General features: G+C 41.2%; 6 protein-coding genes across 9 annotated transcripts; all 6 read left to right on the forward strand.

Annotated features, from left to right (window-relative positions):
- Positions 1-3,732: 3,732 nt before the first annotated feature.
- LOC143321038 (ectonucleoside triphosphate diphosphohydrolase 2-like) lies at positions 3,733-11,459 on the forward strand. Its single transcript, XM_076731138.1, has 9 exons — positions 3,733-3,909; positions 5,516-5,633; positions 6,219-6,369; positions 6,498-6,657; positions 7,018-7,245; positions 8,106-8,378; positions 10,105-10,224; positions 10,386-10,520; positions 10,684-11,459. Exons 1-9 carry the CDS (start codon positions 3,793-3,795, stop codon positions 10,888-10,890), a joined length of 1,509 nt encoding a protein of 502 aa, XP_076587253.1. The 5' UTR covers positions 3,733-3,792; the 3' UTR covers positions 10,891-11,459.
- Positions 11,460-14,851: 3,392 nt separating this feature from the next.
- On the forward strand, positions 14,852-22,921 carry nelfb (negative elongation factor complex member B). Its single transcript, XM_076729894.1, has 13 exons — positions 14,852-15,107; positions 16,028-16,188; positions 16,283-16,382; positions 17,246-17,476; positions 17,573-17,758; positions 17,886-17,998; positions 18,093-18,195; positions 18,692-18,787; positions 18,890-19,032; positions 19,929-20,035; positions 20,321-20,462; positions 21,187-21,295; positions 22,408-22,921. Exons 1-13 carry the CDS (start codon positions 15,006-15,008, stop codon positions 22,564-22,566), a joined length of 1,752 nt encoding a protein of 583 aa, XP_076586009.1. The 5' UTR covers positions 14,852-15,005; the 3' UTR covers positions 22,567-22,921.
- Positions 22,922-23,133: 212 nt separating this feature from the next.
- On the forward strand, positions 23,134-28,097 carry LOC143321374 (P2Y purinoceptor 2). Its single transcript, XM_076731679.1, has 2 exons — positions 23,134-23,138; positions 27,039-28,097. The coding sequence occupies exon 2, from the start codon at positions 27,056-27,058 to the stop codon at positions 28,064-28,066; it is 1,011 nt and encodes a 336-aa protein (XP_076587794.1). The 5' UTR covers positions 23,134-23,138; positions 27,039-27,055; the 3' UTR covers positions 28,067-28,097.
- Positions 28,098-30,148: 2,051 nt separating this feature from the next.
- On the forward strand, positions 30,149-43,685 carry arrdc1a (arrestin domain containing 1a). The gene is made up of 8 exons (XM_076731172.1): positions 30,149-30,429; positions 33,733-33,843; positions 34,266-34,316; positions 37,105-37,259; positions 38,266-38,448; positions 39,948-40,124; positions 40,674-41,208; positions 42,453-43,685. The coding sequence occupies exons 1-8, from the start codon at positions 30,312-30,314 to the stop codon at positions 42,488-42,490; spliced, it is 1,368 nt and encodes a 455-aa protein (XP_076587287.1). The 5' UTR covers positions 30,149-30,311; the 3' UTR covers positions 42,491-43,685.
- Positions 43,686-46,138: 2,453 nt separating this feature from the next.
- Positions 46,139-67,338, forward strand: ehmt1a (euchromatic histone-lysine N-methyltransferase 1a). 4 transcript variants are annotated; one of them, XM_076731455.1, is made up of 23 exons: positions 46,139-46,195; positions 46,578-47,010; positions 48,217-48,376; positions 49,078-49,164; positions 49,888-50,106; positions 50,260-50,405; positions 50,992-51,135; positions 51,400-51,707; positions 51,820-51,903; positions 52,007-52,095; positions 52,197-52,303; positions 53,278-53,400; positions 56,050-56,151; positions 56,268-56,372; positions 57,366-57,520; positions 58,809-58,976; positions 60,906-61,050; positions 62,001-62,078; positions 62,298-62,413; positions 63,852-63,938; positions 64,047-64,125; positions 66,552-66,727; positions 66,832-67,338. In XM_076731455.1, the coding sequence occupies exons 2-23, from the start codon at positions 46,636-46,638 to the stop codon at positions 66,926-66,928; spliced, it is 3,150 nt and encodes a 1,049-aa protein (XP_076587570.1). In that variant the 5' UTR covers positions 46,139-46,195; positions 46,578-46,635; the 3' UTR covers positions 66,929-67,338. The 4 variants fall into 4 exon arrangements, with proteins under 4 accessions (XP_076587570.1, XP_076587571.1, XP_076587573.1 ...); XM_076731456.1 differs by having other exon boundaries at positions 49,078-49,160; positions 49,884-50,106; XM_076731458.1 differs by having other exon boundaries at positions 46,182-46,266; positions 49,078-49,160; positions 49,884-50,106.
- Positions 67,339-68,401: 1,063 nt separating this feature from the next.
- cacna1ba (calcium channel, voltage-dependent, N type, alpha 1B subunit, a) lies at positions 68,402-209,832 on the forward strand. The gene is made up of 49 exons (XM_076730100.1): positions 68,402-69,319; positions 72,045-72,150; positions 74,791-74,930; positions 112,137-112,228; positions 113,663-113,815; positions 114,274-114,461; positions 127,562-127,665; positions 137,988-138,103; positions 138,270-138,356; positions 140,885-140,968; positions 142,050-142,256; positions 143,284-143,396; positions 143,631-143,743; positions 143,830-143,961; positions 145,480-145,552; positions 145,642-145,759; positions 145,924-145,991; positions 146,931-147,037; positions 148,835-148,900; positions 150,722-150,757; positions 151,752-152,540; positions 154,303-154,496; positions 155,609-155,729; positions 156,685-156,814; positions 156,969-157,028; positions 157,476-157,582; positions 168,085-168,181; positions 169,098-169,258; positions 169,393-169,530; positions 171,991-172,192; positions 173,327-173,491; positions 176,106-176,216; positions 176,296-176,379; positions 179,126-179,242; positions 179,453-179,518; positions 179,666-179,757; positions 180,822-180,972; positions 181,442-181,569; positions 182,744-182,840; positions 185,311-185,416; positions 186,663-186,770; positions 189,750-189,868; positions 190,461-190,642; positions 192,735-192,867; positions 193,778-193,897; positions 198,180-198,218; positions 199,629-199,863; positions 202,875-203,092; positions 204,285-209,832. The coding sequence occupies exons 1-49, from the start codon at positions 69,060-69,062 to the stop codon at positions 204,837-204,839; spliced, it is 7,188 nt and encodes a 2,395-aa protein (XP_076586215.1). The 5' UTR covers positions 68,402-69,059; the 3' UTR covers positions 204,840-209,832.
- The last annotated feature ends 24,256 nt before the right edge of the window (positions 209,833-234,088 follow it).

Genomic DNA, 234,088 nt, shown 5'->3' on the forward strand with positions numbered 1-234,088 from the left:
TGAGTGAATCACAGTTGTGCGTTTACCTTGTGATTTGATTTAACATAAAGAATTTCACTCTTGATTACAGCCACGAACAGTAACACATTAAGTCTAAACATTGTCCAAGAAAAACACTCTTTTATTTTGCATGGCTCACAAAAAATTCAGACTCGATGACTGGCATCTAATACTAGTTTTATTGCCCACCTTTTTGACTAAGTTTAGGAGTTGAGGGTTTGTTCTGGTTTTTCTTAGTTTCAAACAAAAGTAGCGTTTCAAACCATGCTAGCAGCGCTGTGAGGGTGTAATGTTCAATAAACCGAAAGTGTCGAATAGATTAAAACTAATTGAAAAATCATCCCGATGATGGTGCTCTATGAAAGGTTTAAAAGGTTTATAGAGCATGACTGTGTGAGAGAAATTGCACCATAATCTATCTAACAGCTGTCAAGATATGTCACTCTGAACTACAAATGTCAACATGATCTCGGTAAAAGTCAGTCAATCCCCGGAGTCCATGGGATTCAGTGGCGGGGGACAGTGAATGTCTGTCCAACATTTCATAGCAACTCATCCAATAACTGTTCAAATACTTCACTCTGGACCAAACTGATGAACTGACCAACAGATATGCCAATAAGAATAGGAAGAATGTCATTCTTCTTTTTGTTATTACTGTTCGGGACCAGGTCAGGCTTTTGCAATGTACACCCTGAGCAATCTATACTGATTTGTAATTGTGTGTTTTATTTCTTATGAATACGCTTTCATTTGCAAGAGGAAGAATTCTTATTTCTTCTCTCAGAATGAACCCACAGCAGTGTTGCTTTAATAAAAATAACTAGATAAGGGCTTAAAAGACGTGTTGAGGTGGACTTTTTTTACAGTGTAGCAGCTCTTGGGGGGAGGAGCGAGTGTTTGGAGAGGAAACATCAGGTGGCTGCTTGGACCAGTGGGCCTGGACACTTTTGATTTATCTGTGCATTTCAGAATTATGTTGCCGACCTCTTCACCTGACAGCCATTTGTGTCACCCCCAAGTTCTGTTCAGGCCATCACCCCCACCACCCAAACCATACCAACCACAGAGCATACTGCCTCCAAGCTGCAGTGTCATCGACAGTTCGGTATACACACACATACACACTTGGTCAAGAATAAGTACTAGTAATGCTATTACTGGTCACACAGACAGACAGGCTTTGATTCACCTCTGATTAGATCTCTGAAGCGGTCTTTAAATACTCTAAAGGCTCATTTTGTATTGTGCTGTGCTGTGTTGGCTCATGTGTTCAAAAATTGTTTAATTACATTACTAACAAGATCATGGTCAGGGTGTATTAAGCTGTAATGCACAACTATATGACTGCACACATCTACGTGCTATCAAGTGTTTATTGTATGTTGAGTGATAATAAAAGACTGCAGCTCCTGTAAAGGCTAGATTACATTTATGTTAAATTGTAAAAGCAAATTCTGTCAACATGTCTCAGTAAAAAGGTCACCAAAATAGATTTACTATAAATGATGATGCAACACCTTTCAATTACAGTTTCTGTATAATTTCTCAGTTTCAGTATATTTCCTTAAAGAATTGTCAGTGTGTGTTATTCCAGCATTTTAAATAAACTAACAGCTGTGTCATTCTGTAATATGTGTGAAAGAATACTCAAATCAGTAAGGAAAATGAGAAAGCAATCTGACTTTCAGAAATTTGAGTATAGCACCTTCTAGTGGATTTACACAGTTAAGGCAACAAGGTCTCAGAACTTAAATGCCTCCTAAAAAATGATAAACCTCCACCAATACCAATACTTTTTAAGAATAAGAATAAGAATAATTATATACTTATTATATAATTATGTAATATATTTTCTTGATCAATCAATCATTCGGTCCATTAAGTGTCATAAAGCAACAAATGCCTCTCAAAACTCCCCAAGCCCAAGCTTAAATTGCCTGTCCTGTTTGAGCAAAGCTGCATTCATTTTCCTAATGACATAAGACGAAGGAAAGCATCAACCAATCAGTGTCTGGCACCCTTGAGTCAAAGAAATGACCAAAAAATAATTGACAAAGTAGCTGTTAATTAATTATCTGCTGATCGACCGACTGATCAATCGAACAATTGTCCCGGCCCTGTACAGTACATTCATGCACACACACATATATGTGCTTAAACATACATTTACCTGTCCTTACACATACTTATATACACACATTTACTCTATCACTATCATCATTTAGGCTTCATCAACAGATACCTCTTTAGGTTAAGGTTGAATTGAAAAACAAAAAGGGAAGTGGAGTTCTGATAAAGCATTCAGTCTGAGACTGGAAACTGAAAGTTTTAGAGTTCCAGCTCAACTATTTTGCAGAATTATGACTCTGTCTGTATTGTTGTGGGGGTTTTCAACCTATCTATGTCCTTCACCACTTCATACCAAAAGAGAGCCATTAAATGACCCTGAGTCAGCTTGCGTATGTGCTGCCCTGCTGACCTCTGTCTCAACACTGAGGGGCTGAATTTTTTAAAAACTCAAATGGAAAGTCAGTTGTGTTCTAGAAATGGCAGCTGGAGGAAGGAAACTGTGACATTTCAAAATTTCTATTTTTATTCTTCAAGTGCAGTAAAAAGGAGTGACTGGAAAATTGATGGAGGATATGATACATCGGGTTTACAGTTTTTAATCTGAGAAAACACATGCCATTTCTAATGCAACGTAAAGAACATTCAAATAGGATCAGATCAAGTCAGATGAAACCACACCACTCAACTTAATGTCCGCTGCAGCTTCCTGAGTTATAAAAGTGGTTTACCAGTTTGAAGAAGAAATCAATATAGTGAGGATACACATGATTATGATTGTGAATTTTAGCATCAAAACATGGAGGTGGGCTTTGTGAAGACACCATCTGAGGAAAACACTGAGTTTTCCTCCCAGGATTCGCGGAGCATCCATCATCTTAAAAAGTGATGATCACACTTTCACCAAAGTTTCATGGGATATCTTTTTGATTTCAGTCTCGACATCTTCATACTCAAGCCTGTTTTTTCAGAATGTAATTTTCCCAATGACACTTGTATTTTATGTCTTTTGAAAAATAGCCTTTTTGAAATAATCACTGTGCATTTAAAAAGAAACCCTGAACATAAGAATAATTAAATTACATTTCATAATAAGTAAGCTGAATAAATTATTGTTTAAAACTATATATTTTCCCAAATTCACTGACGTGTTTAATATTAAACACTTTGGGACTTTATACCATACAGCCAGGAAATACTTTCTTCTTAAACACAAGCCTATCCATCTAACTCTATAGAGTGAACTAGAAGAAATAAAGTAGGTTAATGATATACCACTTAACCACTCAGACTGGTTCCTGACATGCTCATAATGAACTAAAGGATACTTGAGGATGATTGCTGTGCTTGAACTCTAGAAGGCGATCAAGACTTCTTCCCACGCGTTCCTAATGCATGCAGGGCTCTGCACAAAGTCACAGAGCCTAGACGTGCTGTAAATCTCCTCATTATCCATTTCTGAGGAAACTCACTCGTCTGCTGACTGACTTGGGTTTCCTATGAATGAAGCTGCTGATGTGCGTGCGCGTGGGTGCAAGCAGAGGTGAGAGGAAGCGCGACCTGACCATGTCAATGATGTGCCAAGAGCTCAGACCAAACCCCCAGCCGTCAACTATTTAACGCACGCCCTTTCTGTCAGTGGGCTTCTTTACAGACAAATAAGTTCTCACGCGCTCCTGCAGAGCCGTCCGCAGCATCCGCGCGTACACAGCCAGTATCAGAATGGGTCTCCGATATTCCCAAACCATCCCTGCGGTTGTGTTGCTGATAGTGGCAATTGTCGGGATTCTGCTGGTGGTCCTTCCGACTAAAGAGATTGAGATGCCTCCTGAAAACATGGTAAAGAAAAGACTTATTCTGTGCATCGCGTCTAACTGCTAACTGGCGCATGCAAAAGCTTTCTGGATAGCTCTGCGAATAGATGCCATCAGTAGTAACAGCCTTGTAGTTGTAGTAGTAGTATTGATGCTCCCGTTTGTGTGTGTGTGTGTGTGTGTGTGTGTGTGTGTGTGTGTGTGTGTAATAGTTATTGGATATTTTCATGTCTCTTTGGTAGAATGGTGGTCACTGTGACTGCCTTGGGAAGGTCTTTTTTTCTCTCGTCCTGTGTTTATATTTTATTTATTTTCAGCCTTTGCAATAATAGTTACATAAAGAGGTCATGAAGACATCTCTTTGGCTTCTTGCTCCACGCTTCACAGAGATGCCTTTGCCATGCAGAGGACAGCAGCTCTGTCTCTCTTGCGGGGGTTCTTCGCGCCTTCGTAGTCGAATGAATCCAGCGCGTGTTATAAAAGCGCATCATCGCTGTTTCCAGTTCAGCCTGTAACTTTTGCTGCATGTCAGGCCTCCACCCCACTTCCTGTCGACCTCTTCATCTCAATCTGTCCAATAAAGATGAAAAAATTTGCAAAAATAACTTTAAAACAAGGAAGTTCTATTAAGACAGTTGTTTAGTAGTAACCTGCACAATTTTAAGAATGCCTTCCAATTTCTGTTCAGCTGTTCAAGTGTTAAACTGTTGAATTTTATTTGTATTTTATTTATGTTGCAGGGAAGTTGAAAAGGTTCAAAGAAATATTTCATCTACCTCCATTACATCCTGGGGAGGGCCAGAGTTCATCACCCCAATATTTTTTGCGGTGGTGACACTTTAAGCACTGACTAGTTAAATGGAATCCCTTACATCTCAAATGTCACTAAACACAAATAGGCAACATTAAAATATAGTGAACTGACAAGTAGCTTGCAAGCCCAGACCAAATATTCAAATTCAAGCTTTTCAGTTGTTACTGCTGCTTAACAACAATCAATCAAACGAAGAGTCGTAGCTGGCGTGTCATAAGCAGTGATGGTCACAGTCTGAGCTTCATTTCTCCTGACCTAAACTTGCTCAGCCATAAGCCTGTGCATCAGCAAAGACTTAAAATGAAACCTGTAGCGTTTACCACATTGCCTGACATGCAGTAGATGTCGACCTCAGAGGTTAAGGGTTTTGCAAAAGGAAGTGACACAGAACACCCCTGCCCAGAGAGATAATGAGCAGAATGAAACAGACAGAGTGAGATGAAAGAAGCAGTTTGTACTCTTTATTTGAGATTCTTTCTGAGAACAAATTCATGTGAAAGGGTACATACATAATCACATCCTGCCATACTTTGCCTTTGCCTGTACAACAATACCTGAATAGAACGTGATGCTTTGAAGTTATCTTTGCAAAAGAGCACACAAAGGGTGACAAAGTCAACATGACTGAATGAATTAAGACACCACAATACATAGCAACATGGCCCCTGCAGCTCAGTGAGCCTGTGTTATCAGAGGTGCACTGAGGTATTTCATACTTCATATTTGCTCAATATGATACATGAGCTTAGCAATATATCAGGATAGCTTGGTCGTTCACCTTCTGTGTTTCTGACACTTAATGCTCTGTCTGTTTCAGTATGGAATCGTTCTGGATGCAGGCTCATCCCACACCTCCATGTACATCTACAAATGGCCAGCTGACAAGCAAAACGGCACTGGGATCGTTACCCAGCACAGCGAGTGCCTTGTGAGCGGTGAGCTCTAGCCATGTGGATAGTTTTGAGATATCCATTTCTGAAACATATTCTTCATGACAGTATGATGCAGCTTAATTTGTGGTGTTCATTGCATTTACAAATCCAGTTTTTAAAAATTCCATTTAACTCCATTATTATCCACAGAGTATATTTTTCAAAACCAGGTTATGTGATACTTGATACGATCAGTAGCAAGTGAAAAAACTATGTTTTGTTTTGTTTTGTAATTTACCCTTTAACCACAGACTGTTCTGGCATCAAAAGCACTCTCACTTTCACTTCCACAATGATATCCTATAGGAACTTATCCAGTGACTTTATGCAGAAGCATTGTCAAAACACTATGTCTTGTGCAAGACCTTTGTTCCTAAGTGGTATACTTCCTCACCAGACAGTTCGAGCCATCTTAGTCATTGGCAGTTATTCCTCTTCTTGCCTTGGTTTGTTTTCAGAGTTCCTTAGACACATAGCCCAGAGCCGTCATCACAGGGGTCATCTATCCTTTTAGACAAGGAAGTCCAGTTTCTTCAGAAGGTCAGAATGAGTTCTTTGCAAGCAGAACTATTTTCTCTTTCTGTCTAGGTGGAGGCATATCCAGCTATGCAGGTGTTCGTGGGGGTGCAGCGAAAAGTCTGGAGGTCTGTCTGGACCAAGCCATGAATGATATCCCAAAATTCAGGCACCACCAAACTCCGCTCTCTCTGGGAGCTACTGCGGGCATGAGGCTCCTGAAGTCAGTAGAAATTAAGAGAGGATATCCCAATAATATTACTACAACTGTTCTCATCAATTATGCATGAGGACATTAATATGGATCTTTGAAGGGTTTAATATAGTTTCATTCTTAACTCTCTTTAATAGCATAGTCAATGCCACAGAGTCCCAGCGGGTACTGAAGGAAGTGGAAAACAAATTGCGGTCTTACCCATTCAACGTCAAAGAGGCAACTATCCTGAGTGGACAGGAGGAGGGGGCATATGGCTGGGTCACAGTCAACTACTTACTTGAGAACTTTGTCAAGGTGAGCTCTGACTTTTCTGTATAAAAACACTCTCCTTTCCATTCATCACATAAGAAGTCACAGAGGAAAGAATCTGGGAGCGTTGGATATGTATAGAAAATTTCACAGCAGTCAAATCAAATAAGGCTGTTTCTGTCTGAGTCAGTCATTTAGCAACTGACAGACTACGGCCGACTGAAAGTGCCATAGATTCATGTTGACTGCATGGCTAAAAAATTCCACACAATGCTTTGAAAGTGCTGAAGTGTCTTTGTCTGGATGTTTTCCTCTGAGTAAGCTCAGTTCAGTGTTGGAATATTTCTATTGTCCTATACACCAATTCAAATTTTGCTGTCTGACATGTCTTTTCTTGCCACTCAGTATGGTTTTGCCGGGCGTTGGCTGAATCCAGGCAGAGATACAATTGGAGCTTTGGACTTAGGCGGAGCTTCCACTCAGATCACTTTTGAGACCTCAGAAAATGTGGATGACAAGAATAATGTGATGGAGCTGAAGCTTTATGGACAAACCTACAAACTATACACCCAGAGCTTCCTGTGCTATGGCCAAGACCAGTTCTTGAGGAAGCTGCTGGCTCATCTTATCACGGTAATGTCACATAGAAGGGGAAGTTCGTGATTTCTGCCTTAAGGCTTCTCTTTCTTCTTGACCACAAGAGAGGCCAGAGGTCAGCTAAATAACTTTACCCCCCGGAGCTCAATCACTGTCTCACTGCTCTACACTTGCCAACAAGGATTGTTGAACTAGTGCCCTGGGAGAGGGGTGCGCTACAGCAACCTGCTGCATCACACTTGCTTAAATAGTTCAACATTTTGAGAAATAGGCTTGGTCTCCTTCTTGCGTAGGGTTTGTTGACAGGACCAATACCAATCAAATGTCTGCTCTTTGAATATGAAGCTGGAGCAGTTGCAGATTTTGCTGCTGTTGGACAGAGCCAGAATAGCTGTTTCCCCCCCATTGTCAGTTTTTACGCTAAGCTAAGCTAAGCTAAGCTAAGCTAACTGGCAGCTTCATCGCAGACAGATAAGCAAATGATAGCAATCGTCTCATCTAACTCTCGGCAAGTACATAAATAAGTGTATTTCCCAAAATGTTGAAAATGTCACAACATCCTGTTTAATGTGAACTGAGAAATGATCTCTCTTGGGCTTTTTAAGTGCTACAAAGTGCACTTTATCATTTGGAATTGACCGCGTTGATTATTGTCAAAAAGTTGTGGATGAAGCTGGCAACCTAAATGTGCTTTTAACTGAAATATATGATGTATGATTGTAAATATGGAGTATAAATATTACCAACCACTGGTGCTGGTAAATTGTGAACATTTTCTACAGTATTCTACAGTTTTGGGGGGGGGGGGGGTTGGAAAAAAGTGTGTCATATGCTGCACTTTGCTTACACATTTACCAAAAGAATATTATAACACTTTTCCTTTTTGTCTCTTTCAGACTCAAGGTGTCAAGACCCAAGTGTTCCATCCCTGTTATCCTAAACAGTTCAACGTATCTATCAAGCTAGGGAGGGATGTCTTCGATTCTCCCTGTACTAAGAACTATAGGCCAGCCCAGTTCGACCCCCAGATGTCTGTGTCAGTAGTGGGCACAGGAGATTACCAGAGCTGCCTGGACAACGTAAAAAAGATGTTCTCCTTTGACAGCTGCTCCTACTCCAAGTGCTCCTTTGATGGAGTCTTCCAGCCCAGCGTGAGAGGAAGCTTCATGGTGAGGGACACAGCAACAACCTAGAGCTGAGGGGGCAAAAGTTACATAAAAGCCCAGAATAGTTTTTATTCACAGACCAAACATTTCATGTTCACGTTTGACAGAGTGGCAACATTGTCCAGGGATGAAACATTTCCTTTCAAACTCTCCGTCCCATTCTTCTGAAAGCGATATCTCAGAAACACCTGAATTTCTTCAAATTGGCACAAATGTTCACTTGGACTCAAAAATGAACTGATTCGATTTTGGAAATCAAGGATCAAAGGTCAAGGTCACTGAAACCACACACTACACATTTCTTTTATACAGTTAAATGAAGAATTCATACGCTGATTATAACAAAATTTCATAGTATAAAATGATAAAGTGATGACATTTTGTATCCTAAAGGTCAAAGGTCAGCTTCACTGTAACATCATAAAGTTCTATAAAAACACTTTCACTTTTCTTAACTGCAACTTGACTGGTTGGTGGAGGCGTACAAGCACAAAGCGCTAATTCTTGTTTCACTTTCAATCCAATTCTCATTTCATTTTCAATCTGAAATTTGCAGAGCTCAAGATTATGTCCAAAGTAACTTTAACAAGCTCCTGCCCATGTAACTGTACTATCACAATCTCTTCACAACCAGTGCTGTAGTGGTGGATACGCTGTGGCGTCCATCCATCCATACCCCTCCATGAAACTTGTGTGCCATGGATTAACAACTTATTTTCTCCAACATTATGATTTAAGACAGTGCTTTTGTCCAGACTTGGTGCTGTTGCTTGCAGGAGGCACTGCTTTATGGGCTACAACATGCTCGCAGCAATGCTCAAGGATGTCAGCCTATCTGTCCTTGATTTTGGCCATGCCATGAAATTTGGCACAGACATTCATTGTTCCTTACTTCATACCTCAAACCTCTAAGGTAAACCTCTTAGCCTCTAAACTTGAAATGTCTATCAACATTTACCGTACTGTGTTGGTGACATCTCGGACATGAAGGAAACTGGGAGTGATCCTGGATGAGGAATTCTCATTCTCACCAAACATGGCAGCAGTAGCTCCTGTAGATTTCTCCTGTACAACAGCAGAGGGATCCAGTCTTTTCACACTATAGGTCCTTCCTATCCAGAGTCCCTCGTCTGCCATCAGACCTCTGCAACTAATGCAGAATGCTGCTGCGTGTCTGGTGTTCAACTTCCCAAAGTCCACAACATTTCTCTCCTTCAGTCACTACACTGGCTGACTTTTGTGGCATGCACACACTTCAAGACTCTGGTGGCAGTCCACAGGACAGTGAAAGGAACTGCTCCATCATACATTCAAACCATGGGTCAAATCCTACACTTGGGCACTCACGCAGAGTCCTCTATCATGCTTTTAGCTTTTAATTTGAGAGAGTTGTGCTCCAGTTTTTCACATCTTACTGTTGTACCTTTTCAGTCTGAATGCATTAATTATGCTGCAAGCCACTTTGAAGAAAAGCATCTGCCAAATGGATACAATGTGATGTAAAAAAAAAACAAACAAAAAAAACAACTGATTAGTCGTAAGAGGTCTAGCAGATGTTTCCGTTATAGACAGTAGTTTATATCCCACCCAGGATTTGCTGTCAGTTGTTTTGTTATGATTGATTATTCAAGTGAATTTCAACCTAAGCATTAAGGCAGTGCTCAGCTTTCAGTTACGACAGTATGTTTCCAAGCTATTTTCATCTATCTGTGTCTCCTCTTCTCCACAGGCATTCTCTGCCTTCTTCTTCACTCACAGCTACATCACCCGCCTCACCAACATCCCCGTCAAATCCCCCAGTCAACTGAAGGAGGCAGTCCAAGTCGTCTGCAACATGACCATGTCTGAGGTACTCTCGACCACACAGCTCTCCAAGTCTGGCCTCTAATAACTAAGAAGCTATTTGCTATTAAATGTTCTAGACATTGTTACACTGATGATGGACAAGATGAAGAATTAAAATTTGAATTACAAACTGAAAATCTTATCCCACTGTATTTCCACTCACAGATGATTGAAAAGACAGACCAGTCAGAGAAATACATGAAGAATGTCTGCGCCGTCTCCAATTTCATCCAGGTCCTCTTAATAGAAGGCTACAGTTTCGATGAGCATTCCCTTCCTACCATCTCTTTTCAAAAAGAGGTCAGGAGTGATGGAAATAAACACTTTTGTTGACCTTTTGCTTGGATTTCAGTCCGTGTGTTCAAACTATTGACACCTAACTGGAGCACTGTCTGCTACCCTGAAATCAGGAAGCTTGTCCTTGTTGTGTTGTGGATTCAGTGGGTCTTCTCTTGTTTTACAGGCTGGAGGAGCATCTGTAGGCTGGGCCTTGGGGTACATGCTGAATCAAAGTAGTATGGTACCAGCAGAGAGGCTTGGACTGATGAAGGCTCTGCCCTCAGGACCTTGGGCTGGTATTGTCTTCCTCTTCATCACCATCCTCCTCATTGCACTGGGATACCTACTGATGCTATACAGAAACACAAGAGCTAAAGAAGGCCTGGTGTAAGAGCAAAGGTGACACACCTCCAAGTCCAATTCCCATTCTTCTTCGAGCATGCAGATCCTGGTCTAAAGCGCTTAATCTCTTCTGAAAAGAAAAAAAACTTGAAAGAGAATTTTTGATTTTTTTGTTTCACTTGATTGTTTGTGCGTGTTAGTGAATTCAACAAAACAAAGCAGCTAAATATGTCCTGCACAGTTTTTCTTTGCAAATCCACAGACTTCCTGCTCACACGTGAAGGCTCACATCAGTTTGTGTAAATGTGTGAATAAAACATGTTCTTTGTAAATGTGTCACATTCATTATGTAATATCACACCCACTGAAGACGACCACATTAGAGCATCACTGCCTCTGTTTTCCCCTTGTTATGACAGAAACGATACAAAGAACCAAACTCACACAATTTACATTTATGAGTCCTCAGCTGTGGTCATCGTAGAGACATTTTTCTCAAACAGATGTTTTAGCCACACCTTATTCATTTTAATCAGCTAACTGAATCTGTCATCTGGTATAAGCAGGACTTCTTAGGTGTTGATTCATGTTTGTTCATTTTCCATTTCACTGTGTTCACCGCGGCTGCCTAAGACAATTGGTTTCAGAGATTCTGTTGTCATTACACACATTGTTTGTCAGATAGTGAATCAGTGACGGGTGATCAGATCAGCAGCATTAATGTGGATGATTACAGTAAAAAGAAAGCAGAACTGCAGATAGCTAATTACTTCATGTATTGTTCTGTTGAAGAGCTGACATGTCAAACCATTGGAGGCTGATTTTGATGACCTGGTAAGCCAGTTAGCTCCAAAGGCTCCAAAAAGTCACAAGTGATGTATTTGTCAGAAACAGAAAAAAATAAATAAATAAATAAAACTGAACTTCCAGAAGAAAGAATTTATTGCAGTCCCAGTCCCAAGACTGGACAGCCTTGGGTGGGACCAGCTCTAGGGAGAGAAGACTCATTACTGAAAACAACCAAGACACATGGAATTGTATTTACTCTTTCTTGTGCTCAAAACAATGTGCTGTTTGTGCAGCTGCTTGTGTGTAACAAAAAATCTGAAGTCACATTTTTAACAGTTGCTAGACGGAATACGGTGATGCATTTAAGATGCACAGCACAAATCCTCATGTTTCTGGGAAGGAAACCCCAAGTACCAAATGTGACCATGTTATTTAGGTGTATAGGAGCTTTTGGGCATGTGAATTTGGCAGTCTGTCAAATGGCTGTAATTACAGCACAATTCACTTGACACATCTGAATATATTCACATACTTAAGATGAGAGTTTGCACTTGAAGTCATGATTTCATTTCAGATTCTGTACTGGAGCTACCGTGGGTGTGTACTCTCACTTCTGTAATTTTAATCTGTTTCGACTCTCTTTACCTCTCCCAGTTCTCTCCAGCAGTGACAGGCTGGACATGTCTCAAAGACCCATGTCCTCTGGGTCTATGACATGGTCTGCTTCTGGCAGTGGAACGCCGTCACCAAAACATTCCAGTACCTGCAGCATTACTGGTGGTGTGGTGTTTTTGCTCAGTGATTCTTGTGTGTGTGTGCGTCTGTGGATGTTTGGAGCAGTGATCATGCAGTGAGTTTATTGAGCGCTCACAGTCAGCTGTCCACATCTCCTTTTCTTCCTGCTGTTGTGGTGGAAGAATGTAAAGACAATTCTGAGCACTTGTGTGTCTTTCCTGGCCCACTTTCTGCCATCTGTCTCTCCCTGTAGGAGGTCGAATGAGTTTCTGTCCATTCAAGGAAAAACTGATCTGCCCTCTCCCTGTATGTGATAGAATAAAATGTTTTGTTGAATGCAAACAGTTGCCTTGTTTATTTTGCATATTAATCAAACTTCCTTTTGGCTTAAAATGAACAGTTGCTGGCATTCATTGATATTCGTTTGCTGTCCATGTTTAAGAGAATGTCTTAACATTAGTGTCATTGTGACCATAGAAGCACAGGAAAAATATTCATACATACATACTGTAAATCAGTGGTGGAAGAAGTACTCAGTAGCTATAGTGTAGAAATACTCTGTTCCAAGTAAAAGTCCTGCATTCAGAGTTTTACTTCAGTAAAAGTACAGAGGTATTAGCATCAAAATAAACTTACAGTGCAAAAGGAGAAAGTACTCATTACGCAGAATGGAACATTACAGAATAATGTCTGTTATATTCTAATTATTTGCAGGAATTCTTAATACTGACATTAATGTTGCAGCTGCAACTTATTCTGGTGGGTGAATTTCACTCTGGGGATCCTCCTATCGATAATATTATATCATAATTCATTTATGATTGTATTTTATATTATCTGCAAATTATCATAAGTTGTAAATGCAGTGGAGTAAAAAGTACGACATTTGCCTCTGAAATGTAGTAGAGTAGAAAGTAGTAGATAGTGGAAAAACTCGAGTAAAGTACAAGTACCTCGACCTGTACACTAATCAGCACTCACTCTCTCTCTCTCTCTCTCTCTCTCTCTCTCTCTCTCCAAAAAAAAAAAATGCTTCATTGAACACAAGTGAAGTCAACGAAACGTAACAATCAAACCACATTATGCATGAAAGTTGCTGCAAACACAGTCGCAGCTGCTGCCTGACTGGAAACCACTGAACAGGTCGACGGCACTGACTTGCTTGGAGCTTTTGAGAGCCACACGAACCACGTGACCGCGTGGCGGCAAGATTAAAGAGTGTCGCAGCTCTTTCAATGGCGCTGATTTTGTCTGTAATGTGTTCACTGACAAAATGACAAAATGGGCAGCGGCCAACGCGACGACTACAATGCCCCATGTGCAAAGTCATTTGAAGCCAACAAACAACGATTAAAAGTGTGTCTGGAACCTTGTTTTGGTCATTATCATTTCTAAACACGTTCATTATTTTCAGTCACAAACACAAATACTCTTAACAGGTGACACATTTAAGCCAACACAGGAAGTCCCGCGGTGAACGACTGACCACTTCAACAAAGCGTACGTCCTGTTTCCGCAGAGCGCGAGTGAAGCGTGAAAAAGTAGTCATTATGCAGAATGGAGCATTTCAGAATAATGTCTGTTATATTCTAATTATTTGCAGGAACTCTAATTATTGATCTATACCGACATTAGTGTTGCAGCTGCTATATGTGGAGCTAATTGTTTTATTCTAGTGGGTGAATTTCACTCTGGGGATCCTCCTATCGATAATATTATATCATAATTCATTTATGATTGTATTTTATATTATCTGCAAATTATCATAGGTTGTAAATGCAGTGGAGTAAAAAGTACGTTATTTGCCTCTGAAATGTAGTAGAGCAGAAAGTAGCAGATAGTGGAAAAACTCGAGTAAAGTACAAGTACCTCGAACTGTACACTTAATCAGCACTCTCTCTCTCTCTTTCTCTCTCTCCAAAAAAAAAAAAAAAAAAAAAAAAAGCTTCATTGAACACAAGTGAAGTCAACGAAACGTAACAATCAAACCACATTATGCATGAAAGTTGCTGCAAATATAGTCGCAGCTGCTGCCTGACTAAAAACCACTGAACAGGTCGACGGCACTGACTTGCTTGGAGCTTTTGAGAGCCACACGAACCACGTGACCGCGTGGCGGCAAGATTAAAGAGTGTCGCAGCTCTTTCAATGGCGCTGATTTTGTCTATAATGTGTTCACTGACAAAATGACAAAATGGTCAGCGGCCAACGCGACGACTACGATGCCCCATGTGCAAAGTCATATGAAGCCAACAAACAACGATTAAAAGTGTGTCTGGAACCTTGTTTTGGTCATTATCATTTCTAAACACGTTCATTATTTTCAGTCACAAACACAAATACTCTTAACGGGTGACACATTTAAGCCAATACAGGAAGTCCAGCGGTGAACGACTGACCACTTCAACAAAGCGTACGTCCTGTTTCCGCAGAGCGCGTGAAGCAGGGAACTCTTCCGTCGCGAGTGTTTCAGACGGACTACGTACAAAGTTGCAACACAGGAAGTTTGCTTTGACAGCGTAGAACGTAATGTGTTGATATACTTTGGAGCCAGCGCGTCTCTTTTCGGCAACAAATTCCCACGTTAGCAGAGTCTATTCACACATAAAGCTTGAATTTGATGAGCAAACAGAAGCGACGATGTTCGCGGGGCTGCCTGAGCTCGGGATATCCAACGGCGAGGATCTCAAAGAAACTCTCACCAACTGCACAGAGCCGCTGAAAGCCATTGATCAGTTTCAGGTAACGCCATATTACTAATTGTTCTCCAGACCGCATGTTACTGTTAATTATAAATGTGCATTCTCCAAACCATGTTTGTGCATCCCAGGTATGAGCCTGTGCACCCGCGACTGACCCGAATTGTGGACCAAAATCACACCCACGTACAGTCTGCACCGGTTCAGCTCGCTGCCTCCCTCTGTTTGTCATCTGCTAGCTAATTTTAACACTTGCAATGAAAGAACAAATGAAAATGTGGATGCAATGTGCAACAAGTGTTCAGAAGTTTGGACTAAAAGTGGTAGCTTCATATATTGTGATTTTAAGAGCTAATATCCTGCGCTGTATAAATATCGCGACACTAAGTTATCGACTAATAAAATATGGCAACGATGGCCACTTAAGTTTGTAGCAAATTATTTTAACCTGTGCAGATTATCGGTGGACTTACTGACACACATCTTATTGTACAGGCGAGGAGGATGAGTAACGATGAGAGTATCGTTACATCTGAATATTTGATGTGTTTTGCAAAGAAAGAATTCACTTTAAAGAAACTCAACCCCAACCAGCCGTACAGAAACAGGGAAATACTGGAGTGCCACTAGAATGATTCATTTTCGTAAATCACATTTCTTTGGATATGTTAATGATAAAATATTAGAGGTATTCTTTCGTATTTCATTCATTTGATTCTTGGCTTTTTGTCAGTAAAGCCTTCGTCACCATGATCTGAAATGGACAGTTGTAGAAATGCAGCTCCTCTGCACGGCTTATCAGCAATGTGCTTATTAATAGATGAACTGAAAGAGCAACATGGCAAAGACGTACAAGGATACAACCTGCAAACATTGCAAACAAGCGAGGGATCATTCATTCATGTGGCTCTGAATCAACCAGCTACAGCTTGAACTAACCCTGATGATGTTCCATGACTGCAGATGGAGAATGGCATCCTGCTGCCGACCCTCCAGTCTGCTCTGCCGTTCCTTGACCTCCACGGAACGCCTCGGCTGGAGTTCCACCAGTCTGTCTTTGACGAGCTTCGAGACAAGCTGATGGAGCGCGTCGCCATCATTGCAGAGAGCAAGGAGGAGGACAGGTCTGTCAGGGCTTGTTTCTGACTCTGAGTAATATTTTCTGATGGAGCAAGATGGGGTGCTATTGTGCTCTGTTTTTGTCACTCTTACCGACAGATACGGGAAACTTGAAGAGCTGCTGGAGAAGAGCTTTCCTCTTGTCAAGATGCCGTCCATTCAGCCAGTAGTAATGCAGGTGCTGAAGCATCTACCCAAGGCAAGTGGCTGTAGAGCTGCTACTCTCCTGCTGAACACTGAAAACAGCTATATATCACAAGAGTATGGGCAATAATGTTGTGTATAGTGGATGGGAATTTTTTAATGTATATCTAATCAGCTGTTGAAGAAATTGAAGACTGAAGAGCACATTTCGCGGTCTTAATAATAATTCTGACATGCAGAGATATTTCCAGTTGATCAGCACTGCAGTGGCTGTCCAAGTAGTGCAAACTATTATCTCTGGTGTTATTTGATTGTTTTAATGGGTTTCAGAGCTAACTTGCTATTTATTAACTCACCCATTATTAAAACATGCTTTTAAAAGTTCATTATTGTTGTATTTTTCAAACACTGATACGATGGGATGGGACACATTCCCTGCAGCAGCTGACTGTGGGCAGGTCCCAGTGCCGTAGGAGTCCTCCAAGCTGCCTCCAACTTCTTGCAGAATTAGGAGCTACTTTAAGCATTAAAATGCTTTGTGAATTTAACTTTCAGACCAAAAATTTAGGAATATTACCATTACGACACATGCACCCCTAACAGAGTGCTCTCCATCCCTCCAGTTTCACACACTTGGAGAATCAATGATAAGGAGCACTGAAGCTGCTGTGGAGGCTCATGGTGGAACAGCACCTTACTGACACACTTAGACTGCTTTTACCTTTTGATTTGTTACCCATCTGTGTCTGTGTCATGGACTGTGGCGTAAAAAATTGACCTGTCGATGGCACTAGGTGAAAATCATTAGGATGCACTGTGTGGGAACTGCGAATGTCTGTACCTAACGTCATTTGGTAAAGAGGAAATTGAACCATCTTAAAACTCCCCTAAATCTTTATCACACGCTCCCTCCTTCAGGTGCCAGAGAAGAAACTGAAGTTGGTGATGGCTGACAAGGAGCTGTACAAGGTGTGTGCTGTGGAGGTGAAAAGGCAGATCTGGCAGGACAACCAGGCTCTGTTTGGGGATGAAGTGTCACCCCTCCTGAAGCAGTACATCGTGGAGAAGGAAGCAGCTCTGTTCAGCAGCGACCTCTCCATCCTGCACAACTTCTTCAGCCCTTCTCCTAAAACACGGCGGCAAGGCGAGGTGAGTCACAGTCATCAGGTGTCTGAAGAGCACTAAGCGGTCTTTGAGATGTGAATCCCTGTGTGGGAGTGTGGTTAAACCCCTCTGTTGCTGCAGGTGGTCCTGAAGCTGACCCAGATGATTGGAAAGAACGTGAAACTGTACGACATGGTGCTGCAGTTTTTACGGACGCTCTTCTTGCGGACTCGAAATGTCCACTACTGCACGCTGAGAGCAGAACTGCTGATGTCTCTTCACGACCTGGACATCAGTGAGATCTGCTCCGTTGACCCGTGCCACAAGGTAAGCACAAACACTGATGGCGAATCAGTTTAGTGACACCCTCTTATCACTGAAGAGCCCCAAACCCAAACTGTGTTTCCTGTGTTCATGTCTCTCTCTTTTGTGTTTGTGTTGTGTGCTGTGACAGTTCACTTGGTGTTTAGACGCCTGTATCCGTGAGAAGTTTGTGGACGGCAAGCGAGCCAGAGAGCTGCAAGGTTTCCTGGATGGAGTGAAGAAAGGACAGGAGCAAGTCCTCGGGTAAGCGTGAGGGGACACGTTGAGTTTCTGAACTGAGCTGTTCACCTGTAATGAATGGATGAATTCATCTTTGGAGCGTTTTTGTCCATTCCAGGGACCTGTCTATGATCCTGTGCGACCCGTTTGCTTGTAACACCCTGGTCCTGAGCATCATGAGGAACCTGCAAGAGCTGCTGAGTCAGGATGCTTTACCCAGGGTGAGCTACTGTCATGAGGACGCAGGCAGGAAGATACACACAAAGTAGCTTTTCAAATGTTTTCCGAGAAAGGAAATGTATTCAACATTGATTACTGGTTTTGAGTAAAACACCCTCAGCCAACACTCCAGAGCAGACACAAAATATTTCAGCGTTCTCGTCTTAACAGCGTGTGTGAACCATTAGACACTGTTTAATGCAGTCGTTTATTTTCTGTTCTCCATCTCTCTTGGTTAAATGGTGTATTCCAGGTCTAAAAAACTGTTGTATAACACCAAGGCTTTGTGTGCCAGGTGTGAAAATATGCAGTGGAATGTACTGTGTTACTGGATTGTTTGTTTTTCAAATGACAGTTCCCTCACTCACTCACTCACTCACTCACTCACTCACTCACTCACTCACTCACTCACTCACTCACTCACTCACACACACACACACACACACACACCATTGTGTCAACAGAATGTGAAGTAGTTGTGTCTGTGTTTGTGAACAGGACAGTCCAGACCTGATGCTGCTGCTGAGGATGCTGTCACTGGGTCAAGGGGCGTGGGACATGATTGACAGCCAGGTCTTCAAAGAGCCCCGTTTGGTACGTTAAGTGTCACCATGGGAGGATCTTTGCATTAAGTTTTAAAGTCACGGCGAAAATCTGTATGTAAATCGTTCAGAATGGAGTCATTTTCACTCTCAGGATCTGGAGGTGGTGACCCGCTTCCTGCCTGCCATGATGTCAGTGGTTGTGGATGATCACACCTTCACTGTGGAGCAGAAGCTTCCCAGTGAGGAGAAGAGTTCGCTGACATACCCCACCACCCTGCCAGATGCCTTCAACAGGTACAGCACTGCAGCAGACGAGCGGGGGGACACGATATAACGTGACCTCGCTGGAAGCTGTTCCGTGAATAGCAGCGTCTCAGAGATTCTGCTCGCTTCTATCAGATATATAATGTATGTATTTATTACATATTGTTTACTCTGATGAGAGAACATCACAGTCCAGACTTTTCGGTCTCTTTTCAGACATTTTATAGACAACATAGTTATTGAAAAAATAACCAGCAGCTTAACCCAGTCAAATTCCAGATCAAAACTTCTATTTTTGTACTGCCTCCATTTATCTGCCTCTCTTATTAGCCTAAAATACAGATGTATTGCACATTTTACAACTTTTTGATTTGAAATGAATTGTTGTCATTCAGGATTTATGATGAATTATATAACTATAGAATTGAGGTAAAATGCAGTTTGAAAATACATTTTTTTCTAATTCTGAAGATGCCAAATATGATCAGCTGATCAGTGAAATCTGAGAGGTTTTATGTGTAACTGGTAGCAACTGGGGCTCACAACTGCATCATAAGGAGATATCAGATGGAAAATGAGAAACAAGCCTTCACTCAGGTCACTTTTATTCAACTCACATTCAGCATTAATCTTATGACGGGGGTCAAGTTATTTCTAAAAGCAAATCATAACCAAGAATACAGTAAGGCTATTTGCAAAAGCAGGAGTTCTTCACAGACTTCACATTGTGTGCATACCTCCTCTGCAGGTTGTATGAGACTGTCCTTCTGGAGAATAGCATGACTGTGAGACAGTACACAGAGAGTGAATTTTATGGCACTTTTTGTGATGCTCCTTCAGTCAGGGATGTTTTTCCTTGATGAGAATTATGAAATATGCACCAGGGAGAAGTATGGTGATTGTGACTGTCTGTTGCTCCCCCTCAGGTACCTACAGGAGAACAGAGTGGCCTGTGAAATGGGTCTCTACTACGTCCTCCACATTGCCAAACTGAGGAACAAGAATGCCTTACAGAGGTTACTGCCTGCCCTGGGTGAGTATGAGAAGTCCTGAAAGTCCATTTCACCAAAAAAGACACTTAATACATTTTACGAAATTCCTTCAAGCCTTCACTGCATATGTTATGTGAGTCTGCACATACATAGATGTGAATGTAACTTCACTGGTTGTCGGAGGCGTACAGCCATGGTAGAGGTAGTAATTCTAGTGTTCTTCATTTTATTTCCACGTTTCTTCCAGTCTCCTTGTTAAATTGCTCTTTGTTTTGTTATTGAAGACATGTGGAAGTAAAGAGTTGCATGTCTGCTGTTCCCCACAGTGGAGACCTATAATGACATGGCCTTTGGCGACATCTTCCTGCACCTTCTGACTGGACACCTCACGCTGCTCTCTGATGAGTTTGGAACAGAAGAGTTTTGTTCAGTTGTCTTTGATGGCTTCCTTCTTACTTCTTTTTCCAGGTGGGTTGATTGTAGCACATCCTAACTGCATGACCAGGGTCAGTAAAGTCGGCTTTTTAAGGTTCCACATCATTTTATCAGCTTAAAAGACAAAGTGGACCAATATTCTTTTTACACTGAGCTCAAACATCTCTGCTTTGTCTCTTGTATGGAAGTCTCATTAATATTTTCAGCTTGTGAAATAGTATTCACAAGTAAATTCACAGCTTGCATTTGTTTGTAACCTTTGTGTGTGTGTGAAAAAAAATTGTACGCATGTATCTGAATGTGTGAATTTGTAAAAAAAAAAAAAAAAAAAGATTTTGTGCATGTGTGAAAAGGTTTTGTGCACACATGCATAATTTGCACATGTGCAAAATGTTTTTGGAGCTGTAGAAATATTTTGTGGATATGGAATTAAAGCTTGTGCAGGAATGTTTTGAACAGTGAGGTTTCACAAAGTCTGAACAGCAGACACACAAATGTCCTATCTGTGCATGTGACACTGAAGTGTACAAGCTACAAGCATGAGTGTTGGCCCTGTTTTTATGCCTGAGCTGACAAGACAAATTAACATGTTGCCCACTGACTAGTCAATCAAAGGAAGCCAAACTGTCCAATCAGGGGGCAGAAGTTTCTATCGGGTTCATTCTGGTCACGTTTTCTTCAGGCTCAGAATATTAATGCCCCTCATTTGCTCCCACACTCCTGATGTGTTTTTTTTTTCTGTCTGAATATCTTTCAGTAAAGAGAACGTCCACCGACACACCCTCCGGATGTTGCTGCATCTCCACCACAAGGTGCTGCCATCGTACATGGAAACCCTGATGAAAACTCTTGAACCTCCAAAACAGGTTGGCTTCATTCCTGTTCCCCCTCAACTGCTTACATTTTTGACAAGGTCACTGTTTCTGCAATCAAATAATAATTCAATTACAGCCAAATAATTACTGGTAAATGATAGCACTATTAAAATTTATACTAAGCCCACCAGCACTGAAGGTCAGGGCTTTTCCTGCAGCTCATGATTGTCTGTTACAGAACCCGACTCAAGTAATTTGCCAGTGGCCTAAAGGACAGGGAGGAGGGCGTTTTATTAACCATGTAACTTTAATCCAGTCTCACTGGGGCTTCAGACTGGGGACACCTTGAAAAACATGTGCCTTTGTCACCCACTCAGGTGGCAGGTTAAGTAGTAGTTTACATACAGCTGAAGCTGTCCATTAACATCACAGCATCACATCCTTTAGCTGGGTAATGTTCTCGCTAATCAGTCCAATGATTCAAGTGCATTTATCATGGAAGACAGGATGGTACATGTGTACATACAAATGGGCCTGACTGATAGGATTGAAAATGTTGTCTTGATAGTAATCAGGATATTTTACAGTATTGATACTTTACGTGACAGGACACATATTTTCAAAAATCAAATATCACTAAATGCAACTGACGTTTTCATTTGCTCCATCCGAGAGAAAACACACCAGAACAACCAAAGGGATGACAGATTGTTTATATAGGATTCATGAATATAGAATTTGAAAGCTTCTTTTTTTTTTTTTACTATGGATAAAGCTACACTCAATCTGTGGTCAGGACGCTGCGATACGCAGCTATTCTTCTTTAGAAGGGAAGTGTGCCAGTAGTTCCTCCTCCTGTTGTCCTTTCTCTTTAGACGTCGCATACCTTGAAACAGCATCCATCCAGAATCTTAAATGACAGACGTCAAATTACAGCATGCTTACAGGAAATGTAAGCATGCTGTAATTTACCCCAAAGCGCTAGCATCAGTTGGAGTTCAGCCAGATTCAGGCGTTCACACGCAGACTGACGCAGACGTAATGTAGATTATTTATCCAGTTAAAGATTTCAGTGACAGTTTCATATCACAGATCAGATGTACGCATCAGAGTCGCCGTCTTTTCTCTAGTGTATGTACTGACACTTTGCCTGCTGACCACAGAGCAGCGAGCCAGTGAAGGAGCTGTACACCCAGCTGACGGAGAAGCTGGAGGCCCAGAAGAAGAGCCCTCCACCACTTGAAGAAACTCCATCCCTGGATCTGGGACTGCACCCAGTGACCGTCCCCACCACCGCCTCCACCCCAACCACGCCTATCTGAGACGGAGCAGACACAGAGAAAAGCAGACTGCTCTGTCAGTGACTGACTGTAAACACAGCCACCAGCTGGCTTGTGAATTCGGACTGAACTGGACATTTTCCATTCTTTTTTGTTGTATGATTTTTCATGGAGGTTTATGTTCTTTCGATGTTTGTCTCTGAGAGGGTCTTCCAGGTCTGACAGTATAGTCCAGCAGCCAACTATTTTTCTTCGGGGTGGGGGGAGGGAGGGGAGCAGTACACTTTTCTAAACTTTGTGCTCTTGCATTATTGTCCAAAAATACAGTATTTTCATATGTAACCGGGCTGTCATTGTGTCAGTAGTGCAACAAACCTGTAAATAAATGATTATGTAGAAATACAAAGTGGTGTTGTTCCAGACAAAGGGACAAGATGCAGTTTCACACCTCATACAGCACTGCAACACCTCTGTGCAGACCACTTGATGACAGCCACTTGACCTCATTTGGCAACTCCCTTGGCAGCCACACAGCACACATGAGGACGTTGTGAAAGAGGAAGAGCAAGTGTATTTTACTCAAACACAACAAACTGAGGACAACTTCAACACTGGTGAGGTCTGTTCACTTTCTTTCTACATGAGCAACCAATGGCCATAGATGAGGTTTTAAAAGGCCATTTTACCTGCTATATCATTCAGTAAGGGTCTGTATGTACAGTGTATATTGATATGCTGGGATATCTAAAAAGCTTTGTGTTCTTAATGATACTTTGATACTTTTTTACAAAGTAAAAACATGGATGTAGTGTTTGTACAGGTGTAAAAGAATTGTGTTATACTCTTACTACAATACATTGAGTGTAAATGCTGTAAGTGGGAAAACCATACAACATAATGAGACAAATTCCAGCCTCCAAGGGGCAAATGAGCGTGTTGAATCAACTCAGTCACACGGCCTCAGCAAAGACCGAACAACAGAAGCATCACAAAAGAAGTGTGTATTTCCTTGGATTGAAGGATATTTTCCACATTGTGAGTCTGATGAGACGCTCATGACTAAAACTGCAAAAAGCCCAGTGTCTGTAGTTCTACTGGGTAACTCCACCCCTGGCATCTACTACGCACATGTAGGTGGGCTGAAAGAGAAATAGTACAAGATTCATTTTCTCATCATACTGTAACACAGGGTTACACAGCAAGGACAATGCAAGTTGTACTCCTTTATGCTCCTCACAAAACAAAAATGATAGAAATGGATGAATAATAAAAAGTCATAACAGTGAACTTCTTCATGGTGGAGTGCAGGGGCTGAGTTGAGTCTCACAGCCTGAGGACGGAGCTGCTCTGTCACCTGTTGGTGTGGCAGCACATACACAGCACATCCAGACAGCAGCAGGGTGAACTGGCTGTGGCTTGGGTGGACATTCTCTTTCAGTGTCCTTTGTGTTACTGCACTCAAAAGTACAGACAGCTTCAACTCTGGTAAGGTCTTTTTAAACTGCTTATTGTATACTCTATGAGCAACCACTGGCCAGACATGAGCATTGGCTTTTAGACTGACATTTTACTTGTCCTAACAATCATAGTGATGGTCTCTATACAGTGTGGACAGATGGGTGTCAAGTAAAAAAAACCTGAATAAATAGTGGAGACAGACATGCAGAGGCCTCCATACAGGTCAGGAGTGCTCACTGATTTGATGAAAATGGTGTGAATCAATTAAAATTCTAGCACATTTCATAGGTCAGATCAGTGCAAGTCAAAGTACATCACAGGTGACTGACAAGCTGATAGCGTGTGTGTGTAATCACATACTTGGAAACATAGTAATTATGATCAAGAATTATTTTTAACATTCCAAGTTATTTTACCAACGTCTTACGCATACTGAAATGAAGTATTTGCGGTCTTGAGGCTGACTGGGTTTCCACAGTACTTAGGAAACCTCACTTTAGGGAACTCATGCAAAACGTTGTGTCGTGTATCTATTTCTAGACATATTAAGCACAAATAATGCATCTCACTTCCTATACAGTACTAAGAACAGAAAGACAGCCTAGTCCTAGTGTGAGTGCAGATGGTGTATGCATCCATCAGGTGGACAAAATAACATGAATGCCATACAGCATAATGTGATACAAACAATAGAAAAAGGTAAGCAGAGAGTTGAAGCCACAGCTCTTTGACAGACTGAATGATAGAAGCTCCACAAAGCTGTATTCATTGTATGGATCTTGGATTGAATTCAATTAAATGTGTGTGTTGTTCATTCCACTCCATAAGGAAGATGCCGTCCTAACATATTGATGATTCTGGTCCCGAGGGTGCTGCTAGAGAAAAAGTCTGAGTGCTAAAAATGAAAAGGGTTCATCTTCTAGACAGCATGAATATAATCAGTCATGCCAATCTGCTCATTAGATTTTGATATATTTTGTGTAGAGGTCAGACTTTGGGCCTGACGGTGGAACTGGAGGGCATGTTCCAGGTTCAATTCAATTCAGTTTTATTTGTATAGTGCTGAATCACAACAGAAGTTGTCTCAGGACACTTTCCATATAGAGCTGGTACAGGCCGAGCTCTTTTATCTACAGAGACCCAACAATTCCCTCATGAGCAAGCACTTGGCTGCAGGTCAGCCCGATCTGTATTCTTCTGTAGACAAGAATATCCACAGACAACAGACTTCATGGCGATCTGGCCATTAGCTTTCAAAGCACCTGAAATAAAGTGTAGCCTAATAATCACATAGTATTGCCATTTATATTCATTTCCATCATATGAATGAATTCTTTTTGGAATCACTGAGCAAAGCAGAGACATAGGTGGTGATTCACAGATCTGGATGAGTGTAATGACCACAACTTACATAAAACCAGGTGAGGAATATAAAGAGTTGGTTTATTAATTTGTTTATTACTGAATATGGAAGCTTAAACTTGCAATAACCAAAAGGCAACATCTGCCAGGAGCAACGAGCAAACATTGAAAGCTGAGCGAAAACTCCCTATGAAGCACAGTAAAGCCAAAGAGAGCTGCAGGTTCAGGTGATCATTTTCTCGAGGTTCATCACTATAAACAGCCCCTTTCACACTGTCACAATGTTTTCACACTGACATTTGATACACTGTTAGCGCAAAAATTCTTATTAGAAGCTGCTTTCAGTTCCATTTCAGGGTTACTACAGGCCAAAGTTACAAAAAAATGGAACACAACAGTGAAAAACTGCCTCAAATGAAAGTTAAGTTCCAAAACTAAACATACGCTCTGAATTACATAAAAACAGGAGGAAATAGGAGTAAACAAAGTGACCCTTACTGGGCTTCCAGGCAATGAGATAAAAACAGAAAAAAGAGAACTGTCTGACATTAAGGTGACAGCAACACAAAAATAAGCTGTGGACCCAAATAGCTCACAGTGCAAATACCCTGCATGTAAACACGAAATGACCAAGAGGCCCAGAAGTGCAGTTCTTACACGATGCAGCCCAAAATGGACTGTGATTGGCTGCAGGTCCTACCAGCATCATAAGCCAATAGCATGGCGGAAGGTGGAGGATCAAAAGCTGAGACCAACCAGCCTGAAGGGCAAGGCAGCACGTACTAGCATGCTTTAACATGTACACATTCACCTATGGGGTGTATGGGATGTGAAACAGGCTAAGTTTGCTGCGACAGAAAATTACTACTGCACTTTCATGGAAGCTATTCCATCTGCTATTATCTGCAAACAGACAGTTTATGCATCAAGCTATATTACATGAACTGCACGTGAGGAATTCACATCCTTTTCTGAGTACAAAAATGAATGATAAATGTATAAGGGACATAGCCCAGAGAGCTACAATTGGTAAACCTGCTGGTATTTTATTTATTTATTTATTTATTAATCATTTCTAATTTGGTACGGACTGGAAAAAACATGGTTGTTACCCAGAAAATCTCACGTTTTATTAAATCAGCTCAGTGTTAATGCATTATTTGCAAAGTATCAGTTAAATGTTGTTCCTCTTTCTTCGGTCTGCTACAACACAGATGTTTTTTGGGGAACTGTACCTTTAATTACTTTTTGGAATGACCTTTATACATTTTTAAACATAAGATTTGATACTTACGTTTAAAAATTGAACTTGTGTTATTCCTGTTTTGGTTCTTCACTTATGAAATGTCTGCTAAGAAAAGTTAGGCCGCTAACCATATTTCTTTGCTATCAAAGGTCACTGTACACTCAAGCAAACTCTAAAGCTCCGAAAAACTAGAGCTTTGGGAGGCAAATTTCATGTGTACTTTTTCTTTTTTTTTGGTTGAGTTTGATGCATTTTTACCTATTATATTCTTTACTGATTTATTATTATTTGTGTACTTTGAGCAGACAATGAATTGTTACCATTGTTAGAAGAATAATCCTATTATGAGTCCCTTTTTGTAAATAAAGATTTGAAAGATCCATACAGCCATCTGTTTATTAATCCAATCTGAAAAAAGTTGTATTTGTAATTTGTACTTTTCCCACAGGCATAAGACGCATAAAGATGTTTGACACGATGAAGCCTCTGGTGGTTTCCTCACAGTTCGGGAACAGCAGCAATGACTCTGGATCTTGCCTGGGAGCGACCCAGCATGTGTCCATCACCACCCTCCTGAGCCTGGTCTTCTTCCTGGGTTTCATCCTCAACATGTTCAGCCTCTGGGTGTTCTGCTGCCGGTTGCCCAGCTGGACCTCTGGAACCACACTGCAGTTCCACCTGGCCCTCAGCGATGCCATCGCCACCCCAGTCGCTCCCATGATGGCAGTGTACTTTGCCATAGGCAACGACTGGCCCTTTGGCCATTTCCTGTGCCAAGTCAAGATTGCCCTGCTTAGTTTGCATTTCTACGGCAGCATCGTGTTCCTCACTCTCATCAGCATTCATCGGTACACAGCCGTGGTGCACTTCAACAGAAGCTGCTGCATGAAACAGAGGGACTTTGTCAGGAAGCTGTGTGCAGGAGTTTGGTGTCTGCTACTGATCCAGGCTCTGATCTACGCTTTTATGCTTCCTCCAAGTAAAGAGGGCAGTCACAACCAATGCCTCTCCATCCATCAGAAGAAGCTGACAGACGCCTACTTTGTCATTAACTTCATCCTGTTCTTCCTTTGGTTTTTATTCCCGTTCTCTGTGTTAGCTGCTTGCTATGGCCGTCTGGCCAACACCTTAACCCGCCTCAACAGTAGCACAGCTAAAGGTCTGAGAGTCAAGGTGAAGTCTCAGAGGATGATAGGCATGTGTCTGCTGATATTTGGGCTGTGCTTCCTACCTCTGAACATAGTACGTACCGTGGGGGTGATACTAAAAAAATATTACCCAGGACAATGCCACATTCTTAGGCAGATCGAGACGGCGTATTATGCATCCTGGATTTTGGCCGGCGTGAACAGCTGCCTGGATCCACTGTTGTACTGTTTTGGCTCACAAAATTTTCGAGATGCATTCCGGTCTTTTAGAATTGGACAGCGAGATAGTCCAAACAGAAGTGATTCAGAAATGACTCCAAATCAGTGATGCAGAGTCAGAGTCACAGGCATTTTAACCGAGTGTGACCAAAATGGGGGGGGGCAGGAATCAGTGTTTGTGGACAGATCATGTTCAAATTAAATGTCAGTGAGCTCTCAATTCTCAGTTTGTTGACAGCGCAGGCCTGAAGATTTCCGTGCTGATTTAACAGACTGACACCCTCAACTGATGAGCTCAGCATATTGTGGCATTACCCCTTCATATACCCATCTCTCATTTATCTTAGGATCACAACATACTGTATCTCTTTTCTGTAGGTACTTCTTTTTCAGACTGAAATTCTGTGTGGACCTAAAACTGTTTTTTATGTTATATCTGATTTGTTTAATCCATCCATCCATGCCACTTTGGGCTAACCAGTAGCCAAACTAGCTGTAGCTTTCTATTATCTGTAGCATTCAGATTTGAGATTGAGAATGTCTCACAAGACAGCAAATAAATATATTTTCACAAACATCGAATTATTCCTTCATGTCTTGAATCTGGCTGAAAACAAAAAAATAAACCTTAGGTCCCCAAAACTTGGGACTGCCAAAATTGACAACCAAACCCAACTTTAGACTCAAGGATCTATTTTTGCTGTATTTCATCCATTGCTGATGGTTAGTTTGTTAGCATGAGGCGTCTGTGGCTCAGGAGGTAGAGCACTCGTCCACCTATCAGAAGGTCAGTGGCCTCTCCAGTCTATATGTTGAAGTATCCTTGGACAAGATGCTGAACCCCTGATGCTGTGCCATCGATGTTGAGTGTGTGAAAGCTCACAAGGAGCAAGAGGCCTGGCCACCATTGTATGAATACGTGTGTGAATGGGTGAATGCAGACTTGCGATGTAAAAAAGTGCTTTGAGTGGTCGTCAGACTACACGTAAATACAGTCAATTTACCATTTACCATCTATCTTGCAGCACATGATATGCATGAATGCGGATGTTCAGTACAGTCAGAGAAAAAGAGACATTTCATGATGAATGCCATTTGAAAAAAACTGAATTAGAGCTGGAAGCAATAAGCAACAAAACACTGTGACCCTGACACAAAACCTGAGGCTTTGTAAGAACCCTTCAGGTCTGGTTGTGTAGCAGAATTCCTTTGCTGATAACATCAAATAATTAAAGGTCAATTTGCTGTTGCCATAATTTTACTCCAGTTACTCGTGGATTTAAGCCCCATTCAACTGACTAAAACTTTAAGTAAATGTATGAACTGCATCATAAAACTGCAAATTGGATGCTGCACAGTGCTCAAGGAAAATATAATACGAACTCTATAGGCTGTAGGGTTTGTAGTGCAACAGAGCTCACAGCCTTCATTAACCTCAGGTAATTCATGACCTGATCCTTATGTATGGACAAATTATGAGACAACGGTCCCCTGGGCACGGGTGCTTAAAAGGCTCACTTCTCCCCTGCCATTTTGTTCATGTTGTGATCTCTAAGTCCCACTTGAATATTCCTGCCATGGCAGAGCCACACTAACAGCCGTCTCCATAAACTTCAGCACAGAAAACCATCAAAGACTGGGATGCAGGTTGTATTTTCTCTATTTGTTGTCAAACATATTTACTTGCCTTACTAATTTGAACTGGGGCTCATGGCAGCCTGAGTGTGCAATGTGCAGCTGTATTATGTGGCAAAGATATATAAAAATTGAATCACAAATACCAGATTGGATTGGACCGGTATCTTTACTCAACTCAGATACTCACCTTTAAAGGATAAATACTCTAAGCATCTGTGTTTTGAGCTTAACATCAGTCTGCTAACATGATCACAGTGACAATGCTAAGTAATATTTTAAACATTTACCATGTTCACTATCTCAGTGTCGTGTGTTAACATGCTGACACTTGCTGATTAGCATTACACATAAAGTACAGTTGAGACTGATTTGAATTTAGTTGGTTTGGATCGTTTAGCAGGTATTTGGTAATAAATAAATACATCAATTAATGAATTAATTTTTCACCTGATAGTGGCGCCATAGCAAGAATCACCAAAGTTATTCCAATTCATCCTGAGGAGATATGACTGAACCCAACGTCGTGGCGACACATTCACCTGCTGTTGAGACGTAATGACTCATTCAAGCTCTCACACCTGATCATGATTTTATTGTGTTTTCTTGTTTGATGTCGGGGAGGGCCGTGACGTCATGCGCAGGGGCGGGAATGGAGAGCGCGTGCTGTTGGTGGTGCGCACAGGTGAGCAGCAGTCAGGCTGTGGATCAGGGAAGACATGGGGAGACTTCAAGAGTTTGAAATCGCTTTTGACAAAAACAAAGTGGTGTACAGTCCGGGCGACTCCATCTCTGGAAGCGTGACGGTGAAGCTGGGCCAGCCGCTGCAGTGTAAAGGTAAGAGGCCCTTCATTCTGGACTTAATTCGCCAACCTTTGCGTACCTGGTGGGAAAACGTCGCCATCGCTGAACAAGGAAGTGAGAGATTTAGTCAAGATTAAATGGAGTAATTTCGGTCTCACGCACTAGGATTTCACTTCAGAACTAGCCTGTCCTATTTGAAAATGACTCCCATGTTCATATAACTCTCTGTGTCTGCGGTTTGGGTTTAAAACTGCCTTTTAACGCCATTGGAAGTCATTTCCTCTTGGGCACCACTCCAGCCTTTTGTAATATTCCTGAGAGATTTGAATAGGACCTAGTTGCGAATATGAGTGTTGCTGTTTCTTGTGTTGAACCATAATCTTACAGACAGGCCTGTTTTTCCTTAAATATTACATTTATTGAATTATATTTACCATCATGAAGGTCCAACCAGCATCACATCTCATGAAATGTAATGAGACAAAAAAAATCAATCAAAATAATACAAAAAAAGAACAACAATGTAAGATAAAATCAATAACACTGATAAAACGGATGTTCAAAATAAAACAATGCCAGCTTAGAGAAAAAAAACTTTGAAAAAAGATATTACGTTTTGAGAAATGCTTTAAAAGCTGAGACTGATTCTGCCGTGAGCTACATGAGTTACTATGATTGTTATGTTTGTTTGTTTGTTTGTTTGTCTTATTGTCTTGTTTCTTCTAAAAGACAGTAAAGCGATGTTTCGACAGGACATTTTTTCAGATAATTCTGTGTGTTTTAAAATGGTTTATGTAATGCCAGATTTAGGAGAAATTTCTCGAACCTGTTCAAGGACATTCAAGTTTTTCTGAAAAGTGACTGCACACCATCAAACTTGTATTTATTCATTTATTTATGTATTTATTATCCTAAAAGAATTCAAAGTCCAACAGTGAGCCTGTCAGATACTGGAATCAGCCTTTGAAGTATCCAATGATATAGAACATAAACTCCAGAACAGTTCTGAAAACCCCCAAATTGGCAGAAAAAATCCAGAGACGACCTCAACTTCCTCAACGGCAGCGTCAGCCCTGCCGTGAGCGACACAGTCTGTTCTTTTCTGTGACATGGACATGTGCTATATGAGTTTGTCAGTTATTCCTTGATGCTCATGCAGTCGGTTAGTGTGCCGTCAAAGGATGCTGGTTCTCTATGGTGTGAAGCTGTTTGTGAGTAAGAGGCCAGAAATTCCAACTGCATATCCTGAAACAACCTACTGGGAATAGCGAAAAATGAAGATGCTACAAAATGCTGTAAAATATTCAGTTGATATTTAAATTCCAGTTTCAGTTATGGTTACATTTCACAATCATGTGTTCAGTTGTTGAGAAGACACAAATTCTCACAGCCTTCCTTTGGTTCCATACATTTTAAATGTGAGGGTGTACTGTTTTTTTTTCTGTTTTATATCATTGCAAATTGATTATCTTTAGGATTTGGACAAAACAAGCAAATTAAATGCAGCGCATTGAGCTTTGAGAGCGTGTGATGTCATTTTATGCCAAACAGTCCCTTAATTTGAGAAGTTATGGAACGATTAATAAAAAAAATCTGTTAGTTGCAGCTCTAAACTGAATGATACTCATGGGAAGACATGGCACACTTTACTACCTGTATCGAGTAGCCTGTAAGCAAATTAAGGAGGTCAAACTGGAAAAGTGAGTGAATGGCACATCCACTTAAGAGCAGCATCCAATGTAAGTGTTCTTCTTTTGTAATTCAAGATCATAAAGGCTTCACTGTTTACTGACAAAGTGCCAAGTGATACAGAACGTGTTTGTCAGCGTTTGTGGACTTGCAGGGAGAAGCTTTTATGTGTTTGTGGGTTTCTGTTTGAATGCTCGCGGGGCCTCCAGTCTGTTTACATTCCTCTTCAGGTAGAACCGGTCAGACCGTCAGCTTCACAGCGCTGCCTCCCAGGAAATACACTCTCACCATGCAACAGTTAGAATCACTCATGGATTATGAAGTGGGTTGGGCACTGAGATAAGATACACATTACTGGAAACATTACTATTCACACTGCGTTATCACAGTTCACCTTGTACACAGTGGATATGATAAAGTTACAAAAGAACTGTTGCTGTTACACTATATGGTTTTTAGACAGACCCATTTTGCTGGGTCTGACTCAGTTTTTCCTCCTCTGGGCTCGTGACTTCCACTGAACCTGCACAGAGCCCTGACCTCAAAATGGTGGAACAGTGACACAGATACAGGAAATGACTCTTCAGTGGGCCGTCTAGTGTCCTGAACCCTCCCAACAGTCTGTAGTTAACCTCTTATGTTCATTTGCTCATAACCATAGAAAATTTATCAGATGCTCCCTTTATGTAAACCCACTGAACACTGATAAACTCATAATCCACATTGTAATCCTAATCATGTAATCATAATCCCAGTTATTGGGGCTATGAATTATCCAAATAATGCATAGATCCAGACCTCCAAGGGAAATGGCTTTAGAGCTAAGATTAGAGAATCAGATGGAGACTAATGCTGTTTGAATCTGTGTGAAAGAGGGAAGACAAAGTGAAGTGAATTATCAAGTAAATTATTAGATGCAGTTTCAGAGTGAATTTCTCTGCTGAGGAGGTCAAGAAAGTGACTGGATAAAAACAGATTCAGGAACACGACTGTACATGATGACAATTCTAATGGAGCGTTGGACACTTGCATGTACGTGACACAAAAGATTTGCCTATATGGCAGTGATGACACTATATGCATTGCAGTGGACCAACGTTCTTGTTACAGATTTTCACAGAAAAAGTAGACAAATATAAAAAAATGCCTTGGAAGCTCACTGAAGTTTCTCACTGTTCTGTGGGACTGTTTTTTTCTCTTACGCACACAGTATTGTATATCTGACTTTATGTCTGTGTCATTTTTTCCTCAAGACAGTTGCACATTGTGTGCATTGTTGATGATTCACCTTCAGCAGTTCATATTCAATCAACAGATGGAATTTTTCCAGCAGTGGGTCACGTGATATATAATGTTACAAAAAAACAAATTAAACTCTTTGTGCCTCAACCTTGTCTGCCTAGTTGAGAACAAGCTCACCTGGCTAACACTGAATGTTGAGACAGTACTTTCGTTAGTCACAGAACTGCTGGGTGTCCTTTTACTTCTCTTTTTCTTTGGGCGTTGCTGTAACACACTTGTGCTTTTTTGGTTCTGCCCAGAGAGGAAATGATATTAATGACTCTGCCTAATGATATGATCTGGTTATAAGAATTGTCACTGTGGCTAAAACCTGCAGTGTAATGTGTGTGTATTCTTACTCTGCAGCCATCAAAGTGAACTGCAATGGTTTCTGTGGCATCACCAATAAAGTGAACGACACAGCATGGATGAAGGAGGAACAGTACTTCAACAGCACCATCTCTGTTGCAGACAAAGGTACACAGCTGATCAGTTGAAATTAGCTACAAAACTGACTGAAAAAGTTTGATTCTATCCTACAATTAGTATCAGATAGGTACACTTTACCATATGAGGACAGGTCATATAGAGCTGTCCACTCACACATCAGTTGTCTTTAATACTTTATTATGAGTTTTTCTGTTATCACAGAAAATGTCACAATACACACTCAAGAATGCTAAACTGATTTTGTAACAATTAAACAATATATTCTTTTTATCTCTACATTGTTGAAAATAAAAGTCATGGTTAAAAGTAATTGAAGTGTAACGACTGCAGTACTGACGGTTCCCTTTTTCCACGCACCCCTGAGGCATGTCTGCCTGGTGGGAAAGAGCAGAGCGATCGCTACTGTTTCCACTGACAGATGTTATCTGTGTTCTCTGTGTCCCGGACAGGAACCCTGAAACAGGGAGAGCACAACTTTACCTTCAAGTTCCTCATACCAGGTAGGAGCGTGGAGTGATGGGATGAACACTGTCACTGCACATTCTTTCCTATGTTTATGTGTGTGTGTGTGTGTGTGTGTGTGTGTGTGTGTGTGTGTTATTCTGGCATTTCACAGCCTGACAGACATGTCCTGGCATGTTGATATTTACCCTAATTCTCTTACGGTTCAGCAGCAGTGAGGATGAGACTCTTATCCCATCATTCACTGGGGCTTATGGGTGCTATTTGAAACATTGCACTGATTTCCAGTATGAGCCAGCCCAACTTACTATTACCATTTTAGATTAACATTGAAATTGCTACTCTTCAAAGCTGTTCTAATCATTATTCTTGGATGAACAATGGCTCCAATGACCATGTGTAATGTGAAGATTTTTAGCCTCTTATACCTCATTGATGTGGTTCACTCTCTCTGCTGTCATTAGCAGCAGCAGGCAGTTGAATGTAGTGAAAAGACTCTGACTGCACTACCTGCCCTGCAACAAACAGCAGGCAGGTAGTGACTAGCTGGTGAGGAAAGTGGAGCATTTAGTAACAAAAAATCAAACAATGGAGCTTGAAGTATAATCTGTCTCTAACCATTGGTATACTCCATATTCTATGTTCAGTTTTATAAAAGTTTCAGAGTAAATACTTCCATCAGTTTTTTAAAGGTACTGACTATTTATTTATTTATTTATTTATTAAGTGTAACTGAGGTTTATTTCAACTTGGCTTTTATTTTCTTAGTTTAGCAATCATTCCTATCAGTAACAGCATTATTGTACTTACCAAGTTCATTCCTTTAGATCTGGGACCATGTTGACATCTCTGAAGAGAAGTCACCTGGGGTTAACTATGTACACTTAGTGTGATTGTTAATGGCAAAGTGAAGCTTTTTCACTGTCACAAGATGTCGAAGCTGCCTTCATGTCCTTTGTGAACTCTCACATATATATGTGTATGTGTTAGCCTAACAGTTTACTTCATTTCTACAACTTTTTCAAAGTGGATTATATCCAAGGCTTAAAATTATCCACATTAATTAGGCGCCTTGTACAAAAAATGTGTTTATGAGAAGCAAAATTGCAGACCCTGCAGACAGACTATCAGGTCATGTTCTATACAGAGCTGAGAGATGAAATAGAGGCAGTGGTGTGGCTACAGAGAGTATGTTTAATCAGGCTTGGCCTCTGACTCACTAACACCTCATGAAGATCCCAAGCACTTGAGTATCTGTTTGCTTAAGTAATTCTGCATGAGAATAAATATGTATCTCAAATATATATACAGACCCCCAACTGCACCTGCCGAGCTGTTTGAATTCAACCATGACTTCCGTTGACTGTGATAATGGCATTAATTTACGTCACAAAAATTTGGGGTTGATAGGTCCTTCTGAAAAGATACGGTTTTTTTGTTTGTTTTTTTTTCCAAATCTGAACCCAACTGAACACAACTAATTAATGAACCCACTGACTGGATACTTGGCTCACATCCAAATAGAATTTTAAAAGCTGGTGTTTTGTTATTGTGCCTATTCAGTCCTTTCCTGTGTGTGGTAGACAAAAATACCAAAATCACCAAAAACTGATTCAAGTATGACCACATAAGAAAATTATTTGATTTCTATGAATTGGGACAGAGTCCCAGGAATACCTGAACAAGCCTTACCTTACCTTATTAAAAATGTTCTGAAGTAGGATATTTGAATAAAGGAAGACCAGGGCAGGTCTCTCATGCAACTGATTCTCCTCAAGATCGTTCCATCTCCACCACCATGTCACATGACATCAGCAGCTGTCCGTTTGCTCCACGTACTCATTACAATGCAATCTGTGAGAGCACTCCCTGATGACGTCAGATTTTTGGATCACTCTTATATAACGATAAGGAAATGTTAACCGTGACCAAACCATGAGTTTATTATCAAGATACTTGATTATGAAGCAGTACCTCTGTATTTCTAGCTATTGGTTTGAAAGTCGTCCTAAAACTGACATGTATTATCTCAAGATAAGGAGAAAGTTAAGTTGGTTCATGAGAAAACAGTTTGTAATCCTTTTGTAATGAGATGAGTAACTTAAAGACGTTAAAGACATTTGAATAACCCGGGCTGCCTTTAGTTTCTATACACAAACAATGGAAGATTTTTATCACTTGTTTTATTTTGGTAGGCATTTTGTAGCACAGTCATGAGTCCTGGAGAACAGTACAGCTTGTCCCTCACTTCCTGTCTACACATTGTTGTGGTTAATTACCATGGGCTCCCACACATGAAAGAACACAGCCAACCCTTGTGTTTGGCTTTTGTGAGGCCACTTATCTGCTGGAGGTCTGCTGGATTTTTCCAGGTAAAGCCCTCTCCACCTGTGACATCACAGAAACTCAAAAGCAACCCAACCGGTCTTTTTACTGTTCAGCTGAACCTAAATCACATCATTTGTGTTTGTGCTTTCACCACGAGAGTACCCACAGGTGTCTCCAGACACCCTCTGGAATCTTGTTTTAATGTTTGCCTGAAAAGTCAGGAAAATAACTGGTCGTTTGTCAGGTTTTTCAAAGATATGGAATAAGAACAATCTGGAACAAGGGTCTGTTTTGTTATGGTAAACCATTGTCATCATATATATTATGAGCAGTAATTCTCAGCTGTGATATAACACAATCAAATTGCTATATGGCACAATAATAACAGCGACTCAAGTTAAAAAGAAGAAAAGGACAATGGCAACTGTACAGCAAACCTGTTATATGTATTGGCTGTTGTGTTTTACGATTAATTTGTGTTTGACCTCTTTCCCATAGGCACTGCTCCGACATCCTTTGAAGGCAACTATGGTAGAATCATTTACAGAGTGAGAGCTTTTATTGACACACCGCGATTTGCCAAGGACTACAACACAGAGAAAGCTTTCTACCTGCTAAGGCCTCTAAACCTCAATGAACTGCCAGACATATGGGTGAGCCGTGATAAGATGTGTGAATATGGTCAGTCCTTGGTTAGACCGGTGAAACCACCAGCACTGTGTCTTGTTCTTTTCATCCCTACAGAAATATTAAATCAACTGTTAGTGGTTCAAGGGGTGGTTTTAAAACAGTTTATCTGTGTGTGCAGCACTTCTGTGCAGCATCTCCATCTATACTGCGGGTTGTTGGAGATACGTTCAGTGAGCAGAGTGAGCACAATGACACCAAACCTGGCAACCTCCAGATGTGGAAAGTCATTGTTTTGCAAGTTCCAGGTCAAGACTGAGTCAGGACCAGCACAAGCCCCAAGTCAAGTTGAGGACAGACTGTTTCGAGTCCAGAACAAGTTATCATGAATCCTTCACCAGACTGATGCCATTTTCAACTTTTACACCTAGTAACAGTTAGCTCAAGCTAATTTAAAGAAATGATAAATACAAAATGTATATTTATTACTTTTAAGTAAATGAGCATAAAGCAAAATACACAGATGTGCCTTGTCACATCATTCCTTGCACTCTGTGTTGAGTGGCAGTGTAATGTTTGATCATAACTCATGTAAATCCTTATAATGAGATGAGCAGCAGAATATATGAAATGCTGACTAATACGTACTTGCCACACTGACACAACAGCTGTAGGCTACTGACTTAGCACACTTTATTTTTCATGAGTCTAATTACTGGATGTCCTGATTGCAAATTATGTTGATCAACTAAATATATTAACATTATATCCATGAAAGTTTTACTGGGAGATTCCATCTGCTGAAATTGATGTGAAACAACCATTTTTTAACTAGAGAACATTTGTTGTCATAAATATGAAGAGTGGCTTTGTTCTTTCAAGTTTTCTAACATAATTTTTAATCTTCGGGCTTGTCAAATCAGTCCAAGCCAAGATGCTAACATCTGTACATCTGTATCGATGTCAGTCTTGATAAGTTCATGATGTTATGTCATGTTATGTTATTTTATAACGCTGCCCTTCTCAATGCAGGGCAACTGTTCATCTGCAGTGACCCAGCAGTTCACCTACATGCTGATGAAAACAGGCACAGTGGTCGTGAAGACGCAGACAGACATGAAGGGTTACACACCAGGCCAGATCATCCAGGTGATGGCCAAAATCCACAACCAGTCTGGGAAGAGCACAGGCAACATGGCAGCCAGCCTGATGCAGGTAAACCCTTTTTACAGCTCCAGGATATATCCAAGCTTCCAGACCAAAAAATGGTGTCTACCTCCAAATCTTGTGCTTATTTTTTGTATTGTTTACCTTTGTGATGCATCATTTTTTGTTGCTGCAATGAATATGTGTTCTCTGCTAGTCCCATATCCAATCTGTTAACATTGCATGTTAACAGAAACCCTGCGTAGAGCTGCAGAGTTTGCTTGGTAAAAGCATATGCTTAAACGCAACAGATTCATGTTAAAGGACAAGGCAAGAATTATTCTATACATGTCTTGTGATATAAAATTCTCGTCAGCAGCATATCCCATTGAAAGACCAAAATCATCAATGCTTCAGTCTGTCGCCTGCTTTTGCCTGAGACTTAAATCTTAAAAACAGGTCACAAAGATATTGTTTCATTTTGAGCCAGTGCAACAGTGTGGCTCCTTGATCTTTTCAATAGTTGTTTGGGCAACAGTGGAACTCTGTGCCACAGAGGAGGAAGTTATCACAGGATTTGGATAAACACACAATACTGTTGTTGTGGGTCTTTTGATAGGATGTGTTGACAATAAGAAAAATGTGGAAATATTGCCAGCCATATTGTTTACTATCAAATTATCGGTAATGCTAGTTTAAGGAAGCTCCTTTCAAATGATGCATAATGCTACCAGTCAATACTTATGCCACACGTTATTATATGAAAGATTTACTGTTACTTGAAGTAGACTTACACTCTGTCCTTTGTAGTGCTTTTCTGTTGCATGTCAGAATGTCTGCTGTGAGAAGGCTCATCCTCTGTTTTGAGAGGATGACTCTGCATCATTCCAGACCTACCAAGATAACTGTATATTGATTTTGATCGATATTGTTTGCTTGGAATTAAAACATTACAGGTGCTTAGAGCACACTTTTTGTATTGTCCTGTGCTAGAACAAACAAATGCAAGTGAAAGGGACATATCAAGATTAAAGCTATACTGGTCAATATTTTTATAGCACCAATAGATCAACAGACTAATGTAATGTGAAAGAAATCCACAGAAAATGATCACCACCTCTGCAGTTCCTATCAGCTCTGTGGAGTTTTGTAGCAGCTGTCTGGTCACTGTTCTGGTTTTTAGGCTCCTGACTTTACTGTTTTGGGTCCAGTGAGGCAGTTCTGATAAACCTACTGCACACTACTGCCCAGAGAGGTGGTGGAGACTAAATTATTATTATTAAGGTGGTCAGAAACACAGCTCCAACTGAATGTTGATGTTGTTCTGTGTCAGCTGGATGTGTAAATAGCTGTCTGCTAATACCATATCAACCCTTAAAGGTGATCATATGCCAATGTTTCATTTTATGCAGTGCCCTTAAGTGGCTGAAACATTGATTCATAGATTTCGATCAAAGGATTAAGTACAAATGCAGAAAGACTTTAATGAATGAGGCTTCAAACTCTTAAGAAATTGTATTCTCTAGTGACTCAAGATTCTGAATCTCCATGTTTATGTTTGTTTTCAGAGAGTGACCTACGAGATGAAGAGGCCCACCCATGATGTGAGGACAATTGCGGAGGTGGAGGGCGGCGTGGTGAAAGCCGGCAAGGAGGTGGAGTGGAAGGAGCAGATCATTGTTCCTCCTCTTCCTCAGTCCTCCCTCGCCGGCTGTGAACTCATAAAGATTGAATATTATGTCAAAGTAAGATATGCCGATCCTCTGTTCTACTGTCAGCAGCACTGTCTCATAATTAAAGCACCTTTCATTAATGCACCTCCTTTTGTAAATGTGATGGAAATTTTACATGTTGGTCTCATGTCTGAATAAGTGGCAGACGCCAACACTTTAACTGACGCTAGCAGTGTCACAGATTATATGTCTGAAAAAGTTTGACGTTGTATTGGCATAATTATCAGATCAATACAATATTTGCTCGATGACATGACAATGAAAGAAACATTTGCAACTCCTCAGTGAAATGTTTGCATTGTGTTTTGGGTGATCACATACAAAAAACACAGAGAGGGATCATTATGAAAACATGAATTTCTGAAAAGCTCAATGTAGCTGGAGCAGGGTGAGTTTTTGTAGAATTTTCATAGAGCTCCGTCCAGATCGGTTCATCTCAGTTGTTTTTTTCTTCATTATGAGTTTGGATTTAAGTGAATGAAACATAACATTAGATTGGGTGTAAATTTTGTATTCTTCCAGGAAATATAACTAACATTCTCTTTTCCTCTGATTAATCAGGTCAGTCTAAAGTCTCCAGAGGTCCAGTTAACGTTACCCATCCACATCGGGAATGTCTCACTAGACAAAAAACTGCAACCTTCCAAAAGCGCAGCTCCTGCGCCCTCTGCTCCAGCTGAAGATACCCCAGCCTCTACCTCTACCTCTACCCCTGATGCTTCCTCCTCCACCGTGCCCCCTCAGCCTGCCCCAAAACCTGGTCCCCGTCCCATGCCTCGTGCCAGGATGTCCTCCCATACTTCCCCCAGTGCTCCTCCAGCTGAGTGCCAGCAGGGAGCAGAGGGTGGGACTCCAAGTCACGATGACTACCCCAACAAACGCCAGTCTCAGCTAGTGTCACCCAATGCTTTCAGCTATGCCCCTGGCCTCTTTTTCTCCCAGAGCCAGCAGCACATTGGGCCTGGCACAGCACCTAGTCAGCCCATGGGCAGCGGGTCCACAGGAGCCACAGCACCTTACCCCCAAGAGCGTGCTACCTCAATGTCATCACTACTCATCCTGCCTCCAGACTATGGCACCTCCGCATATCCCCAAGGTCAGTTGGCACACGCTCACTTCATCCTGGCTCTGTCCATGCATGTAAACTGGAATGTAGAGAAGAAGAACTTAGGACTGATTTTAACACTTATTCATCATCTGCAGTCCAGTCCAGCACCACCCCCTACCTGTGGCTTCAGTAATAAATATGTATCTCTGATAGCGTCAACAGAAACTGAACATTAGAAGCTTAGTCAACATTGAATTTATGGCAGATGGTATTGGATTTTACTTACTATGAAGTGAGCATTGAACACCGTCAAAGGTTGACATTTCAAATGAAGTGGTGAAGAATTGGCAGAAATGTTGATATGTTCTTGTCAGTCGCCTACTGTTGCTGAAAGCAATAAGTGTAAGAGTGCTTTGAGGACTCATGCACTCTGGCTATGCCTCTCAGACTACATACTGGTTGCCGGGGAAATTTAGTCGTTACAGCGAGCAAGTATTACAAAGAGCAAGCACAGTGGCATTAAGAGGTCAAAATAAAAAAGTGTACAAGATACAGAATAGAGAACAGCTATGTATATGTACATTTGTACAGATTATAAAAGAAAAGTAAATGCCATAAAAATCCTACTGCCATAAAAAAGTACTGTTGCTAATATTCTTATGAGAAAACTAACTAATGACATGTATTATATCGAAATACTAGGTCTATGTATATGCATAATATGGATAATAAATAGTGTTATTGCACAGTCGAGAGAAATATACAACTTAGAAATTGCACCAGATGAGATGGAAAATGTATGTAATGTATGTAAAGCAGTAGTGAAAAACAAAAGTGGGTTTATGATGTAGAATTGAGAAAGTTGTTGTTGGGGGCGTGTGCAGCCTGAAAGGAATACCTGCAGACAAGTTACCAGCAAATTTGTTGGAGAAAAAACTAATTTGACATTTCTGTCTCCAGTTAATATTCTTCTAAAAAGACACTGGGCTGGAACAAAGTCAAAGACAAGATAGTAAAGCACAGAGGTAGTGTTTATAGTAAAGGCACACATACAGTATAATATTATCAGCCAGAAAGGATTGGGCATCTATAATGAAAACTAAATATGATTATAAGTAGGGTCAGTAGGTTTTACACGCATGCCATTTTTTTAAACACTGCCATTATTGTATAAAGAACAATAACCAGTTTCATCATTATTTCTTGTTTGTGAGGTGCGACAAAAATGTGTGTGTGTGTGTGTGTGTGTGTGTGTGTGTAGTAACCAGTTGGTCTGATGATGTCTGTTACAGAGGCTCCTCCTTCCTATGATGAGAGCTGCAACACATGAAGTGGATGAAGAAGCAGCGACCTGCCAGAAGACGATCAGTTCACTCTGATATCAAACAAAATGCTGAACTGAAGCTGCAGTTCATGTACCATGTCGATTCATTTCCTGCTATTTTAAAGGGTTGAAACTAACTTGAACAAAATGTTTGCAAGACATGGAAGAAACTGAATGTGAGTGGGTGTGATGAGGGTTTTTTTTAGGCCTTATCTGACATTTTGTTCAAGTTTCAAGCTTTTCTAAATGTAAGAGAATCACATTTTGAATTGAAATGAAAGTGAATTGTATAAACTCTGTTGTCCAGTAAAGTGCCTTCACTACTCTAATGGGTTATTCTCTCCTTCAAAGCAGCCACAGCCAATCAGCACAGCCTTTGGTGTACTTTTAGCACTTTGAATAAAAGAGAGGGCGAATATGCAGAATTTTGATTTGCTATTCTTTGTACAGTAACAAGAGGCATGTTTTTAGTTATGGGTTATTTAGATGACGTCCGTGATGTCAAATGTGAAAGTTTGGTGTATGAAAACCTGGCAGAACAAACCATCTCTGTTAGTATGTAGTTTATTATCTCTCTTATTTTTTTCAAAAGCCAAATAAGACATGAACCCGTGGAATGTTCATTGAAAACAGGTGAAATCATCTTCATTCTTCTGGCATATTTTTCATTCATTTGTTTTGGAATATTTAACACTGGATAAGATGGTTTGTTTGCTAAAGATCTTTTTTAATTTGCCTTTGATCAGGAGTTATTGGTTTTATGATGATGATATAATCCAGATATTGCTGTTCCAAGTTGTCTTCATATAGCTATAGGGACATTTTAGCCTCTTAAGAGTTCAGCCTTGTTTGCCATGTTACCCTCATGTCCTTGACCTGTGTTGTAATACCTGTAGATTTCCTTAGAGAAATGGTGTCCTGCAGTATGTTCTCCCCCTGCTGAATGTGTTTTGGTTCCGGTGGTTCATGCCACACATCTTTTCTGTGTCTGAAGTCTGTTCATAGATGTACAGATGCAAAATGCAACACTATCTCATGAGGTCTTTTTTGGCGCTTGTTGATGTAGTTCACATCGCCTGTTTTAATCATAGCAGTTTGTGAATATGTTTTCAGATTTCTTAATCGAGTTAAAACCTTCAAACATGCAGAAAGACAATGTTGTGTTTATTTATTGTTTTGAGTGTTTTCCAACTGCTGTTTGGAGCCCAATAAATTTGTTAAAACCACTTCTGTCAGACAGTTTCATGTTCTTTGGTCTGTGGTCGTGGAATGTTTTTGTTGTTTCATAAACATCCAGTTCTGCTTTCTGATACTGTTTAAAAGGGATGTAACCTCATTAATTCCTAACCCTAATGTATTTGTGTTAATGTGAGTGGTTGTTACTGTTACTGCCAAGATTGTTTTAGAATTGGGCCATATCCATATCTATCCATCCATCCATCCATCCATCCATCCATCCATCACAGTGAATTGTTGTACAGTCATGGATGAAAGTATTGGCACCCCTCTGAAAGTGTTGGTTTTCTAGCAAAATTTGCACACTTTTGGAGGTTTTTTGATAAAATAACCAAACCAGGATCATTTCAATAACAACACAACTAAAACAACAATTGGTTTCCCCAAATTCAACACAAAATACCACCAAAATGCTGCAGGAAATGAGAACTGCATGGTCAAAAATATTGGCAGCCCTTCACAACAAGTGTCTTTTGTACTGATAAAAGCACATTTCTCATTGTTAGAACCATTTCTGAAGGACAATAGGCTCCAGTTTACTCACTATACATTTCTTTTGGTTTTTTGGACGGTATGATGTTTTCTCCAAGGATTTCCAAATATTTGAATGAATCTACCTTCCCCTTTACATGCAGCTGATTTTCAGTGCCAGAGGAAGCAAAATAGCCCTACTAATTATACTAATTATTGCTGTGCTTCAGTTTAGACAGGACGCACTTTTCAGTGTATGCTTCATTTTTCCTCGTACAAACATACTGCTGTTCCATAGGCATGAACAGAATGGAATAAAACCATATAAATGAGTGACAACAGGTTTGGCAGTTAATTCTATAGAGCAACGGAACAAAACTAGAACTTTCTGGGCGTCCTGACCAGTGGTTATTTGTGGATGATGAAGACGGAAGAATGCTCTGAAAGGTGCACCATGCTTAAAGTGAATTTTGCTTCATCTGGCGCTGTAAATCAGTAAAAGGTGAGGGAGAAGAATGATTTATTGAAATATTTGGAAATCCTTGGAGAAAACATCATGCCTTCCATAGAAATCAATTGAACCGTAATGTTAGTCAACTGGAGCCTATTGTCCTTTAGAAATGGACTGATATTTGTCAGGAATGTCACCAGAGCTGAAGTCTGACTACCCATAACTTTAACACAAGATTCTAACAATGAGAGATGTGCTTTTATCAGTACAAAAGACACTTGTTGTGAAGGGGTGTAAATACTTTTGACCATGCTGTTCTCATTTCCCGCAGCATTTTGGTGGTATTTTGTGTTGAATTTGGGGAAACCAATTGTTGTTTTAGTTGTGTTAAGTTATTGAAATGATGCTGGTTTGGTTATTTTAACAAAAAACTTCCAAAAGTGTGTGAATTTTGCTAGAAAACCAACACTTTCAGAGGGGTGCCAATACTTTCGTCCATGACTGTAGGTGCTGCACAGAGGTGGAATAATGCCACCCACTGGCAAAATGACAGCACTGCGGCCACATGATCTGTGCCTGGAATATTTCAGATGCTGTTCGAGATACATGTCAATGAAAAGTTTTATTAGGTATAGTCCCCTTTTGATTTAAGTTTTAGAAATATGTTGGTGGGTTTTCTGCTTTCCCCCGTCTGTCTGTCTGTCTGTCTGTCTGTTTCTCTGTCTGTCTGTTTGTCTGTCTGTCTGTGTATAATGAACTTACAGCATGGACTTTTTCAAAGTAAAGTAAAGAAGTAAAGAAAAAGTAAAGAAAACAGTAAAGAAAGTTCATTAGAAAATAGAAAAGGCTCCATTACTTTAAAAACAGTTTTTGTGCTTAATTAAGAACATTTAAGATGGGGTCTATGAAACTTTATACAGTAAAGAATGTTCAATAAAACATTTTTTTTATCAGTCTCAGAAGTAATGGACTTGAATATGTACCATTGCTGTGAAAAACTGATCAAAAGCTTCATGTTTTAGTTTAAATTTGACATATTGTATAAAATCACTTGCCAGATAAAAGAGCACACAGAACAAACATCACAACTTTTTTCAGTGTTTATTTACAGTTCTGCATCATTGGTTGAATATTTTGCTGATAGTCTTAAGTCTGTGCCTCCAGTGAATCAAGCAATAAATAAATCCTTTGTACCAAATCACCAGAAGACAGCACAGCATTCCCTGCTGCGTACTTCCGTTTTCGCCTTATATCGTTACTTAACCCCCGAAAATACTTTCATCGTATTTTTTAACCTTTTGCCAACAGCTGAAACCGCTATAAGCCGGTGAATGTGTCTCCCTCCAGCCTCACTGTGTTCAGCAGCTACAGCTCGCTGAAAGCTGAAGTGTTTCACAGCCCGTCGAAATATGAAGGACGCGCACGCGGCGCGCATGGACCGCCGTAACAGCGCGTCACGTGCTTGCGCGGGTGAGGGCGGAAGTGGAGACTCCTGTCTTCCTGTCCCATCCCTCCCTGCTTTCGCTCGGATACAACTACACCGACTGGAGCTGGTAGGATGAAACTCTGCTGCTTCAACTTTTTTTCCCCCCTCGCCGCCGTGTTTTCATCTTTGCTGATGGTTGTAAGCTGTTTATGCTCTCTGCTCGTCTCTCAAGACTCCCTGCTCGGACTGCTGGTCCAGCGGGCTGAGCTTTGCTTTCCTTTCTTCTATCTTTTAGCCTCATTGTCATGCAAAGATGTGATAACTTTTTTCGTGGTGCACTAGCCATTGCTCTGCATGTAGGATGCTGCAAAGATGGACATTCTGTGTGTACTGTGGAGTAATGGAAGCGTTCCATATGTAGTTATTTACTTTGAGAGGAAGTATGTGTTCTGACTTGATGTTTTACATTGAAATAGTGGAGTAGTCTGAAACTTGCTTAAACTTCTCAGGTGCCACTGAGGTCCTCTCAACCCGACTGGTTTCAACAATCAGCCCCTCAGAATAGCAATGGATCACAGTGGAGCCAGTGAAGGGCCTGGACCAGGCAGAAGACCCTCCAGTCCCGCCTGTGGGATACCAATGGGTGCCAAGGGACAAGCTGCACAGAGCATCCAAAGGCCCAAAGTAAAGATAACTCCCTTCCACAGCTCTCCCATAGTCAGCAGTGATGGAGCTCTCCGCAGCAGACGACCAGGAGCAGCTTCTGGGAAAGCGCTGGCGTCTCCTGGCAGCCTGTTCCGGGACACACCTGGCCGGCTGACTGCTCCACCTGTCAGAGAGAGGCTCACTGTCACCGCTGGAAGCTCAGGGGAGCACACGGCCAGTTCAGGCTGCCTGCTGGACACAGCTGGAGCCAAAGCACAGGCAAGCCCTGTTATAAAGGTAACAGAAAAACCAGCGAACCTGAAGCAATTCCACGTAAACATGTTTACAGAAACGATTTTGTCAACTCCAAGCACAGTTTCAATGTCTTCTCCTGTTGACCAAAAGATTCTCAGTGATAATCTGAGAGAGGAAGTTCAGGATGGGTCATATGGAAGAACACAGTATTATTTTCCACCTGTTATTAGTTCATGCTTTTATTTAGCTTGTTTGACAGTGGATTACTGCATTACTTAACTTCCACATTTTTATTCTGAAGGATGCATATTTCACAAGTCTTGCTTCAGTATTTTCTTTAAACAGTTTAATAATCCTGTGTTGAATTTGAGAACATGTTAAAGTAGATCTGTCACTGGAAGTGGGCCAGTTCTGGGTTGTATTCTACTGTACAATAGCTGGTATAGCTCAGTGATTGACAGATAGTTAGAGAGTAGGGCAGCAAATAGCCGACATATGATGCTGATATCGTGGTTTTTTGCATCCGATAAATGTCAACAATGTAATAATAATAACAAAGGAGACACAATTGCTGAGCTTGAATGAACATTTACTAATTTAACACTGATGTTCTTGTCTGCATTGTCTCTGTTTGCTGAAGTAGATCTGCACTCTGTCTGCTGTGCACTTATTTTAAATACAAAAACATCATCTAAATAAATGTCCAGCAGTAATCAGAAAATAATTTTTGTTTAAAAAAAAAAAAAACAGCTTATGAATGAAAGATACAGTTTTTGTGCTTTCAGCAACAACTTTTATCAGCAGATGGCAGCAGCTCTTTGTTTCTGAGGGAGATTGAAAATGTGTAAACATATATAAAAAAACAACGCTCCCAGCCTTACTCAGCTGACTGATTAATCGATTTTACTAATATATTGTGCAGAGTTTATTTGACATTGACTGTTTGCTTGTGAATGGCATGTGGTTCAGGAGGTAGAGCGGGTTGTTCACTAATCAGAAGGTCGGTGGTTCGATTCCTGGCTCCTCCTGAACCCTAATGGCTGTGAGTGTGAATGGCTGAATGTGGCATGTGTTGTCAAGTGCTTTGAATGGTCGGGAGATGAGAGAAGTGCCAAATAAATGCAGCAGTATGCAGCATATGCATACCGTACATATACTGCAGATATGAATTTAAATGTTCTTAGTGGTTTGTTCTTCTCATTCATGGAATAAGTAGGAAAGCATATTGTCTTTGTTCTGCTGTCAAAGACTCCCGGCCGGAAGGCACCGAAGACTTTCCTGACAGACCCACTGAAGTCTGGACCACCAGCTGACTCTGCGCTTTGTCACAGCCAGAGAGGCAAAGGCAAAGAGAGGAGAGCTGTCTCCACCTCCACCTCCACCTCCACCTCCGTCAAACGTCAGTCAGGTTAGTTGATCCTTTCTCTTGCAAAATTTACCACTTTGAATTGAACTCGTAGAGATACCTGATGGAAAACAGGTTGCAGCAGAGCAGAGATCAACACATATACGAGCACAGCTGCTGCAGAAATGTGGATAGTCCATCTTTTTTAGTGTGTGCTGAAATAAGGTATGGCTGTAAGCAAGCACGTACACGTATTATGTGTATGTGTGTTTGCACTGGTTTCTTCATTGTTTTGCGTTATCTTTTGACTTTTCACCGTGTACTGTGTGGTTTTATATTGCTGTTAGCTGCTGGTTAATCTCCTCAGTTGAAGCTGCAGTAATTAAATTTCACATTAGGCTGAGTAATTTTGAATGTTCCAGTGCATCATCCTCCCATTTGTTAATGTAAGGAGTGCAATTGGAAGAAAAAAGTATTAAAAGTATTTTTCTTGTTGACGCAGTTTAAGTAGTAAAAGCACATGAAGCTCAGCCTGAATGTTATTGAATCTTCATGATGTTCAGTTCTCCGAGAGTTACAGCCCATTAATGTCAAGGTTACATCGATTAATTACATCATTCTGTCTGTAATAATGGTTTTTCCATACAGAGATAATCAGTTTTAAAGAACAAACTTAGGCCTCGATGGAACATATTGTATCCAAGGGTATTTGCTGGTGAGGACTTCTGGCCTCCATCAAACCTCGCTCTGTGTGCTTTTCCTAGCTGTGAAGAGGAAGAAGAGGAAAATGGGAATGTACAACCTGGTCCCCAAGAAGAAGACCAAGGCCCTAAAACAGCAGGAGAAGGCGGGTCATTTATTTGTTTGTTCCTGTATGTCAGACGTCCTACCAGCCTAGTAACATAGAGGCTGCTGTATGTACATGCTGTATATGCCTCTATGTTGGTGTACAAGCTACATGGTGCCTGAACATTAGTGACATGCTGTTTTCAACAGTGATATACCACTATGACATTAGAAGTTTGGCAGAACTCCACACCCATATATCTGACCTGGGCTGACACAAACACTGCAGCAGCTTCAAATGGGATTGTTTCATTTCTCTATAAAAACTTTCATCATTGGTCTGTTTGCGTTCTACAGTTTGACATGGACATAATGATTTTTCATTGACATATAAGAAAAAAGAGTCTAAACAAGTGTAGCAAGTACTGAACCTTCAGGTGACCAGTTCACGAGAGGACCTCTAAGTCATGATCACATTTTTTGTCAGGCCCCTCTTTGGAGCCTTCACGTTTGCCTCGTCTCAATCCTTCATTAATAACAACCAAAGACATGGCCAAACGTCTGACATTATTACCAGTAGCTGACTGTAGTATTTGTCAGTGAAGCACATGATTTTCTTTTCTTCTTTATCAACAGCCATATGCTCCATGTGATGTTTTCTTGCCCCACTTGTTCTTTCTATATTCATCTTGTAAAGGTTACTACACTCAGGAAGTCTTGGTAACTCTAGATGTATGTGGATGGATTACTAATACATACAAATGCCATTCAATTTTTCAATCAGAAAGAGGATCCAGGAGTGAGTGCGGACAAGAACAGAGCTGCAGCGGATGAGAAACCAGCGATTTCAGCAGAGACTCTGAAGGATGGGGAACCGCCAGCCACCAGAAATGAAGTGCAGGTGGAGGTGGAAGCTAGCACGGGCAGCCATGTTGAATACACAGAGCTGACTTTGGACTGTCTGGACCTGAAAGCTCAGGAAGAGCTGCTCTCACCCCCCCCGTCTGGTGATAACAGCATCTCACTGACTCATTTGGCTTCATAAGATTTATCTAAAATGCTCTTGTAGATACTATCTCCTGCAGAATACATTTCAGTTGGTCACACAGGTCAGTTTCGGCGTGTGATGTATAGTGAAATAATGGGATGTGTGCGTGCAGGTGCAGCAGCAGATGCTGACGTGACAGAAACAGACCTGGCTGAGGAGTTACCGCTGTGCTGCTGTCGTATGGAGACGCCTCACAGTGGAGGCAGCCTGTCCACACTGGATCAGACCTGCATGGCCATGGAAAGCACGGATGGAATGGTAAAAATCATCTGAGTGAACAAAAACACTCATGTATCACTCTCATTATAACCTCTTATTAGAGATCAGATTTGAAATATTAGATAAAAACCCCCTCTAGTTAGAGGTGTAAAATCAAAGCTGTGTGATTCAAATGATCTCATAATATGACAAAACCTTTCTTCAGCCTTGCCATCAAAGAATCGTCTTTGAACCAAATGAACCACATCACAGTTAAGACAGCAACACGAAGCACATCAACACTACATCACAGAAGACGATCCTGAAGCACACAGCAGCTGTTTAAAAGAGCACCGCAGTAATTCTTTTTGCCATATGTGACTTTTTTAGCAGAAGTTGGATTCATTGTGTCCCATGCACTAAAGCTGTATTTCATCCCTGAATCAAGGAATAGTTATGTGAAGAAAATACTACAAAAACAATACTTGTAGGATATAATTCACATCAGAATATAGAAAGTTTGTGTTCTTTGGCTGGGAAAGGTTGTCAGGGATTCAAAAACCCCCACTGCATTGGACCTTTGGTTTGAAAACTGGAACTGCATGGTAGGTTTTTTGTGAACACCGACTTGATTTTCTCTCCACAGCTGAGTCGTTGCCAGAAGCGAGTGATGAAGCAGGAAATGATGCGACCCTCCAACACGGTTCATCTGCTGGTTCTGTGTGAGGACCACCGGGCCGGCATGGTTAAGCACCAGTGCTGCCCCGGCTGTGGACTCTTCTGCAGGGCGGTGAGGGGAAACATTTATTCATCTTTTATCATGTTACACTGGTTATCCATGAGAAGATTTCAAGTCAAACTCATTACCAAGAAACGTTTTGGTCAGATTTCACACTCATGGAGGAATATTATTAGAATATCATCCTCTGTTTGCTCCTCCACTTTATTCTTCTGCCTTTTGTGACTTTGACCATCTACTGCCATTGTTGCCAAGTGGTAGCAGCGAGAATGCAACCTTGACCAATCTGCAGTGTTTTCCTGGTCCGTCCCACAGGGCACCTTCATGGAGTGCAGGCCGTACGGCAGCATCTCCCACCGCTTCCACCGTGACTGTGCCTCCATCTTAAAGGATCTCAAGTTTTGTCCCCACTGCGGAGAGGATGCCAGCAGCGCGAAGGAGGTCACAGTGCCCAAAGCTGATCAGTCGCCCTCTGTGCCCAGATCGAACCCCGGGCCATCACTTCCAGCTGTGCCCACTGTGGCCACCCTGCCGTCAGTACCAACCACACCTGCTGTCCCACAGATACTTAGAGCTAAGAAGACCAGCGAGCCGCAGAGGGACAGAGAAGAGAGCCCGAGCAGGTGACACAGGACACCGCTTCCTTCCTGAAATCACTAAACTCGCACCTATTAAAGGGTAATTCCAATTTATTACACCCTGGGTCAACTAAATCTTTCTGCTTTCTGCCTCCAGGTTAAAGGGCGAGGCTGTGTGTGCTGCAGAAAGACTACCTAAAGAGTCACTGGAGAGCATCCTGATGGCACTGGACGATGAGAAGTAAGTTAACCATGAAATATTTTCACATCAGGTTGCAAAGAGTTGTTGTGTGGGCCCACAGTTTGCACTTTGATTGAATTGATTGAGACCTTTATTCATTTAGCCTGAAACCAAAGAAAGTGAAGTACCCCACCAGACAACTGTACATCTCTGCAAAGCAAGGAGAGCTCCAGAAGGTCATTCATCTCCTAGGTAACTCAAGTATATTATTCAACATGGAGTGGCTTCAATTACAAGAGCTCAGTGTGGTGGATTTGTAGTATCACACTGATATAGCAAACTTTGCATTACAGTTGATGGGAAGGACCCCAACTTTATGATGGAGGGCCAAAACAAACGCACCCCTCTTCATGCAGCAGCTGCTGAGGGTCACCAGGAGATCTGTCACATGCTGGTCCAGGTGAGGAGACGGAGGCTGCACCTCAGGGCCTGTATTTATCAAGAGTGACACATTATTGTGCCTTGGTTTTTAGCAGCTGTCTTCACTTAAGAACAGTGGACGGTGGAAGAGAAGATAAATTCCATGTTTTCTGTGGAAAGGAGCCTCACAGCTGTACAGAAGGTTTGCGTCATCACTGCTGCATGTGCAGTATGCACAACATATGCAAGATGCATATTAGTTCAGGCTGACGGGATCTTCTACCGTAGGTCACACAGCTGAATCACATTATCTACTTTTTCTAAATGGATATGCATTTATAGAACAGATGGCTTCATGGTAAATGTCAGAAAACGACAATTCATCATCATTATTTCTCCTTTCTGGATGAGAGTGTTGTACACAGCGACCTCACTCTCAGATTTAATACAGCACCTGTTGAACGCCAATGTGGGACGCTCCGTCAATAACTCAGTAGTGCTCTGAGTTATGAGAGTTTTTAGTGCTCGGTTAACTTTCAGTACAACTCCGAGGAGGAGATGTTTGATAAACACAGGCCCAGATCCAACAGAAGGATATCCATTCTAGAAATGTACAGTGCTTACTGTGCAGAACATGGATGTACAGTCTCCCTCTGGAAATAGTGACCCCTTTAAAAGTTCTTTCTAAAGGTACCAAATAAAGATAATACTCACTGATATGTAAATACAGTGAGTCGATTTTCTCAGCCTTTTTGGGAATTCGGGTGTAAAATATAAACTAAATCAAATCTGAGTGGAAATTTCATAGAAGTACATTAACTTAACGTTATCTAACCCATATCCCCACTTAACTGGCTAAAGCATTTTTTGTTCTGTCTGGAGCAAGTGAGATGAATTTCCTAATAAAGCTGCAGTAGGTAATGCCACATGTTGGCTGTTAACCACAGTGAAGTCTTGTTGGCTGATGTTGTTGTCTTCATTAGTGATCTTGTGTCTGTGTGTGTGCACCCATAGGCTGGAGCTAACCTGGACATGTTTGACGAGGAGCAGAGAACACCACTGATGGTGGCCTGTGAAAACAACCACCTGGACACAGTGCAGTATCTGCTGAGAGCTGGAGCATCCGTCAGCCACAAGGTGGGTCAGCACGCACTCGGACACAGTCAGCGTCAACTAGCCCGACCAGCCGGATGTCAGATGTGTGCTCGTGTCAGAGTCTGCTTCCTCATTCATCACTCAGTCTAATCTCACTCTGTCAGCTGCTGCCACTGCTCAGTCCTTTTTCACTACTGTTTTATAATCACAATTCCTGTTTTTACCTCCTGAAAAAACACATTGTTAGTGTTCGATCGATGATGTAGCAGCGCACTAAAAGTAACATATAGTAACATAATCAGGCAGAGAAATAGAAATTCAGCCACTGAGGCTGGTTTGTTCACAGAAGCCACTGCAGCAACCACATCAGTTCGGTCCCACACAGACCTGACACACACATTTTCCCAGCAATTTGGTCCCACTTTGGTCTAGAGCAGTTTGTAATAGCAAGCTGTGGTGAATTTTCTAAAACGTTTCTATCAGCCCTTTTAGAAGGAAAGTGCTTGATTCAGTGGATGTGCATATTAAACTTGATCTCATGTGGAGAATGGGGAGAGACTGAATTTTTCCAAAGCGACCTGCTGCAGCTGATAAGTAGTCGCAGCCGATGGTACAGTTAAGTAGTATATCTTCCACTTCAACCTGCAGACAGGTGCTCTCCCAGAAAGACGAGTTCATGTGGATCACATCAAGTTCCTGTGTAGTTCAGCAGAAATATGGCTGGGTATTGAACTCAGTGACGAAATGAACAGATATGTTTTTAAGTGGCACATAGGGGTGAGAATTTTCTCTTGCCTATGAACAAAATTCACAAGTGGTACAGACCTGTCATATAAGTCATCTACAGAGAGTCTGACTTTGTCAACGTGGGACAAAAAGCTCATTTGGCCTGACATCAAAATACCTTAATCTGAAGCAATTTGGAGTTTAATTGTGATACTGAAATGAACTCAACTAACATATGTAACAAAAACAACCTCGTTATTTTCATTGGCATATTTCAGCCCAGCATCGCATGCAGTTGAGTTCACCCGACAGTGTAACATCACTGGCTGTAGTAGGAGAGGGAGACGGTCCGCCGACCTGCCCCTAAAGTAGTTTCACCGGCCAATCGCCTCCCGACCTATAACCTGTAACAAGGGCAAACACAGAACAGAACACATACGCCACCTTGTGCCCAGGACGGCACAGGGCATCCAGGATACACCAAAACAAAGCAAATGAATAGGAATCATAACAGTCATAATATTCTGTCACTGAATATCTCACAGACTTTCACATTTGCTTCATTGGCTCTCATATTAGTCATGGACAGCTTTACTTTAGAAAGATGTCTTTTAGCATCTTACTTTCTTGTCTCAAAACATTCCCTGTTTATGTCTGTCACAGAGCAGCTGCTCTGATGACACGTCAGACAGCTGTACTGCAACCCCAACGCCAAAGAAGTTGACACTCTGTGTAAAACGTAAATAAAACAGACTGTGATCATCTGCTAATCCTTTTGAACATGTACTGAATTGAAAACAGCACAAAGACATTATATGTAATGTTTTACTTCATCAGCTTTATTGGTTTTTATAAATATCATCTTATTCTGAATGTGATGCACCAACATGTTTCAAACAAGTTGGAACAGGAGCAACTAAAGACTGGGAAAGATGTGGAATGCTCCAAAAACACCTGTTTGGAACATTCCACAGGTAAAGAGGTTCATTGGTAACAGGTGATAGTATCATGATTGGGTATGAAAGGAGCATCCTGGAAAGGCTCAGTCATTCACAAGCGAGGATGGAGAGAGGTTCACCACTTTGTGAACACATGATTGTATGAGGGATGTCACTGCATGGACTCAGGGACACTTTGTGAAACCGGTGGGGGTTTTTTGCAAGTGATTGCATTCTGTTTTCATTTATGTTTTACACAGCATCACACTGATTTTGTATTAATATTTGTAAGATTTTTTATTGTGTCCACTAATAGGCCTACCACTACCGACACTGCTAGATCTGTTCTGATCTTTGGTCTGCTGATTTCTCAAAGCAGGACTTGAGATGCTCTTCTTGCTACTCCATGGTAACATTTTGTGGATGTAATTTGACCACAAACTGAGAAACTGGTTCGTAATTTAAGATTATGTAGTTAAGAGAGTTTGATGTATCTGACATGGAACACTCTTACAAACAGAGGTTTAGGATAAGAATAGGAAAAGTTCTTGTTGAGGACAACTGCAGATATCATTATCAATATCCATAGTCTCTTGTTCCATTGTGTATGTGGCAGAATTGATTAGAGCAGCTTTAAATAGAATTAAGTTAGTACAAGAACCAACACTTCAGTGCAGTGTACTGGTTGTCAGGAGGAAACAGTCATGACAGAAGGAGATAGTATGAAAATGATTGCTGTGGGGGAAGGGAGACTTTGTCATTAACTGATTGTTTAATGAAAAGCACTCATTTTAATGAACCTCTCAGCCTTTAAGCCTGAACTAGGCTCTTGAGGGAGATGATAAGGTGCAGAACATTCTAGAACTGTTGGACAATTTCTCTTCACTACATCCATTCCAATGTCCTCTTTCACCTGCAAGGCTTACGTCATGGAGTCCAGAAGCCAATGAAAGTCCCTTTCTTTCGGACATAAACAGTGGTGGCAGTAGCACAGTGTTGTTCAATGTCAATCATGTTGTCATCCCAGGATATTATGGGTTTCACCTGTCTGCATCTGGCAGCTAAACTGGGACATTATGACATAGTCCATCACCTGCTCTCCAAGGCATCCAAATACGTCAACTGTCAGGTAAAGACACACTCCGCCTCATTTACTAACAGCTGCTAACAGCTGAGTTTGTGGAAATATAAAGTCATGTGTCAGTGGAAACCTTTGCAGGAGTTTTATAGCTTGTGTCTGTGCAGGATGACGGGGGATGGACTCCCATCACCTGGGCCATTGAGTACAAGCACAAGGAGCTGGTCCACCTGCTGCTGGCTAGAGGGGCTGATGTTAACATCAGAGACAAGGTCAGTGCACACGACAGGCTGCTCACTTTTACAACTGTGGCACACACACGGCAACACTTTGTCGTCACACTTCACACAGCATTGCAGCTCATCAAGGTCAACTCTTTGATAAGTGTGCTCTCATGGGATGCATAATATTTTACCTCTATACTGAGTGAAATGTAAGCACAGAACACTGGAGAGGTGGGGGGGGGGGGTCCTGTATCACCTTGAGCAAGGAAAGAAGTAGATCTCACTCACAAAAATGGAGTTAATGTTCAGTTTATCATGCCAATTTACTGAAAGGTTTGAGTATTTTTTTATGATTTGATGATTATATTGAAATGAATGTGGCATGACTTCTACAGTCTGCTAGCTTATAGGAAATCTCTCTCACTCCAACAGCTGCCTCAGGGTCTTTATGCAAGTCGGTGTCCAGTGTCCTGTGATGCACTCCACAGTGTAGCCGATTACCTGAAATGATCTCGTCTCCTTAACTGTCTCCCAAGTCGTGGGCCACTTTGCATCAGCAAGATGCTTTTTAACAGCTAACTTCATGCTGAATTAGTAGTGGTGTTGTTTATGCAAATTATTAGTCTCATTAGTGTGCACCTCCTCATGACCAGGTGGCATTCATCAAGTTGAAACATGCAGTTTACAACAAGTGTATGTAGTTAATTTGGATGAATCTGACTTTGAACACTTGTACCAACAAACGTGAAACAGGATCAAGAGTCTACAGCCACACTAGCCGCCCTGTGAGGCTGCACAGCAGGACTTACTGTAAGGCATCTCCGCTCTGTAAATAGTGGTATTAACAGGTTGACAGATGCCTTTAACTCCTCATTGTTTGAAGTGACAGAGGTGGTGACATCATCATGCATATCATGCCGATGCTTCATCTTCCGTGTGATCCTGGCCTGTTAATGCTCTTCCTGTAGTCTGAACTGCTTGAAGCCCTGCCTCTGTCACAACACGGTGTCAGTGCTGACCTCTTTCCTGCTCCTTCTTCAGGAAGAGAATGTGTGCCTGCACTGGGCGGCTCTGTCGGGCTGTGGTGACATCGCCCAGGCTCTGCTGGAGGCTCGATGTGACCTCAATGCTGTCAACGTTCATGGTGACTCACCGCTTCACGTCGCTGCCAGAGAGAACCACCTGGACTGTGTGATGTGAGTGTGTAGTCTGGGAGCAAATGTCAAATGGGGGGGCCACACTGGGGCACATGCTCAAAGATGTACATGTGTGAAAGTGTTTTGTAACCCATATTTTGCTAATATACAACATATTTCTATTTCATTTATCATGGTGCATAGGACAAGCTGCACCCCAGGTTGGGTTCTCATTCCTACTGCAGTCACTGAAGGTGTCCGACGCCTCAGAAACATTGGAATAAGATCTGACTTTAAAATGATGCTTTTAAGTCATGGTTGTATGCAGTAAATGTATATAAACAGTTGAATTGCTTTAGCACAAACCATGAATATGCTTAGCTCCACTCATGCTGTCAGTGGCAGATGATGTGAGTTTTGAGTTGTATTATGTTTTAGGACACTGAGGAAATTAGTCTTACTTCTTACAGCTGACATTATTTTTTACTTAAGTAGTTAGAGTCCATTCAGTTAGAATTATGAACATGCTCCAGTCATGGGAATATACTGTGATGTGCACAGTAATCCTCCTGTACTGATTATGGTTTTATGTAAACAGCAAACTGAATGTGTTTGGTCCACCTCTCATTCTTCAGCCTGGGTTTCCCTGTAAGGTTTTAATATGTTCCAGTCTGAAAGGTAATGCTTTGGAGACACTGAAGCCTTAAAATGGAAAGATTTGATTTACATTTGGCTTCTTCAAATGGAGGGGTGTCAATTATTGGAAACAAGTATGTAGCCATGGATATGTGTTGTTTGGGTCATTTTTTCATAGTTCAGGCTCAATCCCACACCTCCTGTGACAGGACAGCGTAATTCAACAGGATTCACTGACATTGTAGATTGACAGTGTACTTCCAGTTTTGTGTCAACATTGTGTGTTGTGTCCCTTTCATGTTTCGACATGAGAGCACCTCTGTACAGACAGCTCCATAAAGACAAGGTTTTCCCCAGGTGTTTTGAAAGGACTTGACTGGCTGACACAGAGCCCTGACCTCAACCCTATCCAACACCTGCAGGATCAACTGGATGCCCGTGTCTTTTAATGATATGCTTAAGAATTGCCCAAGGCTGCAATGTACGGGTGTCAGCAAACTTTGTTCATGTGTCCACATACTTTTGGCTATACAGTGTATCAACTCCGGGCAAATGTAATCTAGAAATGTCTGCAGGATATTGATTTTAGCTTCAAAATCCCCTTATTGGTCAATCCCTTCCTTTGTTGTCCTTATTATATTTCACTTTTTTTCTATCTCAAAAACCTTTTGTAATCTTGTCCACTTCTTATTTTAACATCCTCCATCTACAGGTTGTTTCTGTCTCATGGAGCGGATGTCAATCAGAGGAACAGGGACGGAGACACAGGTCTGGACTGCTGTGTCTACGGCTCCGAGGTGTGGACGGCCCTCAACACCAACAAGAAGCTGACTGATGCCAGGAGAGGCAGGGACTGCCAGGGAGAGAGAGTGCTCAGCAGGTACACAGCAATACTGCTCTGTGTGTGTGTGTGTGTGTGTGTGTGTGTGTGTGTGTGTGTGTGTCTGTGTGTGTGTGTGTTGGTTGGACTATATAATATTAATGTTTATTTTCTAATATTACATGTATGTATAGAACTGTAATAAGACATATTGCTGCTGTCTGCCCTCATCTCTGTTTTGGTGTTTTCATTGGCTCTGTTCCTCTGTGGGCTGAGACACCTCTACCTCTCTTACTTATGAAACACCTTCAAAACACACTGGAGAAAAAAAAGCAATGTGATCAAGCTGAAAAAAAAACTAAGCTTTTTATAGTTTTCTAAATTCTAAAAGATGTTCTTCAAGGCAGAATTAGAGGAATTCTTTGGGAAATCACAGTCAGATTATTGCCTTTACAGAATTTGAAACAGTGTGTTGTTCAGCTAGCTTGACAGCTTTACGAGATGGTTCTCAGTCTGGTTTGTAAATGCTTGCTGTGGAATTAAAGCCGCATTCATCACTTGTATTTTGGCCACACAGGGGCAGAACTCCACAACAAGCTGAACATTACATACGTTTGGCATATTATGACCATACCAACATCAGAAAAGCTGATACGGCTCAGAGCAAAATATGAACATGCCGATGCTAATGGTCACCATCTTAGTTTAGCTTGTTGGAAAATTTTTAATCTGACGTTGACACTATATTAAAAGTTAAAGGATCATCAAAGTGATTAGAATTCATCCAGAGGAGAACCTGAATGTCTGTACCAAATTTCATCACAATCCATCCAATAGTTGTCGTAGTGGTGGACTAACCAACTGACAGACCAGCACTGCCATGCCCTGAGCTGTACTACTAGCATGGCTAATAACAGCTGCTTGCTGTTGCTGGAAATCATGCTGACTGGAGATGTGGGAGTGAACCAGAGTAGCAGTGGTGTCTATAATGTGAATTCCCAGATATTAAATGTTCATTGTGATTTTCTGTAGCGTTCCCAGTTATGTTTGTTCTTAAAGTGTGCTGAAGTAGCATATCACCACATGGTTAAGATACGTTTGACTTAATATGTGTATAAATGCAGTTGCAAGAACAAGACTTTCCACTCCCATCTTAAGGTGTTTGAAAGAGAGTTTCTTTTAATCCTAACATTCTGAGTATGAACTCCCCCTGACCTTTCATTCAAGTCTATCTTGCTCTGTATTGAGTCAGACTGATTGTTATTTCGGGGTGTTTTAACTGTGCGTGCTCCTTCATGCCTCTCGGCCCACATAGAGCTGTTTCCTCTGCTCTCTGCTGAACTGTTCAAGTGTGTGCTTGTCTCTGCTTCTCACGCCAGTATGCTTTATGTTGCATGGTGAACCTGGTGAATATCAGGTACTGTGCTGTCTGTGCCATGGCTGTGGGCTGGGATGCATTGGCACAGTATGGACTGGTTATTGATTTCTAGTGAAGTGGGTGTGTGTTTATATTTGTGGGTACTGGGCAGACCCAGTGGGGGCACAAACAGTTCCAGCACAGCTACTGAACCCAGCTGTATGCCAAGAAATCATTCAGCTCTTAACACCACAAAATGTTGTTTTTCTACTTCACTTTGTGTACATGTTCAACAAACAAGATCCATGTTGATCATTGTGCTTCAGAGGTGTTGGTGGGCATGTTTTTCACATCAGACAGTGCCAGGCTCTTTCTCCCTGCTAACACACTTTATGCTAAGATAGGCTAACCTGTCCGGACTCCAGCTCTGAGATAGATCTTCTGCTGAACTATTGCCACTCAGAGAATGAGACACAGGTCTATGTACCATAACCACCACTGCATTTTTACAATACTGTTTATAAGCAATCATTGTTTTCATCAATGATTTGCTTGTCATTAATCGTGAAATTGATCCTTACCATACATGTACTTAAATCAGAATTTAAAAACCTAACTTTTCCTTCTCTTAGGGACATTTCTCGGGGGTACGAAGCGGTTCCTATCACCTGTGTTAATGGTGTGGACAGCGAGCCATGCCCTGAAAACTTTAAATACATACCAGACAACTGTGTCACCTCCCCACTGAACATTGACAAGGACATCACTCACCTACAGGTGAGAGCTGAGCTCTCTGTAAACTATACATTTATTACAGTATCCTAAAGAAGGCAGAACATGACACACATTTAATATCTCTGTGTGTAGCTAAAGAATAAGTCTGGTTATGTTTTATATTTTTCTTATTGTCAACAAATCCCATGTGCAGACTCTCAGCCAACAAGTCATCACAAAGTATTGCATGTGCATCAAAGCCTGATATATCTTATTCCTATGCCCCAAACAGATCCACTGCTGTGCAAAGACTATTAAAAACAGATCAATGTGCCACACTGATGCCCTTGGTGACAATCCCATATGCATCGTCCTGCTGCTCCAAATACTCATTAGAGCACCAAATGTGGATTACTCTGCCACTGAAAACAGTCCCCAACAAATGCACCATTTCCTCCTGTTAGAGTAACATTTGACAGACTGTCAGTGACAGACTGTTCTAGGAAATGACGGAAACTTGTATATAAGATGTATATATATGTATATATATATTTACACACAGGGCAGGAAAGTATTTAGAGATGAACTAAGGCATTGTTGGTTTTGGTCTTTTCATGGGATTTGTTGACAGTAAGACAAGTATAGAATATTATTAGTCTTAACCTTTAACCAGGTGCTCCTGCAGGTTTTACATCACTGTGATGCGTTCATTTCAGATTTGTGCTGTGTTGGAAATGTTACTAGGTCCCACCCACTAAGATTGCTGTCGTGAGATGGAATACTTAATCAAACCTGCAAGTAGAAGGGACTGCCATTTACCAAATATCCATTAGCAATTTTTCATTGTTGTCGCCTGTTTAAATTCATAGAGGAAAACACTTCAAACAGGCATTCTGTTTCTCTTCTCTACTCATACTATGTACATTCAGTTCCACCAGAACAGTAATGTAAGATCAAAGCTGCCAAATGTCCTAACACCTGACTGATAATAGCTCATTGATGGTGTCATTCAGCACTGCAGCTGCACAGACGACTGCTCATCCAGTACCTGTGTGTGTGGTCAGCTCAGTCTGCGATGTTGGTATGATAGCGTAAGTTGAGACACACGCACACACAAAATGCTAAATAAATGTACATTTGAGAATAGACTCTGTAATGTTATTTCAGTGTCATTTATGGTCACATGTGTGTTTACAATATAAAGCAGTTATTCCAAATGGAAGTTTAACTAACTAACTTATTTTAATGGATTTTGAGAATGTAGGAAAATTCCCTGGCTGTTAGTAACATGTCTCTTGGTGCATACGTAGGAGGGTCGACTACCTCTGGACTTCTGTCAGCGGGAGCCCCCAGTGCTGTTCGAATGTAACCACGCCTGCTCCTGCTGGAGGACCTGCAGGAACCGAGTGGTCCAGAATGGACTGAGGTGACCTGTTTTACTTTTTAGACATGGCACAGCAAGGTTGACTGGCTGCACCGTATCAAGCTCTGCTAATCATCACGGTTCTAAAGTTTTAATATACAATGATAAAACAAAAACACAAGTGACTGGGCCACTACAGAGACCACATTCTGGCCACATTTCCACTTGTCATTTCAAGTGTCTTACATCTGGATAAAATCCAGCCGTGATTTGAAACACTACTGTTTACACATATATGCATCACAGTTGAAGTGATATACTGAATATACGCTGAATATGCTGAACTGGTACACCACAGCAAGGCCTTTTTTAAATGAGTAGGTTACTTTAATGTCTTAGAAATACAATTTAATTATAGAAAAGTCATTACAAGTACACTTTTACTCTTTGAGCTTAATTTAAAGTATGTTTGTCATATACTTAAGTTCCACTTAAATGTATTAAAATGAATATAGTAATTCAAATACAGTTTTAAAGTACTTATAAAAGCGTACTTTATTGCAAGTGTATAATAAATTGTACCTAAGTATTTTTAAAAAGTGTCCTGAATTATAAATACTTTAGATAGTGTTCTTATGAAAAGTATACTTATTTTTTTTTTAATCTTTTTTTTATTTTTTATTTAAGTCCTTTATAATACACTAGTGGCATGCTTAATTTAAGTCTACTTTAATGTCACTTCATTGTAAGTATATTTAAGTATAACTCCAATACATTGGTGATGTAATAAAAAAATACACAGCGAGTGTGTTTTGAATGCTCATGAATCATGACTTTCACTGCTGTACTTCAGGACACTTAATAATAATAACGATAATAATACATTCTACTTATGTAGCACTCATAATATGGGTGATGCTGCTGTCACCACAGGAGGCAGACCCTGAGAACAGTTATTTCCTCTTACTGATGTGGTTACGCTGATAACTCTTCCACTTGAGCAGGAAAGGGTACATTTACACCTTTTCAACATCTGGCTAGAATGTGTCAGCAGTCAGATCTCAATCCGTTTCGAATGCCGTGTATTGGCCATATTTTACTCACGCTGTGGGGACATAAATGCAGGTCTCCATAATGTAAAGCATGACATTTTAGAGCAAAAACTTGGGTTAAGGATAAGGTTAAATTTAGGTTTAGGTTAGGTAACATGTGTGCGTGTGTGTCTATGTGTGTGTGCATATTAGTTTCCATTTTGGATGGGATATTATTGTGAATATGAGGACACCTTGCCCTGTGTAGTTATCCCCCCTTCCATCCTGCTGCTCTGATACTGACACGCACATGTAGAGGACATGGTGGGACTCAGTTCTCTCTTCCAGGAAAAGTATTAGCTCTCTAAATTGTTTTTCTCTCCTGAAAACTGTTTTCTTCCATAACATCATTGTCTTAATGTTCCGGCCGTCAGCTGCTGGATGAGATAATTGCCTTGTTGTTGTTTCAGAGCCCGGCTGCAGCTCTATAGGACACAGAAGATGGGCTGGGGAGTGAGGGCCATGCAGGATATCCCTCAAGGGACATTCATTTGCGAGTGAGGACAGGCTGTCATAAGTGAAACAACTGAATTCAGTTTTTTACAGCATGAAATATTGAAGAGAAGCTGCACTCTGAGCTCTTTCCCTCCCTAATGCTTCCACAGGTATGTTGGGGAGATCATCAGTGATGCAGAGGCAGACAAAAGGGAGAATGACTCTTTTCTCTTCACCCTTGACAATAAGGTGACTGAATTGGTTTACATGAATTTTTAAAGCTGCGCTAGGCAACTGTGCGTGTTGATTCTGCAACATAATTGCACACACTCACGTGTTTACCACCTTGACGAAAATGATGTGATGTGACACACTTTTAAGCCTTGATTTTATTCATTTTACATGGTTCGCAAATAAATTAGTGTCTATTTATGAGTCATAAGAAATCATAAATGATCTTTTCCGAGGAGTAGATGTAAGCTGGGCTCCATCAGATATAACAATTGCTTTAATATAAAAGAGGTAACTAGTTACAAAGATTTTACAGTATATACAAAAATATGATGCCAAAGTTCATTTGTAGGTTAATCTCATAGCACTATACATAATCTCAGTGTTCCTCTCCATATTAAAGGGTAAGTAAACAATGGCAAGACACTGACATGTCTTAAAAAGGAAATGCATACACATACAAAAATAGGAAGATAATTGGACTCTGCTACATGAATTTCTCCTATCAGCCCATCCAACCACATCATTTCACAGTGTCTATAATAGTGCCTTCTCTTGCAATGATGCAATTTTGCATTGTCATGGAAATTAAGCAGCCTGGCAGACATAGTGTAAAAGTTTTCAAAATGCAAGTTTTCCTCTGCTCTCACTGAGTATCATTGAGTCATGCACATTATGAGTTTTTTTGAGAACACTTTATGACTTTGAAAAACGTTGCTTCTAACAGTCATCACTGTAGCGAAACTGCATTTTCCCTGTTATATAAAAAGGCAGTGAGGACCTGGGTTTCTGCAGAGACAGCATGTTTTCCCCTCTGCACCTGCACAAATCCAATCACAAAAATAACTTTTTCCTCAAAATTACCTTTTTGATAAGGTCATTGTCACCGTTGGCTCGTCATGTTTCCTAAACATCTCTCGTCTTACAGAATATCTCTGCCTGGATGCCATCTCTGGGCAGTCAGGATGCAGTTTCATTTATCTTGTTATGGACTTGAATCTTGGTCGGTAACAAAGTAAAACTTTGTGACACTGTTATGTCACTGCTATAGGCCTGCAAGACGGCAAAAACTCTTAGAATCTTATTAGATTCATTTATTTCTGTATCACTTACCCAAAGGTGTCCAGCTCACAGTGGTTTACATTACTCTCAGACGTTGATGATAAGCAATGAGTTGAGTGAGTATTGTAATCCACATTCATCCGCCATATCTAACAGACTGGGATGTCGGGCAGGTGTTTTCAGGAAAAGGGATGCAATGCATGTGCTCTTATGTTTGGTCAAGAGGTGGCGCTGCAGAGTCTCTCATCCAGACACAGTTCAGTACGTGATGCACCGTTATCCTCTGTCAGCAGCGTTCTTCATGGTTTCACAGACTGCTTGATCTTGTGATGACAGCTTGTTGATGGTATCAGGGTGGGTTAGTTGTTGAAGGAATTATTCTGAACTCATATCTCAGGTTTGATTCTTCACCAGCAGTTTGTTCTTTTGATTCATAATGAAAGATGCTAAAACGCAAACCTGTTTATTTATTTATTCTGCCTCTTTATTCCCATTCAGGGTGGTGTGAGGCCACATGCATTAGGGCTGTGGTTCCTAAACTGTCTCTGTCATGCCCCCCCTTGGAAGCAGGAAATATTTCATCAACCAGCAGCAGTACTGGGGACAGGAGTAACAAAAAGAGCCCAGCTGAATTTTATTAAATAACATAATCAAGAACATAACCAGCTGTGGTCATTGCACACAGTTTGGGAAGCACCACAATAGATACAAACCAGGAATAGAATCAGGACCGGTCTGATCCGTAACGCAGCAAAGACCGTTAGATTCACCCATTTCCACTTAATTAACGGATAATTCAGCTCTATTACAGTATGTGTCTTCATAGATTGGTCATTTCTCTGACTAATATAAGACGTCACTAAAAGGAGGTCCAACAAGACCAGAAACATGAGCAGTCAGACATGTTGGAAATAAACCAAAAGGCTAGTCCAACTTATTTGGAAGAGAAAGTGTTTAAACCCAAATTATGTAATTATATCCAAACATATGTTTACATCCATAAGTTTACAGCACATTGTAAACTGTAAGTACAGAAACTGTACGTACTGTTGTGACGTGCACAAAGTTTCCTGTGCAGGATTATTAATGACCTTCCAGCTGCCCTCACTCTCACTTGGACCTCCAAATAAAGTGGTTTAGATAATCTGGATACACTGTTGGCTTGGTTACAACCTGTCTTGTGGTTATTGCCCTGTGAAACTTGTAGTGGTATTACTGTGCTCTGACACTTCAGCAGTTAACTTGGTGAGTACAATATTCTCATGATGAGAAAAGACCCCAGTTGAGCTATTTTTGAAAGATTTTCCTGAACAGATTGACAGGTGTCACTAGGTAAACACAAAGAGATGCGACTGACTCTTTTTCATCATGGTCTTGTGCAGGTGGGAGACATACACTGTATTGATGCAAGACTCTTTGGCAACATCGGCCGCTTCATCAACCATCTGTGTGAGCCCAACGTGATGGCTGTGAGGGTGTTCACCATGCACCAGGATTTACGCTTCCCCAGGATAGCCTTCTTCTCCAGCAGGCCCATCAAAGCTGGAGACCAGATAGGGTGAGTGGTGGAAAAACAAGCTCAGCCACTGTCTTCCTTTTCTTGTTCTGGAGAGACCTTTTAAATGTTCCAGATTATATGATGGACTGTTGCCTCCTCTTCAGGTTTGACTATGGTGATCACTACTGGAGGGTGAAGAGCAAGTTCTTCAGCTGCCACTGCGGTTCCCTCAAGTGTCGCCACTCAGCCGCCACCAGATAGAAACTTACTGATGACCATGATCCCTCTTTCTGTCTGGACACATTCTGTGACCTCTCTACAGTCAGAAACACTGCCTTCTGAACCAGATACCATGTAAGATTAGGTCAACACCGGTGGGATTTATTTATACATCTAATAAGGTTACTTTTCTATATGAAGAATACTGCAGTTTGTTACCAGCCAGAAATACCCTATGTGAGAGTGGGTTTAACTCATTTTAAAGAGCCAACAGTCAGGTGAAACAATCTTAACAGATGATTTTAACATTTATGCACTATGCCATTAATACTGCAAAGTGTTTTATTTGTGGATTAATGAAGTGAAGTAATGTTTTGGTAGTCTGGTCTCATCTATGAACATGCTTTTTACTACGTGTCTAATTAGAAATTAATAAACACATTTTTAAAGCATTTTTACATCTTATTTTTTATGGCTGGCTCACAGCTGACCTTCCAGTTCATCCCAAATGTGTGGGATGAGGTCAGGGCTCTGCAGGCTAGTCAAGTTCTTCCAAACCAAACTGGAAATCATGTCTTTATGGAGCTGGCTTTGTGCGCAAGGTCCTTGTCATGTTGACACAGGACAGAGACAAACACAAAGTATGACCCAAAGTTGGAAGCAAACTGTTGTCTAGAATATCATTGTATGCTGGAGCATTAGCATTTCCCTTTATCTGCACTAAAGGGCCCAAACCAGGAAAAAATGACCCAGACCAAAAGAACACAGCAGTGTACTACATGTCCTCATATATTTGGCCATAGGGTATAATATGGAACTATTTTGTTGTCTATCTGAGATCACTTCTTGAGAAGCAAACTGATGACATTATACTATGTCCTCACAAGTTAGTCATTAGTTTCCATTATTTACGTCTCATTTGTTATTGAGTTTTACATTTTCAAATAAATAAATATAACTTAAACATCTCAAAAGACTTACCATGGAATTGTGGTGAATTATAATCGGTTAAAAGAATAAATTGGCTTACTTTTTTGTCATCGTTTTGATTTTTTTTCTATTTTGGCAATTTCTTTGTAGCATGGGCTCAAATTTGAACACATTTTCCCACAAGAATTGTTGCAAGCAACACGTGTGCTTATTTTACTTTGAAAATTTCGACCGGAAGTTGTGTCTTTCCTGCCTTGTGTTTGGTCTACACTAGACAACCACCCGATATAAGGAGTTTATATTCCAGTCGCGGTGTCTTTCAAGCCTTATTTATTAAGCATATTCTACAGTGTAAGAGATATCTGTCAGGTCTGACACACACGTACTTATTCTGAAAGTAATTACGGAAGTTTTTATTTATTCCCTCTAACTTGATCCCGGTGTGGCGCGCTCGCGCTCTCCTCCCTGTTGCTATGGAAACAGGGCCGGTCAAGGTGGAGCCACTGGCTGGCATCTTCTCGGTCACGTGGGGGTCTCTGGATAAGGAGCAGTGGAGAAAGTGGTGTCTCAACATTCACATTAAGGGAGAGTTTAGGGGGAGACTGCTCGGCCGTGTGTTCTCCTCGATTAAAGATTCAAACAAACTGACAGCGGCGTGTTTTTCTTACCTTGACCGCGGGGCGAGGTGGTACAAAGAGGAATCATTCAGCGTTCTGCCCGCAGTGGAAACGAGTGTTTAGGGGAACCGAAATAATGTTTGTGGACGCTTTCTGGAGGAAAATACGTCTCGACTCCTCACTCTGACGGTGAGCGCTGTTTTGTCTGCTCTGGTCTTCTGTGTTAAACTCCCCGAGGCTTTTGGTTGAAGGCGCATCCTGTAGCATGGACTTGAACCGTTGACGCCACTAGTCTGTGTTTGAGCTCCTTCTGAGGACCGGGGCAGCCAGTCGAAGGAGGAACACCCATGAAAAATGATGCATCATGGAATCTGATAACCTAAACTTTGAGCAACAATTTCCTGTCGTGGAGAGTGACAGCATGGGAAGCAGCAGAGACTAACGCTGGTGACAAAGAGCCTCCCTCACCGTGTTTTGTTGTGAATGTTTGACTCTCATGTTCGTGGACGACACACGCACCTAAAGAACCTGGTGGACGGGACGACAGTGTGTGTTGTGATGCTTCTTCTCCATTTCTTGTCTGGTGTCAGTTTTGGTTTCTCCAGCAAGATCTGCGCTATCCCAGCATGGCTCGCTTTGAAGACGAACTGTCCAGCCGCTATGGAGGCAGCTGTCCCGCGGGCCCGGCCAGAGGGGCCAGCCGGCAGCCGGGGCCTCAGGGGGGCCAGAGGATGTACAAGCAGACGATGGCCCAGAGAGCCAGGACCATGGCCATTTACAACCCCATTCCTGTCAAACAGAACTGCCTCACCGTTAACCGCTCTCTGTTCACCTTCAGTGAGGATAATATCATACGGAAATATGCCAAAAAGATCACCGAATGGCCATATCCTTCCAGTCCAGTCTAACCCTCAGACGTGCCGTTCTGTCCCATAGCGCGAGATCGCCCCGCCGAACTCCGCCTTAAAATATGTCAATTTAAGGTTCCCGGCTTTCCGGCAGAAGATGCATGTATCTAGGTCATGATACACATTCTCACACGAAACGAAAGGATAGAACCTTTATTTCGGCACGTATTCAATACGCAAAGGATCGTTTATATCAATAAAAATCCAAACTTCCACAGTTGGTTCTCCTGTTGTTTCCACAGCCTGTGAGGGAAGGGCGACAATCCTGTTGATTTTCTGTAGAATTAATGTTCTGCGAGGTGTTATTTCAGAGAAGGTCTTAACCTATACAATTTTCTTCAATACATGTCAACTACCAGTGCCAAGCAAGGGAACCTTAAAGAGACACATTTCTAATGGTGTTCGGCATCATCCTTTTCTTATTTGGCATCAGAGTAAACAGACCATTAGCTGATCGATTAGTGATTACTAAAAGGTACACCTGTAGGAAGAACTGAGTGCACAACATGTTCCTTGATGGTTTGACTTGTGTGTCACTAAAGTTAAGAAATTTATTTCATGCCAAGTCTTCTCCTTCAGGGCTTTCTTGTCATGGTGTTTGATTTTCTTGCATTCTCTTTTGATAAAGAATTTGTGTTTGAGATCGTAATACAGGAAGACTTCTGTTTGTCTCTGCTGTGGGCAGATGGAGTGAAACCCGGGGTCAGAACAGGTGTCATGCTCTCTGTCCTCATGCTCAGTTCTTGAATTGGGTTTGGATATAGAGCACATCAAGGTAAAGCTGTTGATTTATGGGTTAGGTTTACTTGGTAGGCGATTGTCTCACTGGCTTTTCATTGCAAAGGCTGTCTGCAGATGGTGCTGTCCAGGGTGCTGAACTTCCAGCAAACAGCAGGCTGGCCTCAGCATTAAGGCGGTGGAAATCTGCATGGGTGTGACACCAAACAAACAGGCTGCCGCAATAAAAGGCAGCAGGAGGCAGGTTTGAAATTAGCTGCTGATGCATTTTCAATTGATTAAGTTTGCGCTGAATGATTGTGTGAGCATCAATGCCACCTGTTGACTTTTGTGAATTGACTTACCAATGAAATCATTTGTCGCTGGTGCAGATGTTGATACTTTCTGAGGAAAAGTCAATGCTAAAGCACCTTATATGTGAATGAGTGTTGCAGTTGTTGTAATTAATTCACATTAAGTTGTGTACTGGCCTCCATTACATCAGTCACTGGTTGGTTACCCTCGATGCTGAGCACACATTTATCATGCTTTGATGTTGCACTGCATTACAGAAGCCTTTATCCTGATGCAGAGCGGTCATGCAACGCTGTAGGATCTTTTGTGGCCCCGAGCAGCTGGAGGCCCAGTGGCTGGAGGCTATTGGCCAGCTCCCTCTCTTGAGGGTGCCCCCTTTTAGCAGAGCTGGAACAGTCCTGAGGGGATGTTGAAGTGGTAGTGCTAATAACACAACAGAGGTACACTGCAGTAAAGGAAGATACCCAATAATTTGCACAAATCTATGTATAATTTCTTGAAATAGCCAGAAACTCTCCACTTGCTCAGTGCTGCAGAAGTGTTGCATATTGATGAGGGTCCCAACAGGCTTTTGACTGAGGCAGAATGGTGATAATTGTACTTTCATCTGACAGGAAGTTGTTTCTATGAATCATTGAGGACACTGGTGGGTTCCCCCTGGTGCTGAGCAAACATATATAAGTCACAAGGGAATAAAACAAGCTAACCAACTAGATTGTGAACATTGGCGTTAAAGGGACATTACACCAAATTTACACATTAAGTATAGTTTACTTCTTTACTTGAGTACTAGTCAGGCTGTAAAAAAAAAAAAAAACAGTTTATAGTGTCTTCTGTGGCTTTGGAGGGACCTTTCCAAAGTCTGAGAAAATAACCCTGGTGATGTCAACAGGGTCATCTCAGCCTGGGCTTTTGACCTCAAAAATTTAACAGGAAGTCTCCATTATAAATTGAGGCTGTGAGGTTTAGAAGAGATCAACATTACTGAGGTGGGGTGGGGGCTGATGTAGTTTTTTGACCCATTCTAGCATTCTAGGGACAAAAAGTCACGATGACCTCTGCCACTTTGATTTTGACCATTCTTTTTCAAATCTGTCTCTTGTGAGCCCGCCAATGTTACAGAAGTAAATGACTAAATCTGCTTGATTTTCTTTCTGCATTGCACTGTGGGAGAATCGTATACATCTCCAGTGCACTCATTTATTGACTGTTTTCATTACAGTATAGTTAATTGAGTCAGTTTTCCAGTGTGAACACACAACTAACCCAAACCTGCTTAGAATGAGATTGCAGTATGGACAGTAAGTTCTGTCTTATGCTGCACTGCATTCTGGTCTGCTAGAGTCTGTTGAAAGACTGACACTAAGGCAGACATTTACCATTGGTGCATGAGGCAGCCAAGAAGTGTCTGATGTAAAATTTATTTGTAGCCGATTTAAAAATGTATTACTTGTCTTATACATTTGTAAGGAAGCTACACCACTGAACACCATGCAACAATTTAGGTCCAGAAAGTATGTTTCCAGTTGTGCTTTTTAAGAGTTTAGGATCGAGTTTTCCATTTTTCATCTTTAATTCTTGATATTTGTATTGGTTTAATGGCATGGTTTGTGTTCGAATGTGTAGTAACCTGTGAATTTGTTTTCCATAAGAATTCCTTAACACTGTCACTCCATTTGAGTACATGATCTTGGCCACCATTATAGCAAACTGCATTGTGCTGGCCTTGGAGCAACACCTACCAGCCTTAGACAAAACACCGATGTCAGAGCGTTTGGTAAGTAGCCACATGACTGCTTTCCATTTCCCACTGTACAGCTGTGCATCTCTCATACAGTAGAAAATGCTTTGATTTTTGTTACCACATTGCAGAGACACGTGTTTTCTGTCTTTATGTGAAGTAAGTCTAGAAATGCCTTCACTTTGTAAAGCCCCAAAAAACACAGTGGTCTAATTATTTTCAGCTGTAGGCTGCTGCAATCAAGTAAAAGAATCCTGCTCTGGTTAATCCAATCCTTCCCCTTTCTCCAGTCCACATGTTCATGGATTTCTAAAGTTCAGAGCCCAATATGTTGAAAAATCAAAATTTTATTGCTCAGTGTCAGACAGGGCCCCTCAGCCATAGCGCTGCTGGTTCAGCAGAACCCTGCAGGGCTGCCTTTGAGCCCCCCCGTGTATCATTACCTCAGGTTACCCCTGCTGTACCCTCCCCCACCCCAACCTTTTTGTTAAATCTTTCCATTAAAAGAAGCAAGGGCTGTGAACCTTTCTGTCCAATCAAAGAGCTGGTGTTGGCAGGGGCAGGGCTGTTTTAAGAATGAAATGTCACTCCCTGAGGCAAGGAGCCTCCCAGCTGCCCGCTTTCATTGATCCACTCCCTGAGATGGCCTGAAACCCCATCTGACACACATACCACAGAGTTCATGATGATGTGAAATGATCAGATGTGTCACCAGGACTGGGTCACTGTATAATGAAATCCTATATACAGTTTTAAAGCCTTCTTCTGTCAATTAATTGTTTACACTGTTAATGTCCAAAACATTTCCAGAGCACAAAGGCATACAGATTACTGTCATATAGGACAAAGAAAAACAAGAAGCCCTCTCATTTAAACAGCAAACCCAAACATGAAAATCTGGAACCAGAAAGTGTGAAAAATGACTGAAAAGATTCATCGATTGCCAAAATAGTTGATTAGTTTTCTGTTGATTGTTGAATCAGTGATTTGTCTAATCAGCTCTAGTCTGTGCACTCCTTACTATTTTCTGCTTTTGACACTGGTGATGTTGAGCTTAAAGCTTATTCTTTTACTATTCATTGTAAAGCCCGACCTCAAAGCATATATCCAAAGCCAGAAACAGAAAAAGCTAACTCAAGAGCTGGTGTAACCTCGGAATCTCTTTAGTAAGGTACCAGTTTCAGAACTCACACCAGAATGACATGAAAACAGCACTGCATTAAAAAGTGCTCGGGACAGGGTTGGTGGGGGCGTGTTCAGTCAGGTACTGCTGAGATGATGAAATACCATCCAGAAAATAGTAGAATTACCCCACTCATGTTACAAAGTAACCAGAAATATGGGCTTGCATGTATCAGATCTTTGCTGGATGACATTGTGTTGGGTTACGTCAAAGTACGAGTCAGGCTCAACATTTTTGCTGATGACACTGTGTTTCTCTATTTCTCTGCACTCTGTGTTAGCAAAGCCACTGAGGCTGCATTATCTTTTACGCTACTAATGTCGGTCTGAACACAGCCTTACTTTGAGAAATAGAAACATACATTTTCATAACAAATGAAGCCAAATGTTAGATGTTGTCTGGACACGACATTTGTCTAAAATAGTGTTGTTTAAACCCAGGGAGGAATTGATAACAGTGTCAGTGACAGTAAATAAACTACCATCACCAAGGTCCATGGACACCTGATTATACTTTAAAATGGGGGAGCAAACATGGAAAGATGCACGAGTGGCAGGTGGGACTGGGGGTCCTCCCCCAGAAAAACAAATAGAATTTAAAATGAGTTTCCTCCAGTTCACCACCACCACAGACAGCTGCCTGCGCTAGTCCAGATTCATTAGATTTATTGAGGGTGCTATGGAAACCAAGATGCATCAACAACAGTATATAATTGGGCGAGGGAGAGAGTAGGGCAGCAAATTAGCGATATTAGCAGTAATTGGACAAATTCACAGAGGGGATGTAGTGGTAAAATAATAGGTGGGTAACTTTAAATGTCCCCTGGCTGACCTGTCCACTGTTAGGTAATGGTAAACTCGTTAAAAACAGAGCAAACCCTTGTTGCATTTGAAAAAATGTGTTAGTGAGTGTTAACCCTCATTACATCAGAAATGATAGAGTTAGCTAACGTTGACTCACAAAAGAGTTAAGTGATCACTGATAAAGACTACTTAAATATAACCACTTTATTGCAGGCACTGAAAAAGTAGGATAGCAAAACCATAGCTTTGCTCTCCCCAATTAGATAACGGGGATGTATTTGCTCCACTGGCTTCATTGCTCAGGCACCCTGTTCCAAGGTCTAACTTCTGAGACCTTCTCTTCTGTCTCAGGACCATGGTCAGGTGAAATAGTGAATCCCTTTTTTATTTTCTTTGCTATAAGTAGTCAAATTAAAATCGAAATTTGGAATTTATAATACGGGAATCACCCAATTAAATGTATACCATGAGTAATTTTTTGTCCAAATCACATGACATGACTTCAGTGTCCTCAACAGTACATGTTCCTGAGAGTTCTTCATTCCCTGAAGCTGCTGAGAACAATCATATAGAGCCTTCATTGTGTTGGACATTGATAACATCGGCATTGACTGGCCAATATCTGATTTTACTGACTTGGCCAAATGGAAGTCTGTAATTTCATTAATCCTCTTTACTTTTTCACAACAGGACGACACAGAGCCCTACTTTATTGGAATATTTTGTTTTGAGGCTGGCATCAAGATCATCGCCCTGGGCTTTGCCTTTCACAAAGGCTCCTACCTGCGTAATGGCTGGAATGTAATGGACTTTGTGGTGGTCCTAACAGGGTGAGTAGCACTGGCCTAATGGCTTATACAGCTGCTAACTGACAGAGCTGATGGGCAGCAGCGATTAATGAGGGGAGGGGAGAGCTCTGCTGTATGTGTGTGTGTGTGTGTGTGTGTGTGTGTGTGTGTGTGTGTGTGTGTGTGTGTGTGTGTGTGTGTGTTGCGTTTCTAATGATCAGTAGGGCTAAGCCATTCCAGATGGTGGGGTGTTTTCTTCCTGTCTGAATAAACAGTCTTGATAAGATGGTATTGTCCACACTAGACATCCAGAAGACCAGAGGGGAATCATTGCATTTTCGTACAGTGCAGAAACAAGAAATTTCTGCAACACAGGATTTCTGGAAAATGTTTTTTATTGTGCCCAATCACACCTTTACAAAGTATGAAGCTTTTGTCATTTTGAATTGTCAGTGAGGGTCAGAGCTTGTTTCACCTTTGTGAAATAGGCTGTTTCAATACGTTGTGTTGGAGCTTGTGTCAAAAGATGGCCATCACATGGCTGATGATTGATGACATTGATGCCTCTGAAGGTGCTTAATTAGTTTTACAGTTTGGAAAGTTTGCTGTTAATATCTATTGTATGTTCTGCTGTTATATAGTGTGTCACAGTGGGATTAGAAGAGAGGAGAATTATTGAGAAATATGGTGATGTACATGATCAGAAGTGTGCAAACATTTCAACCTGATACAAAGTGATAAAAGGTAGTGAAAATAATATTCCAATCACATCACAGTACATATCCACCCACATATAGAAATGTCAGCAATGAAGGAAAAAAGCATGAGCTCACAGTGGGCAAACATTTTTCTGTTACTTCAAGCTGCCTTTGTCCTCTGTTTAGACATTCAGCCATTTCTTTTTACTAAATCCAACTGTTCATACATTCCTTTTAGCTATTTCAATTAGTCATCGACTACCTTTTGCTATGTTTCAACTTTTTATACTTTTAGCTATCTATTTAAACTATGATACTGTTACTTTACATTGACCTTTTCAGATGTTTGTCCATTAATCACAGATATTTATTTCAACTATTTGTCCATTACTTTTAGCCAGCTGTTTCAACTTCTCTGCTCGCTTTCTGGCTGCCTCATTCCAACACTGTTCAGGAGTGATAGCTGTCTCCCATTTTTTATAATCAAACTTCTAATAATCTAACTTCTATTTTATCAATTTAACCGAGCGACTCCAAAATTTTTTCACTTCCCCCTGTGGTAGAAGTACACCTATAACTGTAACCAGCAAATGTTTAGTACTTAAAACCTTTAAACTGTTACTATAGTTTTATTGATTAATACTCTGTTCTTCAACTGCTTTACTAACTGAACCCTTTCATTACTGTGTAAAGCTGACATGGATCTAAAGTATTCATTTATATGGACTGGCTGAATGTTTACTTAGATCCTCAGCAGGTGATCCGACTGATTGTACTGGCTATATTGTACACGTCCTTCACATTCTTGCCATTTAGTTATCGATTCATACTGTAGAAATGCCCATCAACAGGCATAAGAATGTTGTTAAACCAGTTATAAGCTCTTTTTTGTCATTCTATCATCTCAGATTGTCTGTGGAGTAAACAGAGAGCATCCCTTGGGAGTATTAAGCTAGTTACGGGAATAGTGCTGTTGGTGCAGGGGGATGGAGAGCAGAGGAGGCTGGAGTGTTGGGGGTTGGTGGGGAAGGGTGGGGGTAGTGACAGAGGATGCTGTTACGCTGCAGATAGTCCCTGGGTACTTGGTGGTTCCACCAGGGGATGTCCAGGCCTCTCTTACATAATGATACAGAGATTTATTTGGCTCATCTATTGGGGCTTGTGTCAGGAACTTCATTGCAATAAACAGAGCCCGCCAATTCCCAAACCCCTCATCAACGCCTCTGCCCCTCCCACTGGAAGTCACAGGGAGTCACTGAGTGTTTTTCCTGTTGGCCGAAAAGCAGGGGCAGCAGTCGCTGGAAAATGTAGTAAATGCTATCCACCAGAATGAGTCTGGTTTCGCTGGAATGGAGCTCTTTGTGCTTTGTGTGTGTGCGTGTGTGTGTGTGTGTGTGTGTGTGTGTGTGTGTGTGTGTGTGTGTGTGTTTGTGTGTGTGTCTGAATAAACACCTATAGGAGTTTATCCGTGGACCATACCAGTGTTTTTCAGTGTTTTATCCCCTTTACTACAAACCATTAGTGCCAGGTATGTTCCAAAGCAAAGCACAGTGTTTTAGATGTTTGAATATGTTTACCTGCACTTTACAACTGTATTCCCATGAATGTATACATACAACAATACTAATGCATGTGTTGGATTACCAACCTTAAAGCACAAATTAGTCATATTCTATAATTTTCTTATTGTCAACAACTCCCATCAAAAGACCAACACTGTGTCCTACTAACAGGTATTGTATGTATCCAAAGCCTGACTATCTTATTCATCTGTGCCATATGCTCCATTGTTGTCCAACAACTATTAAAAAACACATTAATGAGCAACACCATTGCACTGGGTGACGTGTTCCTTCATTACTGTGAGCAGAATGAATGAGCTAGAACTGATAACCACAGACAGGGCAGGGAAGTCAGAAAGTATTGAGAGAGACAAACTAACATATTGTTGGTTTTGGTCTTTTTTGGTATTTGTGGACAATAAGGAAAATACCATAGCCTTATCCTTTCAGTTAAATGAATGGAATGAAATGTGTCTGGAAAATTGGGAGAAAACACATCAATATACTGCGTAATACATTTTGGAAACTGATCAGCAGTAACGTTAAATGCGATAAACAGGAACAAAAGACAAGTAGTCTGGGAGGGAGATTCTGATGGGCCGTCAGTGGTGATATGGGAGATGGGATGGGACATTAACATGAGATGATTCAAATAGACTTGTGAATATGCCTAAACAGCAGCCCACTTGGAAAATTTTTAGCTGGCAAATTTTCTAAAGCAGTAACTAAACATGCATCAGTCCATCCATCCATTTTCTACTGCATATCCAAGGAAGGATTGCATTGGCAAGAAGCTCAGCAAGGTAGTCCAGGCGTCTCCCAAGCAATGTTTTCCAGTGTTTCCTGGGGAGGAGCCAAACCAGATGAGATATATAATCTCTCCAGCATGTTGTGGGTCTACTCCGGGGTCTCCTAGTAGTCGGATGTGCCTGGAACACCTCCAAAGGAGGCCCACAGGGAATGCCCAAACCACTTCAACTGCTCCAGAGAAGCAATTCCAAACTGGACACTCTCTTCCCCCTGGCTGCACCTTGAGATCTTATTCATGAAAATCACAAACAGAATTAAGGACAAGGGACAGCCCTGGCGGAGCCCAACACCCACTGAAAATGTGTTTGACATCCTGCGGAGAATACGGACACAGCTCTCACTCTTATAAGGTTATATAAGGACTGGCTGGCTCTTAGCAGTGGCAGTACCCCCTCAGGACTACAGGGGAGACACGGTAGTACTCTTATGAATCATATTGTTGAACATCGTGTTTGTTACGGTTGATCCCTACCAGTTATGCCAGTCATGGCAGTCAACAAGAAGTCCAATGACCTTTCCAGGATGCCGCACAGGGACCGTGCAGTTACAATCAGGTGCAGTGCCATTAGCTATGGAGATAGTCCTCAGATTTGTTGTTGTAAAGTAAGGTAGCTGCTTTTTATAAAGTCAGCCAACAGCCCTGTCTTTGTTGGTCATTTTGCTGTCTGTGGAGTAGAACCCAATATGCTTCCACTCACATCGTCTCAAATGCTCTGGTGACGTGATTATCTGATCAGAATGGCTGTGCCTACTACTGATCTCCATTCATTTTAATTGATGAGCTTAGTTTACTTACAAGATCAATAGGTCATGCAGTAGGTCAAGCTGAGGGACCTCATGGTTTGTTGCACTTGTGCTGTAAATTTTGAATTTGAACAGATCATTACTGTTCAAATATTTCATTTTCCTCCACATTTGATGAAAGTTTGACTTTCAAATAAAAAGTGACAGCCTGAGTATGTGCATGACACAGTGTTGTGTCAGTATTTATGAGCTTTGTATGGGTATCAAGCATCAACCTCCAAGGCTGAAACATGAAGCCAGTGCAGAAGTGCATTTCCTCGAATGGTCACTTGAGGCTGCCTCCAACAGTGAGTCACTTTAGGCTCATAGACCACCATTTTAAAATATTAAAAACTTAACAGCAGAAATCAATATGTTTACAGCCTGGTACCAAAAAATGCTTTTGGTCTCTATAGCTAATTTCCCCATTCATGACAACTGTAAGGTGGTGAATGTTTATATAACTCACTGTTAACATTATATTATGGCTTAAAGTTATGTATAATTATGAGCATGGCTGCTTAGTGTGACAGCTAGCTGCTAAGTTTCAGTATTTAGGCTTCATTTGGCCGACCCAGTGCCACCCATGCTCCACCTCTTTGCCCATTTTGGGGTGATGTCATGGCAGCTATGTCCATGTGTTATATACTCTGTGATGTGAACATGACTGTGTGTGCAGCATCTGATCTGAGCTAAGCGTGCTGAGTGTAGATGTGTGATGAGAGTCATTGACAGGTTGTCATGGCCTGTGTGGAGCCAGAGCCTCTTCCAGTGTGCATGTGTGTGAATGGGTGTGGCCCAAGCAGGCCTCATTGAATTGGAGCTTTGAAGGCTGACATGATAACCATAATTGGTGGATAGAGGCCATTGCAGCAGCAGTCTGGACATCTTATCAGTGCCAGGCTACACTGACAGCTTGAGCCACGTTGCCAGGGTAGATACCAGATCACTCATATAGTGCATGGAGCTGAACACACGGACGCATGCGGTCGTGCGCATGTGAACATGCATGCACACACATGTGCACACGTACCACAGATCACTTATCCGTGATGATGTCCATTTCCTGCAGGGTGTGTTGTGTGGACACAATGACACATTATTCACGGCATTCACCTCATTTGGACAGGACTTCAGAATGTCTAATGTCAGCTCAGCCACCTGTTTGTAATATGAGTGTATGAGCGTTAAACTGTTGCATATAGGTATTATCACACTATTTTCACATCAGCCATCTTTGGCTGTGGGTACAGCTCTGTTTTTTAATAACTCACAATAAATAGTTTACTACAACAGCATAAAAGACTACATTTACATGTTTTTACTTGTACCTACTGGTACTTTTTAATGGAGGCTGACGAGTCAGGGCCAAGATGTAGGCCAGTACAAAACACCTGAGGGTGTGAAATGTGACAGCAGGTTAACAGAGCATAATGTACTTCCGTTGAATTCAGGGTTTGCTTGAGTGTGAGAAAAACATTGACAGGAAGGTTTGAAGCTCCCTGGGGAGAAGAAGAGCTCCCAACAGACGAATGAGGACCATATGAAATCTTTTAACCTTTTTTTCCAGATTGCATTTTATTTTTTCCCAAATTCAATGTCTTCTGTTTTTGTTTTTCTGAATTCTGTGTTTTACCAATTACACACATTTGCTAGCGTACTGCTTCTGTGTGTGTGTGTGTGTGTGTGTGTGTGTGTGTGTGTGTGTGTGTGTGTTTGTATGTGCCTGTCTATGTGCGTGTGCGTTAGATCAAAACATAGCAAACCATAGTTTTTTTTTTCTATAATGGGAGGGAAAACCTTGATTTTTATAAATTGCATCGAAATTTTGGCAAATTCCACAATAATCTGTAATTCACATTTCATTCCATTTTTATTGTATGCAGTTCTTTCTGTTTTTTCTGCATCATGGAAATCAGAGGGGGCTAGCTAACAGACACACGGCAAGTATTTTGCTCACTTTAATATGGCAGCAAACAGTTAGTGTACAGTGGGTGTACAGTAAATTTATAGGCCATAAATAAAAGACTGGCCTAATGTTAAAAGTGCCTAAAGAGACTTTTGCAGGACTATTCCAGTATCTTGAAAACTGTGCTTATTCACATTCTTTTTGAGAGTGAGATGAGAAGATCAATATCAATCTGAAGGTTGTGTGTAAAGTACAGAGTTGTCAGGATGAGAGTGGGAAGCAGCTACTCTGGCTCTGTCTAAAGTTCCAGAATAGGAACGTGAAACACTCAAACAGAAATGTAAAAATGACACGTTGTGGTTGTCGGAGGAGTTGTGTGCTCTAGCTCTTTCTCAGTGAATGACTACCTGTTGCAGTGACAGTGAGCGATAAATGTATTTCTCTTTGATATTAAAATTGTTGATCAATTGATTTTTAAACTGCTGCGATCTATCTTTTATCAGCCATTTTTGAATGAAATTAATTACACTCATGATTTGACTTCACTTTGTCTGATACAGATTTTACAGTACACGTAGCCCACTGATGCTTTTGGCTGCCTCTGTTGGCCACATGACCCTCCTTATCCATTTGTAGTGTTCCTTTGGGAGCATTCCAGGATTTGTCACCCTGCCATAGGAAGCAGTCCAAAAGTCTCATCTCAATTTTTATTTTTTGTTTCCTTGTTTTTTTTTTCTGTTACATCATGAATGGGTGATATTCAGTGCACAATGTATTCCATATTTCATTTTGTTCAGTGTACTCCAGTTATTCATTCTGCTTCTATGTCAGTCAGGGTTTCCATGGGTTTTGAGAATGCCTTTTCATAAATCCCTAGAAAGGGAGCTGAACTCTACTGGGCATTCAGCTGTTATTTATACACATAAGATGAGAGAGTGACAGTCATGGCATACTAACAGGAGTTTCCAGGGACAAATGGTCACAATCATGAGCCTTATTTTTCTAATATACGGAGGTGATTGTGCCTGGAAAAAATAGTGTCTCTGCCTTTTTTATGGCAGGCCTCTCCTTGTATGATTATAAAGCAATATTAGCTGCACATGTTTTACATAGCATCTGCTGTACAACTGCATTGTAGCTCATGAACAAACTGACAAACCGTAACATTGTTTACCGCCAATTATCAACTGACAACAAAGGAAAAAAAGCAACAAAATAGTGCAAAAATGCAAGAAGCAATATCATTAGCTGCTATCTACTGCAGTATCTAAGTATTTCCTGTAGATGGTAACTCTGTTTTATTACTCCTTGGGTCTTAGCTTGGTAATCATTCCTCTCTGTAATAACAACATTGTACTAATCAAGTTAATTGCTCTAGTCTGGAAACATGGCAGCACTGATGAAAAATGTCAGATTGGGCAAACAACAGGCATTAGAGATGAAGTTTTAAACAATCCCCAGATTGCAATTGCAATTTAAATTGCAATTATTTGCTCTAAATCAAACTGCAGGCCTGTGTTTGTGGTCTAAGTAATAATAACCAAGATATGAAGGTATTGATATATTTGTTGATTACAGCTGAAAAATTGGCCATTTAGGTATGTAATCATGACAAACGTCTGATAAGTCATGTCTGACTATCAGATGGGTGACTGATACTGTTGATGGTTCTGCATTGAAGCTTCGTGAGTTAACAGCCTCACAGACTGACCACGTGAACTGCTTCACAGCTCTGAATCCTGGTTACAATTACAATTAGTCATTTGGCAGATGCTTTTATCCAAAGCGACGTACATATGAATTTACACACTGATGGCACAGCATCAGAGGCAGTTTTCTGGGGGTTCAGTATCTTGCCTAAGGATACTTTGGCATGTGGACTGCCGAGACCAGGGATCGACTGCTCTACCTCCTGAGCTACAGCCGCACCGTCTGACACAGGGCTTTTTAGGCCATGAGCTGAAAACAAAGATTCAATGTGCTGAGATTCAGATAACTCTGTTCACTAGCTGCCTGCCATTTGTACTTGACAGCTGCCCAGCTACCTGAGGCTACCTAGAGACTTTACCATATGGAAAAAATTCCGGCTTTGCAATTGATTTTTTGTTTGCATACTGCATACTACATGCTATATAGACGGTTTCAAATACAGTGTTGTTTCTTCTTCAGCAGAGTTTTGCTAAGAGTACAGAAGTTTTATTCAGAGTAAATGGCACAGACACTGTCATACAGAAAGTATGTTACTTATAAAAAAGACAAGAGTTTAATTTTGTTGTTCTTCCACCTTCAGCTGTTCAGCTGACTTTTCAGATGTGCTCATTTAGTTTTACCAGATAAAGTGCCTTATATAATATGGTATTATTAAAGGGTTGGCTTGTTTACAACCTGCCTGGTTGTCTTATCAGACTTCAGTGCAACAATGTCAGTGTGTTCCCAAATTTCACCAGTTAGATTGGTGAGGTAATTGGTGAGCACTATAACCAAAACTGAGAAAACAAGAAATGATGTGATAAATCAAAATTAACGCTTAAATTGCAAAAACGCATCTACAAGATTATGGTCTGTAAGAGGCAAAAACCCCACAAACAGTGGTAGCTAGCCTATATAATTTCTAGTATTTATGTGTGAGGCAGTTCATGGGCCATGTCATTCTAACACCATTACCATTTTGAACATGCCATCAATTGATCCCAGTGCACATCGTACATGTGTCTGCTCTCAGAACATGGGCCTGAGCCATCTTTCATGAGCTGCTAATCGGATCATGTCGTGGGCTGCATGGGCGGAAGAGCCTGGATTTAGGTCCCATAGGCCAGCCCCGACCTCTACCATGTTCCAATAAGATGTAGGGAGTTGCTAATAAGAGCATATGTCTGCCTCCCTGTGCTCCCACCCAGATCAATAGTGTATTGAGCTGAACGCACAGGGAATAGATTCACTTCAGCACTCCTCTTTATAGCTGGCTGGATCAAAGCAGTTGCTGTTGGATCTCTGCAGTGGCTCGTTCCTACAGTACAGCCTTCCCTCCCCTCTGCCACACACACGGCTTAGGATAGCACCGCTTGGTTGAATGGTAATATTTTTCAGATTTTAGTGAAATATGTAAGTGTCACAACGGGAATAGGGAATGCAGAATCAAATATGCTTGAGGTTACATGTAAACATATCACATCATCAAAACTCCTCTCATTTTTTAATGCAGTTTTACACAAATCCAGTTAATATTCAGCACACCTGGGCTTGGCGTTGACCAGCCTCCTCCCTCTAAACTCTTAGTAAACTTTCCAGCATTTGACCACCATTTAAAACCCACAAGCCAACATCTTGGCCTCACAAACCGTCTGGTACAGATCAAGTGGACTTTGCACAGAGGAGGTGGTAATTGCTCATAAGTTTGATCCATAATTGCTTGAAGGATGCATTCCCATTTCGGTTTCTTAAAACCCCATAACCATCTTTAGGCAGGGTTCCATCTGCAAAGTCTCGTTTGAGGGATGTTGTCTTCTGATAATGGATTCTTTGATGTGTAGTAGTTGCCTTTGGCTGTAGTCAAATATTCCACTCACTTTCCACATAGTGCAAACCACTTCAAGCATAAAAAGAGATGGTCGTGTCTGAGTTTGTACTGGACCTGGGTGATCATTTCATTTATCACATTTATTGAAATAACCTACTCAGAAATGTTGTTACAATGCTTTTGGAGATGTGAGGACCCCTTGGGGCAAGACCAGCTGGGGTACCACCCAAGATGGTCAGCATCCATGGTTACAAGGGTGAAAATATCTTATTTCAGCAAATCTGTTCTATTCTATATTAAGATTTGATATTGTAGATATACAGCAGATTAGAGTGAGGATATAATTGTACAGTCTGGTGGCATCTGCGAAATTCTGTTGTCCCAATAGCAGATTCAATGTAGTGTGCACTCCAGCTGTTGTGAGTTTGGACTCCCAGGTTCAACATACAAAGTTGAACTCCTGGGAGCATTAGTTTGACCTTTGACCTCGTAATTTATATTGATGAAAGCTGTTGGTCTGGTATGACCAGTAGTTTATGGAGGCGGATGTTACTAAGTGTTAGCAAACTGCAGAAAGACACTGCTGTGTATTTCATCTCAGTGGTTTTATTAAGAGTAATATAAAGTAGACATACGGTACCTCACAGGAGTGTTTGTTGTTTTCTGCTTGTGGTTACGTTCCACTTGTTCTCAGTCAGGTTGCCTAATGCCAAATGACTCAAGTGAATTTTAGAAAATGAGGGAAAATTGAATGTGCCAGTGACTGCTGTTTAGCAAAACAGACATAGTCTTGCCTGATTTCCATGATCTGCCTCTGTTCAAATCAGTGTCTTATCATGTTCAGCTTCTCTGAATGTTGTTGCTCTGGCTGTCGCCCTGCTCTACCTGTCTGACAAAAGGAAATAAGGCCCAGCGTTTTATGCTATGCTTGCATTTCTTTGAGCAGTCTCTGCATTGTTGTCCTTCCTTCATTTTCTACACCTGAGAGGAATGTATTATTTCAGCTGCAGCCTCAGTGAATGGTTACAGTCTCTACTGACATAGTTTGGGTTTGGATAATGTTGGTTAGGTGTTAGAAAGCCTCAGAAACGTTTCCACAGCCAAATTCTATATTTTCTGACAAAAAAAATGGTGTTTCGTGCTGAAAGAAATCAAGGAAAATAGGTGTTTGTACTGCTGTAAGACCCCCATCTGTTTTCTGTGATCACTGTAGTCTCAGATGTACTGTGGAGTGGCACTGCCTTACCAACAGGCATATTGATGTGATTATGATAAGAGCCAGTTTGTGTATTTTCTGTGTAAATGTCTTGTGATCGACAGAGGATCCCGGCTCTCTCTCTCAACATCCCCACCTCCCCTTGAACCAACACTGGGGACTACTGGCTCTCTGTGTTTGCCAAACTGGCTCACAGTGCACTGGTAGTAACAATGTGTGATGCAGCACAGTGCTGAAAACCTTTTGTAGATACATAGTGAGAGGCAGGAAACCAAACAAGAAAATACAGGATAGCTGCATCCTAATCAAGAGAAAAAACACTCAAGGTAGATACTGTAGTCTAAATTAATATTTTTCTTAAGATTGAAGGTCAAAAAATAATTTGAAATATTTGGAATTTCACGAAAGGAGGCATTAAATATAATGTGCTCATGTTGAGTTTGAATTCATATTCCAGTTCTCTAGGCAGCCGTACACCTTGTGAGATCATGATCTGCAGTTTTTAACCAAGATGAGGAATAATGAGTTTCTTTCCAACATGACAGCTGATGGCATACTGGCTCGATATGAGATTGCCTGTCAGATGTGAATGTCCTCCCTGATCTTTCTCCGACTGTCCACTGACTGTCCATCATGTTTGCAGGTGTTAAGTCAGTCTTTTGCCTTTGTCTTTGAGTTTTCTCTGTTTCAACAGTCAATTGTCTCCTGGAGAAAAATCAAGAGGACATTGACATCTGAAACCAGAGCATCCTTTAATCCTGTATCAGGCTACACAAACTTAGCCCGCTTTAAGATGATTTTGTCATGATTGAAGAATTACCAGTGCCGTAGCCCATTATGAATGACCATTGGGCGTCTATACCCGTGTAGTTTGACATGCTAGATGACCTGTTGTACAGCATCTGGGACACCCCACCACACCCCAACCTAAAGTCCATCATGTCAGAATTTCTTTGTCCTGACATGTGTAGTGTGACATCTCCCAGCATTGACCAATCAGGTGCTCTCTCCAGAGCACAGTCAGGTAACCATGGCAAAGAGGAGGAGGAGCGATGCTGCTGTTAGGTGGGACAACGAACTCATTCGTGCTGCAGAAACAGTGTTATTTTTTCATTTTGGAGTGTTAAAAAGGTCTTACAAGTCATTACTGTTAGTGTGAAGATGCCCTCTGATGACATGTTTGTATTGAGGATATTCATATTCAGCCTGATAATAGCTGGTGTTCTCTGCTGAGACAAAAGCAGTTTGTTTTAAATGCAGTGTTGATGATAAAGTGTTTCTCATTGTTTTCTCACTGAGCACAAATATAAACCAGATCCAGAATGCTGTTATTTTCAAAATAGATTTTCAAAATATATTTGCATGGTTGCAATAAAATTCCTAAAATAACTAATGTTCCACTGTGTTCTGCAGCTAGTCTCAAACTGTGTTAGTGCTCTGTTTGGTGCTGGGCAAGTAGTGTGCTCAAGGTTTGCTGAAGCTTTTTCCACAGAAAACAGCTGCCTGCTGCTGAAAAAGACGGTTGGCTAGAAAACCAAATCAATGATTTGAAAGAGTCAAAAAAAGGCGATGTATAAGGAACTGCACAGTCAAATGATAACTGTGTTTGCGTTTTTTACCATGAACGATGCCTTATCACGAAACATATAGCTGCTCCCAGAATTTGAATAGATTCTCCACACTCTTAAAAAGTATAGATGATTTACACCATCATGGGTCACTGAAATATTGCTGAAGCCCTGGCTGAAAAGTATTCAATGAAAATGTTCATTTGTTGTCATACATTTGACCTTTAAACCTGGAATGACTGATTTTTTCGGCTACCGGGGGCAGCAGAAACAAACTGTACGCAGCACCGACAATTTATAAAGTGAACTAAAGAGTTCTGTTTATCTCTGCCTTGCAAATGTAGATCCAGTATCTTTCCTTAAAGCTCTGGTTTGAGAAACATTTGTGGCTCTTCAGCTGCTATGTAAATCCTCCATCAGCTAGTGTGTTGATCAGCTCGTCTCTACCTTTGTCTGCCTGATGTTTGGTGCTGAACTGGTATTGTACAGTGAGCTTTTTCACTGAAAACTGTTGTTGCTGGAAATGAGGTTGAGGAAAGCAGAACTTGGGTGTTAATTCTCTGTGGGTTTCTTGCTGCAGATGACCCCTTTCACCTTACACATCATCGCTTGATCCATTGTGAAATGAACACAGTGAAAAAGCAAAGATCATTTAGACCAACATGGCACACAAAATGCTGCTGAACTCCATAATAAAACTGATTTGTTGATAGAGGTAATATTGCCCTGTATTTTCCCTTAAAATGAAGCATTCGTTCATATCAAACGTGACTTGATTTATTAGATATTAAGGAGAAATGTGGAAAGAAAAGAAAATGTATTATTGAGCTGTTTATGCAGCTGTATTCCAGGTTGAATCTTTTTTTGTTTAGCCAGCAAATGACACAGACTGGCTAATAATATGTTTTTCATCAATGCTCAGCTCAGTGAGTCTGCACACTCATACATTCATTTAACAGATTGACACTTTATACCATCCACTGTATTTTCAGGTATGCAAATGAACATGTTTTATTTATTCTTTGCACTTCTTGTGTTGTTAGGCAAACACTGAACCGTGATTGCAGCCAGCCAATCAGGGGCTTGGCGATTTAGGGAGGGTTATCAGAATGTAGACAGTGGACATTGTGATGATGGCTCTGTGGTCGGCGCTAATGCACACAGCCCGCCACAAATCTGTTGGAAAAGCCCGACTGTGGCGTTTGTACAGTGAGCTCCTCTCTAATCAGCCTCTCTATGAAGAGAAAGTCTGGAGCAAATGAATAAATAATTGATTAGGTTTCACTGTGGATGAATTAGCCCAGTTAGAGAGTGCATTTTATCCTCTTTGATAAGCACTGTGCACAGTATTGCTACAGTATACTTTACCTAAGGGATATTATACATTCTACTATAAATAAAGTGTTGTAAAATGTCCAGTCAGCTGACACGATGTGCTGGAAGAGTGAGACACGTTAACCCTTAGCTGCCATTCAAAACAATTAAATTTGAGCACAATTTTGGTGAGAAAGGTTTAACACTGTGTGTATTAGATGAGCCATTTGAGACCATTAATGACATTCTGAAATAACCACATTGTATTTGACATGCCACTGAAACGTGTGGCACTTTGCACCATGCATTATGAACGTTGCCCATTATCGTGATGTTTAAATATGGACATTAATAAAATAATAATAAGGTAACTGACTAGTGTTTCTGGTGATGCCTTGTGAAGGTAGCCACATTTAATTGTCTAGATGACTAGGTGTGCACATCACATCTCAAAGCATGAACTTATTTCAGTCAAACAGGTCACTCGTGGTCTCTTCTGTCGGATGTGAATGTCCTCCCTAATCTTTCTCTGATGGTCCACTGACTGTCCATCATGTTCGCAGGTGTTAAGTCAGTCTTTTGCATTTGTCTTTGAGTTTTCTCTGTTTCAACAGTCCATTGTCTCCTGGAGAAAGATCAAGAGGACATTGACATCTGAAACCAAAGAGCATTCTTTAATCCTGTATCAGGCTACACAAACCCAGCCAACTTTGAGATGATTTTGTCATGATTGCAGAATTACCAGTGCTGTGCTCCATTATGAGTGACCATTGGGCGTCTATACCCGTGTAGTTTGACATGCTTGATTACCTGTTGTGCAGCGTCTGGGACGCCCCACCACACCCCAACCAAAAGTCCATCATGTCAGAATTTCTTTGTCCTGACACGTGTAGTGTGACATCTCCCAGCATTGACCAATCAGGTGCTCTCTCCAGAGCACAGTCAGGTAACCATGGCAAAGAGGAGGAGGAGCGATGCTGCTGTTAGGTGGAACAACGAAACAGAAGGAAAGTTCTCTGCCCATGCTGTTGTCTCCGTGCCCGCCAGGCGCGCATCCACAGCTGTTTTTCTTTCCTTTTATTTCTACACAAGACCGCCAGCATCACACATAATGCTTCTGTCGCCATGATTGACAGTTGCTTCACCTGCCTCCCCTTTGACATCTGAACTTGCGCGTGATTGTGAAATGGCGTGGCATGATTGGTCGGGGTCATACGTCACCCGACCAAAACACAGCTACAGTTTATGGCTCTGTGGTCGTTCTGACACGTTGACCATCGTCAAAGACAAAGAAATCATGTAGTCTGATCCCGGCATAACTCAGACAGTTCTGATCTCTCCCCCAGTTTGCTACCACTTCTTATCATGTGATCAAAAGTCCACACTTCTGATGACATCATCAGGATTATTTTCTCATTCTTGACAGAGCTTCCCCAGAGCCACATTATCCATACTGCTGGGTGGAACATCAGATGGCTCTGTGAAGCTGTGGAGTAATAATTAAAATGAATGTATTCATGCTACAAATTCACAGTAATGTGATTACCTCCACATTTCAGGCTTAATAATGCTTATTGTTAAGTAGGGCTAGTATGTAGAAATAATGCTAAAACTTCTTTGTGAGGTTTCAAAAGCAGAATCGCACTGAAACAACAGTTTGAGCCTCCTAAAACCTCTATCAGTCAAACTCTAGTGTACTTAAACTCTGTTCATTTACTGTGCTCAGTGTAGCGGTGAAGACGCCCGATGGGGATTGAGGTGCTTGACTGGCAGCCATGTTGTACGTGACTCTCCAAGCCATTTGTTTAAATGGACTTTATTCTCGGGAAGTGAAGGATTATGCTGGGAAATGTGAGCTGTGCCTTGAACTCCCTCCACCCTGCCTGACGAATAAAAACAGTGTGGATAGAGATGTGACTGCAGCACAACAGACACCATGTCAGGACACAGTTTCTGTTCATTGATATGGTTAAAATCTTATTTTGAGAATAATTCAAGAATCTTTCAGTAATTTAAGATGTTCAGTGACAATGCTCATATCTTTTCTTCCATTACCGTGGGATTACACTGTGTTTCTACCTAGTAGCTATTGTGTAGACGAACATATAGTTATGATACTGAGGTCTATCCAAAAGGAATAGTTCAACAGATACCTTTAAAAATAGATTTGTATTGTTGGGTGACCAGCTGTGCAAGATTTTGCTGGATATTCCAGTTTTGAGCTTTTCACTGCCCACGTCTGTAGATAAGCTTGATAATGTGCCCATTGATGACTGTTTTTCCTGGTTCTTGCAGTAAATCAGCGTTAGCTGGAGATAACACCAGCATAATGTTGATTTTAACGTTTGCAGTGTGCTTGAATCGAGCTAGACTGATGTCATGTCAGGTTTTTAGACCAAAGTTTGTTTGGTGCTTTGTATCACGTGCTGTATGTTGACTGCCATCATTTTGCAGTCTTGGTTCATTCACTCCTTTTGTTGCTCTGCTTGTCCTGCTGCCCAGCAGACACCACAGTCAGGTTTTTGTTATAGGCTCATTGTAATGGAAGCTCACATTTCAATGAAAGCTATTGTTATGGTGCTTTTGTCATGTTGCTCTCACAGCAGAGTTTCTTTCTCAGGGGGTTGTGTGACACTAACACAGGGAACAGGAGAGTTCTAGGAGTGGTATATGTTATAATGTACCAACAGTTTTGGTCATTTTGTGAGATGTTTGTATTTGCGCGTTCGCTGTGTTCTTGAAGAGATTGGATGAAGATGATATCACATATTTCTGAGCACCAGTCAATATTTGAATGTGATGGCAGCGGGTGAACAGTTAGCTCTGTCTTAGCACTGTCAGTCAAATCTGATCAAACCACATCCACACAGTCCTGACGGGGTAGGTAAGGTGAGTTTTGGTGTCGTACTTGCGCCATTTCATCTCAGATGCTGGATGTGGATGGGTGTGGTCAGAAGAATACACTGATATATTTAGCCACACCCTCAGTGATATCACAGGGTACTGACACAACGTGGAGGACACTTATGTCACATGATTGCAGTAAGGAGAGAATCCAGCTGGTGGAGGTCAAGACAAGATTTCCAGCCACTACGAAGTTTCTCTTTAAATTTGATTGCTGCTTATTTAGTCATATTTAATGTCATTGAAATAATTAAGATTTGAAACCAAGGGCTTTTAAAAGTAGAATGAAATATATCAACATTTCAGCATAATGTTTTTAGAGCTCCTGGTGGCCCCTGTGATTGTGGTTCAGAAAAGGTTGAGTCTTGGAGACACTTTGATGATAACTGTTAAGGTAAAATAGCTGCTTTACACCTGGAATGTTTTCCGTCTTAGATCACATCATCTAGAGAGTAAGGACGCTGTGATTATTTTTTACACTTCATAGATACATTTATGCCAGTTCAGCAATAACTCATAAAAAGAAAAAAGGTGGCAGTTATTGTGAACAAGCACATCATACATACAGTCAGACCCACTGCAGTTTATCACAAATAGGTGATGTATGATACAACGAATTCAGGGATTTTATGATGGGAACTGTTTTCTTATGTATTGACTAAACCATTGACCTTTGAGACCTCTGGGTCAGTTTTTCTCTCATGAGACTATGAATGCGTTTTTTAATGAATTAATTTATTACATTATACATATTTTTTTCCTGTGATTTTCTCTATCATTCATGTCAATAATAACACTGTCCTCATCAAACCAGATGCCAACGAGGAAAGCACAAGCAGTCAAACAGTCACACAGGTAGAAAACAAACCCCATGTCAGCCGTACTCACTTTAAAAAGTTTTACAAAAATGGTAAAATTATTCTCTAAACTGTTTGTTGTAAACATCCATCACAGTTTCCAGACACATCCTGCTTCAACTCTGCTCTGACTGTTGTTGCTCACTATTTTCCTGTGTTATGAGTATGTAGTGATGTCTCAATGTTCCAAAATCTCAACAGTTTGATCATTTAGGCAGTTTTGGTGAACAAGGTTTGACTTCCATTCAATTTTAGGCGTCCGAAAAGCTCCAGTCTTACAAAGTGTTGACTGGTTTGTGCTATTTTATTTTGTAAGTTTCCCTCTGAAGCACAGCATGCACTGACACTAATAAGGGCCTTGAGGTGAGTTCTGATCTTGAGGCTCTGTCTTGATGAAGCTCCCTGTCTCAAAGTGTAGTGTAAGACCTCCATGTCACCATGTTAGTCAGTACAATGTTATCAGAACTGGTAGAAATAATGGACAAATGAGAACTAATGTTTTTATAAACCTGAATTTTCCTTTAGTTAGGAGTTTTTTCATGTGATATACGATATATGTGATATATGATAGAGAGGGATGATGAGGCCAGAGGGTCACGAGTCATTGCCTTTGAAACAAGGTGTCTGTCAGAGGTATAGCGACTCTAACAAATGAGGTAGAGACAACCAATGATGACTGAACTTTGGACCTTCTCAGAGCACATGTGGGGCATTTCGCCGCTGTGTTCCCTCATTACTGTGAAGGGAGGAAACTGCTGCCACTCAGCATAACCGGCCTCAGCCTGTTTCAGCTCGTCACACACATAGCCGGGAAAGAGAGGTGGAGAGCGAGACGGAGGCAGACAGACAATCTCTGCGCTGATGTGTTTTCTTTTTCGGACTGATGTGTCTGAGACAGTCGATCGATGGCCTAGGAGGTGTCTCGAGCCCCCCCCCCCCACTCCATCACCAGCATCCCCTCCTCCAGGGAGCTGATTGATCTGAGAGCTGGTTGTCAGGGAGGATCGGGGCCCTGCAGGCAGCGAGACACTGCTGTCTCCACTCAGCTACTAGCCATGTATCTCTGCATGCTACCTTGCTTACACTTTCATCTGCAGGGGAAGCCAGCCAGAGAGCATGCTGGAAGAATCAGCTTGTGGTTGCAAAGCTTGAATGACTGTGTGTATATACAAAAGGATCAAATGAACCCATGCCTCTAATGTATTCTGGCTGAGTGCCACACCCAAATTGCAAGTCTTGAATAGGCTCTTTCCAGAATTGGTTATTTTGCCCCATTCAGCCATGTTATCTCTTTGTCTAGATGCCAGACAGTGATGAGTGTAGTTTATTGAGCGTGGTCTGTCATTATGTTAAGCTGATGTCCATTACATGGCTTTGGCCCCAAGCTCTGATTGAACTCAAAGCATTGATTTGCACTTACTGTCCATCACAGAGATGGTCCAGTCTCATTTTATTGCACAATATAAACAGTATGACATGTTTGACTGGAGAAATATTGTAGTCTTGTGTGCTTCAATGGCTCAAGGATGGCACTGGAGACACCCATTCATAACTGAATGTGCTTGTGGTATTGCAAAGCAGCAGCAATGCTACGTTTAGGGCTGACCGCCATGAGAGCCGTGCAGCTCTTCCTTCTTCCTTTGTAAACAGTTTGAACCAAATTTCATGGCAATCCATACAGTTGTTGTTGAGATATTTGACTCTGAACAAAAAATGGCCTCTTGCTGATGGTACTTGATTTGTGGTTCTCGAACAACACCCACCTGACCTGCTTTTAAACCGAACCAGTTTTTCTCAGCTGTATTTCTCAGAATAATGTTGGGGAAACTACCAATAAATATTAAAATTTTCAGTATTTTTTGGTCTGTGAAGTTCTATCTGCCCAATGTTTAGGGTCCAAACATTAGTTTATCCTCACAATGCTCTTCTATTTTGTGGTGCATGTAAGATTCTGTAAAAGATGATGTGAAAGCGGTCCATTCTGAGAGCTGTTCAGCTGTCGAACAGTCTTAAATCAGAGGAATGAACTCTCCAATTATAAAGCAGCTTTAGGGTACAACAATGCCTGGCAGTTTAGTCTTACAACAGAAGCAATTTGCCCTTGCAATAGCTAATGAAGGGGAGGATTTGCTTGGACAGTGCTCTGTGTGCAGGCTCATTTGTGCCACAAACCCAATTTGCATAAATGTCCCTGTCTGATGCAGTTAAGAACTTTGCTAAAGTAGCTGAGGTGCAAAATGTTTGCATGCTGCTGGCTCTATACCATGTTTTAGAAAGACAAAAACTGGGGGATGAAAGGAATATCCCTTCTCTAGCATGACCTTCTCCTGGTGACACTGCTTTCATCTTTTATTGAAATGGGACATTTTTTTCCCCATCTGGCATAATGGTTTACATAACCGTGTGTCAGAGGTATTATTCCAACTACCTCATCTTCTTTGAAACCATATCATGCTCCCCTCTTTCCCCAGCCTCCTTTCAGAGTCACTCGTTGCCCTGGATATGAGCTGGGATGGTATGAACTCACTTATTGCACTCTTTACACTTTCTGTGTGCATAAATACACTGAGAGTATTACTGTTTTTTGTTTTTTTTTTTTACTCCAAGCAGCACATGCCCCAATGTGTTAACAAAGAGCTTCCTGGTGAATTGGGAGCTCACGAACACGTCAGAGTACACACACACACACACACACACACACACACACACTAAAAGGAAAAAAGCCGTCACAAGATGAAGTCACTTAGCTCAGGATGAAAGCAGTGTGCCTCTCCACTCAGGTCAGGTGAGCTTAACAAAGCTAAATCATCATTCAGGCAGATGTTCAAGAGCCCTTGTGGTTTTTTAAAAGCTAATTGTAGTCATGAAGCAGTTCTGATGTCAAGCACTGTGCCACAATAAAGACACAATGTTGCATTCAGAGCCAAGCAATATCGGAACGTGAAGTCATCACGCTGTCTCACAAAGAAAGAAAGAAAGCCGCTGCAGGAGCTGAATACTTTCCTGACAGCTTTACAGCCAACTGAACCTTCACTAGGACCCGCCCTCCTTAGGTAATGATGCCATGCCTAGCTTTAATAGGTAGTTAGTTCCTCAGTTGTAGTTGTAGTCAAGCTCTCCATTCTCGCACTGCACATGCGGGGTTTACAGTTTAACCACTGTCATGTCTGAAACTCTTGATTCCTAAACAGGATGAAATCAATCATGAATAAACAAGAGAAAGCCTCTCATTTCTAGCTCACATCTGTGTTTATTTAGATTTTTCCATAGCCTGACAGCCATTAACTAAGTGGGTAAATGGACTGCATCTGCATCTTTTTCCTTTTATTTATTTCTTAAAACAAAAAGACAAAACACTGACTAAACAATCTTAGAAAGACAATAACAGAGAGAACATTAACAACACTAAGATCAGGATTATCTCTGCAGTTGTGTGTTGGTTTTGGTCTTGGTGTTTGCAGGTGTGTGTGTGTGTGTGTGTGTGTGTGTGTGTGTGTGTGTGTGTGTGTGTGTGTGTACATTCTGAACAGGTGGTCTATGGAGCAGATGGATGAATAAAAGAGAAAAAAGCCTTTGGCTTAGAAAGGAAGATTCAAAAAAGAGGACAGAAAGATGAAATTGAAAGAAAAAAGTGCACTCATGCTACATTTAATTTTCCAGTCTTACTACTACTACTACTGCTAATAATAATAATAATAATAATAATAATATCTGCACTGCCACAGCTAACACTTCTACTTCCACTCACAATAACTGTAACTCTGGTGGGTGGGGGTGGGGGCACCGTCGGGCAACTCCAGAATAACTTCTATGAAATTAGAATTTATTACCTGCTGTAGCCATGTTGTCATGTTTTGGCTTGCTTTGTTGACTCATCAGTCCAGCTTTGTTTTGCCCCCAGACCCTTTTAGGAAGCAAATTTATATATAGACCGACATGCATAACCGGTCAAGAATATTCTTTGTGGTTAACCAGTGACATCCCTTGTAGCTCACTAATGTAAGCTAATGCTACTGCTTAAACTATGAGTGAGTTGAGAAGTTTGTCTCCAGCTGACGTTTCACTTTGACACGCTGTAAACGTATCTAAGACCATGGTAAAGGGTCTTAGATATGTACTTGATGGCTGCATACATGATAAAATGCTAAAAGACTGAGGCTAAAGCTACATGTCCCTGGCATAGCTGTTCAGGGGAACAGCATTGTTTGTGTAGTAGTAGTCGTACAATATTACTAATAAAATGCAAAAAGAAGAAAATTGAGGCTAATTAAGATTGTATTTGTTCTAACAAAACCCTTGAGTTGTTTGGATGCTTACTGTGGAAGAAAAACACACTTGGACAAGCAGTGCAGTGGTTAGGGTTTCCCCCTGCTTGAGAAACTCAAAAACAAGTCCCATTGAAATGACTGTATTTGTGACTGGTTTTTAAAGATTTCTGTCTTCAGTAGGAACCAATGGGCTCGAGCCTGAGAGCCTCAGACAGGATCGGGAAGTCAGAACAGACTAGCACAGTGGTCTTTTCATGGGGTTTGTTGACAGTAATAGAACTCTAGAATAATGCCAGCCTAATCTTTAAATAATGCCTCCTGTTCATCACCTCACTTTTATTTCCGACCTCACACCCCTGCATGACAACAATTAACAGTTCAGTAGAATTTCTCTAGTAAGTGTTTCTCTTTCTCTCTTATTCTCTGTTTTGTTTGCTTCCAGTCTATTTTCATGCCATGACAGGAAAGAATCATGTGTGGCAATCTGATACACCATAATGGGAGTTCAGACAATTTTCCAAGCAACCAACAGATGACAAGCTCTCACTGAACAATTAAAGAGATTTGACATTAGAATGATGAACACAGCACAAGAACAAGACACTGAATGTATAGATATGAATATGTGCATGGAAAGAAGCACACAGTCTATTCTCTCTCAGCCAGTGCTGCTCTCCTGACTATTTGTCTCTAATGAGATCATCGGAGCCTCCTTTGTTTCTATGGCTACACCTCCAGTCATCTCCGCTGTGGTTTCCCCTTTCCAAGCATCCCTTTCTCTCTCTCTCTCTCTCTCTCTCTCTCTCTCTCCCCCTCTCTCTCTCTCTGTCCCTTCATCTGTTGTCTATGCATCCTTCATATCTCTCCTGTTCTCCGCTCATCTTATCATCTGTCTCTCCAAAGTGCTTTTAGCAGCATCATCAGGCTACTATACATCTCCCTCAGGGACATATTGGAGAATGAATGTGTGTTATAGTAGTAAAGACAAAGGTGGGTAATATAGTGGAGTCTCCTATGTTTTGCAATCATCATGACATAATAACCACAATTTTGAGCAAATACCAGTCGTACATTCACATGAGTTTTTACTGCCACCCATAGGACAAAATAACCACAACATGTGGGGTAATTGATAGGGTTGTTTATTGAACCAATATAACACTGAACCCACCGTGTTTCTCATAGATTATAGCAGATCAACATGAATCAAATTAGACAATTACAAAAAAAGATAAGGACTATAGCATTAGTTTAGTTGTGAGGGTTGTCCTGAACCAAATCTAGTAGGACATGAACTTGCTGTATTGATTCTTGGCATAAAGGATTGATGTGAGTCCTGCTGAAGATACACATCACTGTGTTTCTGTTGTAGTGCTGTCACAATGGTGGAATTTTTAGATTTCTATAAAAAGATAAGTATAACAAGCCAATAATATGACAATGAGGTATGACTTTTCTTTTTTTGGCTGGTAGCAGAGAAAAGCAGAATGACTCAAGTGAACATTAATAATTCAAAGTTTTTTACATTGATGAATTCTTGAGGTGGTGCACCTGTTCAAAAATACCTTTCCAGCAGGTCTTAGAAACCTGCTTATAGGACCTGCTGCTTGGCCCTCAGGCTGTTCCAGTTCTGCCAGGCCTGCTGTATTTCTCTCTGTATTGAGCTTGGAAAGTTCTGTGACTGTGATTAATACAGATCTTTAATTACTGCAGGTTAAGTGCAGTGCAAAGGGGAACACGTCTCATCTACATCTTCTTTAGTTGGCTGTGGGAATAGAGGGTTTGTGTTTCTATCGGCTTCGGTGTTTTTATTATTTCGTCCAGTTCTTCTTCTCTGTTACTGTCTCTCCTCACGCTCGTCTGTCTCTCAGTTCTGGTTGATCTTGCCTTTCTCTCCCCCCACTTGATTTCCCTCATAATTCCTCATGTCCACCTTCTGTCTTCTTTACTCTTTCTTCCCCTCTCGACCGAATGGGACGAGAATATGCTTGGGATAAAAGAAAAGTGCAGTCAGAGCAAAGCAACAAATGCACTGTTAATCTGATTTGTCACCGAATCTGAACCCTAGAAACCCTCCCCTCCTCCCTGCTGCTCTGGGATGATATTTACTGGGCACCAAGCCAAGTCCAAGTATGGCGCTGTCATAAATATTCAATTGAATATGAAATTTCGGGGTCAGTCAGTGTGAGCAGAGAACGCAGTATTGAGCTGCTGCTGATATCACAACACGACATCAGGCTGGATCTTTTTCTCTGGGTGTAAATAAAACTTTGACTCAGTGTTCAGTGATGAAAACTGTTAGTCAGAATGTGCCATCCACCACCTGGACCAGAACGGAAAGAGCATTATCACAGAGCTATACTGTGTCACCACACACTGATAGGACATATAGTCAATACGTGTATTCATGTTTTGTCACTTAGTACACCTTTGCATCTGGTCTGCCAGAATTGTAGTAGAGGAAGAAGAATGCAAGCTGACTCACTGGCCATGCTGGTAATAGCAGTGATATGCTGTTTTACTCACTATGTTCACAGATGACATAAGATGTAACACATGGCTTATCATGATTAAGCCTATATCTGGAAGCTCTGCTCGGGGATAGTTGGTCCAGTTTGACATGCGTGGATGCTCGTCTCTTTCAGACGTCTGTTTCATCTGTGTTATTTGCGTCTCTTGTGCTTTAGTTGGAGGTAGATTACAGAATGTCCACCTGAAGACGTTCCCCTTCTATGCTGAGCCATGTGCCTCTTCTGCAGTAGCTTCTTCTTCACCATGTATAGATTAGAACAGGGAGAGGGAAACGCTGACTGGAACTGCAAATATGTTCACTTCCTTTCGTTTACTTTTCATCCCCTGAAACCAAATGCACACCTTAGCACACTCACCAGCATATTCAGATGTCACACAGGCTTTTGCTCCTGCAGAGTAGGAGACTGCAGTGCTTCCTCTTTCCAGGTGCACTTGCCACAGCTTCAATTTTGCTGTAAATGATTACATGTTGGAGTAATGAAATAATGTATCCATTGCTCTTGGAGAGCACGACACTCCACATCTACTTATGTTTTGTTGACAGCCGCCTTGATGCACTGATGTGATATTAACTGCTATGTGTGTCGCGTTCAGGGACTGCTTGGAAGACTGTGTTAGTCTACTATTTTATGTTATTTTCCTTATGTTGTCAGAGGCCATACACAGCATGAAGGCCAGAGATTCCCCACCCCTGGATTAGAGAGTGACATTAGGGTGGATTTTCACTCCTGCCCCATCACAGAGTAAAAAAAAAATCCTGTACTGCCCCAATCCAAGGAGAATGACACCCATCCTGTTCCCGTGTTGGTGTTTTTATTTATTTAGTTTGGTGAGGGTAGTCTTTAGATGCTCTTGCTGTCCTTTTCAGATTACTTTTAGACAGAGATGAGAAGAGTAGTACAATATTATACTCAAGTAAAATTACTTGTCTAAATGTAGACAAAAGTAAGTAATTTAAAATGCACTCTGAGTAAATGTTATTGGTGATATTTGATGCTACAGTCAAATTGTTGACCATCTTTAGGTTACAGTTGCATTCAATGTCAATCCAACATCACACCACAGCACTGAGCTCTGATGTCCAAAAGAATAATAAATTCCATTTGTATAGGCAGATTTTGCAGCCAGTGGGCAGCACTAATAATCAATACAAATACAGCAGCCCTCTATAGCCTCACTAGAATTAACCAAAAAAGAGGACAAAACTCAGACTCTGTTGGATGGGTAAACAAGCAATATTAGGCCGCGGAAAGGAAATATCCATCGTCATTTTAACCGCAGAAAACATCACCAAAGCAGACAACAATGGAGATATGTCAACAATATAAACTCCACAGCAGCTGCAGACACAAACACATAAAGCAAAGGGAGTTGCACAGTTTTCATACACACGTAGCAGGCACAGATAATGTTGCGCTGCTAGGTAGTACAGTGATTGTCGTGTCTGTAGTTGTTACGCACTCACCTGTCTGAGCATCATTTTCAGCTTTGTGCACCGTGAAGTCCTCCACAATCTGCTCAGCCTCTCTGTCCCACTGCACCCACTTCACTCCACCTCTCTGTCCCACTGTACCCACTCCACTCAAGATTCAAGATTCAAGATTGCTTTTATTGTCATTGAGCATGGCCATGTCAATGAAATTTGCATTGCAACCCCCGCGTAGAAAGAAAAGATATAAAATAAGATAAAATAAAATAAAATAAGATGAACTCACAACTAGATAAAATAAACTCACAATTAAAAACAAACAAACAAAAACGTAAACACGGGAGCCACGAGCCGCTGCGTCTGCACGCGCCGCCATCTTTGCGGTTCCACTGCACTCCTCAAGGTTTTCAAACATTCTGAGCTGAATGAGGCTCTGCAGCCATAAGTGTGACAGAAATAGTCAGAAACAGCAGAAAGGATGAAGTTCCTCAGCAATGTAGCAAATGTAGTTAATCTAAGTCACCACTGGAGGAATTGCATTTAGCCTCTTGGGTGTGTTTGTGACCTCTGAAGCTCAAATAACAAGTTGTATCTTCTTTATTTAATTTGTATGTAAGCAGAATTTTTAAAGACACACAGGGACCTAAACCTGCGCTCACCATATTTGGCAACCCGCACTGTAGCTGAGATACTGTACACAAGGACTGGGAAGATGAATAAACTGCTGTTCCTCCAGAAATAGTTCCAGAATGTAATCTGTGCTGGAGGGTTTACAGAGAATATGCTGGAAAAACTGCCATCATCCTACCTTTTAAAATATCACTGAAAATAACAAAATACAGTGACACTGTATTCAACAAAATCTCAAGTCAAAATATCATTGTTTGCTTCAATAGTGTATTTATTGTCACCAATCAATACCTGGAGACGGTCACATTCGTGTGTCTCCTGACCCACAGCAGACCTGTAGTAGACTTTATTCCCACGCTCAGTGTCTTTTTACTGTAAGATCATGAATTAAAGAAGGGGAGAAGCTCTTTGCTCGGTTGCGCTCATCCTTCACCTTGCTGGACTGACTTCAAGGCACAGGATGTTCATATGGGTGCTGCTGATGCCTCGCCTGAGCGTCTGTCCCAGATCTCACTCTGTGGTGACGCTTTCTGGGAAATCTGAAGGCCTGGGATGCTGTGACAGTGTGTTACCAATGCACTTTGATCCAGAGTCTATCATGGTGACAAGTCGTCATTCTGTGTACAGTCTTACATTTTAATCAGATTTTTCCAGAGAATGCATGTTTCCCATGCTGAACACCTGCTCTCTGTTTGGTCTTCCCTGAGAAATATCCTCACGTTAAATATCCTGCAGTTCAGTTTCCTGCTTTGTTTGGAATTCATTGAAACCATTTGTTGACTACCCAAATTTACTGACACCAAAAATCCATGAATGACTGTTAATTCAGGCCTTTCAGAGGAACCTGCTATGAACTAAAACCTGTAGTGCCGTGACAGAGTATACAGTATGGGTATGTGTGCAAGTTCATACGCACATGTCCGGTGTTTTTGCAGTGTGCATGCCTGTATACGTGTCTGCTAATGAATGTGTCAGTGTGTGAGTTTTATGTGGCTGAGCTCAATGTCTCTGCCCGACATAATTGGCTGTTTTCCACTTCACCTACTGCAGCCTGCTGCTAATGGAGCTCCCAGGTTGGGCTTGTGTGGGAAGACTCCGGCTGAGTGTGTGATGTGCTTTTCTACAGGCTCAGCATGCCAGTTATCTAATTCAGCCTGACTATATGCTGCCTGCCCGCCTGCGTCACTGAATACAGGGCCAGTAAGTTGTGTGTGTATGTTTCTGCACATGGAGTGTTTTCCTACACAGCTGTAATTACAGAGTTAGTGAACCTCCCCTGGAATGCAAATAATGGACTTGTAATTCATGTTGAGTGAGTTGTTGGACAAACTGGCAAATGAAATCGACAATGAGCCGCATATTAAGCACTTGTCTTCCAGAGCTATAGTGTTGTGTGTATCAAAGCATTCAGCAGGTAAGGCCCAATAAAAACCATCTTTAATCGAGTGTGAAGGATGCACTGGTGGTGTAATAGACACTGTTGGAGATGAAGCAGCTCATCATGGCAGAACAAAGCTTTCAGCTCTGATGTCAGAACCAAAGCCTATTAAGACTTTACACCAAGAGTGAACACGGAGAGGATTTCCATCTCACAACACACTGGAAAAGAATTCTGGGAGCAATAGCAATAGAAATCAATGTCTTGTAAGTATGTTTTGTTAATATCTTAAACATACGATCTGCAATTTGATCAGTGGTGGAAAGTAAGAAGGTCCATTTACTTCAGTGCTACACTTAAGCATAGTTTTCTACTTTATTTTAATTCAGTGTTTACATTTTATGCTAATTTTTCATTCATTTATCTGATAGGTATAATTACAAATTACTTTACATATCAAGATTTTGAAAGCCTACAATGACCAATACTGTGTACCTCATTGTTACACCTTTATATTTCCTGTTCAGAATAGTTCTTATACTTATGTGCCAGCACAGGCATACTTGTCTCATGTGTAACATAACCTCTTTTATTTAACTCATCTGCAGAGAGAACCAAGTCTTTGAAACAGGCTTATATACAACACATACTTTATTAATACTTCCCTGTTTTATTTGCAGTATTTTTTTTAATCATATTTTTGTCATTCTTCTGATCTGCCTCTGTTTTATTCTGCTGTTGAGCCAAACAACACTTCCTCCATGTTTAACAGTCTTGTTAAATTCAGCGTACAGTAATGTGCCCTTCCACAGCAGTGATTCCATCAGTACGACAGTCATGTCATACTTACCACTCTGCCCGCTCACAGCAGAAAGTGGCTCAGTCAAATTCTTCCCAGCACCCTCACAAAACAGGCGCTTTGCAGGATAGGGAGCATTCACAGGGCTATTTGATGGACTGTAAGCTAACATGCTCATCAGTACTGTACTGTGCCATTTCCTCCCAACTATAATTTTGTTCTCAGGAATTTACATCATTTCATTCAGTAAAAGTTACTGAGGAGGGAAATAGCTTGTTGTTTTAGCCTAGCTGATGAAATGGGGGGACATTTTATATGTTTTCATCTCATAGACTTATACAGCTTTACTAATCATTCAGTATAACCCAGTATAACTCCTTAGTACAATCAGTGTTTGTAGTTGTACAGCACGGTGTCATTTGAGTGCAGAGAAGGCCTGTCAAAAGCACACAGCCAGGCACTGCAAAATGTATAATTCATTGACTTAGTTAAAGTTAATACATTACAAAGGAGTGCCTGTGTCACTTCTTTGCAGCCTCTCTCTCTCTCTCTCTCTCTCTCTCTCTCTCTCTCTCTCTCTCTCTCTCTCTCTCTCTGCTGTAACATTGTCAGGCATGTGGACTTCCACTGTCTGCCACCTCTCTCTCCCTTTTATCATTTGTGTGTGATTGCAGAGCTTGCACTGAGTAGTGACCTCAGATTGTCTGTTCTGTCAGTGTTGATGATGAGTTGTTGGGATCCTCCTTCTCTCTGGTCTGACAGGGATGATGGATCAGTACAGTGGCTGCCTGGTCCATGGCTGAGGGAGGAGAGAGAGCCCAGTTATGCCTGGAGCTTGAAACTGCGCTGTGCAGGTGGAAGGCAGATTGGAAAAATATTAGTTGGAAGAAGGGGCTGCAGTGCGATGACATACATCATGAGACAAAAGCGATGTAGCTGTACCATTCATTGTGGGTAATGTTGAAAATTATTGAGCAGAGCTGCTTTATGTGAATTTTTTTCATATCAGTTTGGTAAAGTCATGAATTATTAGATATTTAATTCAGTGGATTAGCCAAAACCTTTTGTCATTTGTTATTTTAACCATAAACCAACTTCTTTTTATGCAAAACAAAACACGTACTGTAGCAGGGCTGCAATCTGGTCCAAGCTACTCTACAGAAATTGGTGTCTCTGCCTTCTCTGTCTTCAATAAACCATTTGTCTGCATGTAGTTATCTGTAAAATTACGTCTTTTTCATATTAAATATCATTTATATTTTTATTTTCTAGAGGTGTTACAATTAATTATTAGCTTCCATCATAATCAGTGATCCTGTCAGCAGTTGGATTTGAGATCATACAGCAAGTCAGAAATCCATTTGGCTGTTTATATAAATTCAGCTTTGCTCAAATTAAAGTATTATGTGTGATAATAATGCTAGAATTTAGGCACAAAAATTCCATACAGGAAGTCAGACCAGAGGGGCAGAGCGGGCGTCTGCCAATCAGGAGGTTGATGGTTCGATCCCTGGCCTGGCCAAGATACTGAAACCCAAAACTGCCCCCGATGCTGTGCCATCGGTGTGTGAATTCATATGTTCGTCGCTTTGAATAAAAGCGTCTGCCAAATGACTAATTGTAATTGTAAGTCGCTGTGTCTCACTGATAAGCCCTGTAAAACAAACTTTATGCTCAAACTTTATGAATCTGCTTTGTAAATCAACAGACATGAGAGGAAAACGTAGAGAGGCTACTATTCACAGACACAGCTGAGCCAGGTTATGTCCCATGGTCAGATTGGATTTTTGTACAGATTAAACAAAACATAACATAACATGATAAATAGTGAGCTTTAAAGACGCAAGTAGGCTGATTTTACGGATGCTCCCCTCTGTTTCCAGTCTTTATGCTAAGCTAAGCAAACTGGCTGCCTGCAGATAGATATGAGAGTGCTATCAGTCTTCTCACAACAACACTCAGCCAGAAAGCAAATAATTATGTTTACAAAATTATCAAGCTATTCCTTTCAATTATCATTTAGATGATTGTTAAACTGAAGCTATCTCAGCACAGGCGTTAAGTCTTTGATCACATGGTGCTGTGCTGTTGTGCACTGGAAGTTGTTTTTCCATCAGCCTTTCACTCCAACCACCATCACTGTTAAATCTCTCTTGCACTAAACTGCCTTCACGATGGAGCTGACTTCCTGCCAAACCTGGCCTTCTTGTATTTTTAGTAGACAGCAGGCTGGCAGCAGTCTACTCCACCTACATACACCAACTATATCTTACAACATGTTGCTGCTATCTGCCTTATCTCATCTTAACACTGGGCCAAATGGAGCAGGTTGTAGCTTCAAGTTGAGAAACCAGTAAGCAGTATGATTAGGTGAATACAGCAAGGTTAGCTCAGACCGGATCATCCACCTTCGAAGCTGATTGAGCAGAAAAGTTCAGCCTATGACTTTCAATGCAGACGTTTGTGAAAAAAATCTTCACTTAAGGTCCGTTTCCACACTAGCTTTTTCCAGGTACCAGAACAATTAGCTGCTGAATGGCAGCCTCTGTGTGGTCAAAGCTGTGGTGCCAAGTTGGGAGAGCTTCATCCATTATCAGCTGGCAAATAGCTGTGCTTGCTCTTAAGCAGCGGTTGCCATCTCTCTCCTTCTCACCTCACATCCAGTTGTGTGTACGGTAGAAACAATGGAGAAGGCGCTCTCTGACAGTGGTAACAGCATTCACTATTCCCATGATTCTGTCATATCTAATATGACCAGGTGACTGTATTTCCATGTGACAGACTTTATTTGGCTGTGTACATGGTAACCCTCTCCCCTCTGCTACTGAGTCATCTCAGTCAGAAGAGGACTGATATTCCCCACACAGCCCTCTTCAGAAACTGTAAACAAACAGCTTTTACTAATTGATAATGGAGCTAATTTGTTTGACTCATGCACTTCTTTCATGTCGTCTAAGTTTATGTGTGCAAGAATAATGTGTTATAAGGCTTCCCCCAGGCTCCTGCTTTGATAGATGCTTTATTGAATTTATAAAGGCGTGTCTTTTTTATGGTGTACATTTTGTCTTCATCTTCATCAGTTAACCAGCAGTGTTACCTGCTTCCTCTCTAAATAAACTGTGCTGGTGTTATGAATATTGTCAGGTAATTGTCATTATCATTATGTTGTCCTTAGGACTGTACAGAGTAGTTTGAAACTTCCAAGCTTCATTTGTAACATTGATATTTGTTTTCTAAATCAACATTCAGTTGATCATAAGGCTGTTTTTTCAGCTTCAGCTGTGTCTGCTGCCTTAGCTTCAAAGCACAGCTCTGCTTGCTCAGCGGAGCAGCTCCAGCCTGCACATCACTTCTGTGGCACACTAACCTTCAGTGTTGATAGGCTATTACTTGTGACATGCAACCATTAGATAGCACTGTGGGCGGGACATTGAGCAAGACCAGAGACTGCTGGGCCTCCCTCAAAATTTGGTATTTCACTCGTGCCCAGCCACTGGACAGCAGTTGATGCAAGATACTACACTGATATCAGAACATAGACCCCCCATCTGTGACATAATGTGATAGTTTGCTAATCCTTTTTGACATGCACTCAAAAAAAAACATCTCTGTTTGAAGTGACAGTTAGGCTTGAGGCCTCCTGTTGGTTTAATCTGTGGGTTAAGGCAAAGATTAGGTTAAAAACATCCTTGTAGGCTACAGTTTTTCTAGCCTATCCAAAAAGTGATGAGACAATACAATGCCAGCCGACGAGAACGCACGAGGCACACAACATCAGTGAAATAGCTAAAGTCCTGACAGCAGACAGAGAGGAGGCTGCATCAGAGCTCTAAATAAAGAAATATGTTGATAGAGATCTTTTGTATTTAAGTTGATCAAAGTGTTGAGTTATATCATTTAAAAAAAGTTGAGTCAACAAAAAAAGGCAAACCCTGGCTGCAAGATACTGTTGCAAACTGAAGAAAAAAACAAGTGGCTATTTGATTCTCTGTCATTGCAACCAGAAAACGTCTTTGCATATATACCCAATCAAATCATTCCATTTGGCATAAAGCAAGTAATGTTGTCATTCTATCAAATAGTGACACAAAAAGGTCGAGAGACTTTGAACAACAGCTCACGTTTGGTTTTGTAGCTACTGTCTCCTCCTGATCTCAAGCGCTGACGTGTTGCCTGTTGCAGCTCAGCCGACAGAATGAGCAGCCAAACAAACCAGTAAAAAGTGCACTGCTAGCATTGGTTTGCAGGCTAGTTAATTAGCCTGTCAGCTTTGAACAGCTTAAAAACACACCTGCAAATGCCCACACTGGTCAGATGCTACAGTCTGTGGCGTTGTCTTTACTCTTACACACCGCTGCAAACAAGTTGTCCTTGAGTTGTAACATGCACACCAACCCTAAACAAATGACTGATAATTCATAATTCACATTGAGTTTTTGCTACATACTGAAATGGATGACTTGTGAATGTGAGATGATTGAAAATAAAAAGCATATTTGTATTTCTACTTGAGAAAATTCAGTGGAAGTGCTGCCAGTCTTTTCTCAAGTAGGAGGCTTTCTTTTCTGTCATTTCGGATCAAAACTGTTGTCTTCACATTGTGTCTGTCAAGCACATCAGGAGCTGAAGGGCCTTTTTGAATGGTGATGAACACACGGCTGCTGGAGAAGCCAGAGACACAGTCTGAGGTGATCTATTTTTCTCACAGCCAGATACTGTAACCTATACCGGCATTTATATTGTATGTGCCAAGGCTATTCCCTCTGCTCAGTCTGTCCCTCTTGCTGCTGCAGGACATGAGAGAGAGGCTTTTTCTGTAATAGATCTTGACCATGCTTTGGAATTGTTTGCTTTATTATGAAGATCATTTCTGGGTCATATTTTTCCTTTTCCTTTTTTGTTTTTCCTTTTATTTCATCAGACTTTCTCACCATACACTGTGAGATATTTCAGTAATATATTCAAGTGACTTCTTTTCCTCCACATGGTATCATCTTCTCCCTCTAATCTTGGCCTAGCAGAAGCTACAGATTGTTTGTTGGCACAACAATTTCTTGCTTGTCCCTTACAAAATATGTTTACATTGTAGTCATTTGCATTGCCAAAAATATTTTGGAAGAAACGGAACTTCTGCCTGGATTCCACTCATTGGCAACATTTGTAGGACAGAAAACACAAACAATTCAACTAGCTGCAGAGTTCTAGAAATGGCAATGGTTACTTCAACCAGGCTAACTGTTTCTCCCCATTTCCAGTCTTTATGCTAAGCTAAGCTAACCAGCTACAGGTGGTGGCTTCATCTTTACTGTACAGACAGGGGAGTGGCATGGATCTCCTCATGTAACTCTCAGAAACAACGCTCCTAAGGATATTTACAGGCACGAGTCTTCTCACTCACTGCAATCTGCAAATGAATGACTAGAAGTCCTACCACCACTGCGAGATGGGAAATCTCAATCCACACTCTTCTCCCGTGTGCTCACTTGGTGGTGGAGCGAGTTACTGAACTTAATTCAGTCAGCAGAATCCCTCCATCTTCAAAAATCTCCTGAAGACATTTTTCTTTCTCTCTCTCTCTCTCCAGCCTCTCATTTCAGCAGCACTCCTGCCATGTTGTATGGATGTGCACGTTGTATTGAGGCACTTATTCTCTTAAGTTTTCTCTTTGACCTACTGTGACTTGAACCTCATTTCTAAGCCACTTTGGATAAATGCGTCTGCCAAATGACTAAATGTAAATGTACAAGGTTGGTTTCCTTCACACATTCCTCTTCATACAGACCATGAGAACACTCGGAAAAGAAACCCCCCCCTGCTGTGTCCCAGTGTCATTGCTGTAAAGAGTGAAGTGCAGGCAGATGGTATGGAGCAGGAGCGATCCTGGATTTTGGGCACAATTGTCGTGAGTATGCAGAAACCCCCCCGGGACAAACAGAGAGAGAGATTTATGGCTGTGTAGCTGCTCAGCCGGGAAGAGTCATGACAAGCTTATGAAGAACTTCTGCTGTGAATGATTAACATTTACATTTAGAACTGCTGTTCTTCCTCTGCCTGCCCCTCCTCACTGTTGTACAGCACTCTGCATACCAACACACCGTGACTGTTGCTATTCTACATGTTGTGCCTCCTGACTGATGCACACACTGCACAGAGTTGGCTGTACCCATGAGGCTGCAGTCTCTGAATGCGTTAAATTGCTTGTTGTGTCATATGAACATAATAACCTATCCCACATGGAAACACAAGGCAGCATGTTAAAGCACATTTTCAGAGCTCTTAATATTCTGTAACTGCAGACATTTTTCTTCTGATAAAGTTCTTCAATATTTTAATCTTTCGATCAATAAAGAAGTTTAATTTCTGTTAAATGTATTTAGGAACCCTGTCCTATGAGCATTAGAATGATGTGTAGTTGAACTTCTAGTGGTCCAGGCAGGAACGTGCTAGCAGCAGCTGTCACTGAAGCTGTAATAATACTTTAAATTGTAATAAAAGTTGTAATAATATTAAAAGATCACTCCAGTGATCTAGTTTTGCACCTTCATAAAGTTGAAAACAGATCAGACAGATTGAAAGAATGAAAGATAAAAATCAAAAGAGCAGGCTCTGAGATCATCTGATCATGACTTTTAGCCTCCTGTTCAGATCCAAATGCACTGGATCCTACACTTCCCATAATGAACTGCAGGATGCATGTACTACAGCAAAAATGGTCTGTGCTTTGAAAAAAAATGACTGCAGTAGCACCTGTGCAATGCAGCTTTGCAGCCTGTATGTGTCTGAGACAGTGCTTTGTTTTCAAATAAAACGTGTTAGTGTGGACCCAGCCACTTGTCTGTTTCAGGTGAATCAATAGTAGCTATATGCTGACTTAATTTAAGAAAAAAAAGACATCATGATATCACTGAAGTTAGAATATTAAGTACATTTCTGGCAGGCATCACTATTGTGTGTTTGATATATAGTGAAATATTCACATTTTACTCATTTCCATTTTAAGTCACACAAAAAATGCATATCCAGTGTATCAGTTGGGTTGTGCAGAGTTACAGCATAACAGTTACACATTCTGATGAACTTTATCTTACAGAAAATGGACAGCATGTTTATACAAGAGATAAGAACAAAACAAACACAGCTCTAATCACATGTAATTTGTTAAATACTGATGATGATCGATAGATATCATTTTCAGCATCTTACTAATACATTGATCTTTTTTTGTCTTTTCCTGACATGAGTTATCTTAACTTAGTATCAGGACAGTCACTTTTCCTTATGTTATCTCAAAATGAGGATAATTTATTGCGATAAGAAACAAATGAAACACTGCCAAATGGAAACGAGAGGGAGAATGCATCAATAGACCACCGAGTGGAGAAAGGATTTCATTTGGCTTTCAACTTCCAATCAGGATCAGCAGCTCTTGTTGTGTTGCGGGGAGGCTCCAGAAGAGATTCAAGGAGACGACCCTTAAATAATGAGTCCTTCTATTAAGTGATGTCTGCTCACAGACTCATGACTGTAATCTGTAGCATTCTGCTGAAGAACAAAGAAACCTTTAGGATTCTAGTTTTTAGTTGTTTCACAGCTTCCCTTGTCTGTTTGTGTAAAACAGTATGATCAATATGAATTTAATATACAGTAAACCCTGATTCCCAAGAAGGTTGGGACAGTGTGTAAAACAGAATGGGATCATTTGCCAACCCTTTTTGACACATACTCAATTGAAAACAGTAAAAAGACCATATATTTAATATTTTACCGGATCAACGTCATTGATTTTTGGAATTATTTGAAACTATTCATCCACATGGCTACAAACCCCACCAGTTTTGCCTGCTGAGCTTTGTGGACCTGCTCAGATTGTGTTTATTTGGTCATTTTTCCTTGACTTTCATGCCTCTACCATGAGTGAATAGGCTACATAGTTAAATGGATTCTATTGTCATCTGTTTGCATTGTTTTTTATTGTTGGGATTTCCTACTTTTTTGTGCTGTACCAGTTGTGAATGGCATTGATCAAAGATTTGTAGCTGTTTCTTGCCAAAAGAAACATTCATCCTCATATGACCAAAAGTGTGTTGATGCTGTAAAGTGAAACACGATCAGGAAGTCTGCACATGGTGTTTTGAAAATTTACCAGGTTTCCTTGCTGGCTCCATCTGCTGTGCGTGGAATGACGTGTCATCTGTCAAAAGTAGTCGTGGAATGTATTCTCCTAGCAGAGCAGAGCAGAGAGCCGCTTCTGAAGAGTGGGTGGAACACACATTGTCCGAAATGGCGATGATCAGCTCCATTGCATGTGTTGCGGACAGAACATGTGCAGTGGAATTTAGGGGTGAATTTGATGCAGCAACATGTTTCAAACAAGTTGGGACAGGAGCAACTAAAGACTGGGAAAGATGTGGAATGCTCCAAAAACACCTGTTTGGAACATTCCACAGGTAAACAGGTTGATTGATAACAGGTGATAATATCATGATTGGGTATGAAAGGAGCATCCTGGAAAGGCTCAGTCATACAAGCAAGGATGGTAGAGAGGTTCACCACTTTGTGAACACATGATTGTCGAAAGGATGTTAGTACATGGACTCAGGGACACACAGTGTCTACACAGGAAGCGTAGAGTGTAGGTCACCCGTGTTTTGGCAGTAGTCAGAGCTGAACACACAAGTTAAGCACATAAAAAAGAAAAAACTTTAGATAAAAAAATACCATTACACAGCCTGTTTAGATAGCGGTGTTAATTAAAATAGAAGTGCGTACACAGCTTGTGTGCAGACAAGCATTTACAGCGTTTCATCAGTGTCATACATCCTCACAGTACCAATTTCTATTGTGCTGTTGTAATTGTGATAAACACTGGTACAATATGACTTGCAGTTCACACAGTTCAGCAGCTGTTACTACCATTGACTCGTGTTTGCAGCCTCATACATTATTTCAAGATGAACTGATGTTTAAAATGCTACACGTAGCACATGTTTTCCGGCCGATGTGTTTTTGACAAATGTTTGCTGATGAAGAAAAGTACTCGTAATGTTGAGCGTGTGCTGTTGTTGTGTGTGCAGGATCCTGGCCACTGTGGGGGCTGATTTTGACCTCAGAACTCTGAGGGCAGTGAGAGTGCTGCGGCCGCTCAAACTGGTCTCCGGCATTCCAAGTAAGTTAACCTTGCACTTTGACATGTTTTTTATCACAATTATTGTAACTCCAGGCACAGACGATAACACAGCACTAACAGAGTTGGTCAGGATGTGGTTAGCCTAGCCTAGCATCAAGACTGGAAACTAATTAAGTTAAGCTAATTTACACATTGCATCACATTTGTTTAATCTGCACATAAGAAGAAATGTAAAAACAGAGTTATGTGCTGGAGTGATTTCTAGTCTGTCAAACAACATTAAGGCTTAACAAAGCAGTGAGGTTGAAAAGAATGATCCTTAGGTCTGTTCAGAGGCCAAAACCACACTGCAGAAACACTGGATGGATGGTTAGACAGTTGTTAGTCAAGAAATACTTCTACTACATAACCATTAAAACCAAACAATAATAATAATAACAATCAAGCTGAATTTCTAAACAAATGAAATAAAACCTGTCAACTTGTGAGCTTTGGAGGTGTTGGTAGGTGTTGACAGAGCCAGACTAGCTATTTCCCTCTGCTTCTTGTCTTTATGCTAAGCTAGGCTAACCGCGTGCTGATGCTGGCTCTTTACCGAACACACAGACATGAGATTGGAATTGATCTTTTCATTACATTCTTAGAGTGAGCACATTTGTCAAAACAATCAACTATTCCTTTAAAGGAGAAAGGTCTGTGCAGATTTAGATTTATTTATTGTTGTCTGATGGCTTTAAATGAATAATCTTCACACTCAGTTTTGCCAGCAGTGCTCACTTACACCACGCCCTGCTCGCCCATGGTCGACCCACACATGTGCTTTTAATGCACTTGATTAGACATCTTCTCAGGATGGTGGATGGGTGCTGCTTGATCTCCCTCTCTCTCCTGTGCTCCTTGGTTAGCTCGCTAAACAAGAGGCAGAGACTGAGCAGCCACCAAGGCCAAATGCCTTACCTCACATTGTTAAACAAAGTATAAAATAATTCATGTATCTGCCCCATGAGTTGCATCCTCTCCAACACTTCATGGGTTCTGCTCATGCTACATCCTTTCACTAGATTTCATGAAAATCAGGCCCGTAGTTTTTCTGTTATCCTGCTGACAGACAGAAAAGCAGACAAACAAACCAAACATAAAACATGACCTCCTTGGCAGAGGTAACCCCACTCAAAAACAGAAATCTTTTAACATGAACACAGTGTCAGGTTGAATGAATTAAGTGCAGTGAAAAAGCAATTTAGTCTGATTTTCAGGTTAGCGAACCAAATTTGTGTCAAGCAAATTACCTGTGGTTCTGTCAGCAGATGGCTGAAGTGAATTAGGCTTCGACTTTGTGTCATATCCTTCTCTCTCACTGTCCCCATGTTTCCTGACTGTCCTCACAGTCTCACATTCCAGTAAAGGCACAAAAATAAAAATAAAAAATAGTCTCTTGTGTTTTCAAAAGCTTGCTTCTCTTGTCTGCTCCAGGTCTTCAGGTGGTATTGAAGTCCATTATGAAAGCCATGGTACCTCTGCTGCAGATCGGCCTGCTGCTCTTCTTCGCCATCCTCATGTTCGCCATCATTGGCCTTGACTTCTACATGGGCAAGTTCCATCGCACCTGCTTCAGGATAGACACAGGTAAGGTGTTAACCTAAGCACACAGTAAGTTGGTAGAGGACAAAGGACACTACACAGGGACAATCAAACCTTTTTCTAATGGTTTGTGTAGTGGCTAAAAATCTGATCCACTTCTGCTCCTTTGCTTGATCCAGCTGTCAAAAACATCCCAGTGTCTTACTGAGGTTTGTCAGATTTAGCCAATTTACTGCCAACATATAACCAGGTCAGCTGGCTCAGGGACGGAAGCAGGGTTGGCGGGGACCAGAATTGCTTTTGTTATTTTTTTTCATCAAACTTACTTGACTAATTTTGATCTTCAAGCCTACAATAGTGTGTTCATGGTGCATGGTGTATGGTGTATGGTGTTCATGGGGTAATTTTACATAATACTTCCTCAGCCTTCGCGACAAATACTGTAGCATGTTTGTGTATGTGTTTGTGTCATTGTGTATGTTTGTGCGTGTTTGTGGCTGTAGGCGAGCAGGCAGCAGAGTTCCCCTGTGGCCTGGAAGCTCCGGCGAGGACCTGCACCAATGGCACCGCCTGCCGGGAATACTGGATCGGACCCAGCTTTGGCATCACCAACTTTGACAATATCCTCTTCGCTGTTCTGACCGTTTTCCAGTGCATCACCATGGAGGGATGGGTGGACATCCTCTACAACGTGAGTCCATGTACAGGAAACAGCATCTGTTGTTTCTAAAGTACCATATTTGTAAGGGGATGGTGGTAAGAGATGGATGGGTTTACTGTGTTTTGAACTGTTGGCTCTAGATTGTAACCTCAGTGTATTATACACAGGGTATGTGCCCAGCCTGCTTCCACAATCTCTGAATGACTGCCAGGACTGTACGCTAACTTTTTTTGCACATTGCGCTGATGCTACAGAGGTTGAGAGTTTTGTAGCACAGGTGACAAAATTGTAGCATGAGTAGAAAACATCCGTTACTGTTTCTGAAAACAGCCACTTAAACAGGCACGTGGCAGGCAAAGGACATTAGTGTTGCATACAGAACATCATCCAAACCTTAACAAGAAATGTTTTCAGACAAACATTTTATTTATTTACCCATAATGCTAAATTGCAGGGACATAACACAACTTGCTATATATCATGCTTAAAATGCAGCATAAATCTCAGTAAATTTAGACCATAATATATACAGTATTTTTTTTATATTAAATTCATATTGATCAAGAGAAATCTGTAAAATGTTTGTGTTCTCTTATTAGTGTTTTACACAAACAGACAAGGGAAGCTGTGAAACAACTGAAAACTAGAATCCTAAAGGTTTCTTTGTTCTTCAGCAGAATGCTACAGATTACAGTCATGAGTCTGTGAGCAGACATCACTTAATAGAAGGACTCAGTATTTAAGGGTCGTCTCCTTGAATCTCTTCTGGAGCCTCCCTGCAGCAGCAACACAACAAGAGCTGCTGATCCTGATTGGAAGTTGAAAGCCAAATGAAATCCTTTCTCCACTCGGTGGTCTATTGATGCATTCTCCCTCTCATTTCCATTTGGCAGTGTTTCATTTGTTTCTTATCACAAAAAAATATTCTCATTTTGAGACAACATGAAGTGACTGACTGATTTTAACTGTGGACAGACCTCCTGCCTCAACATGTTTTAAAAAGCATGGCATTATTGTACCAATATGGCGGATGCCACGTTAGACTACAGTGATGACGTAGAATAGCGTTGCACCGTCAATTCACCTCACACACAAATAAGCACACAAACCTTCACCTCACACAAACAAGCAGCTCTGGTTGCGCCTCTGTGTGTGTGTGTGTGTGTGTGTGTGTGTGTGTGTGTGTGTGTGTGTGATCGGGTCAGATAAAAACTTTGAATAAAAAAGCTGTGAAATCAACATATTTCTTCAAACATCATGAAAAAGGTTAAATTGATTGCTCCCAACAAACCCAGCTTATGTATTGACAGGCTGACTGAAAGAAGAAAAACAAATGGACAAAGAGTTCAGCCAGTCTACAGTATACCAGCTAATGTAGTTACAGCAAGAGTTGTTGATTATGTGATGATACTTTGCTTCAGTATTGAATGATTTACAGTGGGACTATGTCACAGCCAGCAAGTGGCACAGAATAATTAATTAATATGCCAAATGCTTTTTTGGTAAAAGTATAAAGCACTTTGTATAAAAGTAGCATATAAATGCAGCCATGTACCTTTTAATAGACAACGTTTTCTACAGTTGGTTGATGACCACCTGGCAGTCAGACTTTTATGTTTTAACTAAATAATGATCAATGAAATCATATTTTTTTATTTACCTTTAGAGTAGATAGTTCAGCCATTCAGGTCATGAACATTATCACTAACAGTCATTCCTGTTATTAGATTTAGACTGAACTTTATTAATCCCAATTTGGGATCAATAAAGGTTAAACAATACACATAAACATAGAATAAAAATTAAGATAAAAGAGTGTTCTTAAAAAATACAACTACGTATGTAAACATAGAATAGCAGCAATTCTTAAAATACAACTAAGTGTATGTTATGATTTAACTTACATATGGCCACAATTTTAACACACATGCATTGAATTAGCCATCTAATTGTTGTTAAAAGTGCGCCTTTGGACACTAACAGTTAGTGAGGGGGCATCATGCAGCACAAGTGAGAGAGAACTGTTATGATAGCATTCAGTTAAATTCCTTACTTTGCAGTCATTTTTTCTGTTAATGATGAGCGTGCTCCCCAGTCAAACAAGTTAAAAAGCAGTGTGTGAAAGTATGTCAGTGAGGATGTTCAGGCTAGTCTGTCCTGTGCATCGTTGCTGAGACACTGTGCTTTTCCTCCTGACTGCTCCTTCCCCTCCCACCCTTCCTCGGGGGGTGATTAGAGGCAAGCATAAGAGCCTGCAGAGGATGACTCACACACAGCCACAGCTCCCATTAGGACCACAGCACTGCAGCCGTACTGCTAGCATGAAACGAATCACAGCTCTCTGCCATTTGCATAAAGTTAGGATTCTGTCATGCCAAGGAAACAATTATGCAATAGGTTAAATTATTAAACAGTTATAGTGGGAAAAGAATGTGTGCTTTGCAGTGTGAGTCTCTAGTAAGACTGAGGGGGGAACAGAAACACAGAGAAGGAGAGGAGGGAGGTAGAAAGCGATCAATAGTAGTTTGGTTGCTGAGAGCAAGAGAAGGCGTGGTGGGTAGAGAATGCTGCTTTGATGCTTCTTAGATGTCAAATAATTGTTTCCCCACTGTAACAGTTATTGGACACAGGAACATGATTGCAGCACAGAGATACACATTAACTCTTTTTTACCCCTCAGAGCAAGAATGAAAGCAGATTAAACACAAACCCCCTTACATAAGACATGAGGAAGTGGAGAGGAGTGAACCATAATCTGAACGTGATGTCATCTAAAGTGTTGCTGCTTTGTCAAGCACATAAACCGAATTTATTTATTCATTTAATTTGATGGTTTTGATATTTTGTAAATGTCCAGTTTATGGTGATAATATGTCATGATTTGGAGAAATAATTGAATAGTGTGTGTATATATCAGGGAAAATGGAAATGATGTCAGTATATCTGACTCAGAGTCAGAGTGTACTTTCTACCTGCCGCGCAGAAACTGATGTTTGATCCAAATATTTCTGCTGCTGAAAGACAACAGATGTCTCCTTCCCCTAACTATAATATCATCCCTGAAAACTCCAAATGGGAAATAACAAATAATGAAAATGAACGTTTTTCTGATAAATGATGAAAGTTTTATGTTGCTTTTATTAATCAGACCTACAGTTGCCAGAAATCCAGTCATTTTAATGAAATGATGAATCAGAACCCAAGTCAAGTCAATTTTATTTACACAGCCCAAAATCACAAATAACTAATTTGCCTGGAGGGGCTTTATAATCAGTACAGCATATGATACCCTGTATCCTCAGACCCCTGATTTGAATGAGGAAAACTCCCCCAAAAAACACATTTAACAGGAGACAGAGAGAGAGAGAGAGAACCAAGGAGAGGCAGGATCTCTTGGAACATGAAGATCTAGATTCAAAACATCTGGAATGAGGCACCGGAGCCGGAGAGCCAGGAGAGAGAGAGAGAGAGAGAGAGAGAGAGAGAGAGAGAGAGAGGTACAGAGAGGTCCCTGGATGGCTGATGGTCAAGGCTGAATGAAAAGAGAAGACAAGGAGGAGAAACTAGAGAGGGAGAGGGACAGAGAGACAGAGTGAGACAGAAAAACACACAGCTTGGACATTCGTGGGACAAAAGACAACAGATGGTTAGAGAGCTGAAGTGGCTTCCAGTAATCGTGTAGACAGGACAAACATGGACTATAAATCCTCGGGTTAGAGCAGGAGTTTGTTTTTCTTAACCTGCTTCAGGTCCTCATTTTCCCTTTGCTTATTGAGCTGATGGTCCTACTGGTTATGTTTATTCTGGTTCACTTCCTAATACTTCCCATTAGCATCTCCCCTTCCATTATCTTCACGATGAAGATTTAAGACCTTTGCTCCGTCAGTATCGGCCGCTGTCCTCATTCACATGATGAATAATCCCCATTAAACTGGAGTGTTAATCCAGAATTAGTCCAGGGCTGGGGGGTTAAGGGTTCCATTCCTTCATCCATCATTAGACAGCTCTCTTCATGTCTTCTGGATCACTGACAGACTGGTAATGTGCTTTGACCGTGCAGGCCGAGGTTGCTGTTTTGGCTGAATATGATTGGTGGATTCTCTGATTGAATTTTCAAGGGAGGAGTGACGGCTGTCTCATTTCCTGCCACTGGGGGACCCAGCTGTGTCCTCTTCATCAGAGTGGCCATCCATCATGGTCGGATGGGCCCTCGTCTGTCTCTGCCAAAGCTCTGACTCTCTAATGGGGATGGAGGGCAAAACTTAGACTGTCAATTTGTCATTAGGAGACCCCCAAGACCTCTCGGCCATAAACTCTGAGAGGCGCTCACCTTTTTATGCTGTGTCTGAAGAAAACCTTTAGATTGCATTAGAGATTGCCATACAGTACAGTAAGGATTTAGCATTAGAGATGAAAGAGTGAATCCTAAGAGCGGAGTAGATTTGGTGTTGAATCATCCAAACAATGTAAATTTTACATCGAAATAACCAACAACAAACTTTGGTCATTAAGAAGCCCCACACACACTGTAAAGAATCAGATTAGATGAATAGTTCCAACACAAAGCTTTGTCAGGCCTTGTGCTTCTCTCATATGAAAGGAGAGATGTCAAAACTGTAAATGTGTCTCCATAAAACATTGTAATGATGTTGCCAACATTCGAGCTGCTGCCCCTGCTCGGACATAACTTCCAGCTGCACTGTAGTTGTGATTTAGAAATCAGGCTGGATTTTCCTTGTTTCTCTGTAGAACACTCACATCCCCATATGCACACTGAAAGAATTTCAATCATTCTTTTTCTCCACACTGGCCCTGAGAAAAATCTCTCTCTTATGCAATTTCACTGTACAGTAAGTGATGGGGCACAAATCCACAGTCGTCATTCTGCCAGCATCGACAGGAAGAATTATTACAGCGACCAGTAAATCCTTCAGTGTACATATGGACATGCGAGGATTGTATTAAGACACACGGAGAAAGAATACGACCCTGCTCTTTAATACAGCTGTAAACACATTGTAATCTGAATGTTATTGGATCCATATGTGGAGGTGGTCAGATGTCAGCCAGGTGGAAATCTTAAAAATAATCTGATCAGGGATGCACCATGTTTGAAATCTGCCAGACTCGCTCGCCTAATTTGATGTGAATAATGAGAATTCTTATTAACAGCAGGTATATATAGAAAGACCAGTGATCAGATGTCACTATTTAGGTAAGATATCGCAACTTAGGTGTAGGTGTGAGTCAGACTGCAGAGTTTCTCTTGACTCTTCTCTTGACTGATGCAGCAGATCTGAATGCTAGCAATGCCAGTGTCCAGAAGAAAAAAATTCTTTTTGTTGTGTGTTTATTTTTATATATTTATCAATGCAAGAATTACATTCACCAGTGTAGTTTTTCAGTACTTAAAATTTTTAGTCTGTAACAGCCAGTTAGCAGACAAAACAACATTAAAGCTGTAGAAAGTCATTTCATTTTCTATCTTCCATCATTGTTTAGCATGACATAGGAAGCTTCGAAAGCATCTCATCATATTTCTTCTTCTTTAGTTTCATCGGTTCTTCTTTAGTCCATAGAAATGCATCACTTCCTGAGTTAATTTACTTCCAACAGCAGTATTAAAAGAGGGATTGGATTAAAGATTGACTTAACACAACACTCACAAACCCATATGTACATCGTTCAATGAAAAATTCATTCAAAACAAAACTGGCTATCCTCCAAACACTTTTTAGTACAAAGTTCCTTTCTTGTGTTACTACCAGCAATGAAAAGCTGTCTTGGAAACACTAATGAGTGTTTTCATGAAACAAGGACTGTGGATTTTGTTCCCCATTTCTTACAGCAGAATGACAGTAGGAAGGGATCATTACTCCATGGCCAGTTTGGACAGGTGGAATCATTACAGGGACCAATAACTCTTAACTGTACAGTCATGTGAGTATTGTTTGAAGACAAAATGGAAACCTGTCCTTTATTGCTTTGTTCATTTCTGCAACATATGAACCCTCTAAGCCAAAGCACAGAGATGATTACAGATGATTACAGTTGTCATTTTCTTCAGTGCCTCTTCCATACTGTAGTACAGTACCTGTCCCTGTGCCTAGGTGTGGTCTGTTAGCTTGGCCGCCTTTAAGTCTATGCAACCTGCTGTCCCGGTCTGCACTTTTCCACAAAGAAGAGGGCATCGTTGGCTTCGCCAGCCTTTTCAGCTTGTCAGGACTAGTTAGGGTCAGAGTTCCCCACCTCCTAGTGACACAGCATCCACTCACCTGTAGACAGCAGGCTGACTTTCAGATGCGATCAGACGGAGCTCTGGGGAGCAGGATGTTTACAAGGCGACTTGAGGACAGCAACACAAGATACAGTGCAGACTATTCACTGCCACTTGTCATCCAGCTCTGCTACAACTCCTCTCTCCCTGTATGCTTGAAGATGTAGAGGCGATGAAAGACTGTTTCCTTGCAATGCTGTAATTCTGTCAAATGAAAAAGATCAAATTTAAAGATATAGTTTATTAAAAGTGGCATGTATCATCAATCGTAGTTCAAGTCTGCTTCGTTGTGTTTGTGTGAGTCAGTACCTGTTATTTGCTGGTCTGTCTTCAGTGTCTCAGCCGTATGGGTGTGGTATTGCTGTTGAACTGATAGCTGTCCTTGTGGGGCACTTGTTGGGGCAGAACAGTGCTACTAATGGCTTTGCTATTGCTGTGTGTGCGCTCTCCATTATGTTAGCCAAGGTCTGAGGCAGCCTCACCCCGACACCAGCTAATGCACTCATACACCCAGCTCTCTACAGCCACTTCTAGCGCAGAGCAACATTATGACAGATGATTCCTGCTTTCTGACACAGCACCTTTGTGTAGGGATTCACTGGCAGCAGTTCATCATATATCATCCAGCCCCTTCCCCTGTTACTGCCCCTGCTGAGTTGTCTTTGTCATGAAGTAGACTGGTGGCTATCACAATCAGACAAACAAATGGAAAAAAAAATAAAAAACTGTGAAATTGAGTTCCCTGAAAGAGTCTACAGATATTGATTTTGCAACGTGGTACAACTTTATCTTGTTGTAAATGCCAACTGTTTGCCAGAGTGTGAATAAAAGATATGGCACATAATGTGTCATGTGTAGATAGCAAGATAGCATACAATGTATGTATTTAAGTTTCATTTAAAAGGAGCAAGAGCTGAATGATTTTGAGAAAACGTCAAATTTCAGGACCAGTGTTTCTACTACGATATAAATTTCCATAATATTTAGATTTTAGATTTAGATTCAACTTCACCATCATTGCACAAGTGCTGACACAATGAAATACAGTTTAGCCTCAAATCATAAGTACAGAGTAATGTGTGTATGTATAGTGGTAATACATAAACAAAGAGTAACGAGCAGTGTGTGAAATGAGTTTGCGAAGATATGCAGTATAGAAATGAAACTCTACTATTGTATTGGTGTATTGATATTGGCTTTATTTATTTTTTAACTTAACCAGAAAAGCCACAATAGGGCTTCAGATTGTTTACACCTCAATCAATTAAAACAATAAAACTATTGTCTCAGAATAATTTAGACCCTTCTCTAATGATGGAAATAATATTGAGGTGAACAGCACATATTAGATATCTACAGCAATGATTACAGATGTGCTGGGCTCACACATAAATGCAATTATAAAATCATGAATAATGTATGAATGCACAGCACATAGTTTTAATCACATCATTTGGACCAAACGTAATCACTTGAACATAATCTATCTATCGTGTTTCTCCATGAAAAGAAATATGGAAAGAACTCAGCTTCTAATAGTGTAGCTCTGTCAGGAAGCACTCCACAAGGTCCTCTGTCCTCTGTGACAATGGCAGCAGGTCACCATATAAAGATGTCAGATATAAGGATAATAATGATAATAAAAATCTTTATTTGTATAGCACCTTTCACACAGGAATTGCAGCTCAAAGTGCTTTATAAGAAAGCATCATCCATTGTTGTCCCTGTTGTTTGAGATGAGGAGACAAGCCGCTCCAGTGGCTGAGAAACATTGAGCTGGTGTAGCATTTATCTGATCCATGATCAGTTCCCCTGCTGATTGATCTGTGAGGAAGCAGCGAGAGTGAGAGTCCATGAACAGATTAAACTTTTGTCTCTATTATTATGATTCGTCCATGTGTTGATGCTGTTTATTAGCTTACACTAGTTAAACTGTTACTGTTGTAACTGAACTCCTGAAGAGTCCAAGTGCAAACCAAAGTGCCTTAAATGTCATCTGGATTTAAAGTAGGTGTGACACACTTGGAATGACAAGTTTAATTGGAGTCCTAGATATTACATTACTTTCTCAGTACATTAAAATGGTCATGACATGAAAATAGCTTTTTATTTCATAGTAACAGCTCCATGTTGTTGTTGTCTACTACCTGTTTACTATGTAGTGCACTATGTTTACCCTGTCTGCCAAAGTCAGGGGGCTTTGACCATGAATATCTTACTCCACAGAGTGTGAACATCCAGAAACAAGAAAACTCTTATCTAATGAATTTAATTCCTGAGCATTGAGTAGTAATTGTAAGTGAATTAACTACACTAAACAAGAGCTCCTTGAATGATCCTTTTTCTTCTGATTTGACCTTTGGTAGCTGGACAATCCGACTGAAAAATGTTAGCAGTTGAAAATCACACCAGCCAAATTAACTTGTTTCATGCAAAAGATGATTCATATCTAAAGTGCTTTCACCACCACACCACACAGTAGGCCCATCCCACAAGAACCAACCACAGCATCAACATTCAGCAGCACTCAGTCAGAACAATGGAAACTGCTGTTTACCAGAAATATCAATCAAACTAGAGTTTCAAGTAGCGGGTGGACCATTAATCAGAGATTTGTGGTTCAGTCCCCAACTTCTCCTGTGCATCTGTAGAAGTAGGAAGAGTTCAGAATGTAGCAATACCAGATATTGATCATGTTGAATTTCATCCAAATACTTCCAATCTGTAAAGTTTCCTTAGTGCTAAGGAATAAATCACAGTAAGGTGTGTCCACATGTGATCCAGCTGATATGCTTCCACTTGTCTTCATTATGCAGTAGGTTTAATGCTCTCTGTTGGCTGCACTGTGGTTTTTACAGTAAGGTTTAAAATGCAGATCGGTCCAGCTCTGTCAGCCTGAGGTGAGCTCCACTGGTCTGATTGGACTATTGATAGAAGAGGTTAAATGTTTAAAAATAGCTCTTCTGGGAGCAGAGATTGATGATGAGCCCATTCGAGGCTGAGACTTGGTTGGTAAAGCTCTCTAGTAATGTGTTAGTTTGGGACAAGAAAGGTTTTACCTGTCCACATAATGACACTGTACATGTACTGAAATACAATATGTTGTATAAAAAGACTGTAGCTACTATTGATGGTAGGTTGGCTGTTTACAATTGCTGGGTGGTGCAGGCTGTCCTGTGTCATGCTAGTGTCAGTACTCGTGACAATTCCCTCTGACCAGTCAATGCTCTGCAGTGTTTTCACATCACCTTTCACTCTCAGCTCCGCTTGCTTGAAGCTGTGAAGGTAACAGATGTTATCCACTATGGGGAAAAAAAGCCACGCGGTGGAAACTACTACAATCCGTTAGTTATTTCCATCATGGACCACAGTGTTGGTTAAGGAGGAAATAATTAGCACTGCACTTGTAGATTCACGTGCTTAACGAGCAAATTCCTAGAACTGCATGAGTGCCGATGGCTGACCAAATCCTTGATATCCAAATAGTGTCCAAATCAGATGTTCAGACCACCCCTTACATATATATATTCCACGTTTAAACATTGGCAAAGTTGGCTTTGCTGTAACTCTGCAGTAATATCCTCTTTGCTGCTAAGTGGGAGTTAGACTAGGTTTAATTAAGACAGACTAGGTTTTGCTACTGCTCTATGTGACCCTGCTATCAGAAGATATTTTATGATGCTCCATAGAAACTTTCAAATATTTCAAGATTGTCTTGTTAATCTAATACAGTTTTTCTTAAATTTTAACTAAAATGAGGCTCTGCAGTTAATGAATATTTGAAGATGAAAGCAAGTCAGTTTTTGGTCCACTTATGGGTAAAGCTCTACGACAACCTCAAACTCACAGTGTTTGACAAACAGTATTATGGCCTAAAAAGTTCAAAATAAAGATGAAGTTGTTAACGAATAGTTGCTTATCGACACATCCACAGGACACAGAGGAACATTAACATTCATTTGCTTCAGTCCACCTGATGAACATATGTTGAATATTCACTGTCTTGCCTTTAGCTGCTAAATCAGAGGTAGCAAACTCAATTTCATCCCAGGCCATATCAGCTTTATGGCTGCCCTCAAGGGGACTATATACATGTATCTACTTGTCATCATATTACACAGTTGCCTCTGCATTCAATTATTATTGTTTTTATTAATTACTTAATAATAAGTAACTAGCTCTGAAATACTTGGCTCTGTGTTTGGTAATAATGTGCCACTTTATCTCTATTTCTTTGGCACTGCCGCTGCCTCGTTACAAAGAAGACACACCGGCTGGTCTCCATTAAGCACAAACATTCTCTTTCCCATCTCTCATTAAATTGCCTTCCCTCCGTCAGCTTTCCTTTCTTGGACATTTTGTTAGGTTGCTACCATTAATGTTACCAGCTACAACCACCATTCTAGAATGCCGCTGCTTATTATATCCCGTGCCAGCTCTCGTGGGCCACATTGATGCTGTGCCGGTTTGACCTGCGGGCCTCGAGTTTGACGCGTGTGTTTAATGCTCCACGATATTCAGCAGTTAGTCTCAGACTTTGTCTGCCTGCTGTTTGGTGCTGGGCAGGAAGTTTACAGTGGCTTTTCAACAGCTAAGAGCCAGATGTTCTCTAAGGAATTGGTGAAGATCAAAACAGAGCTAAAATGAGAGTGAATGCTGATGTTTCTGTGTCTGCAGAATAAGAAATAACAGTACATAGGCAACTGTTTGCCGTCATGTTAGCCCCCATAACACCTTTAGAAGGTCATGGCCACAAGTGTGGAGGGCATAGACACGGATGTAGAGGTTGTTATAAGTCGACTCTGCATCAAGTTGACTTGATCCTAGTGAAAACATTAATTTAACTGCTCCAACCAACCACTACCACTGTTTCCATGTCAACTGAAAATAGCAGTGAACTTGAAAGAGGCTTTTTCTGCTTTTTTCAAATATTTTTCCATAGTTTTCCTTCACAGGTTGTTCATGCTTAATCTCGTGTCATTTGCAGTCTTGCATGCCATACAGCATGGGAGCATTGTATCCTGTAATTAAGCTGCATAATGCCTCAGTTGTGTGGAAAAGCAATTGGTGCTGCTTAGTTCAAAACACAGTAATGAGACTATTCCTGTATCTGACAAAACAATGAGCACATCTATGGATGCAAAATGAGAAATTAACACACGCTGCTGAATGATAGGAAGGCATCACAATGGGTTTCAGTAAATGAGTGCATCACCAGACAATTTCCAGTCATCAAATTAACCTCCCAAAGTAATAATCTGAGCGTGAGTACCCGCTGTAAAGAATTCTGTAAACATTAATACAGTAGAAAGCCCTCGGGCAGGGTGGAAGTCACAATGGAGAATATGAGCCTCAGATTGTGACTGCTGCTTCTGTCATTACTGCTTCACCAACAAACCACACACACAAACAAGCACACCTCTCCTCCACCACCAGTACCCAGTTTATTGTCTTATATTTCCAAAGGGAGCCGGTGATTTGACAGTAGAGACAGTAAAGTGAGAATAATATCCATTATAGCAGCGGAGCCTGTCATTTTTCTCGTAGTCTCACAGCTGAATAAGAAAGCAAATATGGCTCAGCGCTTTGCTCCCATCAGCACTTCTTTGATTATGGGTTTTCAGAGGTGTCGATGTTCTCTCCAGACCAGCAAGATACACAGCTATGATGCCTTTGAACCCACTAAGCAATGTTCTCTACAGCATATGGTCAAACGTAGTGTGCCCACTACACCTGTGGGATGAACTGGAACACTGACTGTGAGCCAGACCTCGTCTCCTAACATCAGTGTTGGGTCTAATGCTCTTGTGTCTGAATGGGGGCAGATCTCTGAAGCCAGGTTCCGACATCTTGCGAAAAGACTGAAACCAGAAGAGTGGAGGCTGGTATGCCCATGGTTAAACAATCACATACAGGGGTAATGTCTTCACGCTGAAAGTATGAAGAATTGTTTTTATCATTACATCATGCAGGATGATGTTTCTGTTATTTTGTCCATCCCCTGTGTGAAAACCAGTTTCAATGGACCTTGTCATTGGCTATCTGTTAATACTAGTACATATGATATATGAACAAAGTTATGTGGTCAGTGCATTACTAATTATAGATTTAAGCGATTTGGTTGAGCTGTTATTGAACTCTTTTACATAAAGACAGTGGGACAGGCGGTCTTAACAACTGCACGCCATTTCTAAATTATCATGCTTTGCAAAAATACCAGCATCTCTAGTAAATAATCAACTTAAACGTTTCCTCTCAGCACATTCTGTTCAAAGCATACACCAATCAGATCTTAGAAAAGAGCACAGCACTGTCACTGCTGCCACCCTTGTTTTAAATGTTATTATTATTATTATTGTTTGGCTTTTTGATGGGTTTTATTTATTTATGGTTTTTCAGCCCCTTAAATTACTTCTTTGCTGTCTTTTAATTTGCGCACTTAGGGAGCACGCTCAAAATGTTTTATTATTTTACTGATTTGGCTTTTTAATTATTTTCCCTTTTTATCTGGATTTTACTAAGCTTCCTATTTGTGTTTCTTGGTTTCTAGGATATGCAAATGAAATCTGTTCCTCAAAGTATTTTTCAGTTAAAGTCAGGTTTGAATGAATGAATCAATTAATGGTACGTAAGATTCCCATCTTCAGTAGAAGCCAAATGGCTTTGGCTCTGAGAGCCACCGGCAGAGTAGGCAAGTTAGAAAGTATTCAGAGATGGACTAACGCAACGAGACTAAGGCTTTTCATGCTGTTTGTGGACAGTAAGACAAATGTGGATAGTATATAGTAGTATTAGTAGTCTCATAATTGTATTAACAGTCCTGTTCTTTGTCACTTTGTGTTTATGCGTTTAGGCCAATGATGCCTCAGGGAACACATGGAACTGGCTGTACTTCATCCCCCTCATCATCATCGGCTCCTTCTTCATGCTCAACCTGGTTCTAGGTGTGCTGTCAGGGTGAGTACAAACTTTGATGTTGACCTGAGCTGAGCTTTTCCAGAGACAGTCTTTACATTTGTCTTTTTAGATTTAATGTGTTTGGTAATGTGATGGCTGCCTTGGTCAAGATAAAACGAAATGAGAAATCTTTGCTTTTGCATTTCTTCACATTTATCTTGCTCTCTGCCAAATGTCCATGATATGGAAACTCTCTTTTTATTCACATTATTAAATAAGATAAGAACTAAGTCTAAAACAACATGCTGGAATAGCTGCATGGATTCTCCTTGCTGCCACTGCAGCAATAGTATCCTCAGGTCAGCACTGTGAGGATGGTTATACCCTCAATCAAACGTATTAAAACTGTTGAGAGGATATGCTGAAAAACAGGACCGGATTCGTCTATATGGCTGGCAATTAGTGTATTCCACCTCAAGAGGTACTCATTTTTCTGCTATGAAAGAAAAAAAAAAAAGAAATATGAATAAGAAAACCAGAATGAGCACCATATCTACCGACTCCATAGTTTTGTCTTCTAACTTCCTGTCTGCACCAGAAGTGGGAATTTGTCGTGTTGTGTATATTGACACTTTGCAAAAATCTGACCAGTTTTCTAACATACTGTACGGCGTGAAGGACTGAGAGACTGTCTTCTACAGCAGTCTGACAAACATCAACCACTGTTTACAAAGCATCACAAATAAAACCAGGTGTTTGTGCTTTATTATGTGTTTATACCAACTTGATACCACAGCCATTCAAAATGTGTGCTAATGTAAATACAATATTTATATGTCCCAAAAAATTATTGTGCAATTATTGCATGAAAATACAGCAAGAGTAGGTCAAATCCGGGTATATGGCTGGACCGTGTACTGTCACTGTCCTGAACTGTGGCCAGACTGTTACATGGAAAGTCAGCGGTGGTGTCTATAATATGAGTTCCTGGATATTAAATGTTCATTGCAATTTTCTGTAGCGTTCCCTGTAGTGTTTGTTCTTAAAGTGTACTGACATTGCATATCACCATATGATTAAGCTTTGTTTGAGTTAATACATGCAATAATACATGCAGAACAATACATTCCACTCACATCTTGTTGTGGTTTTGTGTATTGTCTGTTCACTATCATTTCATTCAATCGGACAAAAAAAAAACAAAAAGCGTTCAGAATTTCGTTTTTGTTTTTTCGGAAAAAAAGAAAATTACTGTGTTTTCCTTTGAAATGAAGTGTGTAGTAAAAAAACAAGAAAATCAAAATCAAAATACAAGTCTGACGCCTACTCTCTCAAGAAGTGATGGACTGATTATCTTACAGGTGTTAGATTACTAATGAAGCTTGTCATTTAGCATATGTCATTAGATGACATATGCTAAATCAAAGCGCCAGTTAGGGGAACAAGAGTGTTACTGGCTCCTCCTATACTATTCATAGTGCATCACAGGATAACTGTCTAACAGGAGGAACAGCAGGAAACCTTGTGCAAGGTCGGAAACGCTATTTCTGCACACTTGCTCACTCCTACATTCAAACAGATGATACACTGACCCCAAAGTAATAGTAAATGTGCCTCACTGTGACAGTCTCCAGAGGATATAACTCAGGACTGTTCATGCCTATTCATTAGTGGGGAAGCTTCAACACTCCACCAACCAATGGTGTAACGTCATCTCTTCAGGGACAGACTGTATAGAGGGCTGTCCCCTCTTTGCTGCGCTCCAGCCAGTAAAGAGCAGGACAGAGCTGCTAACATTAGCCTAAAGTCTTATAGCATCCAGGACCAGCTTCAACACACTGAAGAAATACACAGTGGATGTGTATGAGCATTGCTTTAACATGTTCTTAAGATTGTCACGCTATAATGGGACATTCAGAAGAGAGCTTTAGTAAAAAGTCTTTGAAAATACCAATGTTAAGGATGACTTTTCATGTCAGATCATCACAAACAAGAATTCTTTAACTTGGATTCAAGCGTCCACATATAGAGATTTTTCCTTCTTCCTGAGTGTGCACTTCTCTTGCATTTACTAATTTAGGCAAATTCCACATCTGCGGCAGCTCCAATGTAATATTCATGAGGTTTTATTAAAACATAAATTCACGTGATTATACAAGTCTGCCACACCATGAGCAGACGTTAGACTGTGCATGGTGTGCAGAGCCTGGCATTGTAATTCTGTGGAATACACTTCCTCATTTATAAAGCAGCACAAGTAGCAGATGCTGAGTTGTCATCACCATTGAATAGAGCATCGTGGGAGAAGGCTGTGTTTTTATTGCCTCTTCTGTAATATTGCTTTGCAGTTATTATCATCCCTCTTCAGCTGCAGCAGTCTGTGGGTGTTCGTCCCCGTCCTCCTCTCATGTGCAGCATCTTATCTACAGTATATCATCCATACCAAATCATGTAGGACTTTTCCACTGGGGTGGGTCAGCTGTGTCAGTTGCGAGGTTGCTGGTCCAAATCTGCTAAACTTTTTTTCATATTGTGTGGAATACATGTGTTTTTTTCAGGGAACCAGGGCAGGGATGTCAGGGTCAATGAAACACAGACTTGTTTCTTTGTTCCTGTTTAAACCCTGGTGGCTGGATTTTATGCCTCCGGTCGGAGATCTCATGTTTTCAGGTTGTCCCTCACATTCCAGTGAACAGAATATCTCAAAGATGAACTGATTAGCTGATGAAGTGGTCAAAGGTCAGAATTCATACTCTAATTATGACAACATTTTACTGTCTCATAGGATAAAATGATCAGTGATGACGTTTTATAATCAATAGGTCAAAGGTCATCTTCACTGTGACATCATAAAGTTCTAAAAAGCACTTTTCTGGCCATTATTCAATCTAACTCATGAACAGAAGCACTCAGGAAACTGTGCTGATTGTTTAGATCTTCTGTGCTGTCGGGTTGAAAATGTGTTTGAAGCGTCCATATTTTACAATTTCTAGTTTCTTTGCAGCATTGTAGTCCCCACAGGCTCATTGGTTTTGCTGATATTGAGCTTCAGATGATTGTCTTTGCCTCATGTGATGAAGCTCTCCATCAGTCCTCTGTGCTTCTCTGGAAAAAGAGTCTCTAAGAGACAGCATGTTTCTCACTGGAAGTGATTCACTGGAATAATACATTGAAAGATTAACTGATTAAATTCATCTTCATGGGAGAAGGCTTTGTTTTTATTGCCTCGTTTGTGATATTGCTTTGCAGTTATTGTCATCTTTCTTCAGCTCCGGTAGTCTCTGGATCTCTCTTCACTGCATGTATTATATGAGTCTGGACAGACATGGATGTAAATGCAACTTGACTGGTTGGTGGAGGAAACAACTGTGAGGCGGTAATTCTCATCTGCACATGACAGAGAGCAGGGAGTTACAATATCGATCAAAAGGCATGAATGACACCACTGGGTTAGAGGAAAGGTTCTAATCAAACAATGTTTCTGAATTGCACAAAAAGGAATTCAGCTTTATTGTTAATATATCTCTTGTATCTATTATTATCACTCACATTCAGAGAAAAGTATAAGAATGGTAGCTCTTTTTATAACCCAATTCCAAAAAATGTTAGGACGCTGTGTAAAACATCAATTCAATCAGGAGAGGCAAGTGAATGAAGGAAAGATAATTGTGTATTATGACAGATGATGTGTGATAATTAAGTCTTGACAGAAAGTCTTTGGTACTTAGACTCCGCAGGGAGATCATGTAATCGAGGGGCATCGCCCTGAGCATGCGTGCCCCCCCCCCACTGGTGGTGGTGGTGGCTGATGACCCTCTTGACTGATGATGAATGATGAAGCTGAAGATCTGCAAAGACTTGGCAGTGATGTGGAGGTGGAGGGGTGCACATAACAGCAGCATGGAAGGATGGAGGCAGAGAGAGAATCAGATTTAAGAAAGACAGCAAGATTATAGGCTAACGCTGAAGGTGTGACACTCTGCTATTGGACAGATGTGACCAGCTGATGAGAACAGCTGATATCTCAATTAACAGCCCCAGACATGGACAGCAAAGAAATGATGAGTGAGCATGTGTGAGAGGAGTGAGTGCAGGAGGATGAGAGATAAGCTACAGGCCTAAGCGTGCAAAGGAATCATCTTCCTGACTGAACTTTCACCAGAGCTTCATTAAAACACAATGTGATAACTTGCTAATCCTTTTGGACATATTTGTTTGACAAAACTATTGTTGGTAAACATAGGTCACTTGCAAATGACTGCATTCTGTTTTTATTTATGTTTTCCACAGCATCCCAACTTTTTCAGACTCAGGTTGTACCACTGGGACAATGGATGAAACACATGAAATTCCAGCCATCAGTGGCAGCACAATGATAAGAACTGTCTCACCTCTCACCCGAGAGGTTCACTGTCCTTTCCAACATCCTTTCCATACAGAACTTTCTGAACATTAAATGGCAGAAAGTGGTCCGTCACCATGCACAACATTTTGTGCTCTCCCTTTAATCAGTGTTTCCACTCCATGTTTCTCCAGCGGTGTTTCTGTGACACTGCTGTTATTCCTGTTTTGTCTTCATCTGTCTGAGCTAATTGAGAAAAATGGATGAACACAGAGTTGTATTCGTATTCACTCTCCTGTTGCTTAATTTTAAGGTCATTCATTTTTGAAAGAAGCCACAGTACTCTGTGTTCCAGCTGGCTGCTCTGCCCTTGCTGATAAGACAGCGTTTCTCCCTGCTGCTGTGAAATCTGTTTCCTCACAGTGCTTCTTTTTGGAATCAAGGTGAAACGACTGGCTGTTCCTTCAAGTAACTTCACGTAATTTGTGGAACATCTTTCCTTTTTCTTCTAGCCTTAATTCCTGCAGCTCCTTGCAGGATGGAATAATAAGTCTTTTTCCTGTTGACTTAATTTTGACGGTTAATTAATTGGATCCTGTTGGGACAGGACTTTGATGACAAGAGTGACCAAACTGCAAAGTCAGTTCAACAGAGCCATTACTGTGTTTGTTTGGACCAGTTTTGTTGTGCACCTTGAAGGACATGATTTTAGTGTTTTGTTTTTGGCATTCTAGCTCCAAATTGTCGTGGAGGAGCAAATCTCGTGTGGTGTTCCCCATTATTGTTTCATTAGCACTTGCTGCCTCTGGGCCAGTTTACCAAGAAGCATGTGTCGTACCATAATTATGCTCCTGACATATCAGAATGTATCAAGGATATTGATAACTTAATGTCTAGTAATTGCTTGCAGTTAAACAGTTATTATGGCAAAAGCTAATCTCTTTAAAATTGTCACAGCTTTCCCTGGAAAGTGTCACACAGGTCAGAAACTTTGCTGTTGTCCTGGATACTGACCTCACATTTCAGAGCCTCATGAACAACATAGTTACAACTTGATTTTACCATTTCAGAAATATCACAATGGTAAGGAGATTTTTATCCCAGGAAGACACTGAGAAACTCGTCCATGATTTTATTTCCAGTTGGCTCTACTACTGTAACAAGCTGCTCACAGGAATATCCAAAAACCACCTTTCAAAATGTTAGTACTTGTTTTTAAGGCCCTTCATGGTCTGGCACCACAGTATCTCTGACATGTTTGTGAATGAAGCAGGTAGACCCCTCAGGTCATCTGGAACAGACCGTGTGGTTATTCCCCGGATCTCCACTTACTTTTTAATGGTTTTGATTCACATGTCATATTTTTTACAGATCAGTTTCTGGTCTTAATTATCAAGACAAACGTCTTAATTTAAATGTTGACAACCTCCAGCTTGCTATGAACCGCTCTCATTTCAGGTGATGAGTTTTATTTGACCGTGTGCATATCAGTGGATTTTGACAGAAAGTTTATTTCTGTTGTCTGTTTTCTATAACTTTTCATATTCTCTACACATTGACACAGACAGTGGACATCCATCGTGCATGTATAAACAGAGAGAAAGACTTGACAAAAGCTTTTGAAAGCAGGTAGCCTTTAGCCGCCCCCTCTGTGGTTATCTTGTCCTCTCTGTTTCCTGCTCTCTCCACAGAAGTTGTCAGATGGCTTTACAGTTACTAGGGAGGTGGAAGGTCACTGATGCTGTCTGGCAGGGCCGTGCGGGGGCCATGTCATTGTTTAAAGGCCACGATCTGAGCTTCAGAGCAGGCAGGAGAGCAGATACATGCAGGGTTGAGAGGCTGCAGATCCCCAGGGGAGGTCGGGGCCATTCACTCAGCTTTTATCCCATCAGCGTGGGCAGGCTGGGATAAGATGCGCCTGTGATCAAAGTTGAACCCCCAACTGTCTATTCTGAAACATCCTCTCACACATCTCCACTTTGTCTAACTTCTACTTTTACCATAACATCTCTGACAATGTGTCTTGCATACAGTATGTCAGATAAAAACACAGTTTCATTGGATAACAGTGTTTCCCTATGTGTGTCTATGTCTATGGACTTTCATCCAACATTATCTTGCTGCTTTGTTCTGAGTGGCACATCATTATCACTATTATATCATTTTCAAGTATACTGGAAGCAAATGGCTTTTTTTTGTATACAGTATGTTTGTATGCATATACACGTATTTACATATATTGACCACTGGTTCAAGCAGTGCTTTTCCTGACCTTGAAGTTCTCTCGCCTGTGTGGTGTTTTGGCGCCCATCACAGAGTGTACAGTGCGAAAGTGGGAGGTTCATTCAAACCAGACAGCGCAAAGAGACTTGTTGGTGTTTTGGAGGAAATGTGTCTTAGACATTGTGCTGGGAGCAGACGTCTCAGAACCACTTCTGTTTCTGGAGCCACTGGAGGCCAATCAGCTGCCACTTTTGTGATTTTATCGTCAAGATCAAACAGAATACTAGTTACTACAACAATAATGGATTATTACTTTAAAATGTAAATAAACTATTTTAATGTAACAGTCTTCATTAGATGTGCTTAAATTGGCATCAGAGGTTAATGTTTCATGTGGTTACAGCAGGAGCATTGTTAAATCAGTCTGCACAGATCTAGAAATTAATATGGTTTATTTTGACACTATCTGCTGTCCACAGCTGCTTTATACTCTATGAAAAGCATCTCCTTCAGGTCATTACACCCCTGCAGCTGTCTGAAGGCAGCAGGACATCTGCAGCCTCTGATTAGAGAAGCGCCATGCTCGAGCACAGTGCCATTGTAAACCCTTGTAAAATCACGTACAAATGACGCCAGGCTGCTACAGAATATCCACACACACCACTGCACACATCAGACAGGTTGTTAGAACTCTGTATTCAGCCTATTTATGCAGGGGACATTGGATTACTGGGCTTTATTAATCCCCCCAAAAAATCAGCAGTTTATGTTTTATTCATGAAATTCAACCAAACGTTGCTGTGCCATGTTTTAAGATATGATGCAAGTATTTGAAATGTAGAACAGAAGAATTCTGACTTAAATAGCAATGGACTGATGCGATCACATAATCTGCTTCACCAGGTATACACTTCTATCATTGTTGTGCTGAAAAAGGCCTGCCTGTGGCTGGAGAGTGCTCACATCTGCTGCTCTGCACCATGCAGACAGCGACATGGCTACCTGGACAAACCCACTCTTCATTTGTTGAGATGTTGACATCATGCGTCACTGTGATTGGCACAGTTGCTTCACAGTGATGTTACTGTCTAAGAGCATATTTATTAACCCCCAAGCCCTCTGATCTACATTCACCCTCTCCCAGCTTCTTTGCACTTTGCACTGCTGCTCTTATATGAACCAGAATAACAGGTGAGCTTGGAGACACTCACTCAGTCAGTGCGCTTGAGTCCTACCATGCCGTGTTTATCAGTGCCCATGTGCTATTAAAATGGAGCCAATGGTGTGCATACACACATATACACACACACATGCATGCATACAGTAAATACTGTACATACACACAAAGGTTTGCATGCAGCACCTACATAGAGGGAGAATACACACACACTATACTGTATTGTACTGTAATGCGTTTTGAATGCTGGTGTGTTTCTATACATGTGCATATTTTAATTGGTCTGGCTGTTTCTGGAGGACAAGAATATGTGTTCTTTGCATGTATGAAAGCTCTAATTTAGTGTGGATCTGACTCTTTGTGCAGTGTTTATGTTTGTGCTCATGCTGGCATGTGTATCAGTGTGTGAGACAGTGTGAAAGTGTGGCTGAAAGCTGCTACAACACGGGGAAATCCTAGCTGCCAGTCTGCCTGCACACACACACACACACACACACACACACACACACACACACACACACACACACACACACACACACACACGGATGCACTGCACACTCACACTATAGAGAGAAAGATATATAGCCACAAAATTAGATTTAGGCACACTGGCAGGAACGTATACAAACACACACACACACACCCTCAGGAAGGCAGGCAGACAGCCACTGCAATGCAGAATAGAGCTTCCCCCTCTGCTGTGTGGGAGACACACCAATCACTGAGTGGTGGGGGTGGACTTGAGATCCCTTGCTCTGTTATTTCAATAGTCTGTCTTCCTCTCTCTTGTCTTCTCTCTCTCTCTCTCTCGCTGTCTTTCTTTATTGGTCTCACTGTGTCTCTCCACCTCTTTTTCCTCTCTTATTCCACCTCCCCCTCTTCTCCCACATCTCTCATTTCCCAGCTCATTTAAATTGAGGACTGGCTTATTGCCATGACATAGCCCTAACCCTTACGTTGGCAAAGCAACACAGTGGCAATGGAGAGATAAAAATGAGTGATATAACAGAAATAATGTGATATTAGTACAAAGACAATTTTATTGGCTCTAAAAAGATAACATTTAATATTCTATCATTAACATATAGTATGTGCTGTTTATGCACATATTATCGTTGTAAACAACATAGTATCATATACTTTCCTTTTTGGTCTATTTGGTCCAAGACTCCTGTGCAGGTTTCCTCATACACACAAACACAGGCTAAAAGAAACACATGACCATGTGTCACTGTTGTCATTCACCTCGGCCAAACTTTGGCCTGTTAAAAGGATCATTCTGGTGTGTAATAACTTGGTTCTTATTTTTGTGCTTTTGCTCATTCTTATCGATAAGAATAACATTCATATTTACATTGATAGAACATTTCCAAAAGAACTATTAGTAATGAATAAATGAATAAGACCCGTCTTGAGTCATAAGTGAATCTCAAGTCTCAGTCAAGTCCAAATTTTGCCATTATAAAAGCCATCATGTGGCCCTCACCAAATCTAAAATCATTTTGAAGCAACAGTTAGTATGTTCAGTTTACAGAAAAAATGATTCTTGCAAACACTGGTATTTAATTCTTTCAGGTAAACTGTGTAACATTCAAAAGCAAATGTCTCATGTGCATTTCATATGTTGTTCAGCACTGCCAACTTAGCATCTTTCTGACAAGATTCTTTTAAGACCCCCTCAGTGACTAGTAAAAAGAGCCCAGCTGCAAATCTTCATGCCTTTATTAGTGACAGTAGAGAGATGACCGGAAATGAAGGGAGAGAGAGAGAGAGAGAGAGAATAACATCCAATGACGGTTACAAGTCTGGATGCAAACCAGGGAGACATGATGGTGCCTTAACATCTGGGCTGCTGGACTGTGTCTGAATCCTTTGCATTTGTTCAACAGAGCGTAACTGAACTGTTTACTTGGTTTTTATCTTCTTACAAAACACAGAAATCACAGAATTAGTTCATTCTGGTGTCTTGGATGCTCTGTATTCATGGTACTTCAGTTCCACAGTCCGTACAACAACCGACATGAGTAGCTTTGAAACTACAGGTAGATTTAGATACATGTAGATGAGGCAATAGCAGCCTGTGTAATAATAAAAGCTGATGATAAATTTTAGTTTTTCTTTTTCTAGAATTTCTTGTATATGCAAATTCTTACGTGATATGTGCCACGTGTCGAAACGATCCAGAGTTACTGCAAAAGGCCAAAAACCAAGTGAAGTCACAAGTCATTGGTGTTGAATTGCACATCTTTCTTGATTTTGTGATGCTAAGTGATGTCATTAAAATCATTCGATTCATGAATTGAGTCCATATCATGTGACTGGGCACTTCAAAGGTCATCGTTGAGGGAAAGGACAAAGGAGTGCCTCACTCTGTGTAGACAGATATTAGCTTGTTGTCCAAGCATGACACCACCCTGCTGCTGACGGTTCAGCTATTCCACAATGTGACAGGACACTGACTCTGTCTTGCCTGCTGGAAGTCAGCCTGCTATATACCTGTCAACAGTGGAGTGCTCCAGGGTCTGTGTGTTGGCTTGTCAGATCCAATAAACATTTCTGTGTGTGTGTGTGTGTGTGTGTGTGTGTGTGTGTGTGTGTGTGTGTGTGTGTGTGTGTGTGGTTTCTTTGTGGTTTCTACAGTGAGTTTGCCAAGGAGAGAGAGCGGGTGGAGAAGAGGCAGGAATTCCTGAAGCTCCGCAGACAACAGCAAATAGAGAGAGAGCTAACTGGGTACCTGGAGTGGATCTGCAAAGCAGGTCAGGCACAAATACGCACTCCGGCCAAATGTGGGTTACAAATGTGGGTTTAGCCCTCAATAATCATTGTAGTAACATTTAACTAAAAACTACACTGTAATTGATTTCAACACAGATATGACCTAATTTTGCCTACTTTAAATTCAGGTGTTTATTTGTGTTGCAGAGGAAGTGATGCTGGCAGAGGAAGACAAGAATGCAGAGGAGAAATCTCTGGATGGTGCGTGGTACAAAAGGAAACACAACAACTCTGGTGAGGACTGCAAGCTTCACAGTCAACTGTGACGACAGAAAATAACCTGCCAGTGTAAAAAAGAATTGCCTCATTTCACAATTTAGCACCATGCTAGAGGGGTAATAGCTCTGTAGTATTTTTAGGGTCAAAATCTTCATCTCCACAGAGTGCTTTAAGGGAACTTTCACATCTGTGGATTGATAACTCACGCTAGTCGAAATGAAGTGCACTAACCAGGCAGATGCATTGGAGTGTGCTTTAACTGAAACAAGCAGGTGAGGTGTGAATGCACCCCGAAAGTCATGGTAAAAGGCAGCAGGTAAAAGGAGCAATAGGAGGGAAGGCAGACTGTTTACTGAATGAGCTGAGGGGGCAAGCAGCAGTCAGGCTGATATGAGAGCGTTTATTCTGTCTGCACTGGCCTGTTGGCTGTTTAAACTCATTGCTTCAGCTCTTATTATCGCTTTAACTAGCTAGCATCTTTAACTAAAGCTATTTTAACAGTCACTGTACTGTTAGCCAACGCAGTGTGTTTATACCTGGTTTAACTTAGACTTGGAAAAAGTAACAAGTTAACAATATAGTGTTAGCTAGTTTTTCATTTATGTGATTTGATTAGAGGACTTGCAAATCGGGTAACTATTTTGAATGTGTGAATAATGCAGTAATGTATTATTACACATGTCATAACAACAGGACGTTTTCCTGTTCTTGCCACCCTGGCCCTTGTATATTTCTATTTTCATGCCATGGTTCAGGCCACTGTGACGAGCAGCCAAGTGAGGGCAAACCATCTGCGTCTGCCTGCTGTAATTTTGCAATTTCAAGTCTGAGATAACGTGGGATTTTTGACAGCGATGATATCTTCCATTCAGTCGATTTAGCTAATTAAAAAGGACATTATACACTGCTGTATCTGGTTTCACTTGATAATGAACTGCTACTTATGGAATACAATCAGATCTGCTAGGTTGGACAGTAAAACTGGATTGGGATATTTACTTCACCTGAGTGGAACAGAGCCATCATTCATGTTATTGGTAACACATGTGCCTTTCCTACTGTGACCAGTCAAAATGTCTGCTGTCACCTCAGCTCTTTCTTGTGAAGCTCAAGCTCCATTAGCTTCCATCAGCTGTAGTCACTTTAGTGGTCGTCCTTTTAACCCCAGGCCTCTTTTCATGCTTTTCATTAGTATTGTATTTTTATGTATGCTATATCTACATTTTAAATTGCACTTAAACAGTATGCATATATTTCAAATATGCATATACCTATACTATGTGTATATTATTAGACAATATAACATAAATTAATTTAAAAGCACCAACATTTGAAATCTTTTTTAAATGACATATTGCTTTTAAGTACACTGTATGTTAGTACATTATACTCTGTCTGTGTGGGTAACTGATATACGTCATACTGTCACATCCATCACTATCTGAGCAGCTTCTAACTGAGTAATCAGTATGTGGCTGATACAGATCATTTCCACTAGCATCCCCCTCTGAGGTGTGTGTGTGTGTGTGTGTGTGTGTGTGTGTGTGTGTGTGTGTGTGTGTGTACACTCACACACATTCTGGTCTTATCAAGGCCATTCTGCTTCTCATCTGCAGCTTCACCCAGGGTAACAGTCACAGTGATTATGGGTGCCAGGGTGGAAGGGTAATGAGATTAAAACGAAGTACAGAGAGCGAGGCTCACCGGAGTTCAGAGGCAGCGTGGGAGTATGAGGGCCCTTCACACAATTTTAAAGCTCTTCTCTTCTCTGTAGTTTTGATACTCTCCCTGCTTTTTTAATAGCTCTCAACAGCAAAACCGCACTGTGATAAGTTACAAAACACCAACAGTCAGCTGGGAAGAACATTTGAGATATTTGGCAGCACTTTCTGTCATTACAGCAAAAAGAATGGTATCTTTATAACACAGGTACCTTTTAGCTGTCACACATATGCTGCAGCATTGGGGGCCTCTATTTGCTGCTCCATAATATTTGCTTAAACAATCAATTGATTACTAAAATGTACATTTTCTGTTGATTGACCAATGTAAATATTCGAAAAGAAATCTCCATTCAGTTTCTATAGCCATGTATTTTGGTCCATATATATAACCATGTATCGGATGATATAGTACATGTGGTCATACCCTTTGCTTTATTTAATATTTTAACTTTCTTTTTATGGCTGTGTTTATCTTACTGGGATATATTTTTACACTGCTTTCACCTTTGTGAAGCATTTTGTTTTAAGAACTGGTGATCCAACAAGGAAGCATTCGTATGAATAAGAAATAAATGGATAATGAATAAAGTAAACTGTCCAGATATTGCAACATAAGAAAGTTGTGAGACAAATTTTGACAGCGTGGTAGAAGCAGAAATGATGGAAAAGATGGAAGTTTATGAATAAAGAGCAAGACAGGGCAGAGTGGGATTTAGTTAGAAAGAAAGCATCTTACTTCATGAACTTTAGCAAAATCTTCATGCATCTGGATTAAATCGGCTTAATGACCCATGATTCATTTCCATGTTGTATTTGTAGTGCTGAAAAGGACCAAGAAGAGTAAGAATGACCTCATCAATGCAGAGGAAGGCGAGGACCACTTCACCGATATCTCATCTGTTGGTGAGGACACTATCTGACACACAAGATCTACATGTTACTGCACGTCTTCCAACTGTCCAACCTTCAAATGGTGGTGGTGTGAAGACTTACACAAACTGCTCGTTCACACTGCAATAATTAAATAATCTAATCACACATCTAATCTCACCGTTTAATGGAAAAGAAGAAACCAAGACTTCAGAGTGTTGTCTCATACATTTTAAACTGACAAACATTATGTGGACTGTGGCTGCCCCACCACAGGTTAATAGAGTCCAGTTGACACAGGAATCCATCAGCTGCCACACTGGTGGGTAGGAAATATGTAATTCTCAGTCATGCTAGCATGTAGATGCATTAATATTGACTGAGTTCCACATGAGATGGTGTGTTGATGTGTTCCCTGGGCCACAGACCTTTGTAGCATGTCTCTCCTAATGTTTCCTGTCTCTGTCTATACTGACTGTAGAGATAGATGAATGAAACAGAGTGGCTTAGTGTGGGTCTTCAGGTGATACAGTATGAGTCAGATGTCTGGATTAAAATAGATCAGGAAATAATGATCCCACTAGTCTTCCTGTGCTAGTAATGAAGTTCTAATAGAACAATTTTTCTCCTTCCCTTTTGTGTCCAGTCCCACCTGACATTTGGGCGTAATTTAAGTTACAGAAGGTTTAATATAGTACAGGCTAAATGGGAGTAGGGAGGAGGGTGGTGAAGCCTATGGCACTGTGATCTAAAAGAACCAAGGTCTTCACTGTGGTTACATCACAGGTAAAGCTCGTCAGAATATGGAAGAGCTTCTGTTGTGAATGTATATGTCAATTATACCACATTCTGTCTGTTTATCCTCGTGGTTCCTCCCATGATTCTTCTGTGCCTGTGGAACTCACAAACAGAGGCTGGATTGTTCCACAAAGTGGCAACTTCAAACTGCAAGCACATTGCTCTGCAGTGAAATAACTGAATCTTGTGTTGATGTAAAAAAAGGGCTTAGGATGAAAGTACCTACACTCAAACACAGTCTTAATTTGGAAAGACAGCCTTAGTTTTAAACGCGGTAACTTTATTGCCGTATGTTTTGTCCCAACTGCCCCCCCAGGGTCGCCGTTCGCCCGGGCCAGCGTGAAGAGCAAGAATGAGAGCTCGTCTTACTTCAGGAGAAAAGAAAAGAGGATTCGCTTCACCATCCGCCGTCTGGTCAAGTCCCAGAGCTTCTACTGGACTGTGTTGTGCCTGGTTGGCCTCAACACGCTGTGTGTAGCCATAGTGCACTATGACCAGCCTGAGTGGCTCACCTATGCACTGTGTGAGTACCAGCAGTTTGGGTATATACATAGTGAATAACTGTGATGGAAAGCAGTGTGCCCACATTGTATCACTATTTAGCTCAACAATATTATTATATTTGACCATTTTTACATGCATTAAAATTTCCCCCAAAAATGTATTGATTTTCACCCAATGGCTTCAAACACAGATCATTTTTACTTCATAGAGAATTGAAAAGTTGAACATTCTGTTTATAAAGGTGAATTACTGTTGTAGAGCTGTGTCAGTTAGTCAATTAATTGATTATCTGATCGAAAGAAAATTAATTGCCAACTATTGTGCTAATTGATTAGTTGTATCAGTCATTAAAATGTCAACCATTTGCTGGTTCCAGCTTCTGAACTGAAGGATTCGTTGCTTTCTTTGACAATGATGAGAGTCTTTCAGTTTTGGACTGTTGATTGGACAAATTTGAAGACATCGCTTTGGGCTGGTACCACAGAATGTGAAAGATACCCATGATGGTATTAAGCCTAGTATTACCTTGTTGGGATTAAAACTCAGCAAGCACAACACTATGAAGGTGGTGCTGGAGGTATGAGGCTCCAGAGAACGGGATCAAACACATGCAGCTCTTCATCCTTCCATTCACTTGTATGAAAGTTTAGATTTAGACCCACCTCTATATATCCTACCGTCAGCTGTAATGTGACTGCTGCTGTAATTCCTGTCAAGTTTCCAGTCTGCTCAGGCAGATAAGAAATAAACACTGTGGTGTCCTGCTTTAGATCTAAATAGGGACAGGGAAACAAGTGCAAACATGCATCACACAAGTACCATTACACATTTCACAAACACGTGAGCAAACATACATCTCACACACTCCATCATGAGAGAATACAGCAGTTATGTCCTAGAACAATAGACTCTTTCTGTGTCTTATTTGCTGTGGGCACAGCTGAACAGGCAGCAGTAGCCCAGCTGTATTGAATTGTGTAAATCAGCAGGAGGCCCTTTTTAACCCAGGGCATTGATCTGTGAGTCTTCTTATTGTCCCTGAACAGACCTGGCCGAGTTTGTATTCCTGGGCCTGTTTCTGGCAGAGATGTCCATGAAAATGTATGGCCTCGGACCCCAGAACTACTTCCACTCCTCATTCAACTGTTTTGACTTTGGGGTAAGTCATCCTGTTCCTGCTCTGCTGGGAGTTCAATCAATCCACAGTGTTTTTTAGAGTGCGAGCATGTGTGAGTTAATTCAAATGATTCAAGACTGGTGTTTCTGGGGAAGAAATGTGTTTGATTATTGCCAGAATGGCAAAAAAACGATTGTGTTGATGTAATGGTTGTATAATGAATATTTGGAGTGAAAGCTGTGGAGGCCTGATGCACTTATCAGACTGTGTTCACAGGTGATTATTGGCAGTATTTTTGAGGTGATCTGGGCTGCCATCAAACCTGGGGCCTCATTTGGGATCAGCGTTCTGCGTGCTCTGCGACTGCTCAGGATCTTCAAAGTCACAAAGTGAGTCATCGGAAATGTCTGTCTGTGCTGAGAACACTGATTATGCCGTACTATTTCGGTAACTATTCCTACCTTTGTTTGTGTAGGTACTGGAACTCTTTGAGGAATCTGGTGGTATCCCTCCTCAACTCCATGAAATCTATTATCAGCCTGTTGTTCCTCCTCTTCCTCTTCATCGTGGTCTTTGCTCTGCTGGGCATGCAGCTGTTTGGCGGCCAGTGAGTAATTTGCTTCTACTGCAGCTGCTCATTGTGAAGAAATAAAGCACAACTGTTGACATATCAGTGGATCTGAACACACAGATGACATACACATTCTCTCAGTATCAACACGCGTCCATAAAGCTTAGAAATCCTTGAAAAGAGATACAGTCCTGCCCAAGGTTATATGTATCTACTGAAGATCTGTCTTCCCTAACCGTGCTGCTGTTGGAGGCTGTTTCATCAGCCCATGGAGGCTTAAAGCCTTCTCAAAAATTGTTGTATGCCTGAATATATTGAATTCATAAATATTTGAAAAATTCTGAAAATGTCTGTGTCATAGAAACATTCCTCGGGATGACTCAGCAGTAGTCTGCTCAGCTCATACAGCTCCACTGCCCCCTCAAATATCCATGGTTTCCCAGATCATACCCCTCATAGCCTGGCCTGTCCTCCACTTTGTTATTTCCTCTTTATAGTACTTGCAGTTTCAATTTGTATTCCTTTAAGTTACTACTGTTTTTATTCATCAAATCTTTTTCTTCAGTAGACCAGCCAGTGGCTATTGTAAAGAAATACAGGCTTAAAAATACTGGGCCATGAGAGTTGTGCTCACCGTCTTCATGGCAACTTCATACTTCCTCAAAATCTTTTGAGATTACTAAGGCTCAGACTCAACACGGTTATTGTATCCCAGGAACACCAACGCTTTCCTCCATCCAATCATATAGAGACATTCACTGTGAAATCTGCACCAAAAAATGAAAAATGTCAGAGTATGTAAGGTACCACTGACAGGCCAGTAGATGACGTTTCTGAGCAAACTTAAACTTATTGTGAAAGGTAACTATAATAAATTTGAAAACTGAGCAAAACCAACGAAGAGGCTTAAAAAGAAAGTAAGTATTACGTCATCTCTTCTAGAAACCTGATTTTAGCCACATGATTCAGCCCCAGTGGGACATATGTGTACTTTAATTCATCGGTCAAGTGTTAGAATATAACAGTGATTAACTTAAAACCTTTAAAACATACTTAGAATTAAAGGGAGGAGAAACATTCCCAACAGAGCACAAAGAAAATAAGAACACATTTCACAGGCTTCTGAAATAAAAGTAGTTTGCCCTCTCTGCTTTATGTGGTTGTCTTTTAATGAGATCCAGACTGCAAAAAGCTCTCATGGATTTTGAAAAGGCACAAAACTAATTCTGCTGTCATTCCAACCTCCTCTATCTGTAACCCTCACATTGGGGGGAGATGTAATTAGGTCCCAGGAGGCAGACAGAGATACAAAATGTCAGCATTAGCACAACTCATCCATTTGAGAAGAATAAACAGTCAGAGATGAGCAATAAGGTCGCATGGACCACGCACTCAGACGGCTCAAATGTAATAGTCGTATTGTGCTGGAATAACATGAAGCAGTCAAATGGAGAGGACAATTAGCTGCTCCGTCCTCCAGTAGGTGGAGGAGTGAATGTGACTGTGTTCTGTCTTTTAGAGCTTGATCACATTCTGTTTGTTTCCTCCCTACAGGTTTAATTTTGAAGACGAAACGCCGACAACCAACTTTGACACATTCCCAGCAGCGATTCTCACCGTCTTCCAGGTAAAGGTCAACTCCATCATGCTGTTTTTCTCTTTTTCTATTTGTACCGCTGAACCAGACTCAGAAATCAGCCTGTGTCTCCCCTGCAGATCCTAACTGGGGAGGATTGGAACGCAGTCATGTATCATGGGATTGAATCACAGGGAGGCGTTCATGGGGGGATGTTCTCCTCGATTTATTTCATTGTCCTCACTCTCTTTGGAAACTGTATCCTGCCCGATTGATCCAAATTGATCCACCTTTGTGGCTGTCAGGCAGCCTTATAGCACTTTGGAAGAATTTAGCATTGATTTGAAGAACAGCTGCGATTGTAAATATTGATTCTGTGCTAATCAATCATTTGATCTTTTCCTGAGACCGCAAATAACCAGACACACTCCTCAACGTGTTCTTGGCCATCGCTGTTGATAACCTCGCAAATGCCCAGGAGCTCACTAAGGTACAGTATTTCGTTACAGCTTTAGATATCCTGGCTTTAAAGAAGCATTCAGTAGGAAATAGAAGCACTGGCACCATGTCATGTTGTACCTTTGATCAAATCCCACATACTCATGGCCTTTTATTTCCCTTTTTTCTGAGGGGTGGTGGAATCACCTGTACTGTAACAGCTCAGAATAATTCTGCATAATATACATTTCCAGAGAGCTTATTCCATCAGTACATCAACAGAGTCATGTCATGCTCTCAGTTTCTCTTCTCGAACAGAAATACTGTTTTAATTCACTAATTCACGTCAGTTGCTTTCATTTTCTCTTAAAAGACGACTAGGAAAAGGAGGGAAAGTGCCCATTGAACTGCAGGAAGACTTTTAGTGTGAAATATCTGTACAGGATGTGTTGAGTTTCAATGACGGTAGCGTGACAGTAATCCAAGTGAGTGGAAATGAATTAAGTGAGTGAAAAAAGCTTCTGTTATTGAAGAGAGACTGAGGGCAACAGTGGAATGATAACTCTCTTGTTGTTCTCATGGAATTAGTGCCATGAAAGTCTGAATTAATCAAAACAACAGGTAAACCGTTAGAAATAAAGGCCTGTCTCTTATATAAGCCTGTTTCAAATAGAACTTTGGTTTCCTTAGATAATTATATAGATATGAGAATTGCGAATTTATGGGAGGATGTGTGGGAATCTGATTGGCTCGTTCAAGAATAGTTCAGCTGTGTTCATTGTGTTATGTCGCCGTATTTGTTAAGGGTAAACTATCAACTCTCCTGGTTCAGTCTGTATTGATCACATTGCTGCCACAGTGTGAATGAAAAGATCCAACTGTGCTCCACAGATAAATGTCAAGTGTGTTACATTAAGCCACAAACTTTAAAAGGACTTCCTGTATGCACTGTATGTATGCATGTATGTATGTCCTTACACATACTGTTCAGGATGAAGAGGAGCAAGAGGAAGCTATCAGTAAGAAGCTGGCACTCCAGAAGGCCAAGGAGGTAAAGGAGGTCAGCCCAATGTCGGCAGCGAACATTTCCATTACGGCGTAAGTCGACCTCCTCTATCGTTTATTCTGGCTGTCTGAAATCTCTAGTCTTTTGTTTTCTCATTCAACACACCCCCATAGAGAAAAGACACACAGGAATTCTGGGTACCTTTGTTGCGCAGCTAACTTGCTACCTGTGCTAAAGACCACTTCACCAATATGTCAGCGCACACAACTGCAGGACACTTGTGTGAAGAGTTTCACTGTCCATATTAAATCCAGAAAAACCCAACCAGTCCCATTATTCAGTGCCCAGATTTGTTTTTTGACTGAAGCACAAACTCTTAATAAATCTAATTACAGAAGAAAGACAGCAAGTGCAAAACAGCTTTGCATTGAATGATTCAATAATTCAATCTAATGATACACATGAGGAACATTGTAGCTAATAGCATTTATGTTCTGCTTCTAGCCTAAGTATGTAGGAAATGTACATAGTTGTTAATTTTCCTGTTTATTTCTGTGAAGCCCTGTTTCTCTGTCTGTATTAACACAAACAAAGAAAACCTTGTCAGAATATTCTTTCATTGATACCTTTATGCATGATGCCTGTTGTAGTTCTGAAATGTGATGATGACAACCTCTTCCTGAAACAAAGTACAGTTTTGACTAACCTCCTCAGAGTCAATGACCCAGTGAAAGTCAGTGTTAATCTCTTCACCCACACACACATTGTGCTCCTCACTTTTCCTCACAAGGCAGATCCCTGTTTTCTGTCTCCCCAGTGAGCTCTCCTCTAGATTTCTGCAGGGTCCCTAGGACAAATCATAACATCAGCAGACAAAATACTGTTCACAAGTGAAGTGATGGATATTTGAAACCCTCTTAAACAGCTAGTATGTCCATGATATCCCATTATATTTTTGACATGGAACCACAATGGGCACTTTAATGCCACACATATACAGCAAGTATGATATTGTGATAGGCAGATATTTAACATAAAGTGTATCAAAATGTTAAATGATAATTCATATACTTATTGTTTCAAATACTTAAATTTACCATTCTTCAGGAGTTTAAGTTCTGCTTTCTGTAGCACACTGTGTTCTTATGCATTGGCTGCTCAGGTTCATGTGGATATATAGCATTTGTTTAACACAAACCTAAGAGTGCTGCTCTGGAGGCATAAATAATCTTGGTGGAGCTGAACGTGTCAAAAAGACTGCTCGAGAATGTTTTTTTGGACCACATGGTAACTACCCTGTATGATAAAGTTGAATGGCAAATAAGAAGTCTTGAAAAAAGGGAAAACAATATTCACCTTTAGTTCAAGTTCACCTAATCTACCATCTGACATTTATTAGCCGCTGCCATTGAGCTCCAACATTTCTGTTTTGGTACAACATATAGTATATGTATTTTTTCAGCTCCACCCATGACATTCTTGTATCCAGAGTAGTTTTATGTCTACAAATGTAATGTAATGTAAAACTCAATTTGCTTTGTGCATCACTAGTTAAAGTGATTTTGCCTGTTTATAGATGTCAGTATAACCCTGCTCTCTCATAGCTGTCCAGTAATAGTATTTCCTGTCTTGCTTCTTGTAGCTAAAAAACTAAACAACCTGTTACGATGGCAGTGTAAATGTCCCTGATGGTCCGTTGTCTGACATTTCCTCTCTGGTGCAGTCTTAGTCTTGTGTTTCTGAGCTTTGACTGCCCATTACATTGAAATGTGATGGAAGGCTGAAGGGCACAGGGAAGACAGAGAAATGTCGAATGGTGTCTGGCTGTTTCTCTGACTTCATTCTATATGATGTTCCCCCTCCCCCATTTTTGTTTTGTGCATGTGCAGTTTTCTAACACGCAGTCGAGGTAACGCGCACTCTAGCAGCTCATCCATCTGCAGCGTTAACTCACTGTGAGTTATTACCTCTCTGTTACAATGTTTAAATCCTCCCATTACCATTCTCACATCCCTCTTCTGCTGCCACACTCTGTCTTCTTCTGGTGTCATCATTATGTCATTATCCTGTGTGAATTGTCCGTAAGAACATGGCACCTCTTCTGAGCTCACACCTTCTGACAGAGCTGCGTGTGAGTTTAAGTATTTCCATTCCTGTGTTTTCTTTTTATTATTTCTCTGTGATCGACAGGTGTCACGAGTGTCTGTGTCAGTGATCACAGTTTCTGACTGTTTGACAACCTTCTGTCTGAATGATTTTTTTTTAGTGACTCCACCTCTTCTTCATACTTCATGTGTTCATCATGTATATTTGCAGCTGTGATTCATTTTCCAAAGCTGGTTGTAAATATGTATTGTATGTTATTACTGCTTTATTTTTCTATTGAAGATAAGAAATAGAATTTATGTCTTCAACAGGAACCAGTGAAGAGGGTAGGGAAGGCAAAAAGTATTGAGAGATGGACTAATGCATTGTGGGTTTTGGTCTTTTCAATGGATGTAGAAAAATGTAGAACAATGGCAGCTTATTTCCCATATTCAGTAGCATACATCCAACAAAAGCAATAAAATAAACCTTACTGACTTAATAAACATGAAACATCAGTAGACAGCTGCTGAGTAGCTTTTCATGTATGTACAATGATTCCACAATAGCAATAATAACAGTCCAGATTCCTTACAGTTTACAAGACTACATCCAAAAGTGTTGTCGCACCTTTAATTACTTAAGTGACATTAAGACAACCCGTTAAGCATTTGATTATTGCACCTGCTACAATTTCTGTAATATGCAGGTAATATGCAACCAGTCATTCTCCATTTATAAAGTTGTTGCCAGATACTTTAAGTTTAACTGGTGAAAGACAAAATTTGTGGTTTTCCTGAAACTATAGTTGTGTACTATTTTGAGGATTTGTTTGGCATGTCATTTCATATGCATAAATTTAGTTTTCATTAAAGAAAACTCAAAACTCAAACAACTGAGATGGATAGATTTCGCAATGCAGTTTTTACGCTATCGACTGAGACCAAGGCTAAAAATAAGCATTCATAGTAATGACAATTTGCTGTAACTTAATCTCTATGGACGGATTTCTGAATGCAAAAGCTGTGGGCAAGCGACAAGATTTTAGTATCAGCAGTGTTCTGGTTTCCATTTGTAGTCTGCTTGTAGTCTGAGTTGTATTGACCAGTCACATTTAAATGGGCTTTTGTTGCATGTAGGTCCGTGTGGCGAGCAAAAGAGGTGCAAAGCATTAGCCAAAATGCAATCTCAGAGCCATTCGTCTGTCATCTGGCAATGATTTAGGTTTTTCTTCGCTTTTTAAAAATTTATCTGCTTTCATATTCAGATGAATTAAGCGTCATCTCCCAACTCTCATGTCTCGAGTTGCTAATCAGGCTGGAAACAATGTCTGGTCCATGGAAGAGGAAGTCTTGGCCCGCACATCCATTATCCGGATGTCCGCTGGCTACACTGGAAGCCCTGAAACATTGGCCATTCCCCTCAGGGACTCAATAATTGTCAGATGATAGCCGATGGATTCCAAGATTGGCTCTAAATTCACTGCCCCGCCCCCCATTAATTCCCTGCTTCTTTTCAGAAAAAACTATTTCTTTTGGGTTTTTGTATAATTTTGCGTCTCTACTGTACATGTTTCTTTCCTGAAGCTCATTTGCCCCGTTTGTGCTTTTGTCTGTAACCTGTATCTGTCCCTTTGAATTTCCTTCTTTCCCTCTATTTGTTTCAATGTTGCTCCCTTTATGTGTTCGTAGGAGTTATGTCTGCACCCCAGTCCATCACTACTTGAGGTAAACCTAACCGCCTGCTAGCAAGGTGGTCATTGATGATGATTACATGCATAAAACATACATAATCATGTTCTCATTATTTACATTCTTGCAGTCAAGACCACATGAATAAAACCAACCTGCCCCACATTCTTGTCATACACACCATGTTACAGGCTTCTCTGTTCATTCAGTTAGTCCAGTCCCATGTTGTCCATCCACCTCTTAGCAGGAGTTCGTAAAGAGTGTAATGCAGTGTGCTTGCTCTTGAAATTTTACATATGTAAAATGTATGTATGTTGTACATATGTAGAAGGTAAGTATGAAGAATGCAACTGCAAGATGATGGAGCTTTGAGAACATTGGATGTTATTTTCTGTTCCTAATCTGTGTAGTGAACAGTTTGACTTCTCTGAAGAAATGCCACATTAAGAGATGGCATTATAACATGTAATTTCCCTCTGTAGAATCAAGAGAAGAGATAACCCTGTTTTTTCATACAGTATCAATAGTGCATGCATTCAGCCATTTCAAAGAACTGTATTACACTCAGACATTGACAGAAGAAAGTAGCATGTCAACGCATGGCAGTGTGCCCATGCTTGGCCTTTGTTCAGGCATATTCATTGATAAGCTCATGAGCTCTCTCCACAGTAGACTGTGATAAATGGACCCAGTGATTTACTGTGTTGAAAGCTCCATTGCGCCTTGGTCATACTGTAAATCATTCAGCATGTAGGGACTTTGTGTGCCATCATGAGATGTAAAATGAAATATACTGCTGTTTTAAAGTGCCATGAAGTCATGAAGTGTAAATGAACATGAATGTGTTACACCTCAAAGGAAACCATGCCTGTCAGTGTCTTCATTGGAAATGCTTCTATCCTTTGTAGAAATGACAAACTGTGGCACTGACACCAAAGTAGAGGGTTGAGAAACAGATTTACACTGTATTTTATTTTGGCAATATCAATCTCAGTGCTTTGATGAGTCTGGTTCTCCTGCCCCTCCCCAGTAAGGAGCAGCAGAAGTCAATGAAGACAATGTCAGTTTGGGAGCAGAGGGCCAACCAGCTGAGGAGGCAGAACCGAGCAAGCTGCGAGGCCCTCTACTGTGAGCTGGAGCCTGAGGAGCGTCTCCGCCTCTCATCAGCCCTCCACATTCGCCCTGACATGAAGACCCACCTTGACCGGCCGCTGGTTGTTGAACCTCGCGACGGGCCTTTGCTGGGTGGACACCAGCACCACCATCACAAGCCCTCAATGCCAGAGGAGGCCGAGACTACTGCCGATCCTCCTCCTGTGCCTCACCAGCCACGCCGCCACCACCGCCACAGAGACAGAGATCGGGCCAGAACAAGAGAGGAGACAAATGATAATGGGGACACCAGCAAGGACGGCGGGCACCATGTCCATCACAGCCACTCCAAAGACCACGATGGCAGCCGAGGCAAAGAGGGGAAGAGCGAGAGGTCCCGAAGCCGAGATGGAGGCAGGAGGCATCACCATCAGAGCTCAGTGGATGACAGCGGAGGTGGAGGAGTCACAAGCGAGAGAGAGCATCGCCATCATCATTCACACCGGCAGTCCCGAGGTGGCAATGGGACTGTGAACAGTGGAGGGCGGGGAGAGCGAAGATCCCGCCGCAAAGATGGACGTTCATCTAACAGGGATGGAGACAGGAATTCTAGAGGAGACAATGGTGTCAATGGAGAAAGGAGGAGACACCGGACTCATGGATCCAGGGGCCAGTCCACAGTTGAAGGAGAGGAGTCCAACGAGAGAGAGAAGACCCACAGTCACAGGTAAAAATCAGAACTACTGCGTGGTCGATACTCTTTTTCTGAATAGTGACTTTAGAGGTCTCCAAGCTCATTTAAGCAAACAGTGGACAGCTAGAGATTCAGTTTCTTAGTCAGCTTTCCACATCTGTTTAATGAGAGTGTGAAGTCAGAAAGTATAAGGACAGTGACACTGTATTAGGACAGCTCTGTACTCAAGTACATGGATTTGAAATGAAACCATAACCATGAGATTAAAGTACTGACTCACAGTGTTGGAATTGTTGCCTTATGGTAACAAGAGTAATTGGACAAGTTAAGTAAATTTAAAACCAAGTTTTTGTACTTGGTTTTAAATTCTTTTGAGTCAGTGACTTTAAGTCTGCAACCCACCGACAACAGCAGATGCATGGTTTCTGACGTTTTCTCTTCAGTCTGGCCTTACAGTATGCAGTTGAACAGTACAAGACGGCACAGTTCAATTGAGGTCACATGGTTGAGTCTCAAAATGTTTCAGAGTCTTGAGCTTGTGTCTTGGGAGATCACTTAAAGTATATATATCCTCAACCATAATAACATTTCTAATTCAGCATTTCTCCAAAAATAACCTTCAGATGGAATTACAATAAACGATTTAGACATATGGCAGCATGAACAATAGGCACAACGCCCTATTTCTTGAAATTTGTAATGACAGTTCGATCGAATGAGTCAGTTCAGCGGCCTTTGACACAACTTTCTCCACTGTGCCACAAAAACAAAGTTGTGGAACAGGCTCAATGTGACAAACAGCCTCCATCAGTCACTGACATCATTGGTAGATTAGAAAACTGAAATGTCTTTGAGCGGTAAGTTTTAACTCCATATCTGTTCTTTTTTCTCTGTTCCTTCTTAGAATGTGGTAAGTGTAGGCAGTGATAATAAAGTCTGTCTGCCTTCCCCTCCTGACTCTGTCTGTGGTTCAGACACGTTACAGATCTCAAAAAACAGAAATTAGCTGATTGAACTTCATATTTCTTAGATGAATGGACTTCATGGAAATCTAAGGTGAACTCATCTGTAATAACATCATGGAATACAGAACACACAGCCATGAAAACTGTCGCTGTGACGCCACATGTCTACAACGTGGCAGTGTTCTCCCTGTGTGTAATGCAGTGCCCCATTAACAGAAAGAGAAATTATGTTGCATGCTGCTATATATAGGCAATATGTTTGTTGTTGCCATATATTTTGGTGTATGTTGTGGTTTCAGTGAATGTAGAACAGTTAATCAGGTAATCAATCCCAATAGCCACAAACCCCATGTATTGCAGCCCCCACTCCGCATAGGTCAGAGACCCCCTTCAAAAGCCACGGTGTAATTGGAACACTGTCCTGAGAGTCAGCACTTAAACGTCATTGTCACTGATTGATTTCAAATTCAGTGTGCCAGAGAACGAGCCAAAACAATGAAAGCAGATCACTGCCCTAATCATTTTGGAGTGCGCTTGCCATTTGTAAGGAAAATAAAAATTGCACTGAAAGAGATCATCAAAGGTTTTGTATCTGGATTTACTATTAAAGCTCTGACATTCTGTCGTTTTACAGTGACCCTGCAGTATTAAATGGTGTTTCTGCTGGTCTGTAAGTGTTTAACCAGATCCATCAACCTTTTTAAGTCAAATGAAATGGAACTTGGCAGTGGTGGCAAGTAGCACAGTCATTGTTTAACCCCCAGACAGGTGTGAGACATCACTTGACAAAATACTGATTGTTAATGTCTAAGATGCTGTCTCTGTTCTAGGGACAGGTTTGGTGACTCAGAGGGGGAGTCCCTAGCCATCTCCCCCCAGCAGGGCTCTGGTGGGGCCAATTGGCCTCCTGACCGACCAGAGGACTCAGACAACCAGAGGAACGTCAGACGAACTGGGCAAAGTTCTGTCCAGCTTCCTCCTGTGACTGTCACCTCCCCACCTGGAGAGACCACCCTCATACAATGTCAGTACCAACTGAGGCCGACGCATCACTTAGATCACTTCCATGGCAGCCGTTACACTGAAGGTCTCTTTACATAGCCACTTACAGTAAAAGGTATTTACCGTGTAGACAGCAAGGTGAGGTACTTCTCAGACAGTCTGCTGAGTGTCTGCTGTGTGAGCTTGCACATGTAGTTCATTTTTGTATAGCTGCCCAGCTATTAGTACCCTGATCAGCCCAGGAGATGTAAATATTCAGATCTCTCAGGTCTTTTCATACAAGATGAATATTGTCTTGGGAAAACAGTGTTTGCAAGCACCCAACACAACTCCAACCAAATGAACAATGTCTCGCAGTGACCGGTGTGCTGAATACTGTATCAGGTTGTTGCTTTTATCATTTTGTGCCTCATCAATGAGTGTTGAATTAGTAATACAGCTATGATAGTAGAATTAAACAGTTCATGTGAAATAAAAATCAAAAGGTAGAGTAAAATATGTTGTTCACTCACAGGAAATAAGAAACAACAAAGAGTATTTTTTTAAATAATTATTTCTTGGGCTTTATGCTTTTATTATAGCTGTCAGTAAAGAGATGGCAGGAAATGAGGGGGAAAGAAAGATGGAGTACCTTAACCCCTAGGCCACCAGAAATTACCTTTTTGATGTGCATCAGTATTTTTTCTAATGTGAGAAAATGAAAATGTCTCTAATTCATGAATGGTTAGCGGGAAGAACAGGAAGAATCAAGCTTCAAAGCCAACAGGTCTCTCACGTGGACTTTCAAGTGTGAGGGTAATCCCAAATAAAGCAGTGAGTTGTGAGATTGTATCAAATACTTCCAACCAATACCTCTGTGTACAGATTTGTGATCAAAACATGTGACAACATCTGCTCCAAACAGCCTCAAGGTCCAAATGTTAAGTGTCGTTTCACTGATGAAACATGGCCAGTGTCAGCGGAACACAGTAAAGCAGCATGTTGTTTGTTTGTTTGTTTGTTTTATCCTTTTGTCTCCATGTAAATGACCTACAGTATTTGGTGAACACAGAGTAAGCTGAGTATTCAAATGTGACTGTCATGACGCTTGTCTGCATTGCTGTAATTGAATTTGTCTTCTATTTGTCCTCTCAGTGAACAGTATTGACTGTGAGACAATGCCCATGAATGAGAAGACCCTGGAGGATCTCGGTCAAAGTGGACCCAAACCCATCCTGCCTTACAGTTCCATGTTCATGTTTGGACAGACCAACCCGTGAGTCACCTTGAACTCCTCCATCCACTTCTTCACCTCCCACATGAGATTGTATGATGTCAGCTCTTTTATTTTCATATCTATAATGTATGAGATTGTCATATCAGTGCCAGGAGTCAGTCCTGCAACACAGTGAGTGCTGAGGTCTCATAAGCCTGTGCATGTGTTGAACTGTTCCCTCTGCACTTTCTTTTTGTTTTAGTGTATTGTATATTCCCTGGTGTTTCCTCACTCATCTCAGCGTGTTCCGAAACATGCAGTGTATTGTCTGAATGCTTTTCCCCTGTAACCGTTGTTGCTTTATTTCTATCTTTTTAGTCTACTTTTGTTTTTCTTTCCTATTTATTAGACTGCACTCTTGACACACTGCTAAGGTCCAACAAGGCCAAAAACTTCAAATATGGAAGGCCCTGCATCCAATGCAGGCCAAGCTTTTGGTCATCAGATATAAAGGAAACATACATAGGCATCCACAGATCCACCGTGTCACACATCAGTACAGAAAGCGACACGCTCTCTGCAGCCTGTAGGTTTAAATGAGGATTTTGATCTGAGCATTTTGCTATGCAAGGAGTTTATTTATGTCTTTGAAGACTGTAGGTATTGCTATCTATGATGGTGTTCACTTAGCATTTACTGCTTCATTTCTATTATTTTCATTTCCTGACTGCATTTTGTGTGGAATCTGTGACACAGTGTACGGTTGAGAACTGCAATGAAAAAGCACAGCTTTGCTCAAATTGGTGTCATTATAAGCTTTAAGGTTTGTTTTTGTTAGACATTTTCCCCGATAAAGATCTAGTGACTCTGTTTGGGCTTTACTTTGATCCTTGCTTTAGACCTATTTGTGTGTTTTCACAAATAAATAGTAAGCAGATAGTAGCTGCCCTTGTTATATCTGCGTGTACAGCTTAACTCTTCCTCCCTCTGTCTGTCCCGGCCCGTCTCTCCTCAGGGTGAGGCGGTTATGTCACTACATTGTGACTCTGCGTTATTTTGAGATGTCCATCCTGGTTGTCATTGCTATGAGCAGTATTGCTTTGGCAGCAGAGGACCCTGTCTGGACGAACGCCCCCCGCAACAATGTGAGACACAGATATTCACATATATACAGCTGTGTTTTTAAAAAGCTGTTTTCGGGTTAGCATGGACTTTAGCTTCTCAGTTAATTCTGCTAATTAATCTCTTAAGTAATTAGAACACAGATGCAATATCTTCCCTTGTGTCTCTCTTTTGCAGGTGCTTAAATATCTGGACTACGCCTTCACTGGTGTTTTCACTTTTGAAATGGTTATCAAGGTAAACATGTACATAAACACACATTTAAAACACTAGTAACCTCAGGACCTCATTGTCTTTCAGTCATTCTTTCTCAGAGTAAATCTATGATGACCATGTCTTTGATTCTAATTCAGCAGTATTGAGTTGCTGACTCATTACATTTTCTGCTTAGTGAAAGTACTTCCAGTAAATGATGAATGTGGAGGGAACATTGAGGCAGTCAGTGCCAGGATTTCACCTCACTGTGACCATAGTGGTGTACTCAGGATATCATGCTGCATTACTGTCCCTTTTTATTTATAGTCTACTGTATTTTCATTTAAATCAGTGTCTTACTGTCTTTCACTGATTAATCTAACCGTTGATTTGAAATAAATTGTATGTAGTCAAATAAGGCAAAATAAAACAACATGAAGTCAAATGAAATAAGTAAGAGATAAAGTGACAGTGGTGTCTTTGGTTTAGATGGTGGATCTTGGTCTGCTGCTTCATCCTGGATCCTACTTCAGAGACCTGTGGAACATACTGGACTTCATAGTGGTCAGTGGGGCGCTGGTGGCTTTTGCATTTTCGTAAGTTCAATGACTCTCACCTCTTTGTGATAAATTCAAAGTCTCAAATTTGTAAGTAGTTAATCCTGATTATCAGATTTTGTGAATACATCTTGCGTTCTGGTGTGTCATTTATAATATATATACCAAACTTCAGTCAGAAGCAACATGTGGACTGTGGAGGGCAGAAAGGTGCCCTGTAACATATAGTCTGCCAAATGATTGGTGGAAGAAATGTTCCACCTTGAACTGGAGGGTAATTTAACAGTGGAGGAACATAAGGTTGTCAGGGCTCTAAGAGGCCTTGCACAGGCCAGCGCCTGTGTGAAATACAGCACTTGTCACTCTGATACTCTGCCAATCCACAAGATGCTGAACTTCAGTAGATCTGGTAGTTGTGGATGCTTCTTTTCCTGGAACTCGTGTTTACTTATCCCACGTTGGATAAGTGTACGTTATGCAAATGTTACTGTATGGATGCACTATGGTTAACATTAGAAGGCTCTGCCTGTGCTCACAGAGCTTTTAATTATCAATATGGTGATTTTATGTGACTTCAGTTGTAGCATTATATTTGTAATTCAGCTATCTAACTGTAATTTCTATAATTTTTACCACTTCTATTCATATTTTTATCTTTGCCATCTTTATTGTTGGATTTTACAATGTCATGTTTGTTGTTTCAAATGTGTATGAATATAATGATATGTGGTTATTATAAGCTTTACTATTTTAACGATTTTAATGATGCAGGCTTTCAGACATACATACTGAAAGCAGTCAAGTCTTCAGTCCATTTTTGCCTTTAACTCTGGTCCCAGCTTTTTCTCTTAGTCTAAGTCTGCTATTCACATTAATCATTTTCTGTTAATAATATTTGGGAACAAGCTGGAATATTGCAGTGCATATCCTGGAAGAACAAGAAGTTTGTGTGTGTGTGTGTGTGTGTGTGTGTGTGTGTGTGTGTGTGTGAGAGAGAGAGAGAGAGAGAGAGAGAGAGAGAGAGAGAGAGAGAGAGAGAGTGGGTGTTCCGGTGTTGTGCACTGTGTTTATTGACATGATCCTCTCCCTGTTTCTGTGCTGGGATCGTTTTCAAGGAGCTTCATGGGGTAATGCCTCCTCTACCTCTCTCATCCGTCTTGTCTGTGACATTATCTGTGTTCATGTATGTGAAAGAGAACACATACATGGCTTACACTGCAAAAGCAAGTAATTTCCTCGCATATTCGGTCTTGCATTCAGGTTTTGTCTAAAGGCCTGTCGTAGGATGAGGAACTCTTATTTTCTCCAAAAGCTCTATTGTTTGTTTCAGTAGAAAGAAGTCTGAATGAAAATCCATTGAAATAAAAACAGTCCACGTATTCTGTGCCTTATCTACTGTATGGAGTTACATGTGCACCTCAGTTCTGAGGGGGCCATACACTTTGAGCATGATGCCATCTACTTGTGCTTCAGTGATTTCCTACATTCCCAGAATTGAACAATGCCATTTCTTCTCAGAACACAACACACATAACAGCTGCATTGAATTCTGGTCTAAAGGCCTACGGGAAATCACCTCATCTTCACTGGATTTCTGTCTGCATCATTATTGATTAGAAAAGCAAAATGGTGCTTGTAGATGGAGCAAAGTCAACTCAGAATTACAAGATGCATCACCATCAGCTGTAATGGTGAATATTTCCTTTTAAAGACTGTAAGACATGCAGTATATGAAGTGAAATTGCTTGTGTGAATGGGTGTTTTTTGCAGTGTGCACTGACACACTCCCATCTTGTCACCCATCTAAGACCTTCCTGTACTTGACCCTCATGTGCTTGGCTGAAGGTCCTTCCTCCATGCTCTCCTCTGCTATAGAGGGGCATGTCACCTGCGTGTTCATCATCCTTATCTTCCCTCAGCCTCTGATGGGAGGTATTTTCATCAGCACTTTGCCTCACCACTGCTCTGCTTGGACTGAAATGATATCATCAATTTTACATTCTCCGTTATTAATTCATCAGTGGCTCGCTAATGTAACAAGCAAGCTGCTGCCGGAGGGCATGAGTACATCTTAGAGAATATCGATCTTCTCTGTGATCTTAGCATGCACATTAAATAGATTGGTATGACATCTATGCTGTTAGCTATAGGTTTTTAATCACTGCCCTATGACCATACTGTCACATAATTGCCATTTACATGCAGTTTACACTCCCGTACTCAATCTGTATCTGTCTGACTCAGCATCTTACTGTTGATGGGGATATATACTGATATGGTTTGGTTCCACACCTGTGTTGAATAGCAACTGTAAATACTTTCCCCATGAGTGAAACTTATATACAGTATTTATCATCACTGCCAACCTGTTAAATATGGAGACCCAAGGTTCAATAGAAAATAAATAGATAAAGACATTATGAAATGATGCTTACTAACTTATTATCTAAAGTGGTAACCTTGTGATACTTACAAGGTCAGCAGCTAGCATGTCATTAACTAACTATATTAGCTTGGTTATGTCAGTTATGTCAAGGTAGAGCTAACTAGTTTTGCCCTGTAATAGAAGAATATCGCATTGTCTTTATTCCCATTTCTTCTACATGGGTCACCAGGTAGTGAGGATGATTTTCTGCCTGGGACATGCAGTGATTTTATGTATGCAGTGAAGTTAAGACGCTATTACAATATTCTTGCATCGAATTGGTGTGCCACATTAAAAAGCCAGCTTTTCTACTAACTCATGGAGTTAACATTAGCTTAAGTTGCTAGCTAAGTACAGCGCATCAAATCTAGGATGACAGTTGTCACTTCAGATGGAAAATCGTCAGTCGGCGGCTCAAAGTGAGAAGCGTTGAATTAAACTGACCTGCAGTAATCTCTGATTGTGAAGGGAAGCAGGTTGAAAAATCATTTCACAGGCCGAGTTTTGAAAATGTATGCTGTCAATTTGATGTTGTTAGACACTGTATTTACTCATCTAAATATTTATTTCATGATGTCTGATGTATTCATTTTCTATTGAAGACTATGACCCTGTCTTGTCCTTATGTATCAAACCTCACATATCTGATGCTTTAGCACATTAAATCAAACTCACAGAAATTATTTGCAAAGGCTATTTGGCTGCAGGTCACTCCCATACTGGCAGTTGTAAATAGAAAGTCTTGTTTGACAGACAGCTGTCATTCACTCACCATGCATGTTGCTGGAACTGGTTCTGCCTGCATTCCATTTGATCGACTGCCTGTGGCAAGGACAACGAACCATAGCATCCCCATCAAAGCCAAATCTGTGAATCTGTCATCTCACCTACTAGAACCACTCAAGTGAACCGCTCGAGCCCCGTCTGCAGCTTTTTGGTGCATTTCATGTTTGATGCTGCAAACTGCAATACTGCCTTTTTATGTCAGCTTCAGATACTATTGACAACCTGGGTTTGAGGGCTGGGAAGATATTTCTATTACTTTTATAATATCATTAATAATATCATTTAGAAAATCTCCAAGGAGGCCTGTTTTATTGGCATTTGCTCTTTTTATTTGATGTTTTGGTTGAGACTGAGAAGTTGTAGCAGCGTGAGAGTTACAGAACAAGAGCTGAGCAAGTGCCTGTCATACACACCAGCAATCTTGATTTGTGTGTTGCTTCAGTGATAGGCTACCTCCAAAAATAACAGGCACATTCAGCATCCAATCACACCTGTTATTTTCTCCTTTAATGGCCTGATAGATTGTATGTGAATCCATTGTGGAGCCTATTTTTTACTGGGATTTACTCACCCAGTTGTCTGCTACCAACCAAAATACAGCTAGTCTGCTTTCATGAATAGAAACTATGGTGTTGTCATTTGATACAAACATATGCTTTATTTTGTTTGTGTGTGAAGCATCCATAAATGTGCTGTACCTTGTTTTACCACTGTTTTCCCCCAAGTAGATCGCAACAAGGTGTGACCAGGTGGGGAACCTCCCTATGCCACTCTGACTCCCCACCCACCCTGTACCCATACCTCACCCCAACCCCTTCCCTCAACTCCAACCCTCTCTAACTGCCATTCTTCTTATGCTTAGATCAGCTTCATGTATAAAACGATTCAACTCATAATCCAGTGAATCAAATGTCTTCTTAACACAACAGTAACCTTTGTCTGACAGCTTTCAATTGAAACCTTCCTCCGCCTACCAAAACCACTGCTGGTTTTAACCATTTCATTCCAAAATGCTGTATTACCCTTTGGATGAGAATCAGACATCGCTTTCTATTTTTATTTTCTAGGTCATCAATTTAAACACTTTAAATTTTTAAATGACCTAGATCATTATTTTTAGTAAGAATCCATTTCACTGATAGCCATTAATGGTCAAAGGTTAGTTTTGAATAGTATAACACATGCTTTATATGGCATGTTGGAATGAACCTGGTCATTTAGAGGGTTAGTGTCTTTAAAAAAAGTATTTTTCCTGTGTTGGTCCATCTGTCTTTCCTCATAGCAACCACCATCAAACTTGGGCCTGTTTACACAGGATTCCCCTCCTTTCTACCTGAGTACCATGAGGTACTGCAGTAATAGCATGTAAAGCCTTCCCCAGCCCTCAGAGTGCACACACAGCCAGCGTTAGCTGGGATCAGCTCCTCAAAACAGGTTATAAAAGCAGATATTAATGGACAAATGTATATTTATGTTTATAGATGTTTACTGAGAAATGAATAGTGAATACACTATTGAGTGCATAATAAGGAGTAAGAGCACCTGTTGCTTTGGGACTGGGCTGCTATCACACTCATGAACTATGTGTAGTGGACAGAAGGAAATCCTTCACTTGTTGGGGAAAACCTACTTTAAATAATGTTCAACCATGTGACGCTGTGTAAAACATAAGTAAAAACAGAATCGTCCCAACTTTTTTGGATTCAGGGTTGTATTAAAACTTTTGTAATGCAGCTGGCTTACTGAGCAATGTAATCCATACTCTCTGGAATAAAGAGAAAGAGAGAGACTCTGGAGTGTAATGGAGGTAAAAATAGAGCAGTGTTGAGACAGTTGGAAGACAGATTTTGTTTTCAGGGCCCAGCTCTCTGTTCTCATTCCAGGAAAATGATGAACAGTTATGGCCTCAGCCACATCTGAGCCAGATGTCCTCATTATCATTTGAACCTTCACATCCCCCAAGCATCCGACAGAATTTTGTCACATTTTAGCCTCTGTAACAAGTCCAATTTCGCTTTCTCTCCAGCCTCCTCACTATATATATATATCTCTGGGTGTTGAGGGGTATTCTTTGAAAGCTATCAGAATATCTTACGTGGTTGTTCTCCTAGCCCTCATTGTAACTGTGTTAGTGCCTTGGCTAAAAACCCTCTGGCCCTATGTCACTGTAAACGCATGCCGGACTAATGTGCATCGGAGCATGGAAGTTGTTGCATGTGTTTGTGATTGGAGTAAGGGACCTCGTAAGGGCACATTGACAGACAAAAGCTATGTCATCATGTCACATGGATGCCATGCTATTTGTTACCCAACAGCTAATAGCAGTGGTTCTCAAAGTGGAGTCCAGGGTTCCCTGAGGGATTCTAGAGAGCCTCTCTCAACATTTGGAACTGTTCACTATAATCTATTTCAGAAAACATCATTCAAGCGTAGTCACTGGAGTCATAGGTTTCAAATCCACATGGATCTGAGGTGCACCAACCAGTCAGCACTCCCTGGCTGAGGCCTCCCCAGGGAGGCTGAGCAGTGTAATGCTGTAATAATTGGAGTGCACCCTCCCCAGTTTGGGGAGGGTGCACATCCATGCAACTTCAAAAATACATGTGATTCAAGACAACCCAACAATGTTCAGAGCTTTCAGCATCTCAGGGTGACTCCTTGTTGAAGAGTTTCTTCATGACCACAGAGGCCTCTGGCAAGGATATGGGTAAGGCCTCTCATGAGTCCTCCAGTTCTGCGTCCTCAACAGAGGACATGTTGTCTGGTTCATGAGTCCCTCAAAGACCTAGAAGATGCAAGAGGGATTATAAATCTCATCTGGCTTGGGAATGCCTCAGGATCCCCCAGGAGGAGCAGGAAGACATTGATGGGAAAAGGGATGTCTGGGCTAGTTTGTTAGGCACGCTGCCACTGCAACCTGGCCCTGGACAAGCAGTATAAAAATGGATGGATGGACGATGAACTCTGGGTGTGATTACAAAAGATATTTCATCACTAAATCCCAGTAACAAAACTTATATTGAGGCAGAAGCTGGAACTAAATCTTGTTGTAGGGTTTATTGGTTGTAAATACGGTAAATCTTGTATTGTGACATGAATTGTTTGAGTAGCCCGCTTTAGTGCTGCGGTGCAGAATAAATTACCTGATATAAACCAATGAAAGGCATTAAACAGGAACAGTTCAGTGATAGAAGTTGTGCAGCTGCATTCTGTCAGTGTTCTTCTTGTTGGCTTCATGTTTATGTAATTTTATGACATGGAGAAAAGCTTACATAATTGTTCACTGTACAGCAGGCAGGATACACAGACTACAGGGTTTTTAGCTGAGAACACGCAATGTGACTCTATATGCAACACTTACTTCAGTCAAAATGTGCTTAGGATATTCTTTTTTTTTAGTCCCCTGCTGGATTTGCTTAGGCTTTTAAACCACAAGTCTTTAGCACTTTAATCGTAAGACAGCAAGCTGTTACCTGTGACATTCTCTGTCTGCACATTCTGTTTTACTTTATCATTGTTCTTAAGGCTCCTTCAAGTGCTTATTCAGTACAGGGCTATGAGAAGTTATAGGCTTATATTATTTGACACTTTCTGGGTGATTTTAAAGAACACACGATATCTCAGATGATTTTTGGCTTATCCTTCCTCTGTGAATCGGATTTTCAATACTGTAGACATACTGCTTTATATCCCACCTCTTTTCCATCTTCTCTAAATTCCAGCTTACAAGAGAACACCACCCAGTTTATGAATTCATGGTATTCCTATACTCTGTAGTAGTGTTTTCACTTGATCCTGTTCCTCTTTACTTTTAGACTGGCAAATATGTAAAATTTGAAAGTACAATGCAGTTGATTTAATATACCAGGATATCTACTTGGTATCTCGACTGTCCTCCAGGGAGTCCTGGGCACACACACTAAAAACAAACAATATTACAGTTAAAACATGTCAAACTGTGTTAACAGTCAGTCAGTCAAGTGTACTAGTGTCCAGAATTCAGTTTAAATTTGAATGCCTGTGGAGTAGTTTGTTCCCTCATAGATGTCAAGCTGATTTCAGATAGTGTCATCATGAATGGGTCAGAGTGCTTTAGATGAAGGCAGGTCATTGAACAGCAAGTGATCATACCTACTTTACACAGTGATTGGCCAGGTCTGTGATGAGTCAGTAAGCCTTTGTCACAACTACCTCCATGACTTTATGTGTGTACAAGTCAGTCCAACGTCAGGAGATGCTTTTGGAAAAGTGTGCGCTGTTATTCCACATTTGTATGATTCGTCTTGGATTTTCACCCTGTAGTGAGTGTGCACATTTAGATCAGCTATAAATACTTTTGGATTTTCAAGCGTGTGAATCCTATTTCGTTAAAGCCTTTGGCCTGTGGCCTCCAGCAGCAGCAGTGTGTTCTGTGCTGGGTCAGTGACGAGGAACGTGTTCTAGAAGTTAGTCAACAGAATTCTGTCACATCTTTTTGTCAGGACATCATAAGGGAACACAGCCATCGTCCTCCTCTATGACTCACTACACGGGAGAAAATGAGCAACTGGCCTGCATGACGCTCATTTTTGTACACGATGCACCACATCTGATGGGGTCTGGCTATGATTGGACTGATGTTGTGTAGTTTAATCTTGGCATTACACTGCAGTAGTTTTGGTGAGTAGCATGAAGAAGGACATGACTTTCCGGTTCACAGATGCCTTTGTTGTGGTTCTGTGCAACTTCCACTGAAGTAAAGGGTCCACTGCTGCACCTTCAGCATAAATCCAAGAAGATGATTTGCTTGTAGATATTGACTCCATCTTTGATTATTAAACATTTCATCTAAGTTTTTGAGAGAGCCCGAAGAGCATGGATTTAGTTTATTGAGGGGTTTGGTTTTTTTTGCAAATGTTGTGGAATGCTGGAATTTTGGTCAAGGTTTAAAAAATGTAAAATTTTAGCTCAAACGTACCTGATAATCTGCTTGGTCAGGCCAGTGTGATCTTGGCATTATCAGATTCAATAGACAACATTAGGAAACAATCCCACAACTGATTTTCATGGCCTTTAAGGTATCTTAAGAATGTTGTAGGGTCAGTCCTTGTGAGTTGATCAGGTATTCTATTCTCAAAGACAAGCAATTATTTCTGACAAATAAACTTTTTGTATTGTTAGCACTTTGAAATCTGTGTACTCAGCTTTCAGCAGTGTCTAGAATAGACACTGTGCTCAAGTGTTACCATACAATAATGGTAAGAAAAGAAATCTATCTATCTAAGACACGTACAGTAGCAGAAGCAGCTGTTCGTACTTGTTGGATTGTGGTAAGTTGATCAGTTTGTGTAAACTCTCTGCTCGTCATGTATTTCTGTGTTGAAGACAAAAGTTAAGTCTTTTGTGCAAATAAGAACACTGGAAAAACAAGAGAAGTACAAATTGTACAGATAAAACAAAGCAACTCACAGAGGTTTATTCAAACATCACCTCAGACTGTGTTGTTGTTGTTCTGTGTTTTATTTGGCAAATTACTTTCAGATCTTTAGCACTAAGATCTTAATCACCCAAAATGGCCACTCAAGACATCTTGTTGATTAAGATCGCTGATGCACAGCCTTTAGTGTGACCATGTTTGCATGGAAAACAACGTGATGATATGCAGTCTTCTTTTTACGAAAGGACAAAGGAGGCCTTTCTGTGATTTAACTCATTGACTGCATGTGTTGGAATAGATTTCAGACTGAGTTGTTCATGTAAACCAGGATTACATGATGCACACAGCTGAATGGTTAGGAGATGCATGTCCTGTGTGAGGTTGTCTGTATTGTGGATTGTGTCCTGCTCAGAAATAACATGACAACCCTACATATCTATAATTTATAAAACTACATATATATAACCATACATATAAATACAATCTAATACTTTTATACCTACTTTACAGTTTTACAGTATTGCTCTTGATTGCTTGTGATGCTTTTGTTTTTGACAGGCCCAGAGACTACCAAGAATATTCTGCTGAACATAGCCTAGTTTGGTTTCAACTGAAGTGAAGAACAGTGGAAATGCATTTGTCAAGAAAAAACATCACTGCATAATAATTCTAAATTGGCTTTGGCTGTTTTAAAAGTAGAAGAAACAGTTTTTAGAAACAGGATTATTTCCCTTTTTCTGGGAGTGACATGAAAAGATCGTTATCAGTCTCATTGTATGTTTTATCTATGCTGAAGTCACGACGTGGTTAGCCGAGCTTAGCTTAAAGACTGGACATTCAAGTTTTAGAGTCGCTACGATCTTCAGATGAACAACAAGTAGTCCTACCATCGCTGTGAAGCAGGAAATCTTAATCCGAACTCTTCTCCTGTGCTCTCCCTCAGTGCTGGAATGAGTCACTGAATTTAATTGGCAGCAGAGTTTCTCTCTGTCTTCAAAAATTGCTTGAAGACCTACCTCTTCTGGGAATTCTAACTCACCTAATATGCTCCGTCTTTCTCTCCCTATCTGGATCCAGCCCTACGCCTGTCTAAAAAAGTAATTTGGGAGGCACTCATTTTCTTTAATGCACCTTGCAGCCTTGTGGCTCTTGTCTCGGGTGAAGTGTTGTGGCACTCCTTCGTGAATCCTTCACCTTTACATACTTCTACATATGCCAAATGAATACATGTAAATGACTGTACCTTCAGAGGTGTTGGAAGCTTTTTTTTTCCACTTAGACAGAAGCAGGCTAACCATTTCCCTCTGCTTCCAGTCTTTATACTAAGTTAGTCTAACCATGTCCTGACTCCAGCTCTGTACTTAAAACTCAAACATGAGATTGCTATCAATCATTTCATCTCACTTTTTCAAAGAAAGGGAACAAGCGAATTTTCCCAGAGGTTGAACTCTTCCATTAAGCATTAAATATCTCACCACCATGGTCTCCTCGAAAAGTCATACTCAACGTTTTCCTCCATATTCAAGTCTATACTGTGTCTCAGCATGTTAGATTAATGACAACTACAGTGTTGAATATTAAATGGTTAGCATTATTAGTAAGCAGCAGTAGTTACCCATGGAAATGTCAGTGACAAGATAATATCTAAGAAGTTAGCCAGCAGGTTGCCTTGGTTATCAGGGTTCACCTCTTCCTTTTCCATTATCCATCCACACTAATCCTGTTCAGGGACACTGGTTGAAGATTGACTTCAACCACAGAAATAAATCTCACTTTAAAATTACATTTGAAAACCAATTACTCCTGTGTGCTCCATATTAGTCATATTAGTAATACGGAAAAATATCTGATGAACTACATGTGTATCTTTGTAGATAATCCTGTTTGTGCTCTAACTGTGTTTGCTTTTCACAGGGGGACCAAAGGCAAAGACATCAGCACTATCAAGTCACTGCGGGTTCTTCGTGTGCTCAGGCCTCTCAAGACCATCAAGCGTCTGCCAAAACTCAAGGTTCTGCTCCAGTGCTGTGATTTATTCTGATTCATCCAGACAGGTTAACAGGGCGAGCTGTGATTCAGCAGTGCCGGTGTTTTACCCAATGATACACTGCATGATCGTACTCGAGTATGAAAGCACCATATGTGGCACTTAGCTCCAAGTCCACCACTTCTTAATGAAGATGGAAATATTTAAAAATGACAATTTAGTGATAATCATCAACGATTTATAATAAACATTTCTCAAATGGGGAAGAAATAGTGTATCTGATGAGGACTATTTTCAGACACACTTGGTGCTGTAGTGAGTATTTCAGGCAGCAGGTCAGTGTATGTGTGACTGAGTCAAAAGAAAATAAAGTGTGTGTGTATGTATGTTCATGGTAATGAAAGAATGTGTCACCCAGTACAACAGTGTTTTAATAGTTTTTGAAGTACAATGGAGCTCCACAGCCCAGAGGAAGAAGACACATCAGGCTTTGATGCACACACAATGCTTAGTAGGCTGCATTCGTTTTTGTTCGGCCTTTTCATGAGATTTGTTGACAGGAGGAAAAATATCAGATATCATTAGCCGTATCTTTCAATTCGGAATCTTAATTGTATAGCAGTGATGTATTACATCTCAGGGGTGAACTGTTCCGTAAGGCACAGAAAGCTTAGAAACTAAGTCATCATAACTTCAGTTTAAATGAGCTCAGCAGAAACCACATCAGCTGCTAATGCCTGAATCTGTTGACTGTTCGCTTACAAAAGAAGACAAACACTGACTGTTAATAATATATTGCTGCAGGTTTTGTAACTACTGGGAGCTGACTTTTTCCTGACAGACCTGAGATCTGGCTGAACATAGTGTAACAGTGGGTTTCAGTGTTAAACCACTTCTCCGTTGAGACTGTCTCTTCTCTTTATTTTCTTCCTCTCATCAGGCGGTGTTCGACTGTGTGGTCAACTCTTTGAAGAACGTGCTGAACATCCTCATCGTTTACATCCTCTTCATGTTCATCTTTGCTGTCATCGCAGTTCAGCTCTTCAAGGGGAAATTCTTCTACTGCACAGACGAGTCTAAAGGCCTGGAGAAGGACTGCAAGTTCGTCTAAGTCCCCCTCTTCCTTATTTAGCATCTCAGAAATGTTTAAATTGTCATCCGTCAAACGTTGTAAGAACCAGAGCCCATACCTGTCTAACCCCACTCAACTGTACTTATACCTTTATGTCTTCCAGAGGACAGTTCCTAGACTATGACAAAGATGAGGTGGCTGCCAAGCCCAGAGAGTGGAAGAAATATGAGTTCCATTATGACAATGTGCTGTGGGCCTTCCTAACCCTCTTCACTGTTTCCACTGGGGAGGGCTGGCCAACGTGAGTGAAGCTGACTTGTTTGCCTCATTACTTTATACACATATGTTATGCTCTGTTAAAAAAAAAAAAAAAAAACCTGTGGGAAATGCAAGTAAGAAAATAGAAGACAAAAACTTCACAACTGATAACTCGAGCATGTGAAGAACATACAGAATGGAATCATAAAAAGTATGAAAGTAGTTGTTAAAGCACAAAATAAAAAAAATGTACCCATCCATCTGTAGCTGACAGGTAGTCAGTGCATGAATGTGTCAATCTTGACTTGTGTTCTAAAGTGCTTTGAGTGGTTGGTAAGACTAGAAAAGTGCTATATGCGTGTAGATGCAATCCTTTTTACTGAGTGCTCAGTAAACCAAAATGCGTAGTTCACTCCTTTTTGTTTTTAGTGCCATCTGTCAGTAAAATTGTGTCAATCCTAGTATCCTGGTGTGCACTGGAAAATTTGTTCATTTGTTCACGTTCATTCAAAACTCACTTTGCTTTTAGCCCTAGTTTGTTCTCCACCAACTCCTGAGAAAAATGTCAGAGGTTTCTCACTGAAAACACCTGCCTGCTGCTGAAAACAAGCAGTCATCAAACTCCAGCTCATGACGAAAACATTGAAGTTCATTCTTGATCTTGACTGTTTCATAGTTTGACACAGTCATCTCAACTCAAAGTCCACTTACTAGCTTTTTCCACAGTACTGAGGTATATGAGATAAGCTAACGCCACACTGATTTTGTCCAGTCTTAATAAGAAAATATTGATGAGTGCGGCTTTAAGGCTGGTTATGGAGAGATGAAAGGAGTACCCCATCAATTTTACACAAGGCAATCAGTGTTGTTGTCACAAAGAGCACCACTCAGCATGTGGAAACAGTTGTATAATGTCCTCTGTGGCTCTGGCAAAGCTTTGTTGAATGATGACGTTTTCTAAGAATTTCACCTCACACTTCAGACTAGATGCTGGTAAATACAAAAGTTATTCATATAGCATCTAAGCCCTTAAGGTCCTTCCTAAGGTCAAAAACTGTTAGGAGTAGGGAAGAGGACTTTTAACAGGCTAAGAGTTTCTTAAGCAGAGGAGAAATGGTGGAAAGAGAAAGAGGTGGGAGAAATTCTCCAAACACTGTATGACAGTAAAATGAAACAAAGGGATAATGTTTGTGGTTGATCTCATTTGAGATGCGCTCACGTCTCCCACCCAACGCAATAGCTATAATGCCAGAGATGAAAGTGATCATCACAATAAGATATTTGGCAGCTGGAAAAATGCAGCAGTGCAGCAGCGATGACTTGGGTCTGTTGAAGCCTTCCATCAGCAGAGTGATCACACAAACAATTACAGCGCTTTCACAGCCTCATGTTGTGGTGTAGTTCATCTAGTTTCCACTGGATGTCCGCACCTTGCAGGCTCACCAAAGGGCATTCATGGAGGTAGTGGGCTTTCCCAGTGTTGTTGCTGTAATTGATGGAAGAGTTATGTCAATTAATGCAGCTACCTATATAAGCTGGCCAACAATCAAGGGAACTGATGAAAGCTGAGCCATTCTTCTTCAGTTAATAGACCTATCAAATAGATCACCAACTAAATTTACCAGCATGGTAACAAATATAAATATAACAACTATCAGCATGTCCAAACCACTGTTGAGGCATCTCCTCACACATTCTGCTTTTCATCAGATAACTTTAACACCGCCTTGTGTATCACCACCTTTAGGCAGCCAGCACCTTTTCCTGCAGGTGAACACACCTGTCCTTTCAATGACAGCATCATGCAGTGGAGAGAGGGGATCATTTTGTTTTTTTTCCATGCTTTTCTATGTGCTGTTGTTTTGCTTGTAGGCACTGAAATGCTGTGTCTTGCAGCAGTTTTACAGGGGCCATATGAAAGAGACTGAGGTGTGCGTTGGCAGAACTTGATGAATGGAACACTCTAACCTGTTGCCTTTCAGTCACAGGACAGTCTCTAGATGGTCAGTGTCAATGGTGACCCACTTATTGAAGATCTGCTGGTGTCGTTGCACTGAATGATGTACAAAATGCCAGTCAGGGGCTTCTTCTGAAAGTCAGTTATATTACACTCACTTCTCATGACCTGAAGGCTGTTGTGGCCTGGTATGGAGGTGAGGTTAAAACCACAGTATGTGAACTGTATTAATGAATTGAAGCCTCCATATCTGTACTGCTGAATATTGACCTCATGCCTATTACACATTCACAAAAGACTTTTAATTGTCAATTTCTGCTTTTAGGCAAAGAAAATTTGGTTTTGTCATCTTTTTTTCATGGGCTGAATCGCATATGTAGTTTGTGATTCCTCATATTTTTTGACCATGTCAGGTTTGTCTGTCTGTGGACCTGATTCAAAGAATTATTCTTAGGATTTTCTTTATGTTACCTCCTTGGAGGATAACATGACAAACTGCATATATTACCATGCCTCATCTGTTTGTGTTGTGTTCTCTCTTTGCAGTGTCTTGAAGCACTCTGTGGATGCCACCTTTGAAGACCAGGGTCCCAATCCAGGCTACCGGATAGAAATGTCCATCTTCTATGTGGTCTATTTTGTGGTGTTCCCTTTCTTCTTTGTCAACATCTTCGTCGCTCTGATCATTATCACCTTCCAGGAGCAGGGAGACAAGGCCTTGTCTGAGTGCAGCTTGGAAAAGAATGAGGTAAAGCATGGACATGACAAACAGCTCAGAACTTGATGTTTTGTTGACATTATCTATCTGTCACGGAGGAACGACACTTCACGAAGACATTTGTCACCCATCTGTGTCTAGTGAGAAGGTGCCAGACTAGTTTGCATGAAGACACAAGCACAGGCAATCACAGATAAAGGTGCAGACACAATCACAATACAATTGTTGAGTGGATTCTAAATATAATTTAGGTGTGGCCACTGACTGGTCCAAGATGAGTCGGTTCCAGTCTGGGCCAGTGAAATAAAACCATATAGTGGCTGACTGAAAGGTTGAAATGCTTGCTTTCTGATCCAGTTGCTGCCTGTCCTTTTTATTAAGATTAAGATTGTTTTAAACAAGTTTGATATTTACTACTGGAGTCAGGACCACTGACATCCCATATGCCAGCAGGCAAAACAGGATGAAAACAGAGCTTGCAGAAAGCAGTGAGACATGTGCCGTGTGCTGTGAGTGAGAGAGTAAATGTAATTATTTAATCCTCTTCATCAGGTTTTAGTGCAGAGCCACAGTTCAGATAACGTTTACCTCACTCTTAGGAAGTTCCCTCTCCCCCAGCTCTCCTGAGCAGACTTTACTGTTCATGTTGTCCTCATCTTTCCATTCACCAACTCATCTAAAATTTTAGATGTTTCCTACATATCTTTCCTTTGTCAGATTGCAGTATAAGTCCTTTGTCAGATTGCAGTATAAGTCAGTAAAGCTTACCTATATTATCCATAATATGGATAATATAGGTAATAATATAGGTATGATTATAACAGATAATATTATTATCTGTTCCCCAGTGTGTAATTTTTATTTTGAAATGTTTCATTATGTGCTCTGGTTTTGGCTTCCAATACTGAAATATCTGCATATGTTGGTCAAAACGGTCATTGTGTGTGTGGGATGTCTGGCCTTTCAAGGTTTCATTCACCTGTATGTCTGTTTGCTACATGGCTTATCATCTCTTTGAGCTGTGTTCATTTAACACCTAATGAGACCAAAGGGGCCAGGTGCTAATTGTTATTATTCTTATTATTATCATCATCATGCTCTGAGGTTTCAGAGGAGTTCCTTTCAGATAATGAAGACAGTGAAGTTGTGATTTCTTTGTTACAGAGGGCTTGTATTGACTTTGCCATAAACGCAAAACCTCTGACACGCTACATGCCTGAGAACACGCAGTCCTTCCAGTACAGGATGTGGAAGTTTGTGGTCTCAGCTCCATTTGAGTACTCCATTATGATCATGATTGCTCTCAACACTGTGGTACTCATGATGAAGGTAAGAGCTTTTGAAGAAGATATTGATAACATTACAATGCTGAACTGATGCAGTTTTTCTGCTGTTTTATGAGATCAGTCCTGGATTCATTAGCTCAGGAAAGGAATAGTTTGACATTTTGAGACATATGCTTATTCCCTTTCTTGCCAAGAGATAGATTGAATCCACTCTCAGGTCTTTACAGTAAATATGAAGCTACTCTCAGCAGCTCAGCTTTTCATAAAGACCATGAACAGTAAGGTACAGCTGGCCTGGCTCTGTAACACAACCTGCCACCCAGCACCTCTAAAGCTTGCTGATTAAAATCTTATCTTGTTTGTGTCAGTACAAAAAAAAAATAAATAAATAAATGAAACAGCATAAAACATTAAAAACAGCAATTTGTTGTTTTATTGGTGGTTATGTTGGTTGGAAGCTAAGCAAACCATCTGCTACAACAGGGAAAATTTGCTGAGTTGCAGCAGTGTTACAGTAGCAAAGGGCAAGGCACAATAGCAAGAAGCATCAATAAAAAAACATATGTAATACATATAACAAGTAAAGGAAATTAAAACAGACTGGTTAAATTTTACATTGTTGCACATAGAAAGTATTGATACTGCACAGTTTAGTATAAACTGATATTGCATGAGTGAATTTTCAATTCTGTGTGTGTGGTCTATTGGGAGCAGTGTTGGTTGTAATGTCTGACAGCAGGAAGGAAGTAAGGAAGGGCCTTTATCTCTCCTTCACACACTGTGGGTGAAGCAACCTGTCACTGAAGACCAGTCCGTTTACTGGATGTTCACTGGTGTAGGAGGAGAGCTGTTTGCACCTGTGGAAGTACACAACAAGCTTTTTATTCTACCCTGCATTGATCTGATTGATCTGGAGGTGGTTCCACTGGCACCAATCCACAAATCAAGTTTTCTGTACTTCCTGATGTCCCTGTCTGTGATGAGACCAATAATTGCAGAGTGGAAGGAAGTCAGGACTGCTCCCTGTGGGGCCCTTGCTCTGCCGACATTCATGTCAGACTCAGTGTATCATCACATACTGCGGTCGGTTGGTGAGGTAGTCCATGATGTGTGCTGTGAGGTAATGGTGCACTCCCTCAGAAGCTTGGGTTGTTTGATATTGTAAGCACTGCGGGAATAAGAAAAGCATGATTCTCACAGTGCTTTCACTGTCTTACAATTACAATTAGTCATTTGGCAGATGCTTTTATCCAAAGCGACTTACATGTGAATTCACACACCAATGGCACAGCATCGGGGGCAGTTTTGGGGTTCAGTATCTTGCCCAAGGATACTTCAGCATGTGGACTGCCAAGGCCAGGGATCAAACCACTGACCTCCTGATCGATGGATGACCGCTCTACCTCCTGAGCCACATAGCCGCCACAGACTTGACAGATGAATTTATGTAGGTGGTACATGACTACATCATCCACCCAAATACTAGGTTGACAGGTGTACTATAGAGGGTCATTGATAGTCTCACAAGCTGGTGGAGATGGAGAAGGACCACCCTCTCCAGTGTTTTCATCAGGTGTGATGTCAGTGCCACTTGCCTGTAGCTGTTGTGGTCCTTGGGAGGAGGAGTCCTTGGCACTGGCACCATGCAAGCCCCAGCTTCAGGCTCAGGTTGAAAATGTCCTCAACCATCACGTACAAATGGTCTGCACATCTGACCTGCAGCCTTTCCTCCTGAGGTCATTCCTCACCTGGTTTGTTGAGGGGGACAGATTGGAGGTGGTGGGGTGGGTAGGACATTGGACAGGAAATGCAGTGGATGTACAGGGTGGCTGTGGGCTGAATGTTGTGGGAAGGAGGTTCTAGGTTCTATGATTTCCTGCCCTAAAGACCCTCTTTTTTCTTTGAGGAGAGCCTTAATGTCAGGAGTAGGCTAGGGATTTGTTGTTGGAAAAACAATGTGCAGTCCTGGTGAGTACGGCATTCTCCACACAGAAGTTCATATAGTCTATTATACAGCGTGTGAGAGTGTGAGAGTACTCTCAATGAGTATCACAAAGTACTTCCCTCACAGCTGTATCAAAACAGTCCTTCAAACCCTCATCAACGTCGTTGGACCATCCTTTCACTGTGTGAATGGCAGCTGGCTGCCTGGACGAGATGTTTGTACACGGGCAGGAGGTGCACCAGGTTGTGGTCAGATCTTCCCAGGAGAGAGACAGGTGATGAGTTATACGCCTTCTTGGTTTTAGCATGAAATAAATCCATTATTTTATGTTATTACATATTGAGTGAATGTGGGCAGACAGGAGGGCAGAGATGAGCAAAGTCACCAGAAATAAGAAGGACATGCAGGTGTTGTCTGCAGCCTGCTTGGAACTGAGTGGATGACATCACAGGCTGTGTTGTCATTTGCAGAGGAGGAAATGTACACACTGTCATGATAATATGCAAGAATTCCCTCTGTAGGTGGGTATGAGATATGAGTATCAGATATTAGAGTGGTATTGACCTTATCATGTAACTCTCAGCAAGAAGGCAAAAAAGCACATTTCCCAAAATATCAGACTATCTATTAAGAGTGTTACACCCACGTCTCAGCAAGGAAAACTTGATCAGCTAAAGTGTACCTTGAAATACCATTTGCCCCTGTCTTTTAGTTCCACGGAGCTCCAGACTTCTATGAGGCGATGCTGAAGAACCTCAACATAGTCTTCACCACTCTCTTCTCTCTGGAATGTATCCTCAAGATTATTGCTTTTGGTCCGCTGGTGGGTAACATTTCTAAAGCAACTTCAAATGTCCTGAATAATAAATAACAGCTAATGGTTTTCAACTGTTGTTTCTTAGAACTACCTAAAGGATGCCTGGAATGTCTTTGACTTTGTGACCGTGTTGGGCAGCATCACTGACATCCTGGTGACTGAAATCAATGTAAGAACACCGTATCCAAACAATACAGCTGCCATGGTAATGAGCAGGAGCAGGAACAGCATGTACAGCAAGCTTTGTGCAAAAAGCTACGTAGACACATCAACAAAGACAATCATATGGCAGTGGTCCAGAGAGCCTGACAGCTTTAGATGAGGGAGAGGGGAGGATTGTGAGGAAGTTTGGAACAATTAATCATGTAGGGCTGTAACAGGATCTCAGGGTGGATGTTTTTTTTAATCCGCCTCAGAGAGTAATGTGTGGTTTACAGTTGAACAATACTCTGTTGTGCTTTTTGTGTTGTTTGACAGTTCCTTTCTGTGCACTTACCTGTATACGTGTGTATTGTGACGTAGCCTTTGACTGATTTACATGTGTGTATTTTGTTGAGCTTTATCAGTTTGTTGTGCAATATGACTGTTCCTGTTCTCGCCTCTCCTTCCTCTGTCTTCCTTTCTCCTCATCTTGCTCTGCTCTCTGTCTCTCTCCTCTCTCTCTCTGCCTGTCTCTCTCTCTTTCCCTCTTGCTCTTTTTATTTCTCTGTCTCTCTCTCCCTCTACATTTTCATCTTGTTGATTGTCATCACCGGTGTTGCCATGCCCTGGTCCCAAACATCACTAGACTACGGTGAGTGACTTTCTGTTGCTTTTAGCTCACCTAGTGTTTAATTCAATATAAGAGAGATACACTAAAGCATGAATGGTTGAAAGTGATGTGGCAGAGGCCCAGATATCCTGACTTTCCTAACTCTCTTTTAAACATGTAGTTTGTTCCATTTCTCATGTCTGAACAAGTCCCCCAGTCCCTTTTATATAGAAGTCACAATGGCAATCTGACTGGGCCGGTCTGTAACATTTCTGTAACACGTTCAGTGCAGTACAAGTTGAACTGAATGCCATCACATTAACATAAGAGCTGCAGCAGCACACGGTTCAATACACACAGAGAAATTTAAATTCACAGCTTGTTCTGCCTTGTCAAGAACACTGTAATATGTAATACTATTATTTCTTATGCATAAAGAAAATGAAGGCAGTCTAATGAAACACAAAATCGTGTGTATGAGCCAGTATTCATTTGTGAAGGAAATTCTTCTGATGTCACATCAGTTTTTTAAAAAGGAGGTTAAAAAAATCGTACACATCCAGCTACAATAACCATCAGAGTAGCTCTGTCTTCCTAAATCCTTCATCCGTGCCTGCTGCATGAAATAAATTCAGAATATCCAGCAACACACTTCACACACACCATGTGAACAAGTGAATGTTAAACTGTCATTGTATATTCTATACAACAGGCAGCAGATTTCTAATGAATGACGTAGTTGATTAGAAAATGTATCAGGAGATTGACTTTGAAAAGAGGAGCCAGGCGTTCCTCATACTCCCCTGTTTTAAAATGCCAGTGAGAGAACAGAGAGCAATCTCTCCCTCCAATCACTGTGTTTTCAGCTCACAGCTGTGGCACCACTGCTTCTCATACACCAGGTGTCAAATATTGCTCAAGCAATGTGGCTCTGTGCTGTCCTCTGTTAAGTTACATAACAACAACCTTACGTCTGCTTCAACACTTCAACAGAATAGTGGAGACAGACATGTTACAAAGTGCATGTTTAAAAGGGTTTTATTCTCTTTTAAAGGTCAAGCTTTTTACGCTATGGGAGTGTAATGGATCCTGTGCTTCCCATAATGCAACTTGATAATGTCGTCTGCCAAATTCTCACTGGTATCATTTGTGGCCTGATGACATCATCAGGGTAACTTGCTCCTGCAGAGCCACACACAGCTGTTTTGTGATGCTGACATGTTGAATCAGTGGAGTGGCTCTTTCAGGCCCAAAGCAGGAGATGGGTTTGTTTCTGGCATGTCATCACAACATAATGAGCTTAGCTCATAGCATGAGAATTGACTTCTTCTGGGGCGTGGAAATGTTTCAGAGCAACGACTGGCGGTAATGTTTATTGATGGGCCAACAGTCTACAGGTTTTCTTTCTAACCAGACACAATTTACAGATTGATGCCTTTCGACAAGAATGGATGAAACGCTTGGCTCATGCTGTGTGTGTGCGTGTGTGTGTGTATGTGTGTGTGTGTGCGCGTGTGCAGGTGGGAGATGTACTTACTGTATTCTGTAGTGCCAGTGCATGACAATCACTGTCCATTTTATTCCAGATTAAAGGATATGTTCACATTTTTTGTCATAAAATTCCCCACAGACAGTGTTTGCTCACAGAGCCACAGTGGAGGGACAGTAACACCAAGCAGGACGTTTGTACTAAACAATGCATTTTTGCACGAAATGAGGACTATGGATTTTGTCTCCCATCACTTACATTAAAATTGTTTTAAGGAGGTCTTAGCAACCAGTATGGGTAGGATAGTTACAAAAACCAGAAACTCTTCCAATGTACATATGAGCATGTTAGTATTGTTTTAAGATAGACAGAAAATGTAAAAATAGTGAATGTTAATGTCTGAATCTGTGATGCACCCAGACATCAGCTGCAGATACATCAGTTTGGACACAACACTGATGTACCTTGCTGCATTCTCTCCCACATGAGACATGATCCAGATTTTTATTAGCTGCTGAAAACCTGTAGACTTTTAGCTCTGCACAGCATATTGTTGATCAGACAATGTAAAGCTTTACACCTTACGCCCTTTCAACCCTGATATTGGTGTGTTTATCAGCGAGTGATGATGGCAATTGGTTGGTAAGTGCTTGATGTCCCGTCTGTGTCTAACAGGACAGACTGCTGAACTTGAGCTTCCTCAGGCTGTTCAGAGCTGCTCGGCTCATCAAGCTTCTTAGGCAGGGCTACACCATCCGCATCCTGCTCTGGACCTTTGTCCAGTCCTTCAAGGTGCTCACACACACAGTATCACATGCTCATGACGTGCGTGCACATGCTTCACGTAGGTATACCAGCACCCACAAGTATGTGTGCTAGTTTACTTACACACAACCACATACAGCAACTACCTGCAAACACAAACTCAAACATCCTGGCTGGAATAATTCAGAGTGGATATTAATAATTGAATGTGTTTTGGTTCCCTGTTGCTTCCTTTAGGCTCTGCCTTATGTTTGCCTCCTGATTGCTATGCTGTTCTTCATTTATGCCATCATTGGGATGCAGGTGGGTGAAGTTTCTATTGTGGTCACGGAGGCCATGATAAGCATGTCATGGTTTACGTTAAAATGATGTGGCCTAAACAATGAAAAACATGAAATTCATATTGCTAAGACAGCATAAATCCTTTTCCTCTGTGTGTGTCTGCTGTAGGTGTTTGGCAACATTGATCTGAACGAGGACACTGCTATCAATCACCACAACAACTTCCGCACTTTCCTCCAAGCACTCATGCTGTTGTTCAGGTATAGGAAGCCTTTTTATATATATCTTATGAGCATGTTAGATCACTTTGTCAGGGTGGACAGAGCCCAGTAGGTAATGCACCAAAAGCATAGTGCTATTTAAACATCTAGATGATATCAAAGCTGCTATACTTATAAAGACATAAATACATGCTCATGGTAGACAATCAGGCAGAGGTATGGAGTTCAGCAAACATGGACAATGTCACCTCTTTCCAAACTTAGAATTATTCTATTTGAAAAAAGCAAAAACAAAACAAGAACCTGGATGGGAAGCATCAGTCAATCAGTCAGACAATCCACGACTCAAAACTGAGGGAACTGAGGGAAGTTACATCAATATTCTGTGTGAAACTAGAAAGTGGATCTCACAGACTATGGTGGTGAAAGGTTGTGACAGGTTGTCACCACCATGGTATCACAGACATACCACAGAAATATTATGGAAAGAGACAGAAGTATTTAAATGCTTGACTTAAATTACATATGTAGTGTTACATCAGTATTACTGAATTATTATTACTGATACATTAATGTATAAGCAACTTTGAGTGTTGTGGCTGGTTGAGGGCAAGAACCAAGCTACATTACTAACTATTCGCTATTTGCCTTCAAGAACACTGCAGTCATCTGCTGCTGGTTTATTGGAGGTTCCCACGAAAGGTTAAAAGAAAATCGCTGTATTTTACTTGATTTTATGCGTTCTATGTACTCTGCTTGGTGATGTTTATCATGTTATGGAGAATTATTTACAATTTGAAACAGTGGCTTTAAAACAAGGCCAACCAAGTCAATTTAGCTTAAAGCACAATTTTGAACATTTTCAATTCAGGATTTATTGATTCTACATTATTTGACTTTTTCTGCAAGTGGCGTTAATGTAATAATAACATCAGTCGGATGTAGTTAAATAATCATTTCACTATCCAAAACAGCACAGTTAAGCCTCGGCTGTTAAATGTTGAAGCTGAACAATGGACGTGCAAAACGCTGCCAGCCCTTGGTGTCTCTTTAATCAAACTTCTCTGTTTTTCTCTGTCTGTCTATGTTTTTATGTCTATTAGGAGTGCAACTGGCGAGGCCTGGCATGAGATCATGTTATCATGTTTGAGTCACCGAGCCTGTGACGAGCAATCAGGGAACCATGGGAAAGAGTGCGGCAGTGATTTTGCCTACTTCTACTTTGTCTCCTTTATCTTCCTCTGCTCCTTCCTGGTCAGTCCTGACACACTCCTAACTGTAAATGTTACTGTGATTTATTTTGTCAGACGTGACTGTTGGATCACACTGGCCTTGCAGAAAAGTTCCATATCATTTGATTTTGTGCCCAGTAAGTGGTGCACCAGAACATAGAGCAATGAGGTTCATCTAAATTCCCTTAAGAAATTCATGGTGCTCATAGTGTGGAGACATTGTGACTACTTGTATGGCTAGTTTGTGAACTACTGTAGCTGGCCAGCTAACTGCTAAAAAGCTAACCAGCCAGGAACATGCTAGTACTATTCAGTCACAGTAGCAACTCAAACCAGCTGCTTTACTGAAGCTTGATCAGTATAGTTTATTCAGGCAGCTCTGCTGGTCATGACAGTGCTCCATTTTCCAAAACTTCAGAATTATCGTTTTAAATGCTTGTTCGACCAGGCCAAGATACAGATGTGAACCCTGCCTAATGTCTGTGCTCCAGATGCTGAACCTGTTTGTGGCTGTCATAATGGATAACTTTGAGTACCTAACCAGAGACTCTTCCATCCTGGGGCCTCATCACCTCGATGAGTTCATCAGGGTTTGGGCCGAGTACGACCCAGCTGCATGGTAAGCTCAAGCTACCCTGTGGGCCCCAGACAATAGCATATAAAGTAAAGTTGAGGGAATAGACACCCAAACTTTACTCCTGTCTTCCCGTTTGTGACTATGGTGACTGAATGAGGTCTCATACACAGGCCTTGTTCCTATACCTTGTTGTATGCAGTCAGCCCACTGATGATCATTGTTTTATTTTAAGCTGTCCTGAACGTTTGTTTATTTATGTGCTTGTTCTTTTCCACAGCGGACGGATTTCCTATAAGGATATGTACAATTTGTTACGCGTTATCTCACCCCCCCTTGGCTTAGGGAAGAACTGCCCTAATAGGGTAGCATACAAGGTTTGCAAATACCAGAAATTTCCGTCACTAGGGTGCTTTGTGTACCTCTATGCCAAGAGATTTTTAACTGAATGGCTGTGCACCAATGAAATCGCCTTTACACTAGCACCCGCCCCTCCAAACTGACTGGCTTTGGTTGATGATGCCGGAGAGGAAACAAAGCTTTCAAAGGATGCCATGCCAACTTCCTCCTGTCTGTAATGTTTAAGTGACAGAAATTTCCCACCTTTATCGGAGTAAACCTCCAAAAGTCTGGAGAGAAATTTGACCAGTACGTTCAGATCTTTAAAATATCTGAATCAGATCAAAAGCTTTATGAAGAATGTGATCTGGTCTTTTTATGAACACGTCTGCCAGAGGAAAGCCAGGCTATGAGTGAAAGTCCCAGACAAGTGTTCGGGCTGGCATTGAAACCTTTGTCTCCGTGCACCCTGGTTGAAGTACCAGTGGGATGTCTGCTAGCATGCTGAGGCAGACATCCTCGTTACAATGCTGTCATTTCTCTTCCCTCCCATCAGCATCCTGTGTGTTGGGTCAACCCATCCGTCCCTCTTCTCTCCCTTCCTCCCCTCTCCCACCAAACTCACTCTTTATCATCCCATGTTTCCTGTCAGGGATCCTGAGCTCCACAGCGATGCATCCCTGTGCCCCGACACAGTGGCCGAGGATGACATCCACCTTACATCTCACTCTAGGAAATCTATTAACAACAGATTTCTGTTTTTCCTTTCCATTATTCTCCTGTTTTGTTGATTTCTTCCCTTTGTTCCTCTCCTCCTTCTCTAACTCCCCATCCTTCTCTGTTTGCATTTTGTTTATTTTTGATTTCCTACCCTGTCAAGTGGCCGTATCAAGTACCTCGATATGTATCAGATGCTGCTCCACATGTCCCCACCCTTAGGTTTGGGAAAGAAATGTCCGCCAAGAGTCGCCTACAAGGTAGACCCTCCTCTTCCTCCACCTTCTTCCCTGTGCTCGACAACCTTTCTCCCATTGGCGTGAACACAAGCCAATGTCTGTGCTCTGCAGTGTTCCCTCGTTTCTTCACTTTGTTTTGCTAGTGCTCTGATATTTTTGGTGTAAGCCCCTACCTCATCTTAACTGTCTTTACTGTTTCTTTGAGCATAGCTGCTTGTGTGGGCTAATGCCCCTCACCAAAGATAACAGCCTAGAGTTTAATTTAAAGAGACTTAAAGTCATGTTAATCAAAATATAATATGTTTATGGAGGAAATTTGCTACTTTATGTCACTATTTCCTTTGAATGGTACATCCTAGTTGGGGTTTTATTTTGTGGAGCAGTGTGTATGTGTGTGTGCTCAGAGGTGTGTGTGTGTGTGTGTGTGTGTGTGTGTGTGTGTGTGTGTGTGTGTGTGTGTGTTTGCAGCTTCTGTTGCCTTTCTGTGGGAGTAATACTTTCTATGTGTGCTTTTCACTTCATGGTTCTGTCTTTGCTGCCCATTCCCTCTCATTCTTTCTCTCATCTCATCTCGTCTATCCACTGTTGGAAATATTCTTGTGTGCGAGTGTGCCTGTGTGCTTGTGCATGTGTGTTTGTTTGTATGTTGGTTGCTGCACAGCAAAAATATGTCAATGTGATTTTTATTTTATTGAATTTTCGACTGAATTTGATAGAGATAAGTGAAAAAATGTTTTCACCTGATATAAACATGTCACCTGTATCTGGATATCTTATCTGAATGAAGAAAACTTTATGTAAATGCACAGAGAACCCATTGCAAAACAGAATGTGATCATCATCGTATGGTGCAGTCGACAGCAGCAGACAGAGCAGTTTATAGTTGGGGTGATTGGAGTCTTTGATGATCCTGTAGGCCTTCGTCCTTCACCACTGGATTTAGAGGTCTGAGCACACAGCCCTGAGGGCCGCCAGCGTTGAGAGTCAGGGTGAAGGATGTGGTGGTGCCTGTGTGCACAGCCTGGTGTGTTTAGAATCTAAGAAAGAGATCAACAAAGAGTCATTTGTGTGCAACTTTCAGAAAAATGTGTTCATCATCTCATCATCTTTCTTTAGATTAATTAAAATATGAGTTCATTTAATGATTGTTTATGGATATTACTCTTCTCAGGTCAGTGTTTATTGCCTTCAGCTGTCTCTGCCGGGCACATGACCCATGCATGGCACATTGTTTGTTAACATCCACCATATTAGTTGACAAGTCCACCAGCTGCAACTACCTAATAATGCATGTTCAGATCGTATCTGTCTGACAGTCGTGCCAGGTGTATATGTAAAAGCCTGTGATCAGATGTCATTATCAGATAACAGGTCCAGCTGCAGATGGTATGTTAATACCAGGTGTAAATGGGGTCATATAAAATCCATGTGGACACATTGTAGCATATCCATAGTTCTTCTATTAGGCTGTAATAGTGTTAGCAAATACAACCCAGTTAAGTTTTTCTTTAAATGAAATATGAGATCTTATTCACCATGAACTTTTAGATAAGAGTTCTTTCTCGCACAGCTACTGTACGTGTCTTTTAAATTTCCAGGTGTCAGTATTCCTGTCTTCCTAATTGATTGTGCAGCCTGTTATTGTGTGTGTATGTGTTTGTAGATGAGTGTGTGACCACATGCAAATTAGTGTGGTTGTACAAGTATGTGTGTGTGTGTGTGTGTGTGTGTGCGCGCGTGCGCACGTGTGTCTGCCCCTCAGCTCTCCATGCCCATCTCATTCTGAATCTGGTCTTTCTTACTTTCTGCACTGCCACTGATAGCACATGTAGGTGAATGCTTTTTATGTTCAGGGGAGCTCAACTCTTACAGCAACAATCCCACAGCATTTTGTATGCATCTAGTTGTTCCATTAGTCCGAAATGAACAAAGTCTTCCTGCTAAGGCTGCCCAAGCTTGGTGGAATGGACACTCTTTATTGCTAGCTGCCACTGTACATGTACTGAGCATACTCAACTTCCTCAACTCCAAGTTGATGATTGCTAGGATGGCAACCACAGAGTCGAGCTCCTGCGACTGTCGAGGCACCTTCATGGTTATGCGTTACATGCCTTCTCTCACCTTTTTTTCGGTCAATGTCAGTCTTGCACCAGTGCACTTTGACTTGCAGCGTAGTGCATACTGTAGCTAATAGCAGTGAATGTGAATGTCTAGTTTGTCTCCTCTGTACATACTTGTAGAGAAGGCCTTTTGTGTGCTGAACCGGGTCTTAGTTACATTTTACCAATGTGGCCAAACTTGCACGTATTCAGCAAAATTTAGCAAAGCACATTTGAGGTACTTTACGCTCGGAGAGTGAATCCATGGAGGGCACTGGATCACAGCAGCACACAGATTGATTTCTCTGGGTGAATTGTGAGTTCTGACGGCGCTATTTGCTCTTACTCAGTGATCTAACGTCTCTCTGTCACCACTCATCTCCTCTCCTCAGCGCCTCGTCAAAATGAACATGCCCATCGCTGATGACAACACCGTTCACTTCACCTCCACCCTGATGGCCCTCATTCGCACTGCCTTGGAGATCAAACTGGCCTCAGGTGAGAGAAACCCACCAGACAGAATTTAAGTAGAAGTGAATAAAAATGAGTAGAATAGACTAATGTAAAAGCCTACCCTCTGGTTTTCCTTTCCAAGTAAAGACAGTATTATATGAATGATGTTAATCTTGCCTTGCCTCAAGTCATATTAAATTTAATTGAATATAAATATACATTACACAGTGTCGTAAAATGAGGATTCACAGACTATAGGGCCATGAATCACAGGAACAAATAAATATCTACTTACACTGACACAGGAAGTTGTGACTATACGTCCTCATAAGAGGAAACACACTGTAAGTGCATGATAATGGTTATAATGAGAAAGTGATCTGGACTTAGTCATCTAGGACGCTACTAATCTGGATGGATATAGCATCAAAGACCCTGAGAGAATGATTAACAGAACTACGTATTTGGCCAGAAAAGGTAGTTTAATTTATTAAAAAATCAACTCATATTTGACAAGTCTCTTCTTTTAACTTTGACTATTCAATTTGTTCTTGATTTGAAGGTTTGAGAACTATGTGAAATATTCTGGCTTAGGCTATTGGGTTAGCTCGCTTAACAGAGGATGTCACTGCACCGTAACCTTCACTCATTCCTTGGAGGCAGATCATTAAATTAGGAAAATAAAATTCAAAAATTGCCCCCCACCCCCTAGTTTGTTTGAAATTATGCCTTTAACAAAGAAATGCATTTAAATGCATTTAAAATGTTACCAAATAAGTGATATAATAAAAGCAAATAATAGATGACAAAAGCAAACCACAGATGACTAATGTCTTAAAATGATGTCTTCAAACTCCCAAACTCACCTCACTGTGATGTCATGTGAAGTGTCTCCTGTAGCAGTCAGCCAGTCACAACCACAGTGACAGATGTGTTCAGGAGCCAGTTCTCCGAGCTGGAAATGAGCAAATCTGGCTCCCATTTGGTCTCATTAGAAGGGTTTGTGCTGTGCTAGACATGTCTGCTGGTTTCTCTCTGCTGGCTTCACTGCTTCTATCTGCACTTTTAATGAGGAGTTCTCATCATCTGTCAGGAACAACTCATTTACTGCTTTGCTTGCTTTGTTTTGTAAATCTGGATTGAACTAGTTGGAAAACGCTTCTGTCACTTTTTCTGTTTCTCTTTCTTCTCTTTATTTAAAACACAGTATGTTGATGTTACTCACAGTCGATCTATGTGTTTTAATAAAACAGCTTAAATGTCTGTCTTGTCTCTCTCTATGGATATCCAGGCATGGTAGCCCAGCGATTGTCTGACGCTGAGTTAAAGAAGGAGCTGTCCACAGTGTGGCCCAACCTGTCTCAAAAGACCATGGACCTGTTGGTGACACCGCATAAACGTAAGCATTTTACCATTATCGACACAGTCGCCTCAATACCTCTGTCTCCTTGTCACAACCTGGTCCTTGTGTGTAAATGTTGTGAAAGTGTATAAATGTGTAAAAGTTAAATCGGTGGGCATTATTATTATAGTCTTCACAATAAAAGGATGTCTGTTATTCACTCAACATTAACTTAATAATTAAACAGAATTCTCTCAATATGAATGTTCAACTGTAAATGTTCACATCTTGCCTAAAAGTCTCATATCCGTAAAGGACTGTGCATCATTAAGTGATTAGCCTGAATGTCTCATTGTTATTACCATGGTGACAGTATATAGTAAGGAATTATAGCTGCTAATGTTATACCAATCACTTTAAAGTTGCACCTCTTCACCATCTAACAGAGTCATTGGTCCTAATAGCCTCAATCAGAAAGACATTATTTTGCCAGGATACAGCTGAGAGCCAAAGTCTCACCTCTGCAGCTTCTGTAACTCAGTGCAGTCTCTCATTTAGTATTTCTTTCACCTGTTTTTCTGAACAGGCGAAGGGCGTTTCTGGGGGTTTCTGTCCATACTCTAGTTAATGTTAAACAAAGATTACTTTGTGAGCACAGAAAAAACTACAGCTGCCATGAATATTTAACATTCTGACAGCGTGAGTCCTTCCATCACTGTAACCTACTTTTGTCCACATCCTTCTAATATTGTTTTTCTGTCTTTTTAGCTGTAATCTCTGCTGTCTAAACATTTCTTCAGCTTTGGCTCCCCACTGTCCTGCTGTTTTTACAGACATGAGCTAACCACAGCCCCTAGACTCATCCATGTATTTGCCTCTTTTTTCAAGGTGTGACATTTAGCCCCCACAAATACTGAGTAAACAACAACATTAGATATTGTCATCATCTAAACATGTGAAGCAAGTGCTGTTTTATTTGAGTTTCCCAGCTGGCAGTGCCCTCAAAAATTCAGCAATAGAACGACAAAAGTAGAGTCCATTGCATGTACGTAGAGTACTCATGATGCCTACTAATGCTCCCACAATGCAATGTCTTGCATTTTATAGATGCAAAATTTATCCTGCACTACATTTGGCTTGATGATGCAAAACGATGATGATTAGTAAAATGAGTATGTGGGTGTTTGTGTGTGTGTGTGTGTGTGTGTGTGTGTGTGTGTGTGTGTGTGTGTGTTTATATATCTGTGTATTTATGAAAAGAATACTGCACCAATTCAGCGTTGCACTCCTATGACACTGTCAGAGGGGCCATCTTTTTTATGCCACGCATTCTTCTTTGTCAAAACCTGGTGGCTATATTACCCATACTGTAATTCAGTGGCCAATGGTTTGGTCCGAGCTTCTGGTGTGTTATACCAGTAAGTCAAGTAAGTCAAGTTTATTCATATTGTACCCCAGTATCAAAAATAACAAATTTGCCAGAGGGTCCTAAAAATGTGTACGGTATGCAACACTGTCTGCCCTCATACCCTCTATTCAAATGAGGAAAAACTCCCCCCAAAAAACCTTTAACAGGGAGAAATAGTAGAAACAATCGGAAGAGCAACAGAGGAGGGAATTGCAGTAGGCGTCATGTGTGTAGAACAGTCCAACCAAAAAAATCACAGTATCTACAAATACAATACATGTAAATTGGAAAATGTCAAGAATATGGAGCGTTGAGCAGCTTCAGTGTGTTACTGAACAGGTAACATGGAAAAGAGGACAGACCACACAAACACAGGCAGGAGAAAATGACAAACAGAGAGAGAGAGAAAGAGCATGAAGATCCAGATCCAGAACATCTGGAGTGAGGCACTGACAGCCAATGTGAGGTCTATTGAGATCAGACAGGTATGACAGGGTGAGATGGTTCACAGTTTTCTAAGTCATGAGCAGTACCTTGAAGTCTGATCTGACATGTACAGGGAGTCAGTGAAGTGAAGCTAAGGCTGGTGTAATATGGTCAGATCTAGCAGCAGCATTCTGAATGTTTTAACCACATAAGAGCCAAGCCAGAGATGCCAAATTGGTTTTCGAGGAGGTCTAGGAGAATACTGTGAGCAATGGTATCAAATGCCTGAGATCCAGTAATAGAAGTACTGAGGAGGAATCTGAATCAATAGTGAGCAAAAGGCCATTTTTTTCAGTACAGTTTCAGTGGAGTGAGAGACCCTGAAAGCAGACTGAAAAGTTAAATATGTGGGCAGAACGTTGTTGAGACACCGCTCTTTCTAATACATTTGAACAGAATGGAGGGTTAGAGACTGTTGAGTTATTTAGACACCCTGGATCGAGGTGTGCTTCCTTATGTCAAGGTTAAGAACCACAGCAGAAAAAAAAATCATGTGCTGTCAAGGATAAGCAGATATTTATCAAAGAAAGCAAACAAAACGGAGAGCTAAGTACCACACTGTGCATTCAGACGATGAACATTGCATCTCTGATGAATGCAAACAAAAAATAAAAAAAAGAAGTGCACCTGCCAAAATAGAACATATGGCTTCAGCTTATGTATTATAATCCATCATGTCTCTGTGTCTGTACTGCACTTATTTCGGATCTACTTTTAACCAACTTCAGAGACTTCTGGAGCTCTCTTCAGTTTAAGAGCATTTTTAAGTTGCAAGAAATGTGATAGATTACATTTATTCTTAAGTTTGTTAGCAGAAGTGAAAATGAAACCGTGAGCTTGGCTACTGCTGCCATCTTTTGGTCAGAACTGTGCACCACCACCATCACCTTGCTGCACAAAGGCATCTCCAGTCAGTTCTGTCGAGATGCTTGTTTTTGTTTATCTTAATCAGCTTTAATCACTTAGTGTGAATTGATCAAATCAATCACTGTAAGAAGTTCCTTTTGTTGAAACTGAACCATTAGGAAGACAAGCAGGCAAACAGAGATGAATTGAGGACGGAGGAATGAGTCAGCAGAATTTCCTCTCCTGCTGTCCTGTCCTCCTTCCTCACATCTTTTCTTCTCTCCTCACCCCCTCAGCCAATGAACTGACAGTCGGGAAGGTTTATGCTGCCCTGATGATCTTCGACTACTATAAGCAGAATCGAGCGAGGAGGCTTCAGCTGCAGCAGCAGCAACAGAGCGCGTCAGGCTCCCAGGTACAACATCCACACCACTCATGCCTGTGCACTACACACACGGACATGCACTGAAGCACACACACATTGGATGCAGTAGTGCAAACCTGTATGCATGCGCCCATGTGTATGATGCTTGCACACACTGGAACACACTTTGACCGTATGCCTGCATGTATACACACATGCAAAGAAGATGCTTTTGTATCCACTAGCCATGCACTGGTGGATTACAAAATCAATCATTCGCTGTCCAAATTTATGTTTTTAGTGTAAAAGCACCTACTGATCGGTTATCTGCTGAATTAGCTGTATTAAAGGCCCACATACCAGCCACAGCCAAACATGAACCTGCATTTGGCTGTTGGCTGGGCTTATTTGCAACCTTGCACATCTACTGCACAGGTGCATGTTTGTTCCCACACACACAAACATTAACACAGATACACACAAATGTACTGCATACAAGCATGGCTGTGAGAAATGAATATTCTGGCCCAAGTCTCCACATCTGGGTGGCACTGAGCCCCCGCTGTCAGACCTGGATCCAACAATATTCTGCCTGCTGCCTCTGAATGTCTTCAGCATGTTGCCATCCGTCTCTCCTCCACAGTGCAAGGTCGGGGCTCTGTTTAAGCCATTGCTGCCTCTGACTCACATGCAGGAGAAAGATCTGCCTATGATGTTAAACAGTGTGGATCCTCCCAGCATGCTTCAGCCCCAGCCCAAAATCCATGCCAAGTCCCAGCCACTGACCAGACCTAGCTCCAACTCCCTCAACAATGGAGGCACACTGTAAGTTCAACGCTTCAGGAACTGAAACTTAAGTGACCGCATCAAGACTAAAAGCTAGATCCAGAGTAGAAGTGTGACTTTACAACATCAGCACATTAAGCCAAGGTAGGTTTAGATCCCTCCAGGCTGAAAATGAAGTCCTGACTCAAAGATAAAGACTAAGTCTAAAGTCCATTCTTACAAAGAAAATGCAAAGGTGCACTGCAGTTTCAATTGAGTGTGTGTTTGAAATCTGCATGTATTCAGTGCCTGATTTACTTAGAGAGCAGCAGCTCGTTACACAGTCAGCTCCTGGACTGATCCTGGTAGTGCCCTCCACACACACTGAGCTCAGTGATTAACAAACTCAGAAACAAAATTAAATTTAGTGGTCTTGATTAGAAAATATTTACTTTGGCCACAGTTTAACTCCACTGGACAAAATTGTTACTGTTACTTTTACTGTTACTCGAAATATCACTCATAGAATTATGCCATTACAGTCTTTAGCATATATCTAACTATTGATTTATTCAGAGGTAATAAAAATGTTAACCATTCTCCGCCTATAATTTATGTGACCTTCTGTTAAATTAATATGCAAATAGGAAAGAGGGAATATGCAATGAGAGACAGCCTCGGTGCAGCAACAATCAACAGGTTAAAATCTACTCTGATCTATAAATCAGTCTGAACGTTGGAGGACTCTACAGTGGGACCACTGGAACATATATGTCCTCAGTCTGCCTTGACAGTAGCAAAGTAGCTAGTGGTGATTTCCAACCCTCTGGAGTCTGGAAGGACATCTCAAATCAGAGGATTACAGGTTTACCAAATGGGGTTCGATTCCAAGATTGTTTGCTGTACATTTTATTTGGATCAGTGTATCAGCATATTGTATAACGCGTATGGACACCAAATCGAGGCAGCTGGACTTGCTTTGGATTCTTAAAGACATTTGGCCACTCATGCGAATACCAGTAAAAGCAATAAAAAATAATAATTAACTCTATATATGTACATTATATACAAGAAGAGTATAAAAATGATATTGCCTTGAGTATTTGAATTGAGAATAGAAGATATGGATAATAAAATTTGTACTATTGCACAGTCAAAATATTGAACACAGTAGAAAAAGAATATATAAGCACGGTAAAAGAAATATGTAATATTGCACAGATATTTACACAGACTTATGTATATTTGCAAAATGTTAAACATAAATAACAGTAGTGCAGACAGGTTTGTGATGCTGTGATGTGAAACAACATCAACACGGTGCTACATTAAATGATGTTGGAGTTAAACAGTCTGACAGCTGTTGGAATGAAGGACATGTGGTAGCGTTCTCTCTTACACACTGGATGCAGTAGTCTGTTACTGAAGGAGCTGCTTAAGCCTCCCACTGTCTCATGCAGGGGGTAAGAGGGGTTCTCCATGATTGATGTCAGCTTGGCTAACATCCTCCTCTCACCCACTTCCTCGATGGTGTCCAGAGAGCAGTCCAGGAGAGAGCTGGCCCTCCTGACCAGCGTGTTCAGTCAACAAAACCCCCACAATGGAACAAAAAAAAGCTGTAGCAATCCCACAATGCAATGCGTCATATTTTTTAAATGTGTATTAGCTTTTTTGATGAGAGCTGCAACATTGTCAAAAAATATATCACATTGATATGCCTTTGATTTTGACCGAAAATCTCCACAGACAGTGACAGATTATATGTATAATGTAACATGAACACGGCATCACAAAACATATGGAGTGCTAAAAGAGATTCTTAACAGAGAAAAGTTTGAAATGCATTTGTTTGTTCACTGTTACTGTTGTTGCAACTGTTGATATAATATTTAAAGAATAAAGTGTATCAGTCACTCCTGAACAGTAATTCAATGTTTCATCCAGACCACTAAACTGTGCTCACACGTGGTGTGGACACAGCATGAGCACACTTTATGACTAAATCATTCGGAAATGAAATCATCAAATGTTATCGAGTTATCAAATGAAATTCCATTTGGACATCTGCAGACTGAAATTGTTAACCTCTGACCTACAAGATTTACACTGTATTATTATTACTATGGTGAGCTGTGACTGCTGTAACACACAGGCCAGGTCCTGACCACATCAAGGCATCCTCTTCCTGGGTGATGGAGAAACCCAAGGAAGCTCCCCGAGCTAAGACTAAGAGAACCATGTCCAGGGGCCCGTCAGAGGATACACCGGACACTGCTGTTATTCAGGTACCATAGACAGACACATTTCCAACGCATGCTGTCTATTTGAAAATGGACTTCACTCCACTGTTTTCTATATCATTTTTTCCAGGAGTCTCTAGAGGATGCAAATTAGTCATGTTCAGTGCCAGCATGGTCTACAGAGGTTAGAATACTGTTAAAAAATGTAATTAAATGTATGTTATTGTAAACAAATTCCCTGTAAATATACACGTTAAAAACACTTCATGTCACGTGTAAGCCAGGTGAACATTTAAGGAATTTAAAACATTGCAGATGTCACAGAATACATGGACTATGAATTCTTGGATTGTGGCCCGGGCCTTTATTTACCTCAGTGACAGAGAGAACCAGGCCTTTATTAGAAACATGGCTATCGTTGGTAGTTTGATCCCTGCGTCCTCCTTGTTCTTGGACAAGTCACTGAACTCTGGGCTGCTCGCCTGCCACTGGTGATGCACAAGCAAGTGTATTCCGAATGGACAGTCCCAAGCCCACATAGACAGGGACGATGCATCAGGAAGGGCAGCCGGCATAAAAGCATATGCCAAATCAAATATTTTGATTACAAAATCAGATTTCCATGCTGGTTGGGCAGGGCCTGGTTGACAAACGAGATGGAGACAGATGCTCTGCTATGGCTACCACTAATGGGGAACAACTGAAATATTGAAGTCTTGTCATTTTTTAATTACAGCCTATTTGTTTTCTGATGTATAATGTACATTTCTGTTGCACTAATTGCACCTGTTCAACAACAGATAAAAAAATGCTTAATGCAGCTCAAGTCATCGTAGAGTTTCAGTTGTTTACCATCTAACTGTTGGTTAAGGAGGAGAGGAGCAGCAAAAATGTGTCCACCCCACCCCCTTACAACAAATGATGCTAATGGAATCGTGTTTGTGTGTATATCCAGGAGTCGGTGGAGATGAGGAAGATGGAGACCAGTGCCAGCAGTACAATCCCAGCCCCTAGCTCAGGTCTGGAGAGCCAGGGCCGGGCTGCTTCTATGCCTCGACTCAATGCCGAGCTGCAGGTAACACCGAGTAGAACCTGCATTCAGTCACTTGCTCATTAAAAGTGTTTGGGTTTAGCTTGAGATGAGCATCTTAAATATCAGTATCAGAAAGTTTTAATGCAATAGGTGAATATACTGAACGTTAAGATTTAAATAGTTAAGATCATACATTGATCCTGCACTGATTCATACTCATGGACTATAAACACCAAAAATATCCAACTGAACTATTGGATTGATGTTAAGAAATAAGCAAGTAGAAATGTTGGCGTGTATGTTTTTTTAGTTTTTTTGAAGCAGTTTTATCTATTTTCTTAGTGGGATTGTAGATTTATTTAGTATTTACATCTGGGATTTTTCAGTAACCTTGCACCATGTCTACACGGGAGGCATACCGTAAACAGCACATTAGCAGAGCAGCAGCTTCAGTCCAGGATCTACACAGGATGTGATCAGGCACAGCAGGTCACCCACGTTTTGGCAGTGCTCAGATTCCAGTATACAGTCACTTAGTTACCTGCATAAAGTGGAAGAAAATAGGCTTGAAGCATAAAAATATACATAATTAATATACTTAGGTATAGTATACTGTGGTATAGTGACATATAAATATAGATATAGATATAGATACATTAGTGAAATGTGAGATGTTGTGTTATAGTGCAACAGGTCAAACAGCTAAATCAGAGAAATTATTTGGGCAGCAGAGGATACTGTTTTACTAATCAGGAGCATAAAATATATGATTCCAGATGGAGAAGACTGCATTAAGTAATGATTCATTTGTCCATTCATTCGTCTGCACTCACATTATTTGTTTACTTTTATTCATTGCCATGAATTATATTTCCTCATAGTTATTCTTTATATATGGAGAAAGGTTGGCAAATAATTTTGTTTAGTGTTTCTAGACAAAGTTAAAATTGCACCATACCTACACCTCCGATTTCCACACAAACATACCGCTGTGTTTGGAACTTACTTCATTTAACACTGGAGGTGTTAAATATAGCTGTACCTACATTCCTGAGAATAAACCAAAACAGCACTCAGCCAGTGCTTTTTTCTATCAGTGCAGTCAGCTGTCACATAGACCGTTTCTACTGAAAAAGCATGGAGGAGCTGGGACTCACTATTCATCAAGTCTAGGCTGAAAAATCTAAATGGATCTTTCACTAGATCCTAAGAAATATAATAAGCTCCTCATTTCCTGAGTGATGTTGATATTGATCGATTCATACATTTAAAGTGCATTCCTTACACAGTCCAGTTGGAAGAACTGTTGTTGATCCTGCTCTCACTGCAGAGGAGAGGTCTACAGTAATCAGATTAGATTCTGGCAAGCTGCCAGCTATTTGTCCAGTATCGTTTTTCTCCTGCTGCCAACTGAAAAGATGATAGTGGCTCCAAATGACTTTGGGCCAAAGATTTACTGCGAGAGGAAGATGGGTAATTGGGTTACTGTGGAAGACAGAAACTAGAGTGAGGGATTAATGAAAGGATGGAAGGAATTAGGGCGGGGGGATGCCTTGTTGACTTGCTGTCTTATTTTTCTCACCTTTTGAAACAGAAGGCCTTTAGCCAATTCAATTAATACTGGCCTTTTGGAAATTGCCTGTTGCTGCTGAGTGTGATGGGAACTGTACCGTGCAGCCTGAACTCTGGGGCTCCGGCCTCAGTCACAGCAGTTTATCTTTCATTCTTGCTAGATTGCTTTTCTTTTGCTTAATTTGAGCTCAGCTTTTCCAGGATCAAGAGATGACATCTGTTAAGACCTGTTCTCCTCTTTGAGATCCTTCTTTGTGCTGTGGTGACATGGAAAACCTCAGCGAGTCAGTCAGTCTGACCTCCTGCTCTGTTCACAGTGAAGAAGAACAGAAAGCAAAGCCCACACTCAGTTACTTTAAACCAGCTGATATGGGAAATTAGATCCTGATTTTGCAGTTTCAGCACATTTTAGTACATTATGTGTAGAGCCCCATTTTAATTAGCAGGCTATGCTCTTGTCGGTCCCTCTCAAGATAACAAGGCAAGAACAGAAGAAATCGAGGCTAATTTGTTCTTAGAGATATCTGTGAGAGTCACTGAGGCAAGACTCCAGGATGTGCTGAAAGATGCAGAGGGACTGAGTGCTGTGCAGAACCACACAGGAAAAATGTCTCTGTTGCATCGTGCAGTGCATCATTTTGTTTTATTGGCAGCTGATGAAATGTGTAATAAAGGTCACTGAACAGTCCAGGATTCAACTGATGATAATTGGTAATATATTATGCAGAAGTAACAGTGATAAATATATTTCCTTATTTCCTTTAGTGGACAAAAGTGCAGTGTTGAGGTACCTCAGTGTTTCTAAGTTATGCTGCTTTTTTTTTAACTCCACGAAGTTCAGCTGTTACTTTGCAGATTTAACATTCAAGATGTGAGAAATCAGAAAATCTGTTACTCAAATAACTCACATGTCCATCCATTCACCAATTTACTGCTGCTTATCTGGGGCAGGGTCATGGTAGCAGGAAGCTAAGCAAGCTAGTCCAGACATCCCTCTGCCCAGCAGCTTTTTCCAGCTCTGGGGATCTTGAGGTGTTCCCAAGTCAGAGGGGATGTATAGTCTCTCCAGCATGTTCTCCTACTAGTGCAACATGCCCAGAAAACCTCCATAGGGAGGCATCTTGATCAGATGCCTAAACCATCTCAGCAGAGTACGTTCAAAGCAAAGGAGTATAAGCTCGACTCTGAGCTCTGTCCAGATATTGAAGCTCTTTACCATATGTCTGAGGGTAAGGGAAACTCGTTTTCAGTCGCTCACACCATTCTACCGTCACACTCACAACATATATTTCAGTCATCGTCTCATGGTGAATCTACACATGGCACCTTGCTGTTGAGGAGCTTCTTAATGACTTTGTCAGGGATATGGGTGACACTTCCCACAAGTCTTTGAATTCTACAGAGAACATATCAGTTAGGTTGCAGAGGTCATCAAAGTGCTCTTGCCACGACTCAACAATATCCCCAGTCAGGGTCAGGAGTTCACCTCCCCTGCTGAGCACAACCTGGGCCAAGCCCTGCTTTCTCCTTTTGAATTTTCTGATTTTTGCCACAACTTTTTTGAGGCCATCGGAAGTCCTCTCCATAGCTTCCCTGAACTCCTTCCACACCCGGATTTTTGCTTAGATGACCACTGAGGACGTTCTGAGGAGCCAGTTTCCACCCTGAACAACTCCAGAAAAGGACAAAGTCAAGCCCCTCTTTAGGAATGTGTTTCCAGACCTAGTGCTATGCCTAGAAGTGAGTCCAATTATATCTAGTTGGTCCACTGTACGCACTAATTTTAGCTCCTATCCTGCCAGAGGGGTGACTTTCCACATCCCCAGAACCAGTCTGTGATGCCCAGGGTCAACACACCTTGGTCCCTGCCTTTGCGTGCCACTGATGCACCCAATCTTGCCGGTGCTGGGCTCACAGGGCAGCTCCCCCATGTGGCTCTTTTGACCTGTGCACAACTGGGTCCCATAGGTCATGGATGGGTCCCCAGTTTCCCTGTTCCGGGCGAGGTTCTGCAGCTCCTTCTTGGCCCACTCATTTGTCACCTGTGAATTGTTCTTGGTGTGGTCCCCCCATCGGGACCAATTTGCCTTGAGAGAGGAGCTGTTGTCCACAACAACACAGTACCAGAGTCACAGGAACACAAAAAACACTCCACTGCTATAGGTGGCCATTCTCGCATAGGTAACCCAAATGCACAGCATATATTATATCGTAGTTTGATTTAGAAACTCAACATGAATATTCTGCTTACTTACTTGTTTCTGCTTACTTACTTGTTACTTAATGTAACACTCATTGCAATCACAGTACATTTACTTTAACTGATGCTGGTGAAGTGCGTTTTGGTGCTAATACTTGTGTACGTTTATTAGTTTAAACACAGGATCTTAAAAAGGAAAATGAAAATGCTGAATGTGTGAAATTAATATTGCATTTTTGAATAATGACCTTATATTTGAACCCACTATGTGTTGCATATGAAAATTTCTGACTTTCATGCTCACTGATGGTGATATCAAAGATGACATTATGACAGACAGCAAAGCTTGTGACCACCTCTTCATTACCAATTATATAGCATGATATGACAAAAGGGCTATAATTATCTAGAAATTCTATACAAAGTGTCTTTAAATAAACTAGTTGAACACTTCTAGAATGACAAACGGTAGCTGCTGCTGATGTTGCTATGTCTTTTTCTGCTGTTCTTTCTCTCCATTTGTCTGGCCTTTATCTCTCTCTTTCATAACAGCGGAGCCACTCGCGCCACTCTCCAGGGATCCACCTAGCTGTATGTACACACTGTCACAAAACATACGTGCTTGTTTGTTGTTTGACATTCTGCTGATTTATCTGGTCCCACTTGGTGAACTCTTAAATCCACAGTTCCGGACTGTGAATCCAAATACATTGTCATTAAAATTCAAGATGGTAGTATCAGATGATCACATGAACTCAAATGGGTTATTGTCACCATACAACTAGGTGTGGTGTTGTTCTGGATCATGAGCCTGATTTGTATATGGCACCACACCATAAAGCCCCTCTATGTAGCTGTGGCATGCCCCCAAGTGGCATTTTCATTCAGACTGCACTGCATGTGTTACTTACCAGCATTTCTTATGCTGTATAGTTAAGCAAATGACTTGGTACTGAATCAGTCAATGCTGCATGTTTGATGAGTCTATTTCCATCTTCTGTCATCACACATTCCATCTTACATTCTGTGTGTAAGATGGAAAAATACACAGGGTCCCAGCAGGGCCGTAGCCAGGATTTTAGAAATAGTGAGGTTCTGCCCCAGCAGAATCCCATCTGTAAGACATTTTTGACTAGGTATGTAATTCTGATAGAGGAATTCTGGTAAATTTTATTTATTTTGCCTAATTTAGCGCTTTTCGAATATATTGTGTAAGAATATATATATCTGAATCAACCTTTAAAAGGTTAACAGTGTTAACAGTCCTCAGTGGTATTGTGTAATTCCCTGGTCCAGGTCATCATGGGCAGAGTTTTGATGGATAAACTTAATTGAGATGGATAAATAAAAAAAAACTGCATGCATCTGCTAATCTCCAAAGACCCCCTAAAGGCACATTCTGTCATCCGTGTCCTCAGAGTTTGGTAAGCTATAGTACTATCATCCAATTACATTAAAAAAAACAAAAAAAATAAAAGTGGAATAGACATCAGTGATCTAACAAATGATTGTAAATACAGGGAGTCTGTCCATGCTTAAACTTCATTAATTAAGTCCCACTGATTTGAATGGAACACCTGCTCCTTTATCCTTCAGTACACAAAGAATTGTTGTTAAGTCAGAGCTGTAGGTGCAGGCTGGCCAGGTGTTCCCACTGCCACAGTCTTAATGTAAAGATCACCGAAGTGTTTTTATTCCCTTTCTAAAATATTCAAAGCATTTCATTTCAGGTCTAATGCCTTTTCTTTGGTCAGTACCTTCAATCACATGGTTGAGTAAAAAAAAAAATAAAAATCTTGTTTTAATGTGTAAACATGCCATCTGTATGAGTGAAAGCAGTCAGTCCCTGATCTCTGGAGTGTCTCAGTGCAAACTGTAAGTAAACAATGAGCATATTATGAACCTGAGTTAAGTGAAAACTACAAGTACTGTCTTGCTGGATGAAACTTTGTATCAGAGATGATTCTCATGGAGCCTCCCTTTGTCTCCTTCTTTCCTCAGTCTGTCCCTGATGCCAGCCCAATGAAGCGCTCAGCTTCCACTGTGGCCCCACAGCGGCCCCAGGAGGTCAACCTGAGGGACTACACCCTAGAGAAACCCAGCCAAGATCGACCCCACCACCATCACCACCACCACCGCTGCCACCACCGCAGAGACAGAGATAAAGACAGAGACAGAGAGAAGAGACAGAGGTCTTTGGATACACCTCTGGGTGGACAACAGCCCACCTCTGCTGGTTAGTCAGCATCAACACACAACCTGAGAACACAGTATATAAATACTCTGTGTACCCTGGAGTTCCATTTGTTGGATATTTCCAGCAAAAAATAGCGAAGGTCTTACTCATCATGTCCTTTCTAAAGCATTTTTGCTCTTCTTAGGACCTTTTTGGTCTAAAAGACTGAGCTTAGCCAAGCTATCTGCCTGCAGGCTGCACCCTTAGATTCTATGTATAGATATGAGAGTGGTATCAATTGTGTCATCTAACTCTCTGCCAGAAAGCCAATAAGTTTACCTCCCCAAATGTCCCACCCAGTGGGACTTTCAGTACAGATATGCACATACCAGTAACATACAGAATACAGTTTGCAGGAAAGCACATTTTTGTTGTAAGTTTTGATAACACAGTCACTCATTTCTTTCACTTTCATTTTGTCTTTTCCATTCATTTGGAAATAAAATGACAAAATATCTATGAAGAAAGAACACTGTTACAAAGTGCCAAGGTAATTAGAAAAAAAGTTACAGCATGAGTTGTGAATGCAAGGTAATATGTATTCAGGCAAGAGTTAAAAAAAGAAACCAGAGAAAGATCACAGTACTTCACAGCCATGATTTTATCCTTGTCATAGAACAATGTAACGTCCACCTCTGTGGAAAAGATGGACACAGCACCTTTTGTGTGAAAACACGAGTCGTGTCTACCCTGCAGGGTCTCAGCTGTGATAGAGATCAGCAATGCTCTCTCTCCTGCAGCTCCATACACATGCTCTTTATTACTCAGATAAAAGAGACAGACAGACATGAACAGCCAACGACCCAGTAATTTATAGGCAGCCTCTCTGCAGGGCAAGGCTGTGGAGAGGGAAAAATGTCAGCAGAGGGGATAGAAGCCCTTTGGTGTTACAGTCTGTCTAAATTCTACTGCAGTGTTCTCCTTTTCAATGGGGGAGTGGTCCAAGAACCAGCTGCTCATGGAGCTTTTGCCATGCAGATAGTGTGCATCAGTGGGATTTTACAGACTACTTGTTGCTACTAAGTGGTATTTGTGGACTGTAGATCCTAGTAGCAGAAAGAAAGTACAAAGAATTGCGTTCTAATTAAGCTTAGAGGAGCACCTAAAATAGATTGTAAAACAAAAAAATCAGATGCTGATACTCTACACTAAAAGCAATGAAACACAGGTTATGAACTGTCCAAAAGAAACTTCCTAAAAATTAAGCAGGGCTCACCATATTTGTGTTTTAGCCATGCTAGCGCTGTGGCTCTGTGGATGGCAGTGTTGGTCTGTTGGCCCGTCACTTTGATCCAGACTTACACAACTATTGGATGGATTGCCATGAGGCTTGGTGGAGACATTGATTCCCAGAGGTTGGATCCTTCTGATTGTGGTATTCCCCTCACTCTTGCACCAAGGGCCACAGCTAGATCAGCTAAATTTAACATTGACTAGAGGTCCAAACTCAGCTTCTTCATAGTAAACAAAGAATATGACAGGACACTCTTTCCCTGTGTACATGCCAGCACTGCAAACAGAGTGTCTAAATATCTTTATCTTCTAAATAAAGCTATGTTTTGATGAATTCCTGTGTTCGTGTGGACTAGGCTTCAGTCTAGTTTAAAAGTGATTTCCCACACATGCACATGTGCAGTCAGGGTTTTCCACAAGAGCACACAGTTGAATTTCCACACTTAAGTTCCAATTCACCAAGTAGACCTTCTTATAGCATTTATCAGTTGTAAGTAATAACTTTACTACTGCTTTATATACAGTACCTATTGTTTAAACTGAAAAAGAAGAAAAGAATAATAATAAAAAAAAACTCATGAATAAGTCGTGGATAAAGTCATTGGTAAAAGAAAGTCAAGAGTTGCTCGCTCTAATGAATCAAACCAAGTCAATTGTATTTATACAAGCCAATATCACAAATCACAAAAATGCCTCAAGGGGCCTTACAGTCTCAGCAGATGACAAACCTGAGCCACACAACCTCCTCTCCACCATGGAGACCTGGAAAGAGGACAGGCGATACAAACTCACAAGAGACAAAGCTCAACCACATAGATATTCACACAGGGAGGAGAAAATAACAATAACAAGAGGGAGAGAGAAACAAGGATGACATTCACTCACTCAAGGGGGAGAGAGAGAGACTACAGGAGAGAGTGAATTCCTGAAGGACGAAGATCCAGATTCAAAACATCTGGAATGAGACACCGACAGCGTGGAGAGAGGTTCCAGGATGACCAATGGTGCAGCACAGAGAGGCCTGAATGAAAAGAGAGGACAGGGAGGAGAAACTAGAGAGAGAGTTCGGACACTTGAACACAAAGACATCAGAGGGTTGGGGAGATGAACAAAGTTGATATTCTCCTCAGCAGGACAAGCGTGGACTATAAGTTCCAGCTTATAGATTTGAGTCTGCTATAGATTTCACTAAACCATTAAAGAAGCATCAATCATCAACTCTGCATACACTGTTCTTAAATTATTGATAAGGAGTTACGTGCCATGAAAATGCTCATAAACCACGAATTCTGCAGTAATGAATGTTCATAAGTCATTAATACAGTTAATGGCCATAAATCAGGCATCTCCAAACTATTCCACAAAGGGCCGTGTGGCTGCAGGTTTTTCCTCCAACCAATCAAGAGCACGAAGTCTGACCAATCAGCTGTCTGAAGACTGAGATCAGCTGATGAAATGAGTCGGTGTGCTGCTGCTTGGATGGAAAGAAAACGTCCAGCCACTCGGCCCTTTGTGGAATAGTTTGGAGATGCCTGCCATAAATGATCACATGGTCTGCAGTTTTAAATGTTCCTCAATGAAGAGTCAGTAGTTTCCAACTTTCTAATAAATACATTGGTGTCAAAATGTCTGCTGTGACTCAGGACTGCTTCTTACTGAAGAGAAACAAATGTCTTGATAAGTAGACTAGAATGCAACATCTTGACACCAAAAGACACAAAAGTTAAGATTAAAATACTCTGTAGAACACAGAAGCATCACCTTGTCCTCGTCCACAGGTGCTCCAGGAGAACCAGCATCTGACCCAGCTGCCTCCAGAGAGCGGGCTCACGACCGCGGACGCTCCCACGAGAGGAAACACCACCACTCCTCTGCGGACAAGCAGCGCTACTACTCGTGCGACCGCTACTGCAGCCGGGAACACTGCCACACCAAATCTGCCACCGCCAGCTGTGCCGCCTCCCCCAGCGAGGGGCAGGAAACCAGCAACAAGCAGGTGGGAAGGCACAGGCCTGTAAAGTAGGTACAGACAAGGCTTTAGACCAGGTGAAGGGGATTTAGACGTGTGTGGAACTTGATCAGAATGATACCTTGTATTCAGCTGAGGTTAAGGCTCCTCGTTCCATGGCAGTGTTGTAGAATGACGTGTGTTGGCAGTATGTGCAATGCTAGGTCTGAAGATGTGGAGACAATTTGTAGAATGAGCTTACATCTGATTTGATGAACGTCATCACAGTTAAACAGGTTTATATGGAACATTTCCGTTCAGCACTGAGATCCTTCAGCCTCCAGACAATCGGTTCACCTCCAGCTGCTGAGGACAAACACTGAATCAGACCAATGACACCAATGTCAATTCAGTTGCATCAGAGATAATCCCAACCAATGCACTCTTTCCTCCTGTTTGAGTAATCTGATAAAAACTACAGCAGCAGCTGTTGGAGGACATCACTGGGACTTAAAGGAACTATATATTTGTGAGTTTTTAGAATGGATTCTTCATTTGGAACCAGCAGACAAAAACAAATGGCCTCGTGGAACGTTCATTTTTTCTGTGAGGTTTGTTTGTTTAAGTCAGATTTCAAGTTCCAAGTCGGATTCATCAAACTCTCTTAAGTGTCTCATAAATCACTTGTTTCAGTCTGATGAATGTCGCCTGTATATATTTAAACTCCAAATTCACTGACATGATTTGAGGTCAAATGTGTGTTTTTTCCTCTGCATAGAAAGGCGAACTTTCCTTAGACCAGCATGGAACAGTTAGTGTGCTGAATGTAGGAGAGGCAGTTTAGGAGAGAGACAGAGTAAAAAGGGAAATTGAATACAGACTCTGTCTCAGGTTTACAGCGATCCCTCTGCATGCTCTTATGGCTACTTTCTCCTCTGTCTGCCTGTAGTGCAGCCTCTCATGGCCTTTCACTTCTTTCCCCACTTTCTCTTTTCATCATTTTCCATTCATTTTGTATATCTATCATTCCATTTCCATTAGTGCTTCTTCTTTCACTCTCTTTTCTCTGTCTGTGCCCTCTCCCTCATTTGTTCTCTGTCATTTTTTGTGTCATCACATATCACATTTTGGTGTCCTTCCTTTCCTTCCTCTGGTGGCCCTGTCCCTGTTTTCCTTTCCTCTCTTACATATTTTCCTCATCGTTCTATCGTTTCAAATTGCTTGTCCAATTTTCATCTAGGGCAGTGGTTGGGTTAAAGGCAGCCCAGTGGCACTGAGCTCCAGTTCTAGCACGCCAAGCCGTGGACGTCGGCAGCTCCCCCAGACCCCCCTCACCCCGCGGCCTGGGGTGGCCTACAAGACTGCCAATTCTTCCCCCGTGCACTTTGTGTCCAGCCAGGCCTCTCTGAGTCCCGGTCGGCTGAGCCGCGGCCTGTCGGAGCACAACGCACTCCGGCACAGCGGCTCCCGCCACTTCCCCTGCCCCGTCACTCGTATCAGCTCCGAGCCCTTTCTGGGCCAGGGCCATGACGAGGCCCTGGGCAGCCTCTATGGCAGCCTCCGGGAACAGCTGGACGTCTTCCAGGATGCGGCGTCACTGACGCCCAGCCCCGGTGTCGGACACTCATCTCGGACCGCACTGCCTCGCATGATGGGAGCCCTGCTTCCTGCTCCGCAGCAGAACCTTGGGGTGCCCAACGGGTACCACTTCAGCTTTGGGGGCAGCACCAGCCCAGGCTCTGGCGTCAGGGCACCCAGGTATTACCAGGAGGCAGAGGAGGACGAATGGTGCTAGCATGGCTTTAAACCAACCTTTTTAATGCATTTTTGAGGAATTGTGATGAGTTTTATCATCTTCTTTGAAGGCTTTAGTTTACATTGTCACTGTGTGTTTAATGCTGTTGAATCCTAACTTGGAGAGCTATGGTTAGGGAAACATTCTAAACAGGGAGAAAGTTTGACGTGGGTAACATTTGAATGTGAACAAAAAAGTGTCATCTTTAGCAAAGGGCATGTAGCATTATGGAACAGACGAGTAGAATTTTTGCCAATCTCAGATGTCTTAAAGTAGCTTGGTTTGCTTTGACTTCAGTGCTTTGACTTCAGTGTTTTCTTGATGCCACCATATTGATCCTCAAACAGCATTGCATTATGAACCCAGATTTTACAGTGCATTAAGATGATATCTGCTGATTCTGGAGGAAAAGGGAAGAAATATTTGGATGCTGTAGATAAACTAGCAGACCTGCTGTGTGTCAACCATAACTCCAGTCTGTATTCAAGGGAAACACGAGCGTTAATGTGTTTCGCTTTTGTGGTTGAGGGTGGTTATTTTACTGAGCAGTTAAACTTTATTCACATTAATGTTCAAAACTTAAGCTGTGCATGCTGCTTTGCTCCAAACAGGAGTCTTCGGAAATAGTGAAAGGGTCTGTGCAGCTAACTTTGTGGCTTAATTGCTAATATTAATTAGCAAAAACGTTAAGCTTCATTTGTGACTTTGACACAATATATGATCACCTTATAAGATTGATAAGGCTAACATGTTAGCAAATGGTTGCCTAGCATTCATTTGGAGTGATGTTTCCACTAGTGACTCTCCTTTTAACTCTGGTTTGGTTTCCACCAGCTCCAGAGAAAAACATCTGGCTCATTAGCTGCTCAATGCTCGACTGTGTCCACCAGCTCATCTCTAACTGTGTCTGTCTGCTGTTTGCTTCTGAGCAGGTAGTGTACAGTGGAGTCATCAGAGCTTTTTCACTGCTGAATCAGCAGCTGCCTGCGGCTAACTCTAACCCTAATGGTTAAAGACATCAGGACACTCATGGTGAGCTGTGCACAATCCTCCAAATTCTTATTACAGCTAACAGCACAACATGCTGTATAACAGACCATTTCATTTTGAGGCTGTAAGGTTACTTACTGACAGCATGCTGAAGGTTTGAAGTGCGTTTGAGAGTCAGTATGGCAGTTTCAACTGCAAGTGATGGCACTGCAAGTCATGGAAACTGGACAAAAAGCGGGTCAATAGTTTGGTGAAATGACAGTTTAAAATGTTAGAAAACCTTAAAGACATTATGTCACTGTATAAACAGCTGTGTTGTTCTTTAGTTTAGGACTCTACCATTCCATGATGATGCCTAATCCTTTATGACATTCCCTTTGTGTCAGTCGAACAGGTGAAGTGCTGTCACACACACAGCAGTGATTGTTTTGTCCAGTAAACGTTTCTTGCAAACTTCAAGAGAGAAGCATCGCATGGTTTTGAAAAGTACCAGACTGACCGATTTGTTTTCTATAAAGATTTCCTTGTAGATGTTCTCTTTTCATTGTGTGCATTTTTTGTATGACATGAAAAAAACAAAGTTGTGTTTGATGTGAACTGCTTACGGTTTGCCATCGTTTCAGGTCTAATGTTTCTTACAGACTTCTTTGCGATGTTTTAAGACAAAGTGCCTATCCTTTTAGATATACTGTAGAAAAAGATGCAATGTCAACTGTTTTCTAATGCATCCACACTTGAGTCGACGTTTGGTTCATTCTGTATGTAGCTCTGCAGGAAACATGTACAGAAAGCCTTATCTGCGAGCAGAGAAACGACACCTACAGTACGCTTAAAAGACAGGAATGGAAAAACGACCTTCTGAAAGTCGATTATTTTTCTTGTTTTTGATAAACCATGAAATCATGTATGGGTGAGGAAGAATCAGCATAGTGGAAACACTATGTGAACATTTAACAGCTATGAATACTGCATAAATATATCAATCCAATTACATTAATGCCAGTAACACAGTGTGCATGTTGACCTGGTCAGCTACCTGCTATGACCACCTTGTAGATTTATTTATTTATGTTTGTGTGTGTGTGTGTGTGTGTGTGTGTGTGTGTGTGTGTGTGTGTGTGTGTGTGTGTTTGATAAGGATATCACAGTGTCCTGTGTGTTGTGCACCTGGAATCTGAAGCAGTGGAGATTAAACAGTGTGTACTTTCTCATATAGGACCCAGAGTAGCAAAGGGGCTTGCAGTCTGACTCTTAATGGATATCTGAGTCATGCCGGGCCCCGTGTGTGCATATATGTGGATAAAACTGACACTGGTAAACATCAGCTGTTGCAGATATATTTTGCATTTCTGGGTGCAGTTTGATGTTTTGTGATGTTTTTTTTTTCTTATTCTCATGTGTAACTGGCAAAAAATTGATGTTATAATGTCATGCCAAGTTATTTCCAGCAGCTACTGTACCATGGAGTTTGATAACAGGAGATGTTACAGCGATCTAGTTCATTGATATTACAGGCTTTGGTGTCACAATGGAAAAGTTTTGTTTGGTTATGTTTTTTTCTCGATCTGCCACTTTGCACTGGTGTCAAAACTTCACACAGGGAGAAAACTGATTGTAAAAGAGGCAGAGTGACCAACTTCCTTACCCACATTAGCAACAATAGCATTATTAGCTGTGTCCCAATTCCATACCACACACTGACTCCAAGATGGTTTGGCATATGTAGTGTGCTCACAGTGGAGAAGCTGAAGTATTCTCAAAGATGTCAGAAAGCACACTGAAACCACTTGACTCTCTGGCATGCTGTTGATGGACAATGCGATTTGTGAGAGAACCTTTTTTATGGGATCAGAAAGCCTGATCGACATTGTTACAAGATGGCGACCACAATGTTGTGGCTCCACAGGAGCCATTTGCAACTCTCAACACATTTTAAGAAATGAGCCTTGAAGAAGCTTGAGGAGGACTGTGGAAAACAAAAAAAGTAGTACAAGTATTGAATGGTTGCTCAAACACATTTTGCCTTCTTTTTGTCCAGTTGAATTGTCATTCCAAATAACAGTTTGATTGATGTCTGTTGATGCACGTCTCATCATTTCCTGATGTATCTAAGCTAACATCAGTCAAGCTATCTCGAGTAAGGACCTGGGACACACCTAATATGTCCACATACACACTTTTGATTGAAAGCAAGAAGTGGATGCCTTCTGCTGGGGCTTGTTAAAACCCATTCTGGAAAAATGAGGAAATTCCTTTAGAATTAGAAGTTCTGTTGAAGTAGGAGATGAGGCAGACTGAGGGACTCTTGTCTTGCAGGCTCAGCTGTATATAAAAAGCATAAAATACTGAGACAGTAAACCAAGTTTGAAATTCTGTGTCAAAATAACCAAATCTCATCTGAGTCTGTGAGACTGGAAAGAATGTTTGCACTCCAAAAGATGAATTACAACCCAAATCACCATTCAACTCCAGGAATGAACATAGGACCACAGACTGATATGTAACAATGGTCAGAAGAGGATCTGATGGGAGTCAAGGATGGATTTTTTTCCTTCAAGTGGTTCAACTGGCCAACACCTGCCCTGCTGCCTCACTGAGCTCTGCTTCCGATTTGAAGGAAGAAAATCTCCAGCTGTCCAATTTCTAGTAACATCCTCACAACATCTACGAGTCACAGAGCTCTGAGGACTGTCTGTTATGCCTGAAACTGTACTCTGCTCTGAACTGGATCTGTGGGCTGATTTATACAAAAACAATATTTGTTATATGCAACTTGCTTGATACACATGACAGGCATCAACATCATATTGTCTTTTGTGAAACTGTGATCTGTTGTTGTGCTTTCACATCATGGCAATCTGCAACATGAGGGAAAGATTTGAACCTTTGCAGCAGCTGATTGACCGGGAGGTATTTGTGGAGGATTTTTTGAGAGACTCAGCAGGTAGTAGGGGAAAACAGGGGCCTTGTTTAACCAGAGACACACATTATATGAGCTAGACACAAGCTGAAAACAAGAGAGTAGGGCTATGCAACAAGACAAACCCATTTCTTCATCCATTCTGTAGCTTTACATGCTGGTCTCTTCACATTCAGGCTTCAGCATGATTGTGACCAAATGTTTTGTAGAAAATGCTATGAAAAAAAAAAACAAAACATGCAAACACGAAAGACTTAAAATGCATAAAGGCACAAAGTGTAAACAAAAAACAGATTATCTAGAATATCTAGGATTACAGCAACTTTATACGTATATTTGCATGCATAACATTTACCCACTTCGACAATGTCAGTGACAATCCCATGGCTCCAAATGGGAGGTGTGTCCTGTTGGGTCACAATAAAAAGGTTTTCGTAACGCAACCTTGAATACTGTCAATGTGATTCTTTTCATCAAAGACAGGAAGACATTCTTCTGCAGATACATTTTACCATTCTGAAAGTTTTGTCACACTATGGCAAAAGAAAAAACGCAAACAACAAAAAAAAAGAAAAAAATCAGTGAGATATCTGTACCTCCTTTAACTATGCGGCCTCTGTATTGCGTCAAAGGAAACGTACCTGTGCCCACGTCTGGACCAGTAGGCTACCAGACATTACAAGCAATCCAATCTCTTTATTTCTGCATACCATTGGCAGTGTAGATGTGGCTTTTCTTGAGAAAATACTAATGTTTGCATGTTCTAATAATGTATGTGCATGTAGAAAACTTAGTACTTTTAGATACCATGTGTTATTTTGTTGTTGATTTTTAATATTTGATATAAACTGTGGGGTTTGTTGAAAAGACAAATTTCTATTAAAAACAGTATTGAACATTCTTGACAGTTCCACCCCGTGCAGCAGAACTGGAACATTCCTTTCTTTAGGTCTTGGGATTCAGTGAAATATTTGTTTGCCTGATTTTCTGTTTCTTGGCCAGACTTTGAATTCTGCAGTTGTTTCTACATTAAACATTTTGTATGAAGCAAAGCTCCTTGAAATAAAAAAGAATGAAATGAAACTGCCTCTTATGAACTCAATGACGTGAGTGTTTGGATGCACTTGTGGTACACTGCCCACTTAATCTGCTGGATGACTGTGAGAGGGATGTTTACTCCATTAGACTGAGTCTTGTTCAATCAAGATGTGCTAGAAAGCTCAAGGAGGAAAGCTTGAGGTAAGATTAGTTTGGGGCAAAGATGATGGGCTATATTTGTTTTCAAATTGAGACATTTGCCTTTGTTTTTTAGTATTTCAACCCAATGCAAACAGCCTTCACCAGTCTCATATTGATTTAGGCCTTTTAGGCTTATAGTGACAGTGTTGCTTATACAGGCTCTCCCTTCTGATACACTGAGCAGCAAGCTAGAGGATCATATTATCTGGGGTTAAAATTAAAAGATAAAATGCAAGAGGATTGTAAGACCATTACATGTTGGAAAGAAGAAGAAAATTGGAACACTAAAGTGTATATCAAAATGACTATATTATGAAATAGCAGTTTGAAAATGGAAAATGATACTTCAAATCCTGAAATGGAAAATTTTAAATCTTAAATGTAAGTATTCACATTAAAGGTTTTAAGTGTAGACCTTTGAAAATTAAAATAAAACCATGTCTAAACACGTGAAAGAGAAAAGGAATTGTTTATTGCTTGTCTTGGTTGAATAGCATGAATGAAAACTGGACTTAATGGGAGACAACAGTCCAGGCCAGAAAGAAAGAAGAAAGACGGAGTGTCCTCCTCCAGTTGTCAGTATTCACTGGTGCAGTCAGTCAAATGAACTAAATGAACAGTTTCCATCAAACTGAGAAAGTGTCTTTGTCCATATTTGTGACTTGCTAAAAAAGTTAACTGGCATCTTTTCAAAATCAAGCTCTCAGTCCTCCTGTGGCCAGAGCAGAGGATCAGCGTTCACGTGATGCTGGTAAAGCCTTCGTTCATATTTAGATATACAAATGTGAGCGTGTGTTTATAATATAGTCTATTTACTTGTTTTGCATTTGTCAGCAGTGTTACATTCAATACTCGATTCATGGTATGGCTTTTGTTTTGATACTGCTGACCGGAAGTTACCCTGTGAAGTCTTTCTGACTTGACTAGCGTGCTGAAGTCCTGGCCAGTCCATCACCTGGTGATGGTGAAGTGACAGCAGGCACGATGAGAACAACAATGAGACGTTTACCAGGAAGAAGATTTTAACGACGCGAGTTTAATGTTGTCTGCTGTCAGACTTTTTGTCGTCCGGGGCTCAGAGTAACGACGAGGCCATGTTTTCAGGGCGCAAAGTGCAGCTTTTCTTGCTGTGTGTGTACATACTGGCTGTGGACGTGATGCATGGAGACACGTGGAGTTTTCAGCGGACAGGTAAAATACACGTTCATGACAATAAGTAGTAAATAGTTTTCGTTAGACTTGAAAGTTGCTATTGAAATATTTCAGAAACAGTGCGGCTGTTCCAGAGAACCATGAAGCTCAGTAGTTTCACTGAATAGCCTTCAGATTTGTTCCAGTTTTATTCATTGCTTGTTGGGAGAAGGTGAGGAGCTTATAGGTCAAAGTATAAATACATTTCTGATGTAACCCAAATTATTTCCATGCTGTGTGTGAGCTCTCTGCATTCAGTGGTCCTGACAGATCCCTGGAGATCTGTTCCTGAGAAGGTGAACTTGCGGATGCTAAAATTGGGATATTGACTTGTAGTACCAGGTTCTTCCACTGAGCGCCGCTGTTGCTGTACTGAAACGCCATCTTCTCACGTTTTAACCTAACATCAAAGTTTATTTGATGTGCAGTGGAGAGTATAGCAACAGCTCTGTGCAGGTAGTTTTCTCAGAAACCTCTTTTTCTAATACACTTAATTTTAGTCACTCTTTGCTTCTTCCTGTGTCTGCATGTGAAACATACTGTGACTTCACGCCTCTCGCTTTGGGCTGAAGTAGAAACATGCCACCACCATGGGCCTAAAATGCCACCCAACGCAATGTTGAGATGAAATGTTCCTTTAATTCGTTTTAACAGTATTTGCCCTACTCAGCCCAGAGCTGTCATCAAATCTGGTTTTCCTGTGGGATCAAGCTGTCATTGAACTGTAAGCGTTTCTGAAAGCTGCAGCTGATTTTCAGTTTCGTTCATGATCACACCCAATCCCAGATCAGTGAAAAGAACATGAAAAGAACAATCCTGCCTATCTGCCCTGTCATCAAATGTTAGCAACATTTTGACTTGTACTGCATTTTTAGCACTGGAGGTAAAGTATTACTGTTGGCTGAGTAAATCACTTGACAGACTATTTATCGTCCCCTCTGAAAGACGCCCATGGTTTAGTCCACTCTTACAGCAGCGTTTTTCACCAGATGCTTTCCTGCACTGATGCTGAGGGCTTCAGGTCAACCTTTAAAGCTGCAGTAGGTAACTTGTATAAAAGTAATTTTTGTCATATTTGCTAAAACTGTCCCTATGCCCAGACAGCAGTACATGAAACATGTAATCTGTGAAAAAAAAAAAACAGCTGCATTGGTCCCATCTACTGCTCCTACTGCCATTTACAAGAATCCACCGCGCCCGACACAAAACAACCAATCAGAGCCAGAGGAGCGTCTGAGGGAGTGTCTGACATCTGTCAATCACTACTCACACACGCTGCGAACCACCCCCTCCCTCCACTCATGCTGCCAGCTGCCACTCAGTCAAACAGCTCTGTGAGCGGCGTCAGGAGGCTAGTGAAAGCTACGGTGGAGCAACAGCCACCCGCAAAGGAGAAACTGCCCATACCGCCGCAACAACAACAACAACAACAACAACAACAACAGTATATACGGCTAAGACAACAAATAACCAAAAAGCTAATATGGTGATTGTTACAGTAACACTCCGCACCGCGTACAGTATGTTAACCACTGTGATGTAGCGGCTGGGCAGAGTTAGCTTGTTTCCAATGCTAAGGCTAACGTTACTGGTTGTCATGGGAGCCACGTAGACGCCGCAGGGAGGAGGGGCTTGGAGGCAGGGCATGAGTGCAGCGGAGAGGGAGGGGGAGTGACGTGGAACTTGTGTTTGTTCAAATTTTCAGGCTGAGTCTGCTCTCTTCTCCATCTTACCTACTGCAGCTTTAAGCAATCATGTTACTAACTGAAGGAGAAAAGAAAGAAAACAATCAGAGGGAAAACATGTTGCTAGTAGTGTTTCAGTGATTTGTGCAACATGACTTCTTATTGTTTTACTCAGCCTGCTGATAAATGTGAAGCAGACAGTGGATCAGCTGCAGGTCAGTCCTCTGATGTTACTGAGGATGTCAGATGAGCTGAGGACATTAGGTGGCTGCTGAACGTCGTTTCAAGCCGTCATTAGCAGCAGTTCATACTGAAAGATTTACACTTACATCAAGTGGTCTGTTTTATTGTATGTGTTGACCTTATTTCCACAGGCATGACAATGGATGTATTAAAAGCAGCAGGGGGCCCACTGAGGCCGGTACGCACAGTCTGCTGACCTCACATAGCTGACAGCATAGCTCTGCCTGTCTTCAGCCTGAGCAGAGCTCCTCATGTAGTTTCTCTTTAAATTGTAGTGAGGCCATGTGACACAGCGTTTCAGTGAAGGGAGAAACACAAAGTTGCAGACGGGAAAAGTTTCAGCCTCCTGTTTCTTCACCCCCTGGCCGGCTTCCAGAGAGCAAAACCTCATTAAATGTCCAGTTTCTTAAATTGATGCTGAGCCAGCTCAGCCGGCTCTGTCCATTGTGTTGTCTGTCCAAATGCACTTAACTGTTGCTTTGATCGTTACAGATGGTTTGGCTCCCAATAATCTACATCTGTGTGTTATTTCAGAAGTAAAATAAGCTGCAAAAAACATTTTAGTGACAGTAAAGATATGAGTGAAGTCAGACGTGATTGGGTCTACCATCACTCCTCTGTCCTCCCTGTCTGCCTCATCTCTTCATGCTGGAGACTCTTTGCTTCCCACGGAAGATGAATGACAGCTGATGGCTCTGCCCAGCTCACGGTGTTCGTGTGTTTGGCCTGCATCACCCCCCCCCCCCCTCGTTTTTTTGATTAGTAACAGTATCTGTCATAACAAGGCTGTATCATAAGACATATTCAGCAGACTGAATATGACTCAAACTGTAGCCAAAACATAGAGTAATGTTAGTGCTGATCATGATTACACAGGAAAGAAAAGATTTGCTATGAGAAATGGCAGATATGTCTGATGCTTCATGCACTTTTGTTCTGGTCCTGATTAGTTCACATACAGTCTAATATTGCTTTTGGTACCATGGCCTTGCTATATACAGTGTTCTTTTGCAGCTTATTGAAGAGTGACTGGAGGTGTCACTCCTGAGAGGATTCCTTCTTTGGGTGTGTGACACGCAGACAGTGTGGTGTTATCGACTCTGTTGTATCTGATGTAATGTTTGAAGCAGATGGCTGGTCTGTGGGCTCTGTGTTCTCCTCTCATGTCACATCAAAGAGCCCGCCATCGAGCTCCCTGACAGCAGGTCAGGGCATCCGTCCAAGTCTGCGGCGAGTGTTGACGAGCAGACGAGCAGTAATTAATGTCACTCACCTTTCATAGCTGAGCCACGAGTGGAGCGAGCAGCACTGTGTACAGCTGACTGCGTGTTTGGACTAATGAGTATCACCGGTTTTTGTTCAGGATTAGTGGTAATTTGTTGATTGAAGTACTGCAAATGGATTAACATGATCTGTGACCTGAAATGTGAGTGTGTCTGCTCTCTGTCAAGTTTTTCTCTTTGTCACCCTAAACCCTCAGAGGTGAGCTCTGTTTTTATGTCTTACAGTACGAGAATTTAGTAATATCGTCAAACATTCCAAGGAAAATGAAAGGGATTTTAATGTACGAAGATTAAACTGTACAGCCCTGCTGGCACCCTGTGGCTGATCCTCATTACACCCAAAATATGAAAGTGTTAGACGACTTCCACATCACTGTTGGAAAATACATTTGTTTTAATGGGATCACCGTCAGCGTTCGTGGTGTGGAGGCACTAACACAAACTCACACCATCACAGATGCTTTTGTGGGCTCAGATTGTTGTTCTAAGTGTCTGACAGCGTTATGGAAAGGATCCCTTTTTGATAATGAGTAAGATCCTTTTTGTTTAACCAGAAACAGCCTCCATATCACTCTTGCCAAAACCACCAGACTCCATTTACAGAAACTGTAATTTTAACATTGTAAAACACACTTGGTGCAAACTCGACAGAAATAAAACAAAACTCACCAAAACCTTCTTTGTTTGTCTTTCACTGTTCCAACAATCACCACCAACCCTGGTCTGGTCAAAATAACCCTCAGCTCACTGAGTGAAGATGTGAAAGTAGGAGAGGAGCGAGAGAGGTGGCGTTCAGGATGTCTGAACATAAACGTGTCCTTTTGGGGCTCTTGTTGGAGCGACTGATGATGACGGACAGTGTCTGTTAAACACAGTGTGAGCTTCAGGCTCATTAGAGGCTAGAGAGTAGCTACTTTACATCTACGTGTGTAATCAGGGGTTAAATATTTAGCTTGTCCTGTGATTCATCATTACAATTACAACTAGTCATTTGGCAGACGCTTTTATCCAAAGCGACGTACATATGAGTTCACACACTGATGGGACAGCATTGGGGGCAGTTTTGAGGTTCAGTATCTTGCCCAAGGATACTTCGGCATGTGGACTGCCAAGGCCAGGGATCAAACCACCAACCTCCTGATCGGTGGACGACTGCTTTACCTCCTGAGCCACAGCCGCCCCATCATAAACCGTGAATTCAATTCAATTCAATTCAATTCAATATTCCTTTATTTGTCCCGCGAGGGGAAATTCCAGATTACAGCAGCATCAGTGGAGCAGATTAATATAAGAAGTGCACGCAAATTAGAAACAACATCAGAATACATACAAAAGAATGAGAATTTTAAAATAAAAATAAAAGAAAGAAATTTGTAGATAGTATTTACAGACTGTTATGTACATGTTTTGTTGCACAGATTATTGCACAGACTACTGCACTGATTACTTGGAGCAATTTTTATTGTACAGTCTGACAGCTGCAGGGAGGAATGACCTGCGATACCGCTCTTTCACACACTTCGGATGTAGCATCCTGTCACTGATGGAGCTCCTCAGTGCAGTGAGTGTGTATTGGAGGGGGTGGGAGTCATTGTTCCAGTTCCAGAGGGCATCCCGGAAGACCACAATCAAGGCATTCTGGTGATTTCATAGGTGACCAATGTGTTTTTTGGCACAAAGCTCTCCCTCAGTGACAGTGACAGCATGTAGAAGTGTGAGTATACTCAGTGTCTGAAAGCCCCACAGCCCCCCACCCCACACCTTTCTGCTATCAGAATCAGGGTCCTGTGTCCAACAGTTTTTGTTACTGTCAGCTTCACTTGAAGCTGACCCTGACAACCAGTCCCTGTGTGAGTAACGTAATGTAAACCTCTTAGACCTGAGTTCTTGCTTTCCATCCTGACGTCAGTGAATCTGCTTCCCAAACACAAGACGGGAAACGCTTTACTAAAAGCTGTTCTATCTTTTCAGTTAAGGCCCACAAGCCGAGCTCTGGAGACATCCAAGAACAGCAACAGGCTGACCTGAGTTGCTGAATGGGCCTTCAAGTTGATCTCTTGTGCTTGATGACAGGGCTTTGGCGCTAACTGTTCTTCAGGAAACGCAAACATCCTGATCAGGCGACCTCAGATGGAGCAATTTATGCTGCTCACCTGAGAAGACAGAAGGGTCAAATGTGCTAACTTGTTCTTGCTGCTTTGTTAAGAAAACAAAATGTCACATGATGCAGGTGAGGCCAAACCGCATGTGACCGCCGATATAATAACCTGCAGAGCCAGGTGAAAAAGAAGATGTCACCATCGAGAGGGTAATCCCTTTTTTGGGGTGAAAGACATGTCACTGTACAAACACTGTGAGTCGACGAGACAAAGACAGTTTTGTCACTGCCATTAGCTTTGCAGTGAACTAAACAAGTCAGGGGATCACTAATGCCATGACCAGCCAAACATGACAGCCTCATGGTGGCGTTAGAAGAACAGTCAGGGGGTTCAACCTGGGGGACCGTCAATGTATTCATAGTATAAATCCCATGGCAGTCCATGGTATCATTGTTGAGATATTTCAGTCTGGACCAAACAGACCAACACTGCCGTTCATAGAGCCACACTGCCAGCATGGCTAAAACGAGTTTTCCAAGCTGTGGTCTTACTTTAGCTTCAAAATGTCATTCATCTCTGAATCAACACTTATCTCTACACAATCTAAGAGATCTGAGCATCCCAGAGTCCTTTAATCACCAAGAGATTTACTTTATCTCCACTTTTCATCTGATCTAAACAAAGAAACAACATTTCAGCCCAAGAAGTCTGTAATCAAGTTGGGCAGCTCTGAAAATAAGAGAATATCCTGTGTTTGCTGCGGGGACACCTTGTATATGTTAAACATGAAGGATCTGTATTTAGTGATGTGCCTGGTTACAATCTTTGAAACCTGAGCTGATAGCAGCAGGAGGGCTTGATGCTGCCTGCTGGCTCCCATGTCACCGTGGCCTTGATCTTTGTGACTGATGGCTCTTTTGATGCTTGCCAGTGTCTGCACTGCTGCAGCCTGGAATACACATCTTAACACACTGATCTAGCCATAAAGATTTGTGTTTGCGTGTTGGTGTTGAAGAATATGAGGTTCCTGAGAAAGATGATCCCGGTCTGGTTTGGTGGATTTTACTCGCAATGAAAAAGAGTGGCTAACCCACCAAAACTCGCTCATTTGGAAAGGTTTCATCAAGGCCGGATGACCAACTATGTTAAGCTGTTAGCTGCCCCTGAACCCCAGACGTCCAAGGACACTAAACGCCTGGGATCTACTGTTTCATTAGATTTTTGGTCAGCTGTATAGCAGTATATGTCCCATATCAAGCTATGAAGACGTGAGTTGTCAGATGTCTTGAACAAAAATAATCTTCTGTTCATTGTAACAGGAGGATCTGTAGCTACAATGTCAATATTCAGCAGCTGCTTTAAAATCTGAATGAAAAGGGTCTCCAGAGCAGTGGAGACGTCTGTTAACCCCTTTCTTGGGAGTCATATCAGAAGCCTCCAGAGTTCATATACTGTATGTGTGGAGCTCATTGTATTCCATGCAGACAGGAATGTGCTTCTTCCTATTGTAGGTTACCTGTGATCCCATCAGTCAGCAGAGAGGCTGACCAGACTGACCCAGTCACTCACACTGGCACCAGGCTCGACGCTGCACACCCCCGCACAGCCGTCTGAGCTCCATCACAGCGACTGATTTCGAGTCATGACAAACACAAAGCGTTTTGATACATCAGATTTGTCCTGCTCATCATTTCCGTGTTTTTAAATTCTTCCATTCTTTCAAATGGAAATACAGTGAAAACTCCTTTTTCTTGTTGTGGCAGTCTGACCACAGAGGCTTCAGTGACACCGGCGTTTTTATGCATTTTCTGCACAAGTTGCATAGAAATTAAGTGAAAACAGGCAGAGAAAACTCATCAGAGAATGTGAATATGTTTCCTCTTCTCTGGCGTTGCTTGCCCATAGGCCTGTCAACGACTATTCTAAATTCAAATTTCTATTTGAGTTGTTAAAAAAATCCATACATTTCATTGTGAACATTAGTGTTTGAATGTTGCATTTGACACGATGTTGCAATGATAAAATCACTGTTTCTGTGAATGGAGTCTGGTGGCTTTGAACAGAGCGATATAACAGCTGTTTCTGGTTCAACAAAACGGCTCTTACTGATCTGTGTAGGGATCCTCTCCACAATGTTGTCAGACACTTATTATAACAATCTGAGCCTGTCGGTGACAAAAACAAACACTTGGTGGACGTACATTGACTGTGTGCAAACACCCAGAGGGATTACACTGCACCTGTTTTGTGGCTGCCTGCAGTGCTCACATAGGAGCCGTAATCAGATAATAAGTGACCAGAATTCCTCCTGTTTGTCCGGGACACTGAAATCTTCCAGGACATGTGGACCCGCACCAACTGGAAACTTTGCGCACATCACTTTCATTGATTGAAGATGAAACAAGCTTATAATTCAAGAACATGGTATAGGAGATTATTTACTTATTTTGTAATGTGTATGTATATTAATATTTTAAAAGACATTTCTGTTCAAGTAATATACAAGTAGACTGTCTGTTGTCTTGGTTTTCCCTCTTATGGACATACTGGCCAAACATAGATATAAGAATGTGTTTTTTTTAGAAGGAATGCTCAAACGTCCTGATGCACATCTGAATTTACTGTACAGAAGTAAATGGTTTTGGATGAACTCCTGAAGGACTGATCTCTGGAACATTGCTCACCTTGTCTAAACTGAGTATCTGCTACATGCCTACTGCAAATGTGCAGTTAAAGCACATTAAATGTGCTTGCTAAAGCAAAACAGTGACACCAGGGAATAGATCCAGAAAACTCTGGTCACCCAGCTTCACTGTTGAGTCTGCACTCGTCTCTTCTGATCTAATACACTGTCTCATTTGGTTCAACAGCGTTCTACAGCTGTGCATATGGTTCTGTTTTCTGAATCACAATCACTGTGGAGCTCATTTCCACTCCCACAGTTAGACAGTAATGAATGTAGACACACCCTTAATCCAGCGTTTGCACATCAATGCTTCTGTCTGCCCCCCCACTTCTAACACCTGTCAATGAAAAGCACCGCACAGGATGAAAGCAGTTTACCTCATGTGTTACTTAAGCAAGCTTCTGATAATGCCAGAGCAGCTGACATTACACATAACCATTCCACATGGCTGTGGCTGTATATGATGCACGTCTCATGAACTCATCACGTGCATCTGAAAACCATCCTTGGCGGTGATGTGTCAGTCATAATGATTACTGAATGTAAGCCAGTATGTAACATAGACTGTCTTTAATTTGCTCTTCTGTCTCTGTTGTGCAGCACTCTGTGACTGTCTGCTCTTGAAAGGTGTCATACTGTATATATTCACTTCCTTGTCTGTAACTGCAAAGCTGCGTGGTGTCACATCTGATATTTCAGGCTAATGCTGTAGAAGTGTTGGGTTACTTTAACACTGGGTCCGGCCTCCTTGTCTCAATATTATTCTTCTGGGAGGGGAAATGAGGAAATATTTTAGGGTCAGTCTCACTGAAGGCAGGGAATGTGGACAATTTGGAAGTGAGTGCTTGTGTACCTTTAAGATTAAGACTTAAGATTAAGATTAAGACATACTTTATTAATCACACAACACAGGCAGACCAGGAGCGGTGGGCTTCCAGCCGACAGCGGCGCCCGGGGACCCAGTTCCTTCTTGTCACCATTGGTCAGGTGGTGATCTTCTTGCATGTTTTTAGTGGGGGTTTTCTGTGGAGGATACCCCAGGTGAACACAGGGAGAACATGCAAACTCCACACAGAAAGGCCCCTTTCCTCGAGGTAAAGGCCAGCAGGCACCGAAGGCATGGTGGAGGACACGCCCCCAGCGCCCACAGTGCCCCAGGCGGGAACTGAAAGGTCATTAATGTGTGTGAAGACAGTGGTGATGGCTAGGTCATCTATGCAGTGTGATAGCTGAGTGTTGCTTACTTTACATCAGGACTGTGTATTGCTAATTCTCAATAATGACCATGTACAAAGTGGCATCTGATTTTATGAAAAAAAGCATCAGGATGTTGAAGTTCCTGTTGTTGCCCCTCATATTTGATAGTGCATGTTGTTTGATCAGAGAGTGATGGTACTGAAAACAGCTCTGTAACTTCGACCCCCATCATGAACACCATGTTATTGTCCTTCAACAAAGAGGTTTCCGTGTAATTTCATTGAAATTCTGAGTGATGCTCTCTCAGACTGTCTGTGTCCCTTAATTCACATAAAACCACAATTAGAGGCAGCAAAAAGCAGCAGAGGAGTTGTATTGCCCATCATTATCCAGTTCTGTGTTATCTTTTATCACAGAACAAACCACGGTTTACACCCTCCTGAAAACACAAGATTTAAAAGCTAGTTTTTCAAGCTCCAGCCAAAATTACTCGAGTGATTTGTTCACAGCTGCTGCTCAAATATTGACTGAACAGGTTTTGAAGTGGAAAATACTTACATTCAGTCATTCATAACTTTTAAAAAAGTTATTGCACTGCGTTTGGATAGAAAACCTGACAACACAGGAAGCATTTCAGCCATTTTTAATTTTTATTTCATCCATCTCATGAATGGTGGAACAGATGTGCTCTTATTTCAATCAAAAGTCTTCAGGTCTGTTTTCTTTCATCTTCAGTGTGTGATGACAAAAGCACAGCTGAGCACAGAAAAGTCTTTTGGTGGAAGCTTCCACAGAGTGAAGCAGAACTGCTGCTGCTGATGTGTTGGTCTCAAATACGCTGCCAGTGTACACATGGTGTCACAGCTGACACTGTCCTCACTACAAGCTGTCCTGTCAGCACAGACAGCAGCCTAATATCAGGATAAACTACAGGTCAAGATTCAAGACATTCATTTGTCACATGCTGTCCAGGTCATACATTCAGGTCAGCAGATCACTCTGTCCACATCTGCTGCCTCATTGTTGATCAGGCCTACAGCCATCACACCAGAATTCATCATGATATTGGAGCTGTGTGTGGATATGCAATGATAGGTGTAAAGGTGGTGGAGCAGAGGTCTAACTGCATCACCTTTGTCGTGTCACTTCAGATACACCGTTCTATTGCTGGCCACTGACACAGAAGCTGTCAGACAGGCTGTACTGAGCAGCTCCCTGCTACAAATATAAAATGAAGCCTTTGTTCGAATTCCCACCAACCTGCATGCAAGTTTCATATTCATGTGCACTGCAGTGTTTCTCTGGCAGCTGAAGACACTATAGTCATGAACCTGTCAGTGATTGGCTGGTTTCCTGGGACTGAGTTAAGTCCAAATTTACCTCTCATCATCAGTCAACACGTGGAGTCAAGATGCCAGTTTCTCTGCTTCCACCTGCACACATCAAGTCAAGCTGCCTGCTTTGAAAAATAACACCTTTCCATCTGTGTTTCTGCCTCCGTCTCCCTCACAGTACAGTAATGGGACTGAAATACCTGTGTGATTTAGGAATGCAGCTCATGCTTCATGGCAGAGCTTTCATCACATTATCATAGCTCAGTCATGTGAGACTGCAGTTGCAGAGGAGGGAAGGATGAGAGGGATAAAATGTACGAAGTGATGAAGTTAGTGTACGGGCAGACGCGTCTTTCACCACAGACAAAAAGCTTTATTAACGTACTTTGCTAGTTATTACTTCAGTTTTTCTTTATTTTTTTGATATTTATGTAATTACTAGTTGTTATTCTTTACTTCTTACTCTTTTAAAGCCTCTTTAGTCAGTCTGTTCTTACCTTCATCATTATTAATCTTATAACTATTTCTTCTCTGTCTTCAGTACAATTTACTGTTACAGTACAACAGTATATAACAATGAATCCTTTTTCCTCGACAAGGTGAAAATAATGAATGAATGAATTTTTTTTTTTTTACATGATCTCTGTGTTACTGCTCCTATTATTATTATTGTTCTTCTTCTTCTTCTTCTTCTTCTTCTTCTTCTTCTTATTATTATTATTATTATTATTAGTAGTATAATTATGTGTGACATGCATACACATAAAACAACATTACATTACAATCCTCTTATTAGGGACTTCTATTTATTCCTCCTCCTCTTCCTCGTCCTCTTCTCCTCATTCTCGTACTTCTCCTTCTCCGTCTTCTTGTTCTTGCTCTTCTTGTTCTTTTTTCTTCCTTTCTTCGTCTTCTTCTCCTTCTCCTTATTTCTTCCTCTTCTTACTTTCTTCCTCTCCTTTGAAAAGTTTGAAAATTCAGGACAAATCAGTTGTGTGTGCTATGACTTTGCAGCTTACACCACAGGCAGGAAATATGAAGTCCATCTCTGTGACAGTAAACTAGTTAGACTCAGGTGATGCAGAATGGACATGTTAGACCTGCTCAGGCATTTTGCTGTGTGACGTAGAGACACAACTTCAAGGTTTAAATGATAATGAATAAGAAATAACGCTAATTCCTTTTCTCATCTTCCTCCTCCGCTTATTTTTATGCACATAGAACAGTATACTAAGGCATCATAGTGAAGACACCTTTCTTGTTCTCAGGTGATGAGAAGTGTTTGTTCTCAGCTTTCTGTCCTCAGAGGCAAACATGAGCTGGTTGAGCTTCATGATCAGTAGGTCATTAATTTAAATTAGCTCCAGTCTGTCTCATTTCTGCCAGCTTTGTACATATATCTGTTGATCTTTCACTAGCTGAACTGTTACACAACACCACCATGAAACTAGAGGAGAGTATCTTCAGGAGTGGGGACAAAAGCTCTGCAGATGTTCTCTCAACTCATCACAAATGTGTCATTAGTTTTCCTCTCTCAGGAATTTCCCACAGTTTGCTTCATTTTCTATGTTGCTGGCAACAACTGGGGATTAGAAAGCTGAAAGGTCACACATCACATCAGACAGAGACACCGATATGACTGATGAACATGTTGTCTCCATATGTTCACCACCATTAGTGAAACTACACAGCGTGTGGATGCAGTTATGCTGTTGGTCCTGGAGACCCGCTTACTGTTAGTGAAGAGTTCCTCAGCAGTGGCTGCGCATGTGTTTCCTTTCTCCATGGCTGTTATAGTACTGCTGAGCTCCAGCTCATTCACTGAGAAATGAATGGAGGCCGTTAAGACTTCATTAACCCCGACTGTGGGTATTGGATTTCACTGCCATACCATGGTGAATGACTGCGTCAGCTCTGCAGTGGCATGTAAGAGATGTTCAATGGTGGGGTCAGGGGCTGGGGGTCAGGAGATGAACTCATGGCAAGGCTGCAGAATGTGGTATTTTTTAGCTCATACAACAACAAACAATGATTATATGCATCTACACTCTCAACATCAACCTTTGAGTCTAGCATCCTCATTTTTAGCTCGTGTCTTGAGCTGATCAGCAGCTCAGCTGAATTCACCAGTTACCACTTCACAGTGTTTTTTTGGTGCCTCAGCAGAGGACGTGGACTTGTTGCAGCGTTTCTCCCAGATGTTGGTCAACGCCACTGGTGTGTCCCTGTCAGTGGACAGTCTGAGGTGTCCAACTCTCCAAATTGGCCGTTATGGCAGTCTTATGATGGCCACACAGCAGGCGTTTGGACAAAGGTACTGTTATATTCCCTTTTGTTTCTTTGCTTCACAGATGAACACTGAGTTTGGCCTCTATGTGTGTGTCAGCGATGATGAGAATGCAAAATCTAAAGGAATAGCTTTGGGAAATATGAATATTCACTTTCTTTTTAAGAGAAAGATGAGAAGGTTGGCATCACCCTCATGTCTGTGTGTGAAGTAATGAGCTGGAGTTAGGATGTGTTTAGCCTAGCTTAGCATAAAGACTGGGAGAAGGGGGAAATGGCTAGTTAAAGAATACACCTCTCATATTTATTAATTAACATGTCATATCTTGTTTGTCTTTTTTACTTTTATTTGTGTACAGATTAACCATATTGCCAATAATGTTTAAACAAAATTCACTTTCACTTATTTTAAAGATGAGGTAAAGACTTGATAGTTTTAGCTTCTCAAATATGAGGATTGACTGCTTTTCCTTGTCTTATAGCAGACTGAATATCTTTAGAGTGCCGGTGGGACAAAAACAATTTCAAGACATCACCTTGGGTTCTGGGAAATTTTTAATTGAATACTGAATGAGTGATTGCAGAAATGAATTGGCAGTTGATTTCTAATTGAAATAATAGGTGCAGGGTTGGCAGGTGTATTTATGACATTTGGACAGAGCCAGGTTAGTTGATTCCCCTGTCTCCAGTCTTTATGCTCAGCTTGGCTCATCAGGTATTGACTCGACAGAAATGTACTATGAAGTCCTTTTAATTGGGTCTTTTGAAATTTGTTCATTTGTTTTTCAAAACCTAACATCTGCATATGTGTATGTCTGTCTCTGTGTTTACAGGCATGCATGTCACAAGTGTGTTCTTCATATGTGTGTCTGTGTTTGTGCGCCTCTCCTGCAGTTTTTCTGATGAGTTCAGCATGCTGATGGAGTTGCGCAGCTCTCAGACAGAGGAGAGCAGTGTGGTGACTCTGTTAAACGGCCAGCATCACATCCACCTGCAGCTCCGGCTTGGCCCACATTCACTCACCTTCATCTCCACCCAACACAGAGAATACGAGTACGTCTGACCCTGAGCTAAACTGCAGCATGTACACTCTGCGTGACCTTGGCCAGCCATGCTTTCTAGTTTGACGAGTCTCAGTTTACCCAGAATGCATAGATTTGTAACAGCTCATATGGCCAAGAATTAGACAGCTTTAACTTGAAGCAAAAGTCTTCTTCAGTCATACAAGAGTCATGATGAAGGAAATAATGCTCAAAACTCCAAAAACAAGACCCACTTGTTATAAAGACGGATTTTCCTGCGTACAGCTAGCCACTTTAGTGAGAGCACTCACTGATTTCCTGAAAGTCTCCTCACTTACTCACCTGTCCTCCCTCAATCAAATGTAGGTTCCCGGTGGGCTCTCTGTGTGATGGCCAGTGGCACCAGGTGTCACTGGCTGTCTCCCCGCTCTGGCTGGAGGTTTATGTGGACTGCTCTCTGCTGGAGAGGGTGAACTGGGCCTATCCATGGGAGAGCATCTCCACTGATGGCCTGCTGATGATCGGAGGCAGCCTGGAGGACTTTGAGACACCTTTTGAAGTAAGGATAAATCTGTTTAGTGTATCAGCTGTAGCACGTAATTTAGTGTTTGCATGGCACTAATTGATAGTTGTGCAGAGGCCACTTGGTGGCAGTAGAGAAGGCTTGATTGAATTCTCTGTTTTCCTCAGTTTCCAATCACCACTTTAGTTTTGAGTCAGTCACTTTAGGAAAATGGATGATCATTTGTGTTGTTTTCTCTAAGTGATTTGTATGCAGGAAGGATCAAAAGTCACATTTGACTGGACACATGGTGCACAATCTGGCTATTGCACAGACAGTAATATTCAGAAGTCAAGTAAAAATACAGACATATTAAGCAGAATTCCACTGAAAGTATTAAAAAATAAAAGCTCCGACCAGTGGTACTTTTCATTCTGTGTTGCCAGATTATTATTATTATTGTGAATGAATGTAAGCAGCAATCTGAAATCATAGCTTCTTCATACATTATTGAGTCATTTGATCCTTAACCATGCAGAAATGTATAAACTCCTAAAGTAACTAAGGCTGTCAGATACATGTAGTGGAGCTTCCTTCTAAAATTAGTAGTAGCTTAACATGGAAATCTTCGAGTAAAATGAAATGTGGAACTTGTGTACATGTACTTTGTTGATGAGACTTCTCATCATGGCTGAACTACACTTTACCATGATAAACCTTTTTAAAGTATCTTTTCTGTCCTTAAGAAGAATTTCAGGTTTCAGGAGTGTAATGCCACCGTTTCAAACACTTCTCCACACACTTTTCATGTCTTGGTATTTCATGATTAGCTCTTTTCACTGTTGCAAGTGAAAGAGAGCATTAAGTAATTTGTCCTGAGCGAAAGTTTCTGTACACCCTAATTGAGTCCAGAACAGGCAACCTGAGTACTGTGTTGTTGCTGTCCAGCAGTGTGGATGTCATCCTCTGTCTCTCCGGCTTCATTTATCATATTCATGACGTTTGTGTGCCAGACCCAAGTACACTGCAGTCCCAGCTGTGAGACTTGAAGTCAGGGTTGCAGGGGCAGATTCTAGCAGCAGTGATTGATGTTTGTCCTCACCTGGCCCTCTTGACCTCGTGTCACATGTAGAGATTAGTGTGTATAGTGAGAGGTGAGTTAAAGGTGAGGGCTTCCTGTGCCTGTGGTTTACCTATGGATAACCTATGACCCTATGTTCCGATTGGTGTCCTCAGGGTGCTGTGAGACAAATGGCCTTTGTGATGGGGGATCCAGACTCTGCCCGAGACCACTGTACTCTCCATCGGCCTGCCTGCAATCAAGCGACCTCCAGTGCACTCTGGGTAGAGAGTCCGAATGAACTTATTTTTTTTTCTTTAGAATGTCTTTTTTTTTGACAGCGGGGGGGGGGGGGGGGCACAAAAGTGGTGAGACATTATGTATAATATTATGTATAATATCTTCAGTGGTTCTGGTGAAGCTTTGTCAAGTCTGATAAATTGATAAAAACTACTAAACTAAAATGCACAAAACTACTAAAACTAGACCCAAGTTATGTTAACCATGTAACTGTGTAAGTCAGTTTGCATTTAAAGTTTGGAAATTTAAAGTAGCAGCAGACGTTGGATGGTAAATCCTGGGTACATGCTGCTTGAATCCATTGTTTTATTGTTGTAAATCTCTGTAGTCCTTCTTCCTTTCTTTGCTCATTTAGGACATGCATTCTGGCACCGGGCGCCATGAATCGTCTAACAGTGCGGAGGGCTCTGCAGATAAGGAGGTCATACACTGGGTGAGTGTGTGCACTGTTGACACATAGCTGGTGGAATGGACTGTTTTCTTTCACGTTGCACAGACATTGATTTAGGTTTGAATCCTGTTTGAGTGACGGCCCGTGTGGGTGCTGTGTTTGCTCACATCATTCTACAGCATCTACTACTACTGCTACTGCTTCTGCATAATGGTTGTAACACAGTGAGGGCATAGAAGTGAGAAGGGACAAATGGAGCGAACAGTGAATGAATGGCCTTAAGTGTGCTCTGGGAAGTTCTTTGTAGTTTGTTCTTGTAAGGTTCTGACTTTATATTTCCTAATGGGGAGGGCAGTATTTCATTAGCAGCATGGAAACGAGGTCTGTATCAGCGCTCAGTACATCACAGCAGCATGTTATGTGTGTGTGTTCATGTGCAATTCCTGAAGGATGTGTTGGCTCTGATAAACGCCCCCTTAGGGAGGATTATGGTTTGGCCCTGTGTTCATTCATTACCGCTTCATCTAGCTGCATCCTCAGTGCTGCCTCTATCCACCCTCAAAGGATTTTCGCCAACTTTCCATGCTTAACAGAGGATGCAGTTTTCAGGGTGGTGGGAGTCTAGAGTTTAGTGGTTCAGATGGCTATGTGGGTTGGGAAAATCCACTGGGAAAAAGTGGATGATTAAAGATCTGCTTGCATTGATCTATTTTTTGCCTCCATTGCGTTGTATACTCCCTTTTAAAATCAGTTGCTTCATGTAAAGAAATGTATTTTTGAATTTTGAAATGCAGTTTGCTGCTCAGATGTCAGGTGCACACGAAGCTGTTGCTTATGATTGTTTATGACTTTTGACTAGTTTTACACTGAAGCTCCTACTGCTGCTTTAAATACACTCACAATCGAGTTGAAACATGAGCATTTCTCATACGGTACATACTTGCCACAGTTTCATGTCAGCACCCCTCTACATATAACCAACCAAAATTCACGCACAAACACACACGCACACACACCCACACACACACACACACACACACACACACACCCACACACACACACACACACACTCAATATAGCTGCTGGTGTTGTCCTGACATGGTGTGGAAGTGCTGCATTGATTAAAAAAACAGTCTGTAATATTTCCTTTTTTGTCAATGAAAATGAAGAGAGATTTTGTTCGGTTTTTATTTTTTAAGCCACATTGTGGTCAGCAGTGATGCGTTTCGATAATGCCATCTGTGCCTGATGAGATCTGTACGGAGTTAGTGAACAATCTCTGTGGGTTCATCACTATGATGAAGCGATTCACCGCACATCATAGTTTCCCCCTCCGTTTAAAAATAAAATTCTGTCCACATGACCTTGGATTTACAAATTATCTGTGTACACAAGGACATGTACACGCAAATACTCTCAAACAAGCATCCAGCCAGCAGGTGACGATAAAGTCTCCATCAATGATTCGTCATATACCAGAGAAGAACATTGTAACTGTGGGCAGTGATCTTATTTTCCTATGGCTGCAGTAACTAAAAAACACAAACAGTAGTAGCTAATCAGTCATTTATTTGTAGTTATTTTCCATCCTTGCAGCCCAGCAGTGCTAACCAAATGTAAACTAAGCAGTAGTCTCCCATTGTTGTTGCCGTTACTTGTGCACACGAATATACAGAAACCAAAGTTTTGAAAAATCTCCACTTAAGATGGCGTGTTTTTACATATAGTTAAACTGTATGTATAGTTTTTGTGACCTGTGTGAATGAGAGGAAAAGTTTTGCAAAATATCAATATACATGTGGCTAAAGCCATAGTCACTTGAGCCATTGTAATGTAAAAATATGAATTAGTTCAGTTTTCATTCACCCCAATAGCCAAAAACAGACATTCCTCTCCATGTTTATCCATTACAGCTTCTGTATTGATTCATTACTGCCAGATGCCACAGGGCTGAGAGACCCCACATCCCTCTGCACTGTCACAAAGTGGCCTTCATAAAGATAAAAAAAATCATGAAAGGAGCTGTTTGACATTTGTGGAAATAGACTTGGTAGGAGTCAGATGATCTTGAGGGTTACTTGATGCCTCTCGCATACCTGTACAGTAACTATGAAGCTCCTGCCAGCCTGGAGCCTCTGCTGGTTGCCTCAAAATCTCACAACAAAACTCCAGACTCCAGGAAGTCGCTGTGTCCAGGCAAGAAATCGTCTGGCACATAAAACCATAAAATGTCTCATTTTTACTCTTTGGTTTTTGTGCAGATTAAACGGGCAAGATATAATGTGTTGATTAGTATTCATTTATTCATGCAAGTTCATGGGCTCATAAAAGTGAAGAAGCGTATCCCAAAATGTCAAAGTATTCCTTTAACTTTAAATTTGTGGCCCTTACCGATGATCTATTTGGCATGTAAAGTCTGAAGCCCTGCTGACCTGAAGAAAGGTCAAGCAATAATTAGGATACATCTGTTGGAAACCATGAATATTCATGAGTGTCCATCCCTTTTTGTTTCATAATCTGACTTTGCTTTCATTCGTAACTAAATATAACCTGACTGTGCCGAAAGTCTGCGTCTGTGTTAATTAAAACCTCAAGTGAAAATGCAGCATTCATTATAGAACTTTCATCATGACATTCACTATTTGAAACAGCTGACTGACTGAATTGCTGACAGTTGTGAAGAATTAAGTGAAAAAGTCAGTTAAGTAGAGTTAAAAGCAGCTCATTGCTGACACGCTCTATGTCTGTGTGAATATGAGTGGACTCAAAGAACAGATTAATACAAGCCAACACAGCAATGCCGTAAATTGCCCCAATTTACAGCTACAAAAATGAACATCTTTACGAGGACCAGAGTGCATGACCTCCGTTTAGTTGTCTATATCTGTGTCCGTAGTGTTGATTTGTAGTTTTACACTGTTGAGACTTGCTGATGCCCCTGGGTTCCACCCCAACTCCTCAGAGGTCAGTCAGAATGACAGATATGTTGTCAGGTCACAAACTCTTTCAGCCCACTGGATAATTTCCTGTAACACAGCCCTGACCAACAGCAATGTGGGGTCCTGCAAAGGTTTGAAATCCCCAAAGAATTTAAAATGTTTGACAATGTTTCAGCTCAGGGAAACAGTTTTAACAGTTTAAAGTGGCACCATTGAGCTTAATCAGTATGTTCACTTGCTTCTTGTTAAGATGTATTGTTGCAAATCAGTTTGATGATCTGATTGAGTTTTAATGTATATAAATAATATATGCATATATAGATATATGTACATATACATATACATGTAAGTATGTATGTGTGTAAAATGTAAATAGAAACAGAATGTGATGATATGAAACTCCATATTTCATTAATAATAGCATAAAGACTGTTGAATTGAAACTGAGAAATTTCATTGTTTTTGAAAATTCTATCCTCATTTAGAATTGCCGGAGTTGCTCATCAAATCACTTCTCCATAGCACCACCACCAGTGGTCAAAAGTGGGCCTGCTCACTGCAAATCAAGGCACATCTGTGTCAGACATGAGCCATCCAGATGCAGTGTTTTACAACACTGAGCTCTTTCACATCCCGCTCAGCTATGACAGTGTTATTGCAGAATGTGTCTCACGCTTCTATGATCAAAACTGTCACTCATTCAGATATGTTCAGCCTCTGTTTTTCACATGCTGCAGAGGTCTACCTTGTAATGTTCCAGACTCCATTCACACTGTAGGTTAGGGTTAGAACTTTTTCCATACAGTGAAACAGAAACTGATGCCTTGAAGTTCCTCAGTACAAACTGGAGGTCTGCAGAGGCTCAAAACTGAGATCTGGTCTTTAAACATACAATATAGTACCAATAATTTAGCATTTCCACATTGAAGTGTCTAAAAATAACAACACCTATGCCATGTATGTTTTTAAGTTGTATACTTAAATTACCTCTGTTTCCAACAATGTTCAAACTCATCGGAATCCATAATCTGAAAAGGTAATACTGCTTTTCATTTGGTTGCCTGTCAGTGGTGCCATGGGAAACACCAGATGATACTTCAGAAAGTGAGGAAAGAAGTCAGCAGTTGGTGGCTGTTTAACAAATAAGACAACAACTCCCATGGTCCCACGCTGCTTGACGATATCATCAAAGTAGGTCTTTTCATTGTTTTGATTGAGAGCCCCCCAGCAGCAGACATTACATACTGTGCATTTCAGACCTGACCCGGCTGAACCTGAGTGGCGTTGCTGAATTTGAGATCCAAAGCTATATTGTTTCTTTATCTCACACATAGCTGGCAATTGGCTCACCAGGCCAGTGCAATACCTCACCTCTACTCTGTCCCCCCACTGGGCATTGTGTAGCTAATTCCTCAACATGACACACATGAATGCAGATGATTGGTACAGTCAGAGAGAGAGAGAGAAGCTTCTTGATTAATTATATTTGGAAATGGACAAAACCAACCTCAGGCTGAATGTTTACGCAATGAAACATTCCGATTCCAACCCAAAACCCAATACTGTTTGGGCTGTAAACCCTTTGTGCCCCGTCCCCTTGGATACCATTAATTATCACTGTGTATCCCTAATTCTAAATGAGTGCAGGTACACACATTGTAGTTAATTACAGTATGATACCTGGCTTAAGATGTGATTGTTTCATCTAAAAAGGTGTATTGTTGAGGTATATGGCACATGTTTAGGTATATGGTTGCTATTGGATCAACACATCATCAGTAGGGTAAAACTAACCTGTCTCATAACGCTCCAAGCAGAACATTCCTCTGTTTTGTCTTAATAATTACCCTGCAGCTCACATTGATCTTGGAGGGTTGGGTACCACTGGCATCAGCTCTAAGCTCCGTGTAGAGATTCATGCACCATATCCCTGCAGGTGTGTGTCCATCACATGCAGCAGTTATTCTCTATGAACTTGCTCTGGTCTCGTTCTTTGACGCTGTAGTTTGTGCTGTGGACAGATGTGATGGTTGATTGTTAAAACTTTACAGTGGCTGCACAGCACATGAGCTGTTTTGCGTCTCTGTTCTTCTGGTCTTTATATATTGGTTATCTGATTACTCGTGTGTTTTGGAAGAAGGCAGAAAAGGAAATGTGGGTGTACCACAAAACCACTGATTCAATCAGTGATGATGATGCTTTCATGCAAGAGGTCCCCCCATTCATGACTTAAACGGAAGGTACTCATCTTTTAAAGTTGTCCTTTAAATCTTTATGACATAAATTCATTCCATGCTTTGCTTGTGGCTCATGGGTTATTGAAGGCAGACTTGTAAGCTTAATGTTTGACCATATTAGATTATTTCGTTTTTTAATCGACAGGGGCAAATGAAGCCTTATGTTTGAAACTTTGTTCCGATGCATGTCTTTTTTAAATTGCTGTCAATGACTGTATACTAGTAATCAGATGAGGGTTACATTTTAGGCTTCACAGACACCGGAATCATTCAGAATGAACCGCGAAAGCCTCCATTGCAAATGTAGCCAAAGACATGCAGAGAAAAAAGATATAAAACCCACAACAAGTGTAGTGCAAATCTGTTAGCATATGTGCAGTGGCATGAGTCAGGGCTCTGAGCCTGGCTGCTTGTTATTGCTTGGCAGAGAACATCTGCGACTGAGCGTAGGTTTAAAGTGCACACGTGCACTGTACTTGTACCATATCCCAGACGTCTGTGCTCTTTGCAGTTGGCACTGCTTATCTATGATCTCAGACCTCAGCCCAGTTAGACCTCAGATCGTTCTCTGTGGCCTGTAATTTGGTGAAACCAGCTTCAGCTGAATACAGACAGTGTGAGACAAGAAATATCACTACAACATTACCAATACATATACAAAACATATAATCTGATATAAGCAGCCGTTGAGTCCTTTTCACACCTGACGTAAACCCTGCCTCAGCAAACCAATCATGTCCTAACCCTGTGTTGTAATGGAAACCACATGTCATACATATTGGACTAGTATGGCTGATGTTGAGTTATCCTATAGAGCTAGAGGCTCCAACGCTCCAACATGGTTGGACTGTGTATAGTTGTGATGGGACTTAAAGCAGTTTATTTGCTGAGGGATTTCACTCTTTAACATAATATATAGCCAAGCTATGAAAGCCTCATTCAGCAGAAACTCTCTTAATGTGACCCCCTCACTCTGTAGCTGCTGTTGTGCCCACAGTTTCAACTTTTTATCTTTCATATCAGTGTTTAAACCCTCTGAGGACCCCTGTGCTTTGATTTAGGCTGCTGTAGGTCTCCTCTGTAATCTCATATAAATTACCCTCAGTGAGGTCATTAGCAGATTGTTGCTTTGATTTTATGCTATGAAGTCGTATATTACATGAAAGTCTTCTGGAGACCATTGATAATCACTCTGACAATATATTATCATGGAGAATTGTCTAATTATCTTTGATACCAGCTAATGTGGTGAAACTTGCTGAAACCATGCAGCTTCAGTATGGCTTACATCTGGACAAGCAGGTTCAGATATCCTGGTTACTTTAAACTTTTAAAAACTGATGAGTATGTAATTTAAAAAATGCAAAGTTAACATAGTTACTGAGTGTGACTGTTCTTATTGTCATATTTTGGTTAATCTGATGAGAACAGCGACATCAAGTAGGGTATAAAGTCTTTGATCCAGTATCATACTGAAGATAAAAGAGTCCTGCAGACTTAAAGCGAGTGTAATTGTAGGTTTGAGTGTTAAGTCCACACTAACTTCTACTTTGTAACTGGTTGGTGTCACGCTAAATTCTGGCTGTAAGTTGCTCTCAATGTTGCACACAGTTCCAAGAACAATTTACACGAAGATAGACATATA

Source organism: Chaetodon auriga, chromosome 5 (assembly GCF_051107435.1).
Source record: "Chaetodon auriga isolate fChaAug3 chromosome 5, fChaAug3.hap1, whole genome shotgun sequence".
Taxonomy (NCBI): domain Eukaryota; kingdom Metazoa; phylum Chordata; class Actinopteri; order Chaetodontiformes; family Chaetodontidae; genus Chaetodon; species Chaetodon auriga.

Coding starts and splice junctions, on each gene's coding strand:
- arrdc1a (XM_076731172.1), top strand. CDS start 30,312: ATGGGGAGACTTCAAGAGTTTGAAATCGCTTTTGACAAAAACAAAGTG. Junction 34,317..37,104: donor CTTCAAGTTCCTCATACCAG/GTAGGAGCGTGG, acceptor TCTTTCCCATAG/GCACTGCTCCGACATCCTTT. Junction 41,209..42,452: donor CACCTCCGCATATCCCCAAG/GTCAGTTGGCAC, acceptor TGTCTGTTACAG/AGGCTCCTCCTTCCTATGAT.
- cacna1ba (XM_076730100.1), top strand. CDS start 69,060: ATGGCTCGCTTTGAAGACGAACTGTCCAGCCGCTATGGAGGCAGCTGT. Junction 143,397..143,630: donor TCAACTGTTTTGACTTTGGG/GTAAGTCATCCT, acceptor CTGTGTTCACAG/GTGATTATTGGCAGTATTTT. Junction 193,898..198,179: donor GACTCAATGCCGAGCTGCAG/GTAACACCGAGT, acceptor CTTTCATAACAG/CGGAGCCACTCGCGCCACTC.
- LOC143321374 (XM_076731679.1), top strand. CDS start 27,056: ATGTTTGACACGATGAAGCCTCTGGTGGTTTCCTCACAGTTCGGGAAC.
- ehmt1a (XM_076731455.1), top strand. CDS start 46,636: ATGGATCACAGTGGAGCCAGTGAAGGGCCTGGACCAGGCAGAAGACCC. Junction 56,373..57,365: donor ATGTTAACATCAGAGACAAG/GTCAGTGCACAC, acceptor CTCCTTCTTCAG/GAAGAGAATGTGTGCCTGCA. Junction 61,051..62,000: donor AGGACATCACTCACCTACAG/GTGAGAGCTGAG, acceptor GGTGTCATTCAG/CACTGCAGCTGCACAGACGA.
- LOC143321038 (XM_076731138.1), top strand. CDS start 3,793: ATGGGTCTCCGATATTCCCAAACCATCCCTGCGGTTGTGTTGCTGATA. Junction 5,634..6,218: donor CAGCGAGTGCCTTGTGAGCG/GTGAGCTCTAGC, acceptor CTTTCTGTCTAG/GTGGAGGCATATCCAGCTAT. Junction 8,379..10,104: donor GCGTGAGAGGAAGCTTCATG/GTGAGGGACACA, acceptor TCTTCTCCACAG/GCATTCTCTGCCTTCTTCTT.
- nelfb (XM_076729894.1), top strand. CDS start 15,006: ATGTTCGCGGGGCTGCCTGAGCTCGGGATATCCAACGGCGAGGATCTC. Junction 16,383..17,245: donor TGCTGAAGCATCTACCCAAG/GCAAGTGGCTGT, acceptor TCCCTCCTTCAG/GTGCCAGAGAAGAAACTGAA. Junction 17,759..17,885: donor CCGTTGACCCGTGCCACAAG/GTAAGCACAAAC, acceptor GTGCTGTGACAG/TTCACTTGGTGTTTAGACGC.